The 244024-nt window shown below is 37.6% G+C and overlaps 11 protein-coding genes, 1 long non-coding RNA gene, 1 other non-coding gene and 1 pseudogene across 24 annotated transcripts; 7 read left to right on the forward strand and 7 right to left on the reverse strand.

Moving 5' to 3' along the window:
- The first annotated feature begins 10549 nt into the window (after positions 1 to 10549).
- On the forward strand, positions 10550 to 88078 carry BGAL17 (beta-galactosidase 17). Of its 3 annotated transcripts, none has more exons than XR_016079459.1 (19): positions 10550 to 11200; positions 11909 to 12013; positions 13852 to 14047; positions 15351 to 15439; positions 37655 to 37735; positions 53023 to 53117; positions 54356 to 54426; positions 58139 to 58229; positions 58302 to 58419; positions 58501 to 58596; positions 58686 to 58734; positions 59167 to 59345; positions 59442 to 59513; positions 72768 to 72914; positions 73886 to 73936; positions 75855 to 76007; positions 86528 to 86673; positions 86779 to 86844; positions 87720 to 88078. XR_016079459.1 is itself a non-coding variant. In XM_010263789.3 (19 exons), the coding sequence occupies exons 1-19, from the start codon at positions 10994 to 10996 to the stop codon at positions 87795 to 87797; spliced, it is 2106 nt and encodes a 701-aa protein (XP_010262091.1). In that variant the 5' UTR covers positions 10553 to 10993; the 3' UTR covers positions 87798 to 88078. The 3 variants fall into 3 exon arrangements, 1 of the variants encoding a protein (XP_010262091.1); XM_010263789.3 differs by having other exon boundaries at positions 10553 to 11200; positions 75855 to 76023; XR_016079460.1 differs by lacking the exon at positions 75855 to 76007.
- A 19492-nt stretch (positions 88079 to 107570) lies between these two features.
- LOC148789578 (uncharacterized) lies at positions 107571 to 109055 on the forward strand. Its single transcript, XR_016079309.1, has 2 exons — positions 107571 to 107815; positions 108793 to 109055. It is a non-coding gene; the product is annotated as an uncharacterized LOC148789578 (long non-coding RNA).
- A 1000-nt stretch (positions 109056 to 110055) lies between these two features.
- Positions 110056 to 111160, reverse strand: LOC148789579 (nuclear transcription factor Y subunit C-3 pseudogene; annotated as a pseudogene).
- A 2280-nt stretch (positions 111161 to 113440) lies between these two features.
- Positions 113441 to 114119, reverse strand: LOC104600700 (protein ABA DEFICIENT 4, chloroplastic-like). The gene is made up of 4 exons (XM_088893002.1): positions 114093 to 114119; positions 113926 to 114000; positions 113705 to 113766; positions 113441 to 113570 (listed from the first exon to the last, which is right to left on the reverse strand). Exons 1-4 carry the CDS (start codon positions 114117 to 114119, stop codon positions 113441 to 113443), a joined length of 294 nt encoding a protein of 97 aa, XP_088749128.1.
- Positions 114120 to 114802: 683 nt separating this feature from the next.
- Positions 114803 to 131339, forward strand: LOC104600701 (translation machinery-associated protein 22-like). The gene is made up of 7 exons (XM_010263790.3): positions 114803 to 115210; positions 115299 to 115397; positions 117073 to 117134; positions 120610 to 120691; positions 126324 to 126391; positions 126488 to 126571; positions 131034 to 131339. The coding sequence occupies exons 1-7, from the start codon at positions 115063 to 115065 to the stop codon at positions 131088 to 131090; spliced, it is 600 nt and encodes a 199-aa protein (XP_010262092.1). The 5' UTR covers positions 114803 to 115062; the 3' UTR covers positions 131091 to 131339.
- Positions 131340 to 134141: 2802 nt separating this feature from the next.
- On the reverse strand, positions 134142 to 141019 carry LOC104600702 (mediator of RNA polymerase II transcription subunit 9-like). Of its 5 annotated transcripts, none has more exons than XR_016079126.1 (7): positions 140706 to 141019; positions 136830 to 137093; positions 135578 to 135640; positions 135376 to 135456; positions 135048 to 135102; positions 134890 to 134948; positions 134142 to 134638 (listed from the first exon to the last, which is right to left on the reverse strand). XR_016079126.1 is itself a non-coding variant. In XM_010263792.3 (7 exons), exons 2-6 carry the CDS (start codon positions 137028 to 137030, stop codon positions 134891 to 134893), a joined length of 462 nt encoding a protein of 153 aa, XP_010262094.1. In that variant the 5' UTR covers positions 137031 to 137093; positions 140706 to 141016; the 3' UTR covers positions 134142 to 134638; position 134890. The 5 variants fall into 5 exon arrangements, 4 of the variants coding, with proteins under 4 accessions (XP_010262094.1, XP_010262098.1, XP_019053840.1 ...); XM_010263792.3 differs by having other exon boundaries at positions 135048 to 135106; positions 140706 to 141016; XM_010263796.3 differs by lacking the exon at positions 134142 to 134638 and having other exon boundaries at positions 134668 to 134948.
- A 12684-nt stretch (positions 141020 to 153703) lies between these two features.
- LOC104600703 (cytokinin dehydrogenase 3-like) lies at positions 153704 to 157186 on the forward strand. Its single transcript, XM_010263797.3, has 5 exons — positions 153704 to 154659; positions 155405 to 155532; positions 155938 to 156207; positions 156312 to 156580; positions 156680 to 157186. The coding sequence occupies exons 1-5, from the start codon at positions 153783 to 153785 to the stop codon at positions 156975 to 156977; spliced, it is 1842 nt and encodes a 613-aa protein (XP_010262099.2). The 5' UTR covers positions 153704 to 153782; the 3' UTR covers positions 156978 to 157186.
- A 6766-nt stretch (positions 157187 to 163952) lies between these two features.
- On the reverse strand, positions 163953 to 164035 carry TRNAL-UAA (transfer RNA leucine (anticodon UAA)). The gene has a single exon. It is a non-coding gene; the product is annotated as a tRNA-Leu (tRNA).
- Positions 164036 to 168054: 4019 nt separating this feature from the next.
- LOC104600704 (uncharacterized) lies at positions 168055 to 180953 on the forward strand. 2 transcript variants are annotated; one of them, XM_088892536.1, is made up of 2 exons: positions 168055 to 168250; positions 180547 to 180953. In XM_088892536.1, exon 2 carries the CDS (start codon positions 180556 to 180558, stop codon positions 180748 to 180750), a length of 195 nt encoding a protein of 64 aa, XP_088748662.1. In that variant the 5' UTR covers positions 168055 to 168250; positions 180547 to 180555; the 3' UTR covers positions 180751 to 180953. The 2 variants fall into 2 exon arrangements, with proteins under 2 accessions (XP_088748662.1, XP_010262101.1); XM_010263799.3 differs by lacking the exon at positions 168055 to 168250 and adding an exon at positions 171880 to 172020.
- Positions 180954 to 185307: 4354 nt separating this feature from the next.
- On the reverse strand, positions 185308 to 199152 carry LOC104600705 (putative uncharacterized protein YDL057W). 4 transcript variants are annotated; one of them, XM_088893961.1, is made up of 9 exons: positions 198919 to 199152; positions 198088 to 198159; positions 197588 to 197706; positions 196963 to 197045; positions 195711 to 195785; positions 195387 to 195508; positions 193720 to 193884; positions 188697 to 188790; positions 185308 to 185730 (listed from the first exon to the last, which is right to left on the reverse strand). In XM_088893961.1, exons 1-9 carry the CDS (start codon positions 198965 to 198967, stop codon positions 185505 to 185507), a joined length of 1005 nt encoding a protein of 334 aa, XP_088750087.1. In that variant the 5' UTR covers positions 198968 to 199152; the 3' UTR covers positions 185308 to 185504. The 4 variants fall into 4 exon arrangements, with proteins under 4 accessions (XP_088750087.1, XP_010262102.1, XP_088750088.1 ...); XM_010263800.3 differs by lacking the exon at positions 198088 to 198159 and having other exon boundaries at positions 198919 to 199140; XM_088893962.1 differs by lacking the exon at positions 195711 to 195785 and having other exon boundaries at positions 198919 to 199139.
- Positions 199153 to 202862: 3710 nt separating this feature from the next.
- On the reverse strand, positions 202863 to 211455 carry LOC104600706 (uncharacterized). The gene is made up of 8 exons (XM_010263802.3): positions 211179 to 211455; positions 210611 to 210729; positions 209903 to 209985; positions 209650 to 209771; positions 205397 to 205561; positions 204388 to 204481; positions 203390 to 203591; positions 202863 to 203221 (listed from the first exon to the last, which is right to left on the reverse strand). Exons 1-8 carry the CDS (start codon positions 211369 to 211371, stop codon positions 203189 to 203191), a joined length of 1011 nt encoding a protein of 336 aa, XP_010262104.1. The 5' UTR covers positions 211372 to 211455; the 3' UTR covers positions 202863 to 203188.
- A 6380-nt stretch (positions 211456 to 217835) lies between these two features.
- Positions 217836 to 220464, forward strand: LOC104600808 (uncharacterized). Of its 2 annotated transcripts, none has more exons than XM_088893652.1 (2): positions 217836 to 218821; positions 220048 to 220464. In XM_088893652.1, the coding sequence occupies exons 1-2, from the start codon at positions 218019 to 218021 to the stop codon at positions 220196 to 220198; spliced, it is 954 nt and encodes a 317-aa protein (XP_088749778.1). In that variant the 5' UTR covers positions 217836 to 218018; the 3' UTR covers positions 220199 to 220464. The 2 variants fall into 2 exon arrangements, with proteins under 2 accessions (XP_088749778.1, XP_088749779.1); XM_088893653.1 differs by having other exon boundaries at positions 217844 to 218821; positions 220057 to 220460.
- Positions 220465 to 223688: 3224 nt separating this feature from the next.
- LOC104600708 (UDP-rhamnose/UDP-galactose transporter 6-like) lies at positions 223689 to 230899 on the reverse strand. Its single transcript, XM_010263803.3, has 6 exons — positions 230669 to 230899; positions 230210 to 230446; positions 225592 to 225776; positions 225297 to 225497; positions 224951 to 225112; positions 223689 to 224223 (listed from the first exon to the last, which is right to left on the reverse strand). Exons 2-6 carry the CDS (start codon positions 230352 to 230354, stop codon positions 223894 to 223896), a joined length of 1023 nt encoding a protein of 340 aa, XP_010262105.1. The 5' UTR covers positions 230355 to 230446; positions 230669 to 230899; the 3' UTR covers positions 223689 to 223893.
- A 5634-nt stretch (positions 230900 to 236533) lies between these two features.
- Positions 236534 to 239007, forward strand: LOC148789580 (uncharacterized). The gene is made up of 3 exons (XM_088892647.1): positions 236534 to 237033; positions 237163 to 237329; positions 238725 to 239007. The coding sequence occupies exons 1-3, from the start codon at positions 236545 to 236547 to the stop codon at positions 238846 to 238848; spliced, it is 780 nt and encodes a 259-aa protein (XP_088748773.1). The 5' UTR covers positions 236534 to 236544; the 3' UTR covers positions 238849 to 239007.
- Positions 239008 to 244024: the final 5017 nt, after the last annotated feature.

Genomic DNA, 244024 nt, shown 5'->3' on the forward strand with positions numbered 1-244024 from the left:
CATTGTTCCAATGTGAGAGCTCTATGGCTCGGAGCCCAAATAGGAATAAATCCGGAGAGTTGTGGACAAACCATTTGTCCTTGCCAAAGAGAAATCAAAGCGCAAGCAGTTTTTTATGATGCTCTAAGTTCTAACTTCTAAGTTTGGTATATTATGTAAATTAAGCATATGTAAATAATCATATCCTGCCTATAGAATGGGAAGAGAAACCTGTTTTTTAGGCTGTTAAAAATGCTACCTCGGTAAGTAATCTTAGAGGAAGTCGGATTAGCTGAACGCATTAGCTGTGTAACGAGCTATATATATGTGAAACCAATGATAATATGGTTGTAGGCTTCATGTATTTTATGGCTGGTGTGGATATAGATACAGACCGCGTCAAACAAGTTAAAGGCTCTCTAAAGATTAACGTTGTTCGGTTTTAAGATTAATCCTTATTGTGCAACGTTTGGGATTGTGATCATTTGTGGTGTGGTGAGGGATCATCAAGCTCTTTTAGTTGTTGCAAAATCGTGTCTTTCAAATGCTGGGTCAGTTGTAAAAGCAAGGCTTTAGCTCTGAAATTAAGATGGAATCGAGTTGGCTCTAAAGTTGGGTGCCGGTTCTGTTGTTTTTGGATCGGATTGTCAAGAACTGGAGAACCGAGGCAAAGAGTGATCTGGTTCTCTTTTTCTTTTGTGACCAGGTCTCGTAATGCAGCAGCTCACTTTGACGGCTTCTAAAAGGCCATTTTTTGTCCCATGAATGGATAGGGACCTGCATGCCCATCGTGGTTGGAGGATGTGGTAGCAGTGGATAGGTTTCCTTTTGCTTAGTCTCTTCTCGTTGCTTTTATTAGACTTTGTAGTTTCGCCTGGTTTGTTGTGTCCAGATGCTATTTTCTGTTATGATTAATTCTGTTTAATGATATTTCCTTGATTACCAAAAGAGAAGTGACATGTATGTAAATGATCTGATAAAAGGTCTAATATATTTAATACAATGGTGATGTTTTTTCGGTGAAAAAAAATAAAAAGAGAAGATATTAAAAAGAAAAAAAGAAAAAGTGTTCTTGTAGAACAAACGAAGCCAAGAGTTCCATGAAATTGATAGGACAATTATTAAAAAAAGTATAGTCTTGATTCTCTAAAATAATTGTGTACATACAAAATACTCCATCTCTAAGGCTATAAGGCTATGTTTGGTTTGAAGGAAAAGGTATGGAAAGGAAGGGAAAGATAAGAAAACCTATACAAGATTTGTAAAGGGTTCCTTACCTATCCCTTCCTTTCCTTATTTTTTCCTTCAAACCAAACATAGCGTAAGATTTTAATAAGACAAAGAGCAATATTAAATATGCAATTTTGTTTTCTTATTTAATGCTTATCAGGAAATGATTCTTATTTCTCATTTAGTGCTTATTACAAAAAAAGACATAAAATTCTATTCTTTTTGTTCATAATTGTAAAACAAGTCAATGACAATAATGTTATTTAACATTCCCATTTAATGCTTGTTAGTGAAAATACACAAAAACCCATATTTTTGTTCAATAATTGGAAAACAAGCCATAGTAATTGCTGAAACCTCCATTGATGTTTTTGACCGTTGCCCAAATCTCTCCTGAAATTTGGTAATTTCCATCACCTCTCCTAAACTTCTTGACACAGTTGCAATTAGACCACCTTTGTAAAATCCTCTAGCAAGAGGCATGAAAATGTCCAAAATACCCATGTAATTGTTATTGAGGATAGTTTATGCATAAAAAAATAATATAAATGTTACGAACAACAAAAAATGAGAGTTTAAAGTTGTAATTTTACCTTTGAGCAATTGATATGAAGGTGAAATTTGAAAAATACATTAATTCCCAAAAAAGAGACTAGAAGGGATTGGGGTAGTGATTGATATGAAGAAAAAAAATGGAAAATAAACATTTTGGTCAAAAGTAACTAAATGGGTATTTTGGACATTTTTGTGCTTTTGGTTAGAATATTCTAACAAAGGGTCTACTTGCAATTGTATCAAATAGTTCATGGAAGGCGATTACATTTACCAAACTTTATGGGGGGGTTAACTTTTCACTAGTTCAGTTTAGACCTGTTCATGGGCCGGGTCGGGCCGGGCTCGGGCCGGGCTTTTACTTGTCATTTAGGGAAATATGTTAGGCCCGGGCCTGAGCCCGGCCCGACCAACGGGCCTATAACTTGGGCCCGAGCCCGACCCTGATAAAAAGCCCGAAGCCCAAGTCTGAGCCCGAAGCCCGACCTAATAAAAAAAAAACAATTTTCCCTATTCAAATTAGAATTAAAAATTCAGATAGTTTTTTTTCCTATTTAAATGAACAATGGGCCTACAAGATGATTTTTCCCCTTTCTTTTATATTTTAAAACACAGTTTTACATTCTTAAATAAAAAATTTTATTCAAATGGACATAATCACATTACTCACTTTAAGTCTAATATTAGGTCGGGCCGGGCTATTTTGACAAAACCCGAGCCCGACTCAAATTTATTGCGGGCCGGGCTTTTTGGCCCGAATTTAAGCCCGCGGGTCTATAACCACGTTCAAGCCCGTCTGGGGGCCGGGCCGGCCCATGAACAAGTCTAGTTTAGTTATTGATCATTAAGGTAGCAAATGATTTTCTCTTCCTTATTCCCACCATATGGTGGGTTAATTTTTCATTTCCGATTACCTTAAAGCCCACATCATTGGATGACAATATATTTGCAAGAGTAAGTGATATTTTTTTATAGCAGTTCATTGTAAGGTTTTCACCGGTTGAAGGAGATGAAGTTGGATTTAACATATAGAAGTTAATTCTTGCAAAGGTAACAAGAATTCAAATAAAATTCTGACAAAGGTAATTGATAAAAATTATTAATTTTATTAATGAACCATAATGAATAGGAATAATAAGAATTTTATTAATTCTCATTACCTTTGCAAGAATTTTATTTGGACATATCTTTATATTAGTGGAGCATAATAAATGTGATAAATAAGAATAATTTTTATAGATATAGAAATATAAAAAAATTGGAAATATATTAAATACTATCATCATCACAAAATTTATCACATGCAAAGCATGTAAATAAATACTAATATATATAAGAGTGCAAATACATATATGTACAGTGCAAAATCTTGTATTCGGTATTTTTAAACCTTGTGTTTATGTTGTACATATTTGTATTTATACTCTTCCCAATTTGAGCCATAGTGTAGAAAACTCTTTACAACCAACTTTCTTCTTACAAGGTTTGAAAATACCATATATAATATTTTTCCCTGGAAATATTTGTATCTGCACTCTTCCCAAACTAGGTCTAAAGTCTAAATTTAACATGATCCCCATTCAAAATTTTATGAGTTAGTTATGAACTAAAATAACAAAGCATGGTAGCTACCTTATACTCTTTATCATTTTAATTAGAAAATAGAAATGAAAATAATTTTATGGTATTAGAAAATAGAAAATTGGATATGACTTTAAATAGAACATATTAGGAAAACAAGATTCATATGTAACCAACCCCATATTGGGGTAATGTATGATGAGAAAATAGAAAATGTTGCTACCAAAATTTACAAGGATATAATTGAAAAATTGCCAATCTCAATTGAGAGGGTGTCACTATGGATGTCAATAGGTTGGGTTTGGCACGGGTTTGTTTATAACCCAAAACCCAACCTGGCCCGATTAAATGAAGAGGGGCTACCAAACCTGCTCCGCCCACCTCATATACAGCATACCTATATCCAATTGATATTGTATATATACTAATATATTCAAGTCTTCAAGACTGTAATGTCAAAAGGTCGAGTAAGTGTGAATTCTTCCCAAGCCAAACCCAACCCGAAACCTGATTTAGACCAACCCAACCTGAACCCCAATAGGGTTGGGTCAGTGTGGGTTTAGCACCTAATCCGACCCATTGGCATCCCTAGGTGTCACCTCAGGTCAGTACCTCAGTTGTTATGGGGCACTTACAATTAAAAAAAGAACATCAATGGCACTAAGGTCATATCTGAATGGCGTGGATTTTGACAATTAAGCCAATAATGCCAAAAGTAGATAAGATGAGTTGAGGAACTCAGTAAAACATGATATGAGATAAGATGAAATGAAGTGAGATATGGTAGCTAAGGTGTCTAGTGTGTATCTTGTGTGTAGTATCTAGTCTACTGTCTATAAACAAATGAAGGGTTTGGCTATTTATAGCAGAGGAGCTTCATCCAAAATACGCATGTTGCTTACTTGTGGTCGGAGTTCAATCCACTTGTCACGCCCTTAGTTTACAAGTTGTGTGCATATAATAGGTGATATACTTGCATTGAATGCATTGACATTGATGTTCTAATTAGCTCAAACATGTATAACATCTATATGGATGTTCATGTGTTGCTTCATTGGTTGATCAGATGTACATGTCGTGAGTTAGTGTAAAGTCGGCATGGTTAAATTGGCTCAGTTAGGTTAACCATATTAGCTAATTCGTTCAAGATAGCTATACTTAGGTTAACTTGGCCTAATGTGATGTGAGGTCAATTAATGGAGATATTTTATTAGTGGTCGGTTTTGGCTTGTATCAAGAGATTCGGAGGATAATCTTGTTGATGCAAGGTATGAGGAGACCGCTAGGGCCAAGGTACATGAGGTGGTTCCCAAGCTGAGGTGCTGAGTGTGCACATATCAGGAATTGGTTAAACATGTATTGCAAGCCAATGAATCTAGAGAGTCGAGTATTCTCCCTATAAAGAAGTAATCATTCACTTTTTGTCCAAGGCCTTAAATCACACCTTCATTTGGCGTACTCACCCCATATCATCTCCAAATTTGTCTGACTTGATTAGAGTCCTCGCTCCAGTGATATCACCTCAGGGCCTTTAACGATTTGACTATGCTTAAGAAGTGAATACACATCTGGGGTGTGCACCAACTCATCATTCTCTCATCGGTGACCCTTTTTAATGTCGTCAGGAAATAGAAACAAAACATGGATTTTTTTTAAAATATGTTTTATGAATTGAAATAGATAATTAATTAACAAAATGAAATAAAAATATGAAAAAATAAAATATTTTAGAGCTCACCTAAATACATTAAATAAAAAATAAACTAATCATGTTAAAAGAAAATCTAATTCCTTTTCATTAGTTGAATTTTATCTATACAATATTACAAAATAAAAATAAAAATGTATTTGACATGTGACCAAATAGTTCACGCCTTTACGGGAACAATAACTGTAAACCGAAAAAGGCCATTTTTTTCACCTTTTGCCCCCATAGGGAACATATTTCATTTTTACTAGGCATAGTACACCACTTTTTTCAACAACAATTTAACAACTCTTCTCAAAGGATTGTGGTGGGAGCCGGGCTTGAAACAGTATTGCTTCTAGGACTACCCAAACTAAGCCCCAAACAGCCACCACTCAGTTGGCATAGAAAAAGCCATTTGATGTCTTAAATTAGATGGAGGCTGGATGCAAAGAGGACCTGGTGGCTACAAATTTCCATTACAAAGGAAATTTTTAATGATTGTCCCATGTCAATAATTTCCCCCCTTCTATTTAAATTTAGTGTGTGTTTGGTTCGAAGGAATAGGAGAATGGTGATTCCTGACTCCCCCCAATGTGATTTCCATTCCGGTCTTTGAGGTTTTTTTTTTGACAAAAAACACCCTTCATTCCAACCCCAAATTGATGAAAGTTGTTGTATGAGGAACTCCTATTGTCCTTCAGCCTCCACTAGCCATTGCCGCCGTTGCCACCAATCACATCTCCGGCGAGGTAAGATCGTCGTTCTTCCCTTCCTCCTCTTTCTTCCAAATCAACTGCCCCTTTCCTGATTCTTCTTCCTCTTTTTTATTTACTGGCTGCAATACAATGGTTCGTTTTACGGATTTGCCCCTGCATTGATTCGAATTTGCCCTTGCTCTGATTCGTTTTACAAATCTACCCTATTTTGGTTCGTTTTACACCATATCTTAAAATATGTAACTTCAGTTATTCTAAGGTTTGTAATTTTCTAGTTCTAGATTTGTGTTTGGTATCATGAACAAGAACTTTGACTATTCAACTTTTTCTTCTCTTTTCCCCACTCACAACCAAAATCAACAGTAGGAGCACCAGCATACATTGCTCCAAAAGTTCTATCAAGGAAGGAATATGATGGCAAGGTATTTAACTTTTCCTTTAACAAGTGAAATACTATAAACAATTTCTTTTGGGATTAATGATCAAGGGAAAAGAAACAAAATGAGAAAGAAAAAGAGGAAGTTTGCCAAGATTTTGATATTTCTTTATGTTGGTGCATGGTACAGAGGATACTAATTCTAACCATTTAAATATGAACAATACTTGGGTGATGGTCCAAAAGTGCAATTACATTTCATCAAAACCATCTTATCCATTAGCATTTCAGTGATATTTTTGCAAACCAATTTAGAGAGACCTTTTCTTTTCTTTTTTTATTGGGGTGGGGGAGCATTTCAGATTGTATGATCATGTGTTCAATATTCACATAACCAAAAAATTTGTAACTTTATTTTTTTCAATAAAGACATGATATAAAAAGGCATTTCAGATTGTAGTCTGGATTTTAATATTTTTAAATGGTTTGGAAGACTGTAAAACAGGATTTTTGTAGCCAACCCCATATAGTTGGGATAGGGCTTATATGAAGATGGTGATAAAATGGCATGGAAGCTTGACACTTGGATATTATGGATTGTAGAAAGACGAAAGATGATTTTAGTAATCAAAGTGATGCATGTTATGGATTTTATATCATTGATCTAGGTTTTTTATCTATAACATTCATATTTTCTTTTGACATTTCTTCAATTGCAGATTGCAGATATTTGGTTCTATGGTGTGACACTTTATGTCATGTTGGTTGGAGAATATCCATTTGAGGATCATGATGATCCTAGAAATATCTAGAATACCATTAGTGTGAATTCTTTTATAGAACCATTGTAGACTTTGTAGTTATTACCCTTCAAATATGTATATTTGAACCCATAGTTGATTCTACTAGCAAATTGATCTTCTACAATATGCTTAGCATAGAATAATGGGGGTTCAGTACTTCATACCCGACCACATATGTGTTTCAGCAGATTGCAGATATCTCCTTACTCGAATTTTTGTTGCTAACCTATCCAAGGCATCTTTCTATCCATCTTTTTCAACATCATCATAATTTTGACATGTTATGGCTCATCATCAGTCTTATCCACTTTGAAGAGGATCACCATTCTGGAGATAAAAAAGCATCATTGATTTCTAAAGAACTTGCCAAAGAAGCTAGTTGAATATGAGAAAAATTATAAGGATCCAAACAAGGACTAACCAGCTCAAAGCAATGAAGAAATAAATCAGCTTTGATAACCAGTGCAATATTTGGTCGGGCTTCTTTGGGGATAGTTAGATTAGCCTTTGATAATCAACTCAGTAAAGGTGGGGAAAACACCAATAGGTCAAGGTAAATTCTTCACAATGTTTTCGTAGCTTGATTTAGGTGTTATTCCTAGCTAACCCAAAAATCCAAGATGACCAGCTTTGGTGTTCAACCTAAGGCTATGTTTGGTTTGATATAGAACATAAGAGAGAAATAGAAAGTTGTTGGGGAAAAGTATTTTATGATTCCCTTTTCTTCTATTTCCTATCAAACCAAAGACAATGTAAAGGTTCAGTTTAGTATGCTAGATTCCAGATGAGCCTAATAAATTTTGAGAAATCTGAAATTACTCAAATTCAAGTCCAACCAAAAAGAGGCAAAGAGCCGAAAGTGCCATCCAACAATATTCAAGATGAAGGATCTAGTTTAGGATATATGAACCAAGGAAGACAATGTTTTATGATTTCAGCCCCTCACCTGTAAAGTGAATATATTACACTTTGAACCATACATAATACAATAACTCCGATGGTTAAGACGTAAGAGTGCAAACTAGAGAAGACTCACTAAATGGAAAATGAGCTCGCTTCTTAGGTAGAGAAGCATTCTACTTTATAGTCATACAGTGTGTTTTGAATAAAGTTGGTTGCTTTTCTAGTAACAAAAAACCCTAATATGTTCTCTGAATTGAGCGCATCAAATCTCAATGATCTATAAGAGGTAATACCATCAAAGGTTGCCAATGTGTTTATGTACATAGATATATATGATGATTTCCACCAGTATGAGAGATTTTTATTTATTTATATAATTTTCTTTTCATTTTTTGTGGTGGATAATGCTTTTTTTGTGATTTTTGTTTGTTGTGTCTTTCTTTTCATTTTTCATATTTTCTCCATATATGCACTTGTTAGTAGGTTGCCATTGTGTTTATAGATTGAAAATATATAATAAGTGAGTTGTTTTTGAGGTTCTTTTAATTTTTGTTTGTTTATGTGTCTTTCTTTTCATTTTTCATATTTTCCCCATATATGCACTTGTTAGTAGGGGTGTCCACGGTTCGGTTAATCGAACCATGGCACTTTTTTGTAAACCGAACCGGTGGTATTGGTTTTTCCAAATCTCCAAACCAAAATCGAACCGGTACCACCGGTTAACCGGTCCGTCGGTTTTGGTTTTTGACCGGTTCGGTTTTTTATATTTATAATATATATTATACAAATATATGTATAATATTATATAATAAATAATAAATGATATATAAAATATATAATATATAATATATTTATAAATAGATCATTATAAATATAATATAAGTATATATTTATATATATAATGAATATATATTTATATATAATACATAGAAAATATGTGACATATATTAAAAATATATATATATATATATATATAATATACATAAAAATATATATATCGGTTGGTTCGGTTAACCGTCGGTTTTTTTGTAGGTTAACCGAAAACCAAACCGATCCTTCGGTTTTTCAAAAATCCCGAACCGAAACCAAACCGATCGGTTTGGTTAACCACATTTTGTGGTTTGGTTTTCTTGGTTTGGTTTGGTTTTTTATGGACACCCCTACTTGTTAGTAGGTTGCCTTGTGTTTATATATTGAAAATATATAATAAGTGAGTTGTTTTTGAGGTTCTTTTAATAGGGGCAGATTTGGAAATGTTGGCTCATTATGTTTCCAACTTCTAGCTGAACCAAACAACAGTTGGAATCCGATTCCGATTCCTGATTGAACCAAACAGGTGTTAGGAATAGGTGATTCCGATTCCGATTCCGATTCCGATTCCGATTCCGATTCCGATTTTTGGGGATTTTGATTCTAATTCCGATTTCCGTCTTGTTTGCAAACCAAACACACCCTTAGAAGTAAAAATTTGGGGTCCCAAACTTGCCTTCGGATTTGCTACCCATTACTTGTTCCCACAACTATGCCTATCGAACACTGCCGCTCATGTGTATTGGGAACATCTCCCTATGAATGAAAAGTGAGATATTTCCAACACGCAACCAATGTTTTTAACCCGCTTTTGATTCAGTCAATCAAATTATTTGAACTGTTACCTGGTCAAGATTTTGGGTCCGGTTCAGTCAAGACCCACTAGATGGTCAAAAACCATTGGCTTGGTTAAGAATCATTTGACTTGGCCACTTTGATTGTTGACCCATTCGACCTAGTGACTAGGTTGCGGGTTGCATATTCAATGGATACAAACTTTTGGAGGCCATAACTTTGCACTCCAATGTCCGAATAGGGTGTTTTTTTTTTATTTTGGGTAGCTTTTCACAATCTATGCGTCCCAAGGCACCATACCCTGCTATTTTCACGAAAAAACCCATTTTTTGGGCTCAAATTGCAATTTTTAATAATTTTATAAATAAAAAATAAAAACTAAATTTAAAAATATAAATTAAATTTAAAATAACACATATTATGTATCTAAAACATATTTATACATTATTTATTGCTAAAGTGTATATTTATGTGTGTGTATGCAATGATGTGGAACGATCTGAACCATTCGACTTGGCTAATCGAACCGATGATCCATGACCTAGAGGTAAAATAGTTCAACCTCCGAATAAGTTTTTAAAACATTGTACGCAAATGTTATATCATGTAGGTAGAGATGTGGTAACAAGTAGTGGGTACTAGATTCGAGTCTCCCAAACTTTAGGCACACACTAACCACTTAAAAATGAGATCGGCTTCAGTGCTCACAAGACAATACTATGACCATTCACATTGCGTTTTATAGCTGTATATTGGAAATATTTCCATACCTTGTTTTCATGGACTCCGGATCTCCTGCCCACGATAACCCTGTCCACATTTATCATAGTCACACATGAAGAACATCTCATCCTCTACATAATATTATGTGGGGGGAGATATTCCCAATTCACGGGAGGCGGTGTATTGTGGGTAGGCGTGGGCAGGATTGTCGTAGGCAGGAGATCCGACTCGTTTTCATGGGGACATATTACCAATGATAGATTGCAGGAGACTGTGTGAACAGTGTGAGGATGGTGGGTACCAAATCCGATTTCTCAAAATATGGAAATATCTCCATACGTTATATTCTGCTGTGCTCACTACTCATTTCAGCTGAAATGAGTGTGAGAGCCATTCGAACAGCTTTACAGCGTTGCATTGATAATATTTCCGTACTTGTGATTTATTTCATGGGCAGATTGATATTCTCAATGCACGGTTCCAAGAGGCTGCTTGGACTAGGAACTGCGGGTCCGCCGTCCACAGTTGTCTGAATTTTCGAGCTCAGTGAGAAGCATGGTAATAAGATCATGAGATCAGTCGTACCTAACCTGGGGATCCTTCTGTTCTACCTCGTAATTTGTATCTCTTACGTTCGCAAGACATTCTGAGCTTCTGACAACGATGAACAATACAGTTTTCTGTTCGGATATATCATCACCAGTTCACTGGACAAAAAGGATTTCCTTATGATATGTAAGGCGGGCCAATAGTTGAATTGCACTCTTTTTTTTTTTCCTAATTAGGGTAATTAATCGTTTATAAGAGCAAAAACCGGGAGAAGGCTTCATTTGACATGAGAAAGATACGTAGTGGCGTCTCTGCAATTCCCGGTAACAATTTGTCATTGAAGATGACGGGGAAGCGGAGCAGGACGATGAGCTTCTTTTTTGCTTTCTTCACCCTCCTAGTTTTTGGGGCTCTTTTCCCTGCCTTTGCTCCTCTCCCCGCTCTATCTTCCTCATTTTCATCTTCACCGTCTCTCCTCCAGGACTCTCACTCGGTATTCTCACCTCTCCCTCCCTCTCTCTCTCTCTCTCTCTCTCTCTCTCTCATTTATTCATTTAATGATCTATAGGACTTATTGACACTGCTTGTTTAATATCCAATTCCATTCAAATAAAATTGACATTTCCCACTTATTTTTTGCTTTTATTTTTTCATTACCACTTTAATTCTGATCTTGCTATATTGCTGCTTCTGGTGCTAGTACTACTACTACTACTGGTACAAGTCTATGATTGTGTAAGCTGAACTTAGAACATACAATGTAATTAGGTTGAATCTTTCATTCACTGGCTTGTGCTCAAAATTTTTAGATTAGAGGTCTTATTCTGTCATAACGGCTGTGGCTTTTTCAATGAATTGTTGTTTCGATGATTATAGGGATAACAATATTAATATGTTATTACTTATTAATGCCCTTTTCCTACTGGAACAAGCTTGCTCATGATTGCCATAATTATCGATGACAACACTGCTCAAACCCAAAGGTTATGTAACAACTGATGAATCTGATTTCTAGCCCATGACTGAAAATTGTTTAGGAGATCAGCAGGCACGATGCTAATGCCACATAATATCTATCCGGATATGTTTTTATCTTATTCTATAGAGGTTAGACAGCTTTCATTATATATCGACATTTGAAATGACGCTTTTCTGTTTATAAGAATTCATTAGATCAATCAATTTGTATGAATGTCAACAGGTTAAAGCTCGAAAGTTTGACATCTGTGATGACATGTTCTGGAAAGATGGTCAACCATTTCAGATTATTGGGGGTGACTTGCATTATTTCCGAGTTCTTCCTGAGGTATTTCCTGATCAGTTATAATTTTTATTAAAATTAAATAGGAATATAAGTAGAAAACATGCACTTAAGGTCATGCAAGAAGTGGCTCTGGACCCTCTATAAACAAGGTGTGTACAATGCTATGTGTAAAATAAGAGTAAACAGAGGAAGAAGAAGAATTTGTTATATTATTCGTCAATCTCGTATGTATATATACAAGTTACAAATTCTATGTTAGGAAAGAATATATTAGGAAAGAAGACTAATCAAATTCCTACAAATCAGTCCTACAATCAAGGTAAATCATATCTCCCTAGTATTTACTTCCTATTTTAGTTATACAGTCTGTAACATCATATCTCCCTAGTATTTACCTCCTATTTTAATTATACAGTCTGTAACATCTTCCTATTTTAATTATACAGTCTGTAACACTATGTAACCCAATAGAGTGAACACACCTTTGTTCAAGTCTTGTTTTTAACAGATTTCATGCTGGAAGTTCCATAATACTTGGCAAGGAATTCTAAACCCAGAACAAGGAAGAAAGTTCATGTTTGAAGATAGCTCCCTAATTTTTCGATGAAGTGAGAAGGCCTGGCCCTTTTCTCTTAACCATAATTCCGGTTAGTTAAATTGTTTAGGTCATGATTAAATTTCCTCTCTGCCTGAAAGATGCCTCCAGATCTGACCAACCCACAATACTGATCAATTACCTTTTAAAAAAAGTGAAGCCTGGTTATATTTTCCTTCAAGGGAACTAATGAACATTCTTATCTGGGGGAGAGGGAAAAGGCATGGGCATTACTGCACTAGGATGATGATTTCGATCCTTCAAATGTCATATTGGAAAGTTGAAGTCCAGCCTCTTTTTTTGGTAATGAAGTTGAAAGTCCAGCCCGGAAACCACCAATTTGATCCTTAAGTGATGAAGAATTATAGAAAGTTTGTTCTCTTGTTTCTCTGTTAGATGTCCCACACACAAAATAAATAAAAGAAATCACCTCCACTACGACTTTCTAATGATGCAAAAATACTAAAGGACCTCAGAAATCTAGAGAACATTTTCCACAATAATCCTTATAGTGATGCTAAGAATACCAGTAACTTTGTCATGAAATAGCCTTTTGTTCCTTTCTTTCATAATCCACACCCTGAGCTGGCCAGAAAGGAAAAAAATGTGATAGAGGATTTTCACCATGATTTTCTGATGCACCAAAAAAATTATTCAGTGATTAAATTCACTGGTTTGGCCCAATTAAATTTCTTAAGTGACTCAAAACCCCACTACCAACTTCTTTGTGGATAAAAAGATGAATAACCAGTTACAGACCAATACTGCACATCGAATAAATAAAGTATTGTGCTCCTTTGTCCTTGCTTATTTTCTTTTAATAGGTAAGTATCTATTTATTGATGTAACTATCCACAAAAACTGTGACTTACCAAATGTTCCAAGCTAGAGAAGATAAAAGAAGGTTCTTTCTCTTGGACAGGACATTTTGCTGGAGTTGTTTTTGAGTCATTATTTGAGCCTTAAATATTAGTTTTTTTTTTTTTTTTTATGAATATTAGTCATTATTGGATGAACTTCTGCTTGCTGCCATTGTCTAGCATAGACCTTCAACCCATTGGCCCTATCTTTTAAGTGAACATCATATCAAAAGATGCTTCAAACCCAAGCTTTTGTAAATAAACAATTGTTTCATTCACAAACTGAAGATGGGAGATATCCCACTCCCTAATTCTTTGCATTTTGAACCATTCAATTTGTTGATGCTATAGCAACTTATTTTACCAAATTGCCTTCTTTTCTCCTCGGTAAGTTTATTTGCATTTTGATTCTTTAATGTGTGCAGTACTGGAAAGACAGGCTTTTGAGAGCCAAGGCATTGGGCTTGAATACCATTCAAACTTATGTACCATGGAATTTACATGAACCAAGTCCTGGAGAATATGTATTTGAGGGCATTGCAGATGTAGAATCATTTCTGAAGCTGTGTCAGGAGTTAGGTTTCCTTGTTATGCTTCGCTCTGGGCCTTACATTTGTGCAGGTGCGCACCAACCACCTCATAGAAGAAACTATTTCTTTGCTTAAATGCTTTATTAAGATCAACCAAATTTGCATGATCAATTTTTCACCCTTAACTATTATTATCCAATAAGTAATAGTATATGGATGTGTTGTCATCTGCAAGCCAATTGTTATTCACACATATTGTGTTTAGGAAATTTAACTTTTAGTGCTTCATCTTCTGCATAATTAGGATAGTTGTTTCTTTCTAATTCTATCTAATCATTTTTAAAGAAAACTGTAGGATGTCACTTTGTGGTGGAATACGGGCATCATTTATGGGATTTAGTGACTTCTTAATTCTTATCATCTTTTGCCTATCGAAAGTGTATTCTTCTGATATAAGATCTGCCGAGTGCAATATGAAAAGCTTGACCACAATTTATGTTTTTATATATTATCATACAGAGGGGATTTAATGGTCCTTTTAAGATTTGATCTTATATTCATTGGTATGCCAAAAGAATGTTCTTCTTATCAACACTTTAAACGGCAGTGGCATGTGGCAAAGTGCAGGACCTTCAGATGCATGTCGGTGCAATATATATTTCATTTTTAACTAACCATTGAATGCCTGTTGGAAATCTCTTAATGTAACCTAAAGCCTCAGTAGGGTTTCAAAATCTCAGTACATTGTGCATATTTGATGAATTGTTTCCCCTCAAACAACTCTTAGGAAAGTTATTGGGGGTTGGGACTGAGACAAATCAATTGTGGCTGAAATTTGCAAAGAATTCCGTGAACTTACTCTAATTTTTTTAGCTTTAGTACATTATGTATACAGTATAAGAGCTAACACCTTGCATACTTTTTTGGGCCTCTTTAGCTCCTCATAGTTTTTTTTACATGGTCTATTGCATACAGATAATGAATACACATACAACTCAAGCTCTGAGACATGTGTCTTATGTTTCCATGAACAAGGCTTGAGATGGAGCCTCAGAGCTTTTCCTTTAAACTTTTTGCTTCAAGATGAGCTTTAAGGGTTAACCAACATACACCTTTTGAAACCCTGGTTTTGTTACAGGGTCTGCAGGCATATTATAAGAATTTTGTCTATGAGTTGTGACATTGATCAAATCAAATACAATTTTTTCTTAGCTATAGTCTACAGTTGGATGATTGTTTTCCCCATTCTGTTGCATTCATAGAAACTAAATGGAAATTTAATAACAAAGGCTTTGTCACATGATCAAGTATATGATTTCTGCTACATGCACATATCCTTTTTTATGCTGATTTCCACTAAATTTATTGTACATCTTTTGGACTCTTGATTGCAGAGTGGGACTTGGGAGGTTTTCCTGCTTGGTTACTTTCTATTGAACCAGCTGTCAAACTAAGATCATCAGATCCAACCTTCCTTAAATTGGTATGTTTTTGTTTTAGTTTGTTTCCCATGTTGTTTTTATTTCTGATTCTTAAGAAGTTGTCAATATTCTTACCCAAAAGAAGTTGTTAATATTCTGGATTAAATGTAATGTAGAAAATAAAGATGTACCTTGAGGATTCTCTTTTTGGATTTTCAAGGCAATTGGATGTCTGTTCTCACCCTTTTAACCACTAAACCTAAGTGCCACTACCCTAAACATAAACAAAGAAAAAGGGTCCGTTTTGCTTGGCTAATTAAAGAAAGCATGGGAACCTAGTCTTTTGAAAGATCACCTACCAGAAAAATTGGTATATCTTATATTAACTGCCTTGGTGATTTATATGTTAGAGTTGGAAAGAAGCAGAAGAGCAATTCTCCTGAAGATAAGAACCTAAAAGAAGCTTCATCTTCCTCTTTGTAATTTATTTTGTTTAGACAATGAGAAAAAGGCAGATTGAGAATTGTCTTGCTTATTTGGGTTAGGGTGCAATGGAATCGAGTTTTAATTGAACAGTTGGGCTTGAGTTTGATTAGGCTTGATTCAAGTTCGATAATAAACAAGTTCAAATTGAGTTCAGCCAATAAAAAGTTTGGCTCGAAGGCTCGTGAGCCTAGCTAGATTAATATATTATATAATATAATATTTTATTTTTACCTATCAAATATATATATATATATACAGAATATAAAAATAAATTTTATAATATATTATAATTATAGAATATATTTTTATATTATATATAATAAAAGTATATTATATATTTATAACATATAAAAATATATTAATTCTTTGAGCTTTTGAATTGAACTCATTAAATATTTAGTTTAGTTGAGCTAGAACTGGAAAATAGAGTTTGAATCAAACTTGGACTTAAAATTGAACAAAGTTGAGCCAAGCCAAGACATGCCAAAGTTTGGCTCGGCTCGGTTCGAATACGCCCCTGTTTTGGGGTTTTATTTAGGATAATCATTTTTCCCTGTTTATAGAAAATCTCTATCCCGCTTTCTCTCCCTTGCTTCGTAATAGTTACTTTCCCCGTGTTTTATTATCAGCTTTCTCTTTCTAGAACTTCAAGAATGCCTTTCTTGTTTTTGATATGCATTTTGAACTCTCATCTAGATAAGGTGTCCTGTTTCTTGAGCTTTTTGAAGGCTTCTTTTACAAGGATTAAACAAATGTCTCCATCTATTCAGAATCCTAGAAAGTTTCATTATCCTTCTATGTAGAGTGGACAGGTAGGTTTAGAAGCTTGTCTCTGTAGGGAGTTTTTTTGATTTGTTTCTTCTATAGATTTTTTTTGATCAATAACAGAAATTGTATTCAATAAAAGCATTAAATAAGATGGAATGGTACATAGCAGAGAAGGGAGAGGCAAACTCTCTTATCTCTCCCAAATGATGAACAAGTTACAAACAAGCTCAAAATAATTGATTTCTTCCCACCCCTTGTTTTTCCAAAGAATCAGCAGAAGAATTAGCATCTCTTTTCACCCAATGTAAAGTGATCTCCATCCCTTGGAGCAGCCTTCTAATCCTTTTCCTCTCATTAATATATTCCCACCATCCCTCATCCTCTTCCTTTTGCAGCCATCTAATCACGAACTTTGAATCACCCTCAATTGAAAGCTTGTGAATATACAAGTCCTTTGCTTTCTGTATTCCTTCCATGACAGCAAGTATTTCATCTCTTAGAGCATCACCCACCCCTATTGGATCGGAGAAAAGTGCAACAATTTTTCCGTCAGTTTTGAACATACCTCCAATACCAGATGGTCCTTGGTTGCCTTTACTGCTACTATCAAAATTCAACTTAATGAAACCTCTTAAACATGGGGACCATTGAAGTCTATAGGTCACCTTAAGAGGAGCAGAATCGACAATTTCCATCCACTTTCTCATCAACTCACCTGCTGGAATGTCCTCAAACAGCTTCAAGGTCTTCACCCAATGAACCACTCTGATGGATATGACTTCTATCATCGCCTCCCTACTCCTTTCTTTTTCCATGAATATTCTTCGATTCCTTCCCAAAGTGTCCAACAAACTGCTGCTCTTGTGCATCGCCATAAAATTCTACCTCTCTCTTCGGCCATCTAACAAAGGTAGAGGAGAATAGATTTTGAATAGTAGGAGGGGAGTTCCATCTGGACCCAAACAAAGAGAGAAACCATTCCCAAATTGAAGAAGAAAAAGGGCAGGAGATTGGTAGTAGGACTCACCGTTAGCCTTACATAGAGAGGGCACTAGGAGGGTGAAAGACACCAGCTAGGTCTTTTTCTTTGTAGCAAGTCACTTGTGTTAATTCTTTCCAGATACACTTCCTAGTAAAAACCACCAATCCTTGGTGGAATGGCTGTGATCCATAACTCTTTAACAAGAAAGGGCTCTCCCAAACTATCCCTCGGTTGTATCAAATTCAAGAAGGAAGCATAGGTGAAGGAACCATTGGGAGAAGGGGCCCAAATTCTGCAGTCACTTTTTGAATGATCCAACACTACTTTTTTTCAAGAATTTGAAGCAAGATTGAGACACTTCAAATTTCATTCTCCCGGAGGCCTCTTCTAAAACCCAAATCCCAACCAAATCCAACGGTAGAGTTAGAGGGAACCAAAAGAAATGAAATGGGCTCCCCCCTCCAGGAAGAAAGGGCAAAAAGGGAAGGAAACTGTTCCTTTAAATAGTTGGAAGGACCTCCCTCACTTTCAAAGAAAGCACCTTAGCAATGATCTTGTACAAACTATTAATCAAGTTGATTGGTCTAAACTCTTTCGGGTGCACAACATCATTCTTTTTTGGTATCAACACAATGAATGTAGAATTAAGCCCCGGATTGATCACTCTCCTCTCAAAAAATTCAAGGAACACCTTCTGAGTATCAACTTTAAAAATCTCCCAACAATCCTAGTAAAAAGCCATCTTAAACCATCCGGACTAGGAGCTTTAGATCCATCCTTAGAGAATATTGCTTCCTTTATTTTCCTCCAGATCAAAACTTCTTTCCAGCCAGTTTTTATGCTCCTCAAAGAGGGTAGGCCACTATAGACCATCAAGCCAGATCCTCCCTTCTAATGGCTTTCTAAATTTTGATTTGAAATGGTCCACAAAAGCTTTGTCAATATCAGATTGTTGAGTGGTTATGTTACCATTCACCTCCAATTTTGATATAAAGTTTTTCCTTCTTCCATTTGTCAATGCATGAAAGAATTTAGTGTTCATATCCCCCTCTTGTGGCCATTTGTTCCTAAATTTCTGCCTCCAACCAATCTCTCCCTTGAACAATATATCCTCTAGTTCTTCCTCAATGCCCACGTCTCAACCTTGTCTCCTTTCCCAAAAGAGCCCCTACCTTCTTTTTCGTCCAAGTCCTCAATTTTGTTGATTAATTCTTGCTTTTTTTTTCCACTCTTCCAAAGTGTTGGATATTCCACTCTTTAATCTTGGTTTTTAGTATCTTCAACTTCTAGTGGAATTTCTTGCCTTCCCAATTTACCCTTGGGTTACTTCCCTCCCACCATTCATTGACCTTCAAAATAAATCCAGTAGAAGTTAACCACATTCTCAAACCTGAAAGGAGTTGGACCTATACCCCCACATTAGCCTTACATATGGAAAATGGCTAGCGGTCCAATGTTACTCTTGGAAGAGCTCTAGACATTAAGCTTCCCCAATGTTCCTCCCAATCCATTATGAATCAAAATCTCCAATTTAGAACAAATTGGGTTGGCTTGCATATTGGACCAAGTGAAATTACCATGAGAAAGGGCCAGTTCCTTAAGTTCAAAAGTATTAATAAACTGATTGAACTTCCTCATACTTTGATTAAACCTTTGCCTAGGGTTGTTTGTCTCATTCGTGAATCTAATGACATTGGAATCACCTCCTAGACACCAAGGTCCATCCCATAAACCCCTTATATTCTCTAGTTCCTCCCAAAGATCATTTCTTTCTCTATATCCATTAGGACTGTAAACATTAGCCATCACCCATTCGAAACCATCTGTCGCCTGCCTGAATTTGATTGAGATAGTAAATTACCCACTAATTCCTCCACTCCAATTAGGGTCTCACTATTCCAAATTGTCACTACACCACCAGAGGCCCCCCACGAAGGTAAAACTACCCAGTTTAATCCCTTCGCTCTCCAAATGCTTCTGATCCATCTTTTATCAACTTCAACAGCCTTAGATTCTTGGATTAACACAATATTTGGCTTCTCTATCTTCTAGACACTTCCTTGATCATGGTTTTTTCCTTACCCTTCCCAAACCTCCAACATTTAGGAATGGCAATGGGGCGGGGCGGAGCCGGGTTTTGCCTGTCCCGTACCCGACCCCGAATTGAAATTCCCTGCCCTATCCCCACCCCGAACCCTAGTGGGGCTAAAAATCTTAACCCCATCCCCGTCCCCATGTGGCATGGGGATCCTCGACTTTGCCTCGTCCCGCCCTGACCATTCTTACTTGTATACTTATAAATTTATTTATTTTTATTTTTTTGAAACCTACCTAGAATTATTTTATATTATGTAATATAAAATAGTATAATATAATATGATATAATATACATTAGCATATATTAACAATTTTATATGTATTATGTTATATAATATAGTCGGGTGGGGTGCACAAATACCACCCCCGCCCCATCCTCAACCCCCAAAGTTTCAGATTTTCCCCAACCAATGGTCAAAAAACCTGCCCTGACCGGGGCAGGGCAGGGCGGGGCCCATGGGAATGGGTCAAGTTGCCATCTTTACTAACATTCCAGTTAATTATCTTCATTTTTCCGGTCACACTTTTCCCTTCTTTCTATTCCTTCTATTTGTTCCCTCTAACCCTCCCCCTTCTCTCACTGAATTCCTTATCTTCCTTTACATCCCTTCTTAGCCTTTCCACTGCACTCAACTTCCTCTTCTTGATCTTTCCTTCCTCCTTATTCTTCCTTGGGTAAATTTTGAGATCATCTGGATTTTGCAGCTTGCACCCCAGTTTTTTCACAAATTCAGCCACTGAGTCGCTAGTCTCATGTACTTTTTCTCTCACCCCTACTCCCCCCAAGTTTTCCCTGTAATTTGCAATACCGATATTAGGGCTGGTCCTTTTTTCCCTCACCTGCTCATTACCTTCCTCCTCTGGTTCATTTATTTTGAGGTATTCAAGCATACTTTCAATCATATCCCAAATTTTTAAACTCTCTTCCTTTTCTTTTTGGCTCTCACCCCCAGCTTCTCTAACTGCCTGTACCCTATCATCAATTTGTGGCAACTTGATTTCCTTAGAACCTGAAATAGGAGCTATGGACACTGAACAACAATTAGTAGACAAAATTGAATTCACAATTTTACCTGGTTCCAAGTGGGGAGAAGGTTTAGGTAGTTTTTCTTGCTCAGGGGTATGATTAGCATTATTTGACCTGCTTGGGGTTTTAACTTGGGAAGCTTCTGTTAAAGTATCAGCCTGCTGACTGCTTACTCTGGCTTGTTGTTCCACAGTAACTGGGCTCTCTTTACAGCTTCGAGTGAACCTCCACTATTTCATTACGATCCCCCTGCCTAGAAGCAATACTTGGTTTTGGTTTCTCAGTGTCTGAGCTTCGAAGAGCTACTCCGGAAGCCTCCTTGTTCTCCGTTGTGTTGACACCTCTACCGAGTGTTACTAGACTCAAAGAGGAAGCTTCTTTTGATTCCAAGTCGTCTTCTCCAAATAAAATGTATGTATTTAGGTCGTTCTCATTTTTCTCATGCAGTTTGTAATCCTCCCCTTCGTATTCATCAGCTGATTCATCCTCTGCAACTGAATCTTCTTCATTTGAGTGTATACATGTTTCCCACCTCTTATCATCATCTTCAATGTCCTCTGATCTTGATCTTGTGTATCTAGGGTTGGGGTGATCCGAAATATTTCCATTTGAGTGCCTATTCTCTGCCTCCGACCTTGAGACCATTTGCAGCTTTGCCTTCGTTGTTGAGTTTGGGTTAGCATAAGTGGAACTTCAATGGTCTTCGATTTGGGAAGAAGATGGACCAATCTTCTGGTCTCCCATCGTTGGCCCATTAGTTGATCTCATGTGACAACTAGACTTGTCACATGGTCCAATAAGTTCCACCTTGTAGGGATTTCCCAGCAAGCTCACCATTTTATTATGCAAACAACCACTGGCGTCAAATGAGCCTTATCCTTGCCCCGGCCCAAGGTTATTTATTCATCTCACGTGACAACTAGACTTGTCACATGGTTCAAATGAGCTCACCACTTCTATAGATTCGTTTTAAGTAATGTTAACGAGGCCATTAAAATTCTTGTTTACGGGGAGTTTTTTGGCATCTCATAGGGCAAGGTCCTTTCTATGGTTATCCTCTTGTGATTTTAGCTGCCAATTACCTCATCGATAGAGATATAGCCATGTCAAGTTGTCAACAATTGCATTATGTGTCAAATGGTGTGACATTAATAGTCAAATGTAATGAACAAAAGCAGGGAGAAAGAAGAAGAGATTGAATAGAAAAGGCTGAGTTGTTTCCCTATTCCTATTTTATTTACCATTAAATAGAATATCTAATGGCTTATTACTCCTATATATGTTTAAACTCATGCACACCATATGATGTGGTCCTAGTGTACCAATTACCAAACAACACACCCCCTCAAGCTGGTTTCAGATATTATTTTGGGGTATTTTCAAAAGTTATATATATTTGTTTACAAAATTTTCAATAGGTTCCTCTTAGGTGAAAATATTATGGGAATTATGGGCTTTGTTTTCAAACTATAGTTATAAGGGTTCAAGTCTTGTGAAGGCCAATATTTGGAATATACATTTTTTAAATTCTCTCAAGTGCATATGTGGGTGCAGACATGGACGAGAGAGAATCACTATAATTTGGAAGCTGCCAATGCTCCATTTTGTCTGTACTCCAACACCTATTTAATTCCAAAATGGTCATGATCTTGGTCATCACAATTAAGTAGATCTAAAGGTTAAGATTCTATGTTACTCATTGGAATGAAGGGATGCATGAGATAGCCATTGTGACTAGTTACAATTTAGGAAAGCCTCAAAATTGAAATAAATTGTAGAGACACAGCTGTTGTGATCAATGAGAGAGCTGGTGTCTTTTCAACATAAAAAGGCACACAGTTTCAAATGGTCAATTGTGAAGCTATGGGAGTCACTAAAAGGCCAATGAATGGATCAAATGGGATAATCCTGAATGACACAATTGCGATCTCAAAGTTCTCTCCTCTTGAGTTCTCTTATTCTCTTGTTTCCTCATTATTTTTTCTGGATATTTGTTTCACTGTGATTGGAAGAATTGCATCTTTTAGAATGATATGTTAGAAGGCTTGAGTGTGTTCGGCTGATAAGAATTCCTATTAGCCCATTCTTATGTTAAACTTATCTTGTAACTGTGCCTTTGGTAATGGGCCTAATCTTGTTTATGTCTTAAGTCTTCTGGGTGTCCCATCACTAATCAGGGGTATCCCAGTAATTTCTTGTACTTTGTACTTCACTTATATATAAATAAAGGCATGGTCGACTGCAAGTACAGTTCGGCATTCCAGCATCCCTTCTTCTTCTCCTCTTTTCTGCTACTTCGACTACAGTGGTTCAGCTTTCATGGTATCAGAGCATTGAGCACCTTCCTGGTTACTGCCGACGCCATCTCCTCTTTCTTGCTGTATTTCACCTTTTTCTTATCTGGGTTGCTGCTGTGAAACCCTAGGGTTGCAGGAGAACAACACAAGGTTCGACCTAGGGTTTCCCTTGGTTGTAGGGCGCAAGGGAGGTAAGACCCTGAAGCTGGAGTCCTACTAGTTTCTAGTAGTTAGCAGCTATTCGGCTGCTAAGAAGAGGTCTGTATAGGACATACCTAGTTGAGGACTGATTTCAGCAGTCCTAGTGTTGTCTGTAAGGAGGGGAACTCCCTTTACAGTTGCAGTACTCGAAGTTCAAGTGGAGTCTGCATAGCACAGGTCGGTTACCAGCCCAGAACACCCTTTTGCTGCTGTAACAGAATTGCTTCAGAACTGTGACAGTCTCGGCAAGTCTGAAACTGTGTTGCGAGCTGTCAGGGCCTGCTGAGGTTACTTCGGCTAATCAGAACCTGCATCAGAACTGGTTCAGAAAGACCTTTACAGAACTGTGGCGACTTCAGTTACACAGATCATTTCCAGGTCGGTTACCAGCCCTACTCCAGCTCTGTGAACTGGTTCAGTTACAGACTTTTCCTTGCTGCTGTACCCGAACTGGTTTAGTCCAAGTGAAGCCTATCCGGTGTGCTACCAGCACTGTGAACTCTGAGGTGAAGCCTATCTGGTGTGCTATCAGCACTGTGAATTCTGTGACTACTTCGGCCAGCCCTAACCAGAACCACCCAACAGTACTGTGAACAACTCCTTGACCGAAGTTAGGATGTCATCACTATTCGGTGAAGTTTCTTCTAAAGATAACAGACCTGTTATAAGGTCCTCAAACCTGGAGAACCCTAATCTGCATAGCTTGCAGATTACAAGTGTGCTATTGGATGAGTATAACTTTAGAGAGTGGTCTGTCTCAGCAAGACTGTTCATTACCTCTCGTGACCTCACAGGCTATTTGGATGGAGATAAAAAGGAACCAGAAATCAGCAGCCCTGAATACACTGTGTGGCGCAAGGAAAATGCCACAGTTATGTCTTGGTTGCTGGCCTCCATGACTCCTCGGGTGGCCAGAACTGTTCATCATTTTCCTATAGCCACTAAAATCTGGGAGAAAGTATCTAAGACATATGGCCAAAAGAAGAATAATGCTAGAATCTACAGGCTGAACCAAGACATTGCAGCCCTAAGGTAAGGTGACATGTCCGTGGCAACATACTTTGCAACACTGGAAGGTCTCTAGGAAGAACTTGACCATCACATGATTTTGGATTGGGAAAATGCCAGGGATAAGGAGAGGCATGACAAGCAGATTGAGGAGGGCAGAGCCTTCAAGTTCCTAGCAGGCTTAGACCCTATATATGAAGGTGTAAGGTCACAGATTCTAGGGAGAGATGAATTACCTGAGCTTCATCATGTTTACTACCTGGTGAGGAATGAAGAAGTAAGGAGAAAGGAGATGCAGGTTGACTCCCAGACACAAGCAACAGAACTATCTGGAGAACATTCAGCCTTAGTCTCCACTAAGGGAAGCAGATTTTCAGACAAGAAGTCCCTCAAGTGTACCCATTGTGGTGGTGAGAAACACACAAAGGAGAAATGTTGGGTCTTGTACCCTCATCTGAAGCCAGCTGCTCTGAGAAAGGAAAAAAGGCAACATAAGGGCCACACAGCAAGTGGGAATCTTGCCACCAACAGCAGTAGTGACATCTCACAGAGTACTCAGCCAGTGTTCTCTTCCACCACAAAGCAGGTTGCTGATTCCTCTGGACCAAGTACCTTGGGCTTTACAGCTAGTGAGGTAGAGGTTCTCAGCCGGGCATTTGCCCGTCTGAAGAACAATCCTTTAGCTTCCACCTCTCTTGCCAAATCAGGTACAACCTCTGCATTTAGTGCAACTAGTTCCATTAATTCTAGCTCTTGGGTGATTGACTCAGGAGCCATTGACCATATGACACATATGTCCTCATTATTCTCCTCATATCATTTATTGTCTGGCCAGGATAAGATGAGAGTAGCTGATGGGTCCCTCTCCACCATCTCGGGAAAGGGAGTGGTTGACCTAAGCAAGGATCTCTCTCTTAAATCAGTCTTACATGTTCCTAGTCTTACATTAAGTTTGTTGTCTGTTTCAAAGCTTACAAGAAATTTGAACTGCAGTATAACTTTTTTTCCCTCTCATTGTGTTTTTCAGGACAGATTGACGAGGAGAACGATTGGGAGTGGTCATGAGTATGAGGGCCTCTACTATTTTGATGCAGATGTCAGTTCAGCACTGCAAGCTTTTGCTACTACTAGTCTAGAAAGTGTGGAGTCAAGAGCTAGGCTGCACTTGTGGCATGTTAGGCTAGGTCATTTGTCTTTTTCTTCTTTAGCAATGTTGTTTCCCGATTTATGTAAGGGCATTCCGAGTCAAAGTTTAGTTTGTGATGTGTGTCAAATGTCAAAACAATGCAGATCAATGTATCCAATTTCTAGTAATGAAATTCAAGCCCCTTTTGATTTGGTCCATTCTGATGTTTGGGGTCCTTCACCCATTGTCTCCATTGATGGCTTTCGTTATTTTATCAGTTTTATTGACCATTATTCTCGGTGCACTTGGATTTATCTGTTAAAAGGACGTGAAGAAGTTCCACGGATAACTATGATGTTTTGCAAGATGGTTGAAACCCAATTTGATAAGAAGATTAAACAATTCCGTTCAGACAATGCAGCTAAATATTTTGAAAGATCCCTGAACTCATTCATGGAAGACGAAGGCATGTTACATCAATCATCATGTGCTTACACCCCTCAGCGAAATGGAGTTGCTGAGCACAAGAACAGGCACCTAATGGAGACAGTTCGAGCTCTACTTTTCCAGCACAATGTGCCCAAGCAATATTGGTCTCAAGCTGTTCTCACTGCATCATACCTGATAAATCGGATGCCATCTAAGGTACTGGGTATGAAGACCTCTTTCTCTGTGTTGTGTCCCACTCTTCCAGAATTTCCTCTTCCCCCATGGGTTTTTGGATGTACATGCTTCATACATGTGAAGGATCCAAAGAAAACCAAGCTGGATCCTAAGGCTACAAAGGGAATTTTTTTGGGTTACTCTCCTACGCAAAAGGGGTATAAGTGTTATGATCCTGTCTCCAAGAAAAAATGTCACCAGAGATGTAGTCTTTTTTGAGTCTCAACCCTATTTCCAATCTTCTCAGAATCCTCTTCAAGGGGAGACTAGTGGGATGGAAGAGGATTCTCATTCTCCCTTCTTTTTTGTTCCCCTTTCATCACCTTCCACTACTCCTAGCTGTAACATTCCGGGTCGACCTAGTGAGACTCCCGTTGTGCCAGTTACATCTCCAGCTTCAGCTGATGCTCCTGATGATTCCAGCAGGCAAGAGAAAGAGATACTTACATACAGTAGAAGGAAGAAGGGCCCTCAACCTCATGATTGCAACCAGTTGGACTCAGATCAATCTGTCTCTGCAATCCAAGGTAATTCTGACTCTCTCAATTCAGATTTGGATCTTCCCATTGCTCTCCGTAAGCCTGTTTGTTTTTGTACCACTCGGCATTGCATAGCTGATTATGTCTCTTATTCACATTTATCACCTGCCTATCATTCCTTTGTGTCTGCTCTTTCCTCTGTATGTGTCCCTTCCAGATATTCAGAGGTGGTATCTGATCCAAGATGGATAGAAGCCATGAATGAAGAGATGAAAGCCCTAATGAAAGCAAGAATGTGGGAATTGGTGGACCTATCAGAAGGGAAAGGCACTGTTGGGTGCAAGTGGGTATTCATAGTAAAGCACAGGGAAGATGGGTCAATTGAAAGATACAAGGCCAGACTTGTGGCAAAGGATTTACACAAAAGGAAGGAATTGACTACAAGGAAACCTTTGCCCCGGTAGCAAAGCTCAACACAATCAGGGTTCTACTGTCATTAGCTGCAAAATTCTCTTGGGAACTTCATCAGCTGGATGTGAAGAATGCTTTCCTAAATGGTGATCTACATGAAGAGGTATTCATGGAACCCCCACCTGGATATAATGTTGGAAAGAAGGTGTGTAAACTAAGGAAAGCTTTGTATGGCTTGAAGCAATCTCCCCGGGCATGGTTTGAGAGACTTTGTATGGCCATGAAGAAAGTGGGGTACACTCAGAGCAGTGCGGATCATACATTGTTTACAAGGAGACGGGATGAAAAACTTACAACTCTCATTGTTTATGTGGATGATATGGTGATTACTGGAAATGATGTGAAAGAGATGAAGAGGCTGAAGGAGTTCTTAGCTTCAGAATTTGAGATCAAGGACCTGGGAAATCTGAGATATTTTCTCGGGATTGAAGTTGCTAGATCAAGAGAAGGAATCTACATATGTCAACGAAAATATGTGCTAGATCTCCTAGAAGAAACAGGCATGATGGGGTGCAGGCCAGTAGACACACCAATAGAACCGAACCATGGATTACAAGAATCAATGGGTGAGGAATTCTGTTATAAGGAAAGGTACCAAAAATTGGTAGGAAAACTGATATACCTATCCCTCACTTGGCTAGACATTGCCTATGTAGTGCATGCTGTCAGCCAATTCATGCACTCACCAAAGACTCCTCATATGAGAGCAGTGGAAAGAATTCTAAGATACTTGAAAACTTGCCCAGGGAAAGGAATTCTATTCAGGAAGAACAACAGACTTGGAATTGAAGCCTACACTGATGTTGATTGGGCTAGGTCTGTTGGAGACAGAAAGTCAACCTCAGGTTACTGTACATTCTTGGGAGGAAACCTAGTCACATGGCGCAGTAAGAAGCAGAATGTTGTGGCTAGATCAAGTGCAGAAGCAGAATACCGAGCTATGGCACACGGGGTTGCTGAACTCTTATGGCTCAGAACTCTCCTTAATGAGCTTGGTATCAAGACTGAAGGTCCTCTCAAGTTGTATTGTGATAATAAAGCTGCTATCAACATTGCCAATAATCCAGTACAACATGACAGGACAAGACATATTGAAATTGATTGACACTTTGTAAGAGAGAGAATTGTTTCAGGGGAACTCTGTGTGCCTTATACTCCATCAGAAGTGCAGATTGCAGATGTATTAACAAAAGGGCTGGCAACTACAAAGTTCAAGGACATACTTGGCAAGCTAAACATGATTGATATGTTAGAAGGCTTGAGTGTGTTCGACTGATAAGAATTCCTATTAGCCCATTCTTATGTTAAACTTATCTTGTAACTGGGCCTTTGCTAATGGGCCTAATCTTGTTTATGTCTTAAGTCTTCTGGGTGTCCCATCACTAATCAGGGGTATCCCAATAATTTCTTGTACTTTGTACTTCACTTGTATATAAATAAAGGCATGGCCGACTGCAAGTACAGTTCGACATTCCAGCATCTCTTCTTCTTCTCCTCTTTTCTGCTACTTCGACTACAGTGGTTCAGCTTTCAGCATCCTTTGGTTGCATGAAACTAGTGTGTGGGCATTGTATCCTAGGGGTAGAAATTTCTTGAGATACCTGCAATTTTTAGAAGAGCTTTACTGATAAAAGAAAAGGATCTTTCTAATTGTGGGGGAATTTACTATCTTGAAGACAATACCTTAATTGGTATGGCTTGTCCTTGATTGTTTTACACTTTTACACAGCTTGATCAAGATCTTCTTCAAAGATATCAAACATGGCTAGTTTGCCAAGAACATTAGATAACTGAGACTTCCCAACAGATTTGGTTAACACTTCTGCAACTGATCCTTTTATACACAAAAACAAGGCAAATATCATTGGAAGCAACTTATCCTCTAATAGAACATCTATGTACTTCAGTATTGGTTCAATCATGTTGCACTAGGTCGTGAGTAATGTTGATAGAAACTTTGTTATCTCAATATACTCATTGGACCCTCTTATGAGAGAAGCCACATTGTACAAAATAAATAAATGAATGAATAAATAAATAAATAAATAAGCCAAAGGTTAGGTTTGTATCCAGTCCGCCCCTCCCAAGAGCCTAGGTAGCTGGGACCAACATTAGGTGATGGCCTTGTTAGACTCACTGGACCCTCTACTGAGCAACCGAGCTCCTTGATCTAGAAACTACTGCATTTTTAACTTTTCCAAATGACAATATTGCCATCAATAGATGTACAATATCCAGATGAGGATCACTAATTTGCAACTGAACCTCCTAGTCAATATCTGTATAAGCTTCTACTCTCATATGACTATTCTTATGGAATAAACCTTTTCTTGAAGTACCCATAAGGTAAAATAGGATTAGATTGCCATGATTAGAGTAGTAGATTGAGGAGAATACATACTGATTCACAATACCTATTGCATGAAAAATATTTAGTTAGGCAAGTGACAAGTAGATCATCTTACCAACAAGTCATTAGAACAAGGTGACATCCTGATCTAATTCACTAAGCTAACAATCCAGCTTCATGTTTGACTAAATAGTTGTCTCAATTGGTTTAGGACCAAATTTTCTTGTCTCCTTAAGAAGATCTGGAGTATACTTCCATTAGGATATGGAAATTTCTTTCTTATGCTTAGCAATTTTATGCTAAAGAAGTATTTTAGGGAGTTTAGGTCCGGTTGAAAAACAGTTCACTTGATGTATGGAACTATTTGAGATTAGATGCAAAACAGAAACTAAACAAACAAGAGAGGAAGAGAAGAGAGAGAGCTGGCGGCAATGAGTGTTAGAGAGTGAGTTTCGAACTTAACCTCACTCTAACACTCTAAACATTTTATTAAGGTGTTAATCTTTGATAAATTACAGAGAGGCCCTTGAGTGGGCAGAAAAATACAAAAAATAGAACATTACAGAGTATGGGCCCATAACAAAGAGAAACATAACATAACATGAAATGATAGTCTATGGGCCATTTGGCCCATCTCCTCTACACTCCCCCTCAAGTTGAGCATAGATGTTAATCATGCCCAGCTTGCCAGTGTCATGTTGAAGCCTTGCCTTGGAAATGCCCTTGGTGAGAAAATCTACCAATTGTCCTTCAGAAGTAATGAATGGAAGACACTTCACCGGAGGAGACTCTTTCTCGAATAAAGTATCGATCAACCTCAATATGTTTAGTTCGATCATGTTGTACCGGGTTGTGAGCAATGTTGATGGCAGCCTGATTATCACAGTACAACATCATGGGTTTGTCATGATCAATCCCAAGTTCTTCCATTAAGGACCTTAGCCACAACAATTCCGAGACTCCATGTGCCATGGCTCTATACTCTGCTTCTACGGAGGATCGGGCCACAACAGATTGTTTCTTACTCCTCCAAGAGACAACATTACCAGCCACCAGACTACAATACCCTGAAGTAGATCTTCTATCATCAATATTTGCAGCCCAATCAGCATCAGTATAGGCTTCAAGTTTCAGATGACCATGCTTGGTAAATAGAATTCCTTTTCCTGGAGAGCCTTTCAGATAGCACAAAATCCGTTCTGCTGCTGCCATATGAGTATCTCTAGGAGCATGCATGAACTGGCTAATGCAACTGACAGCATACGCAATATCTGGCCTAGTCATGCACAGATACAGAAGCTTCCCAAGAAGTCTCTGAAAGACCCCTTTGTCTTCCAACAAAGTTCCATCCGAAGCTGAAAGTTTGTGACTCATATCAATGGGAGTTGCAGCTGGTCTTGCACCCAGTTTTCCAGTTTCAGACAACAAATCAAGGACATATTTCCTTTGGGAAATAAGAATCCCATCCTTGGATCTGGCAACTTCTATGCCAAGGAAGTATCTCAACTCCCCCAGATCCTTAATCTCAAATTCTGTACGGAGGAAAGACTTAAGGGCCAGAATGCCTGAGGCATCATCACCAGTCACTATAATGTCATCAACATACACAATGAGATACACTGCTAGAGATCCACTTTTCTTTACAAACAAAGTATGATCTGACTGTGTCTGAACATAGCCGAATTTAACAAGTGTAGCTCTAAATCTCTCAAACCAGGCTCTCGGAGATTGTTTGAGACCATAAAGTGATTTCTTCAATTTACATACCTTTCCTTGCATATCTCTCCCATACATTCCTGGAGGAAGACACATGTAGACCTCCTCATGTAAGTCACCATTCAGAAATGCATTCTTTACATCTAACTGATAGAGAGGCCAATCAAAGTGAATTTCCAGAGATAAAAGAACCCTCACAGATGTCATCTTGGCAACAGGGGCCAAAGTCTCCAGGTAGTCAATCCCATATGTCTGTGTGTAGCCTTTTGCAACAAGTTTGGCCTTGTACCTCTCAATAGTTCCATCAGCCCTGTATTTAATGGTAAAAACCCACTTGCACCCAACTGGATCCTTCATTTCAGGCAAATCCACCACCTCCCAAGTACCATTTGCATGTAGAGCATCCATTTCAGTCTTCATGGCATCTCTCCATTCTGGAATTCCAAGAGCTTTTGAGATAGACCTAGGAATGGGGTTAGAAGCAACAGAAGAGAGGTAGGCAAAGTATGAAGAAGAAAGCAGGTCATAAGAAAGGTGTTTGGAAATGCAGTGTGCAGTACACTTCCGCTTTCCTTTCCTAATAGCAATGGGGACATCAAGGTCTGGGAAGGATGATTCCAAAGGAGCTAAAGCAGTACCTGTTATCTCATCTGTGATTGGGAATGTATGAGCTTCATCTGTTGTAAGGGAAACTACTTGCTCATTCCTGGATCTCTGCCTTTGATACACTTTGGAATTATGGGTAGGACGAGGAGGTAAAGAAATAGGGGCACTAGGACAAGAGGTATGAAGTGATTGATCCTCCTTTGATTCACTTGGTGAGGATACAGGTTTGTCAATAGGCTCAACTGGGACAGGAAGAGGAAGAGCAAAAACTTGTGACAGACTCTCCCCCTGTGGACAATGTCCTTCCTGAGAGGAACCATAAAAAGGAGAAAGTTCATCAAAGGTAACATCCATAGAAACATGTCGGGTGCCAGTCTTTGGATCAAAACAACAATAACCCTTTTGTGTGGGGGAGTAACCAAGGAAGATACATTTGTGGGCTTTCGGTTCAAACTTATGTCTCTGCACACTTGGAATGTGAACATAGCAGGTACAGCCAAACACACGAAGAGGAATTGGGAAGAGATCCTTGCCTGGATGAAGAAGACAGAAGGGGGATTTAAACCCTAAAACCCTGGATGGCATACGGTTTATGAGATAGGTAGCAGTAAGTACAACATCACCCCAAAATCTTGTGGGAACATGTGAGGCAAACAAAAGGCTCCTTGCAACTTCAACAATATGTCTATTTTTCCTCTCAGAAACTCCATTTTGTTCAAGGGTTCTAACACAGGAGCTTTGATGAATAACCCCCATGTTAGAGAGATATAAGGATAAATTCTTCTCAAAATACTCTTTTGCATTGTCAGATCTGAAAACCTTAATTGTGGTATCAAATTGAGTTAAAACAAGCTCATGAAATTGCCTCACAAGTCTTGGGACTACATCCCGGGATTTCATTAAGTATATCCAAGTGAATCTAGAAAAGTCATCAATAAACAGGATAAAATATCTGTAACCCCCCATAGAGGATAAGTGGTAAGGCCCCCACACATCAGAGTGCACAATATGAAAAGGAAAAGAGGATATTTTATTGCTCACAGGATAATTTTTTCTACAATGCTTTGACAACTGACAGGACTCGCAATTGAGACTGGACACACTGACTCCCTTAAACAGTTTGGGAAACAAATGACTTAAAGCAGAAAAACGGTAAATGACCCAACCGACAATGACTCAACATAATTTTACTGACAGACTCTGGAAAAGTAGAACCAAAAGCAACATTCTTGGGATGATCAAAGCATTGGCCAGGGGTGTCAAGCAAGTATATTCCATTCGCTTCATGGCCACTCCCAATCACCTTCTGAGACTTCAAGTCTTGAAACACACAGTGAGAAGGGAAAAATGTTACACAACAATTCAATGATTTGGTCAAGCTACTTACAGATAATAAGTTGGTATTTAATTTAGGTACATGAAGAGTGGAAGATAAGAGTAAGGAGTCTGTAGCCTTGACAGTTCCCTTGCCAGAAATAGGGGCAAGAGAGCCATCAGCTAAGGTGATTTTGTCACGACCAGGAAATAAATCATATGAAACAAACAAAGTGGAAAGGTTGGTCATGTGATCAGAAGCACCTGAGTCTATGATCCATGGGGTTTTGAGATTACCTGAGGTGGATGCATGGTTAGCAGAAGCCCTTATACCTGAGTGAGCAAATGCGGTGGTGGCTGGACTTCCAGAAGGGTTGGATGATGAAGTTACACCTTCAAGCTGGCTGATCATCTTTCCAAACTTCTCATATTCAGCTTTCATGGCTGCCAACTGTGCACTGGTAGACTCAACCTCTGTATCTGTGCTTGTGGCTGCATGTGCACTTCCTGTCTTTCTACTATCATTCTTCTTCTGGAATTTGATAGGAACAAGATTGGGATGCAATTTCCAGCACTTGTCCTTTGTGTGTTTCGGCTTCTTACAATATTCACACACCACCTCCTTCTTTCCTGTGCCATTGTGAGCTCCTGTAACCCCTTTGGGTTTAATTCCCATATTTGCAAAATGATCATTGATACTGACTCCTTGAACCTGCACTTGCCTCCTACTTTCTTCACTACTGACCAAAGCATATGCCTGTGACAATGAAACATCTTCCTTGGACAAGATGTTTTGCTTTGTAATGTCATATTCAGAGTTGAGCCCTGTCAAGAACTCAAAGACCCTATTCCTTTCAACCAATTTCTTGTATGTTTCAGCATCCTTGAGGGTATCCCATGTCACAGCCTCTATCAAATCAATCTCTTGCCATAGAGATTTCAGGGTTGAGAAGTATGTTGCAAGTGACTTCTCCCCCTGCCTTAGATTATTCATATCACTTCTCAGTTTGTAGGCTCTGGCAACATTCAACTTTTGGGAGTAAGTTTCTGCAACACTATCCCAGATTTCTTTAGCCGAGTTCATCCACAGATAATGTTGGCTAATCTGTGGCTGCATTGAGTTCACAAGCCACCCAATCACTGTGTAATTCTCTTGCACCCATTTCTCATAAGAGGGATCCTCCTCTGGGGGAGCTTTCTTGCTCCCAGAGATAAACCCCCACTTTCCTCTACTGCAAATATGAATTTTTACGGATTGTGACCAGGCCAAATAATTGGTTCCATCCAGTTTAACTGTAGTTATAGCTAACAAGGAATCAGTTGTAGTTCCCGAATTATGTCCATATTCAGTAGTGCTCTTGTTCTCAATTTCTGAGAAGTCCATTATGTAACAACTTCAATTAGGGTTTCGGCAAGCCTTCCAAAAGTGACTTGATTTCAAAGAACTCAGATTGGGTTGAAACAATAGCAAACACAGCAACACACAAACTCAGTTCAGATCTGACAGCTGTGAGAACCAAGTTCAGTGGCAGCACATTCAAGGATAAGAAACCCTGATTCAGCCTTCAAGGAACAATCAGCAGGCCTCCAAACAATAGATCCTTGGTTCCCAACAATAATTTCCCAAGGAGAACAAAAAATACAGTCCACAGTACCTAAGAGGACTTTTTACAAACACTATGTATGCAACAGTCAACACTTCACTGTTAACCCAGCAGAAATCACTTCAAGAACACTCCGTCTAGGTCCAAGAAGTAGCTGAACTAAAGTAGAGGCTTGTACCACTTAGTTTAGATCAGTTTTCAGCAGTTTTGGAAGTCCAATAGCAGCCGAACCACACTTCCAGAATAACCCAAAAATTTCTGAGTAGAATCAGTCCAGCAACAGTGGGCCGAATGGAGGTGTGCTTTGAATGCTTTAACAGTCCTCCCAAATAAGAAAATAACTCAGCAAAGAACTGAGAAAACAACTTACAGTATCTCTGGTTCGAACTTCAAAGCAGGCCGAACACTTTGCTCTCTGAGCTAGCTTCGAAATCCCCTTTTTCTGATTTCAAATCAGGCTGGAAAACTTGCTCTCTGATTCTTCCTGGTCACCGAACCCTTCTCCAAGTGTATAGAAACTTGGGCACCCTCCAATGACCTCCAAGAACCAGGCGAATGACTGTAAACATTCAGCCCTAGAACCTCCTCATGTAGTTGTCTGAACTAGAACCACATGAGGGACACGCCAAGCAATGACCTGCTCTGATACCAAGTTGAAAAACAGTTCACTTGATGTATGGAACTGTTTGAGATTAGATGCAAAACAGAATCTAAACAAACAAGAGAGGAAGAGAAGAGAGAGAGTTGGCGGCAATGAGTGTTAGAGAGTGAGAGTTTCGAACTTAACCTCACTCTAACACTCTAAACATTTTATTAAGGTGTTAATCTTTGATAAATTACAGAGAGGCCCTTGAGTGGGCAGAAAAATACAAAAAACAGAACATTACAGAGTATGGGCCCAGAATAAGGCTCATAACAAAGAGAAACATAACATAACATAACATGAAATGACAGTCTATGGGCCATTCGGCCCATCTCCTCTACAGGTCCTTTTTCTCAAATTCTATGGCTAGAAATTTTTTAGATCTTGTATCTTATCTAAAGTTTAAACGTTTATCTATAGCAAGTTAGCAACTACCATTATCGAAATATGAAATAAGGATAAATGAACCCTAACATCTGAGTTGACTGAACAAATCATTTAGACTGGGCCCTAGGTGATTGTTTGAGCCCTTAGATTACATTTCTAAGTTTGTAAACTTCCCCTCCTAACCTAGGAACCCAAAACCTGGAGGTGCCACCGTTTATACCTTTTCCTTCAACTCATCATGTAATAAAATGTTATCTTACATCTAGTTGATGGAGAGACCAAGAGTCATTAATAATGAGAGACAACACAACTTCAATGGTGTTCATCTTAGCAGCAGGGGCAAAAGTTTCTTCATAGTTCAATCCTATAGGTTTGAGTAAATTCTTTTGCCACTGACTTGTCTTTGTACTAGTTAACTATGCCATTATCCTCCTGCATAATTGTAAAGGCCTACATGCATTGTGTTGGTTCCTTTCCTACAGGGTGGTCAATCACTTTTTGATTACCATTATTGACATGGGTTCTCATATCTTAGATCATTGCTTCTTTCCATTTTGGATGACTCTCAGATTTTGCAACACTAGAAATAATAGAGACACCAGATAGAGAAGCAGATGTACAAAATGATGAAGACAAAGAATTATAAATGATGAAATAGGAAATAGGAAATAGGATGCTTAGTATAACTATGCTTTTCCTTACAAACAATAATAGGAAGACATAAATCAGATGGTAAGTCAGAAAATAAATGATTGAGAGTATTGGGATTCACTTGGTTCAGAGTTCTGTTTTATTTTATTTTATTTTTGATTAATAACATAATGACTTTTATTCTTGTAGTAATGTAAAATTATACTGAGGATGTATAGCGGGAAATAAAACAGAAAAAACCTTGGACTGAGGAAGTGAGAAGTTTACCAAAGGATGTATTTGAGAAAGTAGAATCCAGATACATCATATCCCTTTTGATCCCATTTATAGCTGACAGATCCATGAGGACATTATCTAATCTTCTAAACCATCAGAATGAGTCTTCCATGGTTTCTAATGTTCTGGCCTCCCTTTAGTTTTTTCCAATATCTTCAAGAGCCTTAATTTTGTCCAGTTATCCATTCCACTGCAACTTGCAAGTTTCCTTCAATTCCCAACCTCTCAAATCCATGAAACTTTGCTAATCTAATTCTTTGCAATAAAGCAAATAGTTAAGCTCTGATGGACTCTCCCTACCCAATTGGGATTAAGTACACATGAACAACTTCACTTCCTTTCCTGAAAATTTCTCCAATACCCAATAGATCTAGAATTCTGGTTACCTAACATTTTATAAGAAAGTAAATAATTTAGTTGGTTTAGTCTATGGAAAAAACAATAAAAAGAAAACAAATCCATTAGGAAGAGAATTGAGATGCAAAAATTGGGTAGATAATATTTTTCTTATAGAGAAAATAGAAAAAATGACAAACTTAGGATTTTAGATTTCTATTCACCAAAGTGTAGAATTATAAGAAAAAAAATCCCATTTGATTTGACCAAGAATGATAAAGGTTCCTTTTGGCCCTCATTGCATTGAACTCTTCTAAAACCCTAAGAGACACTAGGAACTCTATGTTCTCTATTAACTTTTCATTCTAATCTTTTTATTTGTCCATAATTACCAGAGTGACCTTCCAATATGTTTTAAACTTACAAAAAAAACATATTTTTTTGTATTGAATCACTCAATTATTGTAGGTTTTTGAGGCTTATGCCTCACACCTTGAGGTTTGAGGCTTGCGCCTCTTTCTGACAAAGGCTTAAGCTTCAAGCAAAAGTTATGAGGCTTAAGCCTTGAGGCAAAATCTGAGAGCCTTGCCTCAAGACGTAAGCGTCACGCCTTGAGGCCTTTTAAAACAATTACAATTATAAACAATACATTTATGTTTGAATAATGTAAATACTCTTGGTTTCTGAAGTGTATCATGCCTGATACCTTCTCCTGTGATGCTGATCTAGGTTTTTTTCTTTTCCATGTTAGAAAGCTTGTGATAGGCTGGACTTTTGTATTTGTCACAGGTTGAAGCATGGTGGGATATTCTACTTCCTAAGATATCTCCTCTTCTTTATTGCAATGGGGGCCCTATTATTATGATCCAGGTAGGTCAATTTATTAATTATTGCTTAGAATTTTTCTCTCATTTATTGTTACGCAAATCCCATTGGTAAGAAACGTACCACTCAGATATAGTAATGACGTTAAGTTAGAGAACTCATCTTGAACTCCCATGACCACGAAAGAAATAAGTGAAAATCATGAGTCCATCCAGGTAGCATATAATTCTGTTTTATTTTCAGTTTCAACAAACTAACTATGAAAACATGGGAATATTCCAACTTAAAATATCACAATAGTTTAACATACTTTCTACGTCTATTTGAAAGTACTGGATCTTTAACCTTCCCCATGCCTACTAAATCATATTATTAGAACATTGAGCTTCAAATACCAGGAGTTTAAAATGAGATTGTAGAATATTGAGAGCTGAGACCTTTGAAAATGCTTATAATATTCCTCCAATATGAATTAACCAATTATAACAGCATAAGACCTTGAAACTTTTCTTTTGCCATCTCTATTATAAGACCTTGAAACTTTTCTTTTGCCATCTCTATGGTTCATGATTGAAACATACCACAAACTAACTATATGGTCCATTGTTGATGGCATTATAAGTATTCCTTTAAACTTCAACCTATCACTTCTGATCATTGTTTCCTTTGAAATTTCTTGAAATCTTCCAATGATCCAATCAGCTGAAACTTCTCTAGGTTCAATGCATAGAAAATGGTATAGTGGTCAACAATTGAATATATTTCATGATTGTGATGCCTCACCAAACCCTAGTAAATCCTCGAAGCTTCTCATTGAAATAATTTTTAGTTTTTGACATTGTTCATGATTAGAAACCTTCGCCAACAGATTAATAATCGAAACGTGAAGATATACCTTGATGTACATTATAATAGCTCTTGTTGTACATTACTCTTATTATTTTATTTGTTCTTTTTATCTTTCAGCCCTATAAGGGCATTCTTGTAACTGTATATATCTTTTAATATAAAAGGGGCTCTTTAGGGTGGGGGTCGACCATTCTTGACACCCCTGAATCTGCTCTCTCTTGTTCTCAGTTCTGCTCACATGGTATCAGAGCAGGTCATCTGTATCAGCCTGAGAGTTTTGGTTTTTACACAAGATTAAAGAGTGTTCTTCAAGGCTTCCACTAGTACTGGATTCTGATCTGGATCTACTTGAGGGCTGTTTCGATCAGCACAAAAACCCTCTTTTTTCTGAAAAAGATGCCTGACAGGTTGGTTATTCACACTTTTCTCTCTTTCGGCTGATCCAATCAGCCTATAACTCTAGATATGGTGTCACCCTAGGCCCCTCTTGCCCTCCAGTCACTTGGATCTCTTTTCCATCTCCTTTTTGAAGGGTTTTTGGTCCTTCCTTTGGTTCGACAGTCCTGAAACTTACCTTTTTTGGACTGTCAACATTTTTTTGTTTGCTGAAGTTGTTTGAACCCTTCTCTAGAATTTTCTGGATTACTGTAGTACTGGTTCGTCCTTTCCTCCTCTTGGGCAGATATTGCCGAACCCTTCTTTTTGTTGTAATGGCTTCAAACAGAGGGGATATTATTTCTGTGAAGCTGAATGGACAAAATTATGGGATGTGGAAATTCCACTTTGATTTTTATGTTGAAGGGAAAGGTTTGGAAGGACACCTGAATGGGACTGTCACTAAACCAATTGAGACTGAGCTCAAAGCCTTACAACAATGGAAACTAGATAATGGCAAGATTGTTTCGTAGATTCTTAGTTCTATTTTTTTCTGATAAATGAGAGAATTTTATTGAAATAAATATTAGAAATACAAGCAGCCTAGGAAGAGGCAAGAGATGTTACCTCCCCCAAGGACTGAATCATAAACACTAAACATGCCCAAACCTTAGATACAAATTACAAAGTAGCCCAAAACAGATCACCCCTTGACACCCCTTGCTTGACCAAAGAATCGGCCATTACATTTGCTGATCTGCTAACCCACTAGATTCTTAGTTCTATTGATTATCATATTTTTGTACCAATGAGAAGAATGAAAACAACCTATGAAATGTATTTATATCTGGAGAAAGTTTATCAACAGTCCAATATATCTAGACAGTATCAAATAGAATCAGAGATATTTGCCTACAGTCAAGTAGATAGAAGGATACAAGAATACTATTCGGGTTTTCTTGATTTGTGGGCTGAATACAAACTCATCCATATTGATCCCTCGGACTCAGCAGAATGTGTGAAATATCTCTAGAAACATTTTGAGAAGAGGAAGGTAACTCAGTTTTTTATAAGGCTTAGACCTGAATATGAGATAATCAGGTTCAATATTCTGAGTAGGGGAACACTTCCAGATCTGGATTCTATTTTAGGGAGTTACCAATAAGAGACTAGGCTTCTCACTATAGCTGGATTTGATGGAAAGATGACTGAAATAACTTTTGTTGCTCATGGAGGTAAGAAGTCAACCTCCAAAGACTTCTCCAAAACCCAATGTTATGAGTGTAAGGGTTTTGGACATATTGCTTCTCACTGTAAGAAGAAGAATGTGTGCACCTATTGCAAGCAACATGGTCACATTATTCCAGATTGTCCAATCTGACCAACTAAGGGTTCTCAAAAAAAGACTCAACCTCGGGCCTATCAGGTAATAGATGAACATGCAACTGACACTATGTCCACTAAGGGTGATTCTTTAGTGAAAAGTGATTCCACTAGATCTATGGATGAAGAAAAGATTTGGCAAGTGGTATCCTTTGCTTTTTTTGCTATTGGCTTGTTTGGTAAGTTCTCTAGATATTGTTCTTCTCCTTCACATGCTTGGATTATAGATTCAGGTGCCACCAATCATATGACAGGAGCCTATCTCAACCAACCAAATCTGTCTACTGAGACTCACCATAAACACATTGTTACTGCCAATGGTGAAAAGTTAGACATTATTGGTAGTAATGACTTATCCCTTAAACTGTCATCCACTATGTCCTTCCCTCTCTCAAAAACCCTCTTAGTACCCAACCTTACTACTAATCTGATTTCTTTTGGTCAACTTGTTGATGAAGGAAATTTTCTCACCTTTTCTCATGATGGTTGCTTTATATAGGACCGGTACACTGGGAAGGTGAAAGGGAAGGGGCGTAGGCTAGGCCGTCTATTTGCATTGGAGTTCGAGAAGTCTCAATCAGGAGCATCCTCGGCTTATCTTAGTTCCTCTATGTTTGATTCTCTGTTGAGTTATAGAAATAATGTTTGGGATTTATGGCATAAACGATTGGGTCATCCATATTCTCAAAAATTGAAGTTTTTGTTTGATTATGGTTTAATTAAGAATAAAATTCCTCATGTTCATACTTTTGATGTTTCTTGCACTGCTTGTTGTTTGAGTAAATGTCATGTTTTACCTTTTTTTCACACTTCTAAGCATGCCACTAAACCTTTTGAGATAATACGCAATGATGTTTGGTTTGCTTCTATTACTTCATGATTGGGATACAAATACTTTGTATTGTTTATAGATGATTGTGCCAGATACACTTAGATTTATTTTCTACGACACTGTAGAGAAGATGGGCCGAATGGCTCATAGGCTGTTACTGTATATTATCTTTATGTTCTTCTCTATAATGGGCCTTATTCTGGGCCCATACTCTTCTATGTTTCTTTTTTGTAATTTCTTGTCCAACTATGGATCTCTCTTGTAATTACTCAAAGATTAACTTAATAAAAGAGTATTAGAGTGTTAGAGGGAGGTTAAGTTCGAACTCCTCATCCTCTAACTCTCCTTGCCGCAGCTCTCTCTCTCTCTCTCTCTCTCTCTTCTTCTCTAATCTTGTTAGTTTTCTGGTTTTCTAGCATAGTCCCACACTTCTAGGACTGTTTTTCAACTTGGTATCAGAGCGGGGCTGAGCTTGGCGTGGCTCTCATGTGGTTGTAGTCCAGCAGACTGCATGAGGGTGTTTTAGGGCTGGAGGTTTAGACTCACTTGCCTGACCCTTGGAGGTCATTGAAGGGTGCCCAAGACTATTTGCTTGGAGATTAGTTCGGTGACCAGGAAGAATCAGAGAGATAGATTGTTCGGCTTGATTTGAAGCTCAAATCAGAGATTCATACGACTGTAAGTTGCTTCAGTTATTGCTGGGTTATTTTTCTGATTTGGGGAGCTATTAAAGTACTCGAAACTCCTCTATATTTGCTCTATTGTTCAGCTGTTGCTGGACTGCTTTTTACTTAGAGATTTCTGGGTTATTTTCTTATCTTATTGGACTGCCAAGTGGTCGAAACTTGTTTGGGCTCAGTGGTACGAGTCTCTACTTTAGTTCAGCTACTTCTTGGACCTATACGGAGTGTTCTTGAAGTGATTCCTGCTAGTTAACAGTGGAGTGTTGACTGCTGCATACATAGTGTTTGTAAAAAGGCCTCTTAAGTACTGTGGATTATAATTTTTTGTTCTCTTTAGGAAAATATTGTTGGGAACCAAGAATACATAGTGTTTGGAGGTTGGCTGATTGTTCCTTGAAGGCTGAATCAGGCCTTCTTCTTCTTGAAAGTGCTACCACCGAACTTGGTTCTCACGACTGTTAGGCCTAAACTGAGTTTGTGAGTTGCTGTGTTTGTTGTTGATTCAACTCAATCTGAGTTCTTTAAAATCAGTATACTATTGGTAGCTTGCCGAAACCCTAATTGGAATTGTTACATAATGGACTTCTCAGAAATTGAGAACTGCTGAATATGGACATACTTCGGGAACTACAACTGATTCCTTGTTGGCTGTAACTACAGTTAAACTGGATGGAACCAATTATTTGGCCTGGTCACAATTCGTAAAAATTCATATTTGCAGTAGAGGGAAGTGGGGGTTTATCTCTGGGAGCAAGAAAGCTCCCCTAGTGGATGATCCCTCTTATGAGAAATGGGTGCAAGAGAATTACACAGTGATTGGGTGGCTTGTGAATTCAATGCAGCCACAGATTAGTCAGCATTATCTCTGGATGAATTCGGCTAAGGAAACCTGGGATAGTGTTGCAAAAACGTACTCCCAGAAACTAAATGTAGCCAGAGCCTATCAACTAAGGAGTGATGTGAAGAATCTGAGACAGGGGGAGAAATCCCTTGTAGCATATTTCTCCACCTTGAAATCTCTGTGGCAAGAAATTGATCTAATAGAGGCAGTGACATGGGATACTCCCAATGATGCAGAGACCTATTGGAAATTAGTTGAAAGGAACAGGGTTTTTGAGTTCCTAACTGGGCTAAACCCTGGATATGACATCACAAAACAAAATATTCTGTCCAAGGAAAGTGTCTCACTATCACAAGCATATGCTTTAGTCAGTAGTGAAGAAAGCAGAAGACAGGGTGCAGGTTCAAGGAGTTGGCACTAATGCATTTGCAAATATGGGGGTTAAACCCAAAGGAGTTATAGGGGCTCCCAGTGGCACTGGAAAGAAAGAGGTTGTCTGTGAGTATTGTAAGAAGCCAAAGCACACCAAGGACAAGTGCTGGAAATTACATCCCGGACTTGTTCCTGCTCGATTTCAGAAGAAAAATGATGGTAGGAAGACAGGGAGTACAAATGCAGCCACGGGTACAGATGCTAAAATTGAGTCTGCCTGTGCACAATTGGTAGCCATGAAGGCTGAGTATGAAAAGTTTGGAAAGATGATCAGCCATCTTGAAGGAGTGACCTCATCATCCAACCCTTCAAAAAATTCAATCACCACTGCATTTGCTCACTCAGGTATAAGGGCTTTTGCTAACCATGCAATCACCTCAGGTAATCCTAAGATCCCTTGGATCATAGACTCAGGTGCTTCTGATCACATGACCAATCTTTACACTTTGTTTGTTTCATATGATTTGCTTCCTGGCCGTGACAAAATCACCTTAGTTGATGGCTCTCTTGCCCCTATTTCTGGCAAGGGAACTATCAAGGGAACTGTCAAGGCTACGGACTCCTTACTCCTATCCTCCACCCTTCATGTACCTAGATTGAATACTAATTTGTTATCTGTAAGTAGCTTTACCAAATCATTGAATTGCTGTGTAACCTTTTTTCCTTATCATTGTGTTTTTCAGGACCTGGAGTCTCGGAAGGTGATTGGGAGTGGCCATGAAGCGAATGGAATATACCTGCTTGACACTCCTGGACAATGCATTGATCATCCTAAGAATGCTGCCTTTGGATCTACCTTGTCAGAGTCTGTTAGTCGAATCATGTTGAGTCATTGTCGTTTGGGTCATTTGTCTTTTTCTGCTTTAAGTCATCTATTTCCTGAACTGTTTAAGGGAGTCAGTGTGTCCAGTCTTAATTGTGAGTCTTGTCACTTATCAAAGCATTGTAGAAACAGTTACCCTTTGGGCAATAAAAGATCCTCTTCTCTTTTTAATATTGTGCACTCTGATGTGTGGGGGCCTTACCACTTATCTTCTATGGGGGGCTACAGATACTTCATCCTGTTTATTGATGACTTTTCTAGATTCACTTGGATATACCTAATGAAATCATGTGAAGAAGTTCCAAGACTTGTGAGGCAATTTCATGAATTTGTTTTAACTCAGTTTGATACCAGAATCAAGATTTTCAGATCCGACAATGCAAAAGAGTATTTTGAGAAGAGTTTATCCTTGTATCTCTTTGACATTGGAGTTGTTCATCAAAGTTCCTGTGTTAGAACCCCTTAACAGAATGGAGTTGCTGAAAGAAAAAATAGGCATATTGTTGAAGTTGCCAGGAGCCTTTTATTTGCCTCACATGTTCCCACAAGATTTTGGGGTGATACTGTTCTCACTGCTACCTATCTCATAAACCGTATGCCATCCAGGGTTCTAGGGTTTAAATCCCCCTTCAGTCTTATTCATCCAAACAAGGATCTCTTCCCTATTCCTCTTTGTATTTTTGGCTGCACCTGTTATGTTTACATTCCAAGTGTCTAGAGACATAAGTTTGAACTAAAAGCCCACAAATGCATCTTTCTTGGTTATTCCCCCACACAAAAGGGTTACTGTTGTTTTGATCCAAAGACTGGCACTCGATATGTCTCCATGGATGTTACCTTTGATGAACTTTCTCCTTTTTATAGGTCCTCTCAAGAAGGACATTGTCAATAGGGGGAGAGTTTGTCACAAGTGTTTGGTCTTCCTCTCCCTGTCCCAGTTGAGTCTCTTGATGGGCCCGTGTCCTTACAAAATGAATCAAGAGAGGACCAGTCACTTCATTCTTCTTGTCCTAGTACTCCTATCTCTTTACCTCCTCGTCCTACCCACAATCCCAAGGTATATCAAAGGCAAAGGTCCAGGAATGAGCAAGTTGTTTCTCCTGCAGCAGATGAGCCTCATACACTTCCAATCGCAGATGAGACAACAGGTGCTGTTTTAACCTCTTTGGAACCATCTTTCCCGGATCTTGATGTTCCTATTGCTGTTAGGAAAGGAAAACGGAAGTGCACTGCACACTGCATTTCCAAACACCTTTCTTATGACCTACTTTCTCCTTCATACTTTGCCTATCTCTCTTCAGTTGCTTCTAACCCTATTCCTAGATCTGTGTCAGAAGCTCTTGAGATTCCAGAATGGAGAGATGCCATGCAATCTGAGATGGATGCCCTACACAAAAATGATACTTGGGAAGTGGTGGATTTGCCTGAAGGGAAGGATCTGGTTGGTTGCAAGTGGGTCTTTACCATTAAATACCGGGCTGATGGGACTATTGAGAGGTATAAGGCCAGACTGGTTGCCAAAGGGTACACATAGACGTATGGGATTGATTACTTGGCGACCTTTGCTCCAGTTGTGAAGATGACATCTGTGAGAGTTCTCTTATCTCTGGCAGCTCACTTTGATTGGCCCCTTTATCAGTTGGATGTAAAGAATGCATTTTTGAATGGTGACTTACATGAGGAAGTCTATATGTCTCTCCCTCCAGGAATGTATGGAAATGAGATGCAAGGAAATGTATGCAAATTGAAGAAATCTCTTTATGGCCTCAAACAGTCTCCTAGAGCATGGTTTGAGAAATTTAGAACAACACTTGTTAAATTTGGCTACACGTAGACACAGTCAGATCATACTCTCTTTGTGAAGAGAAGTGAATTCTTGGCAGTCTATCTCATTGTGTATGTTGATGACATTGTTGTGACTGGTAATGATGCCTCAGAAATTCGTGCTCTTAAGTCTTTCCTTCGTACATAATTTGAGATTAAGGATCTGGGGGAATTGAGATACTTCCTTGGCATAGAAGTTGCTAGATCCAAGAATGGGATTCTTATCTCCCAAAGGAAGTATGCCCTTGACTTGCTCTCTGAAACTGGGAAGATGGGTGCTAGACCAACTGCAACTCCTATTGATATGAGTTACAAACTGTCTGCTTCAGATGGGACATTGTTGGAAGACAAAGGGGTTTTTCAGAGACTTCTTGGGAAGCTTCTGTACCTGTGCATGACTCGGCCAGATATTGCATATGCTGTTAGCTGTATTAGCCAGTACATGCATGCTCCTAGAGATACTCATATGGCAGTTGCAGAATGAGTTCTGTGTTATTTGAAAGGCTCTCCGGGAAAAGGGATTTTGTTTACCAAGCATGGACATCTGAAACTCGAAGCCTATACTGATGCTGACTGGGCTGGAAATGTTGATGACAGAAGATCCACTTCAGGGTATTGCAGTCTGGTGGCTGGTAATGTTGTCTCTTGGAGGAGCAAGAAACAATCAGTTGTGGCCCGATCCTTAGCAGAAGCAGAATACAGGGCCATGTTACATGGAGTCTCTGAACTGTTGTGGCTAAGGTCATTGATGGAAGAACTTGGGATTGATTATGACAAGCCAATGATGTTGTACTGTGATAATCAGGTTGCCATCAACATTGCCCACAACCCCATACAACATGATAGAACTAAACATATTGAGGTTGATAGACACTTTATTCGAGAAAGAGTCTCTTCAGGTGAAGTGTGTCTTCCATTCATTACCTCTGAAGGACAATTGGCAGATTTCCTCACCCAAGGACTTCCCAAGGCAAGGCTTCAGCATGACACTGGCAAGCTGGGCATGATTGACTTCTATGCTCAGCTTGAGGGGGAGTGTAGAGAAGATGGGCCGAATGGCCCATAGGCTGTTACTGTATATTATCTTTATGTTCTTCTTTGTAATGGGCCTTATTCTGGGCCCATACTCTTCTATGTTCATTTTTTGTAATTTCTTGTCCAACTAAGGACCTTTCTTGTAATTACTCAAAGATTAACTTAATAAAAGAGTATTAGAGTGTTAGAGGGAGGTTAAGTTCGAACTCCTCATCCTCTAACTCTCCTTGCCGCAGCTCTCTCTCTCTCTCTTCTTCTCTAATCTTCTCTTGTTAGTTTTCTGGTTTTCTAGCACAGCCCCATACTTCTAGGACTGTTTTTCAACTGGCACAATTCAGAGGTCTTTACGACATTTAAATTATTTCATGCTATGGTGCAAACTCGCTTCAAATGTAATGTGAGTATCCTCCATTCAGATTCAGGGGGAGAATATAGAGACAGAGACTTTCAGGCCTACTTGAGGAGTTATGGAATTCAATCTCCGTGCAACTCACTCCTCAACAGAATGGTGTAGCTGAACGGAAGAATGGACATATCCTCAGTGTTGTGTGGACATTACTATAGGAATCCCACGCTCTGACTTCATTTTGGGTAGAAGCAGCCAGTACAGTTCTATATTTGATCAACTATCTTCCTTCTTCTGTTCTTGACAACACTTCTCCCTTCCAAAAACTTTTTGGTCATCCCCCAAACTTCTTCAGTCTTCATGTTTTTGGTTGTCTTTGTTTTGTATATCTTCTTGTTCGTGAACGTTCTAAATTAACTGCTCAGTCTACTATGTGTGCCCTTTGTGGGATATAGTCCTGACCACAAAGGACTCTTGTGTTATGACCCAACTATTCGTCGTATTCGGATTTCACGGAATGTTATGTTTCTTGAACATATATCCTCTTTGTTGGAATTGCTAGATTGCTTGCTTCTTCTATCTCTGTTTTTCTGGACTTTGATTCAGATAACACTCCTACTTTCTCTACTAAGAAAGATCTTTTTGTCTTCAATCGTAAGTGGCCACGTGTCCCAAATCCTGTGCCTACAACCCTCCTTCCACCTGGTCCAAAGCATCCTCCTTTTTCACCTCTTGTAAGTGACATTTCGCCCCAAGATCCTCCTATTTTAGATGGTAGTTCTCCTATTCCACTTCGTCGTTCTATTCGTATCTCCTCCTGATCGCTATGGTTTTCCTTCAAGCCATAGCTCCTTTTCTGCTATACTTTATTCCACAGATATTCCTAGTTCTTATCAGCAAACCATTAGAAGTCCTCATTGGAAAGAAGCCATGGATGCCGAAATTCAAGTCCTCCATGAGAATGATACTTGGGATCTTGTGCTTGCTTCTTCAGATGCTTTTATTGTTGGAAGTCGTTGGGTCTACACAATCAAACTAAAATCATATGGTTTCCTTGATCGATATAAGGCTCGGTTAGTTGCCCAAGGATACAATCAGGGATATGGGATTGATTATGAAGAAGCTTTTGCTCCAGTTGCTAAGATCACCACAGTCCAGGTTCTTCTAGCCTTATCTGCTATTCATTCCTGGACTATCTACCAATTAGACGTAAAGAATGCTTTTCTTCATGGTTAACTGAAGGAGACAGTCTACATGAAGCCTCCACCTGGATATTGCAGTGGTTCTTCATGTGTCTGTTGCCTAAAGAAATCCCTATATGGTCTGAAGCAAGCACCCAAGGCTTGGTTTGAGCGCTTTTGAGATGTTGCAGAGGAACTTTGGTTCCTCTGGTTACTCTCTCTTTGTTAGGAGAAGGACCCAGGGTATTACTATTCTACTGTTGTATGTTGATGACATGCTTTTAACTGTGGATGATTATGATGGCATTTGTGAGTTGAAGTCCTTACATCACAACTCCTTTCACATGAAGGACTTAGGCCCTCTTACTTATTTCTTGGGTTTGGAAGTCCATCATAGCAGTCGAGGGTATTTCATTTGTCAGCAAAAATATGCCTTTGATCTCGTCAAACTAGCTAGAATTACTGATGAGAAACACATTGATACCCCTTTGGAGCTGAATGTCAAGTTGTCTAAATTTGAAGGTCTAGTTCTTCCTAATGCTAACTTTGTACTGTCAGCTTGTTGGCTCTCTGATCTAGCTCACTATGACTCGGCCTGATATTTCACATGTTGTTTAGGTCGTTAGTCAGTTTGTTTCTGCCCCTTGTCAAGCTCATATGGCTGTTGTTTGCTGCATCATCCGTTATGTTAGAGACAACTTTTCTGGGACTGTTTTTCTCTTCCTCATCACCCATACAATTGAGAGTTTATGCTGATGTAGATTGGGCTGGTTGTCCTGACACTTGCCGATCCACTACTAGGTGGTGTGTCTTCATGGGTGACTCCCTCATCTCTTGGAACTGTAAGAAACAACACCATCACAAGTCTTCTACTGAAGCTGAGTATAGAGCCATGTCTTCTGCCTGTAGTGATATTGTTTGGTTGAAGTCTCTCTTCATAGATCTTGGTACTTAACTTCCTACTCTTATCCTTCTATATGCCGACAACACAAGTGCTATCAAGATTGCATCTAATCCTGTCTTCCATGAGAAGACTAAACATATCGAGGTGCACTGTCACTTTATTAGAAACCTTTTCATTGCTGGCTCTATATCTCTTCCTCATGTAGCCTCTCACATGCAGATTGCCGACATCTTCACCAAGGCCATGACTAAGAGTTGACACCTCATTCTTATGGGCAAACTGATGTTGATGTCTACGCATCAGTTTGAGGGGGAGTGTGAAGATATATCTTGATGTACATTATTAGTATAGCCCTTGTTGTACAGTACTCATTATTTTATTTGTTCTTTTTATCTTTCAGCCCTATAAGGGCATTCTTGTAACTGTACATATCTTTTAATATAAAAGAGGCTCTTTGGAGTGGGGGTCGACCATTCTTGACACCCCTGAATCTGCTCTCTTGTTCTCAGTTCTGCTCACACGAAAACAATTCCCATAGGCTCCGTTTGGTGCAAATTTCATTTGCATTGGTTTAAATGCATGGGAGTACAAATGGACTGAGTGTAAATCCTGGTTTACTTTTGCTTCAGATTTGACCTTATTTTGTAAATCCTGGTCCCCAATTTGTATGAAAGAGAAATGAGGCAGGAGGAAATTTATTTTTTGGGGGGATGTGGTCCCCACTTTATATGAGAGAGAATTAAGGTGGGGGAAGTGTGTGCAAATTTTACATCAGTTTTTCAGATGTAAAATTTGCACTGCTAATGGATGCAAATGAGACAAAAGTGCAAACTTTGCATCAGGTAACAGTGCAAATCATAATCACAAACAAATGGATGCAAAACTGAACCAGGTGCAAAATTTGATTCCGGTTCAGATTTACATTGCAAAAAAGTGCAGCCTTAGATAACAGTAATTACCTTCTGTAGCCTATAATATCATAAGCTAGAATGATGCAAAGAACATTTGGCTTCCATTCCATAGAGTTACATTATACAAGGTCTAAGTAAACCATCCTTTGGGAGGAAAAGAAAAGAAAAACTGATGCTTATTAGGAATGCCATTTTAATCTGCAATGGGAAAGGAAAAATTCCATTTCTCTGTAACAAAATTATGACAAATAAAGAGTTTCTGATGGTAGCTCCAGAGGGAACCCTGGTCCAGCTGGGATTTGTGGAGCTATGTTACCCAGATACGGCAAGGACAGAGCAAGATATGGTATCTGATTTGAAATTTGTACTAAACAGTTGAAGTATCTGAAATGATATGGAACCTTACATTACCTTTTTGCTTTAAAGGAAAGAAGAAAAAGATTCAAGAAAGGGTGACAAGAAACCACCAAAGAAAACTGGACCTGCAACACCCACCACACCAAACAAAAGAACATCAACTCTTTACAAAACCAACCTTGTAGAGATAACTATGTAAGCCACGTAAAGGGGAAGCACCCCACCCTTCAACAAAAAAGGAAAAACATCCCCAACCTTACAACAGTCCATAAGAAAAGACAACACAATTTTGATCCAACAACCACATCAACATCCATCTGCAGCAATGGCCATGGCAAAACAATAAATACCTACACTTGACAAGCTGCAACAGAGATAGCTGCTCCTAACTCACCCTAACCAGCCATCCCACTTTCCAAAACACTCTTCTAGCACAATCTTCATTGTGTAGACAAGAGCATATCCAATTTCTTTCCAACTTAAATTTCTCTTTCATCCACCATATTGATTTCTATTTTCTTGTCAACTTGAGTACCTTAGTCTAACACATAGACCTCATCAAGCACTACTTGGTCCATCTCTCCCTAGTCATGGCCTTGGTGACTGTGCTTGAGGCAAGATGATGGTGACTGTGCTCTAGTTCTGTAACTCTTGTTCTGAATAGGATTGTCCACATTAAACTGCATAATCTCCTCTAAAGATGAAACAATTCTCTCAATCCATATGAAATCTGAATAATTCTTGCCTCAAGCACAGTCACCATCATCCCCTACCTCCCAGCACTACACTCTTCAGCAAAATATGGTTCTAATTTTTTATCTATGAATTCATCATTGACAATTCCTTCTACAGCAAAGTCATAAACTTATCTCTGTTGCCAAACTTCCATATCCTATTGCTTCTAAAACATTCAAATTCTTCACATACTCTCCTTGAACTCTAATCAACTTCCCAGAGTCTAAACTAGAAGAACATAAATTATCCTCGCTGCCCCCTTCTCTTATATACATTCTTAAACTTCCCCACTCGAACGAGCTCCACAAAGACCACTTTTTAGATGATAAAGCAATTTGGTAATATGCACCAATTGATGGATCTTAGATCCTCCAAATTCTTATGGGAGTCATATAGCTAGATGACTCCAAAATCTCTTCTTAGTAATTAAGGAAGATAACAATAAGTGGTGCCAAAATCTGGGCACCAGTCAATGAAACTGCTGCATTGCCTTAATGAAATAAGAGGATTCATTGCTATGCTTATTGTCCAGGCTAGATGGATCCTAAAAGAGCTTAGTGCGATGGCTGATATGCTTGCTAAATCAGGGGTTCATGAGGTCTTTTTGTATAGTGAAAGCACCATGCTTGAATGGTTTTGAACTGGATGGGGTTGCCATATGCCCATATTTTGTTCAATTTTTTACATCTTCTTATGTATACCTCTTTCCTTTACCCAATATAATTCAGAAACTCTTTCTGAAAATAAAGAAATAAGGAGATTGATAATTTTCTCTTGCACTGATAACTCTTGTTACAAGGGAAACGGGCATTTTATGTGGTTAGATGATAAAGAAGAGGCTTCCATTGGTCACAATAAGTTCTGAGAATTTTATCCAGAAGACATTAATAGCCTGTTTCAGTCGTCTTTCTTCACTTGTTGACAGAGGAGAAACATGAGCATCCGTCCTTCGGTTTGTGAGGGAAGAGAGGAATGCTAGGGTTTTCTTTTTTTTTTTTCTTTTAATCTGATAAGAGCCCAAGCTGCTATCCTTGCCACAAGGACTTAGACTGAACTGCTCATTGGATATTCAAGTCTTAAAGTGGAAGGACACTCCCAGGTCATAATAGTTTGTACGAGGAATGAGTCTTGAGGCTTTGGAGGCTTCACCATCACCTAAGAGAAACAAAATCCTTTGCTGAAATCCTGCAAACTCCATTTTAATGAATATCTAGACTGCTAATTATCTAGTGGATGCATTGGGTGGGAAGGAGTACACAGGAGGGGAAACATATATGGAATCCATTTCCCTGTGTTAATGCTTGATCTTTGTTTGGATCAGGAGTATGTAAATTGACACTCAACAGGGGAAGAATAGCAAGACGGATAGCTCATTCTTCCTGTTTTATGGAGGCATCTATTTCTTTGCTTCTTTTATTCTTTATTCTCTATTTTTTGATAAAATCTAATGAAATTTTCGAAAGAGACCAGTTCCTTGAAATCAGAGCGGAAAAGAAGTCTTGATCCAGATGATTTTATGCATTAACTCAATTCCCTTATCATTCTTAACATTAGGTCCCCCCACTCCCCACGTGCACACTCGTGCACACCAAAAACAAACTTCTTTTTTTGGAACATGTTCTCATGGTGATTAAGAAGGTTCACAAAGGACAACATCTTATCATTTTTGAGGGTCTTGCTTAGCATTCAACTATTGTTGAACATGGACCTTCTAACTTGGAAATTGAACTCTTAACTCAATTGAACCCCTTTGTGTTGTTTAAGCCCTGTCTATTTTTTTATAGTTTGGTATTTTCACTAACCAGAAATTACTTGTGGCAGATAGAAAATGAGTATGGCTCGTATGGAGATGATCAAAGATACCTTTGTCACCTTGTTACTTTGGCTAGAAGACACCTTGGAAACAATACAATTTTGTAATACTTCCAAATCATTACACTTTCCTGTTCATATTCTGTGGAGGAATATTCTAAGTATTATCTTAATTGGCCAAGTACATGCATGATTTATTTCATATAATGGTGTTTATTTTTCATTTTTTAATTTTGTATTTTCTATTTTTCAAGTAAATGCAAATTCACTGAAAATGCATTAACTGTCTCCTACCTACCTTAAGGTTCCATTACTTTAATTTTTTTTCTTGGTTAAAAGTCGAGGGGAGTTTAAGGGGAGCTACTTTATTTTACTTGTCATATGCCTGTATGGTACCTCAATTGTTGTATTTTTGTATTAGGATTTTCTTTGCTTTTAACGAAATAATGTAAACCACCACCAACCTACATCTTGTTTGTTTGTTATATGGAGCAGATGTGGGTGCATTCTTCCACCTACAAAGATTTTATGCACCTCAAGAAAGGGTCTGTTTAATGACAACTGAAATGGCTGAACTGAATGACTTACTGCTTTGTCTTTTAGTAAGTTATTAAGAAGGATGTAAGCTCCTTAATGGCTTAATGGATGAATCTGAAGTTGGATTTGATTATTATACCCTTTAATATTTTATTATTTAATTATTTTATCCACTAAAGACAAAGCAATAAGTCATTCATGTATTGCAATTTTAGTAAAGCTATTAGTATGAATCTTGGTACAAATTAAGTTTATTATCATGAGAGACCCCAAGCTAACCACTTTTGGTACCTGGGATCAATTATCCATAATGAGAAAGAACTAATGAGGATGTTGCCCATAGAATTAGTGCAGGGTGGTTGAAGTGAAGAGGTGCATCAAATATGCCACGTGATCAGCATATATCAACAAGACTAATGGAAAATTATATAAGACAGTTATATGACCAGCATTGCTATATGGTATAGACAATTGGGAAGTCAAGAAACATGTTAAAAAATGAGTGTATCTGACAGGATGCTGAGATGGATGAGTGGCAAGACTAGAAATGATAAAATCATAAATAAGTACATTAGAGAGGACTTAGGAGTGGCTCCAATTAGTGGCAAGAGGAGGAAAAGTGAATTGGTGCAAATAAAAGGCTCTATAAGAGCAAGGGCATGGGTCTTGCTAGAGCACAACTGCAAGACAAGATCCATGTAGCCAAAACCAAATAGTTGGGATTCAGGCTGAGTTGTGTTGTGATTCATATATTTTTTATTTTAATCAAAATTATTTTTAGATGTTCAACTTATTGCTTTTGCAGGTATACTACAGATGGTGGTTCAAGGGAAACCCTTGAAAAAGGAACTATTCGTGGAGCTGATGTATTTTCAGGTTAAGTTAATTATTTTTGATGAATAAAGATAGATTTATTAATTCATAGAATCAAGCTCATACAAGCATCCCTTGAAGAGGCGCGAGCTGTGACCTCTCCTGACAAAGTGCAAAGTAAAATGTAAAAAATAAACATATTACATCTGAGCCCAGAACAACAGTTCCCTATTTGCCCCTTGCTTGGCTAGACAATCAACTATTTGTATTCTTACAGATATGTTACGTGCTAGCCACTTAAACTTCTTGACTTCATTTTTGTAGGTCCACACAGCAGTCTTTGGGTCCTTTAACCAGCCCACTATCACCTTGGAATCCCCCCTTCAATCAAAAGCCATTCCATGCCTAGATAAGTTGTGGACCACACTCTTTGAATGGCAGCTAGTAGAGTCTCCAAATCCCAAAGGACCCAAGTAGAAAACCACAATCTCTCCGAGCTCATTCCTCACAACTCCTCCCAAACTAGAGGGACTTGGGTTGCCTTGACTACTGTTGAAATTCAGCTTCAAAAAACCTTTAGGAGGGGGTGCCCAACTTGCTGCCACCCTAATCTTTATGGGAGAACACCTTGATACTTCTGATCAATTCCTCCAAATATCATTAAAGGAGAATTGGTGAAATAAATCCAAGGTCTTTAACTAGTGTATTACCCTATTCAACACACACTCCTTTAATTCTTGGCAACTGCTGTCATTCTCTTGGAAGATTCTCATATTCCTTTCTTCCCAAATCGTCCAAATCAGAGCTGTTCTAGCACATCTCTACATAACCCTTCCTCTTTTGTTATGCCAGACGAAGGTAGAAGGATTAAAGAGCGTGCTTACTTTTGTTGGCATGCCTGCACCCAAACAACTAAAAAAGCCAATCCCACAACCCTGCAATAACAGAGCAAGAGATTAGCAAGTGGTAGCAATCATCACCATGAGACCTGCAAAGAAACACCAATTAGATGAAATACAAAGGAAAGGTCTTTCTCTTCTGTAGGTTACCAAGGAGTTTATTTTCCCATAATACACTTCCCAACAGAAAGCCATAACTTTTGGGGCAACAGGTCTGCACCAAACTTCCTTAATAGGGAAAACCTGCTAAGACAAAGGGACTTGAAAAAAAGAGGCACACGAGAAGGCCCCTTTGGGCCGAGGAAACCAGACTTGTTTATTTGATTCAGAGGGATCCAAACAAATCTTATTGTGATTTTAGATAAGCAATCAATTTTTTCATTCCTTAACCCTCTATGGAACCCAAAATCCCAATTTGGAGCTAAACGATTTATACAAGGGGAGAGAAATTTTGAGATCACATCTTTTTTGTATTAGGACATAGAGAATAAGGAAGGGAAGAGGCCCTTTAAGGGGCTATCCCCAATCCAGACATCCTCCCAGAACCGAACAGAGTTTCCAAAATAAATGTCATACCTATTGATTATTTTCATCATTATCATCATAGTTGTCAAAGTGACAAGGTGCCCTTGGAGGGTCACCTTGCCTACTTGCCAAGTAGATTTGTACATGCTGTTATGAAATACTTTAATATTGTTAATTTTTTTAAATTATAATTATAAAATAGACATTATTAAACTAAAATATTCATTTTGTGTGTTTATATACTGGTTTCTTTTTTTATTATTTTCTTATTTGTTAGGGTTTAATCTGTTGGAAGGATTAGAACCCATCATATGTATGGCCGAACCATGCTAGATGGCTAGGCGAATTTCAAAAATTTTTCCTAACCTGTTCCGGAACCGATTTCCCTGTGATTTTGAAAACTGAATTTTTCGAATCAATATTGCACTGAACCTGACCAGATTTGAAATCAAAATTAAAGCAGATTGTACCTAATACAGAGACCACAAATCGCAACTCCCAAAGTGAATGTTCATTCCCAATATCTGTCCCAAAACCAACCTCCAACTGAAGATGGCGCAGTATACGGGAGAAGCTGGTTCAGCAACATTGTTTTCAGCAAACTGCTATCCAACTTGCTTGGATCGAATAGGGATGTGTGAGCCTGATTTCCCTAATGATTTTTTTTTTTTTTGCAAAATCTTAGAGGAAAAACTGATAAAAATCAGTTCTTGCAATGGCTAGGTCGTGATAGGGTTTCTGGGAGAGAAGAGAAAAGAGGAGAGAGCAAGAAATGAAGAGAACAAGTTCTATTTGCTCTCTTCCTCTTAACCCCTTTATATGGAGCACTCTCCTAATCTAATTAGGAGATATCCAAATCTAATTAGGATCTGAACTCTTTTAAGGGATAAGTATTATCCTCTTAAGAGGATAGGTGCTCCATGCCCAGTTTCAACCCAAATCATATTAGCAATGGGCCTTTGGCCCATTTTCTTCAAAGGATCACATCCCTAGGTGTTGCATGGCCACTTTGGGCCAGATATTGTATGGCGTGGGACCCCACAAAAGTTTCACACAAGTCCATGAGGGTTTGGCCCCACCTCTAAAAGAGGTTAGGCCGAATTCATTGCTCAAGGTGTTCACTAAGCCAATCAGCCTAGGCTCAATCTAGGCTCAACATTTACACCTAAATGATCCTTGGATTCAGCCACCCTATGAAGACCCAAGGATAATGGACTTATGTGAGATAAAGCCCATCAGGTAATCAGCCCTGTAATGGTCTTTTACACTTAACCTCTCAGCCCATAATGATCACAACACTGCCCGGCAAGGAAGGACCTCTCTCCTAGCTGCAAGGTGCAGTGCCACACTTTTTGCTCAGATGGATCCCGTGATTAAAATCCTTTTGCAAACCTTTTCATAAAATAGTAGTATAGCATATAAATACATTTTGCAAAATCAGATTTCAAATACAGTTAATTTCCACTATCAACAGTTTAGGTTTCCATCAAAGAGAGTGTGAACCCTGATATTCTCTTTGTTCAACAAAGGGGCCAATCCTATCACTATGGTCACCCACTCAGGTGATTTCCCAAACTACCCCAACATGCCCAGGTATTTGACCCTTGATGGATCTCACTAGTTGGCATATCAAAGACAACCCAGTCCAACACCTAGTGTAGTATCATAATCAAGTCCAGGATAAAGTGTAACCTTCTAGTTTTGCCCATCTATCTCCAAGGTCCAAGGCATAACTGGAAATTGGTCCGGGTTCAGTGTTTTTTCCAAACACCCACTGCTTGTGCTTTGGGTCTAGCCCTAGCATTTGAGACAAGTTGCTCCAACTATTTGGCAGCACACCAGTGTCAGCCTTGTCAGGATAAACTCCCCAAGTCTATCCAATGGCTGAGAACTTTCTAGACTAACACAAGTCTCATTAGTGTTCAGTTTAAGGAGTAATACACAGAAAAGCATACCAATATAAACATGAAATGACAATGTACTTTATTCATTTACAGATAAATGTTTATGTACATTAGTCTGATTAGAGTTAAGGGCATACATTGTCTAACATAATCAACACACACATTGCTAAATGCTCTCTTGAACCCTCAAAGACTTCAAATATCAATCTTGTACTGTTGTTCTTCTCTATCAATAGTTCCTTTTGCTTCTACACCATTATTATTACCAATAAAAAGACAATACATATTAGCATTTAATTTGTATAATAAATTCAAGTACCTAACTTTTTCTTAATCCTAGCAAAGGAGGAAAATGGCGTATATCATATACAAATTTTTATTCTAATAGAGATAACATGTGAGGTATTTCATAAAGGCTCTAAGATTTTCTTGGTTACTTGTTTGCAGCTGTTGACTTCTCCACTGGTAGTGATCCATGGTCTATATTCCAGTTGCAGAAGGAATTCAATGCCCCTGGAAGATCACCCCCTCTTTCTTCGTTAGTATATCTTTTCCTACTGCAATGTGCATAAACTGGAGGAATTTTATGCTCATGTGCTTGGTGTTTCAGGGAATTTTATACAGGTTGGCTTACTCACTGGGGAGAGAAACTTGCTGAAACTGATGCTAATTTTACAGCGAATGCGTTGGAAGCCATTTTGTCTAAAAATGGTTCTGCTGTGCTTTATGTATGCTACCACTCTCAGCTTTCTGCTTGGAATTGATTGCTTGATTGGTATAACAATTATATAAGCTTTCCTAAATGTCAGATGGCACATGGAGGAACAAACTTTGGATTTTTCAGTGGTGCAAACACTGGTGGGAGTAGTTCCAATTACATGCCTGACCTTACTTCGTATGATTATGTAAGAAAAACAACAAAAAATATTGACATGATTCTTAACTTTTATTCTGAAATATTCATTATAATATTAAATTAATTCCTTTTTTTCAGGATGCTCCTATCAAGGAAACTGGTGATGTGGATAATTTGAAATTCAAAGGCATATTCTTCTTAACTTGATTTTGCAGTGAGAATCCACTATTTGTCAGTTACAATTATTTCTGTGACTAAGCACATATTACTACTTTGTTCTGTAGATGTCTAAAGACCAAAAAAGGAAAAAAATCAAAAATAAAATACTTTAATGCCTTTCAAACAATTTATTCATTTACATAGAGGCTATAGAAGCTTTGCTAGTGTCCTGGTCAGCTGACCTGACTTATAATTGGAATTAGCGGAAGCGAGGTTGGATTGGAAATGCACATCATTATAATGGCACTTACTGGGATGTTTCATACTTTCATTTATTTATCATTACTAAGTGTTGTTTTGGAGCTATCTTCAAGTTTGTTTGTGGAGTTTCAGTAAAGCAACTATTTATGTTTCAAAAAAAAAAGTAAAACATCTATTAATGAATGCTATTCTTTTTCAGCACTGAGGAGTGTCATAAGACAATATACTACAGTAGCACTTCCCCCAATCCCTTCTAATAATGAAAAGAGTGGATATGGGACAATAAAAGTTCAAAAACATGCATCTTTATTCGATAAAATTGCCAATGTTGACATGGTTGAATCTGAAACCCCAATTCCAATGGAGTTAATGGGACAGGTATAATTACGTTTTCTTTATAGGAACCTTTGGTAATTAGAATTCAAGAATTTCAAATGATCTTTTACTGATAACTAATATCTTATTTTTATTCAGATGTTTGGATTTTTGTTATATCTGTCTGAATATGCAGCAAAAGAAAATGGAAACATTCTTAGAATACATAAGGTACAATTCTTACTTTTCATTCTCTAAGTGGTTAGTTTGTTTAGATGATCTTATTGGATTTTGAAAATATACAGATGGGCTATTATACTTTGTAAGTGTCTCGAGGTGGTCAACCTCTCTACACTGAGTAATAGATTGGGCATCCCTTATGGGCCAGAGATTGAAAGTATCTATTTGAATTTCTTCATGACTAAGTCCTGACCTGGTTTTTTCCTAAAATTGAATTTCTTCGTGACTATGGGCCAGAGATTGAAAATATCTATTTGAAAATGTGCTTTCCACCAATCTCTGAAGTTTAGTTACCATTATAAATTTAGAATTATTGATTTGGAGGAAATAGTGTATCCCAGAGATGTGTTTCCATTACAAATGAATGTTTAAAAATCTAGAGAAACTAGAGAAAGATTGGGAAAAGAATATAGATTTATGTTAGAGATGTGTTGGAATAAAAATGATCACAAGTATCAGTACTAGCTCAGGATTTGTCCTTTTTGCATCAGGCAGATGAAGTTTCAAGGCTCAAAATCTTAATCTCTATCTTGAGTGGGTTTCCATAGTTTTTTATAAGTAATAGCAATTTTATTAATTAAAATCAAATGATACATATAACAAACTCCCCGCAATGAGGTACGAGGTGCAGCCTCTAAACTATATCACAAAGCTTACTGTTAGAGTCGACTAAAGAGGGGTATTTTGGTCTTTTCCCCTAAGTGTTAGCTGTATGTCTCCTCATATGCAGGGGCATTTCAGTCCTTGTAATTTTATTTTTTGTAATGTTTAAGCTTGGTCGACTGGGTTAGACGATTTGTCTTCTCAGTTCGACACTGTTCACCTTCTCCCTCTTCTCTTCTTCTTCTTCTTCTCTTCTTTCTTCCTCTTTTCTCAGTTCGGCTGAACTGCACAAACATGGTATCAGAGCGCCATTGACAGCAGTCGATTACAGCATCCTCAACTAATATTTCTCAGTTCTTCTTCTTTTTTTCGTTTTTTTTTTTTTTTTTCTGGTGTGAGAAATCTGGGGTAGAAGACTGTGGCACAACCCAGATTCCTGCAGCAACTTCTAGGGTTTCAGAGGTTTGACTTCTGGTGACAGGGAAAGAGAACAACAGTCGAGTGACCAGAAAAAATGGGTTTTTTTCGTGTAGACTGCCGTCACCATGGGTGTGACAGCCGTGGTGGTCGAGTAGGTGCAGTCGTGGTGGTCTTAACCCTCTAATGAGCAATTTCAAGTGGGATTCTTTGTGGTTTTAAATCTGCATGTTAGCAGTACAGTGGTGGTTGAAGTGGTCGAAAGTATGCTAAGGCCAGTACTTGGTGGTTGAATCCCCGGGTTTTAGTGATTGGGAGCAAGAGGATGCTCAAATTGCGACGTGGTTGTGGAACAGTATGGAGCCTAGAATCAGTGTTAATTTCATGTTTTTAGATACAACAAGGGATATATGGGAACCAGCCAAGAAACTCTACTCTGGACAAGACAACACCACAAGGGTTTATCAGCTTTATCAGGAATACTTTAGTTTGCAACAGGGAAACTAGGCTCTTGAAGAATATTACGCCAATGTGAAGAATCTTCGGAATGAACTTAATGTCTATCATCCCTTAACACCAGACATTAAGATTTAACAACAACAAAGGGAACAACTAGATGTTACTCGGTTCTTGGTGGGATTGAAAGCAGAATATGAACCGATCAGAGCACAGATATTGGGAGGATCTGCTCTCCCTACTCTAGAAGAGGTGTTTGCCCGTCTCCGTAGGATACCTCTTACCCCCACAGAGTGTAACATACCTTCCGATAGATCAGCACTTGTTGGCACTCGAGGTGGTTCTTATGGACACAGAGGAGGTGGTCGTATAGTTAACGGAGGCCGTGGTAACCCAATGGGTGGTTGTGGTGGTAGAGGAGGTCGTGATTCAGGGGGAGGCCGTGGCAGAGGAAGGGGGAGCACTATTAGAAAATGCACATATTGTGGGAGAGAAGGACACACAGTTAACTTCTGCTATGATTTGCATGGCCCACCATCAACATGGGCTAATCATGCAGCTGTTGGTGGTAGTGAAGCCAGTGATATTCAACCAACTGATCCAGCATCCTCTACAGTCACAACTACTTCTGGGAAGGAGATGATGAGTAATTTGTGTTGACAGGTGTATTATATGTACTGTACACAGGTTTAGTGCCCGTAGGGGTATTTTTGTAATTTTGTAGACCTCTTGTGTTGTATGGCCAGTATAGTATAAATACAAATGCTTCACTCGACTGAAGCAGTTCTTTTGAGGCCTTAACTCAGTAGCCTCTTCTTTCTTCTTCTTCTTCTTCTTCCTTCTTTCCTTTCTTCTTCTCCTGCTCAACATGGTATCAGAGCAGGACCGTCCAGGCCTGGAAAACAACCAGCTGAGGTCTCTCTCCATTGCTGCGTAGAAGCTATAGTCCTGATGCTCGGAGACAAGGAAGAAGAAGCTTTCTCTAGTGTTGCGATTAGTCTCCACTGCCGAGTAGGGTTCTGCTACAAGAAAGCTGACTGTTCAACTTCCTAGCGCAGAAAAAGGTTCTGCTACAAGTTTTTTCTTCTTCATCCTTCATCCTTCAGCCCAAGGTGCTGGTAACTGGAGTTGCTCGGCTAAGAAACCTGTAGAAAACCATCCCAGATGTACGAAGGAGGGTTCTGACCTGAAGAGAAGTTTGAGTCCATGACTGTACTGCCTATTCACAGTTCGGGTGACCTAGGTGCTAAACTGAATTTTTTTCTGTTTGTGGTTCTTTTCTTGCCTCCTTCGATGGACTGTTAATGTCCCAAAATCTGAGTAGGGACTGTCCCCCTTCCTCCGATTGTGTGTTGCTCTATTCAGCTCCCTAAGGGACTGTTGATGAACCCTAAACCCTAAGTGACTGTTCGGCTGCCCTGGAAAGTGGATATCAGCCGATTAGGTGTGGTGAACCACCACTCGTATTGCTGTTCCTACTGAGTTTTTTTTTTCAGCTAAGAAGCTGCATTAAAGTTGTAAAACTGTAGGTCATTCAGACCTGGTTACACTGCAAGTGCAGTTCGTATATTGTTTTGTGGACTCCTACATAGTGTAGGTCATACAACCTAGTACTGCAGCTGCAGTGTTTGTGCTTGGTTCTCTGTGAAACCGAAAATCAGTAAGTGCCTAGTTGTGGACTGTAGCAGCTCTGTAAGGCAGTGTTCTGAACCTAGAAGTATGAATAGTGAAGATTCAGCTACATCCGGAATCTCTACAATGCTGAATGGAATGAGTGGGAGCAGTGACCTATCCTTCCCTATGGTTATTGTTCCTCTTGATGGGTTAAACTACCTAGAGTGGTCAAGGGGGATCAAACTATACATAACTGCAAGGGAAAAAATAGGCTACATAAATGGAAGAATCAAAGAACCACCTTCTGGAAATGCAGAACATGATAGATGGGATCAGGAGAACAGTATGGTTATATCATGGCTTTTGATCTCCATGCAACCGCAAATAAGGAAGAACTTCATGTGGGTTGAAACTGCAAATGAGATCTGGGAACAGGCAAAATCCACATATTCTGAACTTCGACACTATGCCAAGATTTATCAACTACAAGCAGCTTCATCTACTTGTAAACAGGGGGAGAGGAGTTTATCAGTTTATTACTCTGATTTGTCCACTGTTTGGAAGGAGTTGGACCATTACCAAAATATTGATTGGAAGTGTGATGAAGATGCAAAATTGTATAAGAAACTTGTCTCACAGCAAAGAGTGTTTGCTTTTTTACATGGTCTCAATCCTATCTATGAATCCATCAGAGTACAAATTCTAAGTTCTAAGGATCTTCCTTCAATTCAGGAGGTCTATGCTCTTGTCCAGTCTGAAGAGAGCAGGAGAAACTTGATGAACAACACCGAAAAATTATCCAAGATTATTCCAGATACACTTGGGTATATCCAATGCGAACCCGTGAGGAAGTACCAAAAATTATCCAAGATTTTCAGCGGATGGTCTTCACCCAATTTCAGACCAAAATTCAAATATTTCAATCAGACAATGCAAAAGATTTTTTTCATAGTGACCTCACGGAGTTCTTTGCTTCACATGGCTCACTTCACCGGAGCTCTTGTGCCCGCATGCCACAACAAAATGGTGTGGCTGAATGGAAGAACCGACACCTTCTTGAAGTGGCACGGGGTTTACTACTCCACACGAATGTTCCCAAACGATTTTGGCTCGAGGCCGTCCTTTGTTCTACATACCTCATTAACCAAATGCCCTCTCGTTGGTTAGAGTACAAAGCCCCACATCAGCTTCTCTTTCCTAAGGCCCCTCTTCTTTCTATTCCTCCTCGTGTTTTTGGTTGCCGGTGCTTTGTCCAAAACCTATCTCCCACTCGGGGGAAATTGGACTCTCGTGCTATCCCGTGCATATTTCTTGGCTACTCATTCTCTCAGAAAGGGTATCGTTGCTTTGATCCTGTTTCTCGGAAATTCTATGTCTCCATGGATGTTACCTTCTTTGAAGATGAGCCATTCTTTCCTGTTTCTCCTTAGGGGGAGTGTAGGCATGAGGAGAAACTAGTTCAACTTCCTCCTCTTCCTATTACTTCTCCTTCTTCCCCTTCTCATTCTGATCCTCCACCTTTCCGTGTTTTTTCTCGTCGTCGTAAAGGCCAACCAGGTTCAAGAGTTGTGGAGAATCCAGAAGCTGTACCTCAAGTGCCATCAAATTTCTTGGGGGAAGATCATACTCACTCAGGTAACTTGACTCCCAACCTCCCTGTTGCTAATGATATTGACCTTCCTATTGCCCACAGGAAAGGTGTTAGGTCGTGCACCACTAAACACTCCATTTCCAACTTTGTTTCCTATGAGAACATCTCACCTTCATTCCGTGCTTTTCTTACCTCCATTGACAGTATCCCTATTCCCAAGAATGTGGTAGAAGCTCTCTCAGTACCAAAATGGACAAAGGCCATGAAGGAAGAAATTGATGCCCTTCATAAGAATGGCACGTGGGAACCTGTTGATCTCCCTTAGGGAAAGGATCCAGTTGGATGTAAATGGGTGTTCACTATTAAGCATGGGGCTGATGGAACCATGGAGAGGTATAAAGCTTGTTTAGTGGCAAAGGGTTTTACTCAAGTATATGGAGTTGATTATGCAGAAACCTTTGCCCCTGTTGCCAAAATGAACTCTATTAGAGTCCTTTTCTCTCGTGCTGCCAATCTAAATTGGGATCTATATCAGCTCGACATCAAGAATGCCTTCTTGAATGGTGACCTTGAAGAGGAAGTTTATATGGTTTAACCCCCCGGTTTTTTGGCTCAAGGAAGTGAACAAAAAGTGTGCAAGTTAAAGAAGTCTTTATACGGGCTGAAGCAATCACCAAGAGCTTGGTTCAGCAGATTTCATACTACAGTTCAGCAAAGGGGATACAAGCAATGCCAGTCAGATCACACACTGTTTGTAAAAAGAGTACAAGGTAAAATGGCTGCCCTAATAGTATATGTGGATGACATAATTGTTACTGGTGACTGGAAGGATGAAATTCAAAGTTTGAAGGGCTTCCTTGCCACTCAGTTCGAAGTGAAAGATCTAGGACCCGCCAAATACTTCCTTGGAATTGAGGTTGCCCGATCAAAAAAGGGTATCTTTATCTCTCAAAAGAAATATGTCCTAGATTTGCTTAAGGACACTGGAAAGATTGGGGTTAAACCAGCTAACTCTCCCATTGACCCCAACCATAAGTTAAGTGACAGCCAAGGTGAACCTCTTAAGGATGTGAAGCAATTTCAGAGGCTTGTAGGGAGATTGTTGTACCTCTCTATGACTCGTCCAGACATAGCATATGTTGTTGGTGTCCTCAGCCAGTTCATGCATGCACCTAGGTCCACTCATCTTGAAGCAGCGAAGAGAATACTGCGGTATCTTAAGAAGTTCCCGGGTGCTGGCTTATTATTCCAGAAACATGGACATTTGAGAGTTGAAATTTACACAGATGCGGATTGGGCTGGATCTCAAAGTGACAGAAGGTCTACTAGTGGCTACTACACCTTTGTAGGAGGGAACCTTGTTACTTGGAGGAGTAAGAAGCAAACCGTGGTAGCTAGATCCAGTGCTGAAGCTGAGTACCGTGCAATGGCATATGGAGTTGCCGAAGGTATGTGGATAAAGAATCTATTGGGAGAGTTGGGTTTTCTAGTTGATAAACCCATGACTCTGCTCTGTGACAACAAGGCAGCTATAAGTATCGCTGCCAACCCGGTACTACATGATAGAACAAAGCACATTGAAGTTGACAAGCACTTTATCAGAGAGAAAATCATCACAGGCGAAGTATGCACTCCATACATCAGCTCTGAAGACCAACTAGCAGACATCTTTACAAAAGGGCTAAACCATTCCAGACACCAAGGTCTCTGTGACAAGTTGGGCATGATTGATATCTATGCCCCAACTTGAGGCGGAGTGTTGACAAGTGTATTATATGTATTGTATGCAGGTTTAGTGCCTGCAGGGGTATTTTTGTAATTTTGTAGACCTCTTGTGTTGTACGGCCAGTATAGTATAAATACAAATGCTTCACTCGACTGAAGCAGTTCTTTTGAGGCCTTAACTCAGTAGCCTCTTCTTTCTTCTTCTTCTTCTTCCTTCTTTCCTTTCTTCTTCTCCTGCTCAACAATTTGCAAGAGAGGAGTATGAGAGATTTCTTTAGGCCACCTCACATCAGAATACTGACATTCTTGCTCATTCAGGTATAGCTTGCCTAGCATCCAAACCTTCACCCTAGATAATTGACTCTGGAGCCTCTGATCACATGACCGGGACTCTAGGTGTGTTTTCCTCCCTTTCTCCAACTCCTACATCGAATAATGTGATCCTTGCCAATGGATCTCTTTCTTTGACTTTTGTTTTATACGTTCCCAAGTTTCCTTTCAATCTTATGTCTGTTAGTAAACTAACCAAATCCCTTAATTGTTCTATCACATTTTACCCTTCCTCTTGTGTTTTTCAGGATCTAACGACGGGGAAGAAGATTGGTGGAGGGCATGAAGCTGGAGGATTGTATTATCTTGACGGTGGTGGATCTATGGTTGCACTTCAAACCTCTTTGACTCCTCTTCAGTGGCATTGTAGACTCGGCCATCCATCTCTTAAAGCTCTCAAGCTTCTTGTTCCGTCATTGAGTCGTCTGTTGTCTTTACAGTGTGAGTCATGTTAGTATGGGAAACACCATCGGGTTTCCTTTAGTCCTAGAGTTGATAGTCATATGTTGAGTCCTTTTGATTTAGTTCATTCAGATGTGTGGGGTCCAATTAGAATTGAGTCTTATAATGGTTACAAATATTTTGATATCTTTGTTGATGATTGTTCAAGAACGACATGGCTTTATTTAATGAAAGAAGTGAATTATTTTCCATTTCCCAAAAGTTTCATGCTGAAGTGCATACATAATTTGGTGTTTCACTTAAAATTCTTCGTTCTGACAATGGCAGAGAGTATTTTCTTTCTTCATTCCAATAATACTTGGAACAACATGGTATTATTCATCAGACATCTTGTGCTCACACCCCTCAACAAAATGGGGTGGTTGAGAGGAAGAATCGGCATCTAATTGAAATAGCTCAGTCTCTCCATCATATGAATGCTCCTAAACATTTCTAGAGTTATGCAGTTATGACTGCTTGTTTTCTCATTAATCGCATGCTCTCATTTATTCTGAATGGCCGTTCTCTGTTCTCTATCTTATTTCCCACTCTGTGTCCATATCCTCTGACTCCCAGGATCTTCAGGTGTATGTGCTTTGTTCAGAATTTTGGTCATGGACTAGACAAGTTGGACGTTCGTTCCGTTAAATGTATCTTCCTTGGCTACTCTATGACCCAAAAAGGGTATAAATGCTATAACCTTGTTACTCGAAAATTCTTCGTGTGTCCTGATGTTACATTTTTTGAATCGGTGCCATACTTCTCTCCTTCTGATATCCCTTCTCCTCCTATAGAGGTTCCTCTTCCTCTTCCAGTTGATAATTCCACCCCAGTGGTTCCCATTATGCCTGAGTCTACACCTTCCCCAATGCAGGAGCGTATTGAAAGACCACCAATTCGTCAAGTGTATATTCATCGGCAGAGGCCAGCACCTCCACCACCTTCTACTCCAGTGGCTGATCCAGCTCTTTCCACAATTGAATTGCCTTCTGACCTTGACTTTCCTATTGCAGTGTGGAAAGGTAAACGTAGTTGCACACTACATCCTATATCCAATTATTTTCTGTATCTCACCTTTATGCTTCCCGTTGTGAGTTTATTACCTTGTTATCCTCTGTATCCATACCTAAGGATGTTAAGGAGGCTCTTACCTCACCAGGCTGGCGAAATGCTATGGAAGAAGAACTTTCTGCTCTTCATCACAATCATACATGGTAACTCACCAATCTTCCTCCAGGTAAACATGTTGTTGATTGTAAGTGGGTGTATACTGTTAAGTATTTACTAGATGGGAGAGTGGAACGGCTGAAAGCCCGTATAGTTGAAAAGGGTACTCTTAACTTTATGGTGTAGACTATGTCGAAACCTTTTCTCCAGTTGCAAAGATTGGCTCAGTACGCGTGTTGATTTCCTTAGCTGCACTGCATGATTGGCCTCTCTTTTAGCTTGATATTAAAAATGCCTTTCTCCATGGTGATCTTCTAGAGGAAGTGTACATGGAGCAACCACCAGGGTATGTTGCTCAAGGGGAGGATGGTAAGGTGTGTAAGTTCAAGAAGGCGATCTATGAGCTCAAACAGTCTCCCCGTGCTTGGTTTGGCAAATTCAGTGAAGTAGTGAAGGAGTTTGGAATGAGACAATGTCAAGTTGACCATTCAGTATTTAGCTATGACTCTGTGGCTGGGAAGATCTTGTTGGTAGTATATGTGGTTGACATAGTCATAATTGGCAGTGATAGAGTTGAGATTGATAGATTGAAGACATTCCTACAAAATCACTTTCAGACAAAAGATCTTGGGAAGTTGAAGTATTTTCTAGGTATAGAAGTTGCTAGATCAAAGGAAGGCATCAACCTCTGTCAGCGGAAATATGTTCTTGACCTGTTGGAAGATACAGGGTTGCTAGGTGCTAAACCAGCTGAAACTCCCATGGAACTGAATGTGAAGTTGGGGAGTGACACAGGTGAATTGTTTGATAATCCTGGAAGGTATAGAAGGCTAGTGGGAAAACTGAACTATCTAACTATCACTAGGCTTGACATCTCTTTTGCCATCAGTGTGGTAATCCAATTCATGCAGAATCCTCGGGTGCTTCACTGGGATGCAGTTCTTAGAATTGTGCGGTATTTGAAGGGGGGGGGGGCAGGTCATGGGTTACTATACAAGCTAGGAGGTGACCTTGAAGTAGTTGGATACCCCGACACAGACTGGGCTGGCTCTGTATCAAACAGGAGATCCACTACAGGTTATTGCACCTTTTTGGGAGGAAATCTAGTGACTTGGAAGAGCAAGAAGCATGTTGTTGTAGCAAGGAGCAGTGCAGAAGCAGAATACAGGGCCATGGCACATACTACATGTGAGTTAGTATGGTTGAAGAATCTATTGCAGGAAATCGGGTTTTCAATAAGCAAACCCATGAAGCTATACTGTGACAACCAGGCTGCAATTCACATCTCATCCAACCCAGCTTTTCATGAGAGAACTAAACACATAGAGGTAGATTGCCACTTTGTAAGGGAAAAGGTCATCAATGGTGAGATAAGTACTAAGCATGTGAGAACAGGTGACCAATTGGTAGATCTGTTCACAAAAGGGTTGAGTTCGGGAAGAGTGAGCTATATATGTAACAAGCTGGAATTATATGATATATACCTTCCAGCTTGAGGGGGAGTGTTAAGAGTCGACTAAAAAGGGGTATTTTGGTCTTTTCCCCTAAGTAAAGTGTTAGCTGTATGTCTCCTCATATGCAGGGGCATTTCAGTCCTTGTAATTTTATTTTTTGTAATGTTTAAGCTTGGCCGACTGGGTTAGACGATTTGTCTTCTCAGTTCGACACTGTTCACCTTCTTCTCCCTCTTCTCTTCTTCTCTTCTTTCTTCCTCTTTTCTCAGTTTGGCTGAACCGCACAAACACTTACAAATGAGCCCAAAAAAGCTCCTATTCACCATTTGTTTGGCTAGAAAATCTGCCAACCCATTTGCCGATCTTTCCATATCTGCCATCTCTATCCTGAATAGGTTTTCATAGTTTTGCTCCACATAGCAGGTATATTAGCTAGAGCTGGAGTCAATAGGGTTTTTCTGTATAGTAGCAACTAGTTAGCCAACTTTTTTTTTTTGCCCTTCTGTTTTGGAGGGGGCTGCCTTTGCATTTGTATGCTATGTACATCATCTTGCTGGTCTCCTCTTTTGATACATTAACATAAATATACCCGGTTACCATTTCTTAATAAAAGAATAAAACTTTAGTATGCTTACGATGCTATGAGACTAGAGCATACAATCATCAATTAGATTTGATATTCATCCTCTTTAATGTTGAGCCGAATTCCTAATTTCCTATTAGTGGATGATAGGCAGGAACCTTACCATTTGAAACATGACCTATGGTTGTCAATGTGGATGTAACTTTCTTAGCTAACTTTTAGTTTTTTGTAGTTTTATAAATTATATATTTTCAGTAATATATCCCATCTAGTTGACCCCAAATAGTTGGCTTCAAAGCTAAGTTGAGTTTTATTTATCAAAAAAAAAAAAGCTAAGTTGAGTTTTAAGCTAAGTTGCACACATCTATAATGGCCTGACTGCTTTACTTATTTTTTGTTCTTAAATTGATCAAACCTTTTTAATATGTTAATTTTGGTTTTAAATATATTCAAATTAAAAATATATATATCATTTTATGCCAGAGATATGAAAGTTTAAAGAAATTCAAAATTGTTTTTGAGTAGTCAATTCTCCCCCTTCCCCCTTAATTTTTGTGTTGAACTTCTCTGGTTATCTTTGCAAGTGTCCTTTGTATATAACCCATGCTTACATGCATATGAATACTAGCATTACTTTTTCTTTCCTTTAGTTACTTCAAATGCATGGAGAACCATGCATGATGAATATTGTGTCTAGTCTAGTGTTTTAAAAACGCAAGGACCATTTTGCGCCTAAGCCTAAGGCATAAGGCGTATGGCGAGGTGTGCGCCTTTTTGAAGCAAGGAATAAAAAATGCAAAAATGCTAAAAAATGCCAAAAAGTAAAAAAATGTAAAATATTATAAATTTAAAAAACATTATTAATTACAAACATAAACTTAAATTTTAAAATAAATGTTTTAAAAAGCCTATTATCTTAATTTAAAATACATAAATGTAACATGTAAAAATATTTAAAATGAAAATTTAAAAATCAAATCAAGCATAACATATAAAACATATTCAAGCATGTAAATACTTAATCTCTTTATTTTTTTTTCCCAATTGCATTACTTCAAGTAGCTAATGTGATGTTAAACTTTATGCTCCTAATTCTATGAGCCGCCTTTGCACGAAGCCCCTAGAGGCAAGCTGGAACTAGTCCATATCAGGGTCTTAAATTCTTAATCCCTATAAAAAGAGGTTTTATAACTTTAAGTGTCTTTTAAAAATATCTTTTATTAGGATCAATGAATGAGCAACATTAGCAAATATGGTTGTCTTGAGGGGCTTGATCGGTGGGCCAAGGGAAAAGCCCTGGCCCAACTGCTAAGCATGAAAAAACAGAAAAAAGTGCACAGATTTTCAAAAGGCAGACGCCTGGGCTGAAGCACAAAGCTCACCAGGCGCATGCTTAGGTGCACTAGGCACATGCCTTTTGAAAGTGTTGTGCCTGGGACCTAGGCGAGGCGCATACACTAAAATGTACCTCACCTATGCACCTTAGGCTGACCTTTTAAATCACTGGTCTGGTCCAGGTTGTTGTTAATTTTATTTTAATGGTACAATGTTCCTCAATTATGGTGCTTGATGCAGGTGTTATATCTGTTGGGATAAAAAACATAGTGCTGCCATTCCTTGTATTCATATGAGGAAGACTTGCACAACTTTCATAGATAACAGATAAAAAAAGAGAAGGAAAATGGAAGAGTAATGCCTGAGGACCATCATCTTTGACTAATCAATACCATTTTAGCCATTTATATGTGCCTAAGAACCTGTATTTTATGGCTTGGGAAAACATGCTATGGATCAGCCATAAATAATGGTCCTTATTTCTGCCTTGGCATAACTCAAGATGAAATGAACAGATTTTTTGTTAAAAGAAAGTTTTATGAGAACATGTAGCTGAGGAAATGCCAGAGCCAAAATTAGGTAATGACCCTACTAGGCTCACACAAAAGGAACATTTTTTATTTTCTAATTTCATGGATTAAGAAAAAAAAAAATCTGATATTGCAAACTTGCAGCAAGGAAAATGCTATTTTTTACCAACAAGATTATTCATTCTCTAATCTTAAAAGCCTATGCTAGTTTTTATGAATTAATATTTTAGTGATAGGCTGAGAATGTGGACTTCGAAATTATTATCATATGTTTATATTGTTTTAATATGTTTATACCTTACCATCATCATGGTCAGCCTCATTCAATTGATTGCAACAAGCAATCACATTTTCCTTTACTTTTTTTTCTCAGACAATGTTTTTCATTATTTTTTATTTTGAAATAGTAAGGTAAGATTTCATTTATCTTTGCAAAATCAGTATATACAGATATATAGCAAGTATATAAGGATTTATGCAAGGTTTAAGCCGATAAAAAATAGAATAGATCAGAAACTATCTTGTGTGAATAAAGTACATGATGAAACATGATTGTTGGTACATCCCTAAACCGTTGTGGATGGAAAACCAAGAATTATCTTTTGGCTGAAAGTCCCCATATTCAGCAAGTTGTAATATGTTTTTCTTGATTCAAGTTAATTCAATACAGTGGCATGTAGTTGTGGTTGGCTTTTAGTGCACTGTGTCTGATACCTTAAGTCTTTGTCAGAGCTTGTAAGACATACATATACTTTATAGTCTACACAAGTGAGAGAATGTTTTTCAATTGTATTATTATAGCCATCTGAAACCCTCAATAAACAGCCTCCATTTCCCTGTTGCCATCATTTTTCTTCCTTCCTCTTCATCCATTTACTGTCTAGGTGATTTCATCAATCTATGTGTTTTTTTCCATGACTCCACGGCTTGTTCAATTAAAATCACAACGTATTAACTTGATGTATCTATGTATAACTTCTTAGAAATTACTACCTGCAGGTACATGACAGAGCACAAGTGTTCGTTTCATGTCAATCTACAGACGATAGGATTCCAACATATGTCGGTACAATTGAAAGATGGTCAAATAGGGCACTTGATATTCCTTATGTTGAATGTGTCTCTAATATCAGCTTATTCATTTTGGTAAAGTGCTTTCTGCTTTCCCATTTATCTAACTTGGCATAGGGTTTTGTTCCATTCCTTATCAGAATGAATACTCTATAAAGTATGCAAGGATATAGGCCCAAAAAGGACAGTGAGGATCACAAAAGAACTCGAAAATTTTGCATGATCAACCAATTTAGAGTCGACCATAACATAATTGTTTGCTCTATTCATTTGAATACTATGTGCACATAGTCTTTAGTTCGTTTTTAAAGAACTTATCATTGAATAGGTTATCTAACGGTGTTTCTTGATTCTGTGACTATGGAGAGACATTTTATGCAGACATGAAGTAGTTAAAGTGTAGGGTTTAACAGTTCATCTTATGGTGACTTGCACAAAACTGATTTATTTACCTTCTACCTTCTATAAATACCTGATGAATTTGTTGAGGAAAAAAGTTGCTGCACTTTATGTAATATGTATTTCAATTATTTTGTTTGATCAAGATAATATTTTACTGTATAATCCTTATATTTTGTCTTTCTTATCTTTTTGGTTTTTTGTCTCCTGGCGTTTATCCCCTTGTCTTGGAGTCCATGCTATTTTCTTTCCCTAATTTTTTGTTGACTGGAGAAAAATTTAGAAAACGTTTGTTCAGCTTTAGTTTCTTATTTTCTTCTTTTTTTCTCTTTTAAATTACTAACCGATTGGATAAACATTTGGCTTTGAAATACTCTCAAAATATTTTAGGTCATATTGCATCTGTCTGGATTTGAAGATCTTGGCATTTTTACCATCAAGAAGAAAGCCACAAACTAAAAAAATTCTTGCTAACTGATGCTGATGTGAGCCAATAACTATAATATTTCAGGTATTATTTATTTAGTTTGGAAGATTGGAAGACATATTCTGCAAAATTGTTTCAAGGGAAAGAAAGAATGAACAATTGGGACTTTTAGCTTAAAATGTATCAGCAGGTATTAATGTATTCAATCTCCTAATTGTAGGTTGAAAACATGGGTCGTGTGAATTATGGGCCATACATGTATGATAGGAAGGTAATACCTCCCTTAACAATGCTTTATGAATGTTCATATAGACAATTTAATTTTTTTAATGCTCTTTAACATGAAATGAATTGAGTCGAGTTTACTTAAAACAGTACAATGCAATAATTTTGTGAGCAATAATGCTTTTAGCATTTCAAATGAATTTACCATAAAGAAAAGGTCCAACCTCTCATCCATCAAAAAAAAAGTCCAACCTCTACTATAGTGAGTTCAAAGAATGATATTGACTACAGAACAGCTTTAGGATTATGGTATTTCATTTGAGAACCAAATAAAGGTTGATTTTTATTTTTTGTCATTCCATGATTGTAATGTATTCTTTAAGGATAATAAGTTACATTTTTTTGATAAGAAACAGCATTATCAAATTTTATTAATATCAATATAAACTTTACAATAGTAATTAAAGAAATGAAATACAGCCTGCTGCTGTCAAATCTTCTCTTTTACTTTCATCCCTTTATAAATTAGCACCTAGCCCTGCTTCACCCCACACTAAACCTTTTAGACTCCCAACCTTGCAAGAGATTAAGTGAAGCTGTTGCTTCTCTGTGAATCCATCTGAATGAGGAATTTTGGTCTGTTACCAGTGTTCTAGCTCTGTCCAACAGCTTCTCTAGTCAAGGATCTCATATTTCAAGGCACCTCCATCCCTGATTTTAGCCAGTTAGTGATATCTTGACAGTCCCCCTCAACTTTCAGATCTGTCTATCCAGATGAAGGCAAGCTTTAACCCTTGTAGAGCTTCTAGCAGTTCAGCTTTGAGTTAATTCCCAAAACCAGATGGTCAGAAAAAACTTAGGGTACTGTTCCTTCTTTTATCTCCAACTACTCTTATACTTGATTTTCTAGGGTTGTCGAAATAGAAACCATCAAAGCTTAATTTGAGCCTACCTTGGTTAGGTGGCCTTGATATGGCATAGGTTTGTTGTCTTCTCAGAGAACGACTGCCTATAATCTTCCATCCCCTAACAATATCATTTGCAGATACCTCTTTGAATTAATCACTAGCCATCACCTAGTGAGTAATGTATGTGACTGCATTTTCTTTGTTTCAAATATTCCCAACTTCCCATACTTCTTTCACCCCAGAAATAATGAAATATAGATTCTGTAGTACAATGCCACATTATCTTTTACTTTTTTTTCCTTCTTTTTTTGTGCATGCATGTGTGTATTAATGGGGAATGGCTGAGAAGAAAGAAGCTCCAAAACATTGGGAGGGGGTGTCCAACCTGCACAAACGTGTATGCACACATGAGTGGATAGATACCAGTTTTTCTGTTTCCTTTGAAACATCTCACCATTGATGAAATAAGTTACATTAAGTAACTTGACATGTCCTGAAGAACCATGTTTATATGTTAGTCCATGCATACATAAGCTGGGTGTGCATTTTACAAAGATTGGGCTCACCATCTCCTCTGCCACTGTTCAAATTCTTTGAGGAAAGAATGTTGTTTAGTTCTGCTCTGAACAAGGGCATCTAGAGTATAGGAACATAACTATCTATGTTAATGCTAATATGGAGTGCAATGCCATAATTACTTTCAGGCTGTAGTTTTTTTTTTTTTTTGATCCATAAAAAAAATAAATTTAAAGAGAAGGGGAAAAGAAAAAAGGGTTATCCCTTCTATGAAGCACCAAGACTCCTGAGTTTGATCACAAATGAGCAGCCAGTGAATATGGGTTTTTTTTTTTGGGGGGGGGGGGGGGGGGGCGGAGCTAGACACCTTGATGCGCAGTTTGATGCATCTCCAGCCTAGATGCTGAGACATGGGATTTCTAATAAAAATTATTAGAATAATGATTTTATATAATTGTAGATATCCTAACTAACATTATGACACATACTTGGTTACTGCTTCAAGCTTTCATCTCAGTTCCATTTGGTTTTCTTTTACAGGGAATTTTATCTGCTGTTTATCTAGATGGCAATGTTCTCCATGGATGGAAAATGTTTCCACTTCCTTTTGATAACCTGAATAAGATGCTAGAAGTAAATCCAATTATGCAAGTTGGAGATTCTAGGATTGCCAAGGCATCTGTCCACATGAATGTAAAAGATCAAACTAGTATGCACTCTTTTCCTTAAAATATATGTCAATTTAGAAGGTAAATATATGAACCAAACAATATCTACAACAAGGTAGCTTGATTACATTACATTTGGGGCATCTTTCCTTTCAAGCATTTTCAACATAATGTAACATTGCACACACTAGAGTCTATTGAGAATTCCTTGAATTTGCTCTTGGAAAGATTGGTTCAATTGGCAATGGAGAAAATGGATATGATTGTTGTGTTCCATCTTCTATTTATTCATTTTGATTAATCAGTCATCTGTTGATTTCTTTCCCTATAGAAGACGCCTTAGGCAAGGCTCTCATCATTCCTTATTACCATTATCAGTGACATCTTTTGGTAGACTTCCAGTCAAGTCTGTTCAAGTTGGGCCTCATTAGAGATTTTATGGTGGATAGAATGATACCATCTTTAGTGAGGTTTTGTAAGTTGTAACCCTAAAGATATCATCATGCATTGTATGGTAGATCTTCATATTTGGAGGGGATTAGAAGTAATTGCCAACATCGTTGGTCTGTGAAATTCAATGACCCTTGGAGTACCTAGGTCTTTCACTAGGGACTAACTTGAGAATTGTAGCAGATTGGCATTCATAAAATCTACCATTACTAATCTTTTATGGATCTCAATGGATAAGACACTGCTCATAGAATGCTATCAGCTTTATGAAACCTACTTTTCTCCATTGTATTGGGTCTTATCTGGTGGTTGGAGGTAGGGTTAGATTTTGGGAGGATCTATTTTGACAATTAATTTCCTTATAGGCCAGGCAGGGATGGTCTTGTTTGATTTGGATTTCTTTGGGATCTTACAAATGATAAAAGGATGCACACATGAGGAGATAGGCACTTATTTGGCCTTTTTTTTGTAGCACATCATAGGTGTTTACCTTCCCTAGGAACACTTCCCAACAAATAGGAGGGATTGGTTTACACCAGATTTCTCTCACGGGAAAGTTCACCCCCCAAGGTTTCAAAGTGAGTAAGCAGACTAAAGAATGAGGCACAAGAAAATAAACCATTAGAGGCTGGGAACCAGATTCTACTGTTAGCAACATTTTGGTCCAAGTAGACATTCTCCAGGGTTGAAATTAGGAGTAGGGAATCACACTCATTATCCCTTAGACCCCTTCTAAAACCAAACTCCCAAGATAGGCCCAAGTCTGGAAGTACACCAAATCTAGCAACAGGGACAGCCTTAAGGTTTGACAAGGAATAAAGTTTAGGGAATTTGACACCAAGGGGCAATTCTCCTACCCACAAGTCTTCCCAGAATAACACTTTATTTCCACACCCAGCATCAAGACGGATAAAGTTAGGAAGGTTGGCAATACCTCTCAATGATTGCTTTCTAGGGGGAATTAGAAGCTGCAAGGGAGGCTAGTTTTGCATCCCAATCATTGTCTTCTTCACCAGAATGCTTTTAATGACCTTGTACCACAACCTATCTTCTTTGTGAGGGAATCTCCACAGCCATTTTCCTAGAAGAGTCGTATTTTTCTTCAAAAGTGGAGAGGAAGTAAGTGAGCAAGTTAGCTAGGGTGGACCTTATCATGGTTATTCTTGCCCCCGAAGAGAGATCGTTTCTCTTCCACATTGCTAGCTTTTTAGTAAATCTCTCTATAACTGGTTTCCAAAAGCTTTCTGATTTTGGGTTTCCCTCCAAGGGCATAACCTAGATACTCTAGCGGCCAAGTTTTTACCTCACAGCCTAGTAATCCTACCAAGGGCTGAATGTCACCCTCGATCTAGTTTATTCCAGCTACACAGCTTTTTCCCCAGTTGACTTTTAGCTTTGAAATCAGCTGGAAACCACTAAAGCTTTTAGATTCCTCAAACTAAGTTCATCACAATTTTCATAGAAAATGATAACGTTGTATGCAAACTACAATTGAGTCACAACCACCTCCGATCTACCCATCCTCTATGCCCTAAACTGATTTTCCTGATCGGCCTTGATGATTTGCCTATTCAACACCTCAACAACAAAGGTGAACAAGAAAGGGGTTGGGGGATTACCTTGTCTTAGTCCCCATTTTGTTAGGAAAAAAAATCCTTTGCTACTCCAATTGAAAGGATTGAGAAGTGTGCCGAGCTAATACAACCTTTGTTCTACATTCTCCATCTTTCACCTAACCCAGACTTTTCCATGAGACTCAAAAGGAAGGACCAATCCACCATGTCATAAGCTTTTTCTAGATCAGTTTACAAATCAGACCTTTTCCTCCCTGTTTTTTTTACTACCATATGTTCATTTGCCACTAGGATTTGATCCACTGTTTGTCTCCCTTCTACAAAGGCTCCTTGTTTTTGAGAAATAACCAAGGGCAAAATAGTCTTTAGCTAACTAGCTATGACTTTGTTGGTTTGAAAAATTTAATAAATTCTCATGCAACATAATTCACTCAATCAAGTGATTGAGTTTTTATTATTTTGGGTAAGGCCCATTTAGGGAATCATACGGATTATTCCCCTTAATTACATCTCCACAAGAAAGTAGAGAACAACTTTTGATTCTGACTTGGAGAAATGAATGCATAGAACAAAAGAAAAGAACAATAAGGTACTTAAAAAAGAACTTTTCATTTTTGTTTCTTTTACATCAAGTGTACAAGAATGAGAAGAAAGAAAAAGAAAATACAATTGAGAAACTATACAACAATACATTCCTCTCTTTTTCTTTTTTTTATACAAAGAAAATTTCCTTCTCACTCCTTTCTTCACAATAGCCTGTAGTCAATCATATAAAATTCTGACTATAGACAGCCTTAATCCTTGGATTTTTGCATACAAAAAGGGAATCGTAGTCAATCAAACTGAATATTTGATTGTAGACGGTTTTTATCCCTCTGTTCTTCATTTTCATTTGAAGGGAACCATAATCATCCCTTGAGAATTAGACTGTATATGGTTTAATCCCTGACTTTGTCTTGAAAGATGGACCATAATCAATCAAGTAGAGGCACCTGGTTATAGATGGTTTATTTCCCTCTATTTCCTTTCTCAAAAGTGAAAATAAAAGAGAGAGAAAGAAGGATACATAGCAAAAGACATATATAGGAAGTATTCACGAAGAGAACTTTCCTTTTCCTACTTGTAGTAGTGAAACTTGTTTTCCTTCCCTGCCTTCCCTTGAGCACTTCTCTTTTCTTCTCTCTTTATCTTTGCTTTTCTTAAAAATATCTTGAGATAATTTTCCTTGAAGAGTGTCTCTGTTCCTAGCTTCCCCTTAAGGAGCTTAAATAGGGAGCGGGGTAGTTATGTAACTACCTCCTCCTCCTAGGTGAAGGACACCTGTCCCTCCCACTTAAAGAGAGGGAACTCCCATATGGGATACTTTTCTATAGTTTTGATGAGTTGGCTAGCAGACTAGCCAACCCACTTATCTGAGTTATAATTTATTTAAATATTATTTGGATTAAAAAAATGCCTTCAACCGACTTTTACAATGATCTTATACAAACAACCCACTAGACTTATTGGTTTGTAATTCTTTGGGGTTTTGGCCTCTTTCTTCTTATGCACAAGAGCAAGGAAGGTTGCATTTGCTTCTGGTGAGATTTCCCCTTTTTAATGGAATTCAACAAAGACATTCATCAATTCATCTTTTAATATTTCCTAGCAGTCTCGGTAGAAGGCCATTGAGAAACCATCATGTCCCAAAGCCTTAGATCTGTCCATCGAGAAAATTGCATCATGAACCTCTTCTAAACCAAAATTTCTTTCTAAGAGGTCAGTTGTGGGATCCAACACCCTATCCCAATTTAATTCTCCCAAGTCCAGTGTCCTTTCATCTGAGGAGGCAAATATTGACTTGAAATGGTCCACAAAGCATTTTCCAATTTCCTCCTTTGAAGTTATTATTCTTCCCTCAACCTCAATGCTAGAGACTAAGTTTTTTCTTCTCCTCCTACTGCAAGCGATGAAAGAACTTCGTATTTCCGTCCCCATCCAAAATCCATTTACACCTTGATTTTTGTCTCCAAAAGATTTCTTCCTTTCTCAAAATCTCCTCTAGTTTCACTTTTAAGATCCACCTTTCTGATCTTTCCTCTAGGCCACATTCTCTTCAGACTTCCTTTTGATCCAGCTCATCAATCTTTCTGGCAATTTCCTCCTTCATTTCCTCCAATTTCCCAAACTCTTCTCTGATCCATTCCTTGATTCTTTCCTTTAGTCTCTTCAACTTCTTTGTGAATCTCACCTATTTGTTTCTAGTCCTAATTCCACCTTCCAACCACCAATCTTTTACTTTTTGCAAAAAATTTGGAACTTCCAGCCACATTCTCAAATCCAAAGGGTGCAGGGCCCCCAATAAGGTTCTACAAAGGCTCCTAGTGGCAAATGAACGTATTATTTTGTCTCCCCAAAGGCTCCTTGACAAATCATTTGCATTTTCTATCAGTTCAAATTTTGATTGAACTCATTCTATCATGGAGTTTTGACGCTTGAGGTTTACAAGACAACTTCACAATGTATTATTTTGTCTACAACCTTAGTTTCTTAGCTTTGTTCAATGATTTGAACAAATATAAAAATTTAAAAAGGTGTGTCTATGTTTCTTTTATCATTTCATAAATGTAGAGAACATTGATGTGGGCCCCACAGCTGTGGTCCCACTCTGTCCGTAGGGTAGAATGTATCTAGTCACAGCTGTGGTTAATTTTCTATTCTGTTATTCCTAGTTTCAGTTTTATATTGTTTGTTATTTGTTAGCAGTTATGATGTAAACACCAAGGGCAGATATGTCCTTTCATGTTACTAGCATAACATATATATATTAAATTAAAGTGGCGGCAGCAGAATATTGACATTCTGTTCTTCTCCTCAAAATTTGTGTTCTACTGCTCTTTCACCACTCTTTCTTCTACTTCTTCACTTTCTCTTCTCATCGAACCTGAAATTTCTTAGTGGTCAAGACTGATAGCAGTCTTGAACACCTACATGGTATCAGAGCCAAGTTAGGGTTTTTCATGTGAGTCTAATACCAGCCGACCACATGAGAATCTCCTAGGACTGAAAGCTGAAAAGGAGTTCGCAGACTGATTCTTGGAAATCGCCAGAGGTGCTAGCAGCTGTTGGAAACTTGCTAGGGTTGCAGAGTGTTGGTGGTCAGGAAGGATCAGAGAAGACTAGGGTTCAAGTAACCCTAGAAGGCAGCGAACAATTTTTTCCTTGTAAGTTGTTTACTTTCTAAGAGAAGTTCTATCAGAGAAGATAGGTTAGACCTATCTGGAGGGGAAGGCCGAACCATTCTAGTTCTTTCTCTCTTCGATTCACTAGGGTTTTACAGCAAACCCTAGACCGAACTGTGTTTCTCTCTACTCTAAGGTTTGAAAGTGATCTGCGGCAAGCCCTAGTGTTTGACTGAACCCTGTGATCTACCTAGAGCTACTCTTAAGTTTATTGGTAGGTCCGATCAGATTCTAGGGTTTCTTATTAACCCTACTGCAAGCCTATCTATATAGTTTGGATTGTGCAACTGAATGGGCAACTACAAGCCTATCTATCTGAGATGGGTGGTCAGATTATGACCGTAAAGTTTGATGGATCAAACTATTTGGAATGGGCCCAATCAGCCATGATGGCTATTGGTGGAAGAGGTAAATTAGGGTACCTCCTGGGAGATATGAAAGAACCTTCCAAGGGAGACCCGACATATACCAAGTGGATGCAAGAAAACTACTTGGTTATGACATGGCTGTGTAATTCTATGCAGCCTCATATTAGCCAGAATTATTTGTGGGCAAAGACAGCTAAGGAGATATGGGATGTTATGAAAGAAACTTACTCCCAACCCCTTAATGTTGCCAGAGCATATGAATTGAAATGTGAAGTGAACACCCTTAAACAAGGAGAGAAACCGGTGTCGGTCTACTTCTCTACCTTGAAGTCCCTGTGGCATGAGTCACTTAGAGACTCTTGAGTGGGAGAGTCCCAAAGATGCTCAGACCCATAGAAAGCACATCGAGACAAACAGAGTGTTTGAGTTTCTGGCAGGACTGAACTCAGAATATGATATTGTGAGGCAACAGATTTTGACTAGAGACAGTGTGACTTTCTCTCAGGCTTACTCATTTGTACACAGTGAAGAGACCAGAAGGAAGGTTATGATGCAACCTCACACACCCACATCAGCCTTTATAGTGGTTACCAAGCATATGAACTGCTCAGTAACCTTCTTCCCTGACCGATGTGTTTTTCAGGACTTGGAGACGCAGAAGGTGATTGGGACTGGCCGTGAGGCGAATGGGATCTATCTGCTCAGGGAGCGGTTCTGTCAGGGAGAGTCAGTTGAGAAGATGTCTTTTGTTTCTCAGAGTGCGAGTCTGGTTATGTTTTGGCATAACCGATTAGGTCATTTGTCTTTTCGATCTTTACAAAGTCTGTTTCCTACTTTATTTGAGTCTATTGAGTTGTCTCAGCTACAGTGTGAAAGTTGTGAGTTTGCTAAGCATTGTAGAAAGCCTTATTTATTGAGTAATAAAAGGAGTGATAATTCTTTTGATATTGTGCATACTGACGTTTGGGGGCCTTATCATATCCCTTCCATGGGTGGGTACAGATATTTTTTGTTATTTGTTGATGACCATACCCGTTTTTCTTGGGTTTATCTCATGCGTTCACGAGATGAGGTACCTTCCCTGACCCAAAATTTTCACCAAATGATCCTAACCCAGTTTGATGCCAAGATCAAAGTTCTCAGATCTGATAACGCAAAGGAATACTTTGCTAAATCATTGACATCTTATCTTCTTCATCATGGGGTTATCCACCAGAGCTCTTGCCCTCATACACCTTAGCAGAATGGAGTTGCCGAGAGGAAGAATAGGCACATTTTGGAAGTGGCTAGAAGCCTCATGTTTACTTCCAATGTCTCTATTCGCTTCTGGGGTGATGCTATCCTCACGGTGGTATACCTTATTAATCGGGTCCCTTCCAGGGTCCTTGATATGTGATCTCCTTTTTTCCTTCTACACCCACGTGAGGACTTGTTTTCTATTCCCCTTAAGACATACGGTTGTACTTGTTTTGTTCAGCTTCTCGGACCCCATCCCTCCAAGTTCGAACCCAAAGCCTCCAAATGCATCTTCCTTGGTTATGCACAAACTCAAAAGGGTTATTGCTGCTATGATCCTGTCTCCGGGAGGAAGTTTGTCTCCATGGATGTCACTTTCTTTGAGGGGACACCCTATTATCCTCAGGTTGCCCCTCAGGGGGAGAGCAGTGAGAGTGGGGGTTTGAGTTCTTGTCTTCAGGGGGAGAGCAGTGAGAGTGGGGCAGTTCCTTTACCTATTCCATTGGGTGATGAGAGCTGCAATGGTGAGGGTATTCAGAGGGATCAGGAGTTGAGGGAGAGCTGCAATGGTGAGGGTGGTCAGAGGGATCAGGAGTTGAGGGTTTATCACAGGCGGTGCAGGCAGGTTGATCCTGATCATCAACAGTTTAGACCAGCTCCAATCTCATCTATAGCTCTAGGTCCAGATACTACAGTCCCAGAGCCCCCAGAGACTTCCCCTACAGATGGTCTTGACCTTCCAATTGCAGTCCGTAAAGGGAAACGACATTGTACCACATCCACAACCCACTGTATTTCCCATTTTTTATCCTATGATCGCCTATCTCCTACCTACAAGTCCATGGCCAATGGAGTGGCTGAAATCCTATGGCTAAGATCTCTACTTGAGGAGTTGGGTATTGAGTATGAGAAGCCCCTGATGCTGTATTGTGATAATCAAGCCGCCATTAATATAGCACATAATCCAGTACAGCATGACAGAACCAAACACATTGAAGTCGACCGTCATTTTGTGCAAGAGAGGGTCTCATCTCAAGAAGTATGCCTCCCTTACATCACATCCAGTATGCAACTAGCAGACATCCTCACTAAAGCCGTATCAAGAAAGAAGCTAGAGGCGGATCTATCCAAGTTGGGAATGATGAACATATACTCCCAACTTGAGGGGGAGTGTAGAGAACATTGATGTGGGCCCCACAGCTGTGGTCCCACTCTGTCCGTAGGGTAGAATGTATCTAGTCATAGCTGTGGTTAATTTGCTATTCTGTTATTCCTAGTTTCAGTTTTATATTGTTTGTTATTTGTTAGTGTAAACACCAAGGGCAGATATGTCCTTTCATGTAACTAGCATAACATATATATATTAAATTAAAGTGGCGGCGGCAGAATATTGACATTCTGTTCTTCTCTTCAAAATCTGTGTTCTACTGCTCTTTCACCACTCTTTCTTCTACTTCTTCTTCACTTTCTCTTCTCATCGAACCTGAAATTTCTTAGTGGTCAAGACTGATAGCAGTCTTGAACACCTACAATAAATATCATTCTATATTTTTGCATATTTCACAATGTTTTCACCATGTATATAATTTTTACAATATTTCCACACATTATTCTGACATTTCCAGTATGTTTCCAATATTACAATGTTTCCTACAATATAAATATCATTCTATATTTTTGCATATTTCACAATGTTTTCACCATGTATATAATTTTTACAATATTTCCACACGTTATTCCTACATTTCCACCAAAACTGACATTTTAAACCTTGGGTCAGAGAATGGCAGATTATTACTTGTTCTTGCTCTGTAAAGGAGGTCATTCTTGTTCATCCTGGGCCCATTGGTGAGGGAGACCTGGCCAGAACAAAGATCCTATTCCTTGAGAGTATCATGGTTTTTCATTACATGCAAGTCCAAGGTGTTAATGCTAAGGGTGAATCAGATCTTGATCATCTGGATCCCGGTTCCTTGAGACATTTCATTAGAGAGGCTAGATTTTTGTCTTTTTTCCTGAACTCCTTATTCCATTGGTGTTAAAATTAGCCAATTCCATGGTAGACAGATTAGTCAGGAAAGGCGTTAGAGACTATTTTTATATTGGGGCATTCTTCTCCATGCATAGATGAATTGCCTAAACATATGCAAGAGGCTATCTGTTGCAAGTTGAAGGGACTAGAAGGGCTAGGGGCATATCTAAAAGAACATGGGTTGAAGTAGTAACTAGTAAGAAATAATTTAAGTGCCCATAATTTAACAATCGATATGGCACGATGGGTTGGCAAGACAAGATCCATGTAGATGACCCCATATAGTTGGACAAGGCTTAGATGATGTTGATAATGATCTCTCTCTAGGCATAGGACTGGTCTTGTATTGCTTTGTGTTGCCCCCTCCTATTCCTAGAGGGGGCTGTTTCTGTTTCTTTTTTCATTTTGGGTTTTTGCTCTAGTCCTTTATTGTTGTTGAGTTTGGGGCCAATGTTAAGTTAGTTGGCCCAGCTTTGTTTTATTTTATTTATAGTTAGGAAGTTATTGGGCCTTAAGCTCATCAGCTTATGCTAGTTTAAGTTATGTCTTTTCAGCTACTTACTAATAGCCGACTTACTGAGGGTATTATTGTGCTTGTTCATTCTTTTTATGAAATATATAAATCAAAGGAAGGGGGCGGCCAGAACTAATTCTTTTTGGCGACCTCCCATTCTCTTCTACTTCTTCTTCTCTTTATTTCTCTCTTGCTGAAACCTTTCAGCTTCTATTTCTTTTCTTCACAAGGATCATATCAAAATCAACTTTCAGCAATTTCTATTATTGTACTCTAAAAAATCAAAATAAAAATTTGAATTTTTAATGGGTAATATCACTGTAAAAATCTCCAGAAAATTGTGACATTGGGAGTGACAGACTGGGAAAGTGAATACATGGCTAATCTAGAGTCCCTACTTCCAATCCACCTGGGTGACCAGTTTACCTCTCCAAGTAACCTATATGACCACAGTACCTGCATGTCGGCTTCTCCAGACAAGGGAAAGGGATTTGTGGTGGCCCCATGAAAATGCTTATGTTCAAGGTGTGCCTATATCAATGTTATGCCCAATCCCTTGCTTGTGCACATCCATGTTTTCACATGATTAGTATTTTTTACATCCAAACATGCAACCAAAGAGGTAAGTCTTTTGATATCTAATGTACCCAAATAAAATATAGTTGTTTTTCGTTGTAGAACAAGTGAACAAAGGAAAGTTAAAGACAGGAAATACAATAAATAATAATTCAAGAGTTCAAAGCTACTCAACAACAATCATGGGTCTCAAGTAAGTCATTATTTTCAATAATGATCAATGAATTCCTTCTTTGCAAGTAAATCCTCACATTTGAATAAGAAGAGTAATGCCATCATGAAAATTATAAGAAAATCATAGCACCTAAATAAGCTCCTTTGTTCAATCAAACATGAACTCTGAATTGATCATCAGACTATACAAATCATGGCTGTGGTTATCAGTCTTTGTGTTGGCATTACTATTAGACAAGTTTACGTATTCTCAGTTACAGTTTTAACTGTAACTGCATCTTTAGTCATTTGGTTACTCTGATTTATTTCATGTTGTAAGCATATTCGAAATTGACAGAACAAATGCTAATGTTGATGGCGGTACACAATACTGATACCATCTTTTACTTTACTATTGCAGAGGCCATCTCAAAGGGACCAGGATTCTATGTAGGAGAGTTCTTTATTGACACTTTAAGTGATGTTAAAGACACTTTCATATCATTCAGAGGCTGGGGTAAAGGGTTTGCATTCGTTAACAATATTAATATAGGAAGATTCTGGCCGGTAAAGATTTGCAATATATTTATATTTAGTATATGTATTTAGTTATTTGATTGTGCATAGACACCAAGTTATCTCTGCTTTTTTTTTGTATGGATTATTTTGCAGTTGGCTGGACCACAGTGCAACCTTTACGTCCCTGCTCCAGTTCTTCAACAAGGAGAAAATGTTCTGGTATGACAAACTATTTTCTTCTTATATGATGGATCTCTCTTTTGGATCGTTATACGTCCTAGTAGTCTGACATCAATAAGACATTTACTGAGATACTCTAATGCACTTTCCAGTTATCACCATGCCCTTGATCATGGTTTACAAATATAAACTTATGTTCTGAAACCATAAATGAATGGTTAGTGGATCCAATCTAGTTAGACAGTATCAATCCTGGTCAAACTGTTGGACATCATTTAACCTGAAAATTAGAATGAATAACTAAAATATGTTACTGTAAATTCAGTTTAGATTATCCCACTTTATATTGTTGAGCCTCAAAAGCACAAGCAGAATACAGCTACCTGGAATAATTTCAAACAAGGTCTAAGATTCATACCACTTTCGTCGAGGCTTAAGAAAATACATAGTTATTGGAATGACGAACAAACTAATCTGTCAGACATGTTTTATTGAGTTACATTCAATGCATCACAAATTCATTTGTCCAATTCCATCAAAATTTCTGTGTTTAAAGCCTTTGTGAAGCCAATCTTATCAATCAATGGTTAAATATGCTATCTCCACATAAAAAATGTTGACCAGAATTTTTAATTATAAACAGCAGGCTCCATTTTGGGTTGTTTTGAAGAGTTTAATATTCAGATAGAACTCCAATACATGGTAGGTGTACTCTTACAGCAGAAATTAAAGATGGCCATCCAAGAGGTTCTCCCCTATCTTTCCTCCTATGTGGCAGAAACAAGTGGGATCATCTAGCCATCTAGGAAGCTTCATTAATTGACCCAATTAGAAAACATTCTTACACATCACACACATTCAAAGCAATGTTTTCCAGTTGAATATTGTGACCTAATCTGGTTGTCATTGCACAGGTCATACTGGAAATAGAGGCTCCAAATCCTGAGCTTGTGGTTAATTCTGTTGATAAGCCAGATTTTACATGCAGCTGAAGCTTACATCAGCTATGACACTAATTATATCCATTCCACTAGTCAGCGTGTAGCATTACCCATTGGTAAGGGGAGAAGCTGGGGGACTCAGTCCAGTATCAATTGTTTTACTTCCTCTTTGTCCCAAGTGGCTAATTCCTAATTCCTCGTGTTTGTACTTTATTAGAGTCGCTCTTTTTCATTGAATGCTACTGTTTAGTACTTTTTGTTGTATGAAATTACACAGAAGTGACCCCTGCAAATGCACGGGTTGGTATCAAAATGCCTCATTATTTGATTCAGTTTTCTAATACAAAACGACACTGAAATGGTTGTGGGAAAGTTTAAGTGGCTCTATGAAATATAAAGCCACTTAAACTTTCCCACAACCACTTAAAATATGTAATAGTAGTCCATATATTTTTTAGTGTATTTAATATCAGATTTCTAAAAATATGGACTACTTCAATAGTTTATACTTTTAGAAAACATATCCAGGAATATTTTTTCTTCTTTTTCTTCATTATATTTATTTTGTTAAACTAATTTTCTAATCAAATGCATAGGATATTGGTTTAATATAAAATTAAATTTAGAAGGGATTAATAATATAGAATTTTTGGTTAGGAATGAGCCAACCTATTAATTAATTAATTTTTTAATATTATTAGAAATATAATGCTATTTTAATTTTTGTAGTAGTTTTTTCATATTAAATAAAATGTCTAATATAGTAAATAAATCATTGAATTAATACTAAACTAAATTAAGAGATAGTTAATAGGCATTTCAAATAAGCTCAGTTTCGAAAGAGTACAAAAGCAAATACATACAAAACAATACAAAATATAAGGTTTTGCACTCTACATATTTGCATTTGTACACCTTCCAAACTAAGCCTTAGTGACAATTGACTCCAACACGCCTTCATATTTGTATTTATAAAATACTAGCAGAGGGGCCCTGCTCCGCAAGGGCTGGATTGGAATTGTAATATTGCTATTTTCTACATTAAAAAAGACAATGTTTTTCTTAATAAGAAACTTGCAATTACAAGTACTCAAGTCTTAAAACTCATATAGAGACTTAAAAGAGATCACCATGTGCTCGTTTTATAAATATTGCTTCAACAAAGCATCTCATATAAAAGAACACAATCATAAAGTGATAGTTCTAAGTTCTACTTCATAGTTGTCCTTTGTTTCACATCGGGAACTCCTAGTTGACCCGAACGGTAGGACCATTTGGCCCAGGAACCGTCCAGGCAACTGGTTTCGTTTTACCCCAAACTTGGTCCCTGGTCAAAAATCGTTGAATCAGTCAACGATCCATTGACTTGAGTGGTCGAACCGTTGACTCATTGACCCATTCAGTGGTTTTTGGCCATTTTTTATTTTTTAATTTTTGTTGTTAGAGTGGGCCATCTGTTCGAACCAGGCGGTTGAACCATCGACATGGAAATCAGTGGCCAAAACGGTTCTGTTTCCGGGTTGTTTTTTCTAGATGTCAATAACTTGATGAAATAACTTTATAGTCATAGTTATGGGAAGGGTGGACATTGCAAGTGATTCCAAAACCTTGAAAGATAAATCCAAAGTGACCATAAACACAAAAAAAAAATGGTGGTAAATCCACCAAACTAAAAAAGCCAAGGAAAAAAATCAAAATATCGAGTTCTGCTTTGAGACGGAGCTAAACATACATGCAATCAAAGAAAGAGATAAAACAGATCGTCTTGTAAGAAAATTAAAAAAAAAACATTGCACAAGAAAACCCAAAGAAAAAACAAAAGGGAAGAAATAAAATGATGTTTAACCCTAGACTGTTTTGGAGGATCTTGAAGAAGACAAAACACAAAAAAAAAAAGCAGAAAATGAAAAAAATGAACATACTGCACACACTTGAATAAAGCCCATAGTAGAAGAAACCTTTGAATAGTGAAAATCCAAAAGCATAAAAGACCATAGTTTTCAAACCGTCGTTGACCCGGACGGATGGACATTTCGGCCCAGGAACCGTCTAGGCAACCTGTTTTGTTTTACCCCAATCTCGGTCCCTAGTAAAAAACCGTTGAATCGGTTAATGACCCATTGACTCGGACGGTCGAACCGTCGGCCCATTGACCCATTCAATGGTTTTTTGCCATTTTTTTATTTTTTTAATTGGGAACCATCCAAGAAATTGGTTTCGTAGTATCCCAATCCCGGTCCCTGGCCAAAAACCATTGAATCGGTCAACGACCCATTGACCCAGGCAGTCGAGCCGTCGACTTGTTGACTCGTTCAATGGTTTTTAGCCATTTTTTTTATTTTTTTTTAACTTTTGTTGTCAGAATGGGTTGTCTGTTCGAATCGGACGGTCGAACCAAAAATCGATGGCCATAATGGTTCCGCTTTTGGGTCGTATGAGTCATAAGCTCAAATGACATAACACGTATGATATTGCTTAGTGGACGTCACACATTCAATTTTTTTCTTGTAATTTTTGTTATCAGAATGGGTCGTTCGTTCAAACTAAACGGTCGAACCGCCATTTTTTTAATTGGGAACCGACTAACCGTCTAAGCAACCAGTTTCGATTTACCCTAATCCCGGTCCCTAGCCAAAAACCGTTGAATTAGTCAACAACCTTTGAATCGGTCAACAACTTATTGACCCGAGTGGTTGAACTATTGACCCACTCAATGGTTTTTGGCCATTTTTTATTTCTTTTAATTTTTGTTGTTAGAACGGGCTGTCTGTTCGAACCGAACGATCGAACCATCGACCTAAAAATCGGTGGCTAGAACGGTTCCGTTTTTAGGTCGTATGAGTCACACGCTCGAATGGCATAACACATATGATACTGCTTAATGGACCTCACACTCAATTTTTTGCCTGTAATTTTTATTGTTAGAACAAGTCGTCTGTTTAAATTGGATGGTCAAACCATCGACCCAAAATCGATGGCCATTCAAACCGATTGATGGAACCATATATATGTAAAATTATTGTTAATTATAAAATAACCATTATTTTATAAAAATAACCAAGGCTCTAGGAGCTGTTGTATTTGTTGCCTAGTTCTACGGTGAGATCACTGCCTTTGGGTATGTAGGTGTAGGCATGACTCTCTCTCTCTCATTGGAAAACTAATTTTTCCTCCTACATTTAATTGGCTAGCTCCATCACCTTTAGTAAGAGACATTTTGGAAAACCAAACGTCTCCATCATTTTATTGGCTCAATTTAGAATATGACATAAAAAAGAGAGAGGGTTAATATTGAGTTAATGTTAAGTGTGAAAATCTTTAAACGTGAATGGTTACTTAATTAATCTATTTAATTCTACAATTAGAAAATAGAAAAAAAAAGAAAAGATAAGTATTTTTGAGAAAAAAGCAGAAAAAAAATATAAATGCCTTTAGAAAGAACCCAAGAAGCAGGAAAGTGTCAGCTTGGCACATTGCCTTATGAGGCTTAAGAATGAAACTACTAGAAACTTCTTTAGTGTGAGTATGATTAACTAACCAATCTACAGATATATTTTCTTTCCTAAAGATATGACAATATTCCACCTTTCCTTCAAGTCTCTTGAACAAATCTTTGGAGTCTTCAATAATTGGTAGCACTCTCCGTAGGGGTTGATAGCTCTTTTCAAACAATCAATCATGAGCTTGGAATCTCCTTAAATGATGATGGACCTATTAAGAAAATTAAGGGTAACATTGTGGGCTCTCAAGCGGCTCAGGCCTTCGCAAAATTGATGGTAGATTTGCCTAACTTGTATGCTTTGAAGTCCAAGATAAGGCCCACATGATCCCATGCAACACAAGCAATTTGTATAGTTGTAATTGATATAAAAAGCATCAAAATTGATTTTAATTGCCTCATACTTAGTACTAGACCATCTAATAGGAATAACTTCTCTTTTTCTCTGCTCATTCCAGTCAAAATCCATGATAACTTGAATTTCTAAAAATGGATTTCGAACTCTTTCAATAATAATGGAGGGAAGCATATTCTTGTTATTAAACAAACTTTTATAGTGCCAATAAAATTATTAGGAATCCAAACAGATTCTCTCGTAATTAATCATACCTTCTTAGCTATCGGACCCATCAATATCCAGACCTCTCGAAATCAGTATTTTCTTAGGGAAGTTTTTTGTTGAGAAGCAGATATAGAAAACATTCATGTTTTGGAGTGGTATTCATACCCCATATTTTGTTGGTACCATTCAAAGGCCTCAAAGTATTTCCATGCATTAGGGAAGCCTCATTTTAGGCATTTTTAATAGAAAATTTATCTCTCATATTGGGTCTCCATATTTTTTTTTGTCCTCGATAACAAGACTACTAATTCTTGTTACACCCCAAGTGAGTCTCTCCATATCAATCACCTCAATGACTTTGAGGTCTACATTAGAAATTGTATCTTTATCTACCACATTGATCAAGGGTTCTCCATCAACCCAATTATCCATCCAATCAGAACCTAGTTGAGTTATCATTTCTAAAAACAACTCATATTTCTCTTTTAATTAGAGGATACCCTTCCATGCCTAAGAAAGACCTTTCCTACTGATCAATTCCGAAAAATTATTATTTCTTAAATATTTATGTATCACTACTTGAATCCAAAGATTATCTTTTTCATTTAGAATTCTCCAACCAAGCTTAGCCAATTTTTTTTATTAATCCATTAAAGATTTCTTTGACCCAAACATCCCCAATGTTTGGAGGTACAAGTTCATTGCTTCTTTTTTTTGTCTTTCCATCTATATTTTCTCCATTTATTTCTACCGTATGTTTTTCCTCCCTTACTATTAGAAAAATAGAGTATATACTAACTATAGATATCGTCTCTTTATATTCTTTCCCTTTTGCAAAAGTTGTATCACAGTTTTCCTTATGTTCCAGAAATGAAAAAGCTCATATGCTCTCCTTTGTTTTGGTCTTTTAGGATCAAGTACTATCCAGCATGCAGCAGAAGCTCGACGACCTGTGTGAGCAGCTGAATGCCATCAAAGAACGCCTTGAAATTGGGTCTGACATGTTGTTCACAAACAGCAAGGATTAAGGGAGTGTGTTACTGGCTTGGATACAGAAAAGAGATTTGCAAGTGGATCAAGTATGCCAGCAGAACAAGAATGAAAATGTGCCCACACCTGGGTTATTGCAACCGTTATCAACCCCAGAAAGAATTTGGTCAGATATTTCGATGGATTTCATCAAAGGCTTACCTCTCTCTCAACGCAAGTCTATAATTTTGGTGGTCGTGGATCGACTATCCAAATACGGGCATTTCTTACCCATGACCCATCCTTATTCAACTGCTAATGTTGCCAAAATCTTCTTTGATGGAGTATTCAAATACCATGGCATGCCAACCTCCATTATAAGCAATCGTGATCCTGTTTTTACGAGTTCATTTTGGAAGGAATTTTTCTGACTGCAAAGAACCAAACTCAACCTAAGTTCTTCCTACCATCCACGGACGGTCAGATGGACAAACTAAAACACTCAACAAGACCCTAGATTACCTAAGATGCTTTGCCAGCTCCCAACCTCAGACATGGGCCAAATGGATTGCTCTGGCCGAATGGTGGTATAATACCACCTATCAATCCTCCACAAAAATGACCCCTTTCGAAGCTGTGTATGGTGTTACACCACCCTCCCCGTTAATCTATGTCCCTGGAACGACTAAGGTACAAGTTGTGGAGGATGAACTTAGAGAAAGAGAAACCATACTAACTGACCTCAAACATCATCTGAAGTTGGCCAAAGACGGGATGAAAAAAACTGCAGATCGTCACAGAACAGAGAGGGAGTTTGAGGTAGGAGATTGGGTTTACCTTCGATTACAACCCTACAGACAAACTACCATTGCAGCCAGGAGATCACAGAAGTTAGCAACAAGATTTTTTGGTCCATACAAAGTTTTGGAAAGAGTAGGATCAGTTGTATATCGTTTGAAATTGCCTATTGGGTGTAAGCTTCATCCTGTGTTCCACATATCTTGGTTGAAAAAAAAAAAACTTGGGGAACATCACCAGGTCGCCTAGACTCTACCACCTTTAAGCCCTGAAGGAACTCTTCAACCATTCCTAAAAGCGGTTCTCAAACGGCGGACGGTCAAAAGAGGTAATAAAGCAGATATAGAACTTGTTTAGTGGACAGGAACTCCAGAGAGGTAACTATCATGCTGATTATTAAAACGTTGGTGATGTATTTTTATGACAAAATTGCCCTTATTTATAATCATCTCCTTCTCTTTTTCTGCAAAATGTACGGAAAACCCAAAGAAATCTCTGTCAGTCTCTTCTTTGGTAATCGACTGAAACTTTTGAAAATCCATTCATCTTCTTCCTAAAGAACTCAACTTAAATCGTAACACTCTCTCTCCAAAATCGGAATAAACCCTATTGTAGCCTTGTTCTTCATCTGGAACCCTGTTCATCTTTTTGTTGCTAATAGAGATCAGAAGTTGGCTCTTTATACTAGAATCCCTACAAACCACACCAAGATGTCAAACAACAAGGGAAAAAAAAGAATTGAAGCAAGTAAAGGCTCACTTACAACACTGAGACTCTGGTCGTTCGTTTACTACCTCCGGCAAGAGTAAATGCACCGAGGTATTGTGCAAACTTTCCACACTTGCATTATCGACATCAATGATCCCATGTATAGTAAGTACTGATGAGGGCAGATTTGGCCCTCGAGTGAAATTGTGACACGTGGCACATCGTGACAATTAGGCAAGCACCCAAGCAACAACTTACCAAGTTGGTGTCCCCCTCGGGCACCGGTCTAGCTGGCCTGGCGCGACTTGCACGCGGCCTACACGCGGCCTGGCGTGGCCTGCGCAGCATGCGGGCGACCTGGCGCGACCTAGCGCGGCCTGCGCGCAACCTGTGCGCGACCTGGCGCGGCCTGCGCACGACCTGCGCAGCCTGCGCGCGACCTGCGCGACCTGGCCGGAACAGCCTACCACAGGCGCCGACCTGGCAACCTGGCCCGGACACAGGCGCCGACCTGGCAATCTGGCCCGGACACAGGCGTCGACCTAACAACCTGGCCTGGACACAGGCGCCGGCCTGGCAACCTGGCCCGGACACCGACCCGCCGACTGACACAGGCGTCGACTTAACAACCTGGCCCGGACACAAGCGCCAACCTGAAAACCTGGCCCGGACACAGGCGCCGACCTGGCAACCTGGCCCGGACACCGACCCGCCGACTGACACAGGCGCCAGCCTGGCAACTTGGCCCGGACACCGACCCGCCGACTGACACAGGCGCCAACCTGACAACCTGGCCCAGGTGCCGACCTGGCCGCCTGGCACAAGCGCCAGCCTGACAACCTCGAGGAGTTCATCACCATACCCCGGTTCTGACGGGATATGACGTCTTACCGTTTGATGGTTTTTCACCCACCTAACCCGTGAGGGCACCACTATATAAGGACTCCGACCCCCAAAGCCAAAGGGCAGGAAAAAGGATGGTAACCCCCACTCTCCAGCTCTCTCATTTCTCTCCAAGCCCTCTGTAATCAGAATGCTAACTTAGGCATCGGAGAGTCCCCGCCGGGAAAATACCCCCGGGTCCTCTGATTCAGTTCTCGTAGGTCCCTCAGCTCCAGCCGTTTACAAAGGAGAGAAAATCACCTCACGTGGAGGGTAGTCAGGTTGCGCTGCACCAGGGAGCTCCACCATCCTCTGAGTTGCAGACCGCCTAGGAGCAAGTCAAGTGACGAGTTCGCCATCAGGCAGTTCGCCATCAGGCAGTTTGCCACCAGGGAGTTCACCACCAGGCAGTTCGTCACCAGGCAACTCGCCACCAAACAGTTCGCCACCAGGCAGTTCGCCACCATGCAGTTCGCCCCCAGGTAGTTCGCCACCAGGGAGTTCGCCACCAGGCAGTTCGCCCCCAGGCAGTTCGCCACCAGGGAGTTCGCCACCAGGCAGTTCGCCCCCAGGCAGTTCGCCACCAGGGAGCACCACCAGGCAGTTCGCCATCAGGCAGTTCACCACCAGGGAGTTCGCCACCAGGCAGTTCACCCCGAGGCAGTTCGCCACCAAGCAGCTCGCCACCAGGCAGTTTGCCACCAGGCAGCTCGCCACCAGGGAGTTCACCACCAGGCAGTTCGCCACCAGGCAGTTTGCCACCAGGCAGTTCGCCACCAGGCAGTTCGACCCCAGGCAGTTCGCCACTAGGGAGTTCACCACCAGGCAGTTCGCCCCCAGGTAGTTCGTCACCGGGGAGCACCACCAGGCAATTCGCCACCAAGCAGTTCGCCACCCGGCAGTTCGTCACCAAGTAGCTCTCCACCAGGGAGCTCGCCATTGGGTAGTTCGCCACCAAGCAGTTCGTCACCAAGCAGTTCTCCCCCAGGGAGTTCGCCACCAAGTAGCTCATCACCAAGGCACGTCACCACCGGGTTAAACAATGAGGTACTTAGCCAAAAAATTTATACATCACAAAAAATGGTACGTGACCAAAAACGATTACATCAATTGGCGTCGTCTGTGGGAACACGCTACGAAAAGCTAAGTTCTCATCCTACAAAAGCTAAGTTCTCATCTTACCAAAGCTAAGTCCTCACTTTTTTGAAGCTATCACTTTATAGTTTACATTTTTTATGAACTCAAAAATTATGCAGGGAGCTAACAGACTAAGTAGCTCTACCAACCTTACTTTCAATTCAGATAATGCTTCATCAGTCCTCTCCGCAAGGTCCCCCCTACAAAGATGAGCTCTTTGTGGCTTCCGCGGGAGTTGACGGCCAACAGACTACATAGGCGCCCTTACCGGTCGAGCCTTCCAAGGCTCCCGTGTGAGCTGGCGACCTAAAGTTAGTAGTGCTGCCCCCGAAGGTCGAGCTCCTAGTAGCTTCTTGTAGGAGTGGGTGACCGGCATTACGAAGCTGATGCAGCACAATCATAGCTCGACACCTCACAGGCAAAGCCTACGGGCCACATTACTGCTTAAGACCCGGCCGCCTCTCTAGCACGGGCAAAGTCAAAAAAGAGTAGACTACGAGTCACTCCCAAAAGCCTACAGGCCACATTACTGCTTAAGACCCGGTCGCCTCTCCAGCACAGGCAAAAGTCAAAAGAGAGTAGACTACGAGTCACTCCCAAAAGCCTACGGGCCACATTACTGCTTAAGACCCGGTCGCCTCTCCGGCACGGGCAAAAGTCAAAAAAGAGTAGACTACGAGTCACTCCCAAAAGCCTACGGGCCACATTACTGCTTAAGACCCGGTCGCCTCTCCGACATGGGAAAGTCAAAAAAGAGTAGACTACGAGTCACTCCCAAAGCCTACGGGCCACATTACTGCTTAAGGCCCGGTCGCCTCTCCGGCACGAGCAAAAGTCAAAGAAGAGTAGACTACGAGTCACTCCCAAAGCCTGCGGGCCACACTATTGCTAAATATCCAGTCGCTTCCTCAATAGGAACAAAATTAGCAAAAGCGAACTATAAGTTGCCCCAGAGCCTAAGGGCTATAATACTGAACTGGCGGAGACCCCCTCGTCTTACTGGCAGCTCGCCACATACAGGCAGCTCCCAAAGCCTAAGGAATTGGATCAAAACTTACTAGCTCGTCGACTTACGGGCCAAAAGAAATCTACTCCCTTCGCTGAGTTACTCTCAGCTCGAGAGTGGGGGGCAATTGATGAGGGCAGATTTGGCCCTCCAGTGAAATTGTGACACATGGCACCTCGTGACAACTAGGCAAGCACCCAGGCAACAACTTACCAAGTTGGTGTCCCCCCCCCGGGCACCGGTTTGGCTGGCCTGGCGCGACTTGCATGCGGCCTACACGTGGCTTGGCGCGGTCCGCGCGGCCTGTGCGCGACCTCGCGTGGCCTGCGCGCGGCCTGCGCACGACCTGCGCGGCTTGCGCGCGGCCTGCGCACGACCTGCGCGACCTGGCGCGGCCTGCGCACGACCTGCGCGACCTGGCGCGGCCTGCGCGACCTGGCGCGGCCTGCGCGACCTGGCGCGGCCTGCGCGACCTGGCCGGATCAGCCTGCCACAGGCGCCGACCTGGCAACTTGGCCCGGACACAGGCGCCGACCTGGCAATCTGGCCCGGACACAGGCACCGACCTGACAACCTGGCCCGGACAGGCGCCGGCCTGGCAACCTAGCCCAGACACTGACCCACCGACCTGACAACCTGGCCCGGACACAGGCGCTGACCTGGCAACCTGGCCCGGACACCAACCCGCCGACAAACACAGGCGTCGGCCTGGCAACCTGGCCCGGACACCGACCCGCCGACTGACACAAGCGTCGTCCTGACAACCTGGTCCAAGCGCCGACCTGGCCGCCTGGCACAAACGCCAGCCTGACAACCTCGAGGAATTCATCACCGTACCCCGGTTCTGACGGGATATGACGTCTTACCGTTTGATGGCTTTTCACCCACCTAACTCGCGAGGGCACCACTATATAAGGACTCCGACCCCCAAAGCCAAAGGGGAGGAAAAAGGATGGTAACCCCCGCTCTCTAGCTCTCTCATTTCTCTGCAAGCCCTCTATAATCAGAATGCTAACTTAGGCATCGGAGAGTCCCTGCCGGGAAAATACCCCCGGGTCCTCTGATTCAGTTCTTGCAGGTCCCTCAGCTCCCGCCGTCTACAAAGAGAGAAAATCACCTCACGCGGAGGGTAGTCGGGTTGCGCTGCACCAGGGAGCTCCACCATCCTCTGAGTTGCAGACCGCCTAGGAGCAAGTCAAGTGACGAGTTCGCCACCAGGCAGTTCGCCACCAGGGAGTTCCCCACCAGGCAGTTCGCCACCAGGCAGTTCGCCCCCAGGCAGTTCGCCACCAGGCAGTTTGCCCCCAGGCAGTTCGCCACTAGGGAGTTTGCCACCAGGCAGTTCGCCCCCAGGCAGTTCGCCACCAGGCAGCTCGCCACCAGGCAGTTCGCCACCAGGAAGCTCGCCACCAGGCAGATCGCCATCAGGCAGTTCGCCACCAGGGAGTTCACCACCAGGCAGTTTGCCACCAGGCAGTTCGCCCCCAGGCAGTTCGCCACCAGGGAGTTCGCCACTAGGCAGTTCGCCCCCAGACAGTTCACCACCAGGCAGTTTGCCACCAGGCAGTTCGCCCCCAAGCAGTTCGCCACCAGGGAGTTCGCCACTAGGCAGTTCGCCCCCAGACAGTTCGCCACCTGGGAGTTCGCCACCAGGCAGTTCGCCACCAGGGAGTTCACCACCAGGCAGTTTGCCACCAGGCAGTTCGCCCCCAGGCAGTTCGCCACCAGGGAGTTCGCCACTAGGCAGTTCGCCCCCAGACAGTTCACCACCAGGCAGTTTGCCACCAGGCAGTTCGCCCCCAAGCAGTTCGCCACCAGGGAGTTCGCCACTAGGCAGTTCGCCCCCAGACAGTTCGCCACCTGGGAGTTCGCCACCAGGCAGTTCGCCCCCAGGCAATTCGCCACCAGGGAGCACCACCAGGCAGTTCGCCACCAAGCAGTTCGCCACCCGGCAGTTCGTCACCAAGTAGCTCTCCACCAGGGAGCTCACCACTGGGTAGTTCGCCACCAAGCAGTTCTCCCCCAGGGAGTTCGCCACCAAGTAGCTCATCACCAAGGCACGTCACCACCGGGTTAAACAACGAGGTACTTAGCCAAAAAATTTATACATCACAAAAAATGGTACGTGACCAAAAACGGTTACATCAAGTACCTTGGCATCTTCATGACTACGAACCAGCTCACTCATGAACTTCAGATATGCACAAACCTCACCACCGCTTCTATCCTGATGCAACTCCCCTTTGAAATCAATCAAGCTCTCAAGCAGCGTCTTTGAATTGGGTCCAATGGAGATGAACGGAGGCAGAGATAAGCATCAAATTTCAACCATTTTGTCTTTAATTTGTATCCCTCTAATCCCCATTCTCTTGTTTCCGAAGCTAATTCCAGCTTCTCCCAACTCCGTCGTGCTGCGGAAGGTGTACAACTGTCGTCTTCTTTGACAACACTACCACTCAAGTCAGGCCCAGTCAGAGTAAGCCAAAGAGCATGGAGAAGGGTTGGCAGTTGGCACTTCTTCTGCCAAACCACTCTTCTTGCAATGGAAGAAGCCAAGAAATGTAGTTGCTCTTCTTCCATGGAGATCAAGCGTGGGCTTCACCAGACTGTCATACAACACCATCCTCGCCAAGTCATGGGGTCCCTTCCATTTTCCCCTACTCAACACCGCTTGGAAGAAGCTTTGCTCCATCAACTTGTAGAGGATCAAGAGGGGAAATTGATACTGATGGAAAACATGGACAGACCCAGTTATTGATCCTTTTCTTGTCCCAATCTTCGCCCAGATTTATATCCTAAGGGTAAACAAACGATGCTAAACCACCGAAGGAGCACAAGGCCACTTGCAATATGAAGCAGCCTTGCTTCACCATTATATCCGCGAACTCGTCTCCCTTGGGGGCTACATTGAATTTGTCATCAATAACATATATTTTTCTGGCTTCGTCATTTAATTAGAACTGCAACTTCTTTGAATTTTCTCGCAGTATCTTCGTTTGGATTAGAGTTTCCTACAATATGTTGCCACTACAGTTCCAAATATGGAGATGCTAAGAATCAGTAAATCTTCTACAGAAGTTAACATGAACCTATTATGTTCTTCCGGACAGGTTGGAGCCGTTGACCCATTGACAGTTCTGGGTCATGGCGATCCAATTCTCAGCCATGATCAAGAGAGAGAAACACCTTTTTTTATTATTGAACGGAATAGAACAAAATTTCCTAATTTCTTTTGAGAATAGTCGAGAGGGCAATTTTGTCCTATATGATATAAATACGAAGTGTGTGCCATATGGTGGATACACCTCGTATGTTAGTGCCCCTATCTGATATTTCTTTCAAAAAGTTGCCTTAAAGCTGACATTCTGATAGCAGCATTCCGTTTAATGATGAAAAGTAAACTTTATCGGCTAGTTCGGCTTTTTGTCAGCTTTTGACATATGGCCGTTATACGGCTTGATCATATTTCTGTAAATGTATCAGCCCCATGCGAATTGAATATGAATAGCTTGTTATTTCTCTGTTCTTCTTTCTTCTTTCTCGTCCTTCTCCGTCAGACCTTGATCCTCTGTGAGCGGTGCATAGCTCGTGGTCAGGTACGCATAAGTGCCCGACAACGGGACGAGGTGCGTGACATTCTTCTCTCTCCTTCGCCATCTCTCTCGTTCCCTCACCGGCGCCGCTGCAACTGCCGTCTCTCCCTCTCTCGATTTCGATCCCTCTCTTTCTATTCGTCATTTTCTTCTTCCTCTTTCTCTTTCTTCGAATCCCGAGAGACGACTTTAAGGGATCTTTCGGAGGAGTTTACTGTTCATCATCTTCTCCATCCGAAGATGAACCAGCGGCGGCCGTTTTAGTTTCTCTCACCGGTAATCTCTCTTCTCCCATTCTTTCTATCTTCTTCCCTCCCTCTTTTTTTGCTCCTCCATCGAGACTCAGTGGCATTTCTCCACTGTTCATCGTCCCTATCAGCGAGAATAGATAAGTTGCAGCGGCGCAACTTCCCTTCCATTCCCCACTCGATTCACAGAAACCCAACCTCTTCTGGTCCCATTTACTTCCCTTGTTATTTTTATTCTCGCCTAGTACCATTCCTCTGCCGTCTAATCATCAGTAGAATTCCTACCACCTGTGAGCTCTATTGTTCGAACTGGGAAAATCCTCACCATTCGAGTGCTAACAATTCAAGATCGAAGCGGATTAAACCCCCCTGCAGCGTCGTTTCTCAGGCTGAAATCTCGATTCAGCATTGTGTGATTCCAGGCTGACATTCGACCAACAGTAGACCTCAGGCCAAAATACGATCCAGTGCTGAGGCATAGAGTAGAACACGCATCTCCAACCTCTTGCCTTCGAATAAGAGTGAAGCATAAAGAACAGCGAGTTTGGTTCGAAGTAAAGCAGAACGGTTGACGACAAAGGGAAAAACCACGGGGAAAAGTCTTCCAATTTCATAACTGGTGCCTTGGTTTTGGAATCATTAAAATAAAGTATTTTTAAAATCATTCTAATGATGCGTGGCCATTCCATTTTTAGCCAAGTGACAAGTGATCCTGTTTTTTAGCTCACACCAGATTAGTTAGTACTAGCACGGACAATTCTCCAAATTACACTCCTTGTACTTCTATGTTCCCGAGGGATATACCTTCCAAGAGAGATGCCATAACAATGATGGGGAGGCAAAGCCTTGGAGGAAAAGTAGGGATGTGTTAATGATGTTCAACACTTGTTTGTTATGGAGTGCAATTTGGAGTACAACACTTGTTTGCCTACAACAAAGTAGGCAACAATGCTATTAAAGACCCTCACTTGTAACAAAGATTCTATGAGAACAATGATGAGAATGAAGCATACATGGAAAATTGCATAGGTGCATCTGGATGTGTCAATGGGTCTGACATGACATTTCGTAGGTGCATTTTCATTAAGACGTTCAACATTTGTTTGTTGTGCTATATATGCATACCATATAGCCTTCCAGTCTTTTCAGCTTTTTGAGAAGATTTATTAATTATTAAAAAAATTGCAACCGAACAGTCTTTCATCCTTAGAGATTTACCCGTGAAAGCTCATCAATCTTTCAAGTCTTGAGCTTTTGGAAGGTCTTCCCAAAAAACTTGCCAAATGCCTCCTAACTATGGATATTGACTATATAATTTTTATGCAGTTTACAACCCTTGTTCAGGGCTTAGTTTTATATTCTTTCAAGGTCTAGCTAAGGTTGAACAGTAACCAAACAGCCCTATTTAACCCGAGAATGAGTGAGCAAAGGCGTTAACAATTTTTCGGTTTTCATGATGGGACAATCACAACCCAATAAGGAGTTAGTAACAAAGAGTATGACATAATTGAATGGCATCCCTTGTTATTTATAAGGGATAATAGTATATAAGGGCAACTTTTGGGTTTTAATATCAATAAAAGTAATATTATTAAAAAAAATTTAAAAATAAGTTTAACTTTTTAAAAATAATATCAATTAAGGGCAAGATCTTGCAATTTATTCACCAATGCCGCCACCTCTGGCAACACCTCCGCCCACTTCCGCCTCCGCAACATTGCCAGAGGTGGGCAGAGGCAGAGGCCGCGGCGGAAGAGAATATGATTTTTGATTACAGGTACACCGACCCATTGACCTATGGCCGTTTGAAGGAAATAGAAATGACGACGATGATAATGTCATTTAGTTGTGATTTTGATGGGCTTCTATCTATGTCCAGGAAAACAACACTATGCTGAACATTGCTGCTGCTTTAGAGAAAGAAAGAATCAGTGCTTTTCGCTTTGACTTTGCAGGGAATGGGTAAGATGGTGACCATAAAAGATAAATAGCTGCGAGTAAAAGGACAATTAAAAGAGTTTCCCTACTAATAAAACAGAAAAGACCATAGTTCCCTACTAAAGTATATGAGCTAATGATGTTCTTTCCAGGGAAAGTGAAGGTTCTTTTCAGTATGGCAATTATTGGAGGGAGGCTGATGATTTACGTTCTGTAATCAAGCACTTTTCTGGGGCTAAACGTGTAATAACTGCAATTCTTGGTCATAGTAAAGGTGCGCTAATGTATATATATTATATGTTAATATTGCAAGCTTTAGCTGTAAAGAGAAAAGCATCTATTTTACATGGATATCTTTAACCAAGGATGATTCATATGTCCACATGTGTGGACACCAACAGTGAATGTGAAACAACACTTCATGGGATTCTATTCTCTTTGTTGAATTTGTAATATGCAACTAAAAATAACAATTTTTAGGCCAAACCTGGACATGAATTGCACTGTTTACCAAAAAAAAGATATGAATTGCAAACTTGTATTAGTTGATAATTTACTACCATCAGTGATAAATTATTGTAGTTGTTTGCAATAATTTAAGCTTTTAAATTTAATTTGTTCTCTTTACCAACAATCATCTATCTTTTATATAAAATAAAACATGTTAAAAAATTTTCAAAGTATACTTGTCAATCCCCCAAATCCTTTTTTTTGGTTTTCCAAGTCTGATACCTATGATCTGTGTCACATTCTGACACTTGTTAATGTCCATGCAGCATATAAAAGAATCATGGTTTTATTTACATCTGAGGGAACCGTTATGGGGGCTTTTGGAGAATTTACAATCTAATTAGTAAAGCCTTCTTGTTGACAAAAGTTCGATTGCACTGGTATTTTGAGTGCAAGGTAAAGTAATTATTAAAATCAAAAGCCAAATTACAAGGAAGCCTCTATACAATGAGAAGCTGTACAGCAGGAAAACAGTTATCCACAGATTTCCAACCCTCCAAAAGACCAAGAAAAGACTATAGATTCCTTACAAATAGGAAGTCTGAATCAAAAAAGGAAGACATATGCCTATTTTTGAATAACTGATTAACTGCCAACCAAGAGTGTACCGTCCCCATAATTCTGTTAAAAACTTCTTTTGGAGTTTGTCTTCCTTCAAATAGCCTGTTATTTCTTTGACACCAAAGTGCCCAAAAAACTGCTGCAGCAAGGATACTCCATGCTACCTTTCCATCCCTGGATAAATCTCCAAGTGTCCAAGCTGCTATAATTCCCTTCACATCAGCCGAGAAGCACATCTTAACCCCAAACAGATTCAGCACTCTCATCCAAATCCAATGGGTAAAGTTGCAGTGGATCAGCAAATGACTAGAGGATTCCACAGTTCCACCACATAAGATGTAGCCCAAGTCCTCCACCTCTAAACCTCTTCTAACTAAATTATCCAGCACTGCTGACCAAACAAAGAAAGCCAGCTTAGAAGGAACAGATCTGATCCAAATTTTGTCACTTGGGAAAGCAGAGGGCTCCTCCCTAGACAAGCTATGGGAGGACTTCACAGAGAAGGTGCCTGATTTCTCGAAGAGCCATTTCCTTTTGTCCTCTCCAACTCCCGTTTATCTTTGCTTCATCCAATACTTGAAATAACCTGACCAAAGAAGCCGCCTCCCAATCATTTAAATATCTCTTGAATTGGGGGTTCCAGATACATTGACATTCTGTCTTTCCAAGCAATCAGCCACAGATGCATCCTTGTTTACTGAGATCTCTAATAGATCAGGAAACAGAGTCATTAAAGGGCAATCTCCACACCAGAAATCCTTCCAAAATATCACCCTGACTCCCTGAGGCCATTCTCAACTTCATATTTTATTCCTTTCAGATCTCTAATAGATCAGGAAACAGAGTCATTAAAGGGCAATCTCCACACCAGAAATCCTTCCAAAATATCACCCCGACTCCCTGAGGCCATTCTCAACTTCATATTTGATTCCTTTCAGAAACTGATGTTGAACTTTTTGAATTGCCTTCCATAGGGAGCAGCCATAAGATGTTCTAACTTCTTCAGTATCCCACTCTCTTCTACTTGACCCATATTTGGCCACTATTAATCTTCTCCACAGACTATTCGGTTGTTCATTGATTCTCCATAACCACTTTCCTTGCATGGCTGTGCTGATATTTTTCATTGGCCTGATCCCTAGACCCCCATTTTTCTTGGAGTTGCAGATCCTTCCCCAGTTGAGTAGGTGGCATTTTGACTCTCCCTTCCAACCCCTTCAAAGAAAGTCCCTCATCTTCTTTTTTAACACAGCTGCCCACCTTGCTGGAATCGGGAATAGAGAGAAGTAAAAAACAGGAAGGGACGACAACACACTTCTGATTAGAGTTACTTTGCCCCCTTTGGACAAATATTTGGTTTTCCACGATGCTAATTTTTTGTCCACTTTCTCTATAATGGGGTCCCAAATAGCCTTGGACTTACAGTTTTCACCCAACGGCATACCCAGATATTTGGAAGGGAGTTTTCCAACTTTGCAGCCCCAATCCTCTGCCCATAACTCTAGGTTTGACACCTCCCCAACAGCCATTATTTCACTCTTATTGATGTGTAAATCAGTTACCACCTCAAACCACCTTAGGAATGCCTTCACGTTCCAGATTTGCTCCCAAGAGGCATCACAGAAAAATAAAAAAGAGTGCCGTTTGCAAATTGAAGTAGGGCTATCTCTAACTCCCTGTTTCCCACCTTGAAACCTTCCACCAGTCCTCCTAATCAAGCTCTCTCTACCCATCTGAATAGGGCTTCTGTCACACAAATGAATAATAGTGGGGAGAGAGGGTCCCCTTGTCTTAAACCCCTCGAGCTCCTAAACCACCCAAATGAGATCCCATTTACCAGTACTGAAAAAGATGAAGAGAATGGACACACTTTGATCCAATTTCTCCATTTCACTCCAAAGTTCATCCTTCCTAACATGTAATCTAAAAAATTCCAATTTACATCGTCGTAGGCTTTCTCCATGTCCACCTTACATAACAGCCCCACATGCCCACTTCTTTTCCTTGAGTCAATTACTTTGTTGGCAATGAGAACTCTATCCACAATCAATCTTCCCCCAATGAAAGCACCTTGGGTTTCAGCTATTAGAGGTGAAATCACTTTAGCCATTCTGGAAGCCAGCACTTTGCAAAATGTTGAAAATGACTATGTTTTTTTTACCTCCACTAAAATGTTGAAGATGCAGATAAAAAATGGTTTTTTTTTCTCAGTTTGTTTTTTTTTGGGTTCCATGGGGCTACACAATGGGGGGTAGCCATCCCCCAAACTCATATATCCTGGTGAAGGCAGGATTACATCCCAAGTCTCTGCCACAACCAGCAAAAGAACTTACCAACTGAGCTAGTCAGCATCTTCTTTTTCTAGGTTTGAACTTGCAAGTCATTAAACTGTTCATATTCTTTTGTGGTATTGGAATGGTTCAATACGAACTTCTGATAATGGAAAATGAGATACATTTCACCATGCATGTACATAATCATGGTCTATAAATTTGGGATCTCTCGTCCTTCTGTGCCTAATCACCTAAGAACCTCTCCAAAGTTATTCCCCTTCATTAATTATCCACCTTAAACATTCCTTTAATATGGTTTGAATAAATTCCTTTCCAATCTTCAGATATTGGACTTTTTTGTTTTCTCTCCCTATAATTTTCTACATATTGTAGCAATTTCTTTTTTGGCACAAACATTTTAGGAATTTCAGCCCTACATTAGCTTCCTAATCAAATCATAGTCTTATATTTCTAGATAAATCGCCATCCACCTTCCCTTGAGCCACCATTGCCTAACAAACCCAAAAAGTGGATTTTATCTCTGGAAAATATCAATTCATTTCCAGTTTTCATCAAATTTGTTACCAGTGCATCCTTGGATCATATCAATCCTACACCTCTTCATATGCTGTGCAGAGAAGACTAAAGATGCAGTAGGGAGAAAAATATATGCCCCCAAACCATGAGTGTTTTCATGGTAACATAAGATTTAAGACTGAATGAGCTCAATCATAATATCATATTATCTAAATAGAATGTATTTTTTAGCATGATACCATTTTTCACACGAAGGTTGACAATTTCCGGCTGACAAAGCTTGACCTATCAAAAGATAATTAAAAAATAGTTAAAGCTTGTGGACCTATGATGTAAACAGAGTGGCCCCTTGATGGAGTGGAGTAGAACTGTAGAAGAACAGATTTCATGTGGCCAACCCCAAGTCATTAACACAAGTATGTTAGGTCTTGGAAATGATATGAGTGCCTGTATCAGAAAATAAGTATGACAAATATTAAATATAATGCAATTGATCTTCAGAGGAAGAGCGGGCATATATTTCCTTGTATTTCAAAATGATGCCCCCCCCCCAAAAAAAAAAATAAAAAAATAAAAAAAAAAGAAGAAGAAGGAAAGAGTATGTAGTTCAGAAATCCATCTGAACAGCTCAGTGTTGTCTTCCATCAAGCTTGTTTTGCTGTTACTGAACAAGGATCTTGCAGGGGGAAACTTGGTGCTCTTGTATGCTTCTAGGTACCCTGATGTACATACTGTTATCAATGTTTCTGGCCGCCTTAATCTGGAGAGAGGCATTGAAGGTCGCTTGGGTAAAGATTTTTTGCAAAGAATCAAGAAAGATGGATTTATTGATGTTTAGGATAAAACATGTAAGCAATTATTTAATATTTTCAATCTAAGAATTTCCTGGTCATGTTTCACATTATCCTATTTCAAGTTGAATGTGGTTAATGTCACCACCAGAGTTTTTTTCCCAGATATGGGCTTTACATACTTTATCCATCTTTTTCAGTTTGTCAATTCTATTATTCTCTCTCTCTCTCTCTCTCTCTCTCTCTCTCTCTCTATCTATCTATCTATCTATCTATCTATCTATCTATCTATCTATCTATCTATCTATCTATCTATCTATCTATATATCAACATTAGGGAGAAGTTTCAAAATGAGCCAGCTTCAGACAACTTAGGCTGTGTTTGGTTGCAGTGCAAATTTATTTGCACTAATTTTAATGCATGGGAGTGCAAATTTAAAATATGCAAATTCTTGTTTAATTTTGTTTTGGATTTTACTTTATTCTGCTTCATGGCTTAATTTACTTCATTTGTACTGCAATCAAACAAAATAAGCTAAAATTTGAAACAAAAATAGGTCAGAATTTACACTCAAATCATTTGCATTGCCATGGGAGTGCAAATTTAAAATATGCAAATTCTTGTTTAATTTTGTTTTGGATTTTACTTTATTCTGCTTCATGGCTTAATTTACTTCATTTGTACTGCAATCAAACAAAATAAGCTAAAATTTGAAACAAAAACAGGTCTGAATTTACACTCAAATCATTTGCATTGCCATGGTTTTGTACCAGTCCAAATTTATTTGCATTGCAGCCAAACACAGCCTTAAGAAAAGAAGCATATACATTCCTTTGGTTCCTTTAGTGCTTCTAATTGCTTTTGTGTCTTTTAAAACATGTGTCTTTGCCATGTAATTTTTATCATATTTTCTTAGGCTTTGACAATATTAAGTTCAGAAAATTATGAGGAATCATGTTTTGATCCTAATTTCTTGTTTGAAGATGATATAAACATTATCAGAATAGCTGATTGATATTTAATTGCATTTTAGGCAAAGCTGAGTATCGTGTGACCGAGGAAAGTTTGTTGGATCGCCTAAATACTGACATGGCTGTAGCATGTCATTTGATTGAAAAGGAATGCAGGTTGGATTACATTCCATCCAACAGTTCCATTGTTGTTTGATCATACACATAATGCGTAAAGGGTTGGTACTCTTATATTGTTAAGAAACTTATGCATCAGAAAAATAATATTTACTTGTAAGATTATGCTTGTTAGATAAATTATGATTAGTTATATTTTGTTTTGGTTTTTCCTTTTCTTTAAGGCAATAATTACATGTTTTATTTAATCTCTGCATTATCTTCGTTTCCAATATGCTGTAGTTTACATAACAACTGCAGTTGTAGTATGCATGGAATGCAGAATCTAGACCAGAAATCCTATCGAGAAAGTAAAGTTGAAAAAGTAGAACGATAAATGCTTTCTTTTCTGCCTAATTTATCCACTTTGTCCAAGGAACTCCAGAGTACTCTCCCGTTGTACTTCCTGAATAATATGTTCACAAGATACTCTCCACGAAACAAACTAAAGCACCTTTGAACAGGTATCCAGTATCAGAGTTAAAGCATATATACTACTAGGCTTCTTTCCTTAGGATGCCTTTGCCTGTATGTAGCAGGGCAGAAAACAAAGTTCTGACCATGAAAGAGCCAGAGCAATAAAATAATTTCTACAGATTCAAAACTTCTCCAGCTATTTTATAATAACAAAGGGAACCTTATTTACTCAACATGGGCAGAGGCTTTCTTATTAAAAACTTCATCTGGCTTAACCTTTGATTGCGAACTTCTAGCTACCAACAAAAGAGATTATGTCAATCATCTATATTTCATTACCCATGTGTATTGAATCATCTCTGAAACTATTTACAGGGTTTTGACAGTTCATGGTTCTCAAGATGAAATTGTGCCAGCTGAAGATGCATTGGAATTTGCCAAGATCATACACAACCACAAGATCCACATAATAGAAGAGGCTGATCATGGATATACCTCACATCAAGCTGAATTAATTTCAGTGGTGTTGGACTTCACAAGGGCGGGTCTGCAGCAAGACAAGGATATTCGTAACCAGGTACCATCATGTGCAAAAGCAGATAAGTTTGTTCATTCAAGATTCTGATGTCTCTTCAAATGTTAGTAGAATAAGAGCTCACCAAACCAAGGAAGATATAATTGGCTTCTAAATTGTCAGTACAAAGGTCTGTCTTAAGCATGATACTGATGGATTCGATTACTACAGGTGGAAGTTGAAACCAAGTCTGTGCTTTCTTCACCGAAGGAATCTGATGTTGAACCTTCAAACTCGAGAACTCGAGTGAAGAGTAAGATGCTTGCCCCATAGCTCCTGAAGGTATGATGTTTTCCGGATTTCAGGATAATTAGTAATGCAAAAGACTTGCATGAATTCCCTCACTGTGTTAACTACTATAGCTGCAAGAACCATTAATTGCTGTTTTCTTTCTACCATTGATGTCAATAAACCTTTTTCATATTTGCTTCATGCAGAATATGTTGCAGAGAATCCAAATACAGTCGAACAGCCAATAATGTATCTTAATATGCTCTACTACTTGGAACATGATTCGGACTAGTTTTCTCAAAACATAAAATGAACATGTTGATAGTAGCACTTTCAAACTTTACCGAATTTGTAGCTAACATGACGAGTTTTTCACTTTGTTCTCCAACTTAAGAATATGAGAGTGGTTGTTGCTGCTGCTGCTGTGGCGGTTCTGGCCATATTTGCTAAGCCATGTATGGGAATACTTGCCCATACAAAGCTTGATCCACCACAGGTTTACATGTGATCATTCTAGGAATTCCAACCTGCGGTGAACGTTGAGGCATGTAATAAATATGAAGAGGGCCAGCAGGACACCTCCAAAAGGCAGCATTCCTCCTTGGGCATTGAGGCAAGTACCTCATCTTTCAAATCCTCGTTGGGGACAATGTCCACCAGGAAGTCAAAGATATCAATTCTTGTGATTGTTGCAGCAAAGTCATTCTTCTGGAATGCTCTATGCTTGTTCTCCTCTGTGCGGTTCCATGAATGTAGTGTCAAATCCAAGATGAACATACATCTCACAATCCCTGGAAAATACAACAGGAGCCTCTGTTGATATCAGTCTTCCATCCTCATCAGCCTTCATGATTTTCTTGATCCTTGCCAATGGAAGGCTGTGGTTCTTTAAGTCAGTGGTATATATGCTCAATTTCTTTGTATTGGTTTGACCAAAAAGCCAGGAGTTGCTCCAGTTGATGTTGCTACTACTGGTGGAGGTGCTGATGAGCAAGTTTACTTATATCTTTAGTGGTTAATCCAATGGTTATCCACAACCTAATCCAACCCATTTAAATTGACCCAATAGGTGATCAAACCCATCTCCAGCCTGCCAAGTAAATGGGCGGGTTCAGTGGGTTGGATAAAAAATTGCCACCCCTAGCTGCAGTGATGAAATAGGAGAGAACGAAGGGGAAAGAGGAGAGAGAGAGAAAGAGAGTGAAGGGTAAAATTGGATTTTAATAAATATTATACGTCACATAGTGTGACATGTATTCGGAATTTAACAGAATATTAATGGATTGTAACGGTAAGGGTAGAGCTAGTCAATTGTCAGAAACAGTAAAGATAATTTTAAAAAATATTGAAAAGGTAGGTATACCTTAGGAATAGTTTAAGAAATTCTCCCTTTTATTCATACTCCTGCTTTGTATGGATTTTTACTAGACTTAGCAATTGGGTTGGGTGGGTTGGGTTCAGGTTGGGTCAAGACACTTTGGGTTGATTTCAGGTTGGGTTATCAAATGCTAGACCCTAACCCTAAATGTTCGGGTTAGGGTTGACCCATGGATCAATTCAGGTTATCTCAAAAAATAACTGAAATTTAAAAAAAATAAAGAAAAACTCCATGAAAAATGCCAAAATTAAAAGAATTAACCTTACAATTCCAAATATAAAATAAAAAAAAAACTTGAACAATTAACAATTTAAAGAGTAAACAATAAAGAGTAAAGACTAAATAGAAAAAATTAAGGAAAAATTCTCAATAGGTACCCTGTACTTTAGGCTGAGTGCCAATTTAATACCCAAATTTTAAAATGCGACAATCTAGTACCTGAACTTTCAAAATGCGACAATTTAGTGCCTACCGTTATGGGACCATCAGTTATATATATCATGTGACCTCATGTGCAATTTAAGACTTTTGAAAATGTCACAAGTATCCTTAAAAATAAAACACATTGTTCATCATCTTCTTGAAACAGAGCCCAAGCTCTCAACAGTCCAGACCATACGCTAAACGACAGATAATGTTGTGACTGCTGCATCCCTTTTATTATCACCGGTAATGGCTCCAAATATCCTTTTAATGATTCTGGGTTTGAAGGTTGTGTTATTCTGAACCGGATTGACTTCCTAAAGAGGATTGAACCCAGTGTCTACAGAGTGGGAAGTGGTTACCAGTTCAATCGGTTAGGCGTGCAGTGCACTAATGAAGGATTTTCTGGTCTTGAATTTGCTTCTGGGATTCCTGGGACCGTAGGTGGAGCTGCTTACATGAATATGCTGGAGCCAATGGACAGGTAATCCTGCTCCGACCTGCTTGGAATTGTTTGTCAAGAGATTACACCAGTGCGGGTTTATTATATAGGAGATTGCCAATGCCATTGATACAGTTAACCCGGCGTCTACAGAGTAGGAAGTGGTTACCAGTTCAATCGGTTAGGCGTGTAGTGCACTAATGAAGGGTTTTCTGGTCTGGAATTTGCTTCTGGGATTCCTGGGACGTAGGTGGAGCTGCTTACATGAACGTTGGAGCCAATGGACAGGTAATCCTGCTCTGACCTGCTTGGAATTGTTTGTCAAGAGATCACACCAGTGCGGGTCTATGATCTTTTATATGTTTATTATATAGGAGACTGCCAATGCCATTGATACAGCTGAGATCGTTACAGTGGATGGGAGGCATCAAATTTTGTACAGAAGTGATTTCGCCTTTGGGTACCGCATGTCACCCTTTCAAGCGATGCAAGATTTGACAGCAATTGTGGCTGTAACATTTCGTCTGTTGCCTTCAGCATCAGTAAAGGAGCGTCAACAAGCATACCTGAGAAAGTAACAAGGATTTCAAATTTTGTTTCCTGAATTCTTCATTGTTCTCCTCAGAGATGCCAATGGGATATGATTTTTTTTACAGGAGGTTATGGTCTCATCTTGTGTGGGAACGAACTACTGGATCGGTGTTCAGAAATCCTCCTGGCATGGGAGTTTCAGCAGGGGAGCTTATTGAGAAGGCTGGACTGAAAGGCTTCAGAGTTGGCAGTGCAGAGGTTTCCAAAGTTCATGCTAACTTCTTCATCAATACCGGCAGCTCAAATTCCCGAGAGATGCTTGAACTCATTGGCTTGGTTAAGGCAAAAGTTAAAAAGGAATTTGGAATACAACTCCAAGAAGAAATACAATATGTTGGTCCATTCTGTAAATATTCAAGGATAAATTAGAGATTTGTTGAAAAAACAGAGAGAGAAGAAAGGTTATTGCTGACAATGAATAAAAATTCAAATTTGAATTCTCAGATGATAAGTTCCAAGCATTTTGCGTAATAGTGTTGTTTTTACATTGTTTGCTCACTATCCTAAGCTCCTTTTGTCAATGTCTTTGTGATCACGAGTAACAATTCCAATTGGACAAAACAGTAGACACAGAGAAACTAAATGCCGGGTCTTAATCCCATTCTCCAGTCCATCTAGATACACTTGCCTGGATAGTTGCAGGAATGAGGGAAGTTAGAAATTCATATGGGTATTAATCAAAATACGTTTTCATTATCATGTCATTCTGTCACCATGTCAGAGAGAGAGAGAGAGCTTGCAGCGAAGAGGTCTACAGCCAACAAGTGTATCCATGCAGAAGCTAAAGTCATCTCACTTGAGAACATCTTTGCTATACCAGACAGCTGCAATGAGCAAAGATTCACCAAGAAAGAAACTGGAGATGACAACCAAGATTAGTTTTCCTTTTTTTTTTTTCCTTTCTGATAACATAGACTTCTTGAAAATCATGGGGATATGCTAGTTAAGTATGTACCTCTGGCAGCCAATATTTACTTGCAAACATCAACCGTATGGAGGTATGCATAAAGAAGTCCAAGGACAACATATGGCATAGTGCTCTCAATGGACCTCTTAGTCTGCGTTTAAAGGGACCAAAAAGATACATATCATTTGACTTTTAATTTAATGTGGTTAACCTAAGCTACCTAAACAATCACAGAAAGCTTACCAGCTTAGCTTTAGGTGCCAGAACCATGAGGATATAAAATTGTAAAACGGCAACTATTCCCATAGAGAGAGGAGAAAAAAAAAGGAAGGAAGAATAATGGCCGTGGGGAGAATTATGCACCGCCGCTGTTCGAGAGCTTGAAGAGGATGAACAGTGGCGGTGAACAGTAGTTTAGGGCAACGAGAAACATTGAGTCATTAATCTTTGAGTTAAACGCATCTCAGCACTCATCAGTCTTCGAAGGAAAAACTGGGAAGGACATTTTTTACACAGTTGTTGCTGATGGTTGATAAAGAAAATTAGATAACACTTGAAGGGCATTTGTGTCTTTTCTTATGATACTTAACAATTAGTTAACGGTAAATATTAAATTGTGGCATTTGAAAGTTAGGGTACTAGATTGTGACGTTTTGAAATTCGAGTACTAAACTGTCACTCAGCTTAAAGTACAAGGTACTTACCGGAAATTTTCAAAGTGAAAACTTCTAACAATGCATAAATCGTCCCAATTAAACTTGACAATTGAATCAGTGAGTTGACTCATGATCCAATCCAACCCAATTTTCCGGGTCGGGTCATTCTCATATTCAGCCAACTAACCCTGTTTTACTAGTTGGATTGGATTATCGGGTCGGGTCAGCTTTTGCCTGGTCTAATTTTTACGCTGCAGGGAATCGGTCTAGAAATTCTTCTCTAGCGTCGAACAGTCTGTGCCGCGCTAAACAGTGTCACAGCGTCGTGCTAAAACAACGAAATGAAAGCATCTAAGGCCAGATGAACTGTGACGCGTCGTAGCAAAAGTGAAGTAGAATAGTAGATTCGCATTCGCTGCGTTTCGTAGGAGGAAAACGGGATCGCGGCATAATAAATAGTGGCGTACGAGAGACAAAGCATATTCTTACAGCGAAGAGTGAGTGTGTTACAATCACCATCGCAACGAGTGTTCAATTAAGCAGAAGAGTGAGTTTCAATGGCGGAGAAACCCCAATCAGTTCGCGTCTTATACTGTCCGGTTTGCAGTCTCCCTGCAGAGTATTGCGAATTTGGACCTGATTTTGAGAAATGCAAGCCGTGGTTGATTGAGAATGCTCCTGAACTATACCCCGATCTTCTCAAAGGTTATTATTCTTAACTTTTTCTATTTGGTTTCTTTTCGTGGAAAGGTGAAACCTCAATCACCGCTATCTTATTATCGTTAATGTCCAGACAGCAATGACAAGGAAGCTGATAAAGTTTCTGAGCAGCTCAAATCGGTTGGAATTTCTTCCAGTGGCGGTGATGGAACTACTACTGCAGCTCCTTCGGGTACTTCTATTGTTCTTCTTTTCTAATAAAATTTCTTTTGTTTGTTTATCTTTGCCCTCTTGCCTTTTGGAACTCTCGTCTAATGATCTCGTGTGTACCGATACCTGATCCCCCCTTTCATTTTTTTTTCTTAATTTTACAACTAAATTAATAGCCTAGACATGGAAAAACTAAGAGATGTACTGAATGCTTGAAGACTAAATGTTTGTAAATCAAACTAAACAATTTGTGTAATAAGATTAAATCATTTTAAAAGTGCTAGTTTTCTTTGAACATCAAGGTTTTAGCTGATGTTATGCGGGTGTTTTCCATGCGTTTGATTGAATGTAGAAACTTGGACGCACCTGCGTGTGCGTGAGTATATAAACTTGCATTCGAGCGTTGAGGATAAGCAATTACTTGCAAGCATGGGACAACCAGGAGAAAAGCCCAAATGCCTTTGTCTTTCTCTCACTCTCTGACGTGATGCCCTTTTTCTTCTTCATCTTCTTCTTACTCTAATTCAATCCCCGGCATGATTCATCTTTATTTTCTCTTTTCCCCAATCTCCACTAGCGAAAGCCTTAGGCATGCACTTACACCATCAATTTAGTATTCGTTAGTTATATGTTTAAACACATCTTAGCCATCAACCATTGGGTCGATTATGTTTTAAAGGATAATTACTGGTCATTACTGACATCTATTGTTGCTAGGAAAAAAACTATGAGCTGATTTTGGACAAGCTTATTCAAATTCTTCCCCAAGTTCTGTAGTGTATGATTTTTTGTTGTGCTAATGCCCATGGTATTGAAATGTGAGTTGTGTGTATTTTCTGCTTCTTTTACGAGATTCTTGTTACAACAAATATAGATGAATTTTATGGATTTGTATTTGTATTTCAATGTGTCTTTGTGTGTCACTACCCTGATTTGTTTCATAATTCAATCACCCTGTATGAACTGTTATGCATGGATGTAGGAGTTGTTGCAACCTGACACAGGCATGAAATATTGGACTCTAGCTGATACACCCAATAAATTTGATTTGAGGAACTTGGTGGATTTACTTATTTTTTTAATTTGTATTTTGTTTTTAGTTTATATAAATAATTCAAATAATTGATGAAAAAGAGAACAAATTAAATGTAGAAAAATAAATCAATGCAAACAACACAATACCATTAGGACTGTTTATAACTGGTTGTTTTATTACAAGTTTACAATCCATTTCCATATTCGGTCCTAACAACCCCAGATTTAATAATTGTGTATTATAGACCTGGAAAAGAGAATAATCCCCTTGATTCAGTCCTGCTTCCATGTCAGGTTATCCTGTCCAAAAATATAAAAGGCCATTACCCAATTACGAACCCAGGTATCTGGGGTTTTGGAAGGGGAGGGCTGGATATGTTTCTAACCGTTGACATTTTTTCTTGTACTAAGTATCTGCTCTCAGAGTTGAACTTGTGTTCTCATACTTGTCAATCTAAGAGTTTACAATTACACCAAGCAATGCCTCCTTAGTCCAAACATATGGACTGGCAGTAATTTGGCCATTCAGGGAGTGCATGTAAGATAGGGCAGTTGGAGAAATCAAAATTTGAAGAAGGTTTAGCCATTTAGGTTTCTTTACCATAAATTTCTGTAAGTATGAAGTCAAGCTAACCCCTGAGTTTCTGTTTTTATTGTTGCAGGGGGTACCTCAACATCTAAGCAAGAAGTAAAACGACTTCCTGGTGGGAAGATAAAGAAGAAAGTAAGAGTTGCAATTCATGGCAATTAGTTAATGGTCAAATAATTAATCAACAGATCCATTTTTAGCTTAATATGTATCTCATAGCCTTTAGGAGCATTAATTTGACTCAGCCGATTTCAAAGTTGATTTACACTCTATTTGTACATCCTATGCTGTTATTTGTTTTGCATGCCATTTCTTATGCTTGAGGCTTCTGTGATTCTGAAAATTGCATCTGGTTATTCCATCTTTTCTTTTTATTTTTGGTGGAAAATGAAAAGGATTTAGTCTATAAACTATACCAGGAGCAGGAGTTCCATTCTACATAATGGTTACAGTTGCTTGGTACAGCTGAAGCCAATACCTTCTTGTTCTCAATTGCCATGCCAGTTGCAGAGTGCCATTTGGAGTGGTAGTTGATATCTAAACTTTAAAGAACTCAAATGTATCCCTGATGTCTGTTTGTTGAAAACAATCATCATTTTTAATGATTTATTGAGATTGTAATATAGTCTATGTGGTAACCAATCTTCAGTATTTTTTATCAGTAACTGTAACGTCTATTATTCATAAGATTAAATTAAAAACAATACACTGCTTTCCAATAGAGCCAGACTATCTTAATTACTGGACCTTGTCATTTACTTGGTATGACAATGATTTTTTGATGGTTCTGCAATCATATCCTGATGCAGATGTTCCCTGTCAAATTACTTGTCTTCTTGATGGTTTATGGTTCTTTCTTGCACCAGGTTTGATATGTTCAGAAAGTATAGCCTTGTAAATGAAGTGCTTCTGATATCATCTGATACACTGATTAAAAGTGTTTGTCATTAACTCATTTTTGTAAGCTTGTTACTAGAACCAATCCACTGAACTTAAACAAACTTACAAAAATAACCATCAATTCCTTTTTTTCTTTTAGGGTAAATTACTTGTACCTCCTCTGGTGTTTCTGTCAAGTACTAAGACCTCTCCTTGGTCTACAATATTAACTTACTCATCCCTTGTAATTTGGTGTTAAGCTACTTGTTCCACCATTAACACCTTTTCATCAATTTTAATGACTGAAAGTCCTCAAGTGATATTTAAAACTTTCAAGAGTCTAATTCACCCTTTTGTTACCAAGGTTCAAAATTTCGATACAATACGCCCCATATCAGGCATATCATATCGTATTGGCAGGCCTCCAATACACAAAATAAAGGCCTCTAAGGATTTTTAATTGTTTCAGGGGGTAGACAGGTCTAAGACAGACCCCCTCAATCATTTTTGAAAGACAAAAAGAAAACTAAAAAGAGTTATAAGCTAACACACCCAATATGAAAGTTCATGCGTATTGGGTGTATCGATACTTTGAAACTTGTTTGTTACCTTATTGCATGCTATATGGACAAACATACACTTATAATCATGGGTAAAGCAGGCCTAGGGCATCATTGACATGCAGTAAGAGAAATCAGGAAGCTGGCACATAAATTAACAGCTCTTCCAGTGGACTAGAAGAGAAACAAATGGACTGATAGACGCCTTAGCCAAACAAGGAGTTAATAGAGACCAGTTGTTTTGGGGGATGATTAATGGGGATCATCAGATATTTTATTTTATAAAATAATCATAAAGATGAGTGTAAAGGGGCCTCAGCAGCCAAGGCTTCCTAAAGATTGGTCTTTGTAATTTTACCTTTGTACACACCACACAATTTGCATTAATAAAATTAAAAGTTATCAATAAAAAGATACTTGTTGATCCATAACACTAAGGTGTGAATGAGAAGTTGAAAACAGGTTTAAGAAAAAATAAAATTTATATGGTATGACAGTATTTGGTGTTTACAAATGAAGGTGATTTGTTAATTTTAAAGTATATATATTTTAAAGGCAGCAAAACTTACAATTTTATTGTCAAGGTCAATTTGGTAAAATGCACTATTTCTGTTAATTCTGTCTTCATGGTAAAAGGATTTATATTTCAACCTAATAACTAGTCCTGAAAACAGGCAAGATTTGTTTGGTAACATTGGCCCTCCACCTCCATAAAGGCCCAACTTCTCAAGGTTCGGAATGTGAGACATTTAACATCACACTAGCTACTCAAACATGTTGAGAGTTTCACTTGTTTGAATTGTTGAATGCCTGAAGCACCTTGGCATGATCCATATTTGTTTGCTTTCATTTTTACTTTGAATTTGTCATATATGTTATGCTCATGTGTTTTGGTTTGAGCCAATATGATTCTTAGAACATTTAATTTATTTTAGAACTATGGTTTTCCATATTTATTTATGTACTATTATTTTCTTTTCAATGACTTTCTTCTTGCTTCATCTGGATGTGCCTCTCCTCGTGCCTTGGGCCATAAGGGGTGAATTATTGGAGAGTTGATTGATATCCAATTCTGCTAGATGGGTTGGATTGGTAATTCCTTGGCTATGTCTGCATTGGATTGATTTCTTTGATGTATTGTTTTTTTTCTTTATTATGGGGTTTTAGTGTACAGTGACTGGTACTGAGATACAGGAATGGTCCTTTTTGTTGTTGCCCCCTGCCCTTTTGTTTCTTTTTTTTGGGCCCATATGATGTTTGTTAATTCACTTTCTTTCCTTTCCAATAAATTTCATTTTACTATCAAAATAACTGATCCTCTGATACAAGTAATCATTAATTATAAGCATAATTGTTACCATCATCACGATGATTGTGATAATTATGTGATAGCAATAATATGCAAGCTTGCTTTCTTGGCCTGCTGAGGTGGGATTTTGCTGGAGAGAGTGTACTATATTGTAACATATATGTTATTTACTTTAAGGGTACAGTCCTTTTTCAGCATATATGTACAAAATCATGTTTTTGCTTATAAATATGATGGTTATTTGTGGACTGCACTTACCTCACCTTCTCTACAGGGAAAAAAAAAGAATTGTTGGGTGGGTGTTGAGGATCTGTGGGGCCTGATTTATTTTATCATATTCTTATTTCATTGTTTTTTTGCATTTTATTATATTATACTTTACTTTTAGTTGTTTAATATTTGTATTGCTATTATCGTCTTAATTTGTTTTTTAATATTATTCTGGTATTTGCTGTTAAGCTGTAATTTTATTATTAATTGTTTATGTTAATTTTTAATTATTTGCTACAAGCCTGCATTGTGATTGTTAATGTTGAAATAATTGTCTTTAATTAATTATTTTATTGCTAATGTTTTCTGTTCTAGTGCTAAATGTTAACATTTGATGGATGAGTACTTGATACAAGCACTTAGAGTCACTTAGGTCGTTACTACTTCTGGTGGAAGATTTTGTAGGGCTTATGATTTGAGATAATGACCTTACATCCCCAAAAAAGTTTATGTAGTTGCATTCAGAGTTGTTTCTTGAATTTTGCCTATTTGCATTGATGTAATTAACCTTGAGCGGATGTTGCCATTAATTTATGCTTTATCTTAGTTCTAGTAATAGGAAAATGACACTGTGGGTGTGATTCTTTTGCAGGAGAAGCAAGAAGTTGTTATTGAAAAGATTGTGCGCAACAAGCGGAAATGTGTCACTGTTGTGAAAGGGCTGGACCTCTTTGGTGAGCAACATATTGTTGTTGCCATTCCTTTAACTTTATGATCAAATTGTGTTATAATTCAGGTCTGCCTTAGAGTTCGGCCTGACTGAGTTCAGTTATGTAGAAGAAGAAAAAGTGATAAAGAAAGAGAGAAAGAGAGAAAGAGAGAAAGAGAGAAGAGAGAATTCTGGTTTGAACTGAAAGAGTCAACTTGACTTCTCCCAGTCGGCCAGTAAGTATTTATATTATTATTAAAACATAACTGAAAAGACCTATGTGCCCTTACTTAAGTTAAGAGCACATGTTTCAATACAACATTACAAATCAGCAACATCAATCAAGGTATAAAGACAGAAATACCCCTACGCTAACACTCCCCCTCAAGCTGGTGAGTATATATCATATACTCCCAACTTGTTACATATGTAGTCCACTCTTCCCCGACTCAAGCCTTTTGTAAATAAGTCAGCCCACTGATTTCCTGTATTAACATGTGTAGTGTCTAGTTCTCCATTCAGCACCTTCTCCCTCACAAAGTGACAGTCAACCTCAATGTGCTTGGTTCCTTCATGAAACACTGGATTAGAGGAGATATGAACTGCAACCTGATTATCACAATAGAGCTTCATTGGAGTGTTAATGTTGTACCCTACTTCCTGTAGAAGGTTCCTTAGCCACACTAATTTACAAACGGTATGCGCCATAGCCCTATATTCTGCTTCTGCACTGCTTCTTGCCACAACCGTCTGCTTCTTACTTTTCCATGTCACCAGGTTACCTCCCAGAAACGTGCAATAGCCTGTAGTAGACCGTCTATCAGACATAGAACCGGCCCAATCAGCATCAGAATACCCTTCTATTTCAAGTTTTCCCTCACTCTTGTATATCAAACCGCGACCCGGGGCCCCTTTTAGATACTTCACAATTCTCATAACCACATTCCAATGAGGAATCAAAGGTTTTTGCATGAACTGGTTTACCACACTAACTGCAAATGAGATGTCTGGTCTGGTAATGGTTAGGTAATTCAATTTGCCCACAAGTCGTCGGTATCTGCCATGGTCTTCAAACACTTCACCCATATCACTGCTTAGCTTGGTATTTGTGTCCATGGGTGTTTCAGCTGGTTTGGCACCCAACAAGCCTGTTTCTTCCAGCAAGTCAAGCACATACTTCCTCTGGCACAGGTTAATCCCATACTTGGATCTCGCTACCTCTATCCCCAAGAAGTATTTCAGTTTACCCAGATCCTTTGTCTGAAAGTGATCCTGCAAATAAGTCTTCAGCCTGTCAATACCAATGTTATCATTCCCAGTAATAACAATATCATCTACATACACCACCAACAGTATTTTTCCTCCCGGAGAGTCATGACTAAATACAGAATGGTCAACTTTGCACTGTTTCATGCCAAACTTCTTTACCACCTCACTGAACCTACCAAACCATGCTCGAGGAGACTGTTCAAGCCCATATATAGCCTTCCTTAGTCTGCACACCTTACCATCCTCCCCCTGAGCAACAAACCCTGGAGGTTGCTCCATGTAGACCTCCTCGAGTAAGTCACCATGCAAAAAGGCATTCTTGATATCAAGCTGATATAGTGGCCACTCATACATGGCTGCAAGAGAGATCACAAAACGAACTGACCCTATCTTAGCAACCGGTGAGAAGATCTCTGTGTAGTCAATGCCATAGGTTTGGGAGTACCCTTTTGCAACTAATTGTGCTTTCAGACGTTCAACACTACCATCAGGCAGATACTTAATCGTATAAACTCACTTACAACCAACAGCTTGCTTCCCAGGAGGAAGAGCAGTGAGGTCCCAAGTATGATTATGATGAAGGGCTGAGAGTTCTTCCATGGCACGGCACCACCCTGGAGAGGCAAGGGCTTCCTGGACATCTTTAGGAACAATAACTGATGATAACAAGGTAACAAACTGGCGATGGGAAGCGGAAAGGTAAGAGAAACATAATTAGAAATGGGATGAAGGGTGCAAGTACGTTTACCTTTCCGCAAAGCAATGGGTAGATCAATCTCAGATGCTAAGTGGGGGTCTGGTGCCGGATCCGTCGACGGAGATGTAGCCGGAGGAGTAGTAGCTGGTGCACGTGGGCGATGTGTATACACATGACGGATAGGTGGGCGTTCAACAGGTGGTGGCACCGGAGACAAGGATTTGGTCACGACTGGAACAAAGGGAGGAGGATCGACAACGGGAAGTGGAAGAGGAGGAGGTGATGAGGAGGAAGAAGCATCACCAGACCCCAAAAAGAACGGAGTAGACTCAAAGAAACTAACATCAGCACACACAAAGGACCGTCGAAAACCAGGATGGTAACACCTATACCCTTTCTGGGTTCGAGAATAGCCAAGGAAGATGCACTTGAGAGAACGGGCATCAAACTTGTCGTTCCCAGGACCCAGATTATGGACAAAACAGACACACCCAAAAACTCTCGGCGTAAGAGGAAACAGAGACAAAGTGGGAAACAAGACCTGAAACGGAGACTGACCATCAAGGATGAACGTGGGCATCCGATTAATCAAAAAACAAGAGGTAAGCACTGCATCACTCCAAAAAGGTTTGGGAACATGCATGTGATGCATTAGGGATCTTGCTGTTTCAAGGAGATGGCGATTCTTTCTCTCAGCCACCCCGTTTTGTTGTGGGGTGTAGGTACACGAGGTTTGATGTATAATGCCGTGTTGGTCCAGGTATTCCTGAAATGATGAGGATAAATATTCGCGGCCATTATCAGAACGAAAAACTTTGATGTGGGTACTAAATTAGTTACGAATTTCAGCATAAAATTTTTGAAAAATGGTAAACAATTCACTTCTTTCTTTCATTAAATAGAGCCACGCCATCCTTGAAAAATCATCCACAAAAATGACAAAATATCTGTATCCATTATATGACATTACTTTATAAGGACTCCAAACATCTGAATGAACTAAAGAAAAAGGACTCGACACACGATTATCAACCCTAGAACTAAAGGGAACACGATGGTGTTTCCCAAACTGACACGACTCACAATCCAAAACAGAAAGCTGACTCAAGGACGGAACTAAGGACTTCAAGACTTTGAGCGACGGATGACCAAATCGGCAGTGCCACTGGAGAGGAGAAAGAGATGATTGGAGAGCTGTTGAAGTTCTACCACCACCACCGTCAAGATAATACAGTCCACCTGCTTCATGCCCTCCACCAATCTTCATCCCCGTCTTGAGATCCTGAAAGACACACATAGAAGGATAAAAGGTAATGGAGCAGTTAAGTGATTTGGTCAGCTTACTAACAGACATAAGGTTAAAAGGCAATTTAGGAACATACAGAACTGATGAGAGGGATACAGGATCTAGGTCAACATTACCAACACCACAAATTGAGGATGTGGAACCATTAGCAAGGGTAACAGATTGTGATGTTGAGCAATGAGATAAGGAGGAAAACACACCTAGAGTTTCAGTGATGTGATCGGAGGTTCCAGAGTCAATGATCCAGGGATTGGGTGTAGATGCCAGACAAGCCATACCTAAGTGAGCAAAAGTCGCCATGTTTTGCTGTAATTGGATAAACCTCTCATATTCATCACGGGGAACACTCACCATCTCCTTCATGGGACCATCTGTGGATGTAGGAGGCAACTGGTCAGATGAATGATTCTCCTGTCTAAAGCTGGAACTTGAGTCACCGGTCGCGGCATGATTGGCCCAGGTTGAGGGAAGACCATGTAAATCATAACAATAGTTGATGGTATGTCCATCCATACCACAATGAGTGTACTTCCTCGGGCCTGAGCTACGTCCTCTACCACGGGCTCCCCCTGAATCTCTGCTCCCAGTACGACCACCACTACGATTATAAGTAGACCCACCATTGCCACTTCGGCCATATGCAGAACCACTACCAACACCACGACCAGACTGAGCTCCCCGAGCTCCACCTCTACCACCACGGCCTCTCGATGCAGCAAAGGCAGATCTATCTGAGATATTAGAGTTCTCAATAGATCCGATAGAAATCCTCCGAAGTTGAGCAAATACCTCTTCTAGGGACGGAAGAGCTGATCCCCCTAATATCTGAGCCCGTACTGGTTCATATTCAGACTTTAGTCCCACCAAAAATCTAGTCACATCAAGCTTCTCTCTCTGTTGTTGCTGAATCTTGACATCAGAAGTGAGAGGATGATAGACATTCAACTCATTACGCATGTTCCTCATGTTGGCATAGTACTCCTCAAGACTCTGATTGCCCTGTTGCAGATTAAAGTACTCTTGATAAAGCTGATAAATTCTAGTTGTATTGTCCTGCCCCGAATACAATTTCTTCGCATGGTCCCACACATCTTTGGCAGTATCAAGGAACATGAAGTTCACACTAATCCTGGGTTCCATACTGTTCCACAACCATGTGATGATCTGAGCATCCTCTTGCTCCCAGTCTTTATACTCGTGAGAGTCAGAGGAGGGTTTCTCCTCTCTGATGTGTTTTACCTTCTTCTTTGCCTTCAGAAAGACTTCAACGGATTTAGCCCAAGGCACATAATTCTCTCCATTTAACTTAATGGAGGTCATCTGAACATTCAGGTAGTCTGTAGGCACCATCACACTAGGTTTATAATCCTTATTGTCTCCCATTATGTTATCACCAATTCTGCACACTTGCTGAATTCTATTATCACTGAGATCTGCACACTACACACCACTAGGTCACACCTGTCACACTGATTGCAGCACTAATTGTTGCTGGAATGTGTGCTCTTTACACCACAAACCCTACTCCTACAACTACCTAAAATCTCACCACTATATGATCATATCTCTTCCTTCAAAATGCACAAAGAAACCAACATAAACCCTAGCTCTTACTGGCCGAAACCCTAGCAAATGGTCTGAAACACACCTCCTATTTAATCCATAACAGATATCATGCACTGAAATCCCTTACCTTATCGCTGAAGTAACACCCATGCGAGCAGGAGAGCAGTCCACACACAACAGCCGCTTCACACACAACAGCCACACCCAGTTCGGCCCTCTATTCTTCCTCTACTAGGAGAGGGCGATCTCAGAAATCACAGCAACCGACCACATACGTCTTGACTGGAGGCATAGAGACCCCCAAGGGAAGAGGGCGATCACTCCTTTTCAGCCCTTTCCCTTATCTCCAATCGAACACAGAAAAAAAAAAGAAGAAAACCCTAGATAGGGTGCGCAGAGAATGAACCCTAGGCAAGCAGAAATCTAGGCAGATTTAACCTAGCTCTGATACCATGTTATAATTCAGGTCTGCCTTGAGTTCGGCCTGACTGAGTTCAGTTATGTAGAAGAAGAAAAAGTGATAAAGAAAGAGAGAAAGAGAGAAGAGAGAATTCTGGTTCGAACTGAAAGAGTCAACTTGACTTCTCCCAGTCGGCCAGTAAGTATTTATATTATTATTAAAACATAACTGAAAAGACCTATGTGCCCTTACTTAAGTTAAGAGCACATGTTTCAACACAACATTACAGATCAGCAACATCAATCAAGGTATAAAGACAGAAATACCCCTATGCTAACAAATTGCATATTGGGAAAATGTAATGATTATTAGAAGATTTGATTCCTATTGAATTCAACTTCTAATGAATTATTTTTCAGGTGTTAAACTAAGTGATGCTTCAAAGAAGCTTGGGAAAAAATTTGCGACAGGAGCATCTGTTGTTAAGGTGCAAAAGAATTAAGTTACATTAAAAGATACTCTTGGCCATAAATTTGTTCAATTTCTTATTTATCTGATTGAAATCTGAATAACTCATTTTTAGGGGCCAACTGAAAAGGAGCAAATTGATGTACAAGGAGACATAGCTTATGATATTGTGGAGTTCATTACAGAGACCTGGCCTGATGTAATTTTTTCTGACCATTATCTCTTCTAATATGTTTCATGTACTATTTTCAGAATGTTATTTTGGTTAGTATTACCCTTATCAAAATTTTTAAATCATATTATCCATTCATTCAATGCTTTTTCTTAAATTATTAGGATATGGACCATATGGTGATATAGAGTTACTTGATTGTTAATGTCATTTAGCCAAAGATAATAACCTCAGTATAAAACCATTATGATCAATCTACAGATTTGGATTTCAAAAGCATTTATGTTCTCTATGTTGTACCTACTTATGTGTTAGTATCTGTCTATGTGGATGGCACCTCATTGTACACATTATGGTACGTATGATATTGTGATGCAATAGAAAATTCTCTATTAAGCTGAAACTTGAAAAATAATGCAAAAATACTTTGATGATGCCCTAAGCCTTGGTTTTTTAAGAAAGTTCAAAGGAAAACTTCCCACAGGGTGGTACCAAGTGGTCTCAAAAGTTCTCCTAGGGACTAGCAAAGTCAAAAGGCTAAACTTTTAACATTCAATAGTAGAAGAAACTGCTTGCAGTGTTTTGTTAAAATCTATTTGTAAGAAAACAAAACGTGAACCCTTTAACTTAAAAACCAAAAAATTGATATCAGTGTTAACTAAAAAATCTATGAAAGAAAATACCCCTTAAATAAAGATTTCCATCATGGACCTGTATATATAAATTGGCATGTCTAAATCGCATGATCATGGGCTTGTACAAGTTTTCTAATGGTGCCGAATCTGAGGCAATGGATATGTTTTGAAGATGGGATTGTGATGCCTTCTTTTATAGATAACAGAAGAAATATATTGACCATGGTAAAAGAATCAATATTTTCAATTCAATAAATGCCGAGCACCCCAATAAATTAGTCAACAACTGCCAATCCCAAAAACTCTATTTTCTTCCTTATTCTTTTTAGATTTACATTAATCCCTCATTTGTCTCCAAAAAAGCTGTCGTCTAATCACTCCTTGCTTTGCAGTGTTGTCTGCCATTGAATTTGCAGTTATTTGAACCACTGAAAGCCTAGAGTTAGAGGTGCATGTCAGGTACCTGATATGAAGAGTTTACACTGCAGCGGATCCCAGCTTTCGGATTGAGCTCATTGAAATTTTAGCAATTCCCCAACCCAAGCCTGCCTAAGTTGCACCCATACTTAGAGTAATATACTTACCCAAGTTTCTTGTCTCCCTCAAGATGGATCAAAACTGCCAGATGACAAAGCTGCCATTCATTAGTTGACCCATCATCACTTTTGAATCTCTCTACAATCACATTCCCAAGGAAAACAGACTTTGATAGCATCATTCTTTGAAGTATGGCCATTATTTCTGCCCTTTTAGAATTTCAATGGCTTATGGATGTAGAGACAGTGAGAAGATCTAGCCGCAGGGCTGTTTTTGTAGTTTTACTTCTTTTTTGTTGTACATCTATTTTCTGTACTCTTTCTTTTGTACGCTAAGGGCAGATTTGTCCTTTTACTTTCTTTAATATAAATATCTCTTTTAGGGTGTCAACAAACACAAGGTGACACACCCACCAAACTGTTTGTTTTTTTCTCTCTTCTATCTGTCTTTTCGACTTGACTCTGACAGTGGAGCCCAAGTATAAAGCTAGGATTGATTCTTAGTATCACACCCCACCGCTTGCAATGTGTTCTCTCGATAATTTCATTCACATTATTTTGATTGTTTTCCTTTCCACCAGCTCATCTTTTTTACCAATTTACTAGATGAGCCTGGCTATTCCACATTTCCTTGCAAACCATGACATCTTGTTTTACCAACGAGCTTTGATCTAGCTATGTTTGATATTTTCATTCATATTACAATGAATTCTTCTGACTTTGGTTGCACAAGATCTCTTGATTGTAAATACATTATACTGGTTTCTAACCAAGCCTTGGTTGAATTACAATTACCATGTTCTATCTACAAGATGAAGTAGCTTGCCTTCTAGCTTTTTTTTCTCGACATTTGGGTATCTATTACCTGGACACATGGTGAGATTGATGAATCATATTGCTTGAAAAGGGCCCTAAGGTCAATTTCACAATGAGGTCTTCTTTATGGTTCCTTAGCTAGAGGAGTGGCTGACCATGTTGAGTTAGCTGGAATTTGGGGTTAGCAACCCAGTGGAAACTTTCATGTAGTTTGCTTCCTTCGATGAAGTGTTAACAATGGACATATGACCCATAGGGGCATTCCAATTCCAAACATGTGCGTTTTACATGATGCTGTAGAAAAATCTGTTAATAGTTTATTCCTCTTCTGCTTGCTTCTCTGCATCATGGGAATCCTTTGCACTCTTTTTAGTGTTGGATGGGTTTGCCCATCTTTTGTTAGATTCTTTCTTCTTTCATGGCCTTTATTATCACAATGTAGTGGAGGTTTTATCTTGTGGAATAAAGTTCCTTCTGCCATTTGTTGGTGTGTGAAAGGGGGTGTAATAAAGGGGCTTTTAATGATGAAAGAAGGCCATTTGTGTGTCTTTTCTGCATTTGCTTTCATTTTTTATTTTTAATTTATTTTTTTGGATTGGAAGTATAGAAAGATCTTGGCAGTTATAGATGAGGGCTTATCTTTAACCATCAAACTATTTTGGTTAGAGTTACATTGTGAAAGCATTTTCAGGTGATTTAATGACATGCTAATGCGAAATCATTTTATTTATTTGTTTTCCTTTCTATGCTGATTACTTGGTGTGGTATTCAATCCTTTACTTCCGAGCTTTAGCATTCTTATATCTTTTCGAAGGCCTTGCTGCACTATCATACTTCTTTTGATCAGTAATGCTATAATACTTTTTTTTTTCTTTTTTACTTTCTATCGATGGTTTTAAGGGGTAGGGGCCATTACTTGGTGTAATGGTAAAGCTTCAAGCTGTCAAGCATGAGAAACACAGGTTTGAGTCCGAGAGTGGCCAAGTTGCGTGGAAAGATGCCACAGGTTAGGACCGTATCCAATCCACCCATCCCAAGACCCCAGATGGCTGGAACCAAAATTGGGTAATGACCTTTTTTAAGGTGTACAATTAATCCATGGTATGCATGTTTTACTTGGAGAATGCTTTGGTTAATTACAATGTCAGATTTGTGATTAATATCCAAGGATCTAATGTTTAGTTGCAGAATGTTTATATAGATTTCCCATTAATGAATGTATTACATGGATATGGTTATGATTGTTAGTCTAACACAGATACAAGGTGTCAAGCTACCATGACCAATTTACAATTAATTCCCAGTCTTTTGTCTAAGACCCTGAGATTTTTATTGTTGATTTAGGGAATCAGCAAGAAGAAAATGTCCTTTCAAGTGTCTTGTCAGGATGGGTGTTCACGTGCTAAGATGCCATTTGTTCAGGGCCGTGAAGGGTCCATGTAATATGTACTAAAGGGGCAATATCACCAAACCGGTAGGGTTACTCGTGTCTGGATGTGAGAATTGGAGTTACATTAAGTAGAACCATGGTTTGGTCAGAGGCTCAGAGCCATTGTCATTTCGTCATAAGAAACCCTAGCATAAATTGTTAGTCTTGCTATTTGTCATTAATTGGGCAGAAAATATAGTCCTTTACGTGCTGGCTTTTGTTAGATTCATTAGAGTATGAAATGGTTTTTTGCATTACCTTATATCTACGCTATATTATTGAATAAAGGGGTCAAATCCATCCTTGGACGTGTAAAGCATAAAAAGTTGACTGTGATTTTGGCTATTTTGAGTCAGGTTGAAAAGTGGCATGGTAAGTCAAGGTTACGGTGTTTAGTACTGACATCTAGTCCTTGAGTAGTCCAATTGAGGGAAGAACTGGAAAAAATAATATGGTGAGGCACCAACAACACCTTAGATTTGGCTCTGTGAGGGAGGAGAAAACATGCTTGTTTGTTATTAGTTGCATCCTAGAAACTGCAGGTTGTTAGTAGGTCCAGACATCATAATAATTATTTGGGGCAATACTTGGCTCCTATCACGTTGGATGACATGCGTCCTACCACCTCCTATTTTTAGATCTATACCCTAAATTTCAAAACCTTAAACCCTGAAATCTAAACTCTAAACCCTTAAATGCTAAGCCCTAACTTAAATCCTAAACCCTAAAACCTAAAATCTAAACTCTTAACCCTAAGCCCTAACTTTAAATCTTAAACCCTAAACCCTAAAATCTAAACTCAAAACCCATAAATCCTAAACTATAAACCCCTAAACCCTAACACAAAAACCTAAAATTAGTGTTTAAAATGGCTATGGTAGGATGCATGCCCTCTAGGAGCCAAGTATTTTTTAATTATTTACCTTTTTAGTCTATTCAAAATGGATGGTCTTTCAACTTTACAAATTACCAAGTACTTTTATTAGAGACAAATTGAAAGGTATGCCTAAAGAGATGTTATGGACCTTGTGGTGTAAGTTAAACAGATGTCTCTTTTTTTTACCTTTTTTCAGGTGCCAGAAACTGCTATTTTCTTCATTGAAGATGGTAGGAAGGTCGCTGCTGCTTGAGTTGGTGTCAAGGCAAGAAAGTGCTCAGTGCTGACTTATGACTGAATTAACATAATTAAACTTTTGTTGTGCCAGGGAAATGGGGCATCCTGTCTTCACTCCAGGCCGGTGTTTTGCACCCAAATTTCTCTGTTTTAAGTAAAAAAACGACCACCGTTGGATTCTAAGAGATGAAATCTGATATAAATGTTATATATTTTCTTTATATATTGATAGATATTAATTTGATATGATTTTCAGTTAAGAAAAGTATGCTTGGAACTCGATGGACGTGGTGCATGTATTCGTTGCTAGAATTATTTGATTATTCTGTGAAATATTATTTTGTGTCAATTTAACCTAATCAGTTACCAAATAACAAAGAACTTGATCAATTATTCTCCGAAGTCCAAACGCAGGCTGTGGGTTACCGTATAGCTTTGCTTTGGTGAAGGCAAGGAATGGGCATTTCTCTTGACTGCTCCCCGTCCTTTTAAGCTATTATTTGTGGCCCGCCAAATATCCCAGGCCTGTTGTAATTCATTCCCTGTCCAAATGCATTTTTATATAGCTTTTGTGTATTTTAATTTAAGATAATAGATTTTTAAAATATTTATTTTAAAATCTAAGTTTATATTTTTAATTAGGGGTAAAAGATTTAAAAATAAGTTTTCATAAGTTAATTTAAACAAAGACTTAAAATATACCTTATGAGTCTTTTATCCTTTACTTCCAGTTAAGTTTTCAAAATATACCCTGGATTTTTCAATCTCTTTTATCCCTTCAAATCTTACAACATGGGCAGAGGCAGATTTGGTAGTATAGAAGTTTTGTTTTAGATCCAACCAATGACAGTCACATAAACAATGCAAAATAGGATTGAATGTGCATTTTCAAAAAAAAAAAAAATCTGCAACTTAAAACATATTTTGCAGAACTTAAATTAAGTTTTAATGAGTGAATTCCAATTTATCAAAAAATGGCATCACCTTAGTTAATGACTTTAATACCATATAAACTACTAAATTGCAATAATTCCATTTCACATGAAACCCAAAAATGCTTTAAGCGAATCATTGAAACCTTGGTTTTCAAAACCAGACCGGACTGGACGGTCAGACTGGAAAAAATCAGGAACCGGTCACCTGACTGGTTCCATTTTTCCCCAAAACTGTTGGTTTTGGTCAGCAAACCGCTGAACCGACCGGTTAACCGTTCAAACCGTTTTAACCATTTTTTATTTTTTTATTTTTTTGTTAGAATAGGCCGATTGTTCAGACCATTCGGCCCAGTAACCGGACCCCTAACTGGTTCTGTTGCCGGATCGGTTTTAAAAACCATGATTGAATCTCTCTCTCTCTCTCTTCTTTGTCCTCTTGTTTTGTTAGGTAAACCAGTTCATTGGCCATCTCTCCCCCCACACCCTTTTTTCTTCTTCTCTGGACAAAATAGAAGATTTAAAATCTTTGGTATATTTAAGTCCTTTTGAAAATCTTAGGGTACGTTTAAGTCAATTAATGAAAACCCAGGGTATATACAAATTTTTTTATTGTGTTTAGCATTTTAAATTTTGTATCTTTGGCATTTTTTATTTTTAATATCAACATTTTTTGAATTTTTTAGCATTTTTGTGCCTTGCTTCAAAAAGGCGTCTTACCTGCCTTGGACACAAAATGCCCCTTATGATTTTTTTGTGCCTTGCACTCAAGGTTCAAAGTATTGACACAGGGCATATCCGCCTGTATCATACTTTTTTTAACTTTTAATTTTTATTTATTTTTTTGAAACCGGTTCAAAGGGGTTGGTTTATGACCCGACTACCCTTTGATCCAGTGTCTGACCTGATACAGCCTCTAGAAGGGCATATTTATAAACTATCGGCACGATACGGGCCAATACATATCGATATTTTGAACCTTGCACTTTTAAAATAAAATAGGATTTTAATATATAAAACACTTAAAATAAACAGAATCTCATTTACTAAGAGACTGTTTAGCAAGTCTTTGTAAAGACTGCTTTGAACCTTGATGTGGAGGGTTTTTGCTTGATGAGGTCTACTAGATACTCATTGAATTCCTCCCATGTTTACGAGGACAACGAACATGTTACTCCCCGTTTTAGATACCAGTTCATTCCGCATTTCACCCAGAGAATAAAAAAACATGTATTTGATACATCGAGTTCCTTTTTTTTATTGAAAGTAACCAATTATAAGGCTATATACCCATTCTCTCGAGTTTTTTTTTTTTTTTCTTTTATGAAAAGGTCGCCTTCAAACGAGCAATATGTTAATTGGAAAACACAAAGATAGTCATACCAACAAAAAGCGAGCTTCCTTCTCAACTAAAGAATTGACACGCTCCACTTAATGCGTACCTGGGGGCCACCACACAAAATCTTAATACTTGCTTCATGTTACACTAGGGTCAAGGTTCAAAGTATCAACATGTATTAGCCCGCATCGGCCGATACATATCATTCCGGGACCTCACAGATACGCCCCTATAGTAGGTGTATCAGGGGTCTGATTGGTTCAGAGTGTAGAGGAGACCTAAACCAGCCCCCCTGAACCTGTTTCAGAAAAACAAAAAAAACAAATAAAACATAAAAAAAAGGTATCAATTCACCCTATACACTCATACCGGCATATTGGGCGTATGGATATTTTGATCCTTGATTAGGGTGGCAAGATATAAGATATCTTATTCAAGAGACCCTACAAATTTTTATGCAAACATGAGTAGGCAATAAAGTTGAATTCTACTTTTTTCCGAAAGAAAACTTCCACATTTATGACCAAAAAATGGGGGAAAATGCTGCCTATGCCCGTATCAGGTAAACTTGTCATAGCCTCTTCACCCTTTGAGGTTTTGGAATCACTCACCCATTTAAAATGTGTATATATGGACCCTTTTTCCTTTTCTGATATGAAAGGATGGTCCAATACACTGCACCACTTTTATTATCATATACATGTTCGCATGGGTTGAATAAGGATATAGACAAATACAGACGGTGCTTCGGAATGAAACAATCAACTACTCAAAGGATGCCAGTTCACTACTTGGATTTAGGCAAACTCAATTATCAAATAGATGAAGGAACCTTCACCAGATGCCAATAGTTCGACAATTATAGTGGCTATGGATGACTAAAATACATATATCATATTTGCCAACAAAGTGGAACCTACAAAAACAGATTTCCAGTTTCTCAATTTGTGACCTTAGGTCATCATTGAGATCCCCCCCCCCTCTAAAACCTGTATGCGGTTAGTCATCATTGAGATTTCCAGTATCATTCATTTATTGACATTGCATCGACCTATCACCAGGGGGAGGGGTGAGTGAATTGAAGCAGAGGTTACAATGAGAACAAACCTCACAAATAAATACAAAAGGGGGGCATGCTAAGTTCATTTTGCACGTCTATCCCAGGTGCTTAAAAATGACACAGTGGAACCTACAAAAATATATCTCCAGCTTCTCAATTTGCGACCATTTGAAATCCCCTTAAACCTGTCAACTGGTCAACTGTATTCATTTCATTTGACATTGCACCCACCTCTGCCATCAAGACACAGTACAGACTATATAAAAATGCATCTTTATGCACAATAGGTAAGTAAAGAAATAGGGGTATCTCCATATGTTCCCAACATAGGGAAAAAACCCTACAGGATGCTCTTTTTCCAGTATATATATCATAAAAAAAAATGACAACATTGAAATGAACTAAGATGTGCCTTTCTGGAATGGACTAAGCATATTTACTAAAACACGTGTGGTAAAAACTACTTGCAGTATTGTTAACATACATTATCTGTCTGACTTAACCAGATCTTCAATAGAGCTTCTGTACTTGGAAATCAGATCCCTGTCAAAGAATTAAACTATTTAATATTAGCAATGATTTCTTATCCAACATTTAGATCATCTGTTGCAAATAAAAGATTCCAATTAAGGTAGCACCAACCTTCTCTGGTTTAGGAGTTGCTCGCTTTCCTCCAGCTTACGCTTCTGTCCATCAACTGTCTATGACCAAGACCAAATATATTGCCCATGATCACCCCCTCACCGGGGGGGTTTTCAATTGTGGCACAGGTTACAACGAGATCAAGACTCAAAAACACATTAAGGTGCTAGTTTCATTTTGCACATCTACCCTAGGTGCTTAAAGATTGATACGATTGAAGAAAATCAAATACAATCCATTATTGTTAGTTAATTTAATTGTTATTTTTTATCACATAATAGTACAATACTAAAACAAGAAAATAATAGTTAGATGGGTCATTACATACCATGGCCTTTGTGTTGATCGATACTGATATTGAGTTCAATAATTGTTGACATTTCTCGAAGTGGCTAGTTAATTCATTTACCTATTATGAAAAAAAAAATTGAAGAATAAGTGAATTAAGAGTCCTAAATCTATGATTGCAAATTACCCCGGTTCCACATTATAAAGAAATATTTTACAATGTTGGAAATGAAAATGCTTACCAGAGCATCTGAATGCTGTTCACGTGTGCCACTTTCAATCGCTTCAGCTAAATTCTCTACCAACTGAAATTACCAAGAAAACATTAAGAAAAACCGAAGTTTATTTCTCACCAAACTGGCTTAAGAAAATAAAGAACCAATCTTATTATGCTATAGACGATAGTTTTCAAGGCACCAAGGCAAGGCTAGGTGACAGGGGGGCACCTTGTTGCCTAGTTGTCTAGGTGGGCACCTAGGTGATGGGTTTTTTTCAAGTAAAAACATGAATCCTTGGGTAATTCCCTTGGTTCCATAGCAACCAGCAGCCAGCTTTCCCCAGTAATTATCTATAATCTTTATAAAAGAAAGTATAAAATTCATATTAAAACAGAGAAAAATCAATATACAATATATTCATCAGAATAAAAAGAAAAATAGAAAAAAGAAAAGAAAAGCAAATGCAGAAAATATAGGGGCTGAGCCCCTGTTTTTATACTAAGAATGTATTTTTTTTTATCAATATATACTAAGAATGTGTTGATTAAACAAAATTTTAAGTTCTCCCTTACCATTGTGTGTGTGTGATAATCAGTTCTTCCTTGCTTGTTGTTGCCTTGTTGGTTCAGGTTTTGAAGTCTCTAAGGGTTCAAGACAGCATACACTAACATGTACATTGATTTTACTCTGACAAATAAGAAAATTATAAAAACAAAACTAGTACATAAACCCACAAATGAATAGTTTAGTTTAATAATATGACATCGAAAAATAAATAATATAAAAAAATCAAATAAATAATTTATGCATATTTTATTAATACACATAAAATTTCTAGATGAGTAAGCGAGGCAACCCTCCATGGGTGCCTTGTCACTTAGGTGCTAACTTGACAATTATGTTATAGACAATATAAAATAGATGAGAAAGTACACTGAAAACAAAGATACATTTGTTTTTAGTATTGATTACTCGCCTTTCATGGCATAGTACCGCAAACTTTATCTAGCAACATTACACTCTTCTCAAAGGTGGATTTAGAGCCATTAGTAGCAGGGCTCAAAACCGCATTGCGTCTGGGGCTTACCCAGTTTCGTGCCAACCGAGCCATATTAAATATCATTGAGCACTTTATAAGAACAAAAATCAAGATATACCATATTGGCAGTTAGCATCTGCTGAGGATTATCAATGATTATTCTGATGATAACACTCCCAAGAAGAAACAAAATGAATCTGGTTTGAGAGAAAATTTAACACAAGCACACATACATACATGCAAGAGATGAAAATGAGAAGCCAGTGACTGGTGCTGATGATGTTGTTGATGGCGCTGTGGCTGTTGCTGCTGCGGCTGCAGCTGATGATGATATTGTTGATGAAGGTGAGAATGCTCTTGATTTGATGTTATTGATGAAGTATTGTGATTTGAGGCACTTGGAATCATCATCCAGCTCCCTCCTGAGTAGGGGTCCATTATTTTCCTTTTCAGGAGCCTTCGAACTATTTTAGAAATGGATCAATAGTCGTTTCTGCTAACCTACACAGTGGGTGCAAAGATGTAAATAAAAGAGGACTGTAGTGGCATGGATCAGCACGTCAAATCTCATGTTGAAATTTTGGGTGCTGCAAGAGTGAAAATGGAAACAGAAAATGAAAATAAAGGTAAAATTTTTAATTTTCACTAATATATCATTGTTTCATTGTGACTTAGAAATCATCTAAAAGTTGACCAAATAAACAACATAAAAGGAGAGCTAATAAAAACTGGAAACAATTGCTTCTTTCTATAATGGAGAACAAGGAAGTTCCATTACACTCCTCCCATCTTCCCCATGTTTTTCTGTAATTTTGTAAAGAGTGAAAGATTACAAATGAAAGGTTGTAAAATTCTGTGGTTCAATATTCTTTTTTTTTTCTTTTTAGCCATAAAAAGAGGAATGTTGTTGATTGCTGCCCAGTACACTTAATAAGACGAGTTAAAATGAGGGTTCCAATATACCATACCAAGTTAAACAAGTCTAATGGATTTATAGATATAAACATTGCTTTATGAAGCCTTTTATATTTTATTTTTAATAATTGCACAAGGAAAAGAAACATTATTATGCACCATTGGAATGAATGAATTTTTGTAGCAAAGAGCACAACAAAGAATATTGAAACAAGAAATCAGAAAGAAGAGAGAGATTATTGCAGGTTGCCCAAAGAAAGTATTGGAGTATAATATACTTAAGTTAAAAGTTAAAACCTCAAAAAGACTGAGCTGCCCCTAACACTGAATAAAATGAATAACAGATGAAGCTCTCTTATCTATACAATATCAAGTATATATATATATATAAACAAGGCAATGAAAAACTTTTCTCCTTTTTTTGAATTTTTTATTTTTTTATTCCATGTCATTACGATATGCACTTTCCCAGAACCTAAATAATCTCTTCTCCTAAAATTTCTCCTAAACTACCTCCCCCACTTTCTCCAAAATTATCTCTAATTTAGTAGAGAGTTTCTCTCCTAAATTATCTCTAATTCCTATTTATCCTCTCCCCTACTTTTTATCTATATCTATCTAAAGAAAGTTTGGATTAAAAATTTTAAGAATTATTTAAATATTCTAACAAAATTATATAATAACTTTAAAATATTTAGTAAAACCACAAACAATAATTTTATATTTTTACAAAATATATCACGAAATTATGTACCAACAATTTAAATTATGTTTTTCCAGATTATCAATTTAAATGTTTTTCAAATATTTAATAATATGTAATAGCTAAAACACTGACTCAACCTTTCATTAAGGAGTGTTTGTTTTTCCATTAGGCCCATATTTTTTATTCCAAAAATACCCTTAACACTTTTTTATACAAAAAACAAAATTGACCAAATATAGCCAATAGAGCAGTTGCCCTTGTCTTATTAAGGGCAAAAATGGTATTTTTATTTCTATTTTATTTTGATTAAATTTATGTAAATGAACATTAGGATCAACACTGTCATTTTCCACTATCATCTAATGGATGATTGATTAAATCCATTGCAAATTATAAGTGGTGTTTTAGTAAAATGCTAACTATTGGGTAGATTTTAGTAAATCCATGAAACTATAAGGGTATTTTAGTAAATGACTCTTTCTATTATATCTTAATTTTTCAAATGCTAGGATAGGACAAAGATATAGTCCCCAATATTTTTTTTTGGTAATAAAATAATATTTCAGTAAAAGGTGAAAGGAATATAAAGGTAATAATATGAGCATTGCAGCCCCACCACCAAATGAACAACTCTACACAGTACACACTAAACAGAACCACAATTTGACACCCAAACAAGACAAAAATACCCAACACCATCAAACACCTACAATTATTCACATAACTAGTCCTAAAACTTCAACCAAACAAACCAACTTATTATAAATTTAAAACCACAACCAGAAAAAAAAAAAAAAAAAAAAAAGGATAGCAGATAATGACCTTGTAAACTCCACTCCAGAGTCCAGACCTCAACCAACACTATAATGAATTCTCCAAAATAAACCATCACTCCCAACTTCATAATAACTAAGCTAAAACAAAAACAGCCAGAAAAGTTGGCTTCCTGATCCATCTAACTCACCTGATCTATTATGCCCAGGCAGCTCCCAAGATATCTAGCAACTATAGAATCTTAATCTTTTTTGTAGATATCCAAGCTTCAGTAAGAAAATAAGAGACAGGATGAAAATCTATAAATGAGGTCCACAATGACTGTCCCTTTGGTCTACTTTCAAATTCAAACTAAATCTCATCTTAAAAGGTATTACTTAGTTAAGACCATCTAGACTGATGTCATCAACCAATGTTTAAGCAAGTAGAGTTAGCAGATGCTGAATTGCCATTGGTGATCCTCTAAGAGAAATAGGTTTGTGCAAACCGTGCGTCTCACTTCTGAATCATTAAACTAAATTACTGACCTCCCATTGTTTATGTTAATGGAAGATTCTAATTAATATGTACTTGAAAAGCACCATTCTATGGTTTCTTAATGGGTGACTGAAGAAATTTATAATTTAACCACATCAAGAAGAGGCTATAAATGTAGCATAAGAAATGGTTAGCATTTCTTCCTTTGTGACAGGGCTATAAGGCTACCAATGTCATGTGGAGAAGCATGTGGGCACTCAAGGGTAAAAGACCCATGGAATAAGTGCAATAGGAATAAGAAATGAGAATGTTGAGATGGATGTGTAACAAAGCTGTAAAGATAGAATTCATAGTACAGTAGAAGTAACCAAATAAAATGACAGAACAACGAAAGTAGGCCAGCTACTGCACCAATAAGGAGTGATATTATGCAAGTTGAGGATTCCAGCATAACAAAACTGCTGCATATCTTCTTTGATAATGATATTTTACTGTTGCATCTATCTCTGTATTCAAACTTTTCTTATTATACATTTGGTTAGTTAATTACAAGAACGTTCATCTGTAACTCCACCCAGATCTGGTATCAGAAATTCAGACCCTATGAAAGAGACCGCCAAACCAAAGGTAAGTCGTGAGCTTACAGTTTATTGAAGTTCTCCTCTCACGAGGAGCACCTTTGCAAGAGCTAAACAAAAAAAAAAAAAAAATGTAACCTGTCACTGAATCAAAGACCGAGACAATTAGACGAATATTTAGACTGCGTTAGTTTCAACAGTAAATTGGGCAGAAAATTTTCAGACTGAATTTTTGTTTCTTCGCCATTTTCATGAAAACAAATTATAGAGGGTGAAAAACAAAATTCTCATAGCTATATTTCAATCTGAAAAGTTTTACTAAGAAACACTCCGGCCGCAGCCCTCCCCAAAAGCTTACTACTTTTGCGTTGTGCTCTGTGTTTCTCAACTTGACCTTGATGTGAAATCTTGCTAAACCAGTATTCCATTTATAATTTCTCAACTAAATTAGAAGGGTGCATCTTACAAATCAAAACCGAATTCAAAGTTGAAACAATTGCTACCAGTTGTAACTAAAGCCTGAAATATTGGGGTAGTAAGATGGCTGGTTCGCTTTACATCTATTGGATTCACTCAGACCAAATTAAAGTTTCCTTTTTTTAGTTTTATATTCATTTCAGTTTCAGCAAACAAACTAGCTGAACATTTTAATTAGGGACTTACTGTTGGACATCGATGTAAGGTCCGCATGAGGAGATTTTCTGCTTCAGCGTCGCAGATCTGGCTAGTGTTTTAGATACCTACAGCAAAAACGCTACTCTCCGCCACTTAACAACCTTTTGTCTTCTCCGCAAACGGTGGAGATGGCGGTGGAGAGAGCTAAAGAGCAGGTAATGTTCGATCTTCGAACCCTAACCTTAGCGCAGAGTTCTTACCCAAAAAAAGGGAAAATCTATGACGCCGGGAAGACATCATACCGGAGAGGCTTTGACCAATCACAACCCCGTGACCCGGTGACCGTGAGGCGTGAATTTTGGTGAAAACCCACCCAAATGGATTTTTTTACCCACATTCGACCCGCCTGTTAAACAATTGGACAATAACTTTGGATTCGAATGAGTGAGTGATGGCAGTTTATACCTTACCCGGCAGGCACTCGTCTAACTCTTTATCCGACCTTTTTTCCTTGAAAAACGGATTTTGGGATTTTATTATTTGACGCATCTATGAATTGAAGGTTTACTAAAAAAATGTGTTTAATAATATTTCAAAATTTATATGAAAGATAATTGGTGATGTTTTTTATATATTTTAATCAATTAATTGAAATTTTTTATATTTATTTATTTATTATTTAATATAATAAAAAAATAGATATAAATTTTAAATCCAATTGACACCATCCTTAAATGTGGGGAGGATTTTGCATCTTTCATGTATAAAAAAGATTTAGAATATAAAAATCCAATCAGCTATGAATTTTGAGGAGGGTACAGATTATAAGATTTGGGGAAACAAATAGGATTTAGAATTTATAAAACCCTAACCATCCCTACATGAATTATAAATGGATGGATTAGAGAAAAATGGACAACTAGTCAATTTTATGTGATTGACCATACAATACTAAAGTCATCACCTCGCTTACTGTGATTGTGACTCCAAATGAATCTTGATATCTTTTCCATCTATGTGACTTGTTTTTTGGGTAGAAGGGTACTCGTCTGGTTAGTGGGTAAGGCTTGGAGTACTGCTTGGACCATTGTAACTCGGCCTGCCTGCGAAAGAAACTGAACTTGCCGTTGTCGACAACCTCTTTCGTGGCAATGAGCTTGTTCTTGCCTACCCAAAGTCTATCTCCCAGGTATCTGTCATTTGCATTCATTTGAGGGATACCTAGTAGGTGTCTTGGGTATCTTTGATGCCTCCTCAGAGTATTCTGGCTAAAGGTGATGCTAGATTTTTGGAAGTTGACTTTTTGACCTAACTAGGTGGAGAATGCTTTTAGGACCTTATGCAATTTTTTTATTTGATTGGCTTCACTTCTAGAAGAAAAAAAAACTTCAGCAAATAGAAGGTGAGATACTGGTGTGGCTCTTTGAGCAATTCTGACTCCTTGGAGGGAACCTTGTGACTGTTCTACTTGTAGGAGTCGTAAGAGAAGGGCGATAGTGGGTCACCTTGCCTAAGTCTCCGCTTTATAGTGAAAATATCAAAATAACCCCCATTTAGGATGAATGAGAATGAGACTGTCGAAATACACTGGTAAACCATATCACACCGGGGAGGGGGGGATGGGTGGAGTTCGTGTTTTTCATGACCGCTTTCAAAAAGTTTCAACCCATATGGTCAAAAGCTTTAGACATGTACACTTTTATCGCACCCTTTTTATGTTCTTCTTATGTGATTTAGGATTCCTCGAGCTAAGATAACATTGTCAGCTATTTGCCTTTCTTTCACAAAACTGGCTTGATTGGGAGATATGAGCTTGGGCATCAGCAACTGCATCTTATTTGCCAGTACTTCGGATAGTATCTTGTAGGACACATTACAAAGGCTAATTGGCCGAAAGTGAGCGGTTGTGGTAGGATTATGGGTAGGGGTGTCAATTGGATTGGATTTGGTCGAATCCGGTCCAATCCAATGTGAATCCATTACAAATGGACCTGGTCCAATTCAGTCCAATGAATATTTTGGACCATTTTGGATCGGTTCAAAGACTATCCAATCTGTTCAAATTCCTGTTAATTTATATTGGCTTCAACTCAAACCTGGTCTATTGACACCTATGTTTTTATCTTCTATCAATGGACTAGATATTGGCTCAATTTAATATAAATGCATTATGGACAGATAGGTCCAATCCAATATGTAATATTGGTCCGTCCAAATTCAATATGTCTTATTGGTCCATACAATCCATCCAAATGGATTTTGATTTGGACGGAGTCCAACCCAAAACCGGTCCATTGACACCCCTAATTATGGGTCTTTAGAATGAAAACCAGGGTGGTCTCATTAAGTGGGGCCAGAGAGATTTTTTGGAAAAACATATCTCGGACTATTTGTAGGATTTTTGGACCAACTGCATCTCAATTAGGATTGACAATTTTGACCCCAACCCACTTGACCCACCCAATCCACCCAATTCAATAATGCATCAAGATGGATAGAATGATCCAATAGAGTCAGGGTCGATTGGGTTAAGGGTTACCCTTGACCCTCTCTTCATGGAAATTAACTTGTTTTAATTCTCCCGAAACCCCCCTCTCTCTCTCTCTCTTACATTTCGCCGATCGTCATCTGTCTCTTCCAGCCACCATAGTGTCTCTCTTTCTTTTTCTTCTCTCAAAAGTCTCACATATACAAATGGTAGATCTAAGCCATTGACACTCTCTATTTCTCTCACATCGCTTAGATCTACCGTAGGTGATTGCCGCACCACCCCTTTCTCGCTCAGATTGTCGCCACACAGCCATTCCCCTTCTCTCACTTCATTTTCATATCTACAGTGGGTGGACATCACACCACCCCTTTTATCGTGCTCAGATCTTGAAGCTCGTTGCTACACCACCACCTTCTCTCTCTGTCGCTCAAATCTACCTTTAAAGTTTGTCGTGCACCACCACTCTCCCTCTCTTGCCAACTCAAATCTCCGGTTCGAAGATTTGAAAGAATGAAGACTATGATCAGAAATTTCAGCGATTTTTTGTGTTTTAAAATATTTGCAATCTCTTGTAAATTATTGCAACTTGAATCTTGAATGTAAGTCCCTTAAGGGTTCTACAAATTTATGCGAAAATATTTTTGTAAATTTTTATCTTCGAAATATTTTTTGAAAATTTGGTTCAATATTCGGTGGATACAATGTCCGATTTTTGTTTGAATTTATTTTTGTCATTTTATTAGTTTTTTCTATAATATATAATTTTTTACTTTTTACTATAATTAATATATAATTTTTGAATTTTATCATTTTATGTATTTTTACAATCTCTATTTTTATCCCATCTCTTTATATTTATCTGATTCTTTTTGTCTTTTTCAATTTATTGTATTTTTTTCATTTTTAATGTTTTGCTATAATTTCTATTGTTTTTTATATTTTTTTGCATTTTCTATCTGTATTTTTTTGCAATTTATTTGTTTTTATGTATTTTATATTTGAAAATATTTTTTGAACTTGTTTTCATTATTCAAGTTTTTTAGTTAAAATATATTTTTTCTGTAATTCTTTTCAAATTTTTGCATTTTCTAAATTTTCTTACAACTTTCCTGTATTTTGTCAGCAATATCCGATATTTTACATTAAATATATACATTTTTTGTATTTTTATAAATTTTTTATTTATTTGAAAAAATTGGAACTTTTCTTTTATTTTTTAATTGAAATATGTAGTTGTATATTTTTATGCAATTAAAGCAGAAAAATATTAAAAAGTTAAGGTTCTACTTTGAATTAGTGGATCAAATGAATGGGTTAGGGTGGGTGACCCACCTTGACCCACTAACATGAATGGTAGATGGGTTAGTGAGTCAATATTACCCACCCATTTGCCACCCCTACTCCCACATTCCCAGTACTTCTGGTAAAAGAAGCAAGTGAAACCGTCTTTGCCCCTGTTTTCCATGATGGCTTTTACTTAGGCGTTTGCATTTGTGCCATGCATGGCCCAGTAATCCGCAATATGCACAGAAGAGGGTGAGATTCTCATATAGCAGAAATGAAGCCAGACACGCTTGCCGTTATCATTGAGAAACATACCCGTGAAAAGAGATTTTCGAGGATCAATCCTGATCCTCAGGCGAACAAACTGGCCACGAATTGGTTCTCAGTTTGGATTATTTTTTCAGCTAGGAGTAACACTTGGCCAGCAGCTGTGGCAAACATTTCACATAGAGAATGTTCCACGTACGCTCTCGGTATATGATGTATTTGCACCCTGCAGACGCTTTATGTCCATACCTGTTTGAACTCTCCTCCATTAATGCAGGTTTGTCGCCGATGCATGTGTTAAAACGGATTACAGGCTTGTCGCCGGTGGGTTACGGGTATGAACGGTACACTCATATCATTCATCCTTATTCTTCTTCTTTACCATTATTGCTTATAAAAAGGCTATTACCCAATAATGTTCAAATGTCGACGTTGGTTCCAACTATCTTAGGGTCGTGGGAGAGAGGTGGATATTGGGTACGGTTTTCATCTTTGGCATATTTTTATACACAAAGTGCTTCAAACTTTAGCCTGCATTTCAGCACGAGATTTTATCTTTATGCCAAGTAATGGCTGCTTAATTTACTTATTGCTTCCACTAATTCATTTGCCTTCACCTCGCCCAAATTCGGCCTTCAAATGGCCAGGCCTGGTCAGTTGATTAATATCTAAGGCTTAGTTTGGAAAGAGTACAAATGTAAACTTTTTACAGTACATAGTACTCTTACCAAACTAAGCCTAATAAAACTTCAGCCCCAAAGTTGCAACCATGATCAACTCTTCCATCTCCACTGCCAATATATCATATGCTTGATCTTCCCTTTAGCTCAAGTGCCCAGCTTTCTTTACCATTCGTATCAGCATGCTCTCCATCACAATTCACGACCAGTCTATGTTGATTTCCACCTCTTCTCTTGATTTGTCCTTAAACAGAAAAAAAAAAAAAGCATAAAAAAGAATTTGTGGTAGTTGCCCACTTACATTAACACCATCAAGGAGCAACACTATGTGAAAGTACATGGAGTAAGTGACAGAAAAGGGAGACCAAGTGTTACACTCTCCTAAGTACAAGAGCTCCTTGTTATCTAACTTGTAGTGGGCTTGGACCTACCGTCACATGGTCCTTTCCTAAGAAAGATATCCTATTTGAAAATTAATAACATAACATCACTTTTACCATTTGTTTTCTATATCATTTTTCAACATTTCAATAATAATTAAAATAATTTGATCTCTCTCATACACAAGCAGGAAGACTCCTTCAAATACATGGTTTATTGGCTAGACTTTCTGGTTTGGGTTCCATTTAGATCTAAACACTTTTTTCCTTAATTCATCAAATTAGAAAGATAGTTGATATCTTTTAATAACAAACTATATCTAATTTGGTTTCCTACCACATAAATAATAGGCCCCGATAAAAATTGAGTTCCCATTTGTTTAACAGGAATAAGGGTTTGGAATCGGAAGGGGTTATTCTAATTCCAACTGTTTCGTTGGACGGAATTGGAATCCCATTACCATTCCTGCTGGAATGGCATTCTCCCATTTGAGAGAATGACCATTCCTTACATTTCCCTTGAGAATAGATCATTCCAATTCCGATTCCAATTGTGAACCAAATACATTCTGATTTGCAATTGTGCAATTATGCAGATTCCAATTGTCACAAAAAAAATAATAATAATAATTTAGATACCAATTTAAACCTAACTTAATTTTCAATTCCTAAATCAAATACACAATGTCATTGCCCTGTTCTCAAGATGGGCTAATTCTTTAGCCAATTTGTAATGATATCTAAGGCTTATTGCAAACAAAATCTTGTACATGATATTTCTAAAATGAGCATGAGCTTTCATTTAATTCCATAAACATAGGATGGAGATACAATACATGGACTCCTCTTGAGATTCAAACTAACTTGAAACATGGAGGTTTTCTGGATTGTCTACAGTTAGCCAAATGACCTAACTAACGTACATAAGAGCTCTATGTATATAATTGAGTTGCATTCATTGATATCCATGTCAGGCTAGTTGAATGTAGGGGTGCAATCAGTCGAGCCAAACCGAACTTTGACATGTCTTAGTTCGGCGTGATTAAAATATTGCTAAATTCGAATTCAATTCAAACTATAATTTCTACTTTGAGTTCAGTTTCATTAAGTCAAGCTGTGAAGATAAAAATTTTATTAATCAAACTTAAATTTAAATAAATAATTAATCGAAATCACTCCAAAGTTTGAATTCAATTAAAATCGAATTCGAATAAAGCCGAATTCAAACCCAAATTATTCGATTAGAATTTATAACTCGATTCAATTGCAGCCTCCAAAATCCAGGAACGATTGAAGCGCATGAGGAGGGGTTATTAATTGCACTTTTTTGTCTCCTAATTTGGGGCATTGGCATCCAAAGTCTTCAATATAAAGACGGCATGCTTGCGCGCACAAAAGAACCAGTTGAAAAGACGGGTGATGACTCACATGAAGCCTAACTGGAACGTGCGTACGTAAATCATTTTAACATGTCGGCGACTGGTTTGAATCCACCTGTTCTGTTCTATACTGTCATTTTTGGTGGTTGATTAGGTATGTTAGGCATAGATGCTCCAGATGTGTGGGTTGGAAGCACTGATTTTTGAGAAAAATATGTTCTTTTTTTTTTTGTTTAAAAACATTGTTGTTAGGTAGGGCATCTCCTAAAGCAATAACAATACCTTTTGTTTGATACCAGTCTCGATATCTGTTTTTAATACTGATGTTTATTATTGAAAGTCCACTTCACTATCACATCATATCTTTATTGATAGTAATGAAGTTCTAATCTGAGAAAATACTGAATTTGGCATTAATCCATATCATGCCTTCTTGATTTCTAAGACATGACTTGGAACACGCTTTTATAAAAAAATGATAACATATTGACGTTTTCTAAAATACCGATTTGTCTAACTTAACACTGATATATCACTGTTTCCTAGAGCAATGGCACCGGTTCCAAACACTGCCTAGGCCAAAAGGCTACCAACCTAATTTCCCTTCAAAGTTTGTACACAAAATTAGTAAGCACAGACGTCCATTGAAAGATTGATTTCTCAGTTCTCATTGCTTACACAATGCATGCATTGCCAAATGCCAAAGCCCGAAGGTTGAGGAGAAAGCCACTAGGTATACCACCAAATTTGGGCGGGTTTGGATTGAGCATTTGTTTTCAAATGTTAAAATCCATTCCTTCTTTCTGAAAACAACAAAACCAGACTTCCTGAAACAGAAGTGGTGTTTTATATATGTGGAGCTAGCTTTGAATCTTGCATATTAATAAATGAAATGAACATGATAATCGAGAATATACAGATACTATGCCAAGATTTTTATTTTGAAAAAGAAAGCTCAAAATCAAATTAAAACCAAACCATTTTCTTGGCAGATCACATTTAACCTATAACCCTAGTTTGTAAGAAGGTTTCTATTTTTTTTTTTTTTAATTCCAATCATTATTAGAGATGAGAAAGAAACCATTTTTCCCAGATGGTAAAGAGGACAATATTTTGAGGGACCATTTTGATACACCTACAATAGGGCTTCAAAAATTGATTGATTGGCTGTACTAACATTTCCATTATGTGGCGGAGTCAGGAAATTTCTCATTGGGGGAGAGACTGGGGAATAGAGATCAGGCGAAATTTTCTATTTGCACCTATGGAAAGTATTACATATCTCATGTCCAACCTAAAAAGTTTGGTTTGAAGTTTTTTCTTAATGTTAGAGTTGACAAATATGAACCCTATTTAACTTCAACCGAGTTAAGATTGAGGTATTGTCCAATCTAACTCTACAAAATAAAGTAAATAAGTTATTTCGATACAAGCTCAATTGGAAAATATAATCCAAACAAATCGGATTGACCTAGAAAAAAAAATGGCTTAGGATAAAGCTAGAATTGGGATTTCAATAAATCAAATTGGGTCATGATTGAGATCAAGTATTAATGTGGGCTCCTTCCCATTCAATGACATTTTCTTTAAAAAGTTTGTGTGTGGGTGGGGTGGGGAGTTGCCAAGCATTATCTCAACCTGACTGTTTTATATATCTCTTTGTTATTCAATAAAAAAAAAAAAAAAAGGAAAGAAAGAAAAGTTGGGAGCAGGGCCCTCGGGGCAAGGACTCCCACCCATTTAACTTGGCTCTGCCCCTTTTGTAAGTTCTTGAATAAGATGATATGCCTGTCCCAGTACATATTTGGGCGTTATCCAATTGTCAGAACTTTGTTGATTTGGAAGACAAAGATATTGATGCATTAATTTAAACAGGGTTTGACTATGATATCTTAAATTTTTTTTGACTAATCAATTAATATCGTAAACGTGGTAACCAATCAAATATAGTTGCAACAAGGAGAAGGTTTGGATGATGACAATGAAGACGATTGGTTGAATGAGTCTATGGAAAATGTCACCATCAGATCTGTTAATAATTTGGTCTTGCACAAATTTTTTTATCTTCAACCTACTTACTATTAACATGGTCTTATCACACAAAAGCAAAGCGGTCTAAGCTTGGGCTTAGTGTTGTAAGTTGTAAACCATCAGAAGATTAAGCTGCTTAAATTGTTTTGGTCCGTGAAGGACCCATGCACACTGAATAAGGGCTTAACCTGGGAAGAAAAGTAGAGTAAGGCACATAGGTCGCTTGTAGCAGTCAACTATATATAATAACCGTTTGTTTGTTTGTTTCAATTAGCCACACCGAACTTCATCCCATTGTCCTTGCAATTATCTGTCAACGATGTAATTAACTAATGCAGTATTATATCATGAATTCGGGTAGCCCTTGATCATGAAAGAAAATGGTATTGACTGTTGATAGTTGACAGCAAGAAATGAGGGTATATATGGTTGAGGGTAGATAAGAACAAGAAATCTTTGGATGGCATGGCATGACCTAATCAATAAGGACAGGGTCCAAAGCATCTAAGTACTTTCTGTTATCAACAAGGAAGAAAATCTTACAAGTTTTGATAATTGATACGCATGGAAATAGAACAACAGAAAAGGCCAATCTAGGTTGGTGGTTCATTTACATTTAGGTTATATTTGTTTGCGGTGTAAATTTGATTGATAATGGAGTTTTACGTTGAACTGCTTGAAAATTTTTAAAGTAAGCATCGAAAAAGATGATTATCGATGTAATACTATATCGATTTTATTAATGCAGTTTTGACACTGATTATCGATTTTAAACCTCACTATAATCAATTTTGTTATTGATTATAAGTGATGTTTTACATCGATTTACAATATAAATTTTATATAACATTTTACACCAATAATGTATATACTACATCCAAATGCCGATAAATCCAAACTAATAATGACATTTTAAATACAAACTTAAGATCTTATTGGCTTTGGCCTAACTCGCCGCGTGTGGGGCGCCTCCTAAGCCTAGCTGTCACAGCAGCATTCGGCAAGCACTACCAGTACCAGAGTGGAGAGTGGAGAGTGGGGAGCTTCCGACCTTCCGAGTTCCAACGGGCTCAGCTAGCCAAAGCGTTGTTCAGAAAGCAATCCTCTTCGTGGGGTGGGACCTGAGACACTGACACAGTACCTACCTACCGTTCAACACAGTGATTGATTGATCTTGTGAGAATGAAGAATCATCCATCCCATCATCCATTGTACATGGAGAACCCTCCTATTGTACCGACAGGATAAGCGCACGTGCTAAACGGTGTCTCTTACGATTCACTTACAAGTAACAGTTGCAATTGGTCTCGACTAAATTCCATTTATGCTAATGGCCTGGTTGGTCTTCCAATATCATTACTACTTTCTCACTCCAGACTTATTAATATGAAAAACTGCTTTAGTTTCATACTTTCTTTTCATCAGAGCCGCATATAGTGAGTGAGTGGACGGCTGTGATTGTGAGATGAGACCCACCAACTAGTTGATTACTTGAGATGTGTTGTTGCTTCAGCCACGTGATCCGGTGGAGTAATGGCTCGAATTCCCACTAAGATCTCCCGTATCTTCGATTAGTCCCCCCCACCCCACCAATATGTGATTGCACGGCGTTTGGGGACCTAACACCTTATGAAACTTAACAAAGATAATGACACAGCCACTGAGCCACAACCACAGTCTCTCTCTCTCTCTCATACACATAATATACACATAAAGGCGTAAAGCGCATAAAACCTGACTCCATATAAACAGCCTCTCAGTGCCTAACTATCGCTGTTTATACACGTGACTAGGTATGCCGTTGTCTACTTTATAAAAAGAAGATATGCTTTTATCCTAGGCTTATCCGTTTGGTTTGTCGATGAAATCGGTATTGAAGTGATTTATTTTCATAGTCGTGCTTCAAAAAGGAGAACTGGAATTAATTGGAATGAAATTTTATTATCAATAAAGTAAGAGAGGATGGTCATTCCCTCCAATAAGAAAATGTCATTCCACTAAAAATGAAATGGGATTTCAATTCCACCCGATCAAAGAATTAAAATCGAATTCATATTCTTGCAAACCAAACGGCCATAACATTTAGATTAATATATTGAGTGAAAGTTAATTTGTTAAATAAAATATTTCGTGAGTTAGCCACTCATTCCAATCTAATGGCTGTCAGAGGCCCACCATGGAATCTGCAGGCCACATCGAGGATCTAATGTGAGGGAAGAATTTGGCCTAATTAAACCCGGTTGCTCAAATGATACATATGGAATATTATATGATTTGGTGCATATAAATCCATGGAATATCATGAAGCATGATGCACATGCTTTTTTTGGGCCCTACCTACGATACCGCAAGGGTCAAAGATTTTCTATTATTGAACGGATATAATAATTGTTACTTGATATTAGACCTGTTCATGGGTCAGGTGGTCCGACCGGCCGGCCCCGGACAGGCTTGAACAGGTATATATAGGTCCGTAGGTTTAACCTCGGGCTAAAAAACTCGACCCGGTTCAACCTATAATTAAACCTAAAAACCCTAGTCGAATACTCCTCTTTTTTTCAACTCTTTCCCTTATTTTTCTAGCCGAACCCTTCTTCTCCACATCAATTTTCCCTTCTTTATATTCTTTTTTAATGTAAATAAATTTTGAATTTATATTCTTTTTTTAATATAAATAAATTCTAATTTATATTGATTATTGAATAGAGAAAAATTCTAATTTTTTTATTAGGTCGGGCTTCGGGCTTTTTATCAGGACCGGGCTCAAGCCTAAGTTGTAGGCCCGTTGGTCGGGTCGGGCTCGGGCTTGGGCCTAACATATTTCCATTAATGAAGAGTAAAAGCCCGGCCCATGAATAGGTCTACTTGATATTAAATCTTTGTTGGAACCTGCGGGAGGGGCTTAAAGAATAAAAATTCTTCTAGGTTAAGCCAAGCATCTCATTAGAAAATTAAATTGTTTGTACAATTCTTTATTATATTATATTATATATATATATATATATGCATTCTAGCAGCACGGGGATTAATAAATTATTAAATTAATTACAACGTTAATATGCAATTTTCTTAACCCTTATTCCTTAAGCATTCCAGGAATCAGGAGTGAGAACCTAAGACTGTGGTTGGTTTGAATGAAAAAGTAGAGAAAGGAAGGGAAAGGCAAGGAAACCTATACAAGGTTTGTAAAGGTTTTCTTACCTTTCCCTAACTTTTTCCTTCAAATCAAATATAGCCTAAATTATTATAAGATGAAAGTGGAGAATAATATAGCTTTTTGATCAGCATCAGCTCAATCTGGCCTGAGTTTGGTAGGTATTAGCGGAAGGACAAAGCTAATGCAACAAGGGAAAAGACCAAATCAAGGCAGATGTGCTGTCCAAGTTGGTAGTGGACATCATTATTCAGAAACCGGCCCTTTTGGATTATAGGAATAGGGATCTGGAACTGGAATCAAAATGGGTTATTTCAATTTCAAGTGTTCAATTGAATTGACTTAGAATTTCATTTCCATTCCCGGTGCAATGACATTTTTATTCAAGAAAATGACCACTCCCTTACCCTCCTTTTGAAATGACATTCCAACTTATTATAATTCCTATTCCAATAACTCCAAACTAAATTGATCCTCATTTCTTTTTCAAAGAGCAATGTCTATAACCTATGAATATTTTCTTTTTATATTGGTAATTATGTATGATCTGCACTCAGAATCCTTGCTGCTGCAGATTCTATCAGTAGCAGTAATTTGGCAAAGTCAATCAAATCTTTTAAAAGCGTTAAAAAGGGCTTATTCATATCAAAGACAACTCAATTACTTTTGTTAGACCATAGAAAGATGGAGTGGGGCTTGAGTTTCAACTTTCAACTCAAGAGATTGAGATTTTCAACAACATGGACCGTCGTAATTTACTGCGAATTTGACGTTTCATGAGATCTTCAAACGAACAAAATCCCAGCATTGTCTTCCCATGCGAACATTCTAAGCTGTGTATCGATCTCGGAAGTTGCGACGACGACGACCAGCTCTTGGTCTTGGTTGATCGACGCTCCCTCGCAGTCGCAGGGAATATCTTGCCAAATCATCAAATACGACCGAATAACAAGAAAAAGATAAATCTCTGAAAAGTCTTCTTGCTCAGTTGCTCTTGCATTCTTTGTAGTAAGACCCCAACAGCTTCTGCTTCGGGCTCGAATACCACCAAACTTTGATGACTCAACACTCTACTCATCCTTGGGTTAAAAAGACATTTCTAAGTTCACAAGCTACCACTTTCTTCGTCACGACAGTTACGTTTACGGAAAAGTAAGACGGTGGCGGGCAGCCAAGTGCCAACTGGCAAATAGTTTTTGTTCCATCTCCACCGTCCTTGCCCAGTATGGACGGTGGTGATTCCAAAATTTCAGCACATGGACCCACCAAAGAAAATTGGCTAGATGGGGGATATAATGCAAAATCTGTGGGTGTTCCGAATCTTTGCCACGATATTGAAAAGTTTAAAAACACGCATACCGTGTAGAAAATTTTTTAAGACATTTGTCATGAGAGTCATGTGTCGTTTGATGGATATGATCCCGAGTCTCGTCCTTCCGTATCTTTGGAAAAACACAACATGTTAGGCCGCGACGTCGTATGTGAACCAGATGCTCAGATTTCCTCTCTGCAACCCAAGATTTCGTCCGTCCTCCTTCTCATGCAACCTCTTCATAATAAATACCCCCACCCTCCCGTCTATTCTATATCACCACTACCACCACCACCACCACCTTACTTATCTCCTCTCTCTCTTCTCCCTCTTTGTCTCTCTTCCTCGATATCTCTTCCCACAGACACAGGCACGCATCACTTAATTAGTTACTCTGTCATGGATAAGAGTACTGGTTCAATTCCATTCTCTTTCGTTCTGCTATTTGTTTTGAGCCGTTTAATGTCGATCATAGGGAAACGAAGGCCCTGGACTAGTTTACTGCCACCAGAGCTTCTGTCTCTCGACCTCGCCACTCGGCTTCATATCGACCCTGCGGCAATTAGTTTGGCGTCCACTGATTTTGGTAAACTTACCCGAGTCATTCCAGCTGCTGTTCTCTATCCCTTGTCTCCGGACGATATTGTGGCACTGATAAGATTCTCCTTTAGTTCTTCGGTTCCTTTCAGCATAGCTGCCAGGGGCAGGGGTCACTCTGTCCGTGGGCAAGCCATGGCACACAATGGTGTAGTTGTGGACATGAGATCTTTGAACAACGATAGCAACGGCAATCGGATTAATGTTGCTCGGAGCTCGTCGTTGGGTTGGTACGCCGACGTTGGCGGCGAGCAGCTTTGGATCGATGTGTTGCTTGCCACCCTCGAGCATGGTCTTGCACCAAGATCGTGGACCGATTATTTGTATCTCACAGTGGGAGGGACCCTCTCTAATGCCGGTATAAGTGGGCAATCCTTTCGCCATGGCCCCCAGATCAGCAATGTGTTCGAGATGGACGTCATTACTGGTACATCTCTCTCTCTCTATCTCTCTCTCTCTCTCTCTCTCAGGTGTGTCCGCACCCCCCTGAGTGGACGAGAAAGAAATAGCTCTTAAAAAGAGGGAAAAATCAAGCGAAGAAGAAATAGTTAGAGCTTGAACGTGGGCAGCATTTGTACTCTCTCTCTCCTAGTCTCTGTAGCTGGGTTTTCCCCGATCGTTCGAATGATCAAACAGATGGGCTGGTCTGGTTCCCCACCGATCCGACCGACCCATAGACAACCCTACTTGAATATTCGAGGGGCTTGTCTTCTCCAGTTTGTATGCTTCCTTTTAACGTGGAGGCACACGTATCCATTGGTCACAAGGAAAAAAAATAATAATAAAAGAAAGGCGAAAAATGATTCGCTGGAGAATCAAAGTAAATAAATAAATAAATAAATAATAGCTTATCATAAGAATTCTCTTCTCTTGGACGGGAAGGGTGGACTAGTCTATCACGAACATCATATTATAACAAATAATAATATTCTAATATGCTTGCGCAGTACAGAACTACAGACATCCTTATTCCTTATCTTAAAGAATCAACTTTCCGCTCTCATGAAGATGTTCTTCTAGGTGGGACCTTGGTAGATTCGGGCCAGCTAATTAAATGTGCGTCACATTTTATTCGTTCTCATCTATGGTATAATAATGATAATATATCTTTCTATTGTTTACCATGCAGACATGCACTCTGAACACATGAAGTATGGTTTGTTTTGATGCAGGAAGAGGAGAGCTAGTGAGATGCTCCAGAAACACAAACTCAGAGCTATTTTATGCAGTACTGGGGGGTCTTGGCCAGTTTGGGATCATCACTAGAGCAAGGATAGCCTTGGAGCTGGCCCCAACCAAGGTATGTACTTAGAGCTGTATAAACTGTATTCGTAGTATAATTGGGAAGCCTTATGCCGGCCCACAAAACACGGATAATGAGATAATTAATGGGTTTGATGGCATGAAGTCCACATGGCCACCCTGTATATCTTCTGTCTGTACTTTGCACCAGAAGTCGATCTCTACTTCAAATGTTCTCCAGCTCCTGCACTTTTCCTTCATTTCGTACACATCCTAGTCATTTCTCTTTCTTCTTTTTGCAGTAGATAGACACTCTGTCCTTGTTCTTCTCTTCCCTGCTTTATTTTTTGTTTCCCCACAGACTTCAACAACACCTTTTGTTAGTACGTTTTGCCAGATTCTCCATTGCATTAATTATTTCTTTCTTTTTTGTTCATCCTGATGTTAAATTTGGTTTGTGTAGGTGAGGTGGGTACGCATGCTGTATCATGATTTCTCTGCTTTCACAAGAGACCAAGAACATCTGATCTCAATCCATGGAGGTATTAAGGGGCTGGATTATGTGGAAGGTTCTCTGGTTATGCCCCAAAGTCCTGCTAATAATTGGAGGTCTTCCTTCTTCTCCTCGGCCGACCATTCCAGAATAGCTTCCTTAGCAAACCAATATGGCATCCTTTACAGCTTAGAAGTAGCAAAGTACTACGATGATCTCACTGCGGATGGGGTTGATGGGGTACGCATGCATTAATTTTGTTGGCTATATAACTTTAATTCTATATATTATTAATTTAACTACTAATCCAGTAACTTCAACTTCTTTAATTTCTCTGCTGGCAGGAACTAGAATCCTTACTCAAAGGGTTGAGCTTTATTCCTGGATTGATCTTCGCAAAAGATGTTTCCTACGTGGATTTCTTAAACAGAGTTCGGAGCGGAGAATTAAAGCTTCAATCACAGGGACTGTGGGATGTTCCTCATCCATGGCTTAATCTCTTTGTGCCCAGATCTCGAATCTTCGACTTCGACTCCGGTGTTTTCAGGGGCATCCTTAAAAAACAAAATAAGACTTCTGGGCCTATCCTTGTCTATCCCATGAATCGAAGCAAGTAAGTAAAACTGATAGCGCACTGGTAGAGCTATATAAGAACAATGTATATAGCAATAAATATTGATTAATGAGGGAGATTTATTATAATATTGTGCAGGTGGGATGATAGGATGTCTGCAGTGATTCCAGACGACGTCGACGATATCTTCTATTCAGTGGGACTTCTGCAATCAAGTGGGATGCATGACTGGGAATATCTGGAGAATCAAAACAAAGAGATATTAATGTTTTGTGAGAAGGCTGGCATCAAGGTTAAGCAATATCTTCCTCACTACAGAAGTAAGGCAGAGTGGGTCAATCACTTGGGGCCTAAATGGGAAACTTTCAAAGCCTGGAAAAACAAATTCGACCCCAAAGCAATACTGTCGCCTGGGCAAAGAATTTTCACTCCCTAGAGAGTAGAGATGAGAGATTGTATGTGCTCTCCCTGGAGATCTTGGAGAGTACGACTACAAGAAGATATATATATATATATAGCTGAAGATCCCATATATATTCATGTCATTAATTAACATTTATGTGTATTAATGAAGATGGTGGTACAGCAAAATGATTTTAGTTATTAGAAAAAATATCATTATTTTCTCGCTCTGGAGGGGGAAACTGAAGATTAATTTATCAACAATTAGATGGAATTTAAGCTAGTTTACATTATTTTCCTGATCTCTAGTGGGTACATTTATTCATACTGGACATCACCGCATTTAACCCACTCTGGTTTTTTCTAAAATGCCCTCAAATTTCTATTGGCACCTTCTGCAGCACACATCGTAGACGGATCCAAATTAAAGATTTCCTTTCCATATTCCATCATCAATCAATGGATGCCTTCTCCAATAACTTACATATATATATATATATATATATATTTGTAGATGGAAATTCGCCCATATGACCATATCCCATTTTTACGGATTGTGCTCACGCCCTGATTCTTCCAAAAGCACTTGTTCTAAAAGACAAAATTACCACTATGCACCGTCTTTTCTTCATATTAATATTATAGCTAGACAAAGGTATCTCTTGTCTTATCACTGGCCACTTCCTGGTTTATCATTATTGTAATGGGACGTGCCTACACCAGATCAGTTTCATCACTTCAAATTCAAATACTAGAGTATAGAATTTTGTGGGAATTTCTGATCCAAGATAAAATTATGCCAATGAGAAATTAAATATTCAGAGGTTCATAAAAATATAAAAGCAATAATGAAAAGGAGCTAAAGAGAGTATTAATTTTATTTTGGATATATAAATTGCAGATTATATAGTACCCTGTGTTTGGTGGTGCACTGGTGCCTGAATTTTGAAATGTGCCATTGTTATCTGAATTTTTGAAAATTATACCACTTTGTTAGCATTTCATTTATGGATAAATTTGGTTTAGCTAATTGACTGAGTGTATTTTTATTGTTTAAAAATTGACTATCATTACTTTTACTGATTCTAACAATTTGTTTAGTTCTACCCTTATCCTTAACTCTCTGTCAAATACCGTTTACACGTACCTTCACGTATTTGATATAATACCCAAAGTACCCTCCGCATTCTCGTTCAAACCAAACCGGCGCTCGGATGGGCAATCTGAAAGGATCGGATTTCTAAAGTAGAGAAAAGGAGGGGGAGGGCGGCAGAGATCTCCACCCGCCTACGCCTGCTCCGCCGTTCGGTAGTTGCAACTGCCTTTATGATGTTCCCTTACGAGTGCACCGAGGGGGAAGAAGAGAAGGGTTACGAGTACAGCTGCCTTTTTTGTTCCTCTCAGGTCTTTCCCATTCGGTAGAGATTGAACGCAAGGAAAGAATCGGAGAGCGTCGAGCATCTCCAGAAAAAAAGTGGTGAGATTTCAGACAAAGGTTCAAAAGGGTCTGGGTTTTATAGGGAGACCGAGATTCCTTTGAAACCCACCCCACAAACATTTGAGACCCTCTTCATTCTCGTCCATCAAACCAAACTGATCTCTACCCAGTTCCTTTCCGAGCGTGTAACGAGCTTTAATATCTTCGAAAGGCTTTCCTAAGATTGTATCTTGCTTATGAACAAGGGAATGAGGAGAAGAAGGCTTTATTGGTGCAGCGGCCGGCGGTTGAGGCCGGCGACTTTCGGGTACTGGATGGCTCTGATGGGCAGGAGCTTTGGGTTGCGCATGAACGATAGCCTCTTGTCTTCTCTGTTGATGCCTAACAACATTCGCTCCTGATCTATGCCCGTTAACATCTGGCTCCGGCACCTAACAACATTCGCTCATGAACGGCAGGCCCTCTACATTCTCGTCCGTAAAACCAAACTGGTGCTCGTACAGGCAATCTGAAAGGATTAGATTTCTAAAGTAGAGAAAAGGAGGGGGAGGGCTGCAGAGATCTCCGCCCGCCTACACACACCACCATTCGGTAGTCTTCGGAGCCCACCCAGACAAGCTGTGGTTTCCCCGTTTTTTAGTTAGGATTTTCAACTTGATTTATTGCCCATAATAATACTCTTCTTTTGATGTTTCATGGGAATCATCAACTTATTTTTTTCATTTGATCGTTTGATTTCATGGCTGTCGTTAATGAGCTTTTTAGAGATGCTATTAAGTGCCGGCAATTGAACCAAAAGGGGCTCTCGATTACATGGTAGAATTGATAATTCAGCAAAATAAGAGAAGAAACGAAAAAATCAACAATGAGAATTATAGACCTTAAGGGATTGAATTTGGGTTGTTGAACATGTTTAGAAGTAATGGAGAGTGAAGGTTTTATTTTGAAAATTTGAAGAAAAATAAATAGCAAAATATTATTTTTTTGCTAACGGTAAGAAAAGTATTAATCAATTATCAGAAACAACAGGGATAGCCTTAGTCAATTTTTAAGGGTGCACTTAATCAATTAGCTAAACTTCAGAAATTTACCCTTCTTTTATTTAACACACGTGTGTGATTTGAAACATTTCAAGATTCCAAAATCATTCTTTGGAAGAAAACAATGATCGTTGTAGTCTTTCTTTCGGAAGAAGACATTATTAATCGTCTTCTTCCTTAAAGACTAAACCATAGCAGTGGACCAATGCCTCTTTTTGTATTTCAACATGTTCCATAAAAGTTTGAACTTTATAATAGATTTGGAGCCAAAGTACAACTAATAAAAGTCCAGAGGTTTAAAATAGATTTTGAATGTCTTTTGAGGTAGGGTTGTTCGTGGGTCGACTTGGGTCGGTTTATTAGCATTTTTCCAACCGACCCAATCTTATCAGTTTACCTAGAAATGAAACCGAAATCGACCTTATACTAAATAAAACCAACCTGATCGATTTGAGTCGGTTTGGGTCGATTTATATTGGTTTTGTGAATGATTTTCTCGGTGTGAATGGTAAAAGATCCAAGTCTAAGAAGCGAAGGCTAGATGCCTAGAAATTAAAAATGATTTGATGGATTAAAGCTGAATGATTCTCTCGGTGTGAACGGTAAAGGATTCAAGTCTAAGAAGCGAAGGTTAGATGCCTAGAAATTAAAAATGATTTGATGGATTAAAGCTGAAATTTTATATATAATATGTATATTTCCGAAATAAAACTGATATATATATATATATATATATATATATATATATATATATAATATCTGAAATATATCTAAATCAGTTTGGGTCGGTTTATGTTTTTTTGTAACCCAAAACCGACCGGTGCTAAAGAAAAATCGGCCAACTTGGATTAGATCAGACCGGGTTGGTCAGTTTGGGTCTTATTATGAACAGCCATATTCTGAGGTTTGGTTGACATGAAAGCCTATAAGGGCAAAGAGAAAGGGTTCTCAAAGCGGTCATATTTAATTCTTTGATATAAACTATTGGTGAAGCTCATAATCAATCGAACATTCAGAGAAAATCCTAAAAGCAAAAACCAAACAACTCTCTAAACACCAAATGTTCTTCGAGGGATTTAGTACCAAGAGGAAGGAGAGGGAGAGGGATTGGAATTCGGATTAGTTGAATGCTTTAGCTGTTCAGTGGCCTGTGGAACCAATGATGAGATCTTACGCCATTATTAAATTCATGAGCTCCACCGTAAAAGTTGTGGGTCCTATGTATTTAACAATGGTGTGAAACCTTATCATTGGTTCCAGAGCTTGTTAAACAGCTAAAGCGTTCAGCTAAACCTTAAGTGGAAAATGTAAAAGTGTAAAGAATTTATTTATTTATTTGTGAAGTCTCAATTTGCAAGGAGTATAAATACAAATGTGTACAATATAATATCTTTCTTATCGTTTTGGCATTTTGCATTGCAGGAGACCACCTTGTACGCTTTGACATGGGAAGCATGCAAACTGTGAGTAACTTTCTTGTTATTTATGAGAAAAATAGGGGTATTTTTTCGACAATCTCATTATTTGGGCCGGCCTAATGCGAACCCAATGAACCCGACGAAGGGAGGAAATTGGACTATGATAGGAGTTGGAAAAGGCCTCCAAGTTAAAATGTGTTGTTATTAAATGAATAAAATCCAAAATTTCCATTTATTTACTAATTTTTTTCACCAGAACATGGTGTGATAAACTTATAATTATAATTAGGGGTGCAAGTCAAGTTGGTCTGAGGTGGCATTTTACACTACTTCAACCTCGGGCCTTTGGACTGGCCCATTGAAGTTTTGCTAAAACCTCAATCCGATCCCGCCCATGTTGCAGCCCTAACTTTTCATAGTTCTTGTATATAAATATATGAATTTATAGGTTGAAGGAAGAAGAATGGATGGTGACATGCAGACCAAAAAGGACATCAGTTGAAATAATGATTATCTATTTAAGGTTTCATTTACTGAATGCTAGATAAAGATTCATAAAGTCTACCTCATACAGTTAGGATAAGGTTTAGATGATAATGATGATGATGCATGTGCATTTGAAATATAAATTGATGAGAAGTGACTTCTATAAGGTTATATGTTTGGTTTGAAGGAAAAAAGTAGGAAAAGGTAGAAAAATCTATACAAACTTTTATATAGATTTCCCTACCTTTCCTTACTTTTTCCTTCAAACCAAATACAGCCTTAATAATAATTCATTTTGATTTGGTGGGGTCTTTTCTAACTCCAATTCGGGTGATGTCATCAAACAAAAACCTCCTCCCTGTTAGCACTCCATCCGTTCACATCGTTTTAAAAACCCAAATTTGCCATTCATGGTCCCTTTGCCTTAGTACATTATGTCTAATTTATTTGAACAAAAACGTCGCTCACCACCACCCCTATTACGAGAAAGCAGACTTAAGTCATCCCTAACCCTAGGGAAACCCTACGATCACTTTCTGCGAATTGATTTATTACAGTTCCCTATAAAAACTTGGTGCCTGCTCAATCTCTCAACCATCAATCCTGTAACATGATTTGCAGGCCAGCAAGACCGTATATCATCATCTCAAGACCAAAAAACAACCAAAATTGTTTGATATGGAAAGAGAGATGTAATCATCGATTTGAAGGAAAGGGTGTGTCATTCTCAATTCTCATAAGAAGAATTAATAGGTGGTTGATGGAATTAAGGATATGTTTGGTTTGTAGTCGGAATCTGAATCGGAATCGGAATGATTCATTCCCATAATCTGTTTGGTTAAGACATGAATTAGAATGAGAATTAAAATCAGTAGAAATGGGATTTCATTCCCGAGGGGCAGGGAATGGCCATTCCCTCAAATGGGGGAATGCCATTCCAGCAGGAATTAGAATGGGATTCCGTTTCTGCCCAACCAAACAGTTGGAATCGGAATAACCCATTTTGATTCCGATTCCAGACCCCTATTCCTGTAAACTAAACGGTGCCTAAGTCTAAATTATACTACACCATGTTCATATGAGAATTTTTTCATCCTTGATGTTTTAAATATCCCAATCAAGTAAATCAAGAGAACAACTATTTGTTGGATTTAATGACAGCTCCCTATAGAGTTTCCTTTCAAATTGAATGTAAATGGGTTAAGCCAGAGAAACCTGGGTGAGAGTGGAGGATGTGGTATCTTGAGAAATAGTTTTGGAGCTTTCATGTTTTGGATTTCATAATTATAATGGTAACAACTCTTCTATCCTTGTTGAATTTCTAGCTCTTAGGATGGCATTACACTATGCTTCAATCATGGAATATTGGAGGTTGAAATTGAAAGTGATAACAAGTGTTTTAGTTGATATCTATATTTGTAAGTTCATAGTTTCTTGTAAAATTACTTATATCTGGCGTGAAATAAAGAGAGTAAGCTCTACTATGCAAATAAAATTGTCTCATGTGTGGACTTCTTGGCCAATAGAAAAATCGATAAGAAAAACTTCTTTGAATACAGCTCAATGCAAAACATTCCACGTGATTTTGCTTTAGTTTGTTTATGATGCCTTATTTTTCTTTTTATTGCTTTTTGGGCTGGGTTGAGATGGTAAGGTTGTGTGCTTTGTATTTCGGTTTTGGGGTAAGGCGGGCTACGCCCTCCCCTTTGTCCATCTTTCTACCTTTTCATAATGGTTAATTAATAAAATTTAAGGTGGCTGCCTCTTCACTTGGAGTAAATTTAGGGGTCCAAAAAAAAACATCAAGATTTAACCATTCAATCTATTGAAAAAATTGAGCAATCTGATGGGGGTTCCAACAAGTAGGGGGGCTCATGGTTTGATTAACCAAACTGTGGGGCATTTTTTTGAATTGAACTAGTAATACCGGTTTTTGGAAAACCAGTAATCGGAACTAAACCGAAACCAGTCAGTTCGGTTCATCAGTTTTTCGATTTTTTAGTTTTTACAATATATATTATAAATATATAATAAAAAATATTAATATGTATATATATATATAATATTATATTTTAAATAATAAATAATATATATTTATATATAATGCATATTTATTAATTTATAATATATAAAATATATAGAAATATATGTATACTGATTGATTCGGTTAACCGTCGGTTTTTTTATATTGATTAATCAAAACTGAACCGATCGATATCTTCAGTTTTTTAAAAACACTAAACCGAAACCAAACTGACCAATTTGACTAACCAATTTTTTGATTTGATTTCAATCAGTTTTTTGGTTTTTTGACTCAACCCTACCAACAATATCTGGCATTAAAAGGCTGTAGATGCCCGAAGAGATGTCCAGATCTCCATTGACAGAAATGATGCAATTAAACTTATTTATCATCGAAGAATTAGAAGGTGGCGATCATATGTACAGGAGAAAGCAATAGCCTCCGAAAGACTAAAAAGGAATTTATATAAGTTTGGGAAAAAGCAAATCACAAACCATTCAGATGTTATTGGTCTATAAAGAAACCAGAAAAACATGATGTCAGAAAAATTTGTACCCATAAAAAAATAAAATAAACAAAAATAACTAATACTTTACAATTAAAGTGCTGGCTATGGGGTTCGAACCCATGCGCACTTATGTGCAGAAGATCTTAAGTCTTCCCCCTTAACCACTCGGGCAAACCAGCTTCATTGTGTTCTTTTTATTGGAAGTGTAAAAGGGATTTGAACAGTAAGAAAAACACTCAATATATCAATATTGTAACCGAAGGCAGTATCTATATGGGACCATTGCAGCAAATATTTTACATGTATATACGACGAGCGCAAATCCTATGGACCCTTCCATTCACGGCAAGCATGCACTTGCCAATAAGAAATGAACATATTGTCTTAGTAAGTTAACAAGAGTTTAACGAGGCTGCTCGGTTAAGTTAACAATGGCCCAACTAATTCAAACAGCCATCAAAAGACAAAAAACAATAAAAACCTAATAATACTTCCTTTTCTCATTCGAACTCCCCTCTCATCGTCTCTCAACGTAAGGCATCAACTGACGACCAGGGACTAATGCTAAATTCTTCTTTTCTTTCTCCTCCACCTTCTTCTTCTTCTCATTCTTTCTGACAACAATCCTATGAAATCTAAAGGCCGTGTCCCATAACTCAAACACACTTTGGCTGATCCGACAACCATGAATAACTGCTATCGGAGTAAAATAAGCCTAACCTTCAAAAATTAAGATCATTAAGTAGGCTGAACTCTGACATCTGAGGGGAAGAAAAGGAAGGCATGAAGAAAGCTAGATTGCTACTTGAGGTATTATGAGAGAAAATCCATTTAGGGACAATTAAAAACAATCAGTTGTTCGTCGTTACCTCCATTTCTTGCTTTCTCACATTCTCAGTTAACCCTCATTTGTGGTAGCTTTAAAGAATTCCCCAATCCTCGCTAAATACACGTAGATTTTCCAAGAGCACTTAAATGCTTGAAATTATGGACTGAATAATCCAAGAAGCAATTGGCTGTAGCACATTTACATGAAGTTTGGGTTACGATCGATCTAACCCTGACACATAGAAGTTGATAGCAAAAGATTACCTGAAAGTCTGAAGACTAGAGCAGAAAACATCGATCTCACAAGGCATGAAATCAGCTAATATGTCAATGGCAATGCAAGAGCGTGTGTTCCAATTGATTTTGGCCTTCTTCATTGTCTTAGAATCTGATTTTCTTTTTCTACCCACATATCACACACTTCCATTTGATAGGTAGAGAAGAACAAGATGACGATTTTACCTCCGATCACCATGTCGGTCTATCAACTTGAGCTGTTGTGGTTTGATGCTGAAAGATGATAGAAGGGGAGTTCGAATGAGAGAGGAAAGTGCTGTTGGGTTTGTCATTTTTTCACTTTTATGTCTTTTTTAGTGGCTGGTTGGACCAGCCTTAACAGGGCATTTCCGTTAAATCACTATTATAACTTAAGATAACATGCTCATTTTTCATTTGCAGGTACACGCTTCCTGTGAACCGGAGGGTCCACAGAATTCGAACTCATATACGACGATTCATCTCTCTACAAACCCGTTCAGTTCACCACTTCCTATAAACCAAAATTTGACAAAATACGGAGCCAAATCAAGGATAATTCTTGTTCAAAGTAGATTTGTATTGCCTGTAACGTAATGGAAACAAGGAGATAATTCTTGTTCAAGTAGGTATTCTTAGCAGGAGAGATATATGAAAACCCTCATCGAGTGACATTAATTTTTTTTTTCGTGGCTTGGGCACATCGGTTGGGCTTGGGTTTGAGGCGAGGTAAGTTCAGACCTGCTGTGATTTTTTTTTTTTTTTTCAAGGGCTATACAATCCCCCAACCCAGATACAGGTGGGATTGGATTTTAAGTCTCCCCTACGACCAGCATGAGAACTTACCAGGTTGACACCTGGCAAACCTACTCTAGCTGATATTGTGAGGTGCGAAATTTTCTGTTTCTTTTTTTTTTTAATCAAAATTAATACAGCATTACCTTATGACAAATTGACTATGACGTGGAGAGTCTGGAGACTTGCCATAGCTTCACGTCAAAACAACGACGAACCCATTGATATCATGCCACTCGATTTTGTTGAAAAATCTACATACGATTTATATCTAGCAGGGAATGAGGTGAGTATTAATGTGGATTTTAACAATCAGGTATGAATTAAATTGACACGCGTAAGTATAAAAAACTTAATTACTAGCTGACCAGCCAGGTGTTTTGAATTTTATTTCCATCACTGGTGTATCTGTGTTTAATCAATCGGATACATAAAAGAGCAGATAGAAGTTAAGAACCGAACTTGATTTCAACACTATGCGTTTTCTGCTTGAAGGAAAAGTACAATTCAACAATTTTTAAACCGAATTGGACAACAAACTGGTCCGGTTATTGGGTCAAATGGTCTGGCTGTTTAAATTGAATGAATAGCCCATTTTGGTAAAAAATAAAAAATGGCTAAAATTATTGAACGGTTCGAAATGATTTACTGACCAAATTAATAGTTTTTGGCAAAATAATAATTCTGGGATAAAATGAACCGGTTCCCGGTTTTTCAGTCTGACGGTCCGGGTGCGGTTTTAAAAACTATGCAATTCAATTTATCATTAACTTTGGGTAATTTTTGTAGTATCATTGTCCCTTTTTAGGGTTGGAAAGGATATAAATTTGAAACCTGGGCTGCCGGTGCAAATTTTGATTTATTTTTTTATTTTAAATTTTACCTTATTTTATTTAATTGCACAACAAATAAAGTACAATAAGAATTGTATTGTAAATTTGCAACCAAACACAACTGATAATGCACAATCCGGCCGATCTTAGCTGTCAACGATCTTGCCTCTGAACTGAATGGCAGGGACCTGAAACGGAGGGAGTGAAGAAGCTCCGGGGAGAACCCGGTGTAAGGGCTCTGAAGCTCAAGTTAGAGTCTTTCAAAGGCAAGATAAGCCAGATAGCGCAAAAGTTAGCATACCTTGTTCTTGGGGGGTAGGAGCCTTTTATAACCACCTCGCGCACTCACTTCCAGGCTTCTGTCAGATCGGGCATGATTATCTCTGAGCTCTTGCCAGTTCGGATGTCATTTCCTCTGGCCAGACAGAACCGCCACTGCTCCTTTTGTCGGAGCCGTCTCTGTGGCTGGTAACGACGGTGGCAGGTGGCGGTAGCAGGAGGCCGTTTGAAATGTGGCTGTCAGGCGTCAGATCCCAAATCAGTCAGGTGCGCCGCCCTTGGATATGGACGTCCTTGGTGTCAGGTACGTTTGGCCAGTCTGGTGTTTCGGAAGCGAAGTGCTGGAGTGGCGAGCAAGATGTCTTGAGTTCGGTTTGGGGAGTGTTCCGAGCTGCCATGGGCTAGCTCGGGTCACGGCTTTGTGAGGCTTAGGACCCGAGATAGTTCGGGCTCCTTGCAGGGAGCTTGGGTTCTCAGTAAGGAACTCGGGTTCTTAATAGGGAGCTCGGACTTCCAGTAGGGAGCTCGGGTTCTTGGTAGGGAGCTCGGGCTCCTAGTAGAGAATCCGGTTTGGTGAAGTTCGGGCTCAGTAGTGAGCTTGGACTTCGTTACTTTCGGTGCTTGTTTTGGGCGCTCTACTGCCCCGAATTGCTTGCTTTTGCCACGTGTCGGGTGATTGCGAGATCAGGCCAAATTTCCCTTCATCAACAACCTTAAGAGACATCCAAAATACAATGATTATATGGTGGAGGGAAATGATCGTTCGTTGCTGGTGGAGAAAACCAACGTTGTGAAACCCAAATCCAGCTCTAAGGAGAAATACAAGGAGCTGGGTTTTACGCGGGAAATTGTCTATTGTGTATATTGTGAGAGTCGAGAGAATAAAAGGGTATATTCGTTCTAAAACTAGTTACTCTACTGAGGTGTCAATTGTCAACTGTCAGATAGGGTTGGGTTAAGAGAGGTTTTAAAATTGGAGAAGGGTGACAGTGGCGTCGGTGAGCCCCCATTGTCCGTACTCCGTATTGTGATTGGGGTGAACTCAGACGTGAATTCCACTAACGTCCGTCCGTCCCGTTAGCTCCGCACGCGTGAAGGAAGGAGTTCGTGCGGGAGGACAATTGTCGGCGTTCGATTGTTTGGGGCGCCCGGCTGTGGGGTGCTGATGCGAACTCCTCTCAATCTCGATTTTTTTTTGGTAAACAGTCTTGTTTTTTGGTAGATAATCTCGTTTGATCAGTTCGAGAGAGGGGCAGAGAGCTCGAAGCTCCAGGAACCAAGATCGTGTTTGTACTTTTTTCGCATATTTTGCTCACTTTCTCTCTCTCTCTCTCTCACGAAAGGATCGACTGAAGAAGGTTTTCTAGCTTGGGTTTCTTTTTCGAATTTCTACATAAGTTGAAGGTAATTCCTCGTCCTTTCAATTTTGCAAGTGTTTTTTTACCTGTATAGGTCATAGATGGGCTTTTCGATATTGCTCTGCTCCCTACAAACAATATCACGCAATTGGTATCAAGATATTCATTTGTAGGATTCAAGTATCTTTAACCCACAGAAGAGCTCCTGGTGGCTTAATGGATATTGTTCCTTTAGTTTCGCTTTTTAATACGATTGACTTTCATGTGTTACACCGTTATTCTGATTAATTGCAGTAAATGATAACTTGAAGAAGCATGATGCTGCAGTTTATAATCATTTCAAATGATTTCATGGCATTCATGGGCTTGGTAGCAATGCTTTTTCTAGGTTCAGCGCTATATACATTTGCCTTTTCGGAGTTAATGCTAGTTCTCTGCCAGTGGCACTTGGTGCTGCATGGAAGGTTTTTAATGCTGTTTAGGATGTTTGTCAAAGAGGTGGGTGAAAGGCTGAAAGCATGTCTTCATCAATGAGAATGTTTGGGGATTTTTTAGTAAGAAGGGTTTATTGATGTGGCCCTTAACATTGCAAGTTTCAAATGGTTAGCTGATTGAACTCCTATTTTCTAGCGAATCCATATCATGCCATGTGCCTACTCTATTGAGAGAGAGATTCCACTAGTCCCATGCTTTTCTCTTTCAGGCTTTTAGATGTGTATTTGGAATGAACAAAATTTTTCAATGTGTGTAGATTTTGCTGCCCCTTATTTTAAAATAGATGGGTGAATGGGTCATTTCATTGCAGATGACAAATGTTGAAGGAGAAGCAAGAGAGGTGAAATGTAGAGCTAGGTAAGTACAAGTAAGAGCTAATATTGGAGATTGAGCTCTATATAAGTAATGATATGAAAAGGTGGTTAGAAAATAAAGATCCCCAAGATATCTTTAAAGGGCTTAATGCAGTTCCAGATCTTTTAGAAGAGGTTAGACCTTTTTATGGAGGATAGGAAGGGAAAAGGAGAGTTGGTTAGGAGGGAGTTTGTGTCAGTAATTCTCAATAATTCTCAAAAACAGATATATGCTGGAGGAAACAATTAAGGGCCACCTGACGAAGAGTTGGGACAAGAAAACAAAGTTCTCCCTTGAATCTGCCAACACAAGAAAAAGAGTGAAGTTTATTTTCTGGATGTATAAGCTGGGGTAAGGGGACTGGAATTTAATAGTTCATGATGAGAAATGACATGCAATTTTTTCCCCACCTAAAGCCATCTTTATAATTCAGATATATGCTTACTGCCTTCTTTTGAGGGTATACGTTTCTTTTCTTTCTCTTTTCTATTTTTTGAATAAAAGGCCCTTACATGGTGTTCATTAGAGGATTTTCAACAAAATATGCCCTCTCAAGATTCAAGAACTTTAAGGCCTTGTTCATTTGTAACAATGCATCTTACCTGGGTAAGTGCACTCACCCATGTTCTTTTGATTTTCAGGATTCTCAGGTAAATAATAAAATGACATTTCTACCCACAAAAAGTAAGTATTAAAATGGGCAAAGTGGTCCCATCATGTTTTGTTAAAGTTTCTCCCAGGTGGGAAAGTTACCCCCACCTAGGAGATGGGTAAGTTTTACCCAGGAAAGTAAGGGTAACTTTACCATGGGGTCCGCTGCTTAATGCAAAAAGAACATGGGAAAGTTGGTCAATGGGAAAAAGTTACCCATTGACCAACTTTCCCATGCATATTTACCTGCAGAACAGGGCCTAAAATTGGCATAGAGCTGCTTCTATGTAAACCTTCTTTACCCACCTCTCTTTTTGCTAAGCTATTGATTTCAACACATCTTTCCTTGAGACCCATTAGTAAAATATATTTGTATGTGTGTATATAAGGAAAAAAAAGGTTTCTTAATTGGGTCAAGCAGGAACAAAACAAGCTTCTAAGGTTGTTCAAGCATGTGCAAAGGGACTGCTTGGAGCACAAGTTTGAAGTTACAGGCCCTACAAGATTCAAGGGAAGGCCAAAAAGAATGTTGGTAGCAGTTCTTAGCAGTTGGGGCATCTGCTAGACGAGATTAGAGAAGTTTTGGCCAGAAAAAGGATGCAAATTAGGTGGGTCCCTATAAAGATGAACTCAACTGCAGATAATTTGGTGAAATCACAGTTGAGAGGTTTTTTTCCTTTTCTTTTTTAAAATAGTTCTTTACTAGTGTTTGTTTTTTTTTCCCTTTTTTTTTAATGGTGCAGCTGGTGGTCTAAATCTCTGTTCAATTTTGAACAATGTAAAATTTTCCAACAATGTGATAATTCTTAACAAGTCTTATGTAATGAATGCAATCACTCTCTCTCTTGTTTTTTTTCTTCTTGAGAAGTAATCCAATCTTTTATCACATGAAAATATGGAAACTTGAGATCTGGGTTTGATTTCAACCAGGACTTGGTGCAAATTGTGGGCTTTAAAATAGATGGAGGAAGACCAAAGAACACATTGGTTGAAGTAGTGAGAAATGATTTTTTTGATAAGCCACAGAAAAATTTATTAGGAACATTTAAACAGAAGTCTAAAAGTGTGATTACACCATTACATATGCAAAGAAGCTATGAGTGGAACGCAAAACAGGATTCATGCAGCCAATTCATATTGTTGGGGTAAGGCTTTGGTGAGTCAAGTTGGGTTCAGATTGGTTTTACCCATAATAAAATTTTATGGCAAAACTAAGATTTAGAATCTTGTTTTTATGGTCAAGTGTTGATGAATAGGCTGCTCATAATGGGAGTCCAATTGGTTTTTTGTGTCCACGTTTTTAATTGGTAATGATGTTTTATTAAATGAATAAAAGAATGAATTATATACAGTAAATAAAACAACCAGTCAAAACCTTAATTGAGGCTGGTAGTTTGCCTCAACCCATTTTTTGACCATTACATTAGATTTGACCCTAGAAGAAATCTTACCTAGTTGTCCCTTGTTTTGCTAATGAGTCAGCCAATCCATTAGTTTATCTATATGCCCACTTAAAAATCATTTGTAGTTTACTATTCAATCAAGTACTTCAATTATTTTGACATTTCTAGGGAGAAGCTTTCTGCTAGGGCAATGGTTCTTTCTACAGTTCTAATATTCAGATCTGTTTTTAAATTGAATATTCCTTTTTTTATATATTTCGGATGGTGCAATCTTTGGGATAGTCCAGTTGTACTATTATCAGAAATCTTAACAATACTTACAGAGATATAGCACACACAGCACAACAGTAGATGCCTTTACAAAGATTACAAAACGCTCTCACAAATACAACACTCGACTCAAAAGCACTCAGAAAACAATACTCAAATAAGACTAGAGGACTTATGAATTTTACACCCAAAATTTTGCATTCTTGTTATGGGAGGAGAGTGGTTTATATAGCGGTGGCCGAGCTTTCTATAGAGGCACCTTTATTCGATCTTATCGCTAAGGCATCTATAATTAAGATACCTTTTATCTTTTCTTACTGCGGCATCTTAATTATTGAGATGCTTCCTTATCACCTTCTTGTCCTATTAGGAACAACTGTCAATTCTTTTACTGTTTCAGATGAGATGGAATCTTCAAACAATGTTTCGACTGTGGTGCGGGCTGAGAGAGTGGACACTTTTCGTCTCGAGGTCTTTTGAGATTCCTTTACTTTTTTCCTTCATCTTTTCAGCCATTCGTAAAGACATTTCTTCGAGTTCTAGTGGGTCCAAGTCTGGAAACTTGCTTCGAAGCTTGTCCATATAGGATTCGAAGATGGACTGAAAGGTGTCGTCTTCTTCAGCGGTAGGCTTGAGGATATCGGTAAGATCAAATTTGTCCCACCATTTTATTTCAATTTTTCGTTCGATAGCTAGGGGCAACCAAGAGATATCCAAGTGATAACTCCATTTCAAAATCCAGGGGAGAAGAAAGGTTTTGAAAAACTTGAACTGCTTTACATGCTCATATTCCAAATAAGCTCTTCCTTTTCCAAAGGCTCTATATTTGTCCATGAGCTCTTGGTGAGGGAAGATATCGTCAGAAGCTCCCCAAGAGGTCCACCAAACATATGCCCAGTCAAGGTACGGGCCTTGAAAATCTTCGGAGAACCGGATGAACCATGAATGCCTCAAAACAGAATTTTGCAACAGGAATACTCTATACCAAGCGTCTTGATAATCTCAGTAATTGAATATTTTGGGTCTCTTATCAATAGGCTTAGTGATAAATTTCGGCTTGCTTGCGTTGCCCCAAGACGACAGAGATATAAATTTAACAATTACTAGCTTGGAATAAGCTAGTTCAGACTTATTCAGATCCCTAAAATAATGCTGAATCCGAGCAAACCCGGTGTGGAGAAATGATGCCCATCTAGGATAGAGAGGGCAAGGTGTTGAAGGGCTCCTTCTGGGTTGACATGAGTGGAGACGGCGGCGACTTCTTCTCTTGAGATAGTTGTCACGAAATCTGATGAATTAGTTAGGTATTGGTTGGAATTAGCCTCTTCCATAGCGGGAGATGATTCTCTAATTAAGGGAGACATTAATGGAGACTGATTAGTCCTTGAGCTTGCTTCGATCTCATAATTAGATCTTGGAATGGACTCGTTAGTCCTTTTAGGGCGCCTGGAATTAGGATTTAGAGGAAGATGAAGTCTTCTGTCGGTCATCTTTAATTAGTTAACCTTGTAAGAATTCCCTGGTCAAGAAATCTAGCAAAGCATTATCAGATCCTTTAATATATTTAATATCAAAATCGAATACCGATAAAATAGCTTGCCGTCTAGCAAAAATTTGTTTTCAAACCAAGTTTTTCACATCTTTTTCCAAAATCTCTTTGGCTGATTTACAATCAATTTGGAGAGTAAAATGTTGGTTTATCAAATCACTTTGAAATTTAGTGATGCAAAGGACTATGCTGAGCATTTCTTTTTTTACAGTAGAGTATTTTTTCTGGGTATCATTCCAGGTTCCTGAGGTGAATCGAACTATGTCATCTTTCCCATCTCTTTTTTGCTTTAGGATTCCTCCATATTCAATTTCCCTGGCATCAATTTCTACTATCTTTGGAGATCCTGGATGAGGGATGTTAAGGCAGGAAAGGGTTTTTACCCTTTGTTTAATCCTTCTTACTGTTTGAGTGAGCTGTTCATTCCATTCTGGGGGGTTCTTCTTTAATCGTTTTTCGAGTAGTTGGCGGTCTTGGGCTAGTCCTTTATAGTAGTTTACTACATAACTTAGACTGCCTAAGAATCTTTGAAGTTGAGTTTAATCTTTGATTTCATCAGGGAATTTATCAGCAAACTCTATTACTCTCTGGATGGGTGATATGGTTCCTTTAGATATCTGGAAACCTAAAAATCTGATTTCTGTTTGAAAGAGTTTCATTTTCTTAGCGGATGCTGCTAATTCGTTTTCTTTCATCACTCGGAAGAATATATTCAGGTGTTTTCAGTGGGATTTTATAGAGGACGAATAGATTAATACATCATCAATATATACTATTATGAATTGAGTATAAGGAGTGAATATCTCGTTCATAATCCTTTGAAATTCAGAGGGGGCATTTTTTAGCCCCAAAGGCATTACATTCCATTCATAGTGGCCGAAGGGCACTGTGAATGCAATCTTGAGTCTATTAAGGCTATCACTGAGAGATTGTATTCTTTGATTCTAATGGTAATCCTAGAATACCATTTTTGGTATTTAACTTCTTCTATAGAGTATATAAACTCTTCATCGTTTCCGACAAGCTCAACAGAAACCTGTTCCAATGATTTTTCTGATTGATTCTCCTAGAATTTTTCGGATTCCAATTGGTCAACCCTTAATTTGAGGGTTTTTAGCCCTCTTTTTAGTAGATTGACTTCTTCCCGTAAATCCTGTATTGTAGGAGGTCGGGAAGCCTCTGATTGAGACCTTCTAATCAATTCTCTATAAGAAATTATATTCTTTTCATCCAACAGCTGTTTAGGTTTCTCCTTGTTGGCTTTTTCAGTTATACTTTGTAGGGCTATTAGCAAGTATTTTTTCTTTGATTCCTCATTAGGAATTTCATTAAGTATCTCTAAAAGATATTCTTCATCCAAGGTTAATACGTTAAGCTCACCTGACTCTTCTTCAGAAGTATCCGTTTGACTCTTGCTGGTGCATATGTTATTAGCACAACATTCTTCTGAAGAGGTAGAAGATTCTCTTGTTGAGACCTCTGGCTCACCTTCTTCTTCTTCCAACTCATTAAGTTTCTTAGTGGTGGTTTTATTTTTAAAGCATTTATTAGCATAGTGGCCTGTTTTTCCACATTTAAAACAAGTTGGGGTTGTTGGCTTTCTGATTTTAGAAAACCTTTTAGGGTTCTTATGGGGCTTCTTTTCCCTTTTGTAGAAGTTTATTTCTTTTTCTTTTGAACCATCCGCAGAGCGGGAGGTTCAGGAGCCATTCCGAATTGGTAGTAAAAATCTCCTAATTCTCTTTTAGAATTAAGTTTTTCCTTAACTTGTCTTTTTAGTTTCATGTCATTACATACTTCCAATCCTATTTGATTTACTATTTGGATTAAGTATCCGTAATTGGAGTACAAGATTCTACCACCTCCTATTTGCCTAAGGTAATTTCTAACCTTTTCCACAAATATTGGCGGGAGTCCCGAAATAAATTGTTCTTTCCAGAAATCCTGTCTGGAATTGGTTAATCTATGTACTTTGGATAAGAATACATCTTTGTACCATCTAAAATCAGATAGGGTTTTACATCTAAGGTTTATCAATTGTTCTCTTATTCTTTCCCACATATCTGACGAATTTCCTAGGAACTGGCTTAGGATGTTTAGGATTAAGGTCATAACTGCATCAGATATTGGGGATTCTTGAATAAGGATTCTTTCTCCATGTTCATCTCTTTTTACTGCATTAAGGATGTAATCTCTTTCTCCTTCTGTAAGATAATTATTCCACCAACCTTTTAATTGTCCTGTGAAGGATTCAGTGGTAATAGTGGCTATCACCTTTTTATCATTACTAGCCAATTTGCTGGCACAAGCATACATGGTCATGTGTGCTATCATGTCATGAATCTGATATTCAGATTTCCCATCTAGGTTCCATTCATAGAAGGTGTTCCAATTATACCCGACTTGAGGTTTCATTAGCTCTTCGAATAGAAGATCCATTGGGGTGTGCCTAGAGTAATAAGGCTTTTTACTCTGATAGGAGAGTTTATTTATCTCCAAATTTTTGATGGATTCGTTTCTTGCTACGGATTCATTATTTGAATCTTCTCCCAAGAGATTTATTGATCTAGAGTCTGATAAGTCATCTTCCCTTTTGCCTTCACTAGATTTAGAAGTTTCTCCCTTTTCCCAAATTGAGGGGGATATTAATCTATCCGATAATTCTTGATAACTTATTTTTGATAGATCTATTGGGTTTGTTTTAATTTTCATATTTTCAGGAAAACTTGGCATGATCGCCATTGGTCTTTCCTTTTTGATTATTGCTTTGGATTTAGAGATTTCTAGTGAGCTTAATAAAGATTCTATTGTTTGTTTTCCTAAGACATTTAAGCATATGTTCGTGTAATTGTTCTGTTCTATTATTTGAGAACAGTGTTTTGGCGCAATTTTTTCAGATTCTTTTATTATTGTTGAATTTTTTATGGGGCTAGCTATTAGCTCGTCCTTCCCTATTTTTATTGCTTCTATAACACATAATTCTAACTCCTCAGTGGGAGGTTGTATGAACTGGTTTTGTTTCACAAACCAATCCCAGAAGGGGATATTCTCCTTAACTTGCATCATGTCATCGTACCATGCTTCTCTGGTACGATCTCTTTCTTCCTTGGTAGATTTCTTGAAGAAACCACATTTTCTTTAAAGGTTGTGAGTTAAAATCTAACCTAATAAGGCCTTTATCTATTTGGAACTGATCTTCTGTTTCTATCACATTAATCTCAAAGTCTGCCTTTGTAGGCTCATAAGACTTTATCGATGGGTTTTCTCTTCGGGCTGTATGATAGTTCGATGGTGTCAGGTCTATCGATCTTCTTGTATCCATTGATTCGGCATACAAAGGTCGTGAGGATGTCGAAGCTCTTCTAAACCTGAGTTCTATAAACCCATCTTGTTCACTGAATATAGAAGCTAATTCAGTGGATTCGATAGGACTCGGGTGCTCTACTTTAGCGAGTGACCAACTTTCCGGCATCTTCACTTCATTCCAAGTGATTTACCTAGGAATCGTAACATTATTCCTAGTATTGGTCAGGAAGAGGGTAGTCATTCCCTTGCTTCCTATGATCCTGGTATTAGGACAGATAGTATTCATGGTCTTGAAGTAGACCCTGTATACTAACGCTATATTTTCGGATCCTGGTTTCATATCAAAACCTTGGGTCTGAATCCTAAAGGCTAAGGCTTCATGGATACCCGGATCTGTTAGTGATACAGAAAAATTTGGACAGGCATTGAAGTAAATTGGCCCTTGATGGAGGCTTCCTTCTATTACTCCTAATAAGGAGTCATTGAATCTATTATGTCTAGAATCGGTCAAACAAGCCAGAGCTGCTGTCTGTAGATCTGTTCTAGTCAATGGTTTAATGGCAACTCGTATTAAGCCAAAATGTATAAAATTACAGTCACTTCTTTTCTTATAAGTTTCTATTATTTTCTTATCTACTAGGGAGAAGCTTTTTGCTTCGTTGCCTAGAGAAATCGTTCTTTCTACAGTCCTAATGTTCAGGTCTGTTTTTAAATTGAATATTCCTTTTTTGTATATTTCGGATGGTGCAATCTTTGGGATAGTCCAATTGTGTAAAGATTTTTCTATATTATCATAGTTTACTTCTTATTATTATTATCCTCTCTGGTGAAGATTCACCATTCAATGCATCTATCCATCAAAATTCAACTATGAAAGAAAGAAAAAGAAAAGCATAAGTAATGACATAGATGGATTTAATGAACTTAGCCTTGTGCATTTGTCATTTTGACCCTAGGGGAAACAGTAAGCGTTTTGGGAAATACTGGCCCAAATGGGGTCAATTGGAATCTGGGTTTCAGAAGGGGCCTCAGGGAAAATAAATGTGCCTCTTTAGTCCAATTGTTGAATCTAATGGGTCAAGTTCATTTGGACCCATCCTTGGAAGATTCTAGAATTTGGAAAGGCTCCTCTGATGGCCTCTTCTCTTGTTCCTCCTTTTTTAGTGTTCTTGCCTCACCTAACATCCCGGTTGGGGATTTCCCTATGAAAGAAATTTGGAGTAAGCCTATCCCCCCAAAAATTCAAGCTTTTTGTTGGGAAATTTTCCTTGGCAAGGTTAATACTTGTGGTATGCTACAGAGAAGAAGGCCTTTTGCTTGCCTTTCTTCTCACATGTCCTCCTTTTGTAAGGAAAGTGGTGAGACCTTGGCACATCCATTATTATCTTATTCCTTTGTGCATCACATTTGGGAATTTTTTTGTATTCTCTTTGGTTGTAGGTGGGTTTCCCCTCAAGATGTGGTAGGACTTTTCAACCAAGACTTTTTCAGTCAACCAAAGAAAAGAAGGAAGGTTATGTGGAAAGCTACAAAGGCAGCTATTTGTTGGGTGATTTGGGAAGAAAGAAATAACAGAATATTCTTGGACAAGAGTAGAACAAGGGAGGAGGTAATCGACACAATTAAAGTTAAAGTAGCTCATTGGGTAAGATGTTTGCATATCTTTCAAGACTTTTCAGTCATAGACATTATAAGATCTTGGACAAAAGTAGCACAATCTTCAAGAGTGAAAGAGAGAGCAAGGATGGAATGGAAACCTCCAGATGGCAACAGAATTAAACTGAATTTTGATGGAAGCTCTTTTGGAAATCCGGGACTGTCAAGTATCGGGGGAGTAATCAAAATTTTTGAAAGGAGAATATTAGGTTTGTTCTCTGGACCGATTGGCATGGGCAACTCTCTAAAAGCTAAGTTAATGGCATTGCCACAAGGACTGGAGATAGCTAAGCAACTAGGAATGAGGCATATTGAGGTTGAAGGGGACTCCAAGGTGATCATCTCTTGGGCTAAAAGCAATAGAAGTATTCAGTGGACTTTCAAACAAATGATAAAGGAAGTGGAAATGGCTGCAAGGGAGGTAGAGGCAGAATTCAAATGGGTTAGAAGGAGTGCAAATGGGCTAGCTAATTATCTTGCTAAACGAGGGGCTTTGAGGCAACAATTGTTTTGGGCTGCAATGTAAAGAGGGACAGAAATATGTAATAGTGTGGGAGCACTAATCCCATACACAAAGTTGTAAAACTATATTTTAACCCTAAATTCAAATAAAATTCTCCTTTGCTGATAAAAAAAAATTCTGACCCTAGGGTTAGCAGAGTATAACAATTATACCAAAGGTCAAATGGTGCCACCAGGGTCCATAGATGCCTTGACAGACAACTTGGCAAGGACCAAGGTGTTTTTTTTTTTTTTTTTTTGAGAAAAGGAAAAGTATAATTGTATTAAAGTAAAAGGTCCTTTGTACAATGAGAAGCTGTACAAAAATCTATCAGGTTGGACCTCTTAAAAAGGATATCCTCAAAAAAGTACTGTCAGACATATCATCTTTAAAAACAGTATGTGTAGACAACCAACTCCTCATAAACCTTACAGCCGTATTGATGACCTCAGCTTCAATGGAAGCCTTGTGTTCAAAAGTTCTGTTGTTTCTTTCGAGCCACACAGCCCATAGAATTGCCAAAGGGATGGAGGACCAGCAGACTTTCCCTTTCTTAGTCAACCCAGATATGTGCCATTCCTCCAGCATGGCTTTCACTGAGACAGGCATGCACCAACTTAAATTCAGGGCCTTCAAAAAGTAGCTCCAAATTTCTGAAACAAACTTGCAATTCAGGAACAGATGCCTAACTGATTCCAGCTCCACATTACAAAGACAGCATCTCAGATCATTGCAGATGAAACCTCTCTTCAGCAACATTTCTTTGGAGAGGCACTTCTCTAAAGCTGCTACCCATACAAAAAACTTGACTTTTGAGGGTGCCACTGTCCCCCAAATAGCCTGGCTAGGATATGGACTTCATTCTCTCTCACTAGAAAGCTGTAAAAAGATTTGACTGAGAACTCTCCTGACTTGTTCCACTTCCATACTCTTGTGTCTTGAACTTGTAAGTTTAAAGCCTGATTTTGGAGTATAGTGAATAGATTTTCAACCATCTGAATCTCCCAGTCATTGAAATCCCTTCTAAAGGATGGAGTCCAGCAAATACTGTTATCCCACCTCACCAAAGTGTCAGCTACCAATGCCTCATTGTCAGTAGCCATACTGAACAAAGCAGGAAACAGCTCTTTAAGAGTGCTCTCACCGGTCCAGGGATCTCATTCTCACCAGAATCTGATCCTCCTACCATCTCCAATTTTATATTTGATGCTCATAGGGATGGCAACAGGGCGGGTTTTGTAAATTCTAGACCCTACCTGCCTCCCTAAACCTCCCAACACATATGCCGTACCTGCCTCAAAATCTATAGCAAGTTGGATTTTGAGAATCCAAACCTTCCCAACACATGAAAATGCAAAACCCTCCCCGACCCTATCCTCCCCACATTCATAGGTAGGGGGTGGGTCGGATTTAGAACCTGCATCTAATTTCGTATTATTTCTTGTATATATAAGTAATAAATAAGTAAAATAACAGAAACAAACAACAATTTTTCCAATTATTTGATTAAGACATGTAAAAAACACATAAGCTATCAATTGACCTTCACATAAAATTCAAAATATTATTAAATTCAACACTTAAATACATAAAATTTATATGCTTTCCAACAATACGTGGGTTGGGTAGGATTGGGTTTAGCCTAATACCATACCGTACCCATACCTGTACGGATTATAGAATCCCAAAACCCATCCTTCAAGCAAAAAAAAACGCCCCAACGGCGGCGGGTACCCACGGGGTAGTGTAGAAATTGCCATCCCTAGATACTGACTTTATTTTGGCTATCCTCTTCTGGGATACTTTTTGTTTTTTCTTTATGTAGTGGATTTTGTTATTTTATGACTGGTGGCACCTTGCCACTTGTATATTTTTTTTATCTCCACCAATGAAGTGATTCCTATTTTTTGATGAAAACATTGCCCCATTTTAATTAAATGGATCCTGTACTGTTGTGGCATTTAAATTGGTTTCCTTGGAATACGTTTATGCATCATTTTCATTAAGCTTTAAAATGGCTACATTAGTACATTTTTTATAGTTTTAAGCTTGAAATTCCAGTACCCCCCAATTAAAAAAAAAGAAAAAAAAGCCTGAAATTTATTGAATTTGAGGTATAGATCCTTTCAACCTTGATATGGTATTGGTGATTGCAGGTACCAAAAATGGAAATAAAGCCGACAGTTGCCTTGAGGGCTATTCTAGTTGGAGGGATAGCTGCATTTGCAAAAGTGGCTGGTGCAATGAAGGCTGCAGGTGGAGCAAAGTTGGGGGCTGCAGCTGCTGCCATGTCAGCAGCAGCAACTGCAGCTATGGCAGGATCTAAACGGGAATCAAATGATGCTAGCAAGCAACCTTAACATTGTCTCTTTTGATTATAAGCATTAATCTGTAGGATGAGGATGTCGTATACCAGGGTTTTAACCAAGCTAGTTGGGATGATTTTGTTATGCTTGAACTCTAAGCCTAAAACTTAAACGCAAACAAATGGAAATAAAACTCAAGATAGTTTATGTTTACTAAAGAGCAATCAGAATTACTCTTAACACGTTATTTTGCTCGACATACAACGCGTAAACATATGGCATGGCTCCAACCTGCATGTACTGGCAGAAACTACATTGATCAAACAAGAATTTTCATTATTTTATCTGAGCTTCATGCCTATTCACCATGGTTTCTGACCTGAGGTTTACATATTGTTGGAGAATCAGTTTGGGGGTATTTTCTCTGCTGGGAGATCTCTCGTGCGTGGTTGTCTGGGTGGTGATCCAGTTTTTCACCTTACCTCTTTCAGATCAAGTTTGTATTTTATACTTCAAACCACAGTTTACGTTCGCCTGACCATAATATGTTTTTCCTGGTGGAGGGCCAATCCTTGACGACTTACGTGATGGAAAGTGTTATTTGCCTTTTTATATTGCTTACTTTTCTTTTCTTTTTTTTTTCTCCTAAAATTTTCTTTGATCGAGCGGTTTAAGTAAAGCTTCAGGTGTAGGCCATCTTTTCATCGAATTTACAGATGTGTACCTAATGGGTTCTCTTACTTTTCCTTGGTTTATCACTTCTCCAATATTTTACCAGTTCTGGGTTTGCTGTAGACACAGGACAGTCGATGAATGCTAACAAGATCTCATGCTTGATCAGTCTTATTTTCTCCCCCCTCTATCTCCCTTGAACGTTGCTCTTATTGCCTAATATGGGTTATGTAAGTTTTTTGTTTTTTGCGATGGTTCTATATATGATTTCTATTTGTATAATGCATATCAAGGATCAAAATATGGAATTGGTGCACCTGGATATGCATGGAGCCGATACACATGGTTGGAGGTTTTAAAACTTCGGGATGATAGAAGGCATCCCTCTAATGCTATTTTGTTATTAGAGAGAGAGAGAGAGAGGCTTATGTGTATTTTTAATAGTTATTCAATTTCAGGACCTATTCACTGGATCACACCAAACGCATGAAACGTAAAAGATTGAGTTTTTCAAGTTTTAAGGACAACATTTTCTGTTCTCTGACTCCGTCATACATATTTCTTAATTAGTTTGCATGGAATGGATTATCAGGTCTCTAGGAAGGCAAAGCTTCTCTTTAGAGAGATCGATTTCCTTGAAATGGTTACAACAGATAAATAAGGTGGTGTTTGGTTCAATTGCTGTTTTTTAAGAAAAAGGCATTATGTTAGAGCCATATCAGATTTTGAGAAAACGAAAAAAAAAAAAATGTTTCCTCAAAAACGGCCGATCTTAGAAAACGTCATTTATCTTTTTTCAGCTTCAGTAGGACTCTGGATCTCCTGCCCATGCCTACCCACAATACACTACCCCTCGTGAATTGGGAACATCTCCCCCTGCAGAGGATGAGATGTTCTCCATGTGTGGCTGCGATTAACGTGGGCAGGAGATCTGGATTCCTTCAGTAGACTCTACTTCTCAATGCAAGGCTGCAAGGGACTGTGTGAGAGCGATGTGAGTACGGTCCTGTGAATACTGAAGCCAAACTCTTCTTGAAGCATTTTCAGGTATAATGGCTGACGTGGTTCATATATGGTGAACCAAACAACTCCATGCATAAATGTTTTCCAAAAAATAAGTAAATAACAAAAAACACAACACTGCGTAATGAAAACACACACAATAGAACCAAAAGTCTCCCAGAACTGATTGGTGTTAAAAAAGAAGCCCATATTATATTTTCTCAATTGAATTGATTGTGACTTTGTGAGTAGGGGTGGATTCGAGCCAAGTCGAATATTTGGCTATTCAAGATCGACTCACAGGAATAGTATCAGGCTCAAGTTTGAACTTGGGCTCGATTCAAGTTAGAGACTTAAGATTGAGCTCGATTCAAGTTAGAGACTTAAGCTCGAGCTCGACTCAGTTCATAGCTCGCAAGTTCGAGCTTGGCTCGGCTTGAGCTCGACTATAAGCTATAAAATTTTTTATTTTCTAAACAAAAAATTAAGAATAATAAAAATTATTTAATAATATATATACAAAAACAATTATAAAAATTATTTCCTTTTACATACAAGAAAATAAGAATTATAAACTATTTACTATTATACATGAAAAATAAAAATATTATTATATATAATAAAATTATTTATTATATATATTTTTATATGTATCTATATATGTAATAAAAATTATTTATTTAATACTAGGCTCACGAGCCGAGCTTCACTTGGCTCGAGCTTGGTTCAATTAGCAAGCAAGCCTATATATCAAGCTCGAATTCGGTTCGGAGTTCGGTTTAAACCGAGACAAGACAAACTTTTCATGAGCCGAGCTCGAATAGCTCGCGAAAGACTCATCTCATGGCCACACTGAGCTTAAAGAGCTCCATATTTAATTTCCTAATTTAAAAATTCTAAAAGACCAAGAGATTTTAAAGTGAATAAGAAGCAATATGGGGATTGAGGAGTCTCATGTAGCCAACTACATTTTAAACTACAAGTATATTGTATCTATTAATAGTATAATCGCAGCACAACAGACCCCAATGCATAATGCCACTCAATAAATGTCTTGAAATGAATATGAAGATCAAGGTTCAAAATAAATGTCCTGAAATGAATAATGCAAATCGATACCCTTTTATATATATATATATATATATATATTTTGCAACCGGTTCAGGGGGGCTGGTTTAGGTCTCCTCCATCCCCTGGACCAGTCAGACCCCCTGATACACCCACTGTAGGGGCGTATCGGAGGAGTGCTGGAACAGTATCGGCCGATACGTGTCAATACTTTGAACCTTGATGAATATGCAAAGTGGAAAACAATAAATTGTTTCAAGATTCCTTCAAGCGTGATTAACAAATTTATCCAATGGTTTATGCTGGCGCTGTCTCAGTTTCTCTTGATAGTATAATGGTACAAATCAATGTTTTAAAAACCGATCCAAAGGCTGAATCATTTTTGCCGATTCAACTCACCGGTTCAACCATCTGAGTTGAATGGGTCAGGCTGTGACATCATAATTAAAAATATTAGAAAAGATAAAATATATATGTAGACATATAATATATTTATACATATATAAGAGATGTAATATGCGTCTAAAAGCATATATATATATATATATATATATATATATATATATATATATATATATATATAAGCCAATTGGAATAACAAAAAATTCGTAAAATTTACAAAAAAAAGCATATATAAATAGCCAAAAAAAATGCATGAGAAAAGCAAAAAAAATACAGAAAAGTACCAGTAATAATTCTTAAAAAATGACATTTTCAGAATATGAAAGAAATTCAGGAATATCATTCTCAAAAACATAAGAGAATTTCAGACGAGAAAATAAGAGATAACAGAATTTCCGAAAAATAAAAATTTTCCGTGTTGAAGCTCCAATTATCCAAAGTCAAAAGGATTGCTGACTTGGAAGCTTGCAGCCGTTAAATGATCAAATCACTAAGGAATAACAGAAAAAATGGAAAAGAAAATACAGACTAGAATGAAAAGGCTGCTGTTTGAATGTAAATCACAGTAGATTAGAATTAGAATCGAAGAGTTATGAGTATTAGAAAATGAAATTAAACGTTAAAACTTGCCCGACAAAAAGGCTAAAACATTGAATGTAAATTGTGCAAAATTCTAGATCCGATTGCAAGTCCTTGGAGATAATTACTGTATGCTAAATCTCTCATTCAACAATGGTGGGAACTCTGTTCTCTTCTTCTAAAAGACAGAAACTCCTCTATCATTTCTTCTCAGTAAAACCTTCCAAAACTCCAGATTCAATTGCAAGTCAGCCAGAAATAAACACTGTAGTTTCCAGCGCTAAATCTCTCATTCAAAGATGGTGGGATCCCTATCTTCTTTTGAAACACGGAAATTCCTCTTTCGTTTCTTCTCAGCAAAACCCTAAAATGTAAAAAGAAAGTAAAAGGAGAATGAAAATAAAAGAGGGTTGGGGTCAGGCAAAGGTTAAGACATGACCGGCATTTTAAAAAAATTTAAACCTAACCGTCACCCGCTAATAATCGGGTTGTCCAATTGACGGTTCAACCATCCGGATCAATGGTTTATTAACTTGGTCAACGGTTTTTTATTAAAAGATGGGTTTTAGTAAAACCGGAACCAGAAATATGGTCGGGCAATGATTGGGACAGTTTGGCCGTCCCAGTCAACGGCGGGTTAAAAACATTGGTACAAATCATTGGCCAGAGCCCCAGACTGAACGCTGTACCTTTTAAATTGCCAACATACTCTTTGCTAGAAAAATTGTCCTTAATTCCAAAAATTGGACACTTTAATCAGCGAGGTGCACAAATCAACAAGCGGAGCTGCATCATGGCCTATGTTCAAGGGAAGTTTCTATTCTTTGCTCTGTGTTGTGCAACTTCCACCTGGAGTGATTTTTATTTTTGGCACAGAAAAGGAAAATATGCACTATAATAAAATAATTTTATTTTATAGATGAGAAACCGAACTTACTATTTTACTTTTCCAATGGTTAGGTCATATCAGTGGAAAAGTTCCAAATGGATGCATAACTATCGATAGCTCTCAATATCAATTTGAATGTCAGATTAATACTTCTATTAGCATTAAAAAAAAATATTGGAATCTTGATAGGATAAGTTTATCTTCCCTTGGGGAGTTGTACATGATTTGGCACATCTTTGTCTTGCTGCAGACCCGTCTTTATGAAGTCTGATACAATTGAAGCCAAGTCATCTTGATGTGAACTGTACGCATGATCAGCTCTTTCTACCATATGCAATTTGTGGTTAGGTATGATCTTTGAGAACTCCAAGGCATCTTCAATTGGCACAATTTCATCCATGGAACCGTGAATTGTCAAGACCCTGTGAATCATTCCAGTTACTTATAATATATACATAAAATACTTATCATTCAAAAATGGGGCCATTGCTTGGTGTAATGGTAAAATTTTAGGCTGGCAAGTGTGAAAATGCATGTTCAAGTCTGAGAGCAGCCACTTGGTGCAAAAAAAAAAAAAAAAAAAATTGCTAAAGGTTAGGATTGTATCCAGGAGTCCGGACACCTGCCAACGAAATAAGTCCCCACACCCTCCCAACATGATCTGACACCACACATCTCATACATGTCAGTTCCACTTTTATGGTGGATCCCAGTCTCAAGGTGAGATGTGTGGTGCCAGATCTTGTTGGTAGGGTGTTGGTAAGGGTGGCAATGGACCGGTTTTGGATTGGACCCCGTCCAGTCCAAAATCAATTTGGACGGATTGGACAGACCAACAAGGCATATTGGATTGGACCAATCCGATCCAAAATATTTATTAGATTGGATTGGACCTGGTCCATCCGTAATAAATTTATATTCGATTGGGTTGGATTAAGCCAATATCTGGTCCATTTATATAAGATAAGAATATAGGTGTCAATGGACCAGGTTTGGGTTGAAACCAATCTAAATCAAAACGAATTTGAACAGATTGAATGGTCCAGACATAGAATTGTACTGATCCAGAATGGTCCAAAATATTCATTGGACTGGATTGGACCTGGTCCATTTATAATGGACTCACATTGGACTGGATCGGATTGGACCAAATCCAGTCCAATTGACACCCCTAGGTGTTGGAACGTATTTTGTTGGCAGGAGATCCCGACTCTGTATCCAGTCTATCCCTCCCACGACCCCAGATAACTGGGACCAACATTGGGTAATGGCCCTTTTCTTATCACTGAAAGGCAGTGTAATCATGAAAACAATAAAACTCGGAAATTAATGAGGTGCTAAATGTAATAAGGCACAATAAATAAGCTAATCTTTTCTATGGTGGCTAGAATATCATCAAACAACACAAAGGAAAACTCAATTTCAGATTCTAATAAGAGTGCTTCTTCTAAAGATAGGCCTGTTAAATTATTCAGTAGGAAAGGCTCTGTTTTGTGGGAGTTGGTTCCCTTAGTTATCTGTTGGCAGATTTGGCTGGAGAGAAATCAGAGAATATTTCATGCTTCAAGCTCCCCTAGGGAGGCCGTGATTGGGCAGATGGAGAGATGTCTATTCAAATGAGCAGCTGTTCACAAGGAGTTTATAGGTCTTTCATATTCTATTTGTAGATCTCAGTGGCAAAGAATCTTATGGGATGATCAGTTTGTTGTATTTTGACCTCTGGCCCTTTTTTCCATTGTAATCTATGGGAGGGATCTCTCTTTCCCTCTTTTGGTTTAATGAAATTATTTGCACCTTTTAGAAAAAAAAGAGTTTCTGCTTCCATTGTCAAAATCCTTTGGGTAGACCATGATAAAAGGTGTCATCTAGCTGGGTGCCCAGGTAGGCTACTGGGTTCTCTTGGTGCTAAGGCAACCCATTGCCATGCATATGCATAAAATATCTGCCTTGTGTGTACTAGGCATCTGCTTAGGCTGTAAGGAATCTACCTAAGCAGGTGCCTTAATTTGTATACATGATTTACCAAGATTTTATCTCCACCCCAAAATATTGTTCTTTTTGCTCTCGATGTGTATAACAAGGAATCTACCCCCTTTCTTGTCTAACTCGTTAATTGGTGTTTAATATATTGTAGCTTAGAACAAGGTCCTCTTTTTGTTACCTTGTTTTCTATCCTTTTCTTGTAATTGCTGCTTATACTCTTACAATCTAATTAATATTTAGCAACTTGTTTTTTGCTGGTTGTGATCAGTTTCTCATTGGCTCTATTTAGCAATATCCATTGTTAAATTATGAGCACTTAAATCATTTCTTACTACTTCAACCAATATCCTTTTTGGTCTGCCCCTAGCCCTTCCAGCCCATCGAACATGCAACAAATCACTTCTTTCTTACAGGTGTAGATGGTCTTCTATTCACATGACGAAACCACCTTAGCCTACTTTCTCTCGTTTTATCACTGATTGGACCTGCTCCTAGGCTTTTTTGAATGATTTCATTTCTGATCCTATCCTTCCTAGTTTTTCTATTCGTCCATTTCAGCACATGCATTTCTGCCACACTCATTTTTTTCAGACATGTTTTCTTGACTGCCCAACACTGCTTCATACAGTATTGCTGGCCTTACTACTGTTATATAGAAATTTCCTTTTAACCTAAGTGGTATTCACCTTTGAGCTTGTGATTTATAATTTTGCTTAATTAGTTCAAACTTCCATTTTATCTTTGTATTATCAATTATACTGTTATTGTAACACAGTTATAGGAACATAGAAACATATACTGAAGATTTTAGGTCTTTGTCAAAAGACATCACCTACGAAGCTTAGGTGGGTGCCTAGGTAACAAGGTGGAATTTCCTGTTACCTTGCATTGCCTTATGGCCTAAGGAATCTACCCCCTTAATTGCAGAGTCCTGCTTTTTCTGTAAGGTAACTTAGAGAAAAGAAAGTACCAAGTAAAATAGAAAGAAAGTTTTGAGTTCCTATTCTTGAATAACCCAAAACAGCTCATGTCCTTTTCTTGAACATTGAAAATCAATTTAAGATCGTTTCTGATGACTGAAAACCAGAGTTATAATGTCATATACTCAAACCGTACTAAAAAGAATCCTAATCACTAATTCCTTTTATTCTAAACCATCAAAACAATATTAAATAGTTGGTTGGACAAAAATACCCCTAGACATGACCCTACTTGAAAGTTGAAACTTATATGACTTGTAAAATTAAACTGGAATGATCAAAATAACCCTGAAAATACAGCATATAGATCATTGACAATAAAGGCTTTTCAGTCCTTTGAAAACTAATGTCATTATATTTTAGGTTTTAACAAATGATTCAGATTATCAACAAAATCAAAGCAGTTTGATAAGATGTATTCTAACCTGCAGTCTCTTTTAATTGAAAGGCTTGCTGCATGCATATCAGTATTTAGGCGATCCATCAAACTTTCTTTAGTCACACGATATGCGACCTTTCCTACAATACAAGAAAATTCTTATCAAATATAGACTAGAAAGAACTTCATCTCAAGGTAAGAATATAGGAAGAGAAAAAGATTTACAAATTACAACTTATTGAAAGATGACAGTACCAAGCCTGGATAGGCATAAATCCAACTCATGGAAACACAATTAAGGATGAACCAGTTAATTTATTACCAACTTTTCAAAACCTTGCAATTTGGAAGTTCCATTACATATTAGAGCAAAACTATAAGGGAGTAAAAAACTTCATAACTGTAAGCCAGAATAAACAAGATTTTTAATACAACAGAAAAAAGGTAGTCATTAACTTTTGGACTTTTATTTTACAATTCAAAACAATCAAAAAGACTTACTAATATATATATATATATATATATATATATATATATTAAAATTGGTCTGTCCACGTCACCATAACTTTCCTTGCTTCAAACTCCTTCCTAATTTTCTGTTTTTTTTGAATTTTTTATTTTTTTTAATTCCACATAATTACCCATTAAACCAATAAGGAAATCATATATGCTTAACTATATCTAAAAACCATAAAGAAAGAAGGATTTGCTTTTCTAATGTTTAGCCAAGTGGCACCACTTTCCCCCACTTCCTCCTAAATTGTCTCTAATTCCTATTTATCTCCTAAATTATCTCTAACTCCTATTTATCTCTTAAATTATCTCAAATTTAGTAGAGAGATTCTCTCCTAAACTATCTCTAAATTCCTATTTACCCTCTCCCCCACTTTTTTATCTACATCTATCTAAAGAAAGTTTCAATTAAAAAAATTCAGAACTATTTAAATGTTATAACGAAATTATATAATAAATTTAAAATATTTATTCAAAACACAAAAAAGTAATAGATTTAATAATATTCATATTATTAGTAATTCAATATTTTTACAAAATTCATCATGAAATTATGTAGTAACAATATAAAATATAATTTTACAAATTGTTCAATTTAAATGTAATTCAAATATTAAAAATTTAACATTATAAAATAAAACATTATTTAAATATTTCAATAACTAAAAATCCTAAATACAAAACATTAAAAATATCTAAATAACATAACAAAATATTTAATATTGCGCAATAACATTAAAATAAATAAAATTCAAATAATGAAAATTTTTAAATATTTTACATATTATTTAAATAACAAAATATTTAACATGACAAAATTTTAAATAGTTAAAATAACGAAATTATGTAATAAATTTAAAAAAATATTAAAAGTAGAAAAATAATTATAATAGAATTCATAATATTCATATTAATAATAATTTAATATTTTACAAAATTAATAACGAATTATGTAATAAAAATACAATTATAATTTTATGAATTATTAAATTCAATAAATAATCAATATTTTAAGAATTTAAATAAGAATATTATTTCAATAACTAAATAATATTGTAAAAAACTAATTTCACTTATATCAATTAATAATTATAGAAAATAACTATCAACAAAATTATATTGATTAGTAATAATTTTACAATAATAGTGTATATTCATTATATATTTATATACTATAATTAATATTTATTTTATTTTCAGTAATTATTTATTGTTCTTTTATGAATATGCTTTCAATAATTATTTATAAATCTATTTTTATTTTGTTACTAAATAGAAAACTATCAATAATTATTGGAGATTAAACAACTATTATTTGACTTTTGAAATTTAATTTATCGTATTTATTGTATTTTTGTTATAAATTTATTTTTAGTAATTATATATTTTTATAATTTATAGATTAATACTTATTAGAGATTAAACTATTATTTGAGATTACACTATTTATTGACTAATTTAGTATATTTTCAGTATTTATTATATTTTTGTAATTATTGCATTTTTATTATATATCTATTATATTTTCATTATAAACTTATTTTCAATGATTGTGTACGTTTGCTATAAATTTTCAATAATTATTGGAGATTAAACTATTGTTTTTTATTAGAGATTAGAATATAAATTTAGTTGAAATTAGGAGTGTTCAATGATTGGTTCAATTTAGTTGCAGGCTGTTTCGCCAACCAAATCGATCTGGTCAAGTCCACAGTTTGTCACTCGAAACAGATTGACCATTAGTGAAAACCCACCAACTCAGGTTGTATCGATTTGGGTCTATTTTCGGTTTAGTTTGTTTGTTCAAAAGATTTGAACTTAAAAATTAACTTTAAATTTCATAAATTACAATGATATTATTAAAAAATAAATTACAAAAATTAAATCTATGATATAAAATATTTTAGACTAAGAAATATGAGAATTTTCCTACTTTCCCGTATAAAATGATTAAACTTAAAATATAAAATATTAATATATATTTATTAAACCAAAGCCGATCTGAAATGCTAGAAAACCGACCAACTCGGGTTGCGTTTGATATGATTGTTTATTAAAAAGTTAAAATATAAAACAATTATATACTCTTATGTATTTCTATTGTTTAACTTTTACTTAACAAAGCACGGGTCCCTGTCACCATGCCTCTCCTTGCTCCATTATCTCCACCCTGCGTTCTCTTTGACTTTCTCTCCTCTCCCCTTCCCACCACTCCCATTAAGCCATGCCACCCAACTACCTAAAAATATTCCTATAATCTCTCACCTAAGGTATCTCATTTAAACTAATAGAAAAGTATCATGTTGCCACATTCCCTAATCAATTCCTAAAATGCACCCCCCAATCTATATCCACTCTCCCTCATTTAAAATATTCATACTAATTAATAAATAGTTAAATACAGTTAATATTTAATCCCACCCATATTCGATGAGTATTAAGTAGTGTTATTACCAAAAGTTAATAAATACGGTTAGTAAATTACCAAAAATTAATAAATATTGTTATTAATTAACTCATTAACAACATTTTATAGAAATTGAAAACTCTTTAACTAATTTCTATAAAATTGAGAAGTATATTTAACAATTATCAAAAAGTATAAGATTTTAGTTATTGTTATTATTATAATTAATAACCAAATACAAATGGGGGAACAACATATTATAATGTTAGAAAATGAAATTATTAATTAATTTATATTGAAAAATAAAAAATAAATTAGTGTAATTTTGTTAGTAAACTACCAAATAAAAAATTATATTTAATAACAATTTAAAAAAAATCAATAAATCCCCAAGGTTACACAAATGTAATAAATTTTTCAAAAATTTTCATAAAATAACATTTTTAGAATTAAAAGATATAAAGTATTTGAAAGTTCATTTAAAATGCATTAAATAATTTTTGAAAACTATTAGAATATTTTGGAAATTTTAGGAAAATTTATTACATTTGATAGATTTTGGAAAACCATTGAAAAATTATGTAATTTTCATTGCAAATTATTGAAAATTATTAAAGATAAATGACTATGGGAAATGGAAAACTATAATTTGAACAAATAATTACACAAATTAATAAGATAAATTAGTATAATATTGGAAAAAGGAAATTATTGGTTAGTTTGTATTAGAAATTATAAGATAAATTAGTATAATTCTGTAAGTAAACCATTTAAAAAGAAAATAAATTATTTAATAAAAATTTAAATAATTTTGAATAAATTTTCAAAATTACACAAGTACAATAAAATTTCCAAAAATTTCATAAAATTACATTTTTGAATATTAAAGACAATTTAGTGTACTTTTAGAAATTTACCATGTGGTTGATACTCAATATATCCTTTTGATCATTTATATCATCAAATTGAATATTAAGTTGATGGGGACAGTGTTTTCAAAACTGGATCAAACCAGATGGTTAGACCGGAAAAATTGGGAACCGAACACCATTTCACCTCAAAACCGCTTTTTGTCCAAAAACCGTTTATTTGGTTAGCGAACCGCTGACCTGGGCGGTCAAACCGTCAACCCGAACAACAGTTTTTGGCCTTTTTTTGCTTTTCTAATTTTTTATTTTTTTTTGTCAGGGTGAGTCATCCGTTCGGACCAAACAGTCAGACTATTCGACCCCAGAACGGTTCCCTATCCAGTCCAATTTTAAAAACCTTGGATGGGGAGTGGGTGCCTTGCCTTAAGCTTGGCTTGGTGTGCGGCATGACCGGGCCATGGACCAACCTGACCCGCGGCACAGCACGGGCCCATGCGGGCTCGAGCCGTGGGTCGTGTTGAACTGACCCCACAAATTATCCTAGAGGGAGGCACGGCCCGAGATGCCTCGTGGACCAGCATGACACGACTCACACTTTGTGCAAGCCACATGCGGGTCATGTTGTGCTGACCCAGCACAACCCAATTTACACCTCTACTTGAACCCGCCTAATACTGGGGATGGGGCAACGAAATTCAAGGATTCTCCATCCTTAATGAGGAGTGGGGTGCCTTGCCCTTGAACTCACCCGACATTGAGGAGTGGTTACCTTGTCCTGAACCTGCGTGACACTAGGAACGGGGCGGGGATGGGGTAGAGTGTCTTGACTATGGGGCAGGGAAAGGGATAGGGTGCCCTGCCCTGAACCCACCCCGTTGTAATTCCTATATAATTGTTAATTATTAGTGGAATTAATAAAAATGTTAACTTTATAATTATTTTTATTTATTTAAAATTAATCAAAATTTCATTTAAAAATAATAAAAAGAATAAAAATTATTAATAAAACTAAATTTATTAAAAAATATTTGTTCATATTCAATTAACAATAATTATTTTTTATAAATCAATATTAAATGAAAAATAAAATTATTAAATCTTTCAGATTTTCCCGTGCATCGCACGGGTCCCTACTAGTATAAATAATTAATTTCAGATCATGCCAAACCCATCACATGATATTACATTCAAAACTGTGACCACATTCAACTCCAAATGTTCAATTAGGATGATAACAAGCATAGCCCTGCAAACTTTTAGACTATTAAATAACATATTACCTGTTTTATGCCAAACATCAATAAACCCATCCTTCTTGATTCTTTCCATAAAATCTTTACCCAAACGATCCTCAATGCCTCTCTCCATATAGAAGCGTCCAGAAACATTGATAACTGTATGGACATCAGGAAATCTAGAGGCATATAAGAGCACCACATCTCCTCCTGAATAGCATTTTGAGCAATAAACCACTTTGAAGAAAATAGATGACATAAATACAAACAAGTAGCCTATTCAAACAAGTTTCCTAAACCAGAAAAACTGATAAAAAAGATGAAATATAGAAAAGATTATAAACTAATATGGTTTGTGAAGTCCAATTTACTTATATAAAAACAAAGAAATGACCCTCCTCTTCCTGTGAAAAATAATCTGGCACCATTAAGAAATAAGAAGAAATACATGGTGAGTTGGGAGCTGGTATGCCAGCCTAAGAAGGTGGGGGTATTCTCTTTGCCCATTATTTCATCTATTTTAAGCATTAATATCATCAGAGCCATGATATTTTTTTTCCTTTCATTTTTCTTGCCAAGTACAAAAAAAAGCATAGGTCGAATAAATAAAAAGGAGAAAAATAACAATGGTGTTCTCCACATAAAAGCTTTACAATGTCCTGGCCCTATATATTTTTCTGTTAATTGCAGCTTTAATGCCATTTCAAGTGCATATGTCAACACTGATAAGTTATTTCTTGAGTTATTCACCATTTTAATGAGCAAAATGTTTAAGCAGGCCTTTTTTGTTCTTTTGTCCTCCTTTTCTTGTACATTGTACTAATTATTTACTAATAATAAATTTTTGTCATGTTAGTAATCTGAAAAAAATGCTGAAGGTCTTAAATGCATAATTTAGCTGAAAGGTACTACTAAGAATTGTGGAGAAATTAGACAATTGAAGCTTATAATAAGATAAGAAATGAAGCTGGTCATTGAAATCCATTACCCACTGATATATGCACTGAACATCATTTCCTTTTTCATTACGAGATAAATATTAATTGACTATTATGAGACAAAAATTAATGAATAAATAGTAGGGAGTGTACAGAGTTACAAGAAAGCCTAAAGTTCATCTCTTTTAAGGATTCAATAACCTAACTTAAAAATGATGGAAAATTATCTGCTTGCCCATTAAAGATCTGCAACAGCAATGTAATAAGGTGGGGTTTAGCATGCTGAACATTATGACTTCCACTTAAAAAATGCTATTCGTGGTCAAATTCTTCAGTTCTTTTGTTGATCAGAAAAGAAAACTTTAATCATTCATTAATAGTATAAGAAGTGATAAGGACAAAGTCACCCTCCAGAAAGATGCTAAAGGAGTGTCTGGAACAGCCAAAGAGAATGCCATCGAAGACAAATACAAAGGCACCCTACTCTGGCAACGAGGATCTTTAGTTCATCATACTCCCAATTTGCTCTTTATAAATTATTGGCCAGGGAGTTAACTGAAATTGGAACCACTTGAATGAACTATTCATTATGGAAGAAAGGCTTTAGCTTACATAATATGATATCATAATGTACATAGTACATCTGACATGAACACCCTTCCCAAAAACCTGACAGTCAGCTCCTTATTGGCCCAATAGTCTCTCTCTCTCTCTCTCTCTCTCTCTCTCTCGGTAAGGCTCTACAAATTAAGAACGGGATACAAATTTACATACCTTTACTATGGCCAAGAATTGCAGTTATTAGACGTTTCAATCTAGAAAAATGTAGGACTACAGCATGCAGATCATCAGTCTCTCCACCATAGTTACCATACTGAAATGAACCTTCACTTTCCCTGAAGGCAGAGCACCATCAATTGCAGTTTATTTCTGAATATTTTTCAGTCATTTTGTGTTTTTCAGTTTTAATATATTTCTGAATTGAGACAAAGATTCCTGCTTAGAATTCTTTCCATCTAGAACTAGAAAACAAATAACAAAAGGTTCAAGCAAAAAAAAAGTTGGATAATCAACAAAGCCTGTCATGGAAATATATACACTTTAATTTCTTGGAGCCTCAATAACATCACAGCTGTTCCCTTGTAGGGAAATAGTAGGCCATGAGAACACATTCTGCAGAATAAAAACTCAGATTTTTATTTTCCATTGCAATGTTTTATGCAGTCATAAAAATCATTTGATTAAAGCATGATGTCAGGGCAAATACCACAAGTCATTGAAAGCAAATTAACAATTCCCTTGACCCTTTAAAGCATGAAGCAGTCATTACAATCATCATGCACACAACTCAAAAAATTGATATTTCAATTAGTTGGGGTTGGCTACATGAATACTGTTCTTCCATTGCATTCTTTTATCATCATCATTTACTTTATTTACCACCATGGTTTTGGCTGAAATGTTCCCTTTCATTCTTCTCCATCTAAGGTACCTCTGTAATTTGCAAAGTCATATGATGAAATGTATCTTTCATGGGTTCGACTATGATACTGGAAAGACATGATACCAGAAAAACGTACATCCAATCAACTGGTATTATAAAAGAGGTGGTCAATCAGGGGGCATTCATCACAATTCACGGGGGTGCTTTGATTGGTCAAAGCTCTTCCGGTACCATATCTTTTCCCATCTTTCATTGTAGGGACAGTTTTCCCTAATACCTGTTTTTTCTCCTTGTGATAAAAAACTCTCCTTCCTTCCTAGTTGACAAATTCACATCCACAAGTCTACTCACACATGAGGTCAAGAACTAAATCCAGATTGGACTTAGAGGCCCAGAACATGTAATCATACAGCAGATAACAAAATCTTTTACATATAATTATTCCCAGAAACTTTATATGAAAAGAAACTGAATATGTCATATGGTTTTAATACTAAAAGGATAAAAAAACAACAAATTAAAAAATGTTATCAACCTGGATGTCAACAAAATGTCCTATGTATAATTATTCCAAGAATCTTCATATGACAAGAGACTTGATACCTCATATGGCTTTATACTAAAAGGATAAGAAATAATAAATTCAACAACTTTTTCAATTTGAATGTTGCTACACATAATTTTTTAGAAACTCTTATATAAGAAATGCTGTGAACAACAAATCAATCAAGCATCCATAAATGAGGCTAAAACTAAACCATTTATAAAGCATCTGAATTATGAATTTTGTAATTACAGTGAATTCAAAAGAAACATAAGATGAAAAGCAATAGCAAAAGAGAAGATACTCTACATGAACCTTCTAAGGTCTTTCAGCTTTTTTGTCATTTATTGGCACCAGCTTACCCATTTCCTGAAAAGTCAAAGCGAAAGGCACTGATTCCTTCTTTCTCTAAAACTGTAGCAAGGTTCGTGATAATGCTGGATTCCTGCGCATGCCAACCCAAGCCATCACCCAACTGAAGACATTCATAACATTGCATAGGAACTAAAAAGCAACCATATTAACATACATCCAGCCAAAAACAAAGAAAAGTTAATGAAATATCAATAGGCTTATATCTTGAAAAGAATTAATTACATTTGCTAAATCAAAATATGCCAACAATATTCAACATGGATTTCACATTTGTGCAATTGAATTACTCATAAACTTTGAAATTTTTCATTAGTATACAATGTATGCTGGGGAGTGAACTTTAGGACAATAGTTACATGGCTAAGCTACAGAATAGTGCACTCCATATAAAAAGAAAGGAAAATTGGTACCAGATGAAATGAAATTAACAGTGAAACACTTCAGGCACATATTTTCACTCAGGCCAATTCAGGAAGACAAAGACAGAATTACTTTCCTTTTTTTTCTCCCTTGTTGGGTGAACATAAAATTTGATAAAGCATGATGATCGGAAGGTCCAGATTAAGGGAAAAGAAGCATAACTGAAGTACTTAGAATATCATAGTTCCCAACCTTTGAACATCGAAATCCATGGCACAAGATGACAAGTTCCACAGAACCTGTTTCATGCAAAACCCCCACAAGCTTCTGACCGTAGTTGTTCTGTATAATAATTCTCTGCTTCTGACTTACTGAGAAAGAAAAAATAGATTAAACATAACTTGTGTGACATTATCTAGAACTTCACCAATACCTTAAAGAAGATGGTATTTACATAGATATCCATTTGTTAAATGTATATTCCAACATTGAAGCCATTCTTCCAATGACTTAGGTGGTGTATGGTCAATGGTTCTAAAGAGGGTGGTATGGTTCTAGAACCATACCATTTTTTTTTTTTTTTGAAAATGACAATTTTTTATGGAACCACATAATGCAAAAGAAACTGTTCTGTTCATTGTTCATTTTTTGAACCATGATATGTGAGCATTGATTGTATGATTCATGCATGTATGCATCTACATTCACTATCTAGTTATGATCATATGGTCATCATCAAATAGAGACATTACAACTGGAGCCATATTGATGTGAGATGCACCATATAACTGTCATGTCCTGCTTACACAAGCGAACCATGTTTCCTGTTGAGAAAGCTAGAAAAAAGTTATGTTTCGAAGAAAGGCCATTGTGCTGGTTCTAGAACCGTGAGTTGTTGGTTTCAGAACCAGTAAACTTTTGAATCCTCAATTTATTTTTGGTTATAATCATTCGAGATAGTAAGGCCTATTGATATTATAATCATTCTTCTATAAAAAATTTACTTACCCAGATATTTTACTAGCAATGTGAATCATTTTATTCTTTGAATTTCTATGATTAGTGAATTGTTATCATACCAACAACTCGATTACAAGCAATGACGCGAGAAATATAAGTAAGAGCATCTTTAAAGCCTATGGATACCCATGAATGAGAATATAATGTCAAATATTTGGTATCCACGAAAGTTCGTATAATATTCAAGGAAATCGTTACAGTAGAATAAACAGAAGATATGACAAACTTTACACATTCAATTAGCACAAACTGGTGATTTGACAGTGCCTTCACTTATAGATTACAAATTGAATTATCAAGGCCGCTTTCATCAAATGACGATTTAATATATAAAAAGGAAACCTCTAAGCTACCAATCTTTAAATTGTACAAAGAATATCTAAGACAAAGTAACGAGAGTCATGATTCTTTCGAACGCCATGATAGATACAAGCCATAGAAGCTACTAGACAGACTGCTGATCAATGGGAAATATTCATTTGTGACTCAGTTAACAGGAACAATTAAATTCATTAAATTTCACGTCGTCTTCTTGGATCTATGAACTATAAACTGCTATTTACCTGGTTCATCGCGTTTATGGGCGGCCGAAATCAAACCCGACTGATCCATTGATGACGATGAACTGACAAAGCGATAAAGAAATTGCTAAGCGATCAACTGCTTGGTTTATGAGCGCAAGAAAATATCAAGTACACGGACTTCTTTTCTTGTACTCCTCACAAATCCATCTTATACCACGTGACGGGATCTGCTTCTCACTAATGGGCGCCTATAAGACGTGTGTGTGAGGCGCCTGTAATGCGTCAGGTGTGAAGAACAGATCCGGTCTCTCTAAAATGTTGTTTGTGGACCCACACGCAAGGATCCACTAAGAACGAGAAACTGTTTAAGATGTTTGATGTTGGTAGCGAATTACGGAATTAATTTGGATCGAATCCCGCCTGTTGGGTTGGGGTGGGGTTATGCTATGGAATTCACATTTGCCGCCCCTCATAGAAAGCGCCCAAAAAATGTCGCAGGATACATTTCAACCGTGTAGTGGGATGGGAACATCTCCGACTAACAAGTACTGAGAGCTGTTGGGGTCAAGAGTAGGGGTGATCATTTCAGCCGATTCGAGTTCGGACCTATATTAAGACTGAAAATTTTAGGGTTGAGCTTGGGCTTAATACTTTAAATCGGTCCGTATATATTTAAACTTATACGTTTTGTGTATAATGTATATATATGCATACATATTATTTTACATTATATTATATATTTTATATATAAATATTATAACATGTATAATTTATATTATATGTAATATTTTATATTATATAATATATAAAATAAAAGTGTATATGCATATTATGTCATTTAATATAAAATACTATAGATTTGTAATGTTTTATATATAAAAGAAATTGACTCAGAATCAGGCTCGGCCAGGCCTATATAGACTTGGGCTAGGACTTATATTTCAGGTCTGGAACCCTGGACCGGCTTGGGCCCGGGCCTAAATTGTAGCCCTTATCATAAGTGCAAAGCCCGACCTGGGCCTGACCTGGCCCGGCCTATGATCACCCCTAGGAATTTCTGGAAATACCATATTACCATGAGAATGGGTAAATTAGTAATCATATCTTAATTTATTTTGACTAAAAATCAAAGCATGGTGTAAATAGGTGAACTGCAGAGAAAGTGCCCAGCCCAAAAACTGTCTCAACAACCTATGATATTGGGCCCAAACAGCCAAAGTTAACCCTATTTTCAATGCACGCTGAAATGTAAATGGGTTGGGGATCGGCTACACAATTGTAGCCTTTCATTTTGTAAATTAGAAAGACACCCTTTACTATGGGTGAATGATAAAGATGAGATTCCATGACAGTAATAAATTTATGAGCCCTACTATAAAAAATGCGGGCCCAATGTCTTTAATTCCAACATGAAACCTTATCATTGTTTCCACACTTCCACAACCCGCTGAACAGGAACCAACCAGCGTGAAATCTTTATCATTAATAAAAAAAAAGCAAACAAGCAAACTAATGAGGTCTATCAACCCCAAGGCCTAACAAAGCAGAATCAGCCTCCAAAACAGGAACTAACCACTCTGGAGAAGAAGACCAGACCGGGAGCTTACTAACCCCACTAATCCTTTTGAAGCAAGACAGTGGGCTAGCTGCTGAAACACAATGATTCTTAACAAAACAAAACTACAATGATACACCATCCAAAGCAAGAATATTAGCTAAAAGAGGCCAAGTAGTAAGATGACAGCCAAAAGATTTAGTGGCAAGAGTTTTTGTAAGAGAGAGAGAGTCACTTAAGACTATCAGGTTCATGATACCAATAGACTTCTTTGCAGCAACTACAACAAGATCTAATAGAGAAAAAGGCTTCTGAGTTCTAAGTGATTTGGTCTTACAAGCTAAGAGCCACAACTAGCTTGCAAAAAAGAAGCATTCATCCTAAAGTTAGACAATTCCAATCCAAACAAACATTACTTGTCCTCCTAGGATGCAAACAATCCTCCAATTCTTGAGGGGAAGTTTTCTTCACTTCATCAACTTGTTCACAGAGAGAGTGGTTGAAAATGGATTAGGGTAGGCACCATTAAAAATAAATACATTTCTCACTTTCCAAACAATTCATAACATAATAGCTGAAAATTCAATGATGCCCATATCTATTTCTTATGAGCATGAAACTTGCTCCAACCATCTTGTCCACTAATCTGCAAAGGAGGAAAAGATATATTCAGATTACAACCAAACCAGCATGCACGACCACGAGCATGATCAATTGATCATCACACAGCAAAAGAGGATGGGTAATGCTTTCAGATGACCTTTCACATATATAGGAGACATATCTCATTGATTTGGATTCCTCTATTAGCCAAAACCTTATGTACTGCTATACTATTATGACAACATTTCCAAATGAAATATATGATTTTCTGAGGAATATTCTAAGACCAAGCCTTCTTCTAAGGGATTATGGATAAACTAGGAGAGGTATTTTCAACACTATCATGATCAGAAGACAGTTTCAGAACCACATGATAAGCAGATTTATTTGACTGAGAATCTACCCTTGGGGTCAATGGTCCAGGATAATCTATCTTGCTGAGATATAGAATGAAGATCCATCTCCATTATCTTTATCGCTGTATAACTATTAAAGTTTTGGTCCCTTGCAAAAAAAAGAGAAAAAAAATATACCTAAATCCAAATTCGATTTGATAATAATTAGACTTAACAAATCAAATTTTATTAGATTGGATTCTGATGGAAATATAGGAATAATATTTAAATATTATTAGATCGGATCATATAAGATCATAGATCCATTTTAGAAATAGGTTTGAATCACAATTAACGGGGTTTAAGTATATGCTTTACAACTTATGTTTATTTGCAATTTACAAAGCCGGTTAGGGGTGAGCAATCAGTTTATTCGATTAAAAAATGAATTAGATAAATTAAAAAATTTTAATACCGAAGTTTTAAATGAAAAATCAAACCAAAATTGAATTCAAAATTTTTGGTTCATTTTTTTGTTAAAATCAAATTTCATTAATATATTAAAATATACTAACATATTAATATATATACACACACATATAAATATAAATATATATATATATATTATACATTATATAATATAATATATATCAGATATTATATATTAATATATATTATGTATACATAATAAAATTTGGTTAATCCAGTTTTTTCAATTAACCAAATTAGCAAACCTAAAAAATCGAAACCAAAATTAAACTTTTACAAAACCAAATTAATCGAACCAAAATAACCAAACCCAAAAACCAAAACTGAAGCTTTCACTTTCAGTTTGATTTTTTGGTTTTAACTAAAGACATGGTTACCCCTACTACTTATAGATGATCCACATGTGCGTTCAAGCACTGATGAGCGCATTGAACCATTCCTCACAGTGCAGGCACAATCACATAATTATTGGAAATGCTAGGGAGAGAGTTGTAAAGTGGGCCATCCACATATGGGCTGGCATGGCCTAGCACAACAACAAGCACGGCCCTGATCACTGTAGCAACTACCAAGTGGGGCGTGCCAGGCCTCAAAACCCAAGCCTCCACTCTCCAGGTCACAACACAACGTGAAAAAAATAGGCCGTGTCAACACAACCCTTGTGTCAATTCAGATGGCAGCCCGATACTGCCCACAGATATATATTAATTTCAATTTTATTTTATATATAACAATTGTATAAATCAAAATTCATTTGGATTAAAATTGTAACGTCTCGCTACAGTGATGGAGGCCCATGTAAATGGGCCGTAGCCCACAAGAAAAAAAAAATCCATTTTTGTTGAATTTACAGTGGCGATCACGTCTATTTGCTGCGAACAACCTTTCCCCCACAGAATTGGTAACAAATGCAACCTTCATCGAAGAATATCAACTGGGATTGTTTTCGGCTGCAAGTTTATTTTAAATGGACTTTGCACGCAAGGATGTACATACTCTCATGAGTGCAGAATGTTTGGTAATATAAGCCCAATATATTTAGTAGTAGTTATTACAGAAAAATAAAGTAGGTGCACTACTCAAGACAAGCTGATGAAGTCATGAAGATAATAATCAAAACTGAAAACTGAGAAGGCCAAATTTCTTCACAAGCTCATTCTATAGATAATAGTCCCAATATACACTATCTCCTAAGCTGTTTTTTTTTTTTTTTTTTTTGGTTTCTTTAATTATTCCAAGCCTCAAAATCCTGTCCCAACAAGGTGGAGATATCACACTTATTCAATTAGTAGATCAGCACCATGGCTCACTGAGTCCAGTAGAAGTCTCAATTGTCTGCAGGTGCATTAGCAACTTCCACCTGTATTAATCGAATCCATCAGTATCATGCTTAAGATAGGCCTTTGCACTGACAATTTAGTAGCCAATTCTATCTTCCTTGGTTTGGTGAGCTCTTATTCTACTAATATTTGAAGAGACATCAGAATCTTGAATGAACAAACTTATCTGCTCTTGCACACGATGGTACCTGGTTACGAATATCCTTGTCTTGCTGCAGGCCTGCCCTTGTGAAGTCTAACACCACTGAAATTAATTCAGCTTGATGTGAGGTATATCCATGATCAGCCCCTTCTATTATGTGGATCTTGTGGTTGCGTATGATCTTGGCAAATTCCAATGCATCTTCAGCTGGCACAATTTCATCTTGAGAACCATGAACTGTCAAGACCCTGTAAATAGTTTCAGAGATGATTCAATACACATGGGTAATGAAATATAGATGATTGACATAATCTCTTTTGTTGGTAGCTAGAAGTTCGCAATCAAAGGTTAAGCCAGATGAAGTTTTTAATAAGAAAGCCTCTGCCCATGTTGAGTAAATAAGGTTCCCTTGGTTATTATAAAATAGCTGGAAAAGTTTTGAATCTGTAGAAATTAATTTATTGCTCTGGCTCTTTCATGGTCAGAACTTTGTTTTTGGCCCTGCTACATACAGGCAAAGGCATCCTAAGGAAACAAGCCTAGTAATATATATGCTTTTACTCTGATACTGGATACCTGTTCAAAGGTGCTTTAGTTTGTTTCGTGCAGAGTATCTTGTGAACATAAGAAGTACAACGGGAGAGTACTCTGGAGTTCCTTGGACAAAGTGGATAAATTAAGGGATAAATTAGGCAGAAAAGAAAGCATTTACCGTTCTACTTTTTCAACTTTACTTTCTCAATAGGACTTCTGGTTAGATTCTGCATTCCATGCATACTACAACTGCAGTTGTTATGTAAAATACAGCATATTGGAAACGAAGATAATGCAGAGATTAAATAAAACATGTAATTATTGCCTTAAAGAAAAGGAAAAACCAAAACAAAATATAACTAATCATAATTTATCTAACAAGCATAATCTTACAAGTAAATATTATTTTTCTGATGCATAAGTTTCTTAACAATATAAGAGTACCAACCCTTTACGCATTATGGGTATGATCAAACAACAATGGAACTGTTGGATGGAATGTAATCCAACCTGCATTCCTTTTCAATCAAATGACATGCTACAGCCATGTCAGCATTTAGGCGATCCAACAAACTTTCCTCGGTCACACGATACTCAGCTTTGCCTAAAATGCAATTAAATATCAATCAGCTATTCTGATAATGTTTATATCATCTTCAAACAAGAAATTAGGATCAAAACATGATTCCTCATAATTTTCTGAACTTAATATTGTCAAAGCCTAAGAAAATATGATAAAAATTACATGGCAAAGACACATGTTTTAAAAGACACAAAAGCAATTAGAAGCACTAAAGGAACCAAAGGAATGTATATGCTTCTTTTCTTAAGGCTGTGTTTGGCTGCAATGCAAATAAATTTGGACTGGTACAAAACCATGGCAATGCAAATGATTTGAGTGTAAATTCAGACCTGTTTTTGTTTCAAATTTTAGCTTATTTTGTTTGATTGCAGTACAAATGAAGTAAATTAAGCCATGAAGCAGAATAAAGTAAAATCCAAAACAAAATTAAACAAGAATTTGCATATTTTAAATTTGCACTCCCATGGCAATGCAAATGATTTGAGTGTAAATTCTGACCTATTTTTGTTTCAAATTTTAGCTTATTTTGTTTGATTGCAGTACAAATGAAGTAAATTAAGCCATGAAGCAGAATAAAGTAAAATCCAAAACAAAATTAAACAAGAATTTGCATATTTTAAATTTGCACTCCCATGCATTAAAATTAGTGCAAATAAATTTGCACTGCAACCAAACACAGCCTAAGTTGTCTGAAGCTGGCTCATTTTGAAACTTCTCCCTAATGTTGATATATAGATAGATAGATAGATAGATAGAGAGAGAGAGAGAGAGAATAATAGAATTGACAAACTGAAAAAGATGGATAAAGTATGTAAAGCCCATATCTGGGAAAAAAACTCTGTATGGTGGTGACTTTAACCACATTCAAATTGAAATAGGATAATGTGAAACATGACCACGAAATTCTTAGATTGAAAATATTAAATAATTGCTTACCTGTTTTATCCTTAACATCAATAAATCCATCTTTCTTGATTCTTTGCAAAAAATCTTTACCCAAGCGACCTTCAATGCCTCTCTCCAGATTAAAGCGGCCAGAAACATTGATAACAGTATGTACATCAGGGTACCTAGAAGCATACAAGAGAACCACATTTCCCCCTGCAAGATCCTTGTTCAGTAACAGCAAAACAAGCTTGATGGAAGACAACACTAAGCTGTTCAGATGGATTTCTGAACTACATACTATACTGTGAATGTGAGCAACAAGATGTTTTCAATTTGCTTCTTTCCCTCTTTTTTTTCTTTTTTTTTTTTTTGGGGGGGGGGGGCATCATTTTGAAATATAAGGAAATAAATGCCTGCTCTTCCTCTGAATATCAATCACATTATATTTAATACTTGTCATACTTATTTTCTGATACAGGCAGTCATACCTTTTCCAAGACCTAACACACTTGTGTTAATGACTTGGGATTGGCCACATGAAATCTGTTCTTCTACTCCATTCCATCAAGGGGCCACTCTGTTTAGATTATAGGTCTACAAGCTTCAACTATTTTTTTAATTATCTTTTGATAGGTCAAGCTTTGACAGCCAGGAATTATCAACCTTCATGTGAAAAATGGTATCATGCTCAAAAATACATTCTATTTAGATAATATGATATTATGATTTAGCTCATTCAGTCTTAAATCTTATATTATCATGAAAATGCTCATGGTTTGGGGGCATATATTTTTCTGCCTACTGCATTTTTAATCTTCTCTGCACAGCATATGAAGGGGTATAGGATTGATATGATCCAAGGATGCACTGGTAATAAATTTGATGAAAACTGGAAATGAATTGATATTTTCCAGAGATAAAATTCACTGTTTGGGTTTGTTAGGCTAAGGTGTCTCTAGGGAAGGTGGATGACGATTTATCTAGAAATATAAGACTGTATGATTTGATTAGGAAGCTAATGTAGGGCTGGAATTCCTAAAATGTTTGTGCCAAAAATGAAATTCCTACAATATGTAGAAAATTCTAGGGAGAGAAAACAAAAAAGTCCAATATCTGAAGATTGGAAAGAAATTTATTCAAACCATTTTAAAGGAATGTTTAAGGTGGATAATTAATGAAGGGGATAGATTTGGAGAGGTTCTTAGATGATTAGGCACAGAAGAACGAGAGATCCCAAATTTAGAGACCATGATTATGTACATGCATGGTGAAATGCATCTCATTTTTCATTATCAGAAGTTCGTATTGAACCATTCCAATACCACAAAAAAATATGAACAGTTTAATGACGTGCAAGTTCAAACCTAGAAAAAGAAGATGCTGATTAGCTCAGTTGGTAAGTTCTTTTGCTGGTTGTGGCAGAGACCTGGGATGGAATCCTGCCTTCACCAGGATATGAGTTTGGGAGATGGCTACCCCCCATTGTGTAGCCCCAGGGAACCAAAAAAAAATCAAACTGAGAAAAAACCCATTTTTTATCTGCATTTTCAACATTTTAGTGGAGGTAAAAAAACATAGTCATTTTCAACATTTTTCAAAGTGCTGGCTTCCAGAATGGCTAAAGTGATTTCACCTCCAATAGCTGAAACCCAAGGTGCCTTCATTGGGGGAAGATTGATTGGGGATAGAGTTCCCATGGCCAACAAAGTAATTGACTCGAGGAAAAGAAGTGGGCATGCGGGGCTGTTATGTAAGGTGGACATGGAGAAAGCCTACAACCATGTAAATTGGAATTTTTTAGATTACATGTTAGGAAGGATGTACTTTGGAGTGAAATGGAGAAATTGGATAAAAGTGTGCCTATCCTCTTCATCTTTTTCAGTACTGGTAAATGGGAGCTCATTTGGGTGGTTTAGGAGCTCGAGGAGCTTAAGACAAGGGGACCCTCTCTCCCCACTATTATTCATTTGTGTGACAGGAGCCCTATCCAGATGGGTAGAGAGAACTTGATTAGGACTGGTGGAAGGTTTCAAGGTGGGAAACGGGGGGTTAGAGATAGCCCTAATTCAATTTGCAAACGGCACTCTTTTTTTTTCTGCGATGCCTCTTGGGAGCAAATCTGGAATGTGAAGGCATTTCTAAGGTGGTTTGAGGTGGTAACTGGTTTACACATCAATATCTCAAAGAGTGAAATAATGGCTGTTGGGGAGGTGTCAAACCTGGAGTTATGGGCAGAGGATTGGGGCTGCAAAGTTGGAAAACTCCCTTCCAAGTATCTGGGTATGCCGTTGGGTGAAAACTGCAAGTCCAAGGCTATTTGGGACCCCATCATAGAGAAAGTGAACAGAAAATTGGCTTTGTGGAAAACCGAATGTTTGTCCAAAGGGGGCAAAGTAACTCTAATCAGAAGTGTGTTGTCATCTCTTCCTGTTTTTTACTTGTCACTATTCCTGATTCCGGCCAGGTGGGTAGCTGTGATAGAAAAGAAGATGAGGGACTTTCTCTGAAGGGGTTGGAAGGAAGAGTCAAAATGCCACATAGTGATCAGGCCAATGAAAAATGAGGGTCTAGGAATCAGGCCAATGAAAAATATCAGCACAGCCATGTGAGGAAAGTGGTTATGGAGATTCAATGAACAACCGAATAGTCTGTGGAGAAGATTAATAGTGGCCAAATATGGGTCAAGTACAAGAGAGTGGGATACTGAAGAAGTTAGAACATCTTATGGATGCTCCCTATTGAAGGCAATTCAAAAAGTTCAACATCAGTTTCTGAAAGGAATAAAATATGAAGTTGAGAATGGCCTCAAGGAGTCAGGGTGATATTTTGGAAGGTTTTCTGGTGTGGAGATGGCCCTTTAAAGACTCTGTTTCCCGATCTAATCGAGATCTCAGTAAACAAGGATGCATCTGTGGCTGAATGCTTGGAAAGACAGAATGGTCAATGTATCTGGAACCCCCAATTCAAGAGAAATTTAATGATTGGGAGGTGGCTTCTTTGGTCAGGTTATTTCAAGTATTGGATGAAGCAAAGAAAACGGGAGTTGGAGAGGACAAAAGGAAATGGCTCTTCGAGAAATCAGGCACCTTCTCTGTGAAGTCCTTCTCCCATAGCTTGTCTAGGGAGGAGCCCTCTGCTTTCCCAAGTGACAGAAGTTGGATCAGATCTGTTCCTTCTAAGCTGGCTTTCTTTGTCTGGTCAGCAGTGCTTAAGATTTTTTTTTTTTTTGATCATTTTTTTTATCAATGTGCTGGATAAGATTTTAACTTAAGATAATTTAGTTAGAATAGGTTTAGAGGTGGAGGACTTGGGATACATCTTATGTGGTGGAACTGTGGAATCCTCTAGTCATTTGCTGATCCACTGCAGTTTTACCCATTGGATTTGGATGAGTGCTGAATCTGTTTGTGGTTAAGATGTGCTTCTCGGCTGATGTGAAGGGATTTATAGCAGCTTGGACACTTGGAGGTTTATCCAGGGCTGGAAAGGTAGCATGGAGTATCCTTCCTGCAGCGGTTTTTTGGGCACTTTGGTGTGAAAGAAATAACAGGCTATTTGAAGGAAGACAAACTCCAAAAGAAGTTTTTAACAGAATTATGGGGATGGTACACTCTTGATTGGCAGTTAATCAGTTATTCAAAAATAGGCATATGTCTTCCTTTTTTGATTCAGACTTCCTATTTGTAAGGAATCTATAGTCTTTTCTTGGTCTTTTGGAGAATTGGAAATCTGTGGATAACTGTTTTCCTGCTGTACAGCTTCTCATTGTATAGAGGCTTCTTTGTAATTTGGCTTTTGATTTTAATAATTACTTTACCTTGCACTCAAAAAATACCAGTACAATCAAACTTTTGTCAACAAGAAGGCTTTACTGATTAGATTGTAAATTCTCCAAAAGCCGCCATAATGGTTCCCTCAGATGTAAATAAAACCATGATTCTTTTATATGCTGCATGGACATTAACAAGTGTCAGAATGTGACACAGATCATTGGTATCGGCCCTGGAAAACCAAAAAAAAAAAGGATTTGGGGGATTGACAGTTTGCAATTCATATCTTTTTTTTGGTAAACAGTGCAATTCATGTCCAGGTTTGGCCTAAAAATTGGTATTTTTAGTCGTATATTACAAATTCAACAAAGAGAAGAGAATCACATGAAGTGTTGTTTCACATTCACTGTTGGTGTCCACACATGTGGACATATGAATCATCTTTGGTTAAAGATATCCATGTAAAATAGGTGCTCTTCTCTTTACAGCTAAAGCTTGCAATATTAACATATAATATATACATTAGCGCACCTTTACTATGACCAAGAATTGCAGTTATTACACGTTTAGCCCCAGAAAAGTGCTTGATTACAGAACGTAAATCATCAGCCTCCCTCCAATAATTACCATACTGAAAAGAACCTTCACTTTCCCTGGAAAGAAGAACATCATTAGCTCATATACTTTAGTAGGGAACTATGGTCTTTTCTGTTTTGTTAATAGGGGTACTCTTTTAATTGTCCTTTTACTGGCAGCTATTTATCTTTTATGGTCACCATCTTACCCATTCCCTGCAAAGTCAAAGCGAAAAGCACTGATTCTTTCTTTCTCTAAAGCAGCAGCAATGTTCAGCATAGTGTTGTTTTCCTGGACATAGAAGCTCATCAAAATCACAACTAAATGACCGCAATCCTAACCTTAGATCATCATTGACAAGAAGAAACCAAATGATATTATGCATCTATATTAAAGTGATTGCTTCAACTTGGATGTTCAAAAGATGCTAAAATTTTCCATCTGATAACATGTATGCTAGGGATTGATGTGTCCAATCTATTGTCTGTTGACTAAAGAAAGCATAGTTATGACCATAGTAGACTAACCAAAATAAATAAATGAAAGAAATTGATACTTTAATAAGAAAAAACACTTTATAAATGTTATAATTTTTTCCAAGTCGTTCTGTACAAGGACCAAGAAGTCGTGCATATCCCTGTAATTATATTCCCTATCTTTGGAATTTTTATGAATATTTGGAATAAATTCACTTGCAGATAATTATGCATATTCCAAAAATGTAAATTAATAAGTATTAATGCACGAGTTTTTACAAAATTTAGGAATAAAAGCACATATTGGAGGTCTGTAAAAAAAAAAAAAAGGCATGGCCGCATGGCAACAAGCCTCAGGGAAACCATTCTAAGAAGATTGTGCACATTAATAGAGCCAAAACATGAAGAGAACAAGTATTTCCAATATCGAAACTACAAACCTTTGAAGATCGAAATCCATGGCACAAGACTACAAGCTCCAATGAACCTGTTTCATGTAAAACCCCCACAAGCTTTTCGCCATGGTCGTTCTGTATTACGATTCTCTGCTGCTGAACCACTGAAAGAGAAAAAATGGATGTATATCAAATGACAACGTTAATAATCCCCAAGATGTTTAAACAACACAATAAAAAAGATTCTATTTTGCTTCTTCTATCAAAACCCCAACAGATTTGTGACTGTAGAGTCAATAAAACTTGTGCTTTTTGTGAGCTTCAACAGGTTTAAAAAAAAAAATAATGTTAGAACAGAAACCGTTTATCTTATTGAACACGAAAATGCTAATTGGAGCTAAAGATGGCATAATTACTACTTCGTTAGAATTTAATCACCAAAAAGAAAAGAAGGGATTCTCCCACCTGCTATCGAACAGGTGAACAGATTCGACCCGACTTTAATGGAAATAATTCTTTACAGAAACAAATTGAATCGATAACGTTCGTTGTTGTTGAATCTCTGTGTTAAAGCATTTCCCATCAAGCCTGACTAATGAGCTATTCTACTTACCTATATCTTGGGTTTGATGGGTTGAAGACGAATTCGCCATCCTCACGGTGCTTCCGAGGTTCCGAGTTCGTGAGGAGACAGCTATGCTGTGAGGAAGCAGGAATCTTGGAGTTGAAGGGTGGTGACTTCTAATTACCGATGAAATTGACAAGGGTGATCGAAGGTTATGACTATAAATAACAAGGGATGCCATCCAATTATGTCCTACTCTTTATTACTCACTCCTTGTTGGGTTGTGATTATTCAATCATGAAAACTAAAAAATTGTTAACGCCTTTGCTCACTCCGTCACTCGTTCTCGGGTTAAATAGGGCTGTTTGGTTACAGCTCAACCTTAGCTAGAATACAGTTAGTTGGTCTGTTAAAATAACAGAAACGCTCACGTGATTGTTCGGATCTCCGACCCTGTGAACCTTACCGCACGGTCCGCACCTACCCAGTACCCATCCATAGACTACAGCCGCACATCGGGATCTGTTATGTTAATTCATGGAAGATATTTATTATGTGAGGTTGTGGTGTTCTGGATGCAAAATAATATGAAAATTGAGCCTTCAAAAAAAGATAATATGAAAATTGATGCAATATAATCCAAATGTAAATGATAGTTAAACATGAATTAATGAAAAATAAATAAATCATATAACATGTTCGAAGTTTAAACTGAATTTGGATCGGACCCCGTAACTACGGAAAAAGTAGGGAAAGGAAGGAAAAAGGCAGGAGGCAATGTTTTCAAGACCGGATCGAACCAGATGATAGGACTGGAAAAATTGGGAATTGATCATCTGATCGGTTTCATTTTACCTTAATACTGTTATTTGGCCAAAAACCGCTGATTTGATTAGTGAGTCATTGACCTGAATGGTTGAACAGTTCATCCTGAGAATGGTTTTTTGAATGTATTTTGGTTTTTAAAATTTTTTATCTTTTGTTAAAATGAGCCATCCATTTGGACCAAATGATCGGACTGTTTGACTCGAGAACCAAACTTCAAAACAGTTTCTTGTCTGGTCCAATTTTAAAAACCTTGATACTAGGTTTGTATATGTTTCCTTTCCTTTTCCTACCTTTTTTTTCAAACCAAACATAGTCTTAAGTTAGGGGTTATTGCTGCAGTACAAGCTTTTGTGATGAAATGCAATATTGTTGTTGTCTCATTCATTTCATTGGTGGGAGTGGGGACGTTATCGTTGATAATTGATATTTTCAGGGTTCACCAGGAAGGAGAAGCCATACACCAAGATTTGGTTGCACAGTTGGACCATTTTCCAATCGATGGCGAACCACAGTCAAATAGATGCCGAGTGAAGCAAGGAGTGCTCCAGGCTCCAGCTTATTAGACTGGTTTAGGTAAATCAAATCCGTTCCATAACTATAGGAATATCATTTTTAGTTAACGTAGTAAAACAAAACCAAAACCGGAACCATCCAGGTTCAATGCAGTGGTAGGATGATCCAGGAGTTGTATTGATTTTAGCTATATTCAATAACTTCTCCCATCGCTCAAGCTCCCCCTTCTCACTGTAAGAGCTGATTAACCCGCTCATATCTACCCGACAATAGAAACCCCCGTTGCTCTTTGTGCATTTAATACCCAACTGATCCAACCCTTCTGTAAATGCCAAATACATTCTTCAAAGCCTTTCCCTATTGATCATACGTAACTACTTGATAAATCTATTATCTAAGATCATAGAGATTCAAAGACGCTGGGTGGGGGCTGAAATGGATGAGAATCTTGCCAATCTTTTAGTAGCAGCCAAAGCATTCTCATTGAAAGTATAGATGACCTCCACCCTAAACCCCGGGAGACAAAGGTCTTTGGATAACCCATATATGATATGGACCCTGCTCCTGTCAAAATCCTCGGTTTCAAGAACATCAGCCACGCACTCCCCTGAGCCGAACAAGATTCCGGTGCTGGAGTTGAGCCACCACCACCAGCTCTGCTGCGATTCCGGAGCTGAGTTCGAAATATCGTAACAAGGTATCAAAACGTGCTTCAGTGTGTCTTTTAGCGTTAGACTATGGCCTTTATCCGCAAACATCATCGCCTTCTCTAGCCTGTATGTCGATGAACTGGTTGAACCGTTGGCTCTACCCTTGAAGAATTGCGCCTCTTCATCATTAGTATTGTCAAAAGTTTCATTTTGAAAATTAAAAAGAATAATGGGCAAAATTGTCTTTTAAATCCTTCCATTAACGGATACTAACGGTAAAGAAGATTTAGTCAATTGGCACCCTACAAGCGCCTTACATGCATTGGGAACATCACCGATTAGCTAGGGGTGTCAATTGGACTGGATTTGGTACAATCCGATCCAGTTCAATGTGTGTCTATTATAAATGGACCAGGTTCAATCCGATCCAATGAATGTTTTAGACCAATTTGGACCAGTCTAATTCAATGTCCGTACTGTTCAATCTGTTCAACTTCATTTTGGTTTAAATTGGTTTCAACCCAAACCCGGTCCATTGGCACATATATTCTTATCTTATATCAATGGACCAGATATATATTGGCTTAGTCCAATCCAATCCAATAAAAATTTGTTACGAACAGACCATGTCCAATCCAATCTAATAAATACTTTAGACCGGATTGGTCCAATCTAATATGTCTTGTTGGTCCATCCAATCTGTCCAAATTAATTTTAGACTGGATGGAGTCTAATCCAAAACTGATTCATTGACACATTTAGATATGACATTAAACAGAATAAAATAGTGGAACAAAAATCATTGTAGCTAGCCCCATATAATTGAGATATGATAATGATGATGATATATTATTTATGTGTATAAGTATACAATTTAACTGCACTCAGATTGGATCGATCCACACTTGAACAAATCTTCTAGATTTGACATAATAAGATCAGCCTTATACATGTTTATTTTGTTTGGGACCCATTCAATCTACGTTGAATTTGTTTATTTGATTTAGTAAACTGAGGGAAGACATTGTTCCACACTGTAATTACAACTTACTTTTATCTAAAGTAATGAAAACTAAACCATTGTGACATGTGAAAGCCTTTGTGTATGATTTTTAGTCGAGTTAAAAAACCAAATTAGATTTGTTTTGTTACTGAAAAATATAAGATACTTTTTATTGGGGTGGGAACGAGGCTGCATGTTTGAAGGAGAAGTCCTCATTATGTCTAAGGGCTTTACTTTAATATGTATATTAGAAGGGGAGCATGAATGAATCATAAATTACCTAGCCAAAAAAAGTCAGACAACATGAAAAACAATAAACAAACATATAAATATCAATATAAGATGCCAGATTTCTTTCTGCTAGAGAAAAAGGCAGGAGAGAAAATAAAAAATATAAAGAAAAAAAAAGGAGAGGGAGCACACTTTATTTTGATTTTTTTTAGAAAATGAATAAAAAACATAAGGAGAGTCACATAATCACCCCTACTATAAGGTATAGATATTGAGTTGAAGCTAACTCTTTGTTCTAGTGTTGCCAATGTTGCCATGTTGGTTTGATCTATTTTGTGTTTCAATGATATTTCCTTTTACTAGAAGAAAAATATATAAGTTAAAGATTTCTATGTTTTATGACAAATTGTCATGGAAAAGATGTTAAGAATCCTACCATGGATGGGTTTGGGCTTGGGCTGATTCCTTCGGCAGCCCAAGCCTAGATTAACCCAACATGACATAGACCAGCTTTTCTTGTTTAGGTTATAAATCCTTAGTATATAATGTTGATACTTGCCTTGGTTTTTTGTTTAGGTTATAAATGTAAAATCAGAATATTTTAATAGTATGATATAATATCAATATTTGCAAATGGTGGTTGTCTAGATATTTTAATCTTTAAATCTAATAACTAAGTTAAGACTTAAGACATTTAAATAAATATAATTAAAAACTCAAAATCTAAACGTCATTTCATCTTTCAACCCTTTTATCTCTACTTATACATGTGCATGTATCCCTTACAATATTGTATATAATTGCAAAGCTTGAGTGATATAACATCAAAATGTAACCAACTTGTCCAAACCTAATCGAACCTGCCCAAGCTCAAGACTGGTCCAAATTGTATTTAAATTAGTTCAGGTTGGGCTTGGGTTTGCAATGAAGAGTTAGTCTTAATTTGACTTGGGCCTATGCTCAAGGTCCCTTAAAGTCGATTCAATCCAATAAAGTTGCATCCTTAACGAGAGAGAGAGAGAGAGAGAGAGAGAGCTAAGAAGGATTTTGTTAAAGTGGGTCTAGGGATTTTGAAGGGAGAGACACTAAACTTTGGATCTACATATTTTTACTAGTTAAGACTTGTCACACTTATTTTTCTTTTAATACAATGAATATACAATATATAAATGTTTTTTGTGAATATTTTTTGTATTTTTTATATGTTTGTGTGTTTTCATATTTTTTAATTATTATTATTTAACAATGACATCAAGGGTTGACACATTTTGACCCAAAATGTTGAATTGTTAATTTGCCACCAAACATGAAAATAAATCCATTTTGAGTTATTTGTTTTTTATTTCTATCATCAATAAAAACAACTATTCTTTGTCACACTTATTTTTCTTTAATTTAATATGGTTAATTAATATAAAATTCAATAAAAGGATGAGAATTAATACCCTAAATATAAGACTTAATGTGAGGAAATTGAATGAAGAAAAGTGTAGTAGTTCAAATTACATTTTGTGCCCTCACAATTAGAGATATACCTAACAAAAATAGAGGTATTCTAGTTAAGACAGGATTCCGTGAATGTTAATGGGAGTTAATACCTTAAATATAATACTTAATGAAAGGGATTTGAAACGAGGAAAAAAGTGGTTACTCAAATTACATTTTTTTCTTTAGAATTAGAGAGACACCAAATTCAAAAATTGGGGTATTTTAGTTAAACAAATTTCTCTCATTCACACTTTTTAATACTAATATAGATATAAACATAGATTAAAGAAAAGGACCCCTATAATCTTTCAAAGCTATTAATGTATGTACGTACGTATATATGTATGTATGTATGTATGAGAGATTTCAAACTTGTTCTGATTATAGAATTGCATGAAACTTGACACTAGACCCATATAATGGGTATCATAACTCGCCACCCATCCTTGCCCTTAGATTAATTAGCTGGGCCAAAATTCAGTTCATACATAACGATAATAACCCTAGAAAACTTTGTATATGGCTATAAAACTAACTTTACTTATATTATTAATGCCAAAATTAGATGGTTAAATCACACCAGATGGAACTAATTTTTATTACACCCATGGTTTTAGTAGGAACCTACTCAATGTTGGTCCTGATTCTTCCAAGATAACAGACAAGTGGAAAGTTATGAGGGCCCAAGACCTCTATTTATATCTAAAAACAAGATGCTTCCAATAAAACATGTACGTCCAGATTATTATTTTGAGGTTGCATTTGAATGCGGTGTAAAAATATAATTACACTGATGGAGTTATATGCTGATTGGTATGAAGTTATGGACCATTGTAAATGAAAAGTGGGATTATCATCGATGTAAATATTTACATCATTTTTATTGAAACTGTAGTTTACTCGATGTGAGTGGAGTTTTACATCGATTTTCGATGTTTAATTATACTCCATCCAAACGGCTACAAAACCAGACCGAAGTATTACACTGGCCTAGTATTTACATTACAGACAAATGCAGGATGAGGGGGCATTTGGAAAGTAATTTGGTGTGGTATTTTGTGCTTTTCAAAACTTGGAAGACCAACATTTAGTCTTTTTCTATTTAGTAATGAAAGATAGGAAGCCAAAAAAACCTAGGCTCTAAAAAGTTAATGGAAGCCTAAAATGGCTAAAAGTATGAAAGCTTCTAAAATTTTTCATTTAACAGCTATATAGATCATGGTAGAGTAAAATACTTATCAAACGGTCTAAACTTGTAAAGACAAGACTCCAAAAGTTCATTATATCTTTTAACAATCTAGAGTGTGAAGAGATCTTCTTAAAAGATTTGCCAAACAGCACCTAAATATATACAATATATTTACATCTCTTTTCAATCCTTTATATTATCATATCGGATATGGGATATTACCATGCATCACACCGGGTTTTCATTGAGATACTCATCAATAATGTTGTTGATATCTTAATTAAAAGAACTTTAAATAACAAGATTATATATATGCAGTGAGTTAATTGCAATGGATATTTATCTTTAACTAGCCCACTAATATATATCGTGACTCGTGAGCATCGATATTGGTTTATTAAAGAGGGAAATTAAATCGCAATAATATCTTTTAATTATCCTGATATCCAGGGGTGATTTGATTTGATTAATTAGGGCTCAATAAGCTCAAGATTGAGTGCACAGCACACACGTAACCGCTGTCAAAACTTAGAAGGAAGCCATATTGTATCACAATTAGATTCGGTTTCAGTTTCCTAAAACTGAATTAGTTGTGGGTGGGTGGGTTGGAAATAACCCCATGTTTAATTTTGGATTTCTTTATTTATAAAATAAAAATAAAAAAGAATTCTAAGGGGGTAGGGAAACAATCAACAGCCAATAGGAAGAGGAGAGAGAATGAATGTTGAAGCTGAGGTGGACAACTGCATGGATGCTCGGGTTTAATTAAGTATATAACATAGATAGAAAGAGGAGCAGATTAATTTCCACCATTTCCATTTCGAAACCAATCTGCTCCATCATTTTTTCCGCAGTAAGAAAAGAAGGAAAAAACACCGGAAAGCCTCTCCTCGTGGACAATTCCCACCGGAAAAGCAGCCGATATTTCCCCACCACCTCGTTAGTCCATAACAATATATCTTGTGTATATATATAAATCGGAATCCATGAGCAACGTCAGGGGCGGCGGTGCCACCGCTTGCGCTGCGTGTAGATACCAACGGAAGAAATGCCCTTCAGATTGTCCTCTCGCGCGTTATTTCCCTCCCGATCGCCAGGGAGATTTCCACAATGCCCACAAACTGTTTGGCGTAGGCAACATTACAAAACTCCTCAAGAACATTTATCCCCGCCAGAGGGACGACGCCATGAGAAGCATTATCTACCAGGCTAACGCTCGTGCCAAGGATCCAGTCGGTGGGTGTTTGAGGATCGTTCGGAGGTTGAATCAACAGATCGATCGAGAAACCATGGAGCTCAAACTTGTTCTTCGTCAGCTCGCTTTTTACCGAGCACATGCACATCAACAGCAGCAGTACCAGATCCCAATGCAAGAAACTGCATCCCTCTTCCATCATCTACATCATGGAACATTAATTAATCCCGATCCTATCAATACGTATAACCCCTTTCATCACCTTGATCGACAACAACCTCAACACCAACCTCTCCATATTGATGATCAACTTCAACTGCGACAGGATTCTCTTGTTGCTGATAATCAGCAGTTTCACGGTGGTCTGAATCAATGGACGACCATACAGGATCCAAGATCAATGGTCATGCAAGACCCCGGCGGCAGTAGTAGACTTGAGACAGAGGTGCTATCCCCATTATCATCGTCGTTGAATGTGAAGAACCAGCCACAACTCTTGAATGAATCCGGGGACATCATCAAACCTCTTCTTGGCATATTTGACGAAAGAGAATCGCTTCCTTACGATTCTAAAGAACCAACCGCCCAGTCCGGGTACGTGATTATCGTTTTATATAAAAACATTTTTAATTGAAATTGAAAATATTAATATCATCATTTAATAAATTGGATTTGGAACAAGAAAAAAAAGTTGATTTAATGAGATAGTTATACGTCGAGAACTTTTCAACTAATTTTGTTCAAAGAATCTAAACTGGAAGACACTTGTAAACAAAGATTTGATCGATGATGTTATTACATTTTTTTGTTTTCGAGTTCAACGGAATAAAAAAAAACTTGTAAACAAAATGTGATTTCAATCTTTCTTTTGGCTAAACATGCAATATTTGATATCAATTGAATTGAAATGGGAGATGGGTTTTCCTTATTGAGGTCATTATATTAACCGTATACTCATTAGCAATTATGGATTAATATAATTTTATATCTGCTAATGAATTACAAGTTAGGCGCTATTGTGAATAGGCAACCCTCAGAGACCTAGCTATCTTAATTATGCCAGACCCACATTACCTACTATAAGAATTCACAAAATTCTCCCAGAATTCTATTTTGCCTAGTTAACTGTGGGGAGTACTGAAACCTAATTTCAGAACGTGAACTACATAAGATTGATTTTTGGTCATTCTCAGGCAAGTATGAATGAGAAATGATACATTGAGACAATGAATGAGGCTTTTACATGGGACTTTTCTTGAGACATTACTTCCATATCAAGTGAAAATTCTTAAACAAGGTGACTGAGGGCACTATCACTGTATTAGTTTATATGGTTTCAACCTCTGGAAAGAACCTTATTTGTTTTTGGTACCATTGCTGTTATTTTCATCCTGAAACGTTCCGGGCTGTTTAATACAAACTAAAATAAACTGTAATTTGAGGCTGTTTTATAGTTTGAAACAGGCATTACCTGAATAAATGCATGTATGGGAGAATGTTGTAGATTCTTGCTCTAGAGAAGATGAAGACTTTAATCATTCTAACTGAAGTGACTCTCGAGTCTCTATGTAGTGTGACAAAACACAAAATATATCAAAGATTACTCCGTTTACGATAATTTCACTGTCCAACTGACCAAATGACTGAACAGAATTATTGATTATTGAATCAATTTTCGGGTCCCAGTAATCCATATATATATATAATAGTGATTTAGTTTATGTGCTCTGAGCCTTTACAGAGAAAACTATAGAATAATCGGCAAACTATATCTTTTTTATGTGCTCTGAGCCTTTACCTCCCAAATAATAGTGATTTAGTTTTTGCAGTGGAGAAGTTGTTTCAAAAGAAGCAGACAACGAATTCAACTCGATGGTGCAAAAAGGAGATAACGATGCCATGGAAAATGTACATGATTTGAAGGGAGCGGCTTCTTTGTTCACTCTTACGAACTCAACAGTGACGGAGTAGACATTTCTCTCTCTCTCTCTCTCATGTGTGTGTTGTGTCTTTTGCTTTGTAAATAGATAGGGGTAGTCATATAGGAAAAATGTCAGTTTGTAATACTGAGGACTTTTTTCTTCACTTTGCTTAGGTTTTATTTTACTTCCTCTTCAATGAAAATGGGAAAAACAAGGAAAAAACTGAAAAAAAAAATCAGATTTTGCTTTCTCATACTTTTCTTTTCAGGACAGATGAAATTACAATACAAACAAACCAGGTATGTATTTTTGAGTAACACATCTTCCTTAAACAACTTGTCAAATGATAAAAATAAGCTTTTAAATCTCTTAGGGGAGTGCAATGTTAGAAATAAATAGAAATACGGGACTATGTTAATAGTCTTTATATTTTTTAAAAACTATTAAACTATTAATTATGATAGCACTTATATAGGTAGGTATTTGGATTTAAACAATCCATGTATTTGGATTTAACTTTTATGGCTTGCACAGAACTCGAGGGAAATATCCTATAATGAGTCCTTGTTTTGGAGTTATACAATTCTGATCCTTATGCCTACACCCATGGCAATATGTTTACATTTTTTTTTATGAAAATTTGTTTATGTTTTGCTGCATTTGTTCCAAAAGGAAAAATATCATGCCGGAAAGACATGATATTGGAAAGGTTTTGATCAATAAAAAACCCCATTGAATTTTGATGAAAACGTACATGATTGATCATCACTTTTATGATACTGATTGATTATAAGTTTTCGGTATCATGTCCTTTTAGCATCATAGTGGAACCTATTCCAAAAAAATATCATCAAATAAGTTAAATAAGATAAAAAACAGTTTTTTTTTTTTTGTTGAAGTACAACTAAGTAATAGCTTGAAATTAGGGGTGCAAAGTTGGGTTGGCCTGGTTCCCTTAGGGTTGAAAAATATAAATCAACCTAACTTTGGTTTGAGTTAGGTTCAGACTCAGGCAACCCAACCTAATCTGACATGTACATATTTACCTATCTATATCATAGTAGGGAGACAATTTTTTATTTTATTTTTATTTTTCTAATAGAGAGACAATTATATGGCTCTCCTTATGTTTTTTTTTTGGGTAAATGTAAATCTATGATGCCTGAAAGGTATGATAATGGAATAGCTTTGACCAATAAAAATTCCCTTTGGATTTTGATGAGAACCGCCAGACTCTTGCCACTTTTATAATAAGGGTTGATTGGTTATAGGTTTTTTCTTGTACAATGTATTTTCAGTATTGTAAAATCCTTTTTATATTTTTAGAAAATAGTAAAATTAAATTCACGCACTATTTTTTGAAGCCAATTCCCTCTCCTTTTATATGCCAGAAGATCAAGTAGTGACTCAGTTTGTACGTTAACTGCATAGTTCCAGCAAAGATGCGGATTTAAGTCCCGCTATCTATTACCACCTACCTTGGAGAATTATTTATGTGTTGTGTTAAATATCGAAAAAGACCAATTACTATAGTCAACCTCTCTCCCAGCCCATGGGCCACACTATTGGTCCGTGGGATTAGGGGTTTTTCTTGAAGTTGAACGAGGACAATTGTGAACGCATGGTAGTGGCATGCCCATGCCAATGTTTTGCTAGCCAATAATGTGGTGACATTCGCATTTTTGTTTTGAGTAATCACCATGTTAGTATTATTTCTATGCCCCCCCCCCCCCCCCCTTTTTTTGAAAATCTGGTAAGCCTCCATATTCCTCAAAATCAGTTATTGGGAATTGATTCCTCTAATTACTAAATACCATCTACTCAAACATAAATAATAACTAGGGCCTATGCAAGTGAGAGATTCAGTGATTGTGGGTCATATCTCATATGCACTTTATGACTGGTCTAGAGCAAAATGATTGGTCCCACAGTCAGTAAAGCAGCTATCAAATTCAGCTAATTCAAGAAGATTATTATAAATATCTAATGAAAAACACATGCTTAGCATAGGCAATATGGGCATGCAAAATCATGATTTTCAATATTGGACCGGGCAGTCGGACTGGAAAAACCAAGAACTGGTCAGGTGACCGATTCTGGTTTTCCTCAAAACTGGATTTTCTCAAAAAATCATTGATTTTGGTCAGTAAACCGCTGACCTGGGCAGTTAACCGTTTGAACTGTTTGAACGGTTTTGACCGTTTTTTGTCAAAATGAGCCAACCACTTGGTTCGAATGGTCGGATCGTTCAACCCAGAAACCGGACCCTGACTGATTTGTTCTCTGGGTCGGTTTTAAAAACCTTGTGCAAAATTAAATAATGCTTAATGAAAAGAAGCTTGTTCCACCAAGAAAAGCCAAGAAATAAAAAAGAATGGGTTTGATGGTAAGAACAATAGAGAAGATTGCCGGGAACTAACATTGCTTGGTGTAATATTAAAATTTTGGTCTGACAAGCAGTAAGGGCACAGATTTGAATCTGAAAGCAGCCTCTTCGTGCAAAAAATGCTAGAAGTTCCATATCCAGTCTAACCCTTCCCAAGAACCGGGGAGCCAATAAAAACAATGTCAGCTAGTAACCTTTTATTTTTCTATTATTTATGTGTGTAGCGAAAACCAACATAAGCTCCCCATTGTATATTTTCAAGGCATCAGCCCCCCATCAATGAAAAATCTAAGATATTAGAGAACAAGCCTAATGTCACTTGCAATTGTAAAGGCAAACCAATAAAGACATCAACTTTTGGACTGATGGTTACAAACGTGATTTTGACATCATAAAAATAGGATCCTTCCAACAGTTACGAAAAAGTTTTATGTGATTTTTTCAATTCTTGAGCCTATGTCCAGCCAAACAACTTCTTGAATAATAGAGGTGTAATGGGTATCTGATATTCCTAGGGCAAATAACAGGCCTGTACCATTTGCATTATTCCTAGTGCTGGCAATGGAAATGTTGGCCTCCAAAACCCGGTATCCAGCAAGGCTTGGATTCATTCTAGCAGGCCAAGCTGCACTAAGATATCCACGCAGATTTCAGCCATCTAGATCCAGTTGTATGAAAATGTTAATTGTATTAGGTATATCCTGAATTATTCATTTATCAAGCATTAAATTAATATTTCTTTCATACCTAACAAACTCTAGTACTTAATTCGTTATTCTTTTTCTTGGATGAACCAGGAAAGGTGTCAAACTGTCAATCAACAAGATTGATAATTGGTTTAGCTGGAACTCCACTGCTGCCATAACAAATCAGAACTGATATTCTGAACCCAAAACAATGCTAGTGTGTAATTTATAACTTGGACCTGAATAAGTGGGAACCATACTTATTTTGAGACCATAACGAGAGTACATCCAGTAAATCAAGCTTTAGTTTTTAATCTTATATCCTAAAAGACTGCCAGATGAACTTGAAAATAACTTACGTATCATTAAAAAGATGGGGATATTTTTACGGATCATTGTCAGAACTCTACCCACAAATTAATTCAAAGTCAAAATAGCAATGGGAATAAAAGGTTAAAAGGGATAAATGGTTTGCAAATGAGGAAGAAAATAAATTACTATAGATTATGATCATGACAGGATGAATATTTTAGGGATCTGCATCCTACCTGATAGTATTTGTCCCCTTGAAAAAATGCACGACCAAGGAGAGAAACTTGGAATTAAAAAAATGTGGCTCTAACCTTCAATATCAGGAGGCTATAATATCAAAATAACCACCTTGTATTAATTCTAAACATTCTCATCATGTTCACTGGAATCAGACGACCCACCATGCTTTTGTTGTCTGTTGTTTGACATTGAATGGCTCCTACGCTCTTTCCCTCCTGGCTTAGATGAGGCACTGCCATACCAAATCATTCCTACCACTGCTATGATCATGCCAACCACTACTTGTAGACTTAAACCCTCCTTCCCAAAACAAAAAAATCCCAAGATCAATACAAGGATAGTCTTCATGTGGCCAAGGACTTGGAAGGACACAGCCGTGAATCTACCAATGCAGATGAATTGGCTGAGATTGGTCCCTACTGCAATGGTGCACGAAAGAATAATGAATAACTGCAAGGAACAATCGAGTCAAATTGTCACCATCAAGCAACAAATCAATGAACATGCATCCATAAAGTACATACATATGCCTAAACCTAAATTTCTATTTGGCAGGTATATTATCACATCAACATGCCCATACATATGAAGAATATGCCATTCTAAAATAACACATACTAATAATATCAACCTATCACATCATATATGCGAATTAATTGGTGGTACATTGGATCAAAGGACCATTTTGAAAGGTTCAGGACATAGACATAAACATTTATGTTGACAATTTATGGCAAAACATGGACCACTGACATCAATGAATGTAGTTGACAACCTAGAATTTGGAAACTCATCCACTGGAGCATATGTAAGAAATTGTCAATGGGGACCTACCTCCACCAATATCCATCATGCATCCTATGTTCATATAGATGACCAGATAATGAAAACTTGAACCACAACAATAGCTTGTTAAAATATATTCACAAATGCATACATGGTTTAAAGTCTTAAACTGACCATTACAGTACATTCATAGCATGTAATTTCATAAATCACAATATGACTGATAATAGCATGTAATTTGAACAGGTGACCATATGCAATATGACCAATAATTTTAATTTCCACATATATGATTGATGTATACCAACATATTCTAAAAACTGTAGGCACTATATAAATCTAGTACATCTTTTTTTTCCTTTTGCAAGGCATATACAAATGTGATGCTTACCACAGACATCAAGCTATAATCAAAGGTATCAACTCTTTTGTTTGCCAACCAGAAATCAAGGAAAGGCCCAATCAACAGCAGCGTTGCAGCCTGAGCTGGTGCAGTATGGCCCAACAAATTGAAAGAGCTAAGTGAATACTTCCTTTGGAGGAAGTGTACATACTGCAAAGATAAAATCAACAGAATCAATAAATCTAGCAGAGAGACACCTCCTGTCAAGAATTTTGTACTTAGATCTGGCAATATAAGCAAACATTAGGTAGCAATAATAGTAAATAAAAAAAAGTAAGTCCAGTGGCTGGAGAAATTCAGGATATGCTGCTGATTTCATAAATGAATGACTTACATACTGTTGCAGAGAAGTGCTCCAAACTGCTACAAAAGCAGCAATGAAGCCTCTAGCATTGACACTAACATCAGTGACTGTGCACACTGCAACACCTAGTAGAACAACTGCTATACTAAGCTTTGTATCTCTAGAGTATCGAATCTTGTCGAAGACGACTTCAAGAAGACAGGATACGGGAATCATACTCAGCTTCGCAATCTGGCAATTCATAGTACAAAATATGCTTTAATTTGGAATTTCCAGCACTTGTAAATCAAAGGAATGATTAAACCTGGAAACCACCAGAACTGACCTGATAGAATCCCACTGAGTTCCACATTAGGCTCACATTCATTCCAACAATGGAGAAGTTAGCAAAAAGGATAAATTTCAGAAGTTCAGGTAGTGGCAGATGGGAGGCCTGGATATACCCTAGCCACCTAAGAACAGAGGTCATCAGTGTTGTGGTGGCAAAGTGCAGACCAGTTAATGTTGTAGCTGCAGGATCATAAAAAGGCCCCATGTTCAGGATTTGTAAACAGGCATAGTACCATCTATAGACACACATACATAGAAGCATAATGCAACTCCATGATCGAATTAGAGTAAAGGTGAAAACACTTGATAACTTTGCAGAATGAAATTTCCAATTGCCAGATGTAGCAAGTAGCATCACTGAAGGGTCAAATTGGATGGTACAAGGAGGATAAGTAACAGAAATTTGGAATTATTTAACAGAAAAGAAATTACAATTTACATGCTAAAAGAGTAGACATTCAAGATTTTAAATTGAGAATGACAAGGTTCCATGAAAATCAGTTCTTAAGATAATAAAATCAAACCTAAGAGTGTTATCCATAAAGCTTTTTCTCATTTTGGTAGGCTAAACTATTCTACTGTTGAAATTGGATAAGCCCATCAGTGAGAGCAGTAATCCAAATACCAGTGCCAATGCTTGCAAAGTTGGCAAAGTTCAAATAATGCTTCCATTGATATAGTTTGCATGTTATCAATAAAGATAAATTTGAAATTGAAGACCTTCAAAAGAAGGTACTTTCAGCTAGGGAATATGAAAAAATGAAAATGCTAAGACTACATTTCAAGATGGCTTCTTTAAGTCTTCTACTCTTCTGTTACTTTTCAAGTTGACAGCCAACAAAATCCTATTCAAACACAAAAATTGTTTTGTTGCATAGTTGTCGACGTGTTGCCCCATTGCATCACCTAGAATGTTTTAAAAAGGCACTTGCCCAACTTCTTAGGTGCTTGCCTAAGCAACTAAAAAGCTAGGCAGAATATCTTCACAAAATTTTAGGGGCATAACAAGTGCCTTAAAAGAGTCAGATTTACAATTATTAAGCAAGGGATGAGAGAGTTTTATTCTGTTCTCTTGCTTTTGTTTTGAGGATTAGTTGTGATGTTTACTCTTGAAAGCTTCCAGCAAAGATTGATAGGGCATTCAAAGTTCAGGATGCTTCCAATCTGGGCCTTGAAGATCCTTTCTCGTTCTGGGTTGCACTTGATAGCTTTGGTGTCCCTCTTGTCTTCTTTAGGAAAGGGGTTTATGCTGATTGGATGGTGAGAAGCAAGAATAGGATGTCATTAGAGAACAGTTTTATAGAGGATGGTACATACACACTCAACTACTAAGAGTGTCATCATTGTGTTCTTCAGGAGTCTTCTTTTGTTCCTCCTTTTTTGTTTAGCTGTCCTCCCATGACCCTTCCCCGAGGTTCCCAATGAAAGAAGTGTGGTGTGGGCCAATCCTGCCCAAGGTGAGGGCTTTTTGTTTTTGCTGGGAGGTGTCCATTCCAAAATCAATACTTGTGACTTGTGAGACCCTACAGAAAAAGAGACCAAATTGGTGTGTTTCTCCTTATATTTGTCTTCTTTGTAAAGCGAGTGTGGAAAGCTCTCTCCATCTACTAATCTCATTTTCTTTTGTGACTGGTATTTGGAAGAGATTTTTTGCTCTCTATGGGCGCAGGTGGACGTCCCCTCAAGATCTGCAACCTTGTTTAGCACCTTTTTTTCAGACCTCCCACAAGAACAGGTAAGATCTTATGGAGATGTTCCAGAGCTGCAATTCTGTGGACTGTATGGGAGGAAAGGATTGGCGGGTTATTCAAGGACAAGTTCCAAGATGGAAGAGCCATCATTGATATCATCACTGTTAGAGTAGCACATTGGGTGAGGTCTTTAAGCCTGTTCAACACCTTCACTTTTGATGATATCCCCAGCAATTGGGGACTGATAGCTAATTCAACCATTTCCAGAGTCACTATCCAACCAAGTTGGCTTCTGCCCCCACAACTTGGGGGAGTTTTTATAAATCATAATGAGAGTACAATTGAACCTTATTCTGGACCTGCAGTCCATGGAAATGCAATTAGAGCGGAAGTCCTAGCAGTGCTACAAGGATTAAAGCAGGCTAAGAGAAACAACTAGGTTAATATCATTGTTGAAGGGGACTCAAAGTGGTGGTGGAGTGGGTACAAAATGAAGGAAAGTGCCCATGGAAGTATAGACACTTTATTGGAGAGATCAATGGGTTAGAAAGAGACATAGTTGTTAATGCTCGGTGGGTTTACAGAGCTGCCAATGGGTTGGCAGATTGGTTAGCAAGACAAGGGGTAGAAAGAGAGAACCTTTTCTCGGGGATGGAATTTCTATCGTATTTTGAATAGAACAGCTTTGGGTTCATCCATCTCAACCTCTATACTCAACTACTAGAAGATACTATAAGGCATAGCCAGTGTTTTAAAAGGCATGGGAGGTGTACGCAAAACGCCCTGAGGTGTATGCTAGAGGCGTTGACACCTTTGAGGCGTACACCTCAAGTGCAAGAGGTGTACGCCTCATACGCTTTTTTCACGAGGCGTGCTAGAGGCGTACGCCTCATGTAAAAAGATAGAAAAAACAAAGAAAAAAAGAAAAAAAAGGAAAGAAAGGGAAGGGAAAGAAAAAGAAAGAAAAGAAAAGGAAAGGGAAAGAAAGAAAGAAAAGATAGGGAGAAAGAAAGTGAGCTGGGGACTAAAGAAAAATGAGCTTCCCCTTCCTCTTCTCCCCCCTTCTTCCTCTTCATCCCCCCCTCCTCTTAAGTAGGCTTACGCCTCTTATGCTCTGAACTACACCTCATGCCTCTAGGTAGTGGAACGCCTAGCGTTTTAAAACATTGGGCATAACCTGTTATGGAGACATAGTCAAAGGCTTCTAGTGGTATGAAGAGGACAAGGTGGGTGAAAATTAATAATAAGAAAACCTTATTATAAAAGAAATTAAATGTTCTGAAAAACATATTTGCTCAATTCAAAACACATAAGCATAACATATGAGACAAATTCAAAGTGAAAGTGAAAGCAAATGAGTAAGGATCATGCCAAGGTTCTTCAACACTTGACAATTCAAGCATGTGAAATTCTAAACGTGTTTGTCTATCTCCAGTTACATTATTTCAAGTATCTAGTGTGGTGTCAAACATCTTCCATTCCTAATTACAAGAGCTTGGGGCCTCTACAGAGGTGGAGGGCCGATGGGTCCAAATAAACCCATGTGTAGGTTTGGGGGCAGCACCTTTGATAAGAGGGTTGGTTTTATGATTTGGTTGCAGTTATTATGTTTAAAGGTTAGAGATCAAAGATTATATTTGTTGCTTCTTTGGTGGAAAATTTGTTATCTGAGATCCCATCAACAACAACTAGGGCTTCAAGTATTCAATTTTTTTCTTTTGAAAGCCAATAGACCACTATTTGTGCACAAGCACCAGTAAAAGATACATTAAAGTTAATAGACCATTATAGAGATGTAAAACACATAAAGAATGTACAGAAAGTAACAAATGGAAACTTATAATTGGCACAATCTTGAGTCAAGGTACATGGCACACCAGGCACATTCCTAGGTGTGTACACCAGGTGTGAGCCTTTTAAAGGGACATTGTTTGGGATCAAGTGAGGTCATCAAGCATGTCTTTTTAAAACATTGGGAGGATTATAAGAGAAAAGAGTTCAAAGACCTCAGGTCAAAAAAGGTTCACAAGGTGGACAAGGTTCTCCTTTTGGATAAGGCAGTGATCCAAGAAAAGTAGTTTGCAATGGCACTCTTTTTCTTTCAAAAAAGAAAAGAAAAGATGAAAAGAGAAGGAGATATATTGAAAGGGTGGATGAAGGTTATAGACCTGAATACATGACAGGGTAAGTAATTGTGTTTAGTAATGTTTAGGAGATTAAGAAAATTTACTTGCTGCTTGCTAAAGATGCAGCGGTATCTTTGAATGCTGCAAGAGGTGTTTCTAAAAGCATTAGGGAAAGAAGAAAGGGTGGTGAGGTAACAGATATGCAATTTAGAGGGCCCTAGTTGTGAGTGATGTGTAAACCTAGAGACTTTGATTCCTTGGACTTTGTTTGTTCCTTTTGCAGCATGGGGTTTCAATAGGCTCAAGATAGTAATACCATTTACATAAATAAGCACATCAAAGCCATGTGACATGATCAAGAACAAGGGTGCTACCCTCGAGGGAGAATTCTGTTCTGGAAGTTGGCAATATCTTAAACTACCAGTAAGGCAAAAGCATCGGTGATGTACAACATCAGGAGACAGTGATATAGAACAAAAGTTAAGAGGGAAAGAAACACGATGAGTACATAAACTGTTATATAAAATGAATATTCAAGATTAAAATTCTAACTTGCTAGAGCAATAGAGTGACAAGTCAGGATACAACGTAACTGAACAGAGTTGCATTACACTAAAAAACGAGTTCACTGCAAAGGCTACGCACTTGAATCCAATACAACCATTTTGAACAAAAAACTTGAACAAGTATTTTTCTTTTCCTTTTTGATTGGTAAACAACTTGAATAAGATTAAAGAAAAATCTAATTCAGCTTTTTTCCAAGAGAAATCAATCATGGACAAAAGAAAATGTTTACCAAAACTAAAGCCGTAGGTGGCCATCAAAGTTTTATTGACAATGATGATCCCGACGGAAGTGACAACGTTGAACATCCATGAAGCTGCATCTACTGCCGCCTTCTTACCAGACTTGCTTGCTGGGGCCATTTCATAGATCCCCATTAAGCTCTATTTAAGTTGCTTCTCCATGAAAACAAAATGAGAATTTTCTTATACTGCTTGTTATAGCTGTTGTAGCAATCCCACAAACCTGCCTGTTAAAAATACAAATTCGGAGCAAATCAGAAACGGAATTTCGCACCCGCAGTTCTTTGATCTAATTCCCACATCATTATCATTATACATTAACTAAGAGCATAACCACAGATCTCCTCCAAAGCCATGAAATTTGGTTGCTAAACCTCAAGAAATTCGACCATAAAATCTCAAAAAAAAAGAAGAAGAAATATAAAAAAGACGTGGGATGAATCATATACCCAACCAGCACTTGATGAAATTAAATTTAAACGTGTGAAGATTATGAATCTGATCCGAGATCGGAAAAAGAAAATTAGAGTAAAGAGTTAGCTTCGTGGACTCGTAAAACTTGAGAAATGAGACGAGATCCAACAGGCATGGGTCGAACGGTCGCCGTTGGTAAAGGAACACGCGCCCGGGGCATCGACCACTCTCCTAGTCTCCTGTATTGGCCCCTCCTCCTATTCTGTAGAAAGGGGTACTTGTGTAGAAATAGTCCTGCCCAGTTATTGACCGTCAGATCAGATGCTGCTCCTGATGCAAATGCGATCCATGAAAAGTGAAAACCATCTAATTCCAAGAGTGAAGAGTTGGGTACTCCTCTGATGCTATGCAAATTCTAATAAGTGCAAACAATGTGTTTGGATTCATTCATGTTTGCTTTTAGGTGAAAGAAGAAAAAGAGTAAAATCTAACGTAAACAAGATTTCGCACTTCCATGCCATGGGAGGTAGCCACGGGGTTACTGATGATGTTCAAAGTTCAAACAGACATGTATTACCGAGTTTGAACTTTGAATGTTCGAATCAATGAATCAAGCTGTTTTAGCCTTTCTAGCTACCTTCAAATTTAATTTCATGTAAGCTAGTAAATGAGTAATTAAAAAGGTAAATTTATACCCATGAATCCTGTATTTCTCGCATAACCCATGTCCCTTTACTCAGCCCCTAATATTTTTCATTAGAATAAGGGTAAAATAAAGAAAACCACGCTGTACTGTAGAGGCTCCATTTGGGAACAGAGTAAATACAAACATGTAGAGAGTGAAAAACCTTGTATACTGTATATATTTGTATTTGTACTCTTTTTAAACCAATCCTTGGGCTGCATTTATTTGAATGTAGTGTAAACGTAGAAGTACATTGATGAAGTTGTACACCAATGGAATGGATTTAAAGTTATCAACCATTATAAATTGGAATGTGTGATTATCAATGTAAATATTTATATCGCTTTTATCGAAATTGTATTTAAATCTACTATTGATGCAAAACTCGACATGAGTGCGAGTTTTACATCAATTTTAGATGTTTAACTATACTCTATCCAAATGCTGACTGAACTGGTCTGTATTTACACCTTAAACAAACGCAGCCTTAGGGGTAATGAGACTGAGGTCCCAAACTTTCATTTGTGACAAACTGGTATGTTGCATTTTCAAATTTTAAGGCTTTGCTACTGCCATTATCCATTAGCCTTTCTTTAAGTTTTCAACTTTTATAACATCATTTTCCCTATCATTGCTTAGAATTAACAACTTTCCTATGTCACTAAACAAATGGAAACAAAAATTAAAAAATTTGGTTTTGGAAATGCAATAAAAGAGAGGACAACATGGTCTCATAAAAGATCAAAATCTATGGAATGTTAATTATGGGAGCAAAATTGTTGGAACTTGAAACTACGGGGTAGCTTTTGTTGCAATGGAAAATTGGAGGAACTAAACATAACTACCCTCAAAATGCAGGATAGTTTGTCTGTATTTTACCCAAATTTAAATATTGAAAACTGATAAGTTAAACAAATAAATAAATGAAAACCTATTGTCTGTATTTTAATTATAACCTCAAATGTCAACACTATGAAACTTGCTTCAGTTTTTAAGGAAAATTACTGATAGGTATATTTCTAATGTTTCACTTACAAAAAAGTAATATGAAACAAAATCCTTACGAACTTTGCAAAATATACATTTTTTAATTTTTGATTTTATATTTCTTTTACTTGATTAATCATTTACCTGTTTGAATTTTGAAAAATAGATAATTCTAAACCATCAAACTTCAGTCCTAATATCAGGGAGAAAGAATATAAAACAAGCATTATTTTTCATTTTCCAATATTGAACACAAGAATGGGAATTGTAGTAGGTTGAGGTTGAGTGCGGGAATAACTTTATCAATAAGAAAATTAGTACGAAGAGTTTTCTGTCGTGTATTTAATAGTTGGGTTTGGGCCTTTATAAGATTGGACTTGGTTTGGGTTCTAGTTTGAATCTTTATTCTTTATGACTTTGTTGAGTTGTTCCAATATGAAAAATGGGCCGGGTTAATTTATTGGGTTCAACTATTATATGAAAAAGATATGATATCCAAAAAACATCTGACCAATTAATTGGAATCATATCCAAATTCATGGGTGGACTTTGATTGGTCAAAACTCTTTGCATACCATATTTTTTCTGTATCATAGATTTTCTCTAATTTTTAATGTCAAAGTACAGGTTTTTTGAAGTTTAAAAGATTTCTAACACCCCATGTCTATTGAGTTGGCATCTTCGGTCCCCTTGGTATAGAAAATTTTCTGTACCTAGACCAATAGTAATTTCTAACATTATTTAAAGGGAAATTGTCTAAAATTCATCATGAGTTTTTAACATTTCCCTTAAACTCATCACAGCTTTTCAAAATGTCTAAAACTCACCATGCCATTAAGTTTTTATTTTCCATAACTCACCTTCCCTTAGTGCACCGTTAATGCTTCTTAACAGAAGTGCCCATGTCAGTATAAATAATAATTTTCATGACCAAATTACCCTTGAATGGTGAGTTAGAGGAAAATTGGTATTTTTCAGTTTTTAATTTTCTTTTTTTTTTTGCATTTTTAGTGTTTTGTTATAATTTCCAATGTTTTTTATAATTTCTGTTTTTTTTACATTTTCTATTTTCTACAATTTATAAATTTTCCTGTATCTTTTGTTATTTATTTGTAATTTCTGTGTTTTTCTATAATTTTTTGTGTTTTTCTACAATTTTTATTTTCTGATTTTGTTTTTCAATTTCTATAGTTTCTATAATTTGAAAAACATTTTTATTTTGTTTGCAATTTCTAATTTTTTTTATATATTTTTTGCAATTTCTATGTTTTTATGTATTTTATATTTGAAAATATTTTTTGAAAATTTTCCTTTCTTTCATGTCTAAATATTAAAATGGTAATATATTAATACCCGTGAATTTATTTTCTATATATTTTATATTTTTCTATGAAAGTTAAAATGGTAATATATTAACACCCGTTAGTCGGTTTAACGTCAAATTAGTGACATGGTGAATTTTAGACATTTTGAAAAGTTGTGATGAGTTTAAGAAAAATGATGAAAACTCATGATGAATTTTAAACAATTTCCTTATTTAAAAGCCATTTTAATTTAGAAATGGAAAAACAGGGTATGTGGCAGATTGCTATTGGTCTGGTATACAAAATTTTCTATACCAAAAGGACAGACGATGTGAATTCGTGTCTACTCCCATATCCAATAAAGTTATATACGCATCTCAACATAGAATGGAGTTATGATAATTAAGGTGCTTCTGGTTGCCAGCTGGCAAACCAAAAGGGGGGAGATTTTAGTTCCATATGCCCAAGTGAATAGGATTTATTAGGCAGTTTGACAAAATAATGTATACTGGTTGGTGGTGAACACCCCCTTTTTATTAGCAGTAATCATATGTTTCTTGGATTATGAGAAATCAAGTTGGAAATCTATAAATATGACAGCATTCTATTTGACTTTAACCCAACCTCTATTTCTTGGAATTAAGAAATTTTGGCAAAATCCAACCTCTTTCAATTAAATGTGACAGCATACCTAATGGTTTGCGACTTACATTCCTTACAATTTCTTAAATTGCGTTTTGGCTATTTGGAAAATAAGACATTAATTAGGGTTCAAATTGGGCCAAGTTAAAGTTAAGTTTAGGGTTGAAAAATTATGAGCCCAGCTCAATTTCAAGGTTGGATTAGGGTTGAGGATTGGGCCAACCAGATCTGACCTGAGCTCAACATATCTTAAATTTTAATGTAGATGAAGTTTCATTCAACACGGCAAATTCAGGCATCGGCATTGTGATTAGAGAGAAGCACGGATTTCTGTCTTAGGCTGTATTTGGCATTTCTTATTTTGAGGATTTATCTCTCTTTTTATAGTATTAAATCTTTCATAGTGTATTCATACTTGCATCTTGGATCTGCTGTTCGGTTGGCCGTAGTATATATATCACTTGCTATATTAGTGGTGTGAGCAGAAGATCCTGAGTGTCAGATGTAAGGCTACTGTGTTCAAATTCTCCTGTTGCTTAGGCTGAGTTTGGAAGGAGTATAAATGTAAATATGTAGAATGCAAAACTTTATATTTTGTATATATTTACGCTGTACATATTTACATTTATACTGTTTCCAAACTGAATTTCACACCAGAGCACATTCATGCATTGGCTATTTGTTTCTGATCTGTCTAACTTTTTCTGTATTACCAATTTTCCTTGGGGAAGTCATCTCGAAGGATAAGTTGAACTGAAGTGCCGTTTTGCTTAAAAAAAGCATTAATAAAACCGTTAAAGAAAAAAAAAAAAACAAACAATAATATAGGTAAATGAATTGGAGTGGTTGGTTTAACCTAAAATATGGTAATAACTAATAAGGAAGGTTAATTACTTAACAGGTGATTTTTACAGAGATTTGTATCACAATGATTTTCAAAATGGCAGAAGAGGATGCCCATTTTAATACAGTGGGCCCCCCTTAATTATTTTTAAGGTTCTTAGGCTACAAATGGGCCCCATCCAAAACGAGCAAAACATGTGTATGTACCATGCACGTTGCAATGGTGCCAGTAGAACTTTGAATTAATTATCTGGATTCCAAATTTCAGTTGAGATTATTGAGCATTTGTGCCACCCAAACAAGTTTTGTCAAACCCTAATTGGCTGACAAGAAGATGAATATCATAAGCTACATGATTCGGTAAAAGAGGTTCCCACATGGGTCCAACCAATCAGACCGTTCAGGAACCAGATAGGCAACACAAACTACTTAAAACAATCTCAAGCCATAGAAATAGAGTGGGCCACGTTGTGATTTGTGGATTGTGAATTGTGATGGATGGAGCGCACCACCACTTGATAGTCAGTTACAGTATTATGTGATAATGAAAAATTGTGAACTGTGATTAGAGCTTAGGGAGGAGGTTGAAAAGACGTGTGGCCGTAACAATTCCTACCAAATTTAACACATGTCCACCACGGTCTAAGGACGATACACTTTCTATTTAATTGCTTCGACAGAATTAGCAATTCATTTACTGTTGACAACTGAGAGACTCCAGCGTTTTGTGCTTTGTTCTTCTGTTCTTCATAGTTCATAGGCGGTGTGGTGCGGTTATGAGATTAAGAATTTGAGAGGCTGAGAGTGAGGGACAGAGAAAGGCAACTCCCTAGCTGGTGCCCTAGTTGAACCCGGTTCATGTCCAAGAAAAACCAACCAAGATCAAATCCTTGCACATTACGACATATTGCTGGGAAATGGGTGTCAATTAAACTAAATTTAGACATGAAAACCATCCGGGCAGCCGGTTTTCTGTTTTACCCCTGAACTGAAATTCTTTCAAAAACCGTAAATTTAGCCAGCAACCAGCTGTCCCAGGTTGTCAAACTATCGATCCATTCAACCCGACAATGGTCTTTGCTTTGGTCTTTTTTGTTTTTATTTTTTAAAAATAAAGCAGTAGCGGATCGGTTTTTGAAACCGACCCGAATCTTGAAAAACATAAATACCAAACAAATTAAGCTGGTGGGAATTGGGATATACTTCCATTCCTTTTTTTTTTTCCCACTACATTTATTTCGCAAATAAGTATTCAAGCTCAATCTTTTTAATTTTGGCTTGTTTCTTTATTTGTCCATTCTCCTCAACATTCCAAAGGCATTAATTAGTTCTGAATTAATAATAAAAGAAAATAGTAAATTGCCATGTCTGTGCTTTTTCTTATGGTTGCTGGTTTTCAATATGTTATGTTGGGGTGGGTTTTATTATGTATATGAAATACCAAAAGAATATGATGAGTACGAGCGGAAGGAATGCAAGCCAAAGCCATAGTGCTTGTGCTGTATGCAAGCACCAGCGAAAGAAGTGCGAGAAAGACTGCCCCTTGGCCCCGTACTTTCCGGCTAATCGTTATCAAGATTTTCTTAATGTGCACAAGCTTTTCGGAGTGGGGAACATCATCAAGTTATTGAAGGACATAGAGCCGCACCAAAGGAAAGCCGCTGTTGAGTCTATACTGTTCGAGGCTAAGGCAAGGAAGAATGACCCAGTTCTGGGTTGCTCCGGTATCGCCACCAGACTCATGTCTCAGCTTGATTCTTACAAGAGGGAGCTTCAGATGGTCAACCAACAACTAGCTTACTATCGACAGCGGGAAGCTCTGCAGAAGCAGCAGCAATTGCAATGGCTTCTAGCTTCATCCTTGTCACAGAAAATTGCTTCATCCTCATCCTCTTCCTCACAATTGTTTGGTAGCCACTACCCTACCTTGTTTGATCTGGTAATTAATTATTAGGAAAGTGATTTGATATCTTTTTCTTTTTGTGTTTTCTGTTACTTGATTCCTTCAAATAAACAAATTAATTAATGGGTTGTTTGATTGAAGTTACCAAGCTTTGTGTCTTTACAGCCCATTGACACATACCTAGGAGGATTGAGAAACCTTGACCAGTTGGCCGCTTCATGCTCCACTATTGACCACCAAGATATTAAGCCCTTTGATTTCAAATCGTTTGATCAAGAAATAGATGCTTATTTCAATAAAAAGCTTCTTACAAACAATTTGGAAGGGTTCAGGTAAATTATATATATATATATATATATATATATATATATATATATATATTTTCTTTCAAACTTATATTTTATTTATAATTTGTTCAGAATCTTCAGACCATGATTAAAAGAAAAAAGAGTAGAGATCTTCTGCAGGTTACCTAGCTATGAGCAGGATCCATTGATGGATCCCCATTCCCCCAACAGGAATACACCTTCGAGCAATGGAGCCTGTTCATGGGTAACCAGCAGATAGCAAGAGATAGATGTATATATTTTTCAAGTGTGTTAGAACAATAGTGGACATGAAAGATATCTGTTCTATATAATTTTAATTTCTACACGTATTGAAGGCTTGAAGCCTCCCCTGAAAGTGGGGTATAATACATGCATCCACCTTATTGATGTAATGTACACTCCATACCCAAGAATTGAGTAGGAAGATCAATACTCATTTAACATTTTGTGTCTGAGTTTGTAGACATGTACAATAAATTAAAACTTTTAAATCCACCCAAATTTTTTAATATTGTACAATATGTATTGATATGTCGTGATATCTTGAACCTTGACTCGGCATTGTCATCAGACATCAATAGAACCACACTTAACCAGACCTTCTGTCCATCCCTTGAAAGTTGAAACACCAAAGGCTCCTTTGGCTAGAGGTTTGTAGACATTGATCCTCACCCTTATTCTTAGGTATATTCCTCACCTTGGTTTATTTTTTATCCTCTGGCTCTTCTTCAGACACCAGAATAAACTTTAGGGAAAGAATCAACTTTATTTTCAACATCCAGCCTAGGGACCTCTCTTATCTTTGAGCTGTCACTATTAGTTGCCAAACTCAGCCTCTCAACTCATGTTGTCTAAATCAATCAATTTGTCTAATATCATTTGATATCTGATGGGGTGTTCCCAAATATGTATGCATAATCTGTGTGTATTTTGGTAGGAAAAATAAAGGCTTCATTTGGCCTGATGCTATGATGTAAAGATATAAAATATAAGGAAGATGCTCTTTATTCCACAAAAAGATATCTAGTGCGTTTTTCATAAAACAACACACAGCCTCTAAATACTAAATACGGCTCATATTCATTACTACACATCAAATCATTTTTGTCTTACTTATGTTCACATTTAATGGGCCTAAAAGGCTTTTCAATTAAATTTCATGCAATATATATGAAAACTTGCTAAAAGACATTCAGCAATTCGATATAAGTTTAAGGTTATACTCAGGATAATTTTTTTTTACCCAAGTACTCAGGAGTAAATTGTGACTGTAATTGCCTGTCAAACAATGTTATTGCTAAAAGAAAAGAAAGGCACACTTTACAGAACTCTTTCTCATTTTTTTTTTTTGGTCAATCTATTGGGGATTAATTATTCTATTTCATTGCTGAATTCCAGTACTGATTCAAGGCTTGACGACAAGCATCCAGTGAATAATGTTCCAGACGAAAAACCAATAGTCGGAGCACCTCCTCCGACTAATGTGATCTGCAAGAGGCAAAATCAGCGTTTGGAAAACTAAATTTTGGTCGTAATTAATTCGTAACCATAGAATTAGAATTAGATGATGACAAGTCATATATAGCTAGGATGGTAATCGAAAACAATGAAGGTGGTTCTGGTTCATTACCATAGAGATCGATTTAGATTATTGATATTCTTGTTGTTGCTTCCGATGTTAAATTGCTATAATGAAAAATATTTATTATTTAATTGATCGTTGTCTCCTTCTCTTTGGTGTGGACGTTTGCATTATTAGTATTCCACTATGTATGTATGGTTGGTACATGGGAAAACAACTTTTATGCACTGCATGTGTTAATTTAGGTCATGGTTTTGAAAAAGGTTAATTAATGTTTCAACTTTGTTTTTTTCAAATTATGATTAGGGGTGTTAATTGGACTGGATTTGGTCCAATCATATCCAGTCCGATGTGAGTCCATTATAAATGGACCAGGACCAATCCAATCCAATGAATGTTTTGGATCAATTTGGGTCGATCCAATTCAATGTCGACTGTCTAATTTGTTTAAATTCATTTTGATTTAGATTGATTTCAGCCCAAACTTGGTCCATTGACACATATGTTCTTCTTATCTTATATCAATGGGTTAGATATTGGCTTAATCCAACCTAATCCAATATAAATTTGTTACAAATGGATCAGGTCTAATCCAATCTAATAAATATTTTGAATTGGATTGGTCCAATCCAATATGTCTTGTTTGACCCGTCCAATCTGTCTAAATTGATTTCGGACCGGATGGAGTCCAATCCATTGACACCCTTAATTGTGACAATGCATTTCATTCAATTAGACAATCTTAGGAAATTAGTTATAGGGGAAAAAAAACGATTGAAGCTTTGAGGTATATCTTGACATGGGAGTGTCTATAAGAATGGAAAATGACCGCCATATTTGAATTTGAATACAAGCAAGCTATATGTTTGTAGAAAGCTCTTTGAGTCTGCTTTCCAACACAACAAATGGATTAAGATTTGGAGTTTCTCATGCAAAGTCAAGATCATTTTTCTTTAAGGCTCCATTTGGAAGGGGTATAAATACAAATATGTAGAGTGCAAGATCTTATATTTTGTATTATTTTATATATATTTGTATTGTATATACTTGTATTTGTATTTTTTTCTAACTGAGCCTAAGGGACGCATTATTGATTGTGGGAAACCAAAAAAATGTCATAAACTCCATGAACCCTTGTTGTATGTGAAATTGTGAATCGTTGTAAATGGTTTTTTAGTAACTATTAAACTTGGGGGTTTGTTTTAAGCAAGTTGATATAAACCTTCTGGTAGGTGTATCAGAATTTTGAATTGAACACAATTCAACCTTTGGCTTTCTAAGAAAATTTTCTTGGTTTTTGCTCCTTATGTTTTAGAGGCTCGGTTTGGAAGGAGAACAAATGCAAATATATACAGTTCAAATACATACAAAACAATACAAAATGCAAAGGCTTTGCACTCTACTTTTATTTATACTCCTTCCAAACTGAGCCGGAAGGATTTCTTAGATTGATGAGCATTTTACCCGAGTTCTCTCTTGCACTTTCCTTTCAACCCCATTGTTAAGATAGTATTATATCTAAAGGCATTATCTTTAGAACATTATTTATGCACCTTAGGCTGTGTTTGATTGCAGTGTAATTTTATTTGCACTAGTACAAATGTATGGAAGTGCAAATGAAAAAAATGCAAATTCTCATTTAATTTTGTTTTGGATTTTATTTTATTCTGCTTCATGTCTTAATTAATTTTATTTACACTACAATCAAACAAAATAAGCTAAAATTTGAAACAAAAATAGGTCAGAATTTACACGAATTATTTGCACTGCAGCCAAACACAGCCTTAAAATTAATGCCATATATGTATGTACAAGTGTATCCATCAATGTTTTTAAAACCGAATCGTACAACGAACTAGTAAGGGGCCCGGTTCTCGGGTCGAACAGTCCGACCGTTTGAATCGAACAGACGGCTCATTCTGACAAAAAAATAAAATTTAATAAAATTTAACAAAAAAACAAAAACTGCCAAAACCATCAGATGGTCCAAACGGTTCAACCACCTGGGTCAGTAGTTTGCTGACCAAATCAATGATTTTTGCGAAATAACAGTTTTGGGATAAAATGGAACCGATCAAATAACGGTTCCTGGTTTTTCTGGTCAGGTTTTGAAAACCATGGTATCCATTGTAGTCTATTATGGGTATTGACAAGCTCCTACAAAGAAAGCTTGTACTTTTTCCAAGACTAGAAAAAAGGGTAGGAAAATCAAATTTTCATTCAAACCCATGAAAATTAATCTCTAAAGTGATTAAAAAAAAAGAAAAGAAAAAGGAGGGGGAGTATAGATGCCTTACCCCTTGAAGAGAATCTATATAAGAGAGCAATAACTTGCAGAATAATCCATGTATAAAGAAGATTTCATGAAGAATAAAGAGGATGATAGCCTTTAGTCGATCTCAAGGATCTACGAACTATGGTCCCATTTGGTTTGCTGGAATAGGGGTTTGGAATCAGGTCATTCCAATTCCAATTGTTTGGTTGGACAGAATTGGAATCCCATTTCCATTCATGGTGGAATGGCATCATTCCCTCCCTCTCCCTTGGAAATGAAATCTCATTTCAGATGATATCAATTTTCATTCCGATTTCTGTTTGAACCAAACAGACTATGGAAATAGGCCATCCCAATTCCGGTTTTGAAAGATTTTGATTCCGATTTCAACTGTAAATCAAACAGGCCCTACATGTAATTGCTTAGTTGGCAAAGCCTCCCATTCTTTGAATTTGTGAGAATTTCTCTTCTCTACCATTACATAAACTTGTTCTGAGCTTGTCGGTTATGAGCTTGCATTAATTTTCTTCTCTACAGAATTGGCTTCAAACTAACTTGTCGGTTATGAGCTTGCATCATCGTCGAGGCTGTTTCTACTTCACTACTTAGAGGTCTTTCACCTACATAACCCTCAGTAAAATTAATACATCTTTCTAGGGCCCCATTGACCCTCCATCACCTCCAAGTATTATTTCTCATCGTCCAGTTCCACCATACTATACCCATATTATCCCAGCATGACCCATATCATTTGATTGTCCAACCACCACATTGTCAACTGATACCACCACCACCACACCACCCGAGTGAACCGAGTTTGTTAATTGAATAGTGAAAACTATAACCACTCAATTTTAGTTTCAAGCTTTATTGGTTAAAACTTAGGACTCAGTTTGGAAAGAGTACCATGTACGGTATAGAACATTGTATTTCTGTATGTATTTCTAATAGGGGTGGCAATTTTTCACCCAACCCACCCAGCATCTAACCCGTCCAACCTGTTCATTTATTTGGCGGGTTGTGTGATCAACCCCTCACCTAATTCGTCCATTTAAATGGGTTAGATTGGATTGGGTTGTGGATAATCGTTGGGTTAATCATTATAGACGTTAGTATTAATTACTTAGCCTATTTTTTATTTTCTTCATTTGAATTAAATAATTTATAATTAATGCATTATTATTTTATTAATTATTAACTAAATTTGGTTTTGTCTTGAATCAACACACTTCATCCAACATAAATCCAAATCAATTTGACCTAAGTCTGGACTAGTTCAACGCGGTCTGACACGATCCAACATATAACGATCTGGATCGACCCGAATCCAAAATAGACCTCGGACGGGATGGCTCGGTACTGCTTGCTTTGTCCGATTTGGGTCGTCCGGTCCAACCATTATTCACATAGCCCAGCTCAACCCGATACAAGCCGATCCAGGTCGACCCGAATCCGAAGCGGATCGGACCGGGTGGGTCCGAACCCTAAACCGTCCGCTTGCTTTGTCCGGTTTGGATCGTCCAACTTGGTTCATATCCGTGCAACTCGACCCGAATACGACCCGGTCTGATTTACTTCTTTTGACCTGATTCGGACCAATCGATTCGGCCCCAAACCCATACACAAACCTGATATGAGCCCACCCAAGTCAATCCACTATATGACTGAACCGGTCAGGTCCGGTCGAGGTCTGATCCGACCGAATTGAACCGGTCAAATGGGTTTTGTCCGACTGGACTAAACCGGTTCGGGCGGGTTCTAGTCCGACCGGACTGATCCGGATCTAAACGGTTCAACCACTCTTGAACTTGATGTGATTACCTCGAAGACAATCCAATTAGATAGTTCAAGTTGGCCTGACCGGTTTGAACCTATGTGGTTCATCAAATCCAAAACCCGAACATAGTTAAATGGCTTTGTTGTTTCTATTATAAAAATAACATGCATGTAATGTTATTTTAACCTTCACCATTTGTGTAAATAGCAATCACTATTACCACTAAGCTATGACTAAGTTATTTATTAAAAAATAGTTAGTTTTTTGTTTTAAGTACATAACTATATGATTAATGGATTTGGGTGGATTGGATTGGGTTAAATGGATTGGGTTGAGACCCAACCCGCCCAATTGCCACCACTGATTTCTACTCTTTCCAAACCTTGTATTGTACTCTTTCCACTCAAAAGATTTTCACAAGAAACCTTTCAGCAAACATGTTGGAGTACAGAGACTCAATTCTCTCATTGACCACCCATAGTAGTGGCTTCACTTCTGCTGGTTTTAATGCTCCTTGCTCCTTCACGGTGGATAACAAGACCAGGTCTCCCATGTTTTTAAAATTGAAATTCTTCAACTACTGTGATAAATATGAGGAGACATAGTTTTAACATTCATAGCATGCCCTCATTTTCAAAAGGAGCCAAAGGAAACCCAGCCTCTTCAGTTGCTTGTGGGGCTAGGCTCCAGTGCCAACCCACTGACACCCTATTAATGGAAAACTGATACATTTTTACTGAGCTCTCATGCAAAAAAAAACAAGAATCTTGTGACATCCAATTAATGGAAAACTGATACATTTTTACTGAGCTCTCATGCAAAAAAAAACAAGAATCTTGTGAACCCCTCTTAAGATTCATCCTTCTTTCTCTGATTCTATCATGTATATACCCTCTTGTCCATTTCAAACCAACAATGTACGCGTGCAATCTCTGTTCATCACACGTTTATGCTTCAGCTGAAGAAGATGAAAGTAATGACTGACATTCAAGAATGTTATAAACCATGTGAATCTTTACATGAAGTAAAGAACCAACATTTACTTCCAAGGCCTGGTTTGTTTA

This window comes from Nelumbo nucifera, chromosome 8, assembly GCF_055504915.1.
Source record: "Nelumbo nucifera cultivar China Antique chromosome 8, China Antique-T2T, whole genome shotgun sequence".
Classification (NCBI taxonomy): Eukaryota; Viridiplantae; Streptophyta; class Magnoliopsida; order Proteales; family Nelumbonaceae; genus Nelumbo; species Nelumbo nucifera.

What these genes read in the sequence shown, in the direction of transcription:
- BGAL17 (XM_010263789.3), top strand. Translation starts at nt 10,994, where the DNA reads ATGAGAAAGATACGTAGTGGCGTCTCTGCAATTCCCGGTAACAATTTG. An exon ending in GCCCTATTATTATGATCCAG is followed by an intron (nt 37,736 to 53,022) that starts GTAGGTCAATTT and finishes TACTTGTGGCAG; the next exon opens with ATAGAAAATGAGTATGGCTC. An exon ending in AACAAGGAGAAAATGTTCTG is followed by an intron (nt 86,845 to 87,719) that starts GTATGACAAACT and finishes GTCATTGCACAG; the next exon opens with GTCATACTGGAAATAGAGGC.
- LOC104600700 (XM_088893002.1), bottom strand. Translation starts at nt 114,119, where the DNA reads ATGGTTCTGGCACCTAAAGCTAAGCTG. An exon ending in CATACCTCCATACGGTTGAT is followed by an intron (nt 113,767 to 113,925) that starts GTTTGCAAGTAA and finishes TGCTCATTGCAG; the next exon opens with CTGTCTGGTATAGCAAAGAT. An exon ending in GCTTCTGCATGGATACACTT is followed by an intron (nt 113,571 to 113,704) that starts GTTGGCTGTAGA and finishes GCAACTATCCAG; the next exon opens with GCAAGTGTATCTAGATGGAC.
- LOC104600701 (XM_010263790.3), top strand. Translation starts at nt 115,063, where the DNA reads ATGGCGGAGAAACCCCAATCAGTTCGCGTCTTATACTGTCCGGTTTGC. An exon ending in GTGGGAAGATAAAGAAGAAA is followed by an intron (nt 117,135 to 120,609) that starts GTAAGAGTTGCA and finishes ATTCTTTTGCAG; the next exon opens with GAGAAGCAAGAAGTTGTTAT. An exon ending in TTACAGAGACCTGGCCTGAT is followed by an intron (nt 126,572 to 131,033) that starts GTAATTTTTTCT and finishes ACCTTTTTTCAG; the next exon opens with GTGCCAGAAACTGCTATTTT.
- LOC104600702 (XM_010263792.3), bottom strand. Translation starts at nt 137,030, where the DNA reads ATGGACCCCTACTCAGGAGGGAGCTGGATGATGATTCCAAGTGCCTCA. An exon ending in AACAGCATTCAGATGCTCTG is followed by an intron (nt 135,457 to 135,577) that starts GTAAGCATTTTC and finishes TTTTCATAATAG; the next exon opens with GTAAATGAATTAACTAGCCA. An exon ending in CGATCAACACAAAGGCCATG is followed by an intron (nt 135,107 to 135,375) that starts GTATGTAATGAC and finishes TCTTGGTCATAG; the next exon opens with ACAGTTGATGGACAGAAGCG.
- LOC104600703 (XM_010263797.3), top strand. Translation starts at nt 153,783, where the DNA reads ATGTTAGGCCGCGACGTCGTATGTGAACCAGATGCTCAGATTTCCTCT. An exon ending in CTGCGGATGGGGTTGATGGG is followed by an intron (nt 156,208 to 156,311) that starts GTACGCATGCAT and finishes CTCTGCTGGCAG; the next exon opens with GAACTAGAATCCTTACTCAA. An exon ending in TATCCCATGAATCGAAGCAA is followed by an intron (nt 156,581 to 156,679) that starts GTAAGTAAAACT and finishes AATATTGTGCAG; the next exon opens with GTGGGATGATAGGATGTCTG.
- LOC104600704 (XM_088892536.1), top strand. Translation starts at nt 180,556, where the DNA reads ATGGAAATAAAGCCGACAGTTGCCTTGAGGGCTATTCTAGTTGGAGGG.
- LOC104600705 (XM_088893961.1), bottom strand. Translation starts at nt 198,967, where the DNA reads ATGGATCAGTCGGGTTTGATTTCGGCCGCCCATAAACGCGATGAACCA. An exon ending in TTTGACTTTTCAGGAAATGG is followed by an intron (nt 195,786 to 196,962) that starts GTAAGCTGGTGC and finishes TTTATTCTGCAG; the next exon opens with AATGTGTTCTCATGGCCTAC. An exon ending in AGGCTCCAAGAAATTAAAGT is followed by an intron (nt 195,509 to 195,710) that starts GTATATATTTCC and finishes CTCTGCCTTCAG; the next exon opens with GGAAAGTGAAGGTTCATTTC.
- LOC104600706 (XM_010263802.3), bottom strand. Translation starts at nt 211,371, where the DNA reads ATGGCATCCCTTGTTATTTATAGTCATAACCTTCGATCACCCTTGTCA. An exon ending in CCATCAAACCCAAGATATAG is followed by an intron (nt 210,730 to 211,178) that starts GTAAGTAGAATA and finishes TTTCTCTTTCAG; the next exon opens with TGGTTCAGCAGCAGAGAATC. An exon ending in AATTCTTGGTCATAGTAAAG is followed by an intron (nt 205,562 to 209,649) that starts GTGCGCTAATGT and finishes AGGATCTTGCAG; the next exon opens with GGGGAAATGTGGTTCTCTTG.
- LOC104600808 (XM_088893652.1), top strand. Translation starts at nt 218,019, where the DNA reads ATGAGCAACGTCAGGGGCGGCGGTGCCACCGCTTGCGCTGCGTGTAGA. An exon ending in GAACCAACCGCCCAGTCCGG is followed by an intron (nt 218,822 to 220,047) that starts GTACGTGATTAT and finishes ATAGTGATTTAG; the next exon opens with TTTTTGCAGTGGAGAAGTTG.
- LOC104600708 (XM_010263803.3), bottom strand. Translation starts at nt 230,354, where the DNA reads ATGGGGATCTATGAAATGGCCCCAGCAAGCAAGTCTGGTAAGAAGGCG. An exon ending in CACCTACGGCTTTAGTTTTG is followed by an intron (nt 225,777 to 230,209) that starts GTAAACATTTTC and finishes ATGATCCTGCAG; the next exon opens with CTACAACATTAACTGGTCTG. An exon ending in GCACTTCTCTGCAACAGTAT is followed by an intron (nt 225,113 to 225,296) that starts GTAAGTCATTCA and finishes TTATCTTTGCAG; the next exon opens with TATGTACACTTCCTCCAAAG.
- LOC148789580 (XM_088892647.1), top strand. Translation starts at nt 236,545, where the DNA reads ATGATGAGTACGAGCGGAAGGAATGCAAGCCAAAGCCATAGTGCTTGT. An exon ending in ACCCTACCTTGTTTGATCTG is followed by an intron (nt 237,034 to 237,162) that starts GTAATTAATTAT and finishes GTGTCTTTACAG; the next exon opens with CCCATTGACACATACCTAGG. An exon ending in AACAATTTGGAAGGGTTCAG is followed by an intron (nt 237,330 to 238,724) that starts GTAAATTATATA and finishes GCTGAATTCCAG; the next exon opens with TACTGATTCAAGGCTTGACG.